The sequence below is a fragment of the Mytilus galloprovincialis genome, chromosome 7, assembly GCF_965363235.1.
Source record: "Mytilus galloprovincialis chromosome 7, xbMytGall1.hap1.1, whole genome shotgun sequence".
NCBI lineage: Eukaryota > Metazoa > Mollusca > Bivalvia > Mytilida > Mytilidae > Mytilus > Mytilus galloprovincialis.
The window spans coordinates 40,832,905-41,086,016 of NC_134844.1; the positions used below are offsets into that span (position 1 = coordinate 40,832,905).

General features: G+C 31.6%; 4 protein-coding genes across 22 annotated transcripts; 2 read left to right on the forward strand and 2 right to left on the reverse strand.

Moving 5' to 3' along the window:
• Positions 1-225: 225 nt before the first annotated feature.
• On the reverse strand, positions 226-30,839 carry LOC143082995 (four-jointed box protein 1-like). Of its 5 annotated transcripts, none has more exons than XM_076259076.1 (8): positions 30,661-30,839; positions 17,369-17,422; positions 12,657-12,716; positions 9,845-11,241; positions 4,322-4,498; positions 3,354-3,534; positions 2,418-2,582; positions 226-1,386 (listed from the first exon to the last, which is right to left on the reverse strand). In XM_076259076.1, the coding sequence occupies exons 4-8, from the start codon at positions 10,554-10,556 to the stop codon at positions 969-971; spliced, it is 1,653 nt and encodes a 550-aa protein (XP_076115191.1). In that variant the 5' UTR covers positions 10,557-11,241; positions 12,657-12,716; positions 17,369-17,422; positions 30,661-30,839; the 3' UTR covers positions 226-968. The 5 variants fall into 5 exon arrangements, with proteins under 5 accessions (XP_076115191.1, XP_076115192.1, XP_076115188.1 ...); XM_076259077.1 differs by lacking the exon at positions 30,661-30,839 and adding an exon at positions 21,663-21,973; XM_076259073.1 differs by lacking the exon at positions 12,657-12,716.
• A 42,620-nt stretch (positions 30,840-73,459) lies between these two features.
• Positions 73,460-210,570, forward strand: LOC143083001 (tumor protein p53-inducible protein 11-like). Of its 14 annotated transcripts, XM_076259088.1 has the most exons (9): positions 73,460-73,518; positions 76,011-76,060; positions 85,357-85,442; positions 90,361-90,531; positions 188,836-188,929; positions 194,837-194,944; positions 196,138-196,240; positions 199,745-199,846; positions 207,887-210,570. In XM_076259088.1, exons 4-9 carry the CDS (start codon positions 90,485-90,487, stop codon positions 208,060-208,062), a joined length of 630 nt encoding a protein of 209 aa, XP_076115203.1. In that variant the 5' UTR covers positions 73,460-73,518; positions 76,011-76,060; positions 85,357-85,442; positions 90,361-90,484; the 3' UTR covers positions 208,063-210,570. The 14 variants fall into 14 exon arrangements, with proteins under 14 accessions (XP_076115203.1, XP_076115204.1, XP_076115199.1 ...); XM_076259086.1 differs by lacking the exons at positions 73,460-73,518; positions 76,011-76,060; positions 85,357-85,442; positions 90,361-90,531 and adding exons at positions 125,824-126,198; positions 202,906-203,063; XM_076259094.1 differs by lacking the exons at positions 73,460-73,518; positions 76,011-76,060; positions 85,357-85,442; positions 90,361-90,531 and adding exons at positions 155,990-156,134; positions 202,906-203,063.
• A 17,330-nt stretch (positions 210,571-227,900) lies between these two features.
• On the reverse strand, positions 227,901-234,873 carry LOC143082996 (uncharacterized). Of its 2 annotated transcripts, none has more exons than XM_076259078.1 (2): positions 234,750-234,873; positions 227,901-230,083 (listed from the first exon to the last, which is right to left on the reverse strand). In XM_076259078.1, exon 2 carries the CDS (start codon positions 230,066-230,068, stop codon positions 228,251-228,253), a length of 1,818 nt encoding a protein of 605 aa, XP_076115193.1. In that variant the 5' UTR covers positions 230,069-230,083; positions 234,750-234,873; the 3' UTR covers positions 227,901-228,250. The 2 variants fall into 2 exon arrangements, with proteins under 2 accessions (XP_076115193.1, XP_076115194.1); XM_076259079.1 differs by lacking the exon at positions 234,750-234,873 and adding an exon at positions 230,581-231,196.
• A 217-nt stretch (positions 234,874-235,090) lies between these two features.
• LOC143083000 (uncharacterized) lies at positions 235,091-247,016 on the forward strand. Its single transcript, XM_076259083.1, has 6 exons — positions 235,091-235,508; positions 240,457-240,617; positions 241,663-241,847; positions 244,733-244,868; positions 245,863-245,992; positions 246,726-247,016. Exons 1-6 carry the CDS (start codon positions 235,124-235,126, stop codon positions 246,812-246,814), a joined length of 1,086 nt encoding a protein of 361 aa, XP_076115198.1. The 5' UTR covers positions 235,091-235,123; the 3' UTR covers positions 246,815-247,016.
• Positions 247,017-253,112: the final 6,096 nt, after the last annotated feature.

The window sequence follows — 253,112 nt, forward strand, 5'->3', positions numbered from 1 at the left end:
TAATAAAACTACCAGGGTAAGGTGATCTAGAGACTCCTTAGTATTTCAAACAATTCAAAATTAAACAAACCATTTTTTTGTAAGGATACTGCTTTACAAATATTTTGTCAGCTGATATTTACAGAGAGTAAGTTTTTACAGATACCAAATAATCTTTCAGTAACTCTAGAAGTATGTATTTAGACAGCAAATACATCTATTGATAGGAATTGAAATAAGATTAAACTTTTTAATTCATATTTTAATGCTTTAATCAATAAATTGTTTAATTTTTTTAAAACAAACAATAGTAACAAAATTCCAACAAATTGATTAATTCAAACACATTCTGTCTAACTCTCTCTTACTACATGCACAGCTCATGACTTGAAAAAGGCTGAATTGTTTGTTTCAAGTTCAACATTTTAAAATCCACTGTTTCATAGCATATTTTTATAATGACGATGTTGATTTCAGATGTACATTAAAGTTTTTAGAGTTGTTTCCTTTTCATATTATGCTTTCTGTTTGTATGATTTAATTTATTTTTTGATTGAGAAGAAATAATAATTCTTTCTGAAAATTTTTAAGAAAAATATGTCTCATTTGAGGGTCAATTATCTGTCCTCCCAAAAAAAGATAAACTTTAAATTTCTTTTCATCAACAATGAGAAAAAGAATATTCAGGTGACAGGAAAAAATTTCATTCAGTGCTTTTTTTTTTTTTTTTAAATGTTAGCCTTGTTGTTCAAGAAAAGTCAACTGCCACACTCTTAATCTGAAACGGCGCTTATGAATTGAAAAAAAAAACAATTAAAAAGTCTGTTTAAAAACTTAAACTTGCATGAATTATATCTCTCATCTCTCACACTATTTGGAATTTATTTTTCTCACAACATATTTTCAAAAACACATATTTCCTTCATACACATCACACTTTCAAATTAACACATATAAATACACACTCACATGTAATACACAAGCAAGTGTTACCGATTCTTTAATTTACAATGCTGAATCCAATTGTACACTTCACTTATACGGTCCTTAAATTTTTCTTTAAATGTTGAATAAACATAATCTTTTGAAAAATAATCAAGGAAAGGTTCATGACGGGCTGCGAAGCCCTCTAACACTAAATGAGGATTTTCAGATAAATGCAGCCGACTTATTGAATCGACCATGGATTTTTCAAAGACACACATTGTTTGTAACATAAGTCTATGGTATTTTATAAAGCTATTTCCAGCTGTATTGTATATTAAATCATATGCATCAAATAGTCCACTCTCATTATCTATAAACCACAGTTTATTAGTTTTTGTGGATTTCAGTAAATTGCGAACTTTTTCTGACAGTACACTTTGTCTATGTTCTTGTTCAGCACCATCTTGCATACTTGCAAATCTGTAAAGTAGAAAAAATGCTTAGTCAAGTGTTAATTATAAATAACAAAGATAAAATAGAAATTATTTATTTATGTTTGTTTGCTTTTACAATATCTAGTAGCAAATATTTCAAACATGTAAAATTGATGGTCTGCACTGTGTTTTTATGGTGACATTTTTAACTGAGATGGATATACCCGATTTGAATGTTAATTAGAACTAGAAAAATGTTTCTTTTTTTACCTACTCTACTCAGATGTGCAGAAGTTAAATAGTTAATTTTAAACATATGACAGCTGGAATGGTGATGCAATAATTTAAACCCTGCTTTCAATACCATTTTCAAATCATGTGATCAAACCATGTTAACCTAAAATTTTCCTGTAGTAACCAACCTCAATGTACATTAATCTCATTCAAAAGTCAAAGATTTACCATGATAAATTCAGGCATCACATATTTGTGCTTTTGACTATATGGATAGTTATTTCATTTACAATCATTCCACGTTTTTTAAATCTTATATTAAATATTAATTCCATGTACATGCACACTGTATCTTCAGACGCTAGTTGAATGGCCTGTAATCATTGGATTGACTCCCAATTTTCCCTGTCAACTGCCTGTAATCCATTTACTGTAAATTCAGAAATTATTGCGATGTTTTTATTATTGCCAAAAATGCGACAGGTTTATCATCGCAATAATTAAAACTCGCATTTAATTTTTTTTATATGACTCAAACAGGCTTTTACTGAATTTCGCAAAAATAAAAATCGCATTTTGGTCTAAAATGACAAAATCGCAATAATAAATGCACCCAATAATATCTGAATTTACAGTATATATCTAATGGCAAACTCACAAGTGTATTTTAGAGTTGTTTGAGTGGATTTAGGCTTTGTATTTTTGAATCATCATGAATTGTGCATTACTGTTGTCATTTCTTAAAATCAATTGGTTTTTTTTGTAGATATCCAACTGTTTTGTTACATGAGAATGGATGAGAAAACAATTACCACATGGTCCTAACATGAACTTTGAACTAACCTGTCATAATGGCCTGTGATATAGTCAAACAAGATCATGGAACTCCATTGCACCAGTTCAGATATCTCGTTAAATGTTAGGGTAATATTACGTAAATAGTTTTTGTTTATCACAGAACTGCTTTCATATGTTTTTAGAAGAATCTTTGGTATTGATACAAGGGATCTGAAATGAAGAATGAGTTACATTATTAACAGGTATAGGGTTAAATGTGAAAATTATTGCACTGTATATTGAATTAGAGATAGAACTACAGCCTTTGTTTACTGTAATTACAATTTGTCTTGTATAAATATCTTTGTATAGTATAAGAGAATTGTTTTTCACCTTTTAAAGGCTACTCATTTCTAGTTCAATTTAATTGTATAGCGTATCAAATTATAAGGTTTTGAAGACATCATCACTGGTGAAATACATTACTGTATACTTAAACAGGTTATTTTTGAATTTGTCATTTGTTATTTTTCATAATGCAAAGTGTATTAACTTTTTTTTTTATTGTCAAAAAATATTTTCCCTTTTTACTTGCAATGGGTTGGGGCCCAGTACTATTATTTTAAAACGGGACAAATTTATTGGACCTAAAATACGAAAAATTATGTATGCATTATATTGTATCAGCTGTTGAAATAATATATCTATAATGTAAAGTAATAAACTAATTTAGAATATGAATTAATAATAGGCAAAAACTTCATAAACTTTGGATTTTTATGAGGAACATATATGTGATAATTTGTTTTTGCATTGCTAAAGTAGGCAATTTGTCTTATGGGTTATGTAAAACAACTCCAATCTTAAAATCTTAAATCTGCACCATGTGTTTAATTTTGTATAGTAACAAAATATAAATATGTCTGTTGCATAAAACATGAATAAGAATTTTTTAGTTCAATTTTTAATGCTTCTTTATTTATATTTGATTATGTTTCATACTTCACAGTTTCCATATAAGGAGTCCACTGGATTAGAGCCACGACTTTGCCATTCTGCCACTGTACAGATGATATATTGACATTTCTCCAGTGACGAGAGGTCTGATTAGTAATAGCCAGTACAACAGCTGGAATGTTATCCATACCTAGGAGGCGAGATAGGTAAAAAGACATAACCTCACCTGAAAATAAGAAAACACAATTTAGTTTACATTCCCAATACGGTTGGCTAAACAGAAACCTCTAGATTTTATAAATACTAATGAAACGGGAATTTAAAAAAAAAGATATATAGGTCTATAGCACATATACACCCATTGACACAATTAGAAGAAAATCTAAAATCTTGTAGTTTATGAAAGACTTCTTAGGGACTTTGGGTCATTTTTTTGAAACTTTTGCCTGAGTCATATCGTTATTGGTTTTAAAAGAAGGACAGTCCATAATAAAGCCAGAAAAAACTTTTTGATTTCTGAGGTTATTACTGCTAATATTCTGATAACTGATCCTTTATTTGATAGCAAATTTATCATACATATATGAAAATAAATTTGATAGCAAATTTATCATACATATATGAAAATAAATTTGATGGTGTCAGCTCATTAAAGTAATATTGTTTTTTTCATTTTAACACAAAATATACCCAATAATCCCCCCCCCCCTTTTTCCCCTAAATTAAAATAATGTTACATGTAGTAGTGACCTTTTTAGCCTTAAGTAACTGCATATAATTATAAATTATTGACCCGGATTAGCTCAAGGAGGAATAAGCATAATTACATTGGTTGATATTGTGATTAATCTATTTAAGGTTGTTTCTGTCTAATTCAAATAAAATACTGCTTTTCTGCACATATTGAGAATTGTGATTTTTTTCTAACTCTCTTGCAAATAACTTTGAAATGCAGACATGTCTAATAAATAATTAGAGTTATCTCTCTTTGTTCAGTGGCAATCTAATCTTACCTAGTACAAGCTTGTTATGTGGATCTCTGTATCTTGCACAGAAAGATGATCCATTATCCAGTACAACGTAAGCATTCTTTGGTCTTCCACACTTGTTCCAAGATGGTGGATGAATTGATTTTACACTTGCATGCTGGGATTTGTGTACAAATTGGAATGCTTCATCTTGGTCCATACCTGGAAATATTTAAAAATTGAAACATTTAAAGAAAACTATCTCATAGAATGACTTAATTAGTACTAATTGGTTTCTACAAAAGAATAGTTATTAACTTTGAAATTATAAATAAATGTAACAAGTCAGCAACAAATGCAAGTATAAAACTTTGAGCATTTCTTCAGTTGTCAGGAAATTAGTTCTAGACCTTGCAGTAGAATCTGTCAATTTGTCCTGTTTTTGTGTCTTCTTCATGAAAATTTCTAGTGGTACTATGGAATTATTTCAGCAAGTTGCATGACTAGATCAATTGCTGCATCAAAAACAATTTAATAGACAGACACATGGGATATGATGATTTGCTTCATTCATATGAACCTTTACAAATGTAATTCCAATTTCTAATAAGATTTATAAAAAAAATGCATTTCAATTGTATAATTTTGACAAAGCCTCTGGAGTATTGAACCATTGAAATCATAAATTATTTATATATATTTTCTAAGATTTGTTTGCATGAGGTTTTGTAATGAAGTTGATACAGATAATTTTAACTTAATTTAACTTATTTTTAGGGCTAGACGACTTTCCCCCATAAGCTACAATAAAACGTAATAATGTATTAACAAAAGTTGAGAATTGATTCACACTTTCCTCTTTTTCTTTGATGAAATTATTTTTAGAAAATATTTTAAATTACTCCAGTCAGAATAATTAAGTGAAACCATCAAAAGGTGCAAATTTTATTAAAACCACTGAAACATTTCTGTGCGATTACTTGGCAAAGTCCAAGGCTTTATGAAATTTTGGTTAATTTCCTCAACTTGTTTGGAGATAATTGGTAGAATTACTGTGAATTACTCCAATTTGTGTGAACAGCTAACAGGTTTTCCTTATCATGAATGAAGGTGTAATAATGATGTAGTTAAAATGTAAATTGAAAGTAAACACTTGGATGATGAAGTAATTCACCATTATTGAAAATCTTGTAACATTACAACTATTTAATTATCTTTACCATGTTTACAACTTAGCACTTTGAGGCATTGTAAGGGACTTTCTAAGCATTTAAAAAGGGTTGTAGCACTTTAAGACATTGTGAGGGAAATATTAAGCATTTAGAATGGTTCATACCTGCAAAATGCCAAGCAATTATGGAATATGTGTGACTCTTTCTATGAAAAGGGGGATTGGGACGTAGAGAAAATCAGAAAAAATGTAATTTTTTGGCAAAATTCCACCACACATGATTGGCCAGTCTACACGGTATCTGTTCATTTTCAGGGAACAAGTCCCCCTCCCCCATTTCATCAATCACTCCTTTCAAAATTCCTGGACTCACCCCAGCCTCATTATATATTTCCAAAGGACAGTGATTTTTATAATGGATAGGAATTAAGGTGAGCCTCAGTGAGGGTCTCAAGTAAAGTCATATAAAAATAAAACTTATTGAAAATTTCTTCTCTTTATATTGAAAATTTCTTCACTTTATACTAAATACTAAGTCTTTTAAAAGACAAGCATTTGCTGGCTTTAAAAAAATGCTGTCTATATCAATATGAAATGTTTCTATAGATATAATTTTGAAAAATGTCATTGTTTAGTACTTGAGATATATGATAGAATTATTGACATACTTATATTGGAGATTTTGCCCACACCCAGTATACAAATTATTTGTGTAACTATTGAAAAATAGGAAGATTGTATCACAGTATAATAGATTCAGGTGTTTAACAGGTAAATTTAGGTTACATAGATAAATAATTTGGACACCTGCACATCGGAGATTGATTATCATAGCTTGTATTGTCAAGATAAATTTGATAGAATGGCCACCTTGGCTATTTATAAAGACAAACCCTGTACTGACTTGATAAGAACTCACTATGAAATATCTTTATATTTCGGTCCAAAATTGATAAACCCCTAGAGATTTCCACCTGTCTTGATAGAAACACTCATTTTAATAAAAAAAATTGTGACTACCAAACAATCTTTATATGAAATAAAGAACTTTTAATTATTTTTACACTTCAAAACATCTCTCATTTGGAAATTTCTGATTGTCAATGGTAATTTGTTTTCATTAAATGCAGTATTTTTTATAAAATATGAAAATGATAACTTTGAAACAATTCTTAGTTGGTAAAGATTATTTTCTTTCTTCTAGATATGTTGACATATATCATGTATATTACTACCCCATATACCATATAGTGGGTTATATTCGCGGGTGTAAGATTTCACGATTTTCATTGAATTAGGTATATGAAAGTTATACGCTTATTATTTTGGAGGATTCAAAATGTTTATCAATACATTTGCATGTACACTTATAAATTGACAGAATTTTTTGGCTATTTTGTTTTATCCGTGAAAAATAAGTGAAAATTTACTCCCTGTGAAAATAACCGGCTATACAGTATCACTGTCCCCCTACCTTTACTAGATATGCAGTAACACAGCAAACATTCTGCATAAATTCCTAGAAAGGTGTGTTATCATGGTTATAATGTTACTTTTGAGGGGGTAGGGTGTTATATTTATTGTTTTTTTTTTGTTTTTATTATAGTTTTTGGGAAGATGAGTTGTAATTTTTTTTTTATTAGTGGGCAGGTTAATCAAATGTTTCATGACACTGCCTATTTAACATAACTTGACTTAGGTTCAGTTATATACATATGATTATTATAAAGATACACTTATATATGCTTAGAAGCATGCTTGTACATAACTGTATCAATATCCATTATCTTTATACTCCATTCAAGAGTCCTGATTGATCTGTTTAATAGTAATCTCTAAAAGTACTGTGTACATCAGGATTTATTTTATACCCTCCCTCTTAGATCACACACTGATTGTGAACTTAAGCTAATTATATGCTTGATGGGTTAAAACCCAGAGATGTGAAATCAAAGCACAAATATAATCGTAATATGTTTCTACCTTTAAAAATCTCACATAAGATCTTAAACTTGTAACTGTGCACCTTGATTATAACCAATTCAATCAAATTCAAGCTTTATAGTTCTTTATGAGCCATATTAAATTAAATGGGTACAAAGATATTTATCTATACAGAAGTTGTCAAAAGGTAGTTTTAAAAAATAAGATTGCGTTCATTTTTTGCCAAACTGATCCTGATTTGTATCTTAAATGTTGATAGTTGATATCGTAAACTACCGTTTTATTGCAACTTTTTAATGTTTTATAGTTTTGACAGACTTGAATTGAGGGTTTTGTTGTGAAGAAGGCTATAAGATTTCTGTTTAATGTATTGTACAGTCAATGCAGGGTTAATGTGCATTTAAATATTTTATGGAGCATTAACCGTTGCTCAGTATTTCACATACTAATGGCATTTTATGAAAAAAACATCAAGATATTGTTTACTTCAGTATGAAAAAGATCTAGTAGAAAACTCCATGAAACAGCACCAGCAATACTAATAGTTGTGACTGAGTGCAGAAATATGAAGATAGATAGATAGAGATTTTATAAAAGTTGACTTTATTGAATTATACATTTCTATTTGCAGCAAGTTATTCTCACAAAAATAAAATGTTTAAGATTGTGTTTTGTATTCTTTGAAAGTTTTCATTATTGAAAATTTAACAGCTAAGAGGTTTGCAAAATAAGCGCACTTGAAAAATAGCTTTTTTTAATAGAAATAATAATACTGTAAAAGTGAATATTTGCTGTTATTATTCAGATTATTACTAAAAATTTTATTATAATTTAACAACTTTTATGCATTGAAAAATTTGCATCGGTCTTGAATCAAAATATATAAATTAGTACATGTAGTATATATATCTTTACCTTCTGTCAATTTAAGTTCAGTTTTGGTAAAGAATATCCTTGTTATACACTTTTGGATTAAAACTAAAAATTGGCAAAAAATATTTTTCTATTTTAATATTTATAGACATTTATAATTTGGATTATGTATTTAAAAATAAGCCATAATAGTGTTAGAAAGTGAGCTGAACAAATTTGAGAGACTTTTTGAGAATGATCTTGTTAGGAAAGGAATCAAGGGTAATTGCCTCTCTTCTTTTTGTTCCTGCTTATTCAAAATTGATGACTTCTTTATGTTTCAAAACTCAGACAGTCGTGACAGTTGCTTTTTATTTCTATAATTTTCAAATAACATTAGAAATCAAAAAGACTGGGACATTAAATTACGTATAACAAGTATGGTATATTTGAACTGCACTGATATAACATTTTCAAAAATAACATTTCTTTGAATATGGGAAAAACAAGAGTTTGCTAAAAGCATCAGCAATGATCACTCAGTTACTAATTTGTCATACAAGCTTAAAACATATTTGATTTTACTGCTTTGGTAATAATTTAATTGAAGCCATTTAATCTATAGATCACCATGATGATGGAGATAGTAAAATATATTGGCAGATTTGTAGATTTTATAGCTGTATGTTAGAGCTTATCGATTCTTACATTCAATTAAGGCAAAGTGCAGGATAAAAATGATATTGATGAGCGATGCTGTTTAGATTATTAAGCTTATTGGATTATTGAATACGTGAAGAAAAATTAAAGGTTAGAAATTGCACCCTGTAAGGTTGCATACTATAAATATTCCATCAATTCTCAAGTCATTTAGGTACAAAAGTTTATGATGGTTTCACCAATAGGTTGACACTTTATGATAAATGAATTAGTATAGGTTTCTTGCCTGCAGGCTTCAGGTCTTCACTTTTCCTCATACGTACAGAAAGGGAAATTTTCTATTTTAATATTAAATTAAATTGATTTATGCATTAACAAAAACATGATAATAATAATTGTTTTTAGCTTTTGAATATATGGAACAAATTTTTAGTTCCTTAGAGAGAACCAGTTTGATTGCATATTCTGTTTGTCTAAATTGAATAAACATGGTTACATGCAACTATTTTTATTGAAAGATAATTTATGACATGCAATTGGTTTCCAGTTACTGGTATATTGGCAGAGCAATTTAAAATTGAAAAGCAACAAACCTGAAGGCTATCTTAATTAGAAACTCTCTAGAAAAGCTCATAGTAATAGTGTTTTCATCCAATTACAAAAAGAGAGTGCCAATTACTCCAAATTACAAATGTAATATATGAAATAATACAATTATATGACTACACAATGTATCAAGTTTATATATTGAAATGTAATAGTCCTTCCTTTTTTAAAAAAGGTTCAATGTCTGGACAATTTTTTATTCATTTTGATCGCCGCGATATAGCCTTTTTGTGCTAAAGCAGCGTAAAGCAACCAACAATCAATCAATCAATTTATTTTGATTTATCATTCCAGAGTTATGGTACCTGATTTACACAACAGAAGCTATGACTCACCTTTTGGAACAATTTTCTCAGCCAGATCTGACCAGTATATCCCATCGGTAACAATATGTTCACCAGATAATGTTTGGTAATTTTGTCTGATAAGATCTTCATTATTATCTACTGTCTCTGATCCTTCATTATTTTGTACATCCTGATATTTAAGTAAAGGTCTTGCAAATATTATTTTTGAAACATTCACAAAATCACCAGGTTCAAATATTTTATTTTTTGGAGGTTTTTCATCTGAATTTTCCTCATTGTCCTCATCATCATCTTCATCTTCATCATAATCATTTTCATCTTCATAATTCACAGATTTAATGTCCACAAACTTTTCTTCATTTCTTCCATCTAAAGTTTGAAGAATGATGTTGTTTTTGTCATTTATAGCACTTTTATAATCCTGGAATGAATTCATAGTTTTTTCCTGAGTTAAAGAATTTGAATCTTTTATCACAGAATGTTGAAGGAATTCCTTTAAATATTCATTTTCATTTGCGGCTTTTGGTTTTCTTTGACCTCTCGCCATGTAATTTAGATACGCTTCCTCTTTATTTAGTTCATGCGTAATTTCACTTTTTGGTCCTGTACCCTGTGATTCTATTAAATTAATCCTGAGCACCATAACGTTTAAAAGAAATGTAACAACAAAAACACTCAAAGCTCCATAAAGAAAAGAGCGAGTCTTTCCTCTCATGATTCTGACCAAGTACATCTTCATGGAGGATGTGTATTATTCAAGTCACATCTTTTGTTTTAATTATCGACATAATTATACAACAGACTTAAATTACATCAGATTCATTAAGAATATCCAATAATTCCAAATTGAATATTTTTGTTGTATTTTCTCAAATGCATCTAGCTCTCCAGTTGTACAAAAATGCTACAGAAACATGGTGTCTGCGGGCTTTTCATCTTAATAGCAATCAATACTAAAGAGACATTGTCGTAATGAAGAAGTGGTGAATGTATTATTTCCTATCACTAAAATCAAATTACGAAAATCGTTGATGAGCGAATTCCTATGCAAACATTTGTACACTTAAGAGCAGACTTTTAAAATTCTGTACAAGTCTCCTTTCAGTATAAGGTACCTTGAGTTTACATTTTGTTGAAATATTCTCTTATGTCAATTTTGAATAAGATTTCTGACTACTGTTTGTTGACCGAAGTTTCCATCTTGATATTTCTTTACACTGTGAATTTACTTAGGAAATTTCTACTGTTTGTCCTTTGTGTTTAAACTGAGGGCTCTTCTCTTTGTCACTAAACTTCTCTGTAATAAAGGTTTGGCTTGTTAAACACTGAATGGAGAAAGCTCTGTGTCGCCGTCATTCTATAAAGTGGGCAGTACCGATCTTGTATGCTTTTGAAGGGTGTAGAATGTGAATTGCACAAAACACCTGAAGGAATAAAAACGTCATTATTTGATATACTTGAAAAAAAGAATTAAAATGTGTTGTAATTAAAGATTTTAAGAATAGAGATTAAATTTAAATAATCGACAACATGCCTGTGAGAAACAGATTGTAAATAAAACCTCTATTGAAAAAGGATGATGAAAAAACTCAGAGCTGAAATAGAGATCATTTAATTTCTAGTTAATTCAATGACTTATTATGGTACATTAAATAGCATAGGTTATAAGTCAATAGATATAAGAGCTCCAGGCAACACCTGCATGTAGACTCGATTAATATACAACCATATCAAAAACACCAGCTGTAGAAAAAAAGTTTTGTAAAAAAGATATTCAGCTGTTTCAAAATTTAAGATCAAACTGCAAGCAGCATGCGTTCAATTTATAATTAATAGAAAATAAACTTTTTTTGCTACAGTGAAATTCAAAAGGAACAATAGTAAACAAATATGAAATCTGTATAATAATGTCCACATTAGAAACTTGTGAAATTGTTAGATTTTAAACCATGTTTCCTTTGATCTTCATTTATGAAATGAGTTGAAAGTAATGGCAGTAATAATGAGCATACAATAAAATGGGATTAATTCCTGTTTGTAATATCTCGGAGCTAAATTATTATATCATAGGAAATGTCTGTAACATCACCATCTCTCAGTAACCATTGAAAGGCTGAGCTTCATTTATTTTCATTTGAATTTATTTGCGTTCATTGAGGAAAATCTGGAATAAATGATTTCCTGATGCAAACAAACTCTGCATAAGGTATAAACCTATAGACCTTGCCCAAAACTTAGACTTATGGTTAATGTAAATAAGAGTCCTAAGAAATACATGTACTAGAAATCCACAGTATCTATTTCTGTAAGTACATAGTGTCATGTTACACAATACTTGAAGCATCTGTTAGTACACAGTATCATGATCTAAGTTACTTACAACAAAGATAATTCATTAAACTTTTGAAAGGTCTTATTCTCATTATTTTTTACTAGTTTCTTGATAAAAATTATGTTAGTTTGAATAAACCGAGACAGCAACCCAATGAAAAAATTAATCAAACATATTAAGAGGGCAACTAACAAGCAGAAACTATATAATATAAAGTTTTAAATTTTCTGATTCTTAATAATAAACTGTTATTAATTGAATTCCTTTGTCTCAAATTAATCAAATTCAGGCCTGAAGCTGTGAAGGTCATTTTTGGTATGCATCAGTTTTGAGAGAATAAACCCTGGTTCGTAAAAAAATATAGATGAACTATCTGTGTTTAACATGTTCTAGGTCTTAATATTCTTTAAAAGTCTTTAATTCCTGTTCTCTCAGACTTATTAATTTCAGATTTACAACAATTTGCCATTGGTCTGATGATGATAAATAAGACTTTATTTATTTTACCTTTTTCTTTGAAAATTGTCTTTTTTTCTTTCTTAAGTTATTTCTGGCTTTTTCTATTGTCTGAGAAAACAAGATACAAAAGATAAATGGTAATGACAGATGACAGATCTCCCCGCCAAAAGTTAACGTCTACTGAATCTGTCTGCGTCATTTTAGCTCATGACTGACCACTATAGATGGATCACCAGCCATAAATAGGCTTCTGCTATAACATTGCTGATGGTGATTAAAATCACAAGAAACTTTTACTGCAGGCTGGTGGAGATAAAATTTACACATTCAGAATTCTTCCGAGACCATTGTGATTCATCGGTTTTCCGTGCATTATTGATAGAAGGCATTGTGACAGACAATTGTCAGTTTTTTTTTTCTGAGATAAGAAGAAAATGTTGAGGATTTTATTGGAAAATTCTTCCGATTTGAAAGGCTGAAAATAGCTTTTTATTAAAATTTACATAATCAATATTATTTCAATTTTATGGCAGTGGTGGGTTAATCAAGTTATTGTTTAACTGTGGTTTTCTATTTGGTTCTTTTGAAAAAAAGACATGGTTAATTTACACAATGAATTTGTTGCAAAAACTGATAATATTTTATGATTGAAATAAATTTAAGGAGCCAATTTAATAGATAAAAGAAAATAATTAGAATATTTTAAAGGAAAACTAAAGTCTGAAAACCATAGATTTATTAATAGAGACCCATTATAAGGAGCTATATGATCAAAAGGTACTTCATTTGTGATTTAGGGGCCTTTGTATAGCTGATCATACAGTATGGGCTTTGCCATTGTTGAAAACCATATGGTGACCTATAGCTGTTAATTTCTGTGCCATTTTGGTCTCTTATGGAGAGTTGACTCATTTTCAATCATATCACATCTTCTTTTTTTTATATTCAAATGAAAAGCCAAATTACAATGTCAACTTTTACCTTTGTCTTTTGCTTTCAGTAAAAGTGTTGCACTAATGATCTCATTGTTCCTAGAATACTTTGGTGCATCTGTGACGGAGTTTTATGTGTTTTCGGTTAAAAATATTTAAGATGAAAGAGTTATTTAATATCAATGCATTGGCATCCTAGAGAAATAATTTTTCAGCTTTTGTTCGCCAATATGATTTATGTGAAATAAAAGTCAAAGCAAAGCTTAAAACCAGCGGGTTTCTTACTTTTTATGGTTTCAACACTATACATCCTTGTTAAGGTAGATCCATATGTTATGTCTCGTAGATTTTTATGCTTTCTTACACAAAAGGAGTCGCACCATAAGATGTGTATTGGAGGTCGTATTCTGTATGTTTCCCACTCGTAAATCATGGCATAGAAAATTAATTTTCTTACCTAGGGATGGTATGAATAAATATAAAAGTTCTCCAGCTTGTGGATTTCATTAAATTTTGAATGGGTGTCAAGATTTTTTAGTAGGGTATTTTCTCACCAATAACAAGGAAAATCTCTAGACTTCAGGTGATGAAATAGGGATATTATTTATCTACTTATATTGATAGAGATAAACAAAGTCTTGTTCAGAGTTGCTTTTTATGCCCCACCTACGATAGTAGAGGGGCATTATGTTTTCTGGTCTGTGCCTCCATTTGTCCTTCCGTCAATCCGTCTGTCTGTCTGTGCGTCCATCTGTGCGTCAGTTCGTCCGTCCGTTTCAGGTTAAAGTTTTTGGTCAAGGTAGTTTTTGAAGAAGTTGAAGTCCAATCAACTTGAAACTTAGTACACTTGTTCCCCATGATATGATCTTTCTAATTTTAATGCCAAATTATAGTTTTGACCCCAATTTTTTGGTCCACTGAACATAGAAAATGATAGTGCGAAGTTCAGGTTAAAGTTTTTGGTCAAGGTAGTTTTTGATGAAGTTAAAGTTACATCAACTTGAAACTTAGTATACATGTTCCCTATGATATGATCTTTCTAATTTTAATTCCAAATTAAAGTTTTGACCCCAATTTCACGGTCCACTGAACATAGAAAATGATAGTGCGAGTGGGGCATTCGTGTACTATGGACACATTCTTGTTTTAAAATATGCAACACAAATACAAATTAATTATTTTGTTTGCTGTTTTGTAAAATGCCTTCCTATGTAAAAAAAAGATCAAACATTAGTTGACAACATTCTAAACGCAATTGTCATTATCAAAAAGAAGATGTGGTATGATTGCCAATCCTAAGAGACCAAATGACACAGAAATTAACAACAATAGGTCACTGTATGTCCATGGTTATATAGCTTTTTAAGAATAAAACTTGTTATTATTGTTATACACTTTAATAGATAGAGGTAGATATTTAATTAAATGTTGATACACATATTTTAACTAACAAAAAAAGACCAGTTTGAAATTCTTTTTTATAAATAAGTTACTCCTGTTGACCTTATGACAATCAGCTTTAATGGTGACATTGAACAACTGACTTTTACAGTAACACAACAACATAAGCATCCTGACATCAGAAATGTACAGGAAAATTGGGAAAATCTACACTTTACAAACTGTCAAATAGCAATATGAGAATTTTTTATGTAGTCAAGGTGTAAAAATTTCCTCATCATTGTCATTTTTTTGACAGTGTAAGAGCTAAGACAGTCATTGAAGTTGTGATGACCAGTTATATAGAAGAAACTAGTTTAAATGAATGATGTCTTAAAGAAAATGGGGGATAAATGTCAACGAAACAGCAAATTAACAACAAGCTTACAACAAAAATAAACACCAACATAATCTGTATTTCCCACTTATGAAATTAGGATGGGTACGTCACAGATTCCTTTCGGCTATTATATGATAATTTTTAATTTGTATCAAGCTTACCTTATGTTTAGCTTTTAGTTGTTTTCTATAAAATGATTTTAATTTGAAAACTTTGTATTTATGTATTACTTACTAAACCTTAGTGAGAATTTAACTACAAATATTTATCTAAATTCACACATTAATCACCACATTTTACTCGAGTCTGGGATATTGTATTCTAAACAAACATCGAGATTAGACCTCGCTGTGACATAGATAGGGACTAAAAGACCCAAACAATGAACACAAAATCTGCATGTTTGATGTAATTTAAGGTGTCATGAGCTAAATATCCTTTCTGTTGTGTGTGTAAGATTAAGTAGGATTTGAACCTGTGGTCACTTTTGTTAGAAACTAAATGAGGCTTTCCATTAAAGAAAGGCTTTTTGAAAACTTAATTTTTGTCCAAACATTGCTTAAAAAGGGACTCAAAAATCAATTTTTAAAATAAAATTGAGCTGATTTATAATGGAAATTAAAAACAATTTTGGTCAGAGAAATCTTTTGATTTTTCAGCTAATGCAGGAAATGTTTGCTTTATAGAAAAACATTATAGTCTGTACTTTAAACAAATTTAAATTTAATTAATTTTCTTTAAATAAGAAACTTTGTACATTTGTTAGTACAATTATTTTTTTCTGTACTTAATTCACTTAAACCACACATACTTTTTGTACATAATCCTTTGACCAACCCTAAGTTAATACATTAGTAAATTTTGACCTTATTTGACATGACATCTCCCAAATCTAAGATTTTGTCAGTCTTTTTCAAAACCATCCTTTAATCTGAAACAATAACAGAATTGAATGAATTCTCCCTAGATCTTATAACCCTAAATCACTTCATTATGTTTGAGAAAATGTCATGACTGAATGCATTAAAGAGCCACCTAACTTTTTTGGCCAGTATTTTGTGACTTTAATTACACATCCCTGTGTCTTTATACCTCATTAAATTTTGTGCTCCATTAAACTGTTTGACATGTAGCTATTTACTTAGCAGGGTGACTTATTATATGAACAAAAACTTTTTCAATATTGGGAGGGAATGTAAGGTAGTTTCTCAGGGCATTGATAAAGCAGTTTAAATTGAAATATTTTCCTGGTTTCACTATGTTAGACATTCTTCCGAGTTCAATGAAAACAAATTAGTTAAAAATTAAAAAAAAAAAAATTATTATTAAACCTGACACATGCTGCATGTGCCTGTCCCAAACCAGGCTGTTAGTTTTCTCATTTGACTTGATTTACATTTGTCATTTTGGGGTATCTTTTATAGCTTTGTTACTATGAGGTATGGGTTTTGCTCATTGTTGGAGGCTGTATAGTGACTTTTAGTTGCCAACTTCTGTCATTTTATCTCTGTTGGAGAGTTGTCTCATTTGCAATCCTACCACATCTTTATATTTTTATGTGAACATTTGGTTGTCTTACAGTTTTAATTTTTATGATGGATTAAGGAACAAAAAAAGAGGGATGAAAGATACCGAAGGAACAGTCAAACTCATAAATTGTTTCCAAAGTTTGTAAAAAGACATTTTACTTTAAAATGTAAACAGTCAAATATTTGATACAAAAATAAAGAAATAGTATATGAAGAACAGTAAACACATAATCTTAAATACTCAGAACAATTTAAGCTACAAGACAAGCTAAAATTTTGATCTAAAAGGTCTTTGGCCTCAAGTCTTTGGCAAGGTTTGTTGGGAAAATAATAAAAACGTCCAGATCCAATAATATTGACAGAATTAATATAAGAAAGAAGAGAAACTGTTGACACTGCTACATTGGGTTAGTGATTGAATAGTTAGATAATCAATATGCCTATGACAATACTAACGGAGAATATCAACATAGTTTTCACTTACAATAAGAAGCTAAGAAACAATTCATAAAATCTTACCTTATTTTTCTATAGTTACATCATCGAATAATCCATAATTCTTATACCATTTGCCTATTAAAAAAGAAATTATTGTGTTATTCCAAAGAGAAATATGCACCGATAAAAGTTAATGAAATGTAATAACATAGCACAAAGAATTCCGATATTAAATTGCTGTTGTCTGTAGGTTGTATAGAAAGGAATCTTTGTGACAGAAGAAATAGATGATCTATTAACATGCAATATCATTCAATACTAAGATATACTATCAGAGGGCCAATTTTGGTTGTTCGTTCTTCCGTAACTTTGACTGTAATGATATACTATGCGGTGGAGTTCACATAGTTTTAAAGTTACAAACAGCATGGTAAAATTGAAAGAGTTTCACAACAAAAGAATCACTCAGTATGAAACCAGATCTTGCATTAATACGGATGACTTCAAATTGTGTCTTCTTTTTTTTGAAATTTTTCATAGTAAATTAATATTTTAGATTCACAAATGTTTGTAAAGAAGAAAGAGTAAAATGAGCTGCATCTTTAATTTATTATACATAAAATTTGACCATAAATTTGTTTGAAATGATTGTAAATTAATTACCATGTTTTTATGTTTACGGTAATGTGTTGGAATTTTATGTTGATGATTTCAAAAGTTCTGTTTGAACTTTTTTTATACCCTACTATATAGTTCAAAAGAGTTTTGGTTTCTTTGAAAGGCAGGTATTTATAGAAGCATTCAAAATATGATAATGAATAATGATATTGGTATTGTAAAATTCATAAGTAAAGAAAGTAAGCTACTATAATCCCTGTACTGATAGCTGATGATTTGTTCCTCCTTCTCAGGGGTGGATCCAGCCATTTTAAAAAGGGGGGTTCCCAACCCAGGATAAAGGGGGGTTCCAACTATATGTCCCCATTCAAATGCATTGATCGGCCAAAAAAGGGGGGTTCCAACCCCTGAACCCCCTCTGGATCCGCCACTGCTTCTATTACCCATACCAACTTATTGTAACTGAAATTTAGTGTTCAGTGAGAGTCATAGAGTTTAACTTAGCTTTGGTCAAATTGTAATAAATTTCATACTCTTTTCATTTTAATTTCATAACACTGACCATTATTAAATGAAACACAGTTTCAAGAAAGTTGGAAAAAAGATGGATTCAAAGGTAAATTGAAATATCAGTGACATGGTTCTCTTGTAAAATATGAATGCTGACTTTTTTATTTACTTCATATTGCTTTATTTTGATTGATCTTTAATTAATAAAGCAACATTATTTTATCTTACAAAGATAATTTTTCCTAATCAGCTTCCTCCAGGGAAGGACAGGAAAAGATGGAAAGCTACTGTGGTCGCCCTATGTCTCCCATGGGACGAAGTGGATTAAGTCAAGTCAAAGCTGGAACCTCCCCCAAAATAACTTAGTTTACTCATCTCAAAGTTATATACAATCTGACTTTTGTTTGTAAAGAAAAAGAAATAAAGAAGAAGGTGTATAGTTTCGATATCTATGTACCATACACAAAAAGGAAAAAAAAATATAGCTATAATGTTTGCTCTTGACATTGATTGCTAGGTCATTATTGACCAATCACAAAGTGATGATGATAGCTTGGTTGAATTATTGCACAAATGGTGTCTTATCTAGTTTATGGAATTCCAAGTAAACAGAAAATTGTTTTATGATGCCATCTGTTTTTTAAGTTTCCCTTCCTATTTCACATTGCCTTACACAATATCCCTGTCTTTATTTTGTTCTATCTCCTCTCTTCCCCCTTAATTCTTCAGTTTTGTAGACATTTATCTACACACATTGCCCAAGACAATGTCCCTGGCTTTTTTCATTCTATCTCCTCTCTGCCCCCTTTTTCCTTCAGTTTCTTTGACATTTATCTACACACATTGCCAATACAACAGGTGCAGACCATGCTACTAGAACTACTAAAGATCATAGCTTTACAGAACAAAGAAATACCTGGAATTCTGTTCCTAAATCATTCACACAGATCATGCAAAGATTTGAAGAGAAATCGTAGAAATGAATGCAGGCAATGTTGATTTATAGGCGTTTATAATAAAGAGCATGTGACTGTAAAAAACGTGGACACAGTTTGATGTCAAGTTAAAACACATATATTACAGGAATTTCTATATATTATGTGAAATTCTGGATTCTTAATGGTTCACTTACTGAATTGTTGAGGAAGATTTGCATGGGAAAACATTCAACGTGTCTGCTATGTAATTAATAAAAATAATTCTGTCTCTTATATTTTTTTGTACAATGTACTTTTGTTTTCTGTAGTTCTCACTCTAATGGCATATTTTTGGAAGTTTCTGTTATTCTTGTTCTCAACTTTCAAAGAGTGATTTAGAACTTTCATCTAATGTTTGATCTAGTAACTTTTGTTGAGGAATAAATGTGGAGGTCTTTTGGTTTTGTAGTCCTCCTGAAAGCTCTTGTCTAGGTAGGCAATGTTTTTATCCCCATCTTTGAGATATTATTATTATCATAAGTATGGTTTCAAGTTTCTGGACCTGTCGTTTCTAGTTATAACAATGTTTTTCTGTTACAAATCATAATGTATTGTGTTATGTGTACATGTTATGCTGCCTATCAAGGGCCATTGATTGGAATAATAAAATATTCTTATTCTTATTCTTAGTACCATAAGTATGGGCTTATTAGTTTTCAATCTAACAAAAAGTCTGTACCTCCAATGATGCATTTAATACACACTCTTCGACTTTCATAAGGAGGACGTTTCTTTTAATATTTAAGTAGTCCATTGCCATCTCATTATTCAAAACAAAATTGAAACCCATGTCCTGATACGAAAAATTTTTTATTGAGGCTAATCTTTTTGTAAGATCATTCTTGCACCTGTATAAGCACTGCAAAATGTGGCTGAATATTTCTTATTATTGCCACAAATCTGTACCTACATGAATGAAAACATCTTTTGGCACTGATACTTTAATTTGAACCATTCTTGCACCTGTATAAGCACAATAGAATGCAAGCCAATATTACTTATTATTACTACAAATCTGTGCAGATTACAGTATTGCCAACAAACAATTATTTCTTCATTTGCAAGTTATGTATAATAGAAAACATTGATAATTAACTTAGGAGAAGAAGTAATAAAGTGTCATTAATGACAGAGTTATGGTTCCTAGATAATGATAGAAGTAATTAATACGGAAATTAAGGTTAACTTGTTGGTTAAGACAACCCCTTTCATCTCCTATAATATTACTCAAGGAAGAACAAAGAAGAGAATTATAGTTCAAATACATGTATGCCATATGTTGACTTTTTCTTCTGATTTATATCATGTTACAACGCATATACCTTGAACAGTCACATTGGTACATTAACCAAAAATGAAAATTTTATCATTAGAAATTATACAGTTTATCAAAATTGTTTTTTAATCTTTCTTTTTCCCAAAAAAAGAATTGCACATTTTCTGTACATAAGTGTGCAAAATATTAAAAATTCTATTCAGACAATAACATGTTATCTGCAAGATCTATTTTAAAAAAAAATTCAAGTGAGATTTGTAAGAAAAATGGGGAATTTTATTCATATACCACAATTATGGATTAATTCATTAAGAAATTGTGTCCTGAAACCCAACCAAAAAATACCCCATTTCAGAAAGTACAAATGTTTATATGCATAAGGCCCATTGCATCATATTAAAAGTTAACTTTTTTGTATAACACTATTTTAAACTAGTTTTGAAAAACTTAATTTCTTTTTATTCTTGTTTTGGGCTTAAGTTATGATTTTTAATAGCACAATAGCACCCAAGAACAAAGTTATATCAGTGTTCAAGAGACCCCTTTAAATTATTCCTTGATGTTCCTCTCATAACAAGATTAATTGCAGGAGTGTACTCTGAAACTTTGATATTTTACAGCTGCATGTAGCAAAAAAAGTAAAATGATGGCAGTGTCAGGACACACACAAAATAAGATACTTTAATCTACAGTAATTAATTAGTACATGTTCATGTATGATAAGAGTTTACCTAAAAATACAGTTAAACACTTGGCTTTAACTTCCTTATACTTTAAGAACAAGTATTTAAGAAGAAAGATTTTTTTACCTAGAAACTGATGGAAGAAGTTACATCTAAATATTTTTTTCCACATTATCTTTCTATTTTGCAGTATTCATGGTATTCAGAAAAAAATGTGTTAAGTAAACTTCTGTTATCAAAAGAAGTTTAAAATGAAAAAAAGATTAAATTTTAAATATGATAGAAAAAATCTTTGTTCATATGGTTCTTACCTTCAGAAAACAAAGCTGTAATCCATAGAACTACATGTATGCTATATCTCTGAGCGGTAAATTTAAGAACAGAGATGTTTATCTATCAGTAAAACTGTTATCATAGGCACGTTTTCTCTGACATCTAACAGATAGATTAGGCAAGAGAAGTTCTTTTTTTTTCTCCAGATCTCTGATGTATTTTCTGGGTCAGTGTACCTCCGGAGAGCCAAATCGTGACAGGGCGAGACAGCAGTAAAACACAGACACAAAGAGGCTGTCAGATGATGTATTCCTTCACACCTTTATATCTATTATGCTTTATCAAAGCTTCTTACATCTATACATTGAGCTACTGATAAGGGACTTTATTTGTGTGTATAAGATAGCAGGGTGTCGCTGAGGTAGCTAAGCTACGAATCATGCTGTTAGTTCTCTCACCTGTAGTACGAACATTTTACCTAGGTATATAAAGTATTGAATTGTCATTTTAATCGGTCTTGTCTCCAATCTAATGATAAATGCGTCCTAAGGTATCTAATATGCTTGTGTCATCTGCCTGCTTCAATGTCTTTTATTACTTGGGTTATTGGACCTAGAATTGTATGGTGGTATCCAACTGAGGAATTTACTAATATTATGTGGCTGATCAGATTTTCCTTTGTTACATTAAAATATTTGAAGCTTAAAAAGTATTTGATTATATTGGAAAAAAAATATTTAATGACATTTTGAAGATTTCAATTTATATTGGGATTTTTTTAATCTGAATTTATCAAAATTTTGGATAAAGATTGATAGAAATGTTATCATAAAGACAATAATGTTGAGATATTCAATAAGCTCTAAGAGATAGAAGAAAATAAAGAAATGATACATGATCAAGTCTTAAAACTGATTAGATATCAGAAAATTTGAAAAACGTAAACAAAATCATGTTCTCCCAAAACAAGTGACATGTGGGTGCTTTTTCTCAGTTCTTGCTTTTTTCCTCTTTTTTCCTAGGTTCCACATCTTTTATTCCATACATCCCAATTTTTTTAAACACTGATATACACATGTATCCCTCATTCACATTCTTTACCCCCTAAATACCACATATCTATTTTTTTACCCCCTACATTTCAATAGTGTGTCAACCCCTCTCACAACAGTTGAACATGAAAAGCTATTAATAAAAGAAGAGGATTTTTTTTCTCTCTAAAAAGATATACATTGAATGGTAATCTGATCAACATAAAATCCTACCTGTCTTGAAATCTATCCCTATGTGAATAAAATATATGCAGGAGAGGCAAACATTGGCTCATAAATTACAGGTTTATCTTAAGTAGCTAAGCCCTAGTATTACTTTGGATAGGTGTAATTTGAAGAGTTTTGTCTAGCCGTTCTATACTTGAGGTGTAAATTTTACAACATTGATTGACCCTTGCTTGTAAATATTGTCTAATTTTAACAGATAAGAATGTTTTTAGTCAAAAATTTATAGCCTTGTTGGCTACAAATGTGTTTGTTTTATCATATTTATTTTAGAGGTAAAAAGTTGACAAAATTAGATCACAGATTTAAAAAAAAAAAAAATGTTTATAAAGAATGGGGGCAGAGGTAAACAAAATGATAGAAAACAAACAATTCTCCATATAATGTATCCCCCTAAAACTTGCAGTCACAGAGCAGAACTTATTAAGAAAAATCAGTAAATTGTTTGTGAACAGAAAGGGGAAATAACTATAAAGTCATCTTCAGCAGATATAAACCATACATCCAAAAAATACAACTTTGTTTAAATCACAGTTGCTGAGGAGAAATTGATGTATTTAATTATAGAAATTCAAATTAAAGATAACACATGATCATGCAATTTTGATCCAGCAAATTTTATATTAAAACCTAATTTTGTATAATTTGAATTAAATGGACCACAGTGTGATTTCAGTTTTATAATGGAGCATTGAGGAAATTGAATTCCTGCCGTTTATGACATTGAGTGAGGGGGGATCAGATAACAATGGATAAGCTAGATTGGAGCAAGGTTTTGTTACCATATTTATTTCATTATAAGTCTCACAAAACCTGATTTATGATTCAAATACAACTCTTGGTCATGTTGGTAGCATTTACAGTAAACATTTTGTAATTATGGTAATAAAGATGTATGTCTGCATGCTTTCACAATTTCAAATAAATGCTTTATTCAAAATTGACTAAGTAAGCTTTTAGAGACAAAAAGAAATCATAGATCAGGTGCATTCAGCCAACCCAGGATAAAGGGGGTTTAAACTATATGTCCCCATTTAAATGAATCCATCATCAAATATAGAGGGTTCAACCCATAGATCCACTACTGTTAATAAATATTTTGTGTATCCGGCATATAGATTAAAAAAACAAGAATGTCACGTCCATAGTACACGAATGCCCCACTCGCACTATCATTTTCTATGTTCAGTGGACCGTGAGATTGGGGTCAAAACTTTAATTTGGAATTAAAATTAGAAAGATCATATCATAGGGAACATCTATAATACTAAAATTACGAGGTCCAATTTGTCAGCCGTCATCGGGTAAAAACGACAAATCAAAGAATTCAACTCTATATATAACTAATATAGGACAATGGTGTAGATTAAAAATTACACCACTCCAGACCCTTTTGTTTTCCACATAATTAATATTGCCAATAATTAACAAGTTCCGGGTCTAATCCGATACCGATACCAATAGTATATTCACCTGTTAGCTATTACCTTATCTGTACGTTCCGCATTTGACAGGCGCACCACCAAACGGTGTATTTAGGATTTTGCTATATACACGGGTCATAATCAAAGGGCTGACACTACTAAATTCAATCATTGTCAAATTGTTCCCTATTGTAGCTTTATTCAGCAACCAGCAAGACTTTCTAAGTTAACTAATATAGGACAATGCGGTTGATTAAAAAATACCCCATTCCTGGATAGCCTGGACCTTTTGTTTTCCAAATAATTAATATTTCCAATAATTGATAAGTTCCAGGTCGACGGGTTCAAACAGAAAGATTTGAAAGCAGAGAAAACTGTGTATCTTATAATCGACATGACTTTATCAGATGACAATTCCAATTACTAAAATAAGGCTTAGGCATAGTTATATACTTTAATTCAGTCATGGACCCACGATATCACGGGTGTGTACTTGTGTGTACTAAGTTTCAAGTTGATGTAACTTTAACTCCATCAAAAACTACCTTGACCAAAAACTTTAACCTGAACTTCGCACTATCATTTTCTATGTTCAGTGGACCATGAAATTGCGGTCAAAACTATAATTTGGAATTAAAATTAGAAAGATCATATCATGGGGAACAAGTGTACTAAGTTTCAAGTTGATTGGACTTCAACTTCTTCAAAAACTACATTGACCAAAAACTTTAACCTGAAGCGGACGGACGAACCGAGGCACAGACGGACGGACGGACAGACAGACGAACCGAGGCACAGACCAGAAAACATAATGCCCGTCTACTATCGTAGGTGGGGCATAATAATTTTAATGAAAATTGTAGCTACTATCCGTTTAAGTTACAATATCAATAACACACATGTATACCCCATGTTTCCTCTTAATTAAAGGCTATTTAGAAGTGTTGAAACTTTGGTGTAATGTTTGTGTTGTAAAAAAATTATTCCATTGCAGTAAATTAATTTTTTCATCAATTTCCTTGAATTTTAAGGCACATACATATCTTTCATTTTTATGCCCCACCTACGATAGTAGAGGGGCATTATGTTTTCTGGTCTGTGCGTCCGTTCGTTCGTTCGTCCGTCCGTCCGTCCGTCTGTTCGTTCGTTCGTTCGTTCGTCTGTTCGTTCGTCCGTCTGTCCCGCTTCAGGTTAAAGTTTTTGGTCAAGGTAGTTTTTGATGAAGTTGAAGTCCAATCAACTTGAAACTTAGTACACATGTTCCTTATGATATGATCTTTCTAATTTTAAAGCCAAATTAAACTTTTGACCCCAATTTCACGGTCCACTGAACATAGAAAATGAAAGTGCATGTTTCAGGTTAAAGTTTTTCAGGTTAAAGTTTTTGGTCAAGGTAGTTTTTGATGAAGTTGAAGTCCAATCAACTTGAAACTTAGTACACATGTTCCTTATGATATGATCTTTCTAATTTTAAAGCCAAATTCAACTTTTGACCCCAATTTCACGGTCCACTGAACATAGAAAATGAAAGTGCATGTTTCAGGTTAAAGTTTTTCAGGTTAAAGTTTTTGGTCAAGGTAGTTTTTGATGAAGTTGAAGTCCAATCAACTTGAAACTTAGTACACATGTTCCTTATGATATGATCTTTCTAATTTTAAAGCCAAATTCAACTTTTGACCCCAATTTCACGGTCCACTGAACATAGAAAATGAAAGTGCATGTTTCAGGTTAAAGTTTTTCAGGTTAAAGTTTTTGGTCAAGGTAGTTTTTGATGAAGTTGAAGTCCAATCAACTTGAAACTTAGTACACATGTTCCTTATGATATGATCTTTCTAATTTTAAAGCCAAATTAAACTTTTGACCCCAATTTCAGGGTCCACTGAACATAGAAAATGAAAGTGCATGTTTCAGGTTAAAGTTTTTGGTCAAGGTAGTTTTTGATGAAGTTGAAGTCCAATCAACTTGATACTTAGTACACATGTTCCCTATGATATTATCTTTCTAATTTTAATGCCTAATTATATTTTTTATCCAATTTCATGGTCCATTGAACATGGAAAATGATAGTGTGAGTGGGGCATCCGTGTACTTTGGACACATTCTTGTTTCAAATATAATATTCAGTATTATACTAAAACTGTCTCCATCTTACATTAAAAATTAGATACTGTTGTCTCCAGTAAAATGGACTAAGTGATTTTGTTTATTAAAATTCGACATTAAAAGGTAGATTGACATCCAAATTATATAATTCCCCAAAAAACCTTCATATAAAATCAGTCATAGTTATGTAACATGCATCATCAGAGAATCATTTAAATGTGATCAAGATCAGGATTAATGGAATAAAATGGGAAACATAACTTTATATGAACTTTAAGAACAGTTTCATGTGAACTGATGAAGTGCATTTCTACTTTTAAATATATATGGTTAAAGTTCCTGATTGACTATAGACCCTAAATTGTCATGCCTTCCATAACACAACTTATGGACATTTTTATCAAGTGCAATTTAAGTCCATATATTTTTGGTTAAGTGCCATTTATGTCCAGAACATGTCTACCTCCCTACTCTAGTATATTCATTCATAAGACAGTAAAATAATATATAATTTCTTGCCATAGACAAAATCATCAATGAATTTTTGAAACATATCTACGGAACCCCTTAAAAAAAAAGTTTCATTTAAAAACAAAACAAAACTCTTCTATTTTTTTAAATTGCAGTATAAGCTAAAACCATTATCATTTGATGTGGATGTAGGGCAAGTGTTTAACAGCAAGACTGGCACTGTATTCTAAATTCAGCTGTTCTAGGGTAAGTGATACAAAACAAGTCTAATTTAAATGTAACTAAATGTCTCCTTTTTTACAGAAATATATTGTCTGATTGTCAAAATAGTTTATCTTGACTTTTACAAAAAACTTGCATATTAATTTTATGCATTTTTTATTAAAAGCATGCGTAAAAACACTTTTATAACTAGTCGTTTTGTGCCATTAAAAGAAATTGCTGATGACTTTTAATGAAAAGTTGTACAAGTGCGTAAGAAAACAATATCATAAAAAATTATGTCTTTGATAAAAAGCCATGCAAGTGCTTAGTCTAAGTTCAATAAGAAGAAAAAAATCTCATTTCTATAAGAAATGTCATTGAAGCTTTGTGCCTTCAAATGAAACATCACAAAATGTTAAAACAATAAACTGGATGTGAAAATGATTCAGCTGAAGAAATGAGGCAGAAATATGCTTTGACATGCTTCAAAAATCACATGTGATGACTTAATGGCCATTAGAAGTTGAAATTTTATTCTTCTAACACATGTCCAACTGCTATAAAGAGGACCATGCCTCATTAATGTGTGTGTTAATTGGTCATTAATAGTGCCTTTGATTGATAGTAACTATTTTGCATATTAATTAGTGTATTATTATTTTGCCAGTCACCCTCAATATTTAATTTATAATTAATGATTGTTGTTGGCTTGATTAATTTTAATATTTGATATTTTGGATGAGTCATGTTTAGATCCTGGGTGATAATTTATATTTTTCTATGGATTTATTTATGCCTTTAGGATTTCTCAATGCTTTGTTTTGGATTGGCTGGACTAGAACAAGAAACTTAAAGAATTGTTGTGCATTTTGTATAACATTTTATTTTATAAGAACATGTAAAACAAAAAATTAAAAATTGGCCGAAAATTAATAACATTTTATTACAAAATTAGAAAAAGTTAGAAAAAATACTTTTCTTCTTTTTCATTAAAATAACACAATAACAGTTTTTGGATCACTACTTAAATTTTATAATAAACTGTTTAGATTTCCTTATTATGCAAACTTTCAAAAATTGATGAAATATTGACGATCATCTTATTTTTTTAGGAAAACATTTAAGAACATACCAGGAAGCCAAACTTAACCAAAAGACATTTAGAAAACAACTCTGTGTCTAAAATAGAAATAAGGAAAAGACGGAAACTGATATACAGGAAAAATGTAAATACCTAAAATGTAAAAGAGACAAAGGCAGAAAACTGTACAAATGTAAATACCCACAATTATACATTTTTCATAAAAGTTTTAACATTTCCCTCATTTGTATGTTGTATCTCACTAAGGTCATACATGCATGACACCTAATAAATTAAGAGTATTTAGAAAAATGATTCTGATGAAATAAATCGCTCAAAAATGACAGTCACGCCAGGTATAATATCCTGTAATGTATCATTCATAAAGTGTAAATTACATAAAATTAATTTTGTTTATAACACCTCTAAGCTGGATTTTAAACAAATTATACCAGATTCTAACCCTTCAGCAACACATGTTTTTAATCGGTGAAATGTTGAAAATTCTACGTTATCTGTTATTTATCTTAGCTTCTACTTTCCTTATCTCTATTAAGATAGTCATATATTTTATCCAGAAGATAAAATTTTAGAGCTTTGCTGGCATAAAGTGATTATTTGGTAATTGGAACTTAGGAATGAGTCTGAATGCATGATATATTGAGAATGTTGCACTTTTTAATGTGACTTTTGTGGTTTTGCACTACAGATAGTGGGTAATGTTTGTCTGTTTTCAATAAAAGTTGGTAATTTTAGCAACTAAGATCAAACAAACATGGATTTGTTTTGTCAGAAATAGTAATGCAACAGTAAAGTTTATATTTCGTGCAAATCAAGAATAAAATCATTGTTGTAGGTCTTTTTACTCTCAAAGTTGGAGCGTCTTGACCCAAAATAACCCGCCAACAAGAAACATCCTAGCAAAAGGAATGTGATTATAATATTCTCTTATTGTCTCTTGGGTTTTCGTGCTATTAACCCTCTTGCTGCCGACCGTTTTTCAAGGTTGCATTTCATATGCCGGAAAATACGACAGCTCAACGTCTGTGACGTAACATGCCAAACAACAACGTCATTCGATATATGACGTCACGACAAAATGACCACTACATTTGGGACCAATTGGAGAAAAACATAACCCTGTTTATTCTTCCGTATTTTAATTGAAAGAGATACAGCATTGATAAGAAGCTTGCATAAATTTATCCATGGACATATGTGTCCCTCCGGCACTGCCGGTTTGGACATATGTGTCCCTCCGGCAGCAAGAGGGTTTTAAGAATGTATTGTGATATTACATTTCCCATTGAATAAGCATGCAAAGCACAAACTCATATGACATACAAAAACAAAAGATTTGACCATACAAGTAAAATATTAATGTGAAATGTTACGGTGTCTCTTTCAGATCCTGTACACATTGTTTTAATTTCTTTTAAAAATACCAAATCTTGAAGGAACTAAAAATGCAGATAAATCGATTTAATTTAATATTAAACTTAAAATATACCCCCTTAAACACAAAGAAAAAGGTTTGTAAAATTATTAAAAAGTATTGACATTTTTTATATGTATATATACATGTATAAGTAATCGCTTTGTCGTTAAATTTGAGGTTAGTAAAAAAATTATCATCCACATAAAGGTCATGTACATGTAATCCTACATGCAGCTGTTTTAGATTTGACTCAACCTTGATTCATTTTATTAAAATGTGCTATGTTAAAACTAAATTCAGATGGTTTTATAAGTTAGTTATGTTTGTTAGTCCCAATTTGTTTACAAATTCCGAGTATAATGGCTCTAATAAGATCAAAGATCGATAATAAAATATGGTCGCACTGACATTTTATGTACACTATGACACAAAGAGTACTACTTCTAAACATAAGGGGGACGTTTATCTTGATGTTTATAAATAACTGTCATACAAGTGTTGATTTATAGCAAAAATAGCCTCTTTTGATGTTATCAAATTTTTCTTCATGGAAATTTTTAGAATTCATAAACTATTGAAAAGAAATTTTTGTGGAAATTTTATAAAATATTATCAAAAAGATCAATGTAAATACAATTGTCTTGTTATTGAAGTATTTTTCTATTATGATATTTTTAATTGAATTTCAAGAATGAATGGACAGTGTCTTTGTAATAAGTACATAAGTGTTTTACATATAACCAGGAATATATTTTTTTTACTTAGAAATAAGGGGGAAGGATAACATTTGAATATGTACAAATTCTTTATTGTACATGTAATATTAAATTGTGTAAGACCTTACAAACAAATAATGTTATTTTATAGTCATATTTATGATAAAAAATATAAGACAAAACAAGAAATATAAATACAAAAATTATTTCAGAAGATTTACAATATTGGAAGTAAAAATTCTTTAAAAAAAGACAGATATGGATAGAAAAAATATTGACGTTTAGATAGAAAAAATGAGATTTTAAATACAATTTCACTCACCTGTCTATAAGAGTGTATGCCAAAATGTATAATATCCAATGATCTCACAAACAAGTGCTTGTAATTTGCCTGGATCTCTCTACAAAGTGTGAAATTAACACAGAAATGAACACAGCAAGTGTGAGAGGTGTCTGAATAAATAATGGTTATAAATTACAGCCAGCTGTGCTCACTCAACCAAGGTAATATGACCCCTGATGTGTCTGTGTGGCCAGGCAGAAATTCCTCTTTTTTGATTGAATACCTTGAAGGAGGATAGCTATAGGGTACCTTTAATAGTTACTGGTTTTAGCAAGTTTTATGCAAATTGTTATGTAATAAATTTATGAAATGCATAAAACCATTATTTCATGTTTTTTAATAGAAAATTGATATCCTGATATTCATTTCAAGCAATTGGAAACCTATTGAAATTGACAATGTTATAATTTATTAGCCTCATGTAATTGGATCAGGGTTATCTTCTCTTTGTTGTGTATTTTCTTTCATGAGTAAGTTACTTTAGGGAATTGAGGTGTGAAAATGCATTAAAGTGGAAAAATTATCTGAATATTATTGATAGATCTTCTACAGTATCAGAGGTTTAAGTTTCATTGGATATCCTTTGTGGCATATTGAAATATTTATATGTTATAAAGAAATGTTAGGTTTTGTGAGTAACTTATTCATAGATAGGTTTTATTTATTTCCAATAAAAGGTGTATTAGAAAAGACTTGACATTCAGTTAAATGATTCTATATGACTTCAAATAAATGTATATTAATCCAAACAATGGCCATTTTAATGCGGTCAAGAGTCATGTTTTCCTTTATTTCCTCATTGAAATACGTGAAAGTGTAACATAAAATATTGTCCTCCATGAAATATTGTCTATCAGACAAATTTTCATATAAAATATTGTCCACTGACAGTATTTCATAATGAAATATTGTCAGTGGACAATATTTCATTATGAAATAGTGTCCTTGTCCATGATATTTTGTCACCTCCTTCTGGACAATATTTCACTATGAAATTCTGTTCATGACAATACTTCACTATGAAATACTGGCTTTGAAAATATTTTTTAATCGAATTATTTCACAATTAGAAATAGTACACAAGCACGCAGCATGCACATTTTTAGATTTATATCTGAAATTGTTTTGTATAGTAGAGAATTTATATTATTGTTAATAGTGAGTTTCAAATTTGCATAGATACATTACAATTGGTTAATTATAGATTAAAGAATTGTCTAATGAAGGTTTCATTTGATTACATTATACTGTACAAATATAAGTAATGTACTGACAATTGCTTATTTTGTCATATATAAACACAGGTATGTGTCGCAGAAAAAAAATCCTATATACCTTCTCTAACATGAATATATGTTGATAACCCCCCCTTCATGAGACAAAATTCAATGACAATCTGTCTATGAAATATTATCTCAATAAATACTCATGAAATATAACCAAAATATAACCTCCCTTTAACAGGACACAATTTCGTAGTATTTATCTATGAAATATTGTCTTAATTGACACAAAATATAACCTCCCTTTAACAAGACAAATTTCATAGTATTCATCTGTGAAATATTGTCTATATACAGATACAATTTCACTATGCAAATTTGTCCTTATCTGGACATTTTTCCATAGACAAGGACAATATTTCATGATACATAGTTATGAAATATTGTCTTGTTGTACAATATTTCATAGGACAATATTTTGCTTTACAAAAGGTCATGTTTTTTTTTTTCTTTTTCAGGATTTTGAAATAGGAAACTAGTATGCTTTGAAAGAATAAAAGTTCCACAAATTCAAGAACATAATAAAAACGTTCCATTTGAATTGACAGGCATTGCATTTCTACATTGAAATGAATTAAGGTAAATTGTTTTCCAATGAAAAATAATATTAGTGCCTCCTTGATTTTGTGCTTTTGTTCATTTTTAAAGATGAAATAGCAAATTCAATTTGAAGAACAACCATAATGTTTTTCTTGATGATTTGAACTTTGAATTTTTTTCCCATATGAAAACCTACATGAGAAAAAAATTTGACCTATTTTTAGGCATCTGTTTTTCTTCATGTTTGACTACAGTACCAGTACCGGTAAATTAATTTTAATTTTTTAGAAAATTTCTACTCATTTTAATTTTGATCGTTGCATCCATTTGAACTGTCATTTTGATACTTGATATATTCTTTAATATAAAATGGCTCATAAACCTACATACCATTTTAGATAACATATTGCAATTAAGTGGACTACTTGATGTACTTAATACCTTTTCTTTGTCCTTCATCAATAAATAAACACTATTTTGATTAGTATTTAGATATAAGTCTTAATGGACTAATCTGGCAGTTCATACATAAATATTGTTCTGATTAGATCAGCTATAAATCTGAATGGATCAATCAATCATGTCCGATATATAAATACCTTCAGGGTTAAAAGACCATATGATGGAATATTTTTCCAATTTTTCATTTTAAAAGCTAACCTTGTATAGAAGTATTGCAGTACACCTCTGTCAATATATATTTGTTCCACCTAACAGAAGTTCCACTAGAAACTTTCATAATATTTGTTCCTGTTGGAACATACTCTATACCATTTGTTCTGTTAGGAACATATACTATAATATTTATTTTCAGTGGAAATAATATTCCAGAATACTTTTTCCATTAGGAACTAATATTATGAAGGAACTTATATTTCATGACCACTCCCACTCCATCCTTGTATAGAAGTATTATTTTAGTGGTGGAAGAAGACATTTCATAAATTTGAGCGCATTAAACGAAAACTATTTACTTTTTTTTTCTCTTTGTCTTGAGACTTTGCTGAAAGTGGTGTTAATCATCAGTTATAATCAATAATAACTAACAATTGTTTTTAATTGTTTTGTTCTGTGTTTCATAACTAAAGGATATATCCAGATTTTGGATTTCATATCAATAAAACTAACTTTTACAGGTCCTTTGATACTAGGCATTCGTTGATTTTTTCCCCCAATATTCCCATGAAAGAAAATATGAAGTAATAAGGCTTGAAAGTCATTAAAAACCAATTGTAAAAAAAATCAAAGGTTAAGCTGACATTTGAAGTAATATACAAAAGTTTAAATAGTTTACCCTTTTTCATTTTCTATCACTCCATTAATAAATATAACGCTGATCAAAGGGGAGATAACTAATAATGGACTAACACCTTTCACTTCAATTCTCCACAATGAGAGATAATTGTTTAATAGACACCGCCAACCATTATCTATTTACCTGAGGGTAATAAATCTGTTAATATCCCTTTATTACTCCGAGTGTTTTTAGATAAGTGTTTAGATTATGTCAACAAAGTGTATAAAATAGGCAACAAACTAGCTAGCTTCCAGGCTTTTTGACTCCAAATGTAACATTTTTACACAAGTTATTGGTTTTCAATTGAAGTGAAGTTCCTTCATTTACATGGTTGTTATGGAATGTTTACTCTTCTAATGTTTTATTGTTAAGTCAAATTTTCTTTTAAGATGGCTGATTGTTTTTAGTATAGGTGTTTTGTTTCACGCTTGGTTATAATTATATAATCCTGTTAAGAAAACAATTCTGACATGTGTATGAAATTTATAATCCCATTTATAGTAATAAAGAGAAAAATACAGCAAATTGACTAACCATTATTATTTCTAGTTTAAGCAATTACTGATTTCCGATTAAAAATAAATAAAATCTGAATTTCTGATGTGGAAATCGTATCTTTCCGTCACTTATTATGTACAATATATAGTGGTTTGTCAATTCCAAAGTATAATGCCATTTATGATATAGATTTCTGTTTTATTTCTCTTTACTGTATAAAAATACACATCTGTAGTATTTTCAAATAATGATATCTTATTGGAATTTCTAGTTTCTTAGAGTCTGCCATGAATAGATTTTGGATTTTAAGGCATACACTATAGACATCAAGTATTAGTTATCTATTTGTAAAGAATGATTGTTGACCTCTCAATGCTTTTATGCCCACCTACGATAGTAGAGGGGCATTATGTTTTCTGGTCTGTGGCTCCGTTCGTCCGTCCGTCTGTGGTTCCGTTCGTCTGTCCAGGTTAAAGTTTTTAGTCAAGGTAGTTTTTGATGAAGCTGAAGTCCAATCAACTTGAAACTTAGTACACTTGTTGCTTATGATATGATCTTTCTAATTTTAATGCCAAATTAGATAATTACCCAATTTCACGGTCCATGGAACATGGAAAAGGATAGTGCGATTGGGGCATCCATGTACTTTGGACACATTCTTGTTTTCTTTTCTTTTAGTTATGGTTGTGAGGTTGCTGCCTCATTATATATACTCTAGATCACCTTTCATTCAAATTTGCTATTGATACTAGTACTTTGGTAGTTTTTAAAAGATTTATTCACAAGACATATATGGTACAGAATGCTTGCTTTTTGTTTAAAACTGTTTGTTGATGTCTTTTCTTATTATGTTTTGTTGTGAGGATGCTGTCAATGACATATATCCTACAAAGTAATATAAATTTGTAAGTTTATTTTCCAGGTTAATTTTTATTATGTAGTACAAGTCACTTTCATCACCATACTTGCCATAATTAATAGTTTTACAAGCAGAAATAATAAGTTTACAAGATTTATGATCATAGCTGAGAAATGCATCAAACAGTAGAGAAAGGCAAAGGTGTTTTCAAAATCAACAGCTGCAGAACATCCTAATAGGACACATCAATGAAATCTTCCATTTATCTTTTTCATACTCTAATGAAATCTTTCATTTATCTTTCTCTGGTTCACATGAACTAATGCATCATTTCTTTGTAGAAGTGTGAGATTGTAGACTAGCTCGTCAAAATTATCAGTATTTTGAAAAACATATTCTGCCATTTAGGCTGTTGAGAGATATTCATTTTCTGCATTCTGGATGCATTCATTAAACAATTATAGAAATTGTTGCCAAAAAGGCTGGGCAAATACATTTTCTGTTTCTGAAGAAACATAACTAAGTGACCCATGTATAATGAATGTCAGCATACATCTTTGATGTCAGTGATGAAAAAACATTAATACATTTGCAACTCTCATTGCAACTAGTGTTGTCTGCTCTGTCATTTCCCTCCATTTTCTAATGGTATGAAGAATTTTACCAGAATCTGTTTTGTTCAATTAAAAACACCTATACAATATGAACTTCGTTGCTAACAAACATTGCATCAGAAAGCATTCTCTTTTTGATCATTAGGACACTTTTTCAATTTGAACCAATCTCTCAATAAATTTTTTCAGTGGTAGCTTAAAATATTAAATGCCATGGTTAGTTTAAAATATTTATTTTATAGTAGATTGGAAAACAAGTTATGCAACTTATATTAAACCCATATATATAAATGCCATGGTTGCTTATGTAATAAAAAATACATAGTTTTTCTTCGAAAGGAGACAAACTTGGACACATTTTGGATGAAAGCATTACATCAGAAGGATATTGTTTTTTTTTCAGATCTAATAATTACTCCTCCACAATAAAAAAAAAAAAAAAAGAGGATATATAGCAGAACATTCCAGCAAAAAAAAAAAAAGAGGACTCTAGAAGAAGAAAAATCTTAAAACGCAAACAAAACGAATCAAACTACACACACTAGATTACCATACTACTTCTCTCAGTATAATAGAAATGTAAATATAATATTTTCCTATAAACTGCTATACATACTAAACTAATGGAAAGTTAGCATCTAGGTTTCTACAAATTAATACTTGATTAACAATGTTCTTATTTTAAACTTCCAATAGGAAACATACATTACATTATTGTAGATTTACACATAGTTAAAGATATAATATTTGAGTATTTCAGTAGACATCTTAAACAGTGTGAATTTTTAACCGGATTTTTGTGCCAAAATTGTCGGTTATTGATTTGGGGATGTACGACGGGCGGGTGGCAACCAAATGTTGTCCGTGCATTTACTCATGAAGCGTTCAACCAAACCTTTTAAAATTTTAATATGTTGTTACTGACAACAAAATGGAGGTCAAGTTCAATAATAACGATTTTGACTTTTACCGTTCAGCAGTTACGGTTCTTGAAAGTTTAAAAAATGTTGTGTCCGTGCATTTACTCATGAACCGTTCAACCAAACCTTTTAAAATTTTAATATGTTGTTACTGACAACATAACGAAGGTCAAGTTCAATAATGACGATTTTTACTTGTACCGTTCAGGAGTTACGGTTCTTGAAAGTTTAAAAAATGTCGTGTCCGTGCATTTACTCATGAACCAGTAAACCAAACCTTTTAAAATTTTAATATGTTGTTACTGACAACATAACGAAGGTCAAGTTCAATAATGACGATTTTTACTTTTACCGTTCAGGAGTTACGGTTCTTGAAAGTTTAAAAAATGTCGTGTCCGTGCATTTACTCATGAACCAGTAAACCAAACCTTTTAAAATTTTAATATGTTGTTACTGACAACAAAATGGAGGTCAAGTTCAATAATTACGATTTTGACTTTTACCGTTCAGGAGTGACGGTTCTTGGAAGTTTAAAAAATGTTGTGTCCGTGCATTTACTCATGAACCGTTCAACCAAACCTTTTAAAATTTCCCATTAGGAGTTTTGGTCCTTGTAATATTGATAAATGCCAGAACACAAATAAATGTTAAAGAATCTGGTTTACTGTCATTTTGACAGCTCTTGTTTTTTTGTAATATTGAGATTTGTTTTTACATAAAACATAACATTCCACTTTCATTTGAGCCTGTTGTTTTGATGTAAACAAGCCTAAGCTTGTTATGGCCTATTGAATACAAGATTAGTTTTGATCACTCAATCATAGAGTGGGTTCTGTCAGTGTTACATCTGTTCTATACATTAGCTAAGGTGTTGTATTGCATAAAAACTTGCACTCATAAATCATCTTCTGTCAAAGATGCAGAACACTCTACAGGGGGCCTCTACTTTATCATAACTGAAATGTTATTTAAAACTTGGGAAAACAATTGTAAAGTCTTTAAATATTTTGTAGATTTTGGAATGATGGAAAAATTAAAGTAGTTATGGAGCTGTTGGCATAGACGACAATAATGTGAAAGAGTAATTAACTTGAAAGACGATATTGAACAGAAACCACTTAAATTTCTAATTCAGATGGAGGTAAAATGTTTTAAAATGACAATCATATACACTTAAAAAAAATCATCTGTCAGATAGGCAGCTAAATAAAAACAGCTTGAATAGACAAACAATTCCACAACAACCAAAAACACAAAATACAAAAACCATCTGATTATCACTTTATTGTTACATGAATCAAAAGAAGGTATTTGGGCTCTGTTATTGTTTTTATTTTCTATCCTTTTAAAAAGATGTTAGTTCAAAAATTAATTAATAGGATGATACTATTAATTAATTTTTGAACTATCTAAACAAATCAGTTCAGAAACGTCAGTTGCCATGCCAACCATGATGTCAAAAGCCGCTGAAGTTGATGCTATAAATTTTTTTTATTTTGATTTAAGGTGCCAAAAATGTGGCCTTGTCATAACTTGCCCTTTGTTAACATTTTGTATTTTCCCAGGCAGGGCTGATATCTTGTCATCATGTTTATTTCAAATTGAAAGGTCTTGCTTGACCTTTCGTTTGTTTTCTAATGTTATTTTTATTATTATATCTGGATGTTATGAACGTAATTTTTGTTCCTGCATTGTGAAATTTCTTTAAAAAGCAGCACCAGAATAGATAAAACTGTACTGAAACTGTACCAATAAAAGTTCATATGTAACCATCAAACAATGTTTTAATTTGTTTTCTGTAATCATAAAATGTACTATGTCAATAATAAACTACTTTGTACTAATGTTAAGTACCATCTGTTATTATTATACTTAACAAAATGTGCTCAGAAATAATTTCTGTAATTCCTGTTCTTAATGTGCATTGAAGACTCTCTTCACAACAAATTTACTTTGTATTACACAGATAAAATTAGCTTCCACTTCCAGAAATGTAATAGATATGTGTTTTCTTTTAAAATCAATTGTAGACTGATGTGGTACAAGAAAGCCACAGTTACTTCCCTTGGATCTTGAATTGGCATTGTGAAAAGGATAAAGAAAAAAATAGAATTGAATGATAGATATCATATGGAAATAAGAAGAAGGAAGGAAGGTACATGTAACAAGATGCACAGTAGTAACAGATAATTCAATAAATTATAACATCTTTTTTTTTTTTATTCTGGATAGCCTTTAAAAACTAGTTTTGCAGAACCTTTTTATAATCTAATAAAATATGAATTACCAGATATCTAGGAAATGGGATTTGGGATTTGGAAATAATAATGACTGTTCAAAAAATGAAACTAGAAACTTGCTCTTTACAGTGAATATAGTTTGATTTATATTTTTACCTCTTGATAACTCCACGACTGGGGCATATGTATGTCTTTTTATTCTTCAGTTTTCCAAAATCTAACAGTGGTGTGAACTTTGAAATCATTATGCTTGTTCATGATGAACTTATTTTTGATTCATGAATGATCAACAGTTACTTAGTTTCAGATCAAGTTTTTGTTTTCTTTGTAATGCCACACTTGTCACTGAGTTATAAAGGTCCTTGAACTTGAAAATTTCATGAAAATTGTACTCAGGTTTTTTCATTATGAGTGTAGATACTTTGCTGATTATTGATTCATTTATAAGGGTATAATTTGAGTTTCAGATCTGGTTCATAATTTCATTGCAGAGGACCCAATTTTCATCAATATTTGTCAGTTTTTCTAAGGTCAAGGTCACAGACATATTGATATTTGGGGAAAAGTTTTTTCTTTCCATAATTTGATTCTTATCATTCTATAATAGATAAATAAATTTTGGTGTAAAAGTTCTTAAAACATTATCAAAATTTATTTTAATTGCAATTACAGTAGCTGAATTTAAGATCTCAAATATTAATTTAAAAAATTTGGCAGTCTCTCCTGGAATTGCGTTTTTCCTTGAAATGCTTCCAGAAAATTAAAAGAAATTGTGAAATTGATTTAGACAATAGCTTTTGAAAATTGGTTTCTAATATTTCTTGTTCCATCATTATATTTCTAAACAAAAGCAGAAAAAAAAGTTTTTATGGAAGTTGCCAATTATAATTCTATCTTAGTACATGCTGTTGGCAAGGAATTCCAGTACAATTCAGTCATTTGTAGATTATTATGGAAATAAATCTGCCATTTACTCTTTGATCTAGTTGTACTGCATCTTTTGTCTCTTTTTTTATATTGATTCAATGAATTTTTAAAGCTTCCTGTTAAAACTATCATTTCAATGACACAGTAAAATTATCAATTGAACTGTCTGCCATTTCATGGAAGTCGTATGGGAATTTAAAGTCAGTTCGATAGGATATTTTGAAAACAAGATTTAATGTTTGAATTATCAAAGAAGTTCTGTTTTCTTTTTCATTGTTTTATTATTTTCAAAGTTAAGCTTTAAATGGATATAAGTACTAACATTAGCTATCATTTTCCAGACAAGTACTTCCAGCTAGACTGCAATAAAGACGTGATGTTTTTTCAGAAAAGTTTAATGCCAAGTTAGTAAAGAATTAGTCTGTCAACTTATTACAAGAATAAAAACAGGTAGGGAACATTTTATATCTTATCAAATTTTTATGCCTTCTGGTTCCAGCCTACAAAAAACTGGTACCTCTATCTTATCTGGTCTGGTTTATGCCTCCTTGCTCTCTTATATTTATAACCAATGAAGACAGATATAGGAAATTTTATTATCTTATCATCAATTAAATGTCTATTAATTTGTTTAATTGGTAATAAACAGTTGGTGGTCTGCTATGGTAGCTGCTGCCATTATTTGTGACTTCTTTGATGTTATTTCAGATGTACATTTCTCAACAGAACTAATTGCATATGTAACTTTGATATTGTGCATTTATTCCTATTTGATTATGCACCATGTAGGACAAAGAACCCCATTATTTATTTGATCAAGATAATCAGTGTTTGGATGTATCATATTGTCTATGTTACTCCCATGATCACAGGCAATGAAGATTTAATATTGCAAGGGAAAAATGTCATAATGATATTGATGGTATATTCCTAGGAACTATCTATTCATTCATTATATCATGTTGATAAAAAGCAATGCTTTAACTCTTAAAAGGGGTATACCCTCACTGTAGGAGTTCGGGTATATTGCATTTACCTTGTGCATCAGTCTGTTCCACAAATCAATATTTTCATCACACTTTTCAATGTCTTTATATTTGGTTGGAGGTTGATATATTAGGGTTGAGTTGTAACATAACTTTTCAGATCTGTCAGACACTAACTGTTTTTATTGGCCATTCTTAAAATTTTCAAAATGTTAAATAAATTCAATATGTCCATCAAACATATCTCCATAAAGACTGACTTTTTTAAACTTATTTCCTGTTTTTCAAATCTTTGGATACATTGGATTAATTGGCTATTCTAAGCACAACAATAACTTTTGGTTTTAATTCATTAAATTGTGTACTTATTATTTCTTGCTCAAATTTATTTTGTAACCTTTTATTATAGTGTTACTTTTGAGTGAAGTGCTGTTACTATAGGGATTCTTATTGTATAAATATTCTTTTATGAAACTTTTGTTGGTCTATTGATCAGGATTAGAAGAGGGTTGTAATCTACCAAAAAAAGTTCATTCTAGCTGCAGATTCATGTGCCTGTCCATTATGCAATATTGTTTGAATAGATTTTTTTGTTTGAAGAATTTTATATTTGTTGGAAAATCTTTGGTAGTTTCTGTTAATCCTGAGTCTACAATCTTGACATTTCGTTAACAGATTCTTGTTCGAAAATTCATAAAAGGGAACACACATCATTTTCAATAAAGTGTATAGAAGAAAAACAGTTTAAAAACAAAGAAAAGAAAATAGAAGCATAAATTGTATAAATCAAGCTCTCTCCTGTCCAAATTCTATACCCTTCTTAAAGAAATCAGGGGATTGTAATGGCTGTGAATGTCATTATTAGGGTTAATACTGTCACGGAATAGAAGTTCCTTTATAATAAAAGTTCCAAAAGGAAAAAAAATTCTGGAATATTATTTCCACAGGAATAAATATTACAGTACATTTTGTATATGTTCCTAATGGAATAAAAGGTATAGAAATTTTTTTCCAACAGGAATAGGTATTATAACATTGTTTATAACAAAGTTTCCAGTGGAACTTCTGTTAGGTGGAACAAATATACGTTGACAGCACAATTATAACTTATAATTAATCGTAGATTAGTTCTCATCAGATATATAGCATATTGTTACTATTTTGTTGTTGATTAGTAGAACATATTTGAAGTGAACTTTAAGTTTGTTATTGATAAAGTATATAAATAGGAATTTGTTTTCTTTTCCTGGTGCCATTTTCTTCTTAATCAGCGATCTGATGTCATTAGGTGAAAAATGTTATAATTGTCTGTTCAAAATGTTATTGACTGTGTACAAGCCAGCATCTCAATAGAGTGCATTATTTATTGTACAGCTGTTGCTGTAAATAACACATCTATTGTAAAGCTTTGCATACAGTGACAGACAAAGCAGTAAGGTCATTATGACCTGTTATTTTGTGCAAGAATTTTTTTGGAAATACTGCAAATTGCACAGCACATAATTTAAAATCATATTTTGTGGATTTTAATTTAAAACAGATTGCTCAAACATTTTCAAGTATAGAATAAAAATACTATGATTTGCCACCAATTGATAGTAAAGAGAAACTGTATTAATTGTAAATCCAGATTTATAATCAAGATAGAAACTTCTTTTTTTTATTCCTGAGGTCTTTCACAGCTTTTGTACTTAAAAATCATTTCAATTTATAACTGTTGCATTCAAAAAGTCAATTTTAACAATTTTACAAAAACACTTACAGATACTTAATTTTGTTTATGCTGTAAAAATTCTGATACTGTTTTTTTGGGCTGTGAACTATGGCATGAAATTTAAAAATAGAATAAAAAACAATTAAACATTAAAAACCAATTCTTCAGAGAACAATTGAAGGTCTTTCCACCTCGATAATAGGAATGAAATTTAAAAAAGGATGTTAGAAAATGTCACTCCTTGTTGATGTAATTTAGTTCTTAAAATTGATATAAAAAAATAAGATTAATAGGTATATGCAGAAGACTTGATTGTTTTATTATGAACAGAAAATAATTTTTAGCAAAGGTCAAAATCTAGAACGTAAAATTGACCTTTGACCTTGACCTCAATTTCAAGGTCATAGGTTAGTGATCTCAAATAAAAAAAACCAAGGTCAATCATTTGTATGGTTGTGGAGAAATACTGATTTCAAATACATAAGGGGAGAAAACTCCTATAAGGGTTAACCAAAACACTTCGACTGAAATAGGTTGAAGTTGTGCCTTATTGTAAACAGTTATTTGGCAAACGTATCATATCATTTACTGTCACAGTTTCTTTGGCATAACGTAACAAGCAAAATTCAAAAATTTAGAACTTGACTAGACCTCAATTTCCTTCAAATGGACCAAGGATTTCATATCAAAAGACTGTAGGCCTCTACGAATCGCCTGTCTTAAATTTTCAAAGGGAAATAACTCCTATAAGATGTCTTCCGATCACTCAAGTCAAGATAAACCAAATCATTCTCAAGAGGAGACGAACAATTTGGTTAAAACAGTTTGCTTAAATCTTTTACGGTTTTAGAGATATAGTGATAACAAGAAAAAAGGGACGCGGGGAGATAACTCCTATAAGAATAAGTGTTCGGTCATATAGGGTGAGTTTTGAAACCCCCATTACTGTACAACATCATTGGCCAAAAAATCCATTCGATATGTTGTAAGACAAAAAAACATCTCAGACGGCAGAAGAAAAAAAAAAAAAAAAAATCAGAAGAAAAACAAAAGGTCTTTCCACGAAAAGTGGAAAGACCTAATAATGTTCAATGTTGTGTCATCATACTTATGTCATAATATAAGACTTTTTTCATGAAAATGACAGAAAACAACTGATGTTTGTTTTCATAATAATCTTAACCTTGTCATGGAAATATTGTGCACAGCCATGTTACTGCAAAATAATTTTGAAGAAGCTCATTGTAATAACATGTAGTATTATCAAATTGTTATTTGGGTGTGCACATACTTTTCTACACTCAAAATTTGATACGAAACAACGAAATTTTACAATCTGACTTGGTCTGTTTCTTTTTTCTGAATACCATTATGAAGTATTGCAAATCTCCATGAATCTATGACTTGTAAAATATCAAATGAAATACATATACTGATTAGAGTTATCTCCCCTTTACTGTAATAAGCTAAGTAATATTATCCAATAGTGATTTGTCACAATCACCCATGTCTTATTTCTAATCCATACTAAACAGATCCTATTTTTTGAGATCAAGAATCTCATCAACATAAATGAAAGGAAATGTGGGGGATACATCAATGACACATATTACAAAAGACATCTTTTAAGGTCTGAGACTGTCTTTAACATTAGACAATTGTCAATACAATATGTTTTCTAAATCACCCTGAGCCTAGATAGGTTGTGAATTGATTTAACAGACTATCAAATCCAATATTGGAATAGGGGGATGCCAGTGTTGTTCTTGGATATTTCTAATTTCATCCTTATGTAAGCATGGAATTATGAAAATCCTTCATGTTTCTAGAAAACATAGCATCACATTACATTCATAACACTATCTATAAGAGGCTAATTTCAGATAGTGTCATATTCTAGCAATATAACGTCACATTACCATATTTGCTAAAATGCTAAAAATACCCTGGGGAGAACACTGATCATGTAGTATGCCTGCTAATGAGACAACAATCTATTAAAGACCAAAGAACAAAGATGTTAACATTTACAGGTCACAGTCTGCCTTTTATCAGATATTTCTTAACATCTTTATCAATAAAAATTTGGCAAAGCCTTTAAATGTTTAAAGGTTGGTACCTAAACAGGGTTGGTTGGGTAACAGAAAACAGACATTTTTTATGCTCTAATTGGGGGCATTGTGTTTTTCTGTTTGTGTGTCTGTTCTTCCATTTGTCTTATTATCTTTCCCACTTCAGGTTTAAGTCTTTGGTCAAGGTAGTTTTTGATAAAATTGAAGTCCCGAATCAACTAGAAACTAAGTACACATGTTCCCTATGATATGATCTCTTTAATTTTGATGACAAATTAAAGTTTTGATCCCAATTTTACTATCAAGACTGGCTGCATCCTATCAAAAAGCTCCTATAACATGATCACATGTAAATGTGGAATTAACAATTGCCATGGCTGATTGTGCAACAAGTCTTTACCCCTAAAACATACAACTATATTTAGTGACAACTTTATAAACAAATAGAAGATCCTTATAATGTATGTTTCTTGCACAAATGTTGGAATGTCAACGTATGTTTTTATTTCCTGCTTCACTAAATTAGTAAATATAGACACTACAATGTTTTCATCTCCACACTGAAGAGAGTTCAAAAAGAGGGACGAAAGATACCAAAGGGACAGTCAAACTCATAAATCTAAAACAAACTGACAACACCATGGCTAAAAATGAAAAAGACAAACAAACAAAAGCACACATGACACAACATAGAAAACTTAAGAATAAACAACACAAACCCCACCAAAAAATGCCAAGTGCTACCATTGGTCAAGAATAATATATTTGGAATGGGTGTGACTTTAATCAACCAATAGATGGCACAACATTGTTATCACAGATGTTAGCTTAATATGCCAAGGGTGGATCATAACCCTTGGCTATCGAAGTTGGTACTTATTCATACATTGTTGGATGTTTTATCAGTAGGGACATGCAATCAGTAAAACCTTAAAGAGAGTTATAATCTGGATGTTGTAAAATAGAACAATTCTGTATGAAGTTACTTTTGATATGTTTGTCATGATAGTGGATATTTGAAGAATGATTATACAATTTTTTGATGGCTTTCTGTCTTCTACAGATCATTGTCTTTGCTATTTATTTATATTTTAAGATACTTCCTGATTCCGGTGCCTTTTCTTGTCTAGACTTATGGTGATTAAGAGCATGTCATACAATGTGTGAACATTTTTATTAAAGAAGGCTGTAGGGTAATATGTAGAGGTAGACCTTAGATGTCACATCTCTTGGCTATATCATGAGGCCCAGTTTTTAGATATGGAAGAAGTTTGTGCATCTTGCCAACTACAACTGGAATACTGGCAATCCTATATAATTAAAATCAGAGTTCATATGGCACAGGAGTGCACATCCCACCTGAGCATGCCACAAGGGGAATTTGAACTCAAAACCTCAATGTCAACTGTCAGGCGAGCAATCTTTGTAGATGAACTTCTTAAGACAGCTCAGCCACTGAGGATCCTAGATGTCTGATATTTTTTTTTTCCATACATGTTTTTTTCCATACATGTATTTTGATATGATATATTGAAATCGACCAACTAAATATTTCTTTCTAAAATTTCCTGAATGAAGTTGACTGTAAATGAAAAAGTAAACAGATTTCTTCCATGGATCTGCATATTTTTGTCGAGCCTGCAACTTTTGTTGCAGAAAGCTCGACATAGGGATAGTGATCCGGCGGCGGCGGTGTTAGCTCACTTCTTAAAAGCTTTATATTTCAGAAGGTGGAAGACCTGGATGCTTCATACTTTGTATATAGATGCTTCATGTTACGAAGTTTCCGTCAGTCACATGTCCAATGTCCTTGACCTCATTTTCATGGTTCAGTGACCACTTGAAAAAAAAGTTCAAATTTTTTGTAATGTTGAATTCTCTCTTATTATAAGTAATAGGATAACTATATTTGGTATGTGCGTACCTTGCAAGGTCCTCATGTCTGTCAGACAGTTTTCACTTGACCTCGACCTCATTTCATGGATCAGTGATCAAGGTTAAGTTTTGGTGGTCAAGTCCATATCTCAGATACTATAAGCAATAGGGCTAGTATATTCGGTGTATGGAAGGACTGTGAGGTGTACATGTCCAACTGGCAGGTGTCATCTGACCTTGACCTCATTTTCATGGTTCAGTGGTTATAGTTAAATTTTTGTGTTTTTGTCTGTTTTCTCATACTACATGCAATAGGTCTACTATATTTGTTGTATGGAATGATGGTAAGGTGTACATGTCTAGCGGGCAGATGTCATGTGACCTTGACCTCATTTTCATGGTTCAGTGGTCAAAGTTAAGTTTTTGAGTTTTGGTCTTTTTATCTAATACTGTATGCCATAGGTCAACTATATTTGGTGTATGGAAATATTTTATGATCTTTATGTCAGTCGCGCTGGTTTTATTTGACGTTGACCTCATTCTCAAGGTTCATTGCACAGTGTTAAGTTTTTGTGTTTGTTCTATTTTTCTTAAACTATAAGTAATGGGTCAACTATATATGTTGTATAGAAGCATTGTTAGCTGTACATGTCTGCCTGGCATGGTTCATCTGACCTTGACCTCATTTTCAAGGTTCATTGGTCTTTGTTTAGTTATCTTGGTTAATGTTAAGTTTATGAGACAAAACTTAGCTTTATACTTAGGACTATCAACATAATATCAATGATTAGTATAGAAGGCGAGACATTTCAGCGTGTGCACTCTTGTTGAAATTATTTGTAGTAATGTACAATAAGTTATTTTCCCTGGTTTTGCTTTTTTAATGAATTAATCATTTTGAAAAGTATCAAAGTATGCAGATTTTTCTAACAAAAATAATTTACTCTTGTCTTTCAGCACAAACAATTAAAATTTTGATAGTCAATTTGTTCTTTTTTCTGCAAATCACCCCACTACCTTCAGATCAACTTCTAAATCAATTTAAAAAAACAATAAATTCATGTGTGTAAAACCATCTCTTTAATAAGGATTCAAAAATGTGCAAGCATTGCAAGTTTTCTATTTTATACTGGTTTTAGTGACCTTTCAAATTTTGAATTAATGTGTTTTATTGCTTCAAATTGGATGAGTTTCTAGGAATGATGTCTTTTAGTCACTTCAATTAAAGTTAAATTACTGTCGTTTCAATCAGCTTATCTTCAGATTTGTGCAGTTGAAATAGATACAGCAATATATGGTGATTAAGTTAATTGAATGAGAAATTGTAATTCAATTCCAAGATGGAAATTAACGTGTGAATCCTTGAACTTATTTGTATAATGTTCTATTTCTTCAAATTTCCATTTTGTAATTTGTAAATTTCTTCTTATTGTATTGTCAGTTGTTAAGGATGTTTATTTTTTTCTTAGATTTTCAACGTGAACAAAATGCTGTAATAAAGTAATCAAAATTTCCTGTCACGGAATTCAGAGACAGCGAAAAAAAGAAATTGTCTGTACTTATAGAAGAATTGTTGTATTTCGTTGGAGTGAATCTGACGAGGGACGATTGATTTTTTCGTCAATTTGTAAGTATCTCCTTAAATCCCTATCATTTATTTACTGGACACTTTCCGTATGATATAGAATATCTGTTCTGAGTGGCGTTTGACATCCATAGAATGATTTGATACATCTTATTATAAAAAGATTCATTTATATTAAGCTGTCAGTTTGGTATTGGGAGTTGGGTATTGGTATGTGTTGTATGGAATAGTTTTGTTAAAGGTAGGCTTGTTAAATTATTAAAACCTTATTTAATTGTTTTTATAACAGAAAGATTGTTAAAGTTGTTTTAAGTATTGAAGTATAGCATTAAATTTTTATATGAATAATTTTTTTTCTAAATTGTTGCTTTAATTTGAAAGAGGCATATAATACAAATTAAATTTTATTTTATTGGAAGATTGACATAATTTATAGATAATATAAAATAGCTTGTAAAATCTTGTTGATTTACTATTTCAATTTTTTTAACAAATTTTTCAATGTTAATTCAAATTTTAATAACAAGGAATGTTTACAGAAAGATAGCTTTTCAGTCATTCCCCCTTTAAATTTTTCTGAAGATAGTGTTTTTTTCTATGTCAAACCTTCGGTCATAAGGGATCTACCATTTTAACTCTGAGGGGGAAATGCATTTTTTTCTTCTAGAAATAAAAGTATTCTGATTCTAAAATTTGAAGGAAAAGGTAAATAAAAATTTTCTGAGTTTTTGCCATTTAAAAAAAACAACAATGCTTTGCTCAGCAATAAAAAAAAACAGTTTGAGGCTTGAGTGATGCAAAATAGATTGAAAAAAAACCAATCCCTCACTTCAAAGTTAAATGGTCATTCCTGATTATATTTAGTATTGTCAACCTGCCCTGAGATTATCAGCTAAATTGGGTATCTGATTTGTAGGTTATTGCCCCTGAATTGATGATTTTAAGGGCATTTTGCTGTTTTTGGTTATTATTTTAAAAATTAATATAGATAAAGATAAACTGTAAACAGCAAAAATGTTTAGCAAAATAAGATCTACATATAAGTTTTTTATGACCTAAATTGTCACTAGACCCCCCTTAAGGAGTTATTGCCCTTTTACAGACAATTTTTTACAATTTGTGCATCTATAGATCAATTTTGCTAACTTAAAGAAATCTTCTTCTGACTTCTCAAACTTGGGCTGAATGAGTTTCAGAGTATCTGGTATAAATTTTGTATTTTTTTCCCCTCTGTACTTCAAGAAACATATATAGCCACTAAAATGGAACATAAGGGTAAAATGTTCTCCAAATTGTTTTGTTTATTCACCTAGCTACCATGAAGCAGGGGAACTCTCATATCTTAACAGCTTTTAATATTGCTTGATTTTTTTTATGATGAAGACATGAAGACATAATGTAATCTATCAATCAGTTTTATTGAGGTCTGGAGCTGGTATGTCAGTAACTGCTATGAGTCCTTAGTTAACTTATGCTGATCATGGTCATTTTACTTAAGATTCTTCTGTTGTTTCTATTCTAACATGGGAATTAGACTTAATTTAAGCTGAGTTTTACTGTAGGTATGGCTGTGTGTTAGTTAATTCCTCATTGGCTAAAGGTACAGGGGAGGGTTTATATCTCACAAAACATACATAGGGGGGATAGGACCTTCTATGGGGACTCCAGGATCGGGTGTTTTTAAGCTCAGGATTTCGGGATTGACCCTTTTGGGATCTGGGAATAAGTATTTTTTTCAAATTTCGGGATGTCAGCATTTAAATTTATTTATATTTGGGACCTCTGGATTTCGTGTTTTTATAAAGCCCCGGATTTCGTGATCAGGACCCCTTCTAACCCCCGCCCCTATACTTAACCCGGCTACATTAATGTGACTGTCCAGAACCTCTAGTCTTTGTTTGCCTTGTGTGTTTATTACAATTGGTTAATTTATATTTTTCTGAGTTAAGTGTGGTGTACATTTTTCTGAACTAGTATACATTATTCTTTAGGGGCCAGCTGAAGCCAGCCTCTGGTTGTGGAATTTTCTCACTGCATTGAAGACCACTTGACGGCTTTGTCATGTTTTCTGCTCTTTAATCAGGATGTTGCTGTCTGTCTCTGAAACATTCCCAATTTCCATTCACAATTCTTTTTGAAAAGAATTCTTGCTTTTTTACAACTATTAAATGCTGTTATTGAATGCTATAAAAACAAGGATATGACTGGTTTACTAAATTAAGATAACAATTTACAGTCGATTTCATTGAGTGTGTAGGCAAAGGTAATATCATTGGTTAGCTTGCTTGCTAGCTGAACCTTGAAGTCATTTTTAGGTTTGGTAAACTACCCTTTTTACGAGTAAGTAGACAAGTCAGCCAGGTAACCAATCTATCTGTTTGTCTGTAGGACTAGGCTACTTCGAAAGGAGTGTAGTATACCTTACCTAATCATAACTTTCAGCTAGCAAACAACTTTACCAAAATGTTACCTTTGCATACACACTCTATGGAAGCGGCTGTAAGGTGATATTAACACTTGTGTTCAAATTCAGTGTAAAAAAATTATAAGGAAAAATTAGCAACTACAAATATTCTTGAAAAAGACGTTTTGTGATCTCACTGTCAACCTTACACGTTCAATATTTGACATCATCCTAATTTATGTAAAAATTAGCAGCTATGGTTATTCTTGGTAGATATGTTGCATGTTGTCACCAGTTAAAAACTTAACAAATGTCAATGTTTTATAAACAACCTTTATAATTTAATGCAGAAAGGGTTAATTTGGATATTTGCTGGCATTCTGAATGGTCAAGTTTACATTAGAATACAATCAAAATGTGAGTTTTTACGATTTTTAAATGCTTTAAATTTTCATTGACAGCTCATTCTGTTTGTCATCAACCTTGGATGATTTTTTTGCTTTCTTGTTTTGAAATGTTTAACAAATCATGTAGTCATTTATATATACATATGCTTAACTCAACCTTTTGAACAGAACTTTAAAGATTAAGCCCTTCTGACTTTCTTCACCGTATGGTTGAATTAGACAAGTTTAAAAAATGTAGATTTATTCCAAAAACATATTTGATCTTATATTAAAAAAAAATTGACACTGTATTACTTAATTTTAGTTGATACATGAAAAAAAGCATTATACAACTCATAACTGACTGATAAATGAAAGAAATCTAAATAATTTGCGTATTCCCTGCTAGCAATTCAATTAATGTAAATAGCAAACTTAAACTATAAATAGATAGTCATCATGCAGCATCAAATATTAAAATACAGCCTTTGGATTATATATATATATTTGTTTACTGTCCTTTATTTGAACTGAGTGTCTCCTAAATTTAATTTACAATTCAGAACAATAGTATTCAAAATTTATAAACTATAATAAAATAAAGTTTTGTTAAAGAAAGATGTCAGATATTGACAAAAATACTCAACTCAGAGGAAAATTCAAAAATGAAAGTCCTTTTTCAATGGCAAAACACATCAAAAGAATGGATAACAACTGTCATATTCATAAATCAACCTTTTCATTTGATTTTTGTTTTATTTCTGGGAAAGAAAAAAATTATAAGATGAAAATAAAAATTTTGAAAAACATGTATGTAGTTTTAATTTAATTTTTGAGCATGAAACAGTTCGAATTTGAGTTTTGATGAAACTTTGCCTTGGAATTACCAGATTTTCAGATTGTGTTGATAGAAAATACTTATGACTTTTATTATTCAATGAATTCATCCTTTTGATCTGATGGTATTAGACAGTTCTGTCTTTATTGAATTTGTAATGTGTCTTCTACTGACATACTCCGGATGTCACCGCTATAATATACAATCTTTAGTGAGTGATAGGTGATAAGCTTTAATCATTGTCCTATTATAATACTGTACTCTATTATATATTTATATATAGTGTCTTTATGGGAAAGTGTTAATTGTAAATTGTTTCAGAATCTTGAATCTTCACACATTGCATTCTTTAAAAAAGAAAAGCAATATGTGAACCCAAGACCTCTGGCTGGTCACCAAAAAGTTGTTGCTAAATGTTTGCTTTTGAATTGGAATAATTGAATGTGAATAGAATAAGATAATGATGATGTTAAAACAAGCATCAGTTACGAGCAATGACCAATAGTTGTGAATAGAAAAGTGTATATACAGCTACTATTTGAATTTATATTTAAGGCTCGACTATTTGCGTGAACCCCTGAGGGGTCCCAGATAAATCCATGTAAAGTCATCCATAACCAAGGTTATAAGGTCATCTTCATATTTTGTTACAAGCAAGGTCTAGTAGTGTAATGATATTAGAAAAAAAAAATCAAGGAATTACCTTATAAAGGGCTGTTACTAAAAATGGAATTTCTATCAAGATCAAAGGTTAAAAACATTCTATATGTTTGATATAATAGGCCTTTGATATCCATTAAATTAATATTTTGTTGGCAATCTAGTATGATTTTATCAATAAAAGGAACCAATATGGTACTAATGATTATGCTATTGTTGACCTCTCAAATTTCTTTTGAAGTGCAGAAATGTCACCAAAAGGTCAAAGGAGTAGGTCCAGTAAGACTTCTTTTTGGCCCCGAAATAGCAGTTTTACAAAATTTTAAAAATGTAAACTCTATATTATTGTTATATGCATATACACATTTATGGATCCACAATCTGTTGATACCTGTATCTTGGCACAAGGTCATGTTTTTCTCTGACTGTTTACAACATCTTTTCCACTAAATCTATTGGATGTTGGATGTGTACTGATTGATAATTTAGTCTTAGATGCATTATTTTTTTTTCACTAGTTGTTAGTCAAGCTTTGAACTAGCTGTCAGTAACTGTGAGTACTCTCAGATCTGTACATAGTGCATTTTTGTTCTTAGGATATATACAAGTACCTGGTCATGTCCACTTTGTGTAGTATTTGTAATTTGTATCAATCTTAAGAGTGAAGCCTTTTTCAACTGATTTTTGTCGAGCCTGCAACTTTTGTTGCAGAAAGCTCGACATAGGGATAGTGATCCAGCGGCGGCGGTGTTAGCTCACTTCTTAAAAGCTTTATATTTTAGTAGGTGGAAGACCTGGATGCTTCATACTTTGTATATAGATGCTTCATGTTACGAAGTTTCTGTCAGTCACATGTCCAATAACCTTGACCTCATTTTCATGGTTCAGTGACTACTTGAAAAAAAAGTTCAAATTTTTTGTAATGTTGAATTCTCTTTTATTATAAGTAATAGGATAACTATATTTGATATGTGCGTACCTTGCAAGGTCCTCATGTCTGTCAGACAGTTTTCACTTGACCTCGACCTCATTTCATGGATCAGTGAACAAGGTTAAGTTTTGGTGGTCAAGTCCATATCTCAGATACTATAAGCAATAGGGCTAGCATATTCAGTCTATGGAAGGACTGTAAGGTGTACATGTCTAGCAGGCAGATGTCATGTGACCTTGACCTCATTTTCATGGTTCAGTGGTCAAAGTTAAGTTTTTGAGTTTTGGTCTTTTTATCTAATACTACAAATGTATATGCCATAGGTCAACTATATTTGGTGTATGGAAATATTTTATGATCTTTATGTCAGTTATATGACCGTGACCTCATTTTCACGGTTCATTGCACAGTGTTAAGTTTTTGTGTTTTGGTCTATTTTTCTTAAACTATCAGTAATGGGTCAACTATATATGTTGTATAGAAGCATTGTTAGCTGTACTTGTCTGCCTGGCATGGTTCATCTGACCTTGACCTCATTTTCAAGGTTCATTGGTCTTTGTTTATTTATCTTGGTTAATGTTAAGTTTATGTGACAGTTGTAATAAAGCTTAGCTTTATACTTAGGACTATAAACATAATATCAATGATTAGTATAGAAGGCGAGACATTTCAGCGTGTGCACTCTTGTCTTAAACTATAAGTAATGGGTCAACTATATATGTTGTATAGAAGCATTGTTAGCTGTACAGGTCTGCCTGGCATGGTTCATCTGACCTTGACCTCATTTTCAAGGTTCATTGGTCTTTGTTTAGTTATCTTGGTTAATGTTAAGTTAATGTGACAGTTGTAATAAAACTTAGCTTTATACTTAGGACTATCAACATAATATCAATGATTAGTATAGAAGGAGAGACATTTCAGCGTGTGCACTCTTGTTATAGTTTGTTCTTATGTTATACGGTTACACCACTGTCCCAGCTTAGGGGAGTGTTGGGATCCCCCTTAACATGTTTAACCCAGCCACATTCTGTATGTATGTGCCTGTCCCAAGTCAGGAGCCTGTAAGTTAGTGGTTGTCATTTGTTTATTTGTTCATTTTGGGGCCTTTTATAGCCAACTATCCGGTATGGGCTTTGCTCTTTGTTGAATTAAGGCTGTAGGGGGACCTATAGTTGTTGATTTCTGTGACATTTGGTCTCTTGTGGAGAGTTGTTTCATTGGCAATCATATCACACTTTCTTTTTTACATGTAAAGGATTGCTTTAAAGAATTTCCATAATATAGCATTTATTGCTACAAAAAAATCTATAAGTATACCAGGGTACTTACAATTGAAACTGTTCCAAAATTTGCTGATACAAACTAAGCAAATACTATTAATTTCCTACACTTTTGCTATTATATACTTCAAAGAAATGTTTGCATTACCTAATAAATACACAGATTTGTTTGAGCACGAGGGAAAATGACGCTATAGGGCTTTGATTCCATTGGCTATACAAGTATGATCAATGCAATAGTGCTTTGATTCCATTGGCTATACCAGAAGTACATGGGAGCGCACAATTTATAAGAATAAAAATAAAAAAATAAATCCATAGAAATATGTAAGCAACATATGCAACCACTACAGAAAAGTACATGTATCATTTAAACATGTATTTTCAGTTAAAAAAAAATAAAAGAAATTAACATGTTAAGTAACATTTAACATTGATCAAGATTGTGTATAATAAGTAAGTTAAAAATTGTATTTGAGATTGTATTGTGTACAGAAAGAAAAGATTGTCAAACAAATATAACAAAATAGTCAAACTCTTTTACTCCAAATGTTTGGTTGGAGTTTTTTGTTTGTGATCGATACAAATAGATTGAGGTCAAACATATCTTGAATATGCCATGATAGCCAATGACAATATCATATAAAGTGTTTGCCTCTGCTGAGTTATCTATCTTGGACGGTGTCTTCTTGGTGACATTTAATTACGTGTTCTCCCCTTCTGAAAAAAAAGTAAAAACACAAAAATACTGAACTCCGAGGAAAATTCAAAAAGGAAAATCCAAAATCAAAAGGCAAAATCAAAAGTCCAAACACATCAAACGAATGGATAACAACTGTCATATTCCTGACTTGGTACAGGCATTATAAGTTATCCTTCTTAAAATATTATCTCCTACTGAATTGTCCTTTTTTTGGAATGTGTTTTCTATGTGATTTTGATGAAGTGTTCTCCCCTCCTCAGTTGTTCTTGAAATGTGTCTGATTTGTGTCCTGTAAGAAATTTTACATCCTACTGAGTTGTCCTTTGTTGAATGTATCTTCTTGGTGTCCTCTATAAAGTGTTCTTCCCTACTGTGTTGTTCTTACTGGTGTCTTTAATGTAGTGTTCTTCACTACTGAGTTGCCCTCCTTGAAATGTATCTTCTTGGTGTTCTCTATGAAGTGTTCACCACTACTGAGTTTTTCATCTAAATGTTTTTACTTTCTGATCTGTCCTTCTTGAAACCTGTTTTTTGGTTGCCAATATGAAATGTTGTCTCCAAATGAAATTTCCTTCTTGAAATGATTCTTATTGGCATCCTCCTTGGAATGTGTCTTCTTGATGCCACCTTTGAATTGTAATATTACTGATATGTCCTTGGTGTCCTGTATGATTTGTTATCTCCTACTAAGTTATCCATCTTGATATGTGTCTTCATTGTTTCCTCTATGAAATGTCATCCCTTTCTGAGTTTTCTTTTTTTAATTTGTCTATTAAAATTGGTGTCCCCAATGAAATGTTCTTGTTGGTGCCCTTCATGAAATGTTATCTTCTAATGAGTTGTTCTTTCTTGAAATGTATCTTTTTGATGTCTTCTTTGGACATTTTATTATCTACTAAGTTGTCCTTTGTTGAATGTGTCTTCTTTGTGTCCTCTATGAAGTGTTCTCCATCTTCTGAGTTTTCCTTCTTGAAATGTATCTTTTTGATGTCTTCTTTGGACATTTTATAATCTATTGAATTGTCCTTTGTTAAATTTTTCTTCATGGTGTCCTATATTAAGTGTACTCCTCTCCTGTGTTGTCCTTGAATTGTGTCTTCTTGGTGTCCCCTTATGAAGTTTTCTCCCCTTCTGACTTTTCCTTAAGCTCACCTGACCTATTTTGGCCAATAAGTGATGGCGAAATCATTTGTTTTAAGATGTCTTTGTATATTGTTGTTTGAAAAAAATGTTGATTTTCAGTATATATTGATCATGTGCTGACATGGGAAATGAAAGCAAGACCCATAAAAAAGAATATGTTTTTTTGCCCTAACCCTACCTACCCAGAAAGTAGCTGTCTACTCAAAATCTGTTATTGTCCTGATGTGATTTTTTTAAATTTTATTTTATCAGATAGGCATTAAGAATGAACAAAACATCTATTAACACTTCAATTTCTTTTTGCCTTAAAAAATAAATTAAAAAAATGCCTACCTACCTACCCACTGTGTCGTAACCTTTCGGAAGGGTTTGGGCAAACCAAAATATTTTTAATTCTGGCCTATAGTTGTTAATGTCTGTGTCATTTTGGTCTCTTATGGACAGTTGTCTCATTGGTAATCATACCACATCTTCTTTTTTATACTAAATCCTAATTAAAAGTAGTACAAATATTAGCAAATAATTTTATTTTACAAAGTATTATCTAGATAATTCAAACCTAGGGTGTAAGTAACTATGCCATTCATACTAGCTGCACTGGATTGACTATTGTTTGTCTAATGTCCAGTGGCAAATATTTCATACATGATTAGTTACATTATATTGTTTATGAACATTTTTGTATTAATCTTCCATTTTTCCATTTGCCTTTTACATTCCATATAATACAGCTCAATAGAAAATCTATATAGGCAGGAAACTATTTTTTAGAAGATTTGTTAAAATAAGTATTTTGCTCTATAGATACTTAAGACCTGAGTATTAAAACAAATTTTTTTGTGAAAACTTTTTAGATTACGCATGGTTTTAAATGTCACAATATCAATGGCAGTCTGGTGTTCTAGCTGAATATAAGCCTGACCTACAATGTCCTTCTTCTACTGTAAACAGGATGATAGAATTTGATGTAATTTCCTAACCTGACTGCTCCCATCAGAACCAGTGACAAACTTAATATCATGGTTGACAGGCACAATCAGAACATTATTGGTCAGTTGTCTTTTTTAATAACAAGAACAAGAATTATTCTGTTTCAAATCAAGTAGAAATAATAGAACTACTTATTTCATAACTAGCTGATTTAGGTTCTATTTTGATGTGGATTAAAATAGAAGCAGTGTTAAGATGGAAAATTGAAGAGAGAATACCATTAAACTTTAAGTGCTTTCACCTTTCACATGATTTACAAATATTCAGGTCTGAAATTCTTGATAAGTTGGAAAATGGAAATACATGTCTTTACAACATTGTTCTACGGAAATTAATACATGTCTTTAAAGCTATGTACAATTTACCATGGTTATTGATCATCCAAGTGTCATATCTGAATATAAGTTTAGAGCGGTCAATTAAGTTTTAAAATAAAATATGAAAAGCAACATTTGAGAACATATTGTCCTGAATTTATTTTTGTTTGTTTTGAAAAGGTCGACCTCCTTTTCAGTTTTGGATATATGGATCCAATTTGTTATAATATTCCTTATTTAGAGAAAAGTCATGCTGTCACTGTTGCTTAAGGTTAAAATGCCAAGTATGTTAAACCATGTGGGTGATTTAGGCTCTTGAGAGCATCAAGTTGTCATTCATAACGCTGAAAATAGCAATATTTTCAGTATTTATTCATTCCATACTTTCCTGCTATGTGTCAAAGAGTGCATAAAATTTAATGTCCCTTACCTACTCATCTCTTTGATGTCTCACATCGATATAGAATCATGCAAGACTTGTTCAGTTCTTCTGTTCAGTTTCATTTTTAGGCAATCAGATGGAAAAATGAGTGAACAAATTACAAAATGTATAGCAATAGATAATTTGAAATGTTTTTCAAATCACTGGAGTCATACATTTTGAATTATGAACTTGATTTGATAATAAGTTCAATTTCCACCAATAAAAAAATAAAAAATAGTGTAAAAAAATAATAGGAAGTTGTCTCATTGGCAATTATATCACATCTTTTTATTTTTTTATCTGTCCCAAAAAATCATTAATAGTCTGAAGGTAATGTCAATTATGCAAAATCTGCCGTTTTGACAAACACTAATGTTACTAAAATTAGGAATAATATGAATAATTCCCCCTTGATACTTCCAAAGGATGCAAAGCAATTAAAGAAAAGCAAACATTTTCATTGTCATAACATAAAAATGTCTGACAAAATTAACTCAGCTGGTCAAGTACATGGAGTCTCTTTCACAAAACATTTTACAACTAAGATTGATGCAAGTATGCCGAATTGTTCATGACTTTTGATCAATCTTAGTCGTAAGTATTTTTGTGAAACCAACTCCAGGAGTAAGTAAACTAAAACAAAACAGCCAATTGACTCAATCCTTATTTGAAACGCTCTGAAATGACATTATAGTCAACATGACTGAAATTGTTGATTAATTGACTCCTTATATATATGAGTTATTTTTGTTGTTTTTAGACTTCCTCAAGCACCCTTTGACTTTGATAAATATTTTAGACAAATTAAGATGCATTACCCACGTATCTTTGAATGTAAAGGACATATACTCAAATGAACTCATCCCTTGATACTATAATGATGCATGCAGCCTGTGGTGCTGTTTGGGAGTACATTGTACCTTAAACACCAAAAATAAATTAGAAACAATCTAAAATAGTTCTACATCATTATCTGAGTTTCCTTATTGTACATCAGTAATTAATGACTTAGTGTAGGTGCTGAAACTGACTTGCATTTTATTTATTGTAACAATTAGACATATTGTGAATTGAAAAATGAGATTCATTGCATAACAACTTCATCTTTTATAAAAAATAAATGCTTTTTAGATAAGGAAATAAATACAACCTATTACTGAAAAACTAACTTATGATCACATATTGGATATGCATGCCAAATTATTTATATTGATCACCGATTTAAAGTTTTGTATTTGGTTTTGGTGATATCAATCAGCTAGTCAGTCTTATTTATAATGAGCAATTGTCTTACAGAAACATAGTTAATCATGATAGACTGTTTGACGTGACTTGTAAATTACGATTCTTTCTCCCGATTTTTCATCCCCTCTGACGTGATGGATGACCAGATATAGTCCTGGTAATTAACGCTTTGGCTTGATTATTGATGTACTTCACAATTTAAATTACTTTTTATGTTCTTTAGAAGATTTAATTCGGAAAATTTGAAAGGTATGTATGATTTTTTTTTCTTTGGATAATCATAAAGAAGCATCATCTGTCTGTCAAATGAATATTTACATTTACAGATTATTTTCAAAGTTAAAGCATGAGGAACAACTAGAAATATGTAGCAATTATCAAAACTTAAAATCTTATTCAATCACATCTTGTTTGAACATATTCAGTACATAACCCTAACATTATCAAACAAGATAATCTTGCTTCCCTACTCTTTTTAAGCATAGGGAAGATACAATATGTAATAACACAGCATATCTGTAGTTTGTTTGTAACAAATCAATACGAGCACTTCAGTGCACTTTTTTTGTAAACGGAGAAAAATTATTTTAACTTCCGCATAAGGCTCACTTAAGTGCATTTTATAGCCAATTTAAGTTAAAATAGACTCCTTCTAATGAACTTTAAAAGCAGTTAAACAAGAGTCACATCACAATGTTTCCTGATCATCTAGGCCATCTTGTTATCTAAATTATTTGGAGCTTCTTTTGCTTTTTTAGTTCGGGCCAGGTGAGCTTTTCTCATCACTTGGCGTCCGGCGTCCGGCGTCGTTAACTTTTACAAAAATCTTCTCCTCTGAAACTGCTGGGCCAAATTTAACCAAACATGGCCAAAATCATTATTAGGGTATCTAGTTTAAAAATTGTGTCCGGTGACCCGCCCAACCAACCAAGATGGCTGCCATGGCTAAAAATAGAACATAGGGGTAAAATGCAGTTTTTGGCTTATAACTCAAAAACCAAAGCATTTAGAGCAAATCTGACATGGGGTAAAATTGTTTATCAGGTCAAGATCTATCTGCCCTGAAATTTTGAGATGAATCGGACAACCCGTTGATAGGTTGCTGCCCCTGAATTGGTAATTTTAAGGAAATTTTGCTGTTTTTGGTTATTATCTTGAATATTATTATAGATAGAGATAAACTGTAAACAACAAAAATGTTCAGCAAAGTAAGATCTACAAATAAGTCAACATGACCAAAATGGTCTGTTGACCCCTTTAGGAGTTATTGCCCTTTATAGTCAATTTTTAACCATTTTTCGTAAATCTTAGTTATCTTTTACAAAAATCTTCTCCTCTGAAACTACTGGACCAAATTAAACCAAACTTGGCCACAATCATCATTCGGGTATCTAGTTTAAAAATTGTGTCCGGTGACCTGGCCAACCAACCAAGATGGCCGCCATGACTAAAAATAGAACTTAGGGGTAAAATGCAGTTTTTGGCTTATCACTCAAAAACCAAAGCATTTAGAGCAAATCTGACATGTGGTAAAATTGTTTATCAGGTCTAGATCTATCTGCAACAACAAAAGAGAGTTTTTCACGACCTCAGCTGGCTATACAACCCTTGCACAATCAACTGAATTTTGCAGAAATCATTAATAGGATAGATTGCCCTTATATGATAATTTTTTATTACCTTTTTGGTTTTTTTTGGCAAAGGGGGAGCGGGGGGGTTGCGCAACAACAAAACAACTTCACAACTTTCTCATTACTTTACATTTCTCGTTAGATAAATTTTACAAAATTCTCCCCTGAAACAACTGTCAAATTTAAACAAACTTGGTTTAAATCACCACTAGGATATCTAGGGACCACTGTGTATGATGACCCTGCCTGTCCACATGGCTGAAATAAAACATAGGTTTCAAACGCACTTTTTAGTATTATATCTCTGAAACTAAACAACAGTACAACAGTTGCATTTATCATGCATCAATTGTAAATAAAAATATCAGGTGAGCGACACAGGGTCCTTGGACCCTCTAGTTTATTTATTAGAAAATTTTACCAAATCTGACACCCTCACACTTCTTTTTCCTTATTTTATAATTCATTACTACAAATCAAATTACATTGTGGCTGGGCTTCCCTTGACCCTAGTAAATATATAATCTTGCAACCTTCGTTAGTTGTGCCAAAGGATTACTTCAAAACTCACTTTTTATGTGTTGGTTTACTGTTGGGATCCAGTTTGAGCCCTAGCTTGCAACAGTGAGACAAATCATGCTCTGCTCATTAAGTTTAATACTCCCATCTCAAAATCAAATGAACTGTTTTACCACCAATTTGAAACCAAATATACCATAATGAATCCAAATGAGATTGGGGAAGTAAAGTAGTTACATCCCTTGACCTAACTACATGGGGTCTAGGATTCTGGTACAATGGTAACCCGAACAATTCAGTCGTTTATTCTGCTGATCTACGATTACTACATTAACCTCGTAAGTAGGAGAGATCGATTACGGGGAGGGACTGAATTATTAGTACAATGGTATTTTTTTTAGGATGAATCCTACTCTACCTGTTATAGCATCCTGAAATACATCGTTGCAAACTCTGGTTTAATCTTTGTTATTTTTTTTTTTAAGATTGTACAGTGAAAAACATAAATACCAATTAAACTTCATGAAAAATCTGGAAAATTCTTTTTCACCTTCAAATTTTAGGATGCTCACATCTGGAATTCTCGCTGCATTGAAGACCTATTGGTGACCTTCTGCTGTTGTCTGTTCTATAGTCGGGTTGTTGTCTCTCTGACACATTCCCCATTTCCATTCACAATGTTCAATGTCTTTCAATATACATGTATAGTTAATATACCAACTATCCTTGAAATTAAAATGTATCATTATTGTTGTAGATTCCATTTGACCCTTTAGAAAACCTGGCAGATTAGCTGGAACTCAATGAATCTCAAAAGATATAAGAGAACAAGGGTCAATCAAAAAAGGTATGTAGGAGAAAGACCAACAATATCATGGATGAAAAAAAGACAATAAACTTTAAAAAAAAAAACACCTCACAGAAATCCAAAAAATGAATGAACAAAAATTGCTTTAAGCCTGATATATGAATAAAAAAATATATGGAAATGTATCAATGAGACAGCAATCCAAAATCTGAATAAAGCTTAAAAGGACATATAGAGGTTGACATACTGTTTCCAACAGCAATAAAAGTCGAAATTCAATGAGTTTAGCTTAAAACTGCCCTGGTTCTTTACAAGTTGTAAACGAATACTTCTGTATGTTTCAGGAATCATATCTCCCTCTGAAAACTAATAGCCTGACAGTGATCTGTAACTATACTCCATACTAGATGTGACGTACAATGCTTTGTTGGTATTAAACCTGTATATATTAGATGAAATATTTCATCAAATGATTTCAAATTGAAAAGTAAGAAACTCTGCCACCAAATCATTAAAACATCTTTCTGCCAATAAAAAGAAAAAAACAAGAAACAAGCTCAAACATATACAAAGCAACATTCATTGAGAGGTTCCTGAAAACGAGATTTTTGTTTTTATTTTGTAAAATATATATATATATATATATAAGGATTTCAAACATCTCTGCAAAAAACATGATTTTTAAAGAGGAGATTAATCAACATCTGTGTTTGTTTCTAGAATATTTTTGGAAGAAACTTTTGATATATGAGCAAATATGTCTTGGTGGTAGTTACTGATTAAAAGATTTTTTTTTTTTTTTTATGAACTTCAAAAAATATATAATTGCTTGTGGTGTAATTTGATCACCATTAGTTCAGACAAAGCAATCTATTTGATTTGTCGTGAGATCTTCGTTATTTTTAAAAGAATGATCCATTTTCTTCCTGTACAAAATTAGTAATTGACAGTGTGTGGTATTTCATTATAGTGATCATTAAAGCTTAACGTTACTTGATACATATTGACGTCAGGCTCTGTAGTGGTACTATTGGATATAACAGTTCGGAACAATAACAGACCTAACTTAGGTAAGGCTCTTTTAATATAAAGTTGATTAACCACCAGTATTGGTACTTATGGAATTGCAATGGTTAATCTGCAAAAGTAAAGTATGTAATTGACAGAAGTAGCTATTTTTTTAAGTGTCAACAAAATGTAATAAATTTTCATTTTAAATTTCACATGATTTGAAACATGATAATGATTTTAAAATTCTTTGTAGTGAATTTGGAAAAAAATAATAAGTAACATCAAGAAACTTGTATTTAAATTGTTCTCTTCATACAGCATTAGTTGGTCATGAATCAAACTGGGGCTTACCCTAGATATATTAGATGCTGATTGAAACTTTGGACTTTGATTATTTAATTATAAAAAGGGGCCAAACAGTTTTGCTAAAGGTCTATACCAGCAGAGGCCAAACAGTTTTTCTCAAGGTCTATACCAGCTATTAAGGTTCTAAAAGTTCTCCTAAACTCGATCACTTTTTTGTGGTGATGCTTTTTTCCCCTATTTATTTCTTTCATATTTTCTCTTGCTTTTTATTTAGCATATATATATGACTATGGTTTGAAAAGGGTGTCATTGGAACAAAGGATTACTAAACAGGCTATTATTTGAACTTGGAATTATTTTTAATTATGGAATTTGCTTGATTTCTTGTTATTGAAATTTTTAATAAATGCCATGTTTATTCTGTACTGAAATGTTCTCTGCTGCGCACAACACTTTTTATTACAAAGAAAATTTTAAATATATATATTTTCAATAGAATGTACTGTGCCGCGCACAACACCATCTAACCAAAATACATTTTATGGAAAGTGTTATTAACCGCTTAAAAGATTATAATACCAAATAAACATGGAATTTATTAAAAATTTTAAACACAAGAAATTATGCAGAATTCCATAATTAAAAATAATTCCAAGTTCAAATAATAGCCTGTTACTAGCAGTATGAATAGATATCTTAATGTTCAATATCAGCAGAGTTCATTGCAATGGTTGAAAGTACTCTCTGTTCAGGCCATTTTCACAATGGTTGTGGAAGTAAGAAGACCAAATTTTCTTCAAATAATGCCATTTCTTCTTCATTTTTTGTGTGGAACTTTATGATATCATATACAAAAAATCTGTTAAGAAAACTTGTAAGAAGGAATAATTGATTTTATAATGTGACATGGAAAACATTCTTAGGTTAACGAGAGTAGCGCCAATGAGACTTTTCATCTTTAATGATCCCTATGCCAAATGTCCTCTAAGATACTAAGTTGACATTACAATATTGATATACTGACAGATATGATGCAAAACTGTAACTACTTAGGAAAACAATCGATCAGTAATTGTTTATGATGCTTAATGCGGATAATAAAAAATCTATGGCCTTATAATTAGTGTTCCTTTGAAAATGAATTAAACATGTTGGTATATTTTGATGAAACAGCAAACCAACAACATTGGTTTTCCCATATATAGTTGACAGACTCAGGTCAGTAGCTGTGTTATGATTTCACATGAAACTGTCCAATTAACACCTTTTTCAATTGTTGACTTTTGTCAGAACAGCATGTTTTTGTTAGCAGCAGAATTTCATGTTGATGTCAGATATCTGATGTACCCTATTAAATTTTATTCACATTTTTTTCTAGCTTTGGGATGATATAGATTTATTCAAGTTGTGTAGACTTCATGAATATTAGGTCGTTTGAATTATTTAAGTTTTGTCATTTTGGGGGCTTTTATAGCTGCATGACTATGCTGTATTGGCTTTTCTCATTGTTGAAGGCCATACAATGACCTTTAGTTGTTATAATTTCTGTGTCAATTGGTCTCTTGTGAAGAGTTGTCTTATTGGCATTCATACCACATCTTCTTTTTTGTAGATTCAATATATTGACCTCTAGATGTCCTTATGCTATTTATGTCAGTGGGTTGCTGTCCATTGATTTTTAGCCCCTATTTTCTTTATTCCTGTTCCCTAATTTATAGCTTTCATTTTAATTTGCATGGAGTTACATCAATCTGTCTTCCTAGAAGTGATAATAACACCTGATCTCTTATAGACAAGATATCTGATGTAATGAACTTTCGACTGTCAGCTTTACGTGACTAGATTGATTATACATAAAATATCATGGTCATTTAATTAAATTTTTTTCTGTGGTCAACAGAAATTAAGCCGATTTTTAACATATAAATTGTTTGGTCCTGATTATATTACTGTTATCAAATTACACCCACTATAATGGTGTTGTTTTAAATGAAGATATATTCTTTGATTAAGTATTAAACACTTAAAGTTTTGTTGATAAAAGAAATAGCCACCAACAAAATGGAGGTAAATTTATTTAGCCCTTAAGGGCCTTGGTCGAGTTGTCCCATTAGTTTAACTTATGTGCCACTAGCCTGTCAAAACTCTGTCCTTCTCTTTGCCATTAAACATTGTATTGGAGATATCAAGGTTAACTGTTGATTTATTCGTAGTATATTAGCAAGTGAACGGTCAACACATTAATTCATGAATCCCCATAGCTCATGAGTTAATTATCATTCTTGTACGGTCACAAATTGAATGTTTTTCTATATTTGAATTCATTAATAAGTTATTCTTTTTATGACATTGACCATGGCTTTTTAATGGATACCAGGAACTTTATCTTTTTCTACGCATTTCCAATTAGTTTTGATGCTGCATCAATCACGATGTCTTGACAATACCCATTGTTATACAATGTCAGAGGAGTGAAATTATCAGATTTATTTCAAATGTTAAATTATCAGGTTTTATTTTGGTGGGAAATCACCATATTTCATTGCACCAAATGTAATAAATACTTTTACAGGCTCAACTTGTTTACAAATAAATCTGTTTTTAAACCTTTCCTTTTAAAATTATACCAGAATGTTTCAAACAGATTTTACAGTAGCTATGCATTAGAATGATAAAAGAAATTGACAATTAGCGTTAATATCTTTCATTAACCTGATTCTGAAACCGCATAATCCAAACACTATTTTTCCTGACCGATTTCTCAGCAACTTAAGGCTTGGATTAGGTAATCTATGATCATAAAGTTTGCCCAAGTTATGAATATATTGTCTATAACAAATATTGATTGTGTCAAAACGGCTGGGTGTTAATGCACATCTTTCATCCGGCCACTACTTTTCACAACTTGTCCAGATTTAAAGGATACAGGGTTACTGGGTATAAAGTACACTCTTGTCCATTATAAAGCACTGTATCATATTGACCTCAGATGTATTTTCTGTTTTGAATGTTTTATAAGACTTTTGTCACATTGACCTAGAGGGTCCCCTGAGTGGTTTAGGTAGTTCATCATCACTAGCCTATCAAAACTGTGGATGTGATGCAATAGTTTGAACCCAGCAAGTGGCAGATGCATCCAACTCTAATCTTAAAATGACCAGCATTGCTTGTTTTCCTGTCGAAGGTAGTAATTCTTTCCATGCACTCTGTCTTCCTCCACCAACAAAAACTGTCACCCACGATGCAGCCACTTGTGCTGAAGTGGCATTGAAACACCAACAAAAACTGTCCCCCACGATGCAGCCACTTGTGCTGAAGTGGCATTGAAACACCAACAATCAATAATTCAACTATACACCACATCTCTTTTTAATCATACCAAGAGTGGAATTCTTCACAAATATTCATTGTATTCTTCATAAAACAGTAACTGTTTGTGGTTCCCCATTTCTACAAGTTATCTTCTTTCCAATTTCACTTTTGCCAAAATTTCTCAATCTGAACTCTTTTTCTTTATTTCATAGTTTCAAGTTTTAGGTGAATAATCTTGCTTTACCCTGACTCTTAAGAAACATCACATGTCGAGATTTTCACTTCTTACTTTATTTCTAAGTTGATAATTTTATTATTCAATCATCAATGATGAGTCTACATAATACATGTCTAGTGTACAAAGTTACAAGCTTTGGCTTGTATCCTTGGTGAGTTTTTTATTATCAATTTTGCCATAAATATGAAAATAAGAAATTAAATTTAAAAATTTAATCTTGGCCTAAAACCATACAAGATTTACTGATTGATTTTGTTGTGTGTTTAATGTCCAGTGGCAAAGGTTTCATGCATATTTGAAGGATGAAACCCTTGAAGATTGATTGCAATAGCTTCAGGTGTTAATTGAACTAACCACTAGAAACCACTTAAAGAAACCTTGAAGCCCACTAAACAAAAGATATTTTAATACTTTCTGGTATGAATTGATAAGAAATTTAATTGCTTGTCTAGAGCTAAATTAAACTCAAATTTAATAGGATATTCAGTTTTTATATTGATAAAAGGATTTCCTGAAATTCAATTTTATATCATTGTTTATAAGTAATTGAATGAAAATTGTAATCAACATTGTGGCTTTACATATTGGTAGAGACATACAAAGTGTGGAACAGGTTCATTACACTGTCTGTCATTAGTGTTCTAACAACCACAGTGATAGTTCTACTTTACATATTGGTAGAGACATGCAAAGTGTGGAAAAGGTTCATTACACTGTCTGTCATTAGTGTTCTAACAACCACAGTGATAGTTCTGCTTTACATATTGGTAGAGACATGTAAAGTGTGGAACAGGTTCATTACACTGTCTGTCATTAGTGTTCTAACAACCACAGTGATAGTTCTGCTTTACATATTGGTAGAGACATACAAAGTGTGGAAAAGGTTCATTACACTGTCTGTCATTAGTGTTCTAACGACCACAGTGATAGTTCTACTTTACATATTGGTAGAGACATGCAAAGTGTGGAAAAGGTTCATTACACTGTCTGTCATTAGTGTTCTAACGACCACAGTGATAGTTCTGCTTTACATATTGGTAGAGACATACAAAGTGTGGAACAGGTTCATTACACTGTCTGTCATTAGTGTTCTAACAACCACAGTTATAGTTCTACTTTACATATTGGTAGAGACATACAAAGTGTGGAAAAGGTTCATTACACTGTCTGTCATTAGTGTTCTATCAACCACAGTGATAGTTCTACTTTACATATTGGTAGAGACATGCAAAGTGTGGAAAAGGTTCATTACACTGTCTGTCATTAGTGTTCTAACAACCACAGTGATAGTTCTGCTTTACATATTGGTAGAGACATGCAAAGTGTGGTAAAGGTTCATTACACTGTCTGTCATTAGTGTTCTAACAACCACAGTGATAGTTCTGCTTTACATATTGGTAGAGACATACAAAGTTGGGAAAAGGTTCATTACACTGTCTGTCATTAGTGTTCTAACAACCACAGTGATAGTTCTACTTTACATAGTGGTAGAGACATACAAAGTTGGGAAAAGGTTCATTACACTGTCTGTCATTAGTGTTCTAACAACCACAGTGATAGTTCTGCTTTACATATTGGTAGTGACATGCAAAGTGTGGAAAAGGTTCATTACACTGTCTGTCATTAGTGTTCTAACAACCACAGTGATAGTTCTACTTTACATATTGGTAGAGACATACAAAGTGTGGAAAAGGTTCATTACACTGTCTGTCATTAGTGTTCTAACAACCACAGTGATAGTTCTGCTTTACATATTGGTAGAGACATGCAAAGTGTGGAAAAGGTTCATTACACTGTCTGTCATTAGTGTTCTAACAACCACAGTAATAGTTAAGAAATAATTCATGGAAGCCATAGATTTGTTGGAAATTTACACATGGCCTGGGCCATGATATTCAAATTTTATCCTGAGCGTTAGCGAGAGATAAAATTAACGAATATCACGGCCCAGGCCATGTGTAAATTTACAACAAATCTATGGCTTCCATGAATTATTTCGATTCTAATAGGACAAATACGATCATTTAAAAACTGAAGCGATGATGGGTATACCGTGTGTGTGGCTGTTCTATTTTACCCACTGTTCGATAAATGTAAAACAAATCTAATAAACCTGCATGAATGATTTCTTAACTAACTGCTAGAAAAAAAATGTGATTACTTTTTTTACTTCTCAGTAAACCCAACATTTGCAATTTTAAATTTACATTTTTTTATCATAAAGCTACCGTCAAATTCACTGTTGACATGTTGTAACCAAGGAGCCGCCATGTTGACTTGCTGAAATCAGTAAATGTGCGAATAATGCAATAGAACATAAAAACAAGCAACACCTACCTCAATACTTTATTTTAATGCAATTCTATCCGAGTTTAGAAGGTAAACGCAATAGAAAAACCTTCAGCTTTGACGTTTTCATTCGTATGACGTCATGTTTTTAAATGACGTTAATGCGCCAAAATCATTACTGGAATTTCGCAGAATTTTAATTTATTTTGTTTTTGTCCATTTTTCTGTTCTCTAATGTGTAAATTCTTTTTGTTATGCGTCAAAAATAGAATAAATGTTCTGTAGGGTTTTATTCAATTGTAATTGTTAACACAGCGAAATCCACAACCGTTTACACATAGGTTACGATACATGTCGATTTACGTGGGAAGCATATTTAAACAGCCATTTTACAAAGCAAAAGAAGCACGTCATATTAGAATTCTACTTTACATATCGGTAGAGACATGCAAAGTGTGGAAAAGGTTCATTACACTGTCTGTCATTAGTGTTCTAACAACCACAGTGATAGTTCTGTATTATCTTGGACAGAATATATGTGAAGATGAATTGAACAGAGGGAAAGAATTGCGAATTGACTGGTTCCAATAAATTTTCAAACCCATTAATCATGGACTCCCTGTAATAATTTTAAGCATGAAATATCAATATAAGATTGGTACTTAAGATGTGGGTTTGAAAGACCTTGACTGGTTGGCAGATGTGGTATGATTGCTAATGAGACAACTATCCACCAGAGTCCAAATGATGTGCAGGTAAACAACTATAGGTCAGTATTTGGCCTTCAACAATGACCAAAACTGATACTGTATAGTCAGATATATAATTTAAATGAATTCAAACAAGAAAACCTACAGCCTAAGATTTATAACAAAATGAAGAATGAAAAAAAAAAAAGAAGAAATATGGCAGACATGAACCAAAATAACATCCAAACTTTAATAGGATTCTTGTGGAAATGGATTAAAGCATATCTTATATGCTGACATGTATCTGATAAAAAAAAGGAGAGTTATAGTTAATGTTTTCCATTTTGATCCTGATATTATTCCATTGATTTTCATTCAAAAACCATAATCCGGGAAGACATTTGTCCTATCATGAAGAAATTACTTTTTTTATTATACTTCAAGGCTTTGTCATCTGATTGCCATGGTTTTAAATTTTGAAATGGAAAGTAATAAGAGACATAATGAGGTTTTCTTTCATTTTACTTGACCACCTTTTGTTGAGTTGTAGCCACTTATTACTTGTCTTTTTCGGGGTGATTTAATCAAATGTGCCAGTGTAAGCTTTTGCATTGGCTTCTGTTGTCTCCCTTTGTTTGTTAACTTTCACAAAAAGATTCTCCTTTAAAAATTAAGTACTATTTTTTGAATTATTGGTAGATCATCAATATTTGACAATGGATTGGTTGCAAAAAAATATATATCTTTTAAACTGTCTGTCTGGTGTGCAGAACAGTATACATGATAGGTATAGAATATGTTTTCATTGCAAATCAATTAATCGTACATGGAAATTTCAAACTTATCAATTTTATTTGATCTGTGAGTGGACCATAATTTAAGATCAAATGCTTTAAAAAAATAATCACAATATTGCAGCAGGCTAAAGATTGAATAGCATTCTTATCTATTCTGTAATCCAAGATGGCTGTCATGAATTCTGATGGATCAAACTATTTCAGATTTCAGAAGTGAAAAGTTGGCGTAACTAAAATCCAAGTATGGCCAAATTAGACTAGAGAAGATAAATCTTTCCCATGTCTGGCCATAAAAAATGACTGCATCAGCATCTGATTGTTCAAGGTGTTTGGTTGATACTGAAAATATAAATAATGTAAAAAGTAATTCTAAGAGTTTCAGTATGACATGTACGGTAATCATACTCATCTCAAGAATATTTTATAGGCAATTTTGTTGGAAGCAGTGTAAGCGATACAGGCTATTGTGGACCTCTATTTTTATGCCCCACCTACGATAGTAGAGGGGCATTATGTTTTCTGGTCTGTGCCTCCATTCGTTCGTCCGGTTAAAGTTTTTGGTCGAGGTAGTTTTTGATGAAGCTGAAGTCCTATCAACTTGAAACTTCCCCATGATATGATCTTTCTAATTTTAATGCCAAATTATAGTTTTGACCCCAATTTCATGGTCCACTGAACATAGAAAATGATAGTGCAAAGTTCAGGTTAAAGTTTTTGGTCAAGGTAGTTTTTGATGAAGTTAAAGTTACATCAACTTGAAACTTAGTACACATGTTCCCTATGATATGATCTTTCTAATTTTAATTCCAAATTAAAGTTTTGACCCAAATTTCACGGTCCACTGAACATAGAAAATGATAGTGGGAGTGGGGCATCCGTGTACTATGGACACATTCTTGTTTCTCTTTAAGTAGGGCCAACATTTGTAGTACTCAAAGACCCCACTTACACTGACAAAAGAGATCGATCTTTACTACCTCTAGAGGTGGTTTTAAAAAAATCGATCTTATTTGAATTGATCTTTTTTTGGTTTAAACACTTAGATCGATGGATCGATCTTTTTTTCAGGTGTTTGTTATATTTAGATAGGAAAATAAAGTTCAGACCGGTTCTTTTTATGTTAGTGTAAAAGCACTGGATTAATTAAGATCGATCTCGATCGATCTTGCATGTGCAATGTAAACGCAAACTGGTCTTTTTAAGATTGATTCAAATAAAGATCGATTCAATTTCGTTGCCAGTGTAAACGGGGTCTAACATAATGTGTTTGTATTTAACAGCAGTACTGGTTGATATTTAAAATTGAGAATGGAAATGGGGAATGTGTCAAAGAGACAACAACCCGACCATAGAACAGACATCAGAAGAAGGTCACCAATAGGTCTGCAATGTAGCAAGAAACTCCTGCACTCAGAGGCGTCCTTCAGCTGGCCCCTAAACAAATATCTATACTAGTTCAGAGATAATGGTCGTCATACTAAACTCTGAATTATACACAAGAAACTAAAATTAAAAATCATATTTGTATTATTGCGACATTTTAATTACAGTTATTGAACAGTAGAGAACAATACTCATGTATGTTTTACTGTTAATTACTCCAATTAAACAGCTGTAATAAAACTTTAAAAGTGACAAGCTAAATAAAATATGATTATATGCACTTTTATGATCTACTATTTTACTACATTTACGTAAGAGTTTTTATGCCCCACCTACGATAGTAGAGGGGCATTATGTTTTCTGGTCTGTGGCTCCGTTCGTTCGTCCGTCCGTCCGTCCAGGTTAAAGTTTTTGGTCAAGGTAGTTTTTGATGAAGCTGAAGTCCAATCAACTTGAAACTTAGTACACTTGTTGCTTATGAGATGATCTTTCTAATTTTTAAGCCAAATTAGACTTTTTACCCCAATTTCACGGTCCACTGAACATAGAAAATGAAAGTGGGAGTTTCAGGTTAAAGTTTTTGGTCAAGGTAGTTTTTGATGAAGCTGAAGTCCAATCAACTTGAAACTAAGTACACTTGTTGCTTATGATATGATCTTTCTAATTTTAATGCCAAATTAGATAATTACCCAATTTCACGGTCCATGGAACATGGAAAAGGATAGTGCGAGTGGGGCATCTGTGTACTTTGGACACATTCTTGTTTTTTATAAAACACTTAAAATAGACTACCAGTCATTCAGATGTGAACTTTTTCTACACAGTAAATCTTGCAGATACAACTGATATAAGAAAAGCAAATCTATATTTGTCATTGTTTTGTTTTAGTTTATGTCTTAATATAGGCTGTTTTACAGTGATATAAGATTTGTATATCTTGCATAGTTTCATTAAATATATATCGAAGTTTGCTCCTAGTTCACACGAAAGGGATAGTTTTAGATAGATGTCATATAAAATGAATACTGTACACATGGTAGTATTTAATTGTTTTCTTTTGCAGACTGTCAGACAAAGTAACCAAGCCATGATGGAACCTTAAAGGTTACTAATAGACTGTAAAGTATGAAAGATAGTTCACACTAATATATGCAATAACATGGGTATTTCACAGAAATTTGATATACTCATAGAAATAGATATTTCCAGTACAAGAAGTATGCTCAATGAAATAGACATCTCAGTGCTGATAAATGTAGTTTATGTAAAACTTATACTGCAAGACATTATAAAAACCTTCAAATAAACTTGAAAAACTGAATTTAATCTTAATTTGTATTTTAGGGAAATTAATTCCCATTCTCCAGATAGGTCTAAACAATTTACAATTTTAATTCCATTAGACAGAAGACATTTGTCTGTCTACAAACAAACTAAGAAATATTACCAGATAATTACCTTTATGGATTTATTCTCCAGCTTAAGTTTTACTAATATCTGTTTTAGATTTCAGAATTTTGTATTTTGTAAAACATAATTGACCATATACTTTTAACAAACATAATTTATAGAGAACAAATTTTATTGTAAGGGGAATGATATAAGTAAACAAGTATATCAATGTTTTTTTGAAGCCCTCATCTTACCAAATGGACTTTCATCCAATTTCTTTTAAAATCGGCTGACTCACTCTTTTTTTATTAAGTAGAAAATAGGAGTGTCAAGGTCATTTTGTTTCAAGTATTTGACAATTCACAGAACGTTACTGAGATGACTCCAAGCCACATTATCACTTTTGTTTTGGTTTGTTGGGTTGTAGTCTTATGAACACCGACAAATCATCCTCACAAAAACAGTACAAAACAATTAATTTATCAAGACTTTTTAACATTGATTGAGTTTCTGTAGATATCTGTATTATTGAAGGAAAAAATTAGTACTAACTGGCCTGTGATGGATAGCTCTCTTTTTGTATAGAAAAAAGAAGCAACCTCACATGAACTCTGTTATAGTCTCAAAGGACAGTATACACTTATTGTCTTGCTAATGTGATGACATGATACAGTCAGCAACAATAGACAAGCCTTTATGAATAATGGCTTGAGGTCTTCAAAAGTGAATTACTTTAATAGAGACTATTATAGATCGCCATCACCAGCCATCAATATAAATTCTCAACAATTAATGTAGACATCAAGAATGTTTTACAGGGAACATAATAAGTTTCTTAATGTAAAGCTGGTCAGTTACAAGGGGCTGAAGAAGTACACATTATTATGACATTTGGAGTTTTAGTTTCTTGACTTTAATCCTAGGAGGATCTGGGGGGGGGGCTTTCATGGGAAAAATGTGGTTGATTATATAAGGAATCACTGAAGCATGACTGGAGCCCCCCCTTTTTTTTTAGGTCAGTCAGCCTGCCCCCCTCATGAAATGTTCTGGATCTGCCACTGTTATTTTTTTCCATTTGGTTCTAACTTTTAGAACAATCACAAATTTATTCACTGAGCTTCAATGCAATTCTCAAACTTTACATGTTTTTTAAGAGCCTTAACAATTGCAATGATTTTTTAAATATGAAGTCTTTTGTTTTGTCAACCTCTTTTTACATTGTTTAAATAAGGTCAGAATTTCAATGAAGAAAAGCATGAAGTATCTACTCAAGATTTTTAGATTTCATTTGGTTCCTAATGCAAGATGGGTCTTAAGGATGCAAATGTCATTTTTATGGCTTTGAAGATAAAATTTTAAAGGTCAAAGTAGCCTTTATCCACTTGCCCCTCATTATCAAAAGATTTTGTTTATGCTTGTTGATGTATTTTTAGCATACTCAAAGTCCAGCATTATATTCTATTTGCAATGGTCTCATAATGATTATTTTTCATGAAAAGAATTTTAATTGTAACATGAAAGCTATATTAAAAAGCAATTAAATCAACTATTGTAAATTTCTTTGAACAGAAAAATATTAGACATTTGATATTTGTTTAATTGTATTGATATTCTATTTGATTTATACCTTTGAGATGAATATTAAAAGTAAACAAAATCACAACAATATAGGTACCCTATAGCATCTTTGATGTTGCATGTTGTCAGAGGCTAAATATTAGGATCAAGTGTTCTTATGGTTTTATATGCCTTGATATTTCAAAGCTTGTTTACCTTCTTTGTTTGTATTTGCTTGTTCTCCGTCATTGAAGGAAGAAAATTTGATTATTCTATAATTTCTGATCTGATAAAAAGAAATTGAATCTTACATCATAAAATAGCTGATCCCTTATTAATTATTTTATCAAGTTTATTTGAATTAAAAAAACATTTTGGTATTTTATTCATACTTCATCTTTAGGTTATCAAATACTGCGTTGTCAAATAAAGTCTGAATCGATAAACATGCAATTTAATTGGTCAATTACTAAAATGATTGTGCATGTAAATTGGCATTTGTTTTGTCGAAATAAATCACACTAGAAAGGGGAGGTAATTAGCTTTGTTTAGATTGGTTAAAAAGTTTTTCAGTGTTTGTTCTCTAGGAGAAGTTGATAAAGGAATATTGATAAGACATTTGTAGATGAAATCCTGAATTGATTTTGAACATTGTTTGTTTTTTAGGCTGGTTTAAACGGATATATACAGAAAAGACTTGCAAAACTAAATCTAAGGTAAGAATGTGTCTTTTATCTATAATTAACTGATTATATATAAATATACATGTATTGAAAACTTTTAAAAGAAGTGAGAATACATGTTAGAAATTTTTATGGAAATGTGGTAAGATAGTATGAACAGGGAAAAATTTATTATCAAAGTGAACTCTGAAAACATCCATTAAAATGTTGATAAAAATCTCAAGTTATGAGCACAAATCTCTAGCTGAAAATGTTCAAATTTCCAGTTGAAATTTGTACTCTGTCACATGTCTGTCCAGTGGCGGATCCAGAAATTTTCATAAGTGGGGGCCCACTGACTGACCTAAGAGGGGTCCCGCTCCAGTCACGCTTCAATGATTCCCTATATAAGCAACCAATTTTTCTCCCAAAAAGGGGGGGCCCGGGGCCCCCTGCCCCCCCTAAATCTGCCTCTGCTGTCTCCACATCCTTAAACTTCCTTACAAAGGAAAAAAGTCTATAAATATAATACAAAAAGGTATACAGTAGTAACACTTTTCTATATAAACTTAAATATCTGATTAGCAAATTTCAGAAGAAACCTTTGGGTTATCTGTAATATCTGATTAGCAAATTTTAGCAAATTTCAGAAGAAACCTTTGGGTTATCTGTGTTACATGTAACCTTTAAAATCCATATTTCATGTTATAGTTACAGAGCTGTGGAAAATCTTTTTGCAACTTGTAGAATAAGGTAAAAAATTACATGCATTTTACATTTGTTATCATTTGAAGAAGATGTACGTTCATGAAAATAATTGAAGTTTTGTTTTGATGATTATTTAAAGGCTTTTAGTTACTGGTAATAAGGAAATGATTAACTCTATGTAGATTTCTTTACTGTTGCCCATTTAACTTTTTTCAAATCTAAAAGCATTGCTCTTGTGGACAATTTTAATTTTCTGTTGTCATAAAAAAGAAAGCTATTAGCTACAAAAATGTGGCCTTCCATGAAAGCTTTCAATTAGTGGTCAATTAGTTCTTACTGATCACTATCCCATGAGAAAAACTTCATTCATAAATGACAAGAAAGATTTCCTTGATATATATCAACTGTCCAAGTAGTGACCTTTAGATTGTCCATATATAAGCTGGATTTAGTTGGTAATTTCAGATTTGATCTTTCAATCTTATATATGCCGGTTATTCACGTACATTATATGGTAAACCCTTGACTCTGTCCATCCAATCATGTATTGCAACATCTCATGATTTTATCAACAGATCTTTATGAATTTTTTACATGAATTTCAGTTAGATTTTGGCATATTTAGAGTCAAGGGACTAGAAAAGATAAAAATTCTACAATTTGGATCAGGTGTTAGTGTCCTTCCATTTGTTCATTTGTTCTTTTGTTTGTCTGTCCATCCATCCTTCTGTACAGCTTCAGGTTCAAGTTTTTGGTCAAACTAGCTTTTGATAAAGTTATAAAGTCCAATCAACTTGGAATTTAGTACACATGCTCCTTATGATATGATCTTTTTAATTTTGGTTCATTCTCATTTATCCAACTTTTTAAAATTATAGGTAGTACAGGTAAAAAAAAATGTTGGATAGATGAGATCAAAGGTAATTAAGAACAAAGGGTTTTTCAGTTAGAGTTTAGGTTGAATGACAGGTAAAAAATAAGACTGAAAATTATACCAGGATTAGGTTTTCTGTAGTATTATTTAGCATAGCATGTTAAAATGTGCAACTGACATTTAGTTAATGTAATGTAAATCATTTTAAAGTTTTTTAAAGTTTTTTAACCTTTAATAAAAATGTGAATTTGACAGAAAACTATTATGAGTGTACTTTTATTCATGAAGAGATTTGTCAATGAGATGGAGCTTGTTTTGTGTAATAGATCCTTTTCGTTCATTTTTTTCTGTTCTTCTGACAAGTTGATTATGTATTACTACACAAAGACATGGTACAGCATAGATCAGCAAGGTATGTAACAAACAGGTACACAACACATCATCAGATGAATCCATACTTCACAAACTAAAATAGCCAACACTAGAGGAGAGAAGAAAGAATGCTAGACTCATCCATTTTTATTAAGTTTTTTTTATAGGATTTCATTTGAATGTTTTACAGTATTTCATTTTTTTTTTAAACTTATATAAAACTTATATTGGTAAATCTTTCAATATATTTTTCTTTTAAAGGTTTTAAATAGGATTTCATAAAAAAAGTTTTAATAGTATTTCATTTCTTTTCTTTTACAAAACATCATATGGAACTGTTATTGGCATACAAAAATCAAATAAATAAAAAATCCTTTCTAATTTGTCTTACAAAAAGTAATATTGGCAAACAAATCAAATTGAAAAGATAAATAAATACATTATTTTTTTTTTAAGAAAACACATTAATTTCTTTTTTGTACTGTAACGTTACCAATTGACTGGTTCTTTTATTTTTTTCTATTCTATTATTTTCACCATTAGAATATATGTTTTGTATCACATGTATTTGTCTGCCTCCTGTTGAAGTGTAAAACTGTCATGAGAGTTTAAAGAAAGTACATGGTACAGATTTGTACTTCCTATGTTCCTACACTCTAACCAACTCATGCCAAATTAGAGTTTTTACCCCAATTACACAGTCCACTGAACATAGAAAATAGTAGTACCCGCTTCAGGTTAAAGTTTTTGGTCAATGTAGTTTTTGATGAAGTTGAAGTCCAATTATCTTAACTTAGTACACATGTTCCCTATGATAGGATCTTTCTTATTTATGCCAAATTCGAGATTAAATGACCCAAATTTCATGGTCCCCTAAACATAGAAAATGATGGTGCAAGTGAGGCATTTGTGTACTATGGACACATTCATGTTTTTTTTATTATGTGTACAATAAAATTGAGAATGGAAATGGGGAATGTGCCAAAGAGACAACAACCCGACCATAGAGCAGACAATGTCTGTTTCACTAAAGACAAGCGCTGTCTACATTTGTATTATTTTTTATATGAAGATACCAGAGTTATAACACTTTGAATCATTTAAAATTCTACAATTCTGACCAGAGGTCCAGAAACGGTCACATTTGCCAGTCTTGTTCTAAATTCTTGATTCTGACCATATCTTCTGATTAACCTGAATCAAAGTTAATTTATTGAATGTTTGGTTTTATAAATGATTTTGTGTTGACATTTCAGAGTTTCGGGACTTGATTTGTGGTTTTATAAATGATTTTGTGTTGACAGAGTTATGGGACTTGATTTGTCAGACATATATACATTTGTATTTGTCCTCTACAAAATCAAGTTTGCTTGTACCTTAATCCCAATATTAAAATAACTGCTGAAAGCGTTTTTTAAATGTACTCCTGATCTGTTGTTCCTGACTTATGAGACACAAATAGTTGATATCTATAATAAGCACAGCAGTTTAATTCATATTTAATTCTTTTAGAACAGAATCTTTCATGATAAGAGCTGATTTATTTTTCCACCTTATTTTAGCCATTGCTGACTCTGCAGTCTTCAAATAAACAAAATACAAATTCATCTTCTTATTGACTTGCTGCACAAGAACAAGAGAGAAATCAAACAGATTTATATACAAATAGGAAGAAAGGATTGGCAATCGAATCAAATTCCGGATATGGTTTGAATAATACACCCCCATGTAAACCTAAATAGATGACTGCCATCTTACAACTTGCCATCTTGTGTTTATGTGTACTGTTGTTTGTCTTTTCATTTTCTTTTTTGTGTTTGGCAATGTCAGTTTGTTTTTGACTTTTTGAGTTTGAATATCACTTCGGTATCTTTTGCCTTTTTTTAACATTTTGACATTACAGCCCATAAACTTTTGTTTGTGTCTATCTAAGGTTGTAGATTTTTTTTTCATCAGATCTGAACCTTGTTAAATCTCTAACATTCACAAACATTAGAAGACAAATTTACAAAAAAATCAAATCAAATTTGAATTTTACAGTGTAATGGTACTGTTAAATATTGATTAATTCCATCTAAAAATTGCAGTGTTTAAGATATAGGAATCAGTTCGGTTGAGTGATGTGTATTGTAGGGTATTCTTTACAAAATCTAATTGAAGGAAATCACAAAGCAAAGTATATTTTGACTGACATGTTCAATAGACAATTTTCCAGACCCCTAGGTGTGAGTAATTTGGCAGCATTACTGACAGATCTGAAAATGAAGCAATTTGTCTACCAGCAAAATATTGGAAATTATCTTAGACTTTAAAAACCTGAAGAAAAGATGGTGATAGCAAATTGAGAAAATTGGTTTAAAGTTACCTATTTTAATCGATGTGATTCCATCTGCACTTTTTAGTTAAATAGATGATTGCTGACCTATTCATGTACTTTTTTCGTTTTTTATATAGATTAGACCGTTGGTTTTCTTGTTTGAATGGTTTTACACTTAGTCATTTTTGGGTCCCTTTATAACTGTAATACTGTTCGGTGTGAGCTAAGGCTGCATGTTGAAGACCTAATTTTGACCTATAATGTTTTTTCTTTTACAAATTGTGGCTTGGATGGAGAGTTGTCTTATTGGCACTTATACCACATCTTCTTATATTGTGATATCCTTGGATTCATTAAATTTTTGTCTAGCCTGCAAAAAAAGTCGAAGTATGTCAAAAAAAGGGATTATTATCTGACAGCAGGGGCAGTGATGTAAACTATTTGTATAAAACTTTATATTTCAGAAGGTAGAAGATCAGGAGGATTTATACCTTGTATGCAGATACCTTATGCTACAAAATTTCTGTCTGTTCATATGTCCATCGTCCTTGATCTCATTTTCCAGGTTCATTTTTTTTTTAGTTTTTTGTCTATCAGACAGGGTTTAAGATTTTATGTTTAGGTCTGTTTTGGGCCCCACGCATAGCCCCTTGTGTGGACATGGAAATACCAGGCGTTCTTCTGTCCATCCTTCCGTCCAGCTTAGCGCTGTCACAGGTTTTTATAAAACTATTACTATAGGTTAATATCAGCAATTTCTGAGAAATTTTATATTCTGGTTGACGATGGACCCTTTAAAACATTAAATTTATAGATAATGGCCTTGTTAGCACTCTCAAAGGTACAATTTTTTATAAAGTATACTTTAAGTAATGCCCTGGAAGGTCTCATTGAAATATACAGTATACAGTGGGAAAAAAAGCTTTTTTTTTTTATCCCCATGTTGAATTTGATGATTTTTTTTTTTTAGTGCTTATAAAAACCTGCTTGCCTTTATTTAGCCCGATTTATGATAGTTTTCTGCAATTATTACAAGACTAATGAGTCACTTATATAGAGAATTGATTTTGAAAGTTGCAACTGATAAATACCTAATCTACAAAGTCTATAACAGTCTGCATGTTCCCACTGCTGTACTTTTATCAGTGCCGATGACTTTGATGAATTGTTTTCTATAACTACTTGTATGGAAGTGTTAAAGTAATCAACTTAAGACTTCACTGAATTAATTTGAACACCTTCGTGGAATGAAATTTAAAAAAATGGAATTTAGGGAACTCTATAAATTGTTTTTTTTGGTGAATACTCTGACTATTGGAAGTTAATATTTGATGGTAAGTAGTCTATTGTTTGCCATAAACCTATATATTTGTTGAGCCAGAATTACTTATGCGCATGCATCTAACAAAAGATTCAATCTGCCAAAAAGCTACTGTGATCTTTTGCAACCACTTGAAATAAAACATTTCATTTGTCCTTTTTTATTTTTTATATATTCAATCTGAATTAATACTATATTACTATTTGAAGTGACTTTTAGGTCCATTGGGCCGGGTGTAATTTAATTGAAATATTTCAATATTGTACATATTTTGTTATACACAATGTCACTATAATAAACATATTTGTATTGTATTTATCTTACCTCCTATACATTTCTAGGAATGTGATTGGTTAAAAGCGCCCTTGTGGAGACCGTGTATGTTTCATATTAGGTTAGTAGGGAGGCGGGGCTTATCTCATACACGGTTAGAAGTGGTGTTACGTCCCTTTATATTCCATATAAGGTAGTAGGGAGGCGGGGCTTATTTCATACACGGTTAGTAGTGGTGTTACGTCCCTTTATAAAAACAAAACGGTACTGAGAAAAAATCATAAAGGTTTCAACAGACAAAGAAATTGATGATTAAGATTGAAATAAATTCATAAAACACATTTAAACCTAACAAGTTCTTATTGTTGTTATCTGTTTTTGTAGGATCAATGGAAGTAGTTTCTTAATGCTAACAGTAATGAAGACTTACTCATTTTGATAGGTCACTAGTCTAAATTTCACACGTTAAGATAGTCGGTAAGATAAATTTGTTACATAGTGTGCTAGTGACCTAATATGGTATATATATATGGGGTCAGTAAATTCCATATGGGGATTCGAGCTTCGCTCTCACCCCATATGAAATTTACTGACCCCATATATACCGTATTAGGTCACTAGCACACTATGTAACTAATAGTATGGTTCAAAATATTTAGCTTTGAAGTAATAATTATAAGATAAACACATGAGGGCATCAGCAGTATTGGGTGTATCAGATTTACTCAAAAACATTATGGTTAATGTAAAATTTCCAAATTAAAAAAATTTGAAGGGGTTTAACAGCAATTTACCTTAATTTATTTTAAGGAAAAACGTGATAAATGTAGGATATCCAAGCATATTTAAAGGCATTTTGGTGATTTTATGGTAATACCACTGACCAACCAACCAACATAGGCATAAAAGGTATAAATATCAATAGGGAGACTAACCAACATGTACATTATTGTCCAGCTGCCGTCCATATCTATAAACACTTTGAAAATCAGAGATAATTTGACGTACAGCTTTCATACATGGTAGAAATATTTGTCAGTATACCCATGACCTGGCTATAACTTTACGTTGAATTGACATATTTTAAAGGAGTTATTGGACTTTGGCCCTCTGAGACTGTTTTTATTGGAGTCATTGGGCTTTTACCCAATTTTGACCTTCATAGCACATAATGACACATCATAACCCATGATTTAATTCCTCATTTATACAGTGTGCATTTGGCTACATCCTAGCAGTCTTGTTAATTTGAAAGGAACACTCCCTTTGCAGTAATATAATCTCATAGAAATCAACTTCAGAAATTAGAGGTTTTTTATGTCTTGTTCTCAGATATATGATATGAGGTTTTTGATGATTAATTCCACTGTGTAACCAATATGACTGTTGTACTATCAATATACATTTCAAACATGTATTTACAAAATTCTGATTTGATACTTGATTTTGCCGATTTTGATTAGTTTTGAGAGAAATTTAATCAATAACTTGTTGAATTAGAGAGGAAACCAATTTCATTCAGTTGAGTTTCAAATTATTTTCTATAAAGTGAGAAAATAAGATATAACACTGAAGTAGAATTTTAGACATGATTTTTTGGTTTAGCTTAATTAATGTTCTTTTATTAGACTTGAAATTGAAGACTCTTGGTTTGAATTCCTGATTTGCCCTCAAAAAAAAAATATTTTAAGTAATGCTGTTTTAATATATATGTATTGAATTGATCATAACTAACAAACCTTGATAGTTTTCAGGTTTTAATGTAATCATCTCTTTATGATTGATATGACCTAGATCCTTCAGGGATACATTGACTGCATTCTTCAACAAAAACATATGTGAATAAAAGCATACAAAGATAAGTCATTTACAATCAAAAAATTGTTTCTGTAGATTTTTTTTTTTTTTTAAGATTAGACAGTTGGTTTTACACAAGTCATTTTTGGGGCCCTTCATAGCTTGCTGTTCAGTGTGTGATCCAATGCTCTGTGTTGAAGGCTGTACTTTTGACCTATAATGATTTACTTTTACAAACTGTGACTTGGATGAGAGTTGTCTCTTTGGCACTCATACCACTTCTTATGATTTCTGCTTGCAACAGATATTTTTTTTCTCAAGGTTTAAAGGAAGATAACTCCAAAGTTCCAATCAAAGGGCACCTGTTTTTTTTTTTTTTTTAAATCAGTCATGTTAAAATTAACTGATTTTTTGTTTCTTATATGTAGAATTGCAGCATCAGGCTACATATCAGACACTTTTTAAAATTATAACAAGATGCTCCTTGTGTACCAGTATCATACACTTAGTTTTTTTTTTAGTATATTTATTTGTAACATTGTGTCTAAAGGTTCAAAGGGAGATAACTGTAATATGTATTTTGGAAAGGCAAATTACAATGAACTCAGTTCTTACTTGCAACCATATTATTTCTGGAGTTTATTGAACATGGAAATCTCAATGGTTAAAAGAAAAGTCATACAAAAGAACACAAAACACTTCCAAGGATTTGTATACTGACTATACTATACAAATCCTTGACACTTCATAGAAAGCTAAAGCTTGAGCACATTAAAAGTGACCAGAAACATAAGCTCCTAGAAATATTAAGCAGTTTTGCTATTAAGGCTAAACTCGTGTCTTTTTTTATATTATTAATGATAATTAACTTTTATTAGACAATTTATGGAATTTATGAAGCATCAATCCTAGGAAATCATCATGGTTTATTGATTAGTATTTTTTTTTTATTTCACTAGATTTTTGGTAACTATAAGTTATAGGTCACTAGCATTATCTGATTGTAAAGTGTGCACTTGTGGGTCTAGCAGGGTTCATCTTTCTTTGACTCCTGTGTTTCCACTCTAGTTTGTATTAGGACTGCTTCTCAGTGAATTTGTTTTAGTCAACAATAATTGTTATATACATTCATTATACAAGAGGGGGTTAGGACCTTTATCGGAACTCCGGGATCAGGTGTTTTTAAACTTGGGATATCCGGATTGACCCTTTCGGATCCGAGAATTCTTTTTTTCGAATTCAGGACCTCGGGATTTCGTGTTTTTTAAGCCCGGCATTTTGGGATTTCGTGATTTTAAGCCCGGGATTGTTGGATCAGGACCCCTCCTACCCTCCCTCATAGAAGTATGTTTGATAATTGTTATGTTGTTTTGACTTTAACCTCAGTTTCATAGATCCGTTGTCATCTTGAATTGACATGGAATATTTAGTAAAACCAAGATCAATCAATCATATTACAATGCAGGCTGCTATATATAACATTAAGAATAACAGTTACATAGATACTTCATCACCTCCATCCCAAGTATTGGTTTCTGTTCTTTAACTTTAGTTTGCCTCAACCATATGTTCTTGAAACATATATGCAATGCTAAAAATCACAAACTGTCTTAACTATGTGAATCTTACATCTGTATGTGGATCTGTGTCCCATAGACATATTCTACAAATTTTTTTATTTTTTTCAGTGCTGACAACAGTTCCACAGATGACTACAATCCAAAACTTTCTGTAAACGGCAAAGAAGGAAGTCCGTTCAATCAGAGAATACTGGGTAAAATTAAATGATCGTTGTGAATTTGTAAGATAAATATAGATTTAATTACTGCATTTAGTAGGCAAAATAGCACACAACATGTGTTGCATTTGTAAAATATGATTATTTTACAATTTAAATGCAATAATTTATTGTCAGATGAAGAGGTGTTGGCTAAACATCAATGGGACAGTAATTCCAATGACAAGTATTAGATGTAATCTTCTCATATGAGGGGCGTTAGCCTGAAAGATATGAGATGATTACATCTGACTGGCGTTCAAGCCTGAAAGATATGAGATGATTACATCTGACTGGCGTTAGCCTGAAAGATATCAGATGATTACATCTGACTGGCGTTAGCCTGAAAGATATCAGATGATTACATCTGACTGGCGTTAGCCTGAAAGATATCAGATGATTACATCTGACTGGCGTTAGCCTGAAAGATATCAGATGATTACATCTGACTGGCGTTAGCCTGAAAGATATCAGATGATTACATCTGACTGGCGTTAGCCTGAAAGATATCAGATGATTACATCTGACTGGCGTTAGCCTGAAAGATATCAGACGATTACATCTGACTGGCGTTAGCCTGAAAGATATCAGACGATTACATCTGACTGGCGTTAGCCTGAAAGATATCAGACGATTACATCTGACTGGCGTTAGCCTGAAAGATATCAGACGATTACATCTGACTGGCGTTAGCCTGAAAGATATCAGACGATTACATCTGACTGGCGTTAGCCTGAAAGATATCAGACGATTACATCTGACTGGCGTTAGCCTGAAAGATATCAGACGATTACATCTGACTGGCGTTAGCCTGAAAGATATCAGACGATTACATCTGACTGGCGTTAGCCTGAAAGATATGAGACGATTACATCTGACTGGCGTTAGCCTGAAAGATATGAGACGATTACATCTGACTGGCGTTAGCCTGAAAGATATGAGACGATTACATCTGACTGGCGTTAGCCTGAAAGATATGAGACGATTACATCTGACTGGCGTTAGCCTGAAAGATATGAGACGATTACATCTGACTGGCGTTCAAGCCTGAAAGATATGAGACGATTACATCTGACTGGCGTTCAAGCCTGAAAGATATGAGACGATTACATCTGACTGGCGTTCAAGCCTGAAAGATATGAGACGATTACATCTGACTGGCGTTCAAGCCTGAAAGATATGATACGATTACATCTGACTGGCGTTCAAGCCTGAAAGATATGAGACGATTACATCTGACTTTTATAGAAGTGTATAATAAATAAAATTCAGAATGGAAATGGGGAATGATGTCAAAGAAAAAACAACGTGACCAAAGAGCAGAAGCTGAAGGTCACCAATGGGTTTTCAATGCAGCAAGAAAATTCCACATCCGGAGGTGGTCCTAAGCTGGCCCCTTTATGAAATTGTGTACAAGTTCAGTGAAAATGGACGTCATACTAAACTTCAAATTATATATTAATTAAATTAAATCAAAAACATACACAGAGGCTCCTGACTTGGGACAGGTGCAAATTCAGTGGGGTTAAACATGTTTTGGGAGATCTCAACCCTCCTCCTATAGCTCTATTTATAATTATGGTCCTTTCTTCTGCCTATATAACCCTGCTCTGTTGCTCCGTAATTCTCGTATCAAGACTTCAAAACGAGACCAGGCATTATCAGCGACGTCACAATGTGAGAGGAGAAGTTATCAGCGACGTCACAATGTGAGAGGAGAAGTTATCAGCGACGTCACAATGCGAGAGGAGATGTTATCGAGCTTGCTTTTGTCAAGCGTAAAACTGTCTTAGGGAGAAAGAAGCGACCAGTAATAGAACGATAAAAAGATAATGGGGTTTTCTTCGTATAGATATCGTAAAATATCAGCTGCTCGACACAATGTGAAACTTTTTAGCTTGTTCACTAACCTCACTCGCCAAAAAGGTTCACATTGTGGCTCCAGGCTGATATTTTACGATATCAATGTGTAGAAAACCCGATAATCTATACACATCTTATCTTTTCTGTTGTTCTTAAAAGAGAAATGAGTTTTGATAGAACAGTGTCATTGTCTCAAATTTTCCAGATGCAATAACACTTACAGAAATTGTTTTTTAGTTATAGATTTGGAATGAAATCATAATTGACTCTTTTTTTCTGTGAACAAATTGATAACTATCTTATAACTACTTTTGTATGGCTATATGAATCTCTTGTCTTTTTCTGGTTTAATGCTAAAACCCGAACCTTTTGCTGATAAATGAAAACACCTCTATGTAAATAAAAAAAATGCATTTTATGGGCAACATACAGTCTAATACAATAATAGATAGGTCACACTAGTTTGAAGCTCCAAGTTAGTTGAAGTCTGATAATGTTGTGAATAAATTAAACTAGAAATCAAAGATAAACTGACTACACCAAATAATCTAGTTAACAAAAAACATTAAAATGTAACATAAAACATATCAGTGATGAGCTTTTTTGTGTGACATCATAATAAATTACTGAAGGAGCCTATTGAAGCATTAACACAGCAGATTTTCCTCACAAATACAGTTTAAATGACTTTATATTATTTTTGTTAGTAAAAGGCCACATTAACACATTAAAAGACATAGTAAAATTACCCTTCATTACTTAATTCCTATAAAATGCATTAAAAGTTATGTCAAGATATGAAATTTCATTCCCAGATCTACTATAAAAATCTTTGGCGTGTACATGTTATTTATGCATTAATTCACTTCTGTCAATTTAAATTAAATATTTCTTAAAGACTAATATGCTATTTATTTATTTCCCAGAGAAAGACAAAAACAGTCTTCCTTTGATAAAGTAGTTCATTGATTTTTCCCGTTAAGAAGCGTTCTGAAATACATTCATAATGCTTTAATTGTTATATAGGGCAACTTTTCCTGAATAAATCTGTATCATTCATTTGAAATGTATTTTTTATCATATGTTTAGTAGTAAATACAGTAGTTTTGAATATGTGATAAATAGCCTGCTGTTTAATCCATATTGCACAACTTTGATGCGCATCCTTTATCGCATACCCTGTATCACACCCCTACCCTTTATCGCATACCCTTTTCACACCCCTACCCTTTATTGCATACCCTGAATCACACCCCTACCCTTTATCGCATACCCTTTTCACACCCCTACCCTTTATCGCATACCCTTTTCACACCCCTACCCTTTATCGCATACCCTTTTCACACCCCTACCCTTTATCGCATACCCTGTATCACACCCCTACCCTTTATCGCATACCCTTTATCACACCCCTACCCTTTATCGCATACCCTTTATCACACCCCTACCCTTTATTGCATACCCTTTATCACACCCTTACCCTTTTTTTTTTATTTATGTAAGCTTAAGAAAAATTTTCCTCAAAATAGGTCCTATAGAATGGTCATTCGGGAGTGATGTAATTTATTGAATGACGTCATTGTTTGGTATGTGATGTCACGAACTTCAAGTTTTCATATTTGTTTGCACACTATATTAATGCAACTATAAAAAATACAAAACACACAAAAAAAAATACAATAATAAACAAAATACTTTAAGAACAACAGCACGCAAATTGTAAGGTAACCCAGGTGCTTTGGATAAGTAATTGAGAAGTTCTTTTTAGACTTTTGAAGCAAGACAAAAGCAGATCTGAGGGTAAACCAGTGCTATGGATCAGAAAACAGTTCATATAATATAATACTCTGCTGTTGAAATATATGATAAAGCATATAAAACATGGCAAAATCTGTATCACATGCCGTATCACCCTCGACCAATATCATCCCTTGGGCTGATATTGGTGTCTCGGGATGATACGACATATGATACGGATTTTGCCATGTATTATTCTCTATGTAATATTCAATACAATTTTTTTTTTTTTAAGGTTTGTCTCCCTTTTCATATATAAGATCTGTTGTTTCAGTTCCTATTTCACCTTCTTATACATGTTATAAGGACATTTAGATGAGAGAGGGAAACAGTGAAGGGAAACAATTTCAACAATTACAACATTTACAGGTCACTGTACAATCTTCTACAATAAGAAAACCCATACCAAATAGTAAGCTATGTAAAGCCTGGCAAAACTAAATGTGAAATAGTTCAAAAGAGAAAAAATATTGCCTGGTTACAGCTATTAACATATACACAGCAACCAACAAATACCACAGCAGGATACAGTCTGTGGTCAAATGGAATTGTAGAGCGACATAATGCAACTTGAACTGAAACAGTTAACAAAATCAGAGAAAGCTCAAATCTATCTTGGGGAAACTGAAAATTATAGGTCAAAGTACGGTCTTCAACACAGAGCCTTGGCTCACACAGATTAGGCTCTTGCTTAGGGACAAGTACAGTACATAGAAAATGTCTATGGTTTAAACATGTTTGTCAGTCCTTTTAGTCCTAGCCTTTGACAGTGGAATAACATCATCACTACAGAAGAACAACTGTAGAAATCTTTTAAAAGGACTTGACTCATCAGATTGGTCGTAAGCACTAACACAACTATCTGATTGGTCGTAAGCACTAACACAACTATCAGATTGGTCGTAAGCACTAACACAACTATCTGATTGGTCGTAAGCACTAACACAACTATCAGATTGGTCGTAAGCACTAACACAACTATCAGATTGGTCGTAAGCACTAACACAACTATCTGATTGGTCGTAAGCACTAACACAACTATCAGATTGGTCGTAAGCACTAACACAACTAACAAAAAGACAAATGATCCAAATTACTGATCTATAATTATACTCTCAGTAACTGAAATATTTATCCAAGCCCAATTTCAACGTAATTAAAATACCATGTTTTCGGAGACCCTTCAATTCTTAGACTCTTCAAGTCTTCTTTCAGTAATTAATGTTCAACTTCGACTTTTACTTTTATTTTTCAGATTATGAGAAGTTCAATTCAAATTTTCTTCTTTAGTCAAGAAAATTAGCTACAAAGTGAATGTGATAACTGACTCGTAAATTCTAACCACTAATAAAGGCCGATTTTCCAAACAGGAAGTGATTATGGAATCGGATCTGTTAGACCCATCTGTTCCTGCCAGTAATTACAGGTAACACTTTTCATTATGCTGTATCAAAAATCTTGCTATACTTGGCTGACAGCAATCCTATGTATGTTGGTATTATGCTGCCTGCTGTTGATTTTGATACTCATGTCACCTTTGCTATGACATTTGGAAGACCATATGACCCTCATAATCAAGAACAGTTGTGATGAGCACCCTAAGAGACAGTCTGATTAAAAAAATGGTCTTATTCCAACCTACTGTTAATTTTTCGTAATAGAAATAATTTAAAACTTAGGCAATATTCATGCTTACCAGTAATGACTTACAAGCTTATTGAAATTTGTAACATTGGCTCCTTAAAGAACATTAACAGGATAAATTTTTATATGAATACTAATGCATTAAGTTTACAAGAATGCAAGAGATATTTGAAAGAAAAAAAGGTTTGGAATGGGAACAAATACTTGGGTCCTTACTTGTAACTTGTTTTTAAAGAATTTGGATTTGTTTTGGAAATGTGTATCTGAACCAATATATTTGAAAGTATAAGAATTATAGGAAGTTTGAAGAAGTGGACTAAGTTACATTGGTGCACTTCCAGTGAATATGTGCAGTTCTGATTATTAGAAGTACAGTGTTGATTGGATTGTGGGTTCTTACTTTTTATTGATATTGTTTCAAGAAAATGTATCAGATATATATGTATACTTATCAGATACATTTTATGAAGATTCAAGATTTTTTTTAAAGTTTTTCTTTCCTTTAAAGAACAGAAAATGTGCTGAGGAATATATAGTCAAGCTATAGTTTTGAGTTATCTCCCTTACAATACTTAAAAAGCAATATAGAAAATCATACAATTTTAAAGATGAATCAGGTGAAAGCAAAATAGGGTGGTCTTAAGAATAATGTGATAGGATCAAAGCATCATATAAACTTCAGTAAGAAGATTGCAAATAAGAAACTTTTTATGTCCTGAGTTGTTTTTTATGCCCCACCTACGATAGTAGAGGGGCATTATGTTTTCTGGTCTGTGCGTCCTTTCGTCTGCCTGCCCGTCCGTCCGTCGTGCCGTTCGTCCGTCTGTCCCGCTTCAGGTTAAAGTTTTTGGTCAAGGTAGTTTTTGATGAAGCTGAAGTCCAATCAACTTGAAACTTAGTACACTTGTTGCTAATGATATGATCTTTCTAATTTTAAGACCAAATTAGACTTTTAACCCCAATTTCAAGGTCCACTGAACATAGAAAATGAAAGTGCAAATTTCAGGTTAAAGTTTTTGGTCAAGGTAGTTTTTGAGGAAGCTGAAGTTCAATTAACTTGAAACTTAGTTCACATGTTGCTTATGACATGATCTTTCTAATTTTAATGCCAAATTAGATTATTTACCCAATTTCACAGTCCATTTAACATGGAAAATGATAGTGCGAGTGCGGCATCCGTGTACTTCAGACACATTCTTGTTTAAGTCTGTGAAGCATGATACACTTTCTAGATTCTGTCCAATGACTTAAGTTACCTTTCCCATACTATAGTAGCTCCATTCTATCATTTTTTTTTCTCTTGTAATTTATTCTAGGTATTGCACAATTTTAATGTATTGCAGATTAGTTTTTTTTTAAACTGATGTCATTAAAAAGTAATGTTTCAAAGTACATGTACCATAGATTTTAATGTTAAGCATGTTATTTATATTCTTCTGAAGTCAAACATTAAACACGGTAAACACTTGCATGTTGAATCATTCACCGAAAGCTATATTTTATATTACAATAGTTGACCTGTTTTTCAGTTTTATTTATTGCAACTAATTTTTCAAACAGAAAATGCAATAAATTTCAGATATAAATTTGTTGCCTAGAGAAATTGACAGAAGCATATTTCATTACACTTTAATTTATTTCCAAATGAAACAAATCATTCTTTATTATTTGCTTGCATTAATTGGTTAGTTTTGAGATGAAAAGTTTTATATGGTTGAATTCATCCTGCAGGCATTAATATTCAAGGATGCTGTTCTCTAAAAATATATTATAGTAAGGTCAATGTTTGATTAAAGCCATATTTAGAAATGATCGTGTTTCAGATGGCAAGATTAGGTTTTATTATTTGTGCTCAAATGGTTAGAGTTATATATAAATATTTTTTATTTGTGCACAAACGGTTAGTTTTATACAAAAGCAGACTTGTAATAAATTGAGCTGATTGTTTGGCATCAGTTTTGTTGAAACAATTTTCATTATTTGTTTGATTTGAAGAAATTGTGACTAATTTAATATCAGTATAAGCTTGCGTCTAGTTTTCAATAATGAACCCCTTTCTACATGTGGTGGCTAACTTGCTTTTTCTTGTTTATTCATCCATTTGTCTGTGTTTCTACAAATATTTCAGTGTACTACTAAACAAAATGACTTAACATTTGTTCAGCAACTTTGCAGTGATGTGTTGTAATGTGTGAGCACTTTCCATATCTGTCAGACCTCTATTTCCTGTTTGGCAATTAAAACTTGAAATTTTTCATCACATTTTTTCTCCAGTTCTTTTGAACAGAATAAATACATATTTAACTAACAGCTTTGCATTGGAAAGTTGTATTGTCAAGTGCTTTCCAGATCTGTCAAGACACACCTACTCAGGGACAGATCCAGTCATTTTCATATGTCCCCATTCAAATGCATTGGTCATCCAAAAGAAAGAGGGGGTTCCAACCTTGGAATCCTCCCCCTGGAACTGCCACTGCTATTCCTGTTGTCTGATATCATTACTCCAAAAATATTGAATCCACATTATAATGTAATGTTATTATTTTATGCATAATTTTTGGCATTATTAAGTTTTACTGAAGCACAACGATATCAGATATATCTAAATATTTTGCCGTTTTCCTTACATTGGATAGAGAGAAAATATTGCTTGATTAATTACCTGAATTGCTTCCATTCCATGGAAAATTATATACTAACCTATCGTTACTTCCTAGAGTGACAATTTCTATGGAATATAATCTAACCTGCTGAGATTACCTAGAGTGACAATTTCTATGGAATATAATCTAACCTACTGTGATCCCATACATTGACAATGTCTATGGGATATAATCTATCCTACTGTGATTCTCTACAGTGACAATGTCTTACTAACTGTGTTATGATTTACTATGACCTTGTGATCGGCCAATAATCTGACTATTATCCTACCATTCTTCAGGGACATCCTATAATGGCCATCTATAACCAATATCTTTGTCAACATAGTTATATCAAAGCTCTTGCTGTGTAATTCACTTATTTTTCTCTGTCCTGGAGAAATTCCTTCATTTTCTGAGATGATTTGATTTTACTCGGTTCATAATCAAAATTCGATATTGTATTGATTAAAAGATTAGATCATCTATACGGAAATATACATATTGTATTCCATTAGTGTTTTTTCCCGTTCCATTTACCGCATATGACTAGATATCTTATTTTCATCTTTATTTCTTAGTTTTCACTGTCATGCCTAGAGGCCATTAAGATACCTTGTCAATGAAGCTGTCACAGCTTAAAGATAAGGAGACATTTTTTTATAAACAGCACTTACATTAACTGTACTAGGTTGTTTGGTCATGATATTTTGTTGACAAAATTATCCAACAATTTTGATGACACAATATTTGCTGAAGATATAATTCGATAATGGTTAAAATGTCTTGTACAATATTTTAAAAAAATCTATGTTATGGCTAAAATTAACAAGTTTTCATATAGCTCAAGGTATAAGGGAAATGGTTTCCTTGTATCAGTTCAAATTTCATTTAAAAATATCAACATCATTGAATGTGATGGGAGTATAATCTTAATGTAAAATGGTAGTACTAAGTCCTTCACTGCAATTAATCTTTACTAAATTTCTTAAAAATGCCATCCTTTCTAGGTTGTCATTTCATATCTATTTTAGGCTGGATAGTCCTAAAGTAAAGATTATTAAATTATGTTTTGCATTAGTTAAGTCATGACATTGTTTTGCATCTTTGCCAAAAGTTGGACTGATTTTTAGTTAAAAGCATTATTAAACAGCAAGGATAATTAAGCTACAACTTTTTGATAGATCTACAATTTTTACATAATCTTGTATACGCTTATACTTAATAAACAGGGTAACAGGGATAAACAAAATGTTGTTGGATCTCTAGTTTTATTAACCGGATTTTTGTGTCAAAAATGTCGGTTATTGATTTGGGAATGTACGACGGGCAGGCGGCAACCAAATGTTGTCCGTGCATTTACTCATGAAGCGTTCAACCAAACCTTTTAAAATTTTAATATGTTGTTACTGACAACAAAATGGAGGTCAAGTTTAATAATGACGATTTTGACTTTTACCGTTCAGGAGTTACGGTTCTTGAAAGTTTAAAAAATGTTGTGTCCGTGCATTTACTCACGAACCGTTCAACCAAACCTTTTAAAATTTTAATATGTTGTTACTGACAACATAACGGAGGTCAAGTTCAATAATGACGATTTGTACTTTTACCGTTCAGGAGTTACGGTTCTTGAAAGTTTAAAAAATGTCGTGTCCGTGCATTTACTCATGAAGCGTTCAACCAAACCTTTTAAGATTTTAATATGTTGTTACTGACAACAAAATGGAGGTCAAGTTCAATAATGACGATTTTGACTTTTACCGTTCAGGAGTTACAGTTCTTGAAAGTTTAAAAAATGTTGTGTCCATGCATTTACTAATGAACCGTTCAACCAAACCTTTTAAAATTTTAATATGTTGTTACTGACAACATAACGGAGGTCAAGTTCAATAATGACGATTTTTACTTTTACCGTTCAGGAGTTACAGTTCTTGAAAGTTTAAAAAATGTCTTGTCCGTTCATTTACTCATGAACCAGTCAACCAAACCTTTTAAAATTTTAATATGTTGTTACTGACAACAAAATGGAGGTCAAGTTCAATAATGACGATTTTGACTTTTACCGTTCAGGAGTTACGGTTCTTGAAAGTTTAAAAAATGTTGTGTCCGTGCATTTACTCATGAACCGTTCAACCAAACCTTTTTAAATATTTTCAAAATCCTAGGTAGGTGGACTTAGTAATTTTTTCTTACTTTATGCATTAAGGGCACACAGTTTGTCCTGCTAGAGGATCATTTTCTATCTAGTTTATATGTTGTTATTGTTGACAACATGGAAGTCAAGTTTGATATTGATAATCATAAATTTTACCTATTAGGAGTTTTGGTCCTTGTAATATTGATAAATGCCAGAACACAAATAAATGTTAAAGAATCCGGTTTACTGTCATTTTGACAGCTCTTGTTTGGATGTATATCAGTGCTAATTGTCTCCATCTCAGCAGTGACTAAAAGAATTAAAGATGATTTTATTGTTGTCATCAAGGGTGTTTCAAGGTCAAAGTCCTAAGTTAACTTAAGTTATAAGTACCTCATATGAGTCTCAAACCTTGAAAGCCTTAAAAGAATATTAAAGATTCTTGATTTTATTGCTCACTCCATAAACAGAAATGATGCTGCAAATTTGGTTGAATTGTCTGTCTGCAAATAGAAGATAACTGACAATATTATGTTATTTTTAATTGTTGTATGTAATGATGCTTGGTTTTATTGCTGTCCATTAACAGAAAGGGTTCAGTATATATAGTTGCATTGCCTTTCTGAAAATAAAAGATCACTGACAATATTATGTTTCTTTTAAATGTTGTATATTATGATGAATGTAGAAAAATATTTGTCATTAAAAAGTCTCCCTCAGATTAGTCTCTGACAGTTTGAAAATTGACTTGGTGGTCTGATGTTTTATGCTTGTTTTAAATAGGTGATTTGTAGTCCCTATTTCCATCAAAACAAATACAATACCATTTGTATTGCTACTTCTGTACTTAGCATGTGACGTATAGAAATCTGAGAGTTATTGGTCTGGAAAGGATCATATGTCTTTCTGTGTTCTGTAACCTGTGATATAGCACGTTTAAAATCTGTATGATCATCTTAACAGAAACTGGTGGCCATTATACAACCAAATGTGCTGAAAGTGGCTTTAAGTTGGTACCCAACAGTAACTAAAATTAATTTGGCTCGTTTAATTTTCTTAAAATTTTGACAAAGTATTTACTTTGACCCTTTTACAAAAATATAAAAATTTCAAAAAATTTGAACCAACCGTTTTATCAGAAAAATTACACTGGTTATATAGCAGTTGACAAACACTTATTTTGATCATTGAGAAGCTTGATATTCCCTTAACAACACAACGTAATTAAAAAGTTTAGCTGATTTTACAGAGTTATCTCCCTGTAGTGTTAGGTACCACCTTAAAACACCGACAACCTCAATTAATCGTTCTTTATTTTATCATACTCAATAGTGTTTATAAACATTTAGTGATTGATTACTTTGTACCAACCCTGACATTATGCCATTGTAAGCATACATATATGACAATGAAGGTTGCTGACTGGATTCATTGGAAACCAGTACAATTTGCTTTTGATAGAAATATAGGTTGTTGACTGGATCCATTGGAAACCAGAACAAATTGCTTTTGATTGAAATATAGGTTGTTGACTGGATCCATTGGAACATATTGCTTTCTTACAGATAGATTGGTTGATTCATCCTCCAATCATTTTAACATTAATTTTTCATCAGATTATTGTCTTGCTGACATATCAGTTTTCTAATAAATGAAAGAAATTGAATAAACATAATTCAATTTACAGAGCACGAACTATGACTGCTCTTCAAATGTCAACAAATACGCCTACAAGAAAACTGGAGAGAGAGGTCAATATCTGTACTCTAAAACTTGTGCCTTGCATGCAAAACGATCGTCAGAGTTTTCCATCATCAGCCTTTATTGTAAAAGTATTTGATATTTAATAATAGGGGACTGCATTGTGACTTCAACAAATACGGTAGATCATATCTTTGGTCATCTTTGACCCACAGGTTTCTGTAATGGTCAAACAAATCATGATGGCTGTAAAACTTCAGAAGGGGTAATAGTGTTAGAATAGCATTTGACCTAAAAGAACAAAATAGCATCAGAACTTGTATGTTCATCATCCTTTAGGTAAAACTTTACCGTTGGTAAAGCAGCATTAACCCACTATCAAGAAAATCATGAAAGGAAATGCAAAACCTTAAATCTTTAATCAAGTGGGATTTACATGGTATTCCATATACAGGCACTGATGTAATGTTTCTAAACAGAATTAGAAAGTTCACAATGAGAAATTTTGAAATCATCTTTTTTTTGTTAAGTTTTGTTTTTAACCAACCCTCATTGTCAATTTCTAGTCATATGTCAACACATTCAATTCTCAATTTTACAATTTTATATGAAGTGGTCATAACTGTTCGTGAGGTGGCCTTTGTTTCAAGTACAGTGAGAAAGCTCATGTTTGAAGTCAGGCTCTTATTAACTAAAGAACAACTGACATAATAATATATTTCAAATAGCAAATGTAATATTGAATATACTTGAAATATTTTTCATGGTCTGTTTGCAACCTGAACAACCAATCGGATTACTATAACTAAAATTTTCATATGTGCTAATATCTATCATTAAATCCAGCAACTTGAGCTTGATCAACCACTGAGTAAACATATTTGTTCAGTTGCACGAAGCATCTTTAGGCCTTGACTAGACTTTGGCTTAAAATTTCTAGCAATTAAATTACCATAGTTTTAAAATCTCACTTATTTGCTTAGAATTACTTGTATTATTTAGTTTATAATCTGTCGTATGTCTACAGCGTGAAGAAAAGCTGTAATTGACATTAGACAACAATCCTATTAGAAGCATGTCTATTTGCAAGGCAATGTTCTATAAAAAAAAATCCCAATTTTGGATTTTGAGTTCATTGCTATCCACAATATTTTGATACAAATATATGAAATCATTGATTGGGGGATCAAAGTTCTGGATGCCTACCAACATATGTCATTCACTATTGACTTTAAGTGACGTGAGAAACATTCAGAAGTTGAGAATCATAAAATGAAATGTCAGATGTTATCAGCATATTGAAATTGATCTCTATATACGGCTGATGAGTTCTGTCAAATATTCCTGAATTTTTATGTCAGGTCTTTTACAGTGTAAAAAGTGTTTTGATGAATTTTGCAGAACAACAACATAGAAGATTACTTCTAGAGATACCAAAGATGGATGGATGCACAAGACATATTGTTTACCGATTTATTCAAAAAGAGATGTATCAAAAGACTAGAACTGTTTTTGCCACATTCAGATTAAATAAGAATGGTACATTAGAATTATTAAGGTTTCAGTTTAGATATTACCATATCCTCACTACTTTTAAAGAACCCTTTAATTTTGAGAGTATTATACTCCCTACTCTTAAATGAACCCTTCAGTTTAGAGAGTATATATGCTTTAGAAAGTACATAGCTCTCTGATCTTTAAAGAACCTTTCAGTTTAGAGAGTTCAATGCTCTTTACATTTTAAGGAATCCTTCAGTTTTGTGAGTAACATTAAATTGCTCTATACCCTTTATAGAACAAATGCAACAAATCTTCGAGGACCCATTGCATTACAAAAATTTTGCTTTTGAAAATTCCTTTTTCCAGAATTAGTGGGAATCTCTTTGTCTTTCATCAACGGAAAGTTGACCATCTGTAAAATTTATTTATTGTTTAAATTTGAAGAATGAAACTATTGGTTGGTCGGTTGGTCTATTTTCTGCTACATGATATCAGTGTTTAACAATCTTCATCAATAGACTAAAGTACTCACAGCTTGCAGCAAGATTTATAGAAAGTCTCTTATAAGATATACTCATTCTCTCTATTAACTCTAGCTTAGAAAGTAGGGCAACAGATTGTTCCCCCTTTCAATGGTTCAGTTCATGCTGTGGTACATTTCTTGTATGTTTTCACTACTCATTGTGAATAGTTCAACAGAATTTGTATCTAACAAAGCACAAATTTGTATCGAAATCAATACAACTATTTTAATGTAAATTCCAAGGTGAATCAAAAAAGAAAAAAAACAATGTTAACGGAATATCTTTTTACTTTAAATTGACTAATGTCTTTTTAAGATTGGAGAACTGTTGACTGTCAATACGTTATGTAATACATGGTTGATTAAGACATGACATTTAGAACTGATTACAGTTGTATCTTACAAGATAGTGTCAGGTTATTGATAGTGTTCAATTACAAAAAATAGAAATGTGACCTTAGTTAGTGTTTTCTATTAAAATGTACTGGTATTAACATTGTCATTTGAAATTCTATATTTACACTGGAAAAGGAAGTACAGATGTGTCTAAGGCAAAATGCCATAAAAATTTATTTTATATCTACAGGGAAAACGGTAGTATTAAATTTTCCCAGCATTAGGTTGGCCTTTTGTGTACCCAAGGCAGGTGAAGGAAGTCAAATTCGGAGCGCTGTGATTGGATGTAAGGGTACAATATATTTTTTTATTTATCTATGAATAAATGCAGTGTGTATATTTACAATATAAATTTTGCAACCTATTGAAATATTTTCTAGAGAATTATTAGAAAAGACTTCCAAAATTTTATAAATTTGGTGCAAAATGAAGGTGGGCATGGATAACATAAACAAGCTCCGTTGGAAGTTGGTCATGATACTATTTGGCTTTAATTTTTAAAACAGAATAATAAAGTACTAACACAACATATAACTGTTTTATGCAGGTTTTTATCTTAAAAAGTGGTAAATTTAGAAAATGTTAATATTGTCGCCTATGGCAGAATAAATAGTACCGTTTTCCCTACAGAGTAATACTTTTATTTCTGCTCTTTGTCAGACCTCTTCTTCAAAAGTTAGTACCCTTTAATGACAATTTTTTTCAAAATTGTTTCAGTTTTGAAAATTATTTTGCAATTAAATAGACAGAAATGCAACATGACAAAAATGATTGGCATGACGTGATCTACAAATAAGTCAACATGCCTGAAATAGAGATTATTGGAGTTATTTCCCTTTAATGTATTTTTTTTCTACCAATGTTTTGCATTTCTGCCTTTTGTTTTGAAGATAATAATACAAAAAATTTAAAACCCTAGAATGATTAGCATAATAAGATCTACAAATGAGCAACCATGGATAGATTGAAATTGCAAGTTGTGTTTTATGTGATATTGCCCTTTCATTACATTTTTTAGGGTTTTTTTTTTTTTTATCTTTTTCCGGTTTTGGGCAAAACTAAAGAAGAAAAAGATAAACTCTTAACTTAAACAAAATGATTGGCAATGCAAGTTAGATAAATAAAAAAGGCAAGTGTTGTTTCCATTTATAGCAAAATTGTCAACATAAAATAGAGCAGGGGTCTTATCTTGAACATTGACATCCAAAATACTTAGGTTAAATAATTCAATTGATTTTAATTACAAATAGGATCACTTCTTTCTGTCATTTATCAATCACACAAATTCTTATTTTTGAGCAAGCTGCTACAATTACCATATACCGATATATCTTTTGTTTTCAAAGAAAAAATTGATTCCCATACCATAACACCATCTTTTGAAATTTATTTATCTCTGCATGAAATGAATACAACCGTAAAAGTCATTTATTTAAGCACGAAATAGGACATTTTAAACTGATTTGTTGGGTATCAATGAATGGTCTATTGAGTTTTAAATTGATAAAGCCTGACTTGTGACAAGATCCTGACATTGCAGTGTAATCCCACACCATCATTTCTCAGTAGGACTCAAACAATCTTCATTCAATTGTTTTATATTACAAATAAAATATGTTATCCTTGATCATCTGTATTGGTCTATGGCTTTAAATAACATTTTATGAAATTGATTCCTAGTATTGAAAATTTATTTGTTTATTATTAAAATGCTATTATGGAATGTTATTATGCTTTATGTTTGTTTGGACAATGATTACAATGGTAAATCACTAATAAAAGTGCATCATTTATTGTAAGGGCAGTGATCTTTAATTTATAAAAACATTTTTCAGAAGTTTGTATTTGCGTTAACAGCTTATGGTTAACTTGTTTTCTTATTGTTCAATTGTTGTGGTTTTATGTTTGCCTTTGTTTTGATTTGGATCTTTCATATTTGACAGACATATATCATTTTAGCAGTTCAATCTTCAGAATAAACTTTTGAAACAACTCACGTTTTAAAACATCATGTAAAGATTCTATTGGCTTTTGTAGACATTATAGGGCCTTAAACTGTTTAAGAAAAACTGTAAATTCATTTATTTTAGTGGGAACCAATTTTCTTGGATTGAGGAAAACTTACTTTCATGGATATTTGATTTCATGCTTTTGCCATATTCTGCATACAAGCCAATTGAAAATTTTCAATTCGGTGAACATTTAAAATCATGGTTAACCTGTAACCACGAAACCCAGGAAAATTGGTATCCAACAAATATTACTGAATCAACAGTATTGGTCATGTGACAAACGGAAGACATTTCTATAACAATTGTATTGTATTTGGTTTTCTAGAATTTTGGTTCACAGACTACTTAAGGTGGTACCTAACACTAAAGGGAGATAACTCTGTAAAGTCAGCTAAACGTTTTAATTACGTTGTGTTGTAAAAGGAATAATAAGCTTCTCAATGATCAAAATTGGTATTTGTCAAATTGCTATATAACCAGTGTAATTTTTCTGGCAAAACGGTTGGTTCAAAATTTTTTATATTTTTATATTTTTGTTAAAGGGTCAAAGTAAATACTTTGACAAAATTTTATGAAAATTAAACGAGCCAAATTAATTTTAGTACAAGTGTTGGGTACCACCTTAAATTTAAACATATAGAGGGCAATCAGTATCATAGTTACAAGTAAAGATTTCACGGACAACATCATTATCTCAGAATGAAAAAGGAATAGATCAAGGTCATTCTACCTAACTCCAAGGTCAAGGTGTCTTAATACTACAATCATTGTAAAGAGGAAAAATGGTTGAAAAGATAGGCCCAACCTATTTTGGCATGTACTAAAAGGTGGAGTGGTGGAGTGGAGTCACTGAGTGAAAACATGGAGTTAGGAAATGGAGTATAGTTGAGTTGTGGGTTTAATAGTTTTGATATTAAACCAATTTATAAGATATTTTTTGTACATGTGTAGCTATAAAAATCATAAAATGATTGTTTGGTCTGAAGGGGGCTTGAGGGAATAAATCTTTTTTATGGCCCCGTCTGTGCCATATAGTTTTACCCTTGTCCGAAATTCCGTAATTAGATAATCCGAAATTCCGTAATTCCGTCATTCTGTCATTCCGCAACAAACACTTATACAGAGTTTTTTTCTAAACACCTTCAGATATTGGGCTGATTTTTGGTATGTAAGTTAACCATGATAAGTTACAGATCAAGTTTAAGTTTCGTTCTGCTCCACTAATTTTTGCCGAAATTACAGACTTAGGACTTTGAGAAATTGTTGAAAATCACAGTTATATTTAATACAGACTTTTTTCTAAACGCCTTAAGATATTTGGCTGATTTTTTATATGTGAGTTAACCATGATGAGTTACAGATCAAGTATAAGTTTTGTTCCGCTTCACGAATTTTTGCTGAAATTACAGGTTTTGGACTTTGATAAATTATTGAAAATCATAGTTATACGGATTTTTTTCTATACCCCTCCAGATTTTGAACTGATTTTTGATATGTGAGACTACCATCATGTTTGTGTCCACATGTGTTATGAAAATTGCAGATTTGGGACGGGGCCATTCGTGTTGCTTTGACACATCTAGTTTATTGTCGAGCCTGCAACTTTTGTTGCAGAAAGCTCGACATAGGGATAGTGATCCAGCGGCGGCGTTAGCTCACTTCTTAAAAGCTTTATATTTTAGAAGGTGGAAGACCTGGATGCTTCATACTTTGTATATAGATACTTCATGTTACAAAGTTTCCGTCAGTCACAGGTCCAATGTCCTTGACCTCATTTTCATGGTTCAGTGACCACTTGAGAAAAAAGTTCAAATTTTTTGTAATGTTGAATTCTCTCTTATTATAAGTAATAGGATAACTATATTTGGTATGTGCGTACCTTGCAAGGTCGTCATGTCTGTCAGACAGTTTTCACTTGACCTCGACCTCATTTCATGGATCAGTGAACAAGGTTAAGTTTTGGTGGTCAAGTCCATATCTCAGATACTATAAGCAATAGGGCTAGTATATTTGGTGTATGGAAGAACTGTAAGGTGTACATGTCCAATTGGCAGGTGTCATCAGACCTTGACCTCATTTTCAAGGTTCATTGGTCTTTGTTTAGTTATCTTGGTTAATGTTAAGTTTATGTTACAGTTGTAATAAAGCTTAGCTTTATACTTAGGACTATCAACATAATATCAATGATTAGTATAGAAGGCGAGACATTTCAGCGTGTGCACTCTTGTTGTTTAATTTAGATTAACATGATAAATTCAATGTGAAAATGTTGATAGATAATTAAATTTTGTTATGTCATAGTCCATTGTTTACAAAAATATTAATAATTTTAATATCTTTATGAGAAGATGTTTTTTCAGCCTCTGTTTGACTCTGACATATTTTTCCGGCAATAAAACATACATTTTTAACTAGAGGCTTAACCTGCCACAATGTGAAAAATTTACAAAAGCGCTATGTGCATTTTAATAAAAGTTATGTGAGCCGTGTCCTTAAATACCTTTTATAGTAGCATGGGTCTTTTGCTTTTATTTTCCCTACTAATCAGAAATACACTTCAATTCATAACAGTAAAAAAATGTACTACATAGACAACATTGTCACACCTCCAGCTAAGCTGTCATAAAATGCTACCCAAAACTTTGGCCAACTTTGATAAATAATCAAATATGACAAATGAAATAATATAAAATCAGTGTGTGTGTGTGTGTGTGTGTGTGGGGGGGGGGGGGAAACAATTATAAATGATTTTAATTTGAGATTTTCATATTAATTTGTTTACAATTTTATTTGATACGAAGTGTGATTGATTTGTTGATTCGTGAATTATTTCACTCCATGACTCCACTGACCAACACTCAAGCACTCCAACACCCCAACACTCCACCACTCTACTCCACTCAACCTTTTAGTACATGCCATTTATTTTATATTTTATTCGACTAGATGTGCTCTATTTATGGATTGGCCCCCTGATTGCGTTTGTAACTTTCAAAACCAAGACTATATCTTTTTGATAGATTTGGTATAAGAAACTAAAAAGTATGAAGGTGTTATTTAGAACATTTGGTATTTAAATTGTATTAATTAGTAATAATTCAGTGTGCATGTAATGCAGTGTTAATACATATTTATAAGCCATGTGCAGGATGTCAGATTTCCGTTTGCATAATTTAAATGTGTGTCTAAGTCAATTATTCTAATGCAAATTTAGAAATAAATGGGATTTTAGGAAGTTAATTGTATATAGATTTCAGTGCATTTCAGTGAAATTAGGGAAAAGAATTTACAATGGTTGTAATAAACTTTGAAATTTAAATTCTTTAATATTAGCGTTACATCATAAGATAGAAAATCATGTAATTTTATAGAGAGGGGGGAGAATAAAACTACTTTTAAATATCTTTTAAAAGGATTTCTTGCAGTTTCTTATACTTCATGGATGTTTAATTGTGTATAGTTACGTAACTGATGCAGCGTTTCATGAAGCTGAGTTATAAAAAAGTTCTTTGCATCTTAATTTTATTATAACTCTGTAAGGGAACTATTAGATAAGCAGTGCAAAATGTGTTTTTTCTTTGTTCCTGAAATGAATATCTGCAGTAATTAAATATAAAATCAGAACTAATTAAGTTTTCTCGGTTTCCAAACAAAGTGATATTGATAGACATGAAAAGAGACTCAATGTGATATGAATCTAAACATTGTCAAATAAAACTGACTTTTAATTACTCTTTTTGATGGAAAATGAACTAAACTATTTATAACTCTTTTTGATGGAAAATCTGTCTCTGAGTCAAGTATTTAATTTCAAGAAAACTTTTAATTATCATTTTGTAGATTAATCTAAATTATGTTATTTTTAGTGAAAAATGACATAAAAATTCCTTTTTTTCACCAAAATATGTATACAGTGTTACAGATGCCAAAATATTACGCATAAATATATAATCTGTAGTTGTTATAAATTTTGTATCAGTGATAGAGATGTTTGTTGTTTAACATACATGAACTTTATTTTTGGTGAAATACACAATGGAATCTGATAGTGAAGATATTATTATACCACAATCAAGGTATGTATCATCAGTTTCAATAACTTCTGTGTATTAAAAAACTGTTTTTTAGCATGATAAAAATATATGAAGAGTTTTGAGAAAAATTTGCAGAATTATTGGTGTTTTCACTGCAATTCAATTTCCATCTGTTTTCCTATATAACCTCACTAGTCCTTCATCTTCAACTTTTACGAAAATCTTCTACTTTGAAACTACTGGTCCAAATATGATTAAATTTGGTTACAATTATATTTGGGGTATCTTATTTAAAAAATGTGCCCAATGACCCACACACCAACAAAGATGGCTGACATGGCTAAATATAGAACATATGGGTAAAATGCAAGTTTTGTCTATTAATTTGAAAACTTTTAAAAATAGTTGTTTATTTCATTGTTGAAATTAACAGTTGACTTCTAATTAGAGTTATCACCCTTTGAAGACAATTTTTACCATTTTTTGCCTCATATCTTAGAAATGATAATAGATAGATAGAAACTTAAATAAGCAAAAATGATCAGCAAGAGAAGATCTACATTTGAGACCATATGGAGGAAATTTTCTGTCATAACTCCTCATTAGAGCTCATTGCCCTTTAATGATGATTTTTAAATTTATATTTTGCATTTGGCCTTTTATGATAAAAGTTAAAATAGATTATTAGAAATGATCAACAAGGCAAGATTGTAACAAGCAAGTCAAAATTTACCAATCTAGTTAGTAGACTCATGACTGTCACTCTTTATTATTTATTATAGAACAAAAGATCAGCAATAAAAAGCAACAACAAAAAAGATTTATTTGATGAATTCTTTTTTCATGAGTGTCCGAATTTGTACATATATCTAGGTCAGCGACATAGGCTCTCTAGTTTCCTGTTGTTATGGGTAATTTTACAAAATTTAACTGACCTTGTTTAAGGGTTCAGTGATCAATGTTAGTTTGTGTGATTTTAGGTCTGTTTCTCAAATACTATAAATAATAGATTACAGATATTTGGTATATAGCATGATTTAAAGGTGTATATGTTCATCTGGACTTGGCCTTATTTCCATGCTTTCTTTCTTTCTTATGTATAAGCTTCCTATCTTAGGAACACCCTTTAATGGGTAATAGGGAATATTTACATAAATGGGTAAGAACATAAATCATGCTTCATTGGTCAAAGTTTTGTTTTTTGTGATTCAGTCTGTTTTTCAGATACTTCAAGTTACTTCATGTTAAAGGTCAATTAAATACTTAAAGCAAGAATGGAAACAGGGATTTTGCAAAAGAGACATTACAACTAAAGTGTAGAAAAGAGCCTGAGGCCACCAATGGGTCTGCTTGTAAAGACTGGTTGGTTGATCTAACATTCACCTTATGTTCATATGTTTTTATTATCGTTTTTTCTGTTCTGTACGATTGTCATTTTTTTTTTTTTATTCTATCCTGTACAGTTGTTGCTTTCTATAATTTCTTGTAGAATATTTGTCATTTTTAGTAAGCCTTTCATAAAAGAAAATTTAAAAAAGGACTTCAATGTTATTCAGACAATATTTTCATTGTACCCTTGAGGGTAGTCATGTTTTCCTTTTGAGAATTTCAATATTTATGGAAATGAAATTTGCATTTTACACCAAACAAAACTGAGACTGCCCTTTCATTTTTAGCTCACCTGGCCCAAAGGGCCAAGTGAGTTTTTCTCATCACTTGGCGTCCGGCGTCCGTCGTCGTCGTTAACTTTTACAAAATTCTTCTCCTCTGAAACTGCTGGGCCAAATTTAACCAAACATGGCCAAAATCATTATTAGGGTATCTAGTTTAAAATTTGTGTCCGGTGACCCGGCCAACCAACCAAGATGGCCGCCATGGCTAAAAATAGAACATAGGGGTAAAATGCAGTTTTTGGCTTATAACTCAAAAACCAAAGCATTTACAGCAAATCTGACAGGGATAAAATTGTTAATCAGGTTAAGATCTATCTGCCCTACAATTTTGAGATGAATCGGACAACCCGTTGATAGGTTGCTGCCCCTGAATTGGTAATTTTAAGGAAATTTTGCTGTTTTTGGTTATTATCTTGAATATTATCATAGATAGAGATAAACTGTAAACAGCAAAAATGTTCAGTAAAGTAAGATCTACAAATAAGTCAACAGGACCAAAATGGTCTGTTGACCCCTTTAAGAGTTATTGCCCTTTATAGTCAATTTTTAAACCGTTTTTCGTAAATCTTAGTCATCTTTTACAAAAATCTTCTCCTCTGAAACTGCTGGGCCAAATTAAACCAAACTTGGCCACAATCATCATTGGGGTATCTAGTTTAAAATTTGTGTCCGGTGACCCAGCCAACCAACCAAGATGGCCGCCATGGCTAAAAATAGAACATAGGGGTAAAATGCAGTTTTTGGCTTATAACTCTGAAACCGCAGCCTTTAAAGCAAATCTGACATCAGGTAAAATTGTTTATCAGGTCAAGATCTATCTGCCCTGAAATTTTGAGATGAATTGGACAACCCGTTGATAGGTTGCTGCCCCTGAATTGGTAATTTTATGGAAATTTTGCTGTTTTTGGTTATCATCTTGAATATTATTATAGAAAGAGATAAACTGTAAACAGCAAAAATGTTCAGCAAAGTAAGATCTACAAATAAGTCAACAAGACCAAAATGGTCTGTTGATCCCTTTAGGAGTTGTTGCCCTTTATAGTCAATTTTTAACCATTTTTCGTAAATCTTAGTTATCTTTTACAAAAATCTTCTCCTCTGAAACTACTGGGCCAAATTAAACCAAACTTGGCCACAACAATCATTGGGGTATCTAGTTTAAAAAGCTGTGTCCGGTGACCCGGCCAACCAACCAAGACGGCTGCCATGGCTAAAAATAAAACATAGGGGAGAAATGTAGATTTTGGCTTATAACTCTGAAACCGCAGCCTTTAGAGCAAATCTGACAGAGGTAAAATTGTTTGTCAGGTCAATATCTGTCTGCCCTGAAATTTTCAGATGAATCTGACAACCCGTTGTTGGGTTGCTGCCCCTGAATTGGTAATTTTAAGGAAATTTTGCTGTTTTTGGTTATTATCTTGAATATTATTATAGATAGAGATAAACTGTAAACATCAATAATGTTAAGCAAAGTAAGATTTACAAATAAGTCAACATGACGGAAATGGTCAATTGACCCCTAAGGAGTTATTGTCCTTTATAGTCAATTTTTAACAATTTTCATAAAATTTGTAAATTTTAACTAACATTTTCCACTGAAATAACTGGGCCAAGTTCATTATAGATAGAGATAATTGTAAGCAGCAAGAATGTTCAGTAAAGTAAGATGTACAAACACATCACCATCACCAAAACAAAATTTTGTCATGAATCCATCTGCTTCTTTGTTTAATATTCACATAGACCAAGGTGAGCGACACAGGCTCTTTAAAGCCTCTAGTTTTTTAATGTGCACAGTACATGTACATGTATTTTTTTATAATCAAGTTAATCATAAGGTCTAAGAAAATCTGAAATATTGCCAGTTATTAATGTGTGACAGGAAAAATATGTTAACCAATAATTTACATCACTTTCCCTCATAGTGACAAAGACATTATATATATTATCCACATATATATCTATAATACTAAAATTACGAGGTCCAATTTGTCAGCCGTCATCACGTAAAAACGACGAATCAAAGAATTCAACTTTAAATACAACTAATATAGTACAAAGGTGTAGATTAAAAATTACACCACTCCAGGCCCTTTTGTTTTCCACGTAATTAATATTGCCAATAATTAGGAAGTTCTGGGTCGAGTCCGATACCGATACCAATAGTATAATCACCTGTTACCTATTACCTTATCTGTACGTTTCGCATCTGACAGGCGCACCACCAAACGGTGTATTCAGGATTAATATGCTATATACACGGGTCATAATCACAGGGTTGACACTACTAAATTGTCAAATTGTTACCTATTGTAGTATTTTAATCCGTAAGACTTTCTAAGATAACAATACGAATACTAAAAATCTGGACTAAAAATAAGTTTCAATTTGTTAGCGGGCATGACGTAAAATAGCGAATCAAAGAATTCAACTGTATTTATAACTAATATAGGACAATGCTGTTGATTAAAAAATACTCCATTCCAGGACCTTTTGTTTTCCAAATAATTAATATTACCAATAATTGATAAGTTCCAGTTCGACGGGTTCAAACAGAAAGATTTGAAAGCAGAGAAAATTGTGTATCTTATAATCGGCATGACTTTATCAGATGGCAGTACTAATACGAAGATAAGGCTTGCGCATAGTTATATACTTTAATTCAGTCACGGACCCGCGATATCACGGGTGTGTTCTAGTATATATTAACCACATATAATGTCAATATTCTAAAAACTTAATAAAGATTTTTTTTTGTGTTCCTGATTTGAATGGCCAGTCATGGTATTTTTGATACCCCTTCCACTGTCTTTCTATCATTCCCAAAGATAATACCAGTTACAATTGCTCGGCATATAGTATTACCCTTGTCCTTCATCAAATTTTTCTTTACTTCTTTCATACATGTTTCACCTTCCAGTAAGTGTTATAATGTAGGCATATAGTATTGGCATTTTCAATCCATTGTAGTTCTAAAGAAAAGAATCATTCCAACATATGATTAGATCTTTTCAAATATTCTTCTGTTCATTCAGTATGCAAGAGTTGTCCAGAAAGTTTCTTAATGCCATTAAACAGCGACCTAGTTTTTTTTGTATCTAGTTTCATAATGGTTAGTTATTCCGGCATAGTTTGCATATAGTCAATTGATTTACATACTGGCATAATCACTGCACTCAGACAGAAAAATTTGCTTGAAATTGTACTTGATGTATAGGCGTCATGGTTAAAAAAACTTAGTACTCTTAGTAGCTAGAAACACCATGCCTTGCGGTCATAAAACTTTCGAGTAAGTTTTTCTTATCGTACTTGAAAATCAACCAATCAAAACATTGGATTTCATGTTTTCAGCAGTATTTTTGTGCTCCAAGCACTGAGCAAAGTTTTATGACTTCAACCCCATATCTAGGATTTTGAATAAGTTGATTTAGTACTATAATTTTGAAATGACCAGACATACATTTTATGCTTATGCTGATACCTCTCTTACGTTTTGTATGTACCATCTTATGATGAATAATTTTAAAAATAGATCTAGTTTCTTTCAAGTTTGCCAAGTTGTATAAATGATGTAATTAGAGCACTTTATCTTATCTTTCATTCTGCTGATTGGGTCTCTTAGGTTTCTTAAATTTCAGACAATTGAGTTTTAGTCAGAGTTGTAGGCCTCACTGTAAATTAAAGATGAAGAATAGCAAACTTAAGAGCTTCTCTGTTCTTAAGGACTTAGTCAGGGGGTATGTTTGTATTTTTACAAAGTTGACCACCATTTACCTTCTTTTTAGCTCACCTGGCCCAAAGGGCCAAGTGAGCTTTTCTCATCACTTGGCATCTATCGTCCGTCGTCGTCTTCTGTCGTCGTTGTTAACTTTTTACATTTTGAACTTCTTCTAGAGAACCACTGAATGGAATGAAACCAAACATGGCATGAATGTTCCTTATGAGGTGCTGACCAAGTGTTGTTACTTTGTAGCCGATCCATCATCCAAGATGGCTGCCAGCGGGGGACTTAGTTTAACATAGGACCCTATGGGAAATTCATACAAATGACTTCTTCTAGAGAATCACTGAATGGAATGAAACCAAACATGGCATGAATGTTCCTTATGAGGTGCTGACCAAGTGTTGTTACTTTGTAGCCGATCAATCATCCAAGATGGCCGCCAGGGGGGGGACTTAGTTTAACATAGGACCCTATGGGAAATTCATACAAATGACTTCTTCTAGAGAACCACTGAATGGAATGAAACCAAACATGGCATGAATGTTCCTTATGAGGTGCTGACCAAGTGTTGTTACTTTGTAGCCGATCCATCATCCAAGATGGCCGCCAGCGGGGGACTTAGTTTTACATAGGACCCTATGGGAAATGCATACAAATGACTTCTTCTAGAGAACCACTGAATGGAATGAAACCAAACATGGCATGAATGTTCCTTATGAGGAGCTGACCAAGTGTTATTACTTTGTAGCCGATCCATGATCCAAGATGGCTGCCAGTGGGGTACTTAGTTTAACATAGGACCCTATGGGAAATGCATACAAATGACTTCTTCTAGAGAACCACTGAATGGAATGAAACCAAACATGGCATGAATCTTCCTTATGAGGTGCTGACCAAGTGTTGTTACTTTGTAGCCGATCCATCATCCAAGATGGCCGCCAGCAGGGGACTTAGTTTAACATAGGACCCTATGGGAAATTCATACAAATGACTTCTTCTAGAGAACCACTGAATGGAATGAAACCAAACATGGCATAAATGTTCCTTATGAGGTGCTGACCAAGTGTTGTTACTTTATAACCAATCCATCATCCAAGATGGCTGCCAGCGGGGGGACTTAGTTTAACATAGGACCCTGATTTTATGGGAAATGCATACAAATGACATCTTTTAGAGAACCACTGAATGGAATGAAACCAAACATAGGATGAATGTTCCTTATGAGGTGCTGACCAAGTGTTGTTACATTGTCTCCAATCCTTCATCCAAGATGGCTGCCAGCGGGGGGCTTAGTTTAACATGGGACCCTATGAGAAATGCATGCAAAAGTCTTCTTCTAGAGAACCAAGGAATTGAATGAAATGAAACATAGCATTAATAGTCCTTTCCTTATGAGGTGCTGGCCAAGTTCTGTTACTTTGTAGCCGATCCATCATCCAAGATGGCCGCCAGTGGGGGACTTAGTTTAACATAGGACCCTATGGGAAATTCATACAAATGACTTCTTCTAGAGAGCCACTGAATGGAATGAAACCAAACATGGCGTAAATGTTCCTTATGAGGTGCTGACCAAGTGTTGCTACTTTGTAACCGATCCATCATTCAAGATGGCTGCCAGTGGGGGGACTTAGTTTAACATAGGACCCTGATTTTATGGGAAATGCATACAAATGACATCTTTTAGAGAACCACTGAATGGAATGAAACCAAACATAGCACGAATGTTCCTTATGAGGTGCTGACCAAGTGTTGTTACTTTGTCTCCGATCCTTCATCAAAGATGGCTGCCAGCGGGGGGCTTAGTTTAACATAGGACCCTATGGGAAATGCATACAAAAGTCTTCTTCTAGAGAACCAAGGAATTGAATGAAATGAAACATAGCATGAATAGTCCTTTCCTTATGAGGTGCTGGCCAAGTGTTGTTACTTTGTAGTAAAATTTTATCTGTTTTTATATGATTTCAAAAACCCAAGTAGAGTCGATAGTCGGTGAGCGATACAGGCTCTTGAGAGCCTCTAGTTTATTGATACATGAACTTTTAATAAGACTGCTGTAAATTCAGAAAATATGACATGCTTTTATTTTTTGGTAATTTAAAATTGAACAAAATTGCTAGATTAATTGTTGTGGCTTCAGGAAAAGTTAAATACATGCAGATATACAATGTATGTATCAGATATAGTAACCACTTTAATAAAAATATAATTTGAAAACAAAATGCAAATTTGAACTTGACCTCACAGTAAAAGTAATAGTTCAGTTCTATCCCTCAAGATTTGAGATCTGGCAGTGTTTTGCACTTTAATACCAAGATTTCTGTTGCCAGAACAATAAGACATTGTTATTACATAACTGTCTATATATTTTCTTAATAGTTTTATTGTTTAAACTAAAACTATGCCAGTATTTATAAGCATGTTGATTGATGATGACTAGACTACTTAAAGACTCCACTGTGACTCCACTGTGAGTTATAATATATCAAGAACTCATTGTGTCTGAAACATACTGTAGAAACGGACAGTACAATAAATAACATTGACTTAAATAAAGAAAACTTATACCAATGTGTGGAATTTCTTAACAATAAGGCTAGAACTTCTTTATTGTTTTCATAAAAGTCTGAGATTTAGGACAAAACCCTTATCTTCATTAGTATTGGGGAAAATATGACAGTCATTTTTTTTTATTCAAAGAGTGAATAAAAAGCTTGTTGAATATTTTATAGTGTTACAATCAATAAAATTATGGAACAAAACATTTTAGACAAGTATTTGATTCCTTTGTTTAAGAATTAAAGGTTTCCTTTAAGTAATTTCATTGGGAAGTACAATCATTTACCACAGCACATTTTGTATTTAGAACATATCAAACACATTCTATTCAAATGGTTCAAAACATAGGCACCAAATTTATAAAACAAAATCCCACAGCATCAAGGACGCAGTCAGTGTTTCGAAGCATGTAGTTATTTGGATGTTTAGCTTCATTTGGTTATGACGAAAAGAACGATTTTACAGCATTCTGAATGAAACGTTGACACTTTGTTTTAACTTTAATGATGTGTTTAAATTGTCACTTTCAGTAAAAAAAATTATACCGCAGTTAAATTGAATAGAGCTTCAGTTAATGCAGAAGAATGAAAAACAACCTTAAAGCAAAAATATTCTGTGAAACTTTTAATGATATTATTTGGCATTATAATAGGGTTATAAACAATCAGCTTTAGAAAATAATAGGCTTTAAGACATTTATAATATGGTTAATATTATAAACAGGCATATTAGCAAGTTTGTTATATCTGGAATTTATGTGTGATGTACCTCAAAATGAGCTCTTATAATGCAAATGTTAATACTGTCCTTTAACAGCATTGTTAAAAGCCATGAAATGCTAACAAAGTTCAAAGAATAAATACTGTGAAACATTTTTACTTCCAAACTGTGGATGAAACTGAATGTGACAATTAATAAAACTACAGGATAAAGTAAATGATAAAAGCAACATTAACTGTCTTATTAGTTAAAGCTCTTCAATGTTCTTGGTGTTTATATACATCCTTGGTTCAGATATTCTGCTTTGCACCTTCCTTGTGCAGGTGCATCCTGAAAAGCTCATGACATTTATAAAGTGTTAATTTATATTTTTTAAAAGACAATTCTCAATTTTAAGCACACAGATATGCATAGGCCCTACCATTATAAATAGTCATTTGTAAGTTATTGTACCTAAATCTAGTTTTATGGATTCTAGAGTTTTTTGGCTATCAATCTAGGATTTTAGTAATGAACAACCATTTCTAGGAAAATTTGTGCATCTACTGAAAAATATGACTTGTCAATTGTTGATGTGTTTAATTTTGCCAGTTGCTGCTGATGTTGCACCTGAGTTTTGATACAACCTTGAGACTTATCCATTTTAGTACATATTTTCTTTTTTTAAAGAGTGTAAGAGGTAAGGAGGCAATAGAAGAATGCTTTTAATTTTCATTTTGTAATATTTGCCTCCAATTATCTATCTAATGCAGGTCAAGCTAGTAGAATTATGGGGATATTACCAAAGTCTGTGATGGATACAGGCTAGTCTAAGGTATTATGAGTGTTATAAAAGGTCTATAGTTTACCTATATTTTACCTATATATACCTAGAACCAGACATATAGGGACTGTCTTCTTGGCAATAAGGTAGACTTAAACCAGTATGCTCAATATACAATCACTTTAAAGCCTCGGTCACACCTTACCGGATAGCTCGAACGGACGCCTAACGGATAACTTTTTTTCAATCCGTTCATGTCCGTTAGACGTCCGTTCTTATCCGTTAGGCGTCCGTCCATATCCGTTGCATGTCCATTACGCGTCCGTTTTATCCGTTGACGTCCGTTCTGTCCGGTGGAAAATTTTGAGCATGTTCAAAACTTTGAACGGACGTCCAACGGATAAAATGTCCGTTGAACGTCCGTTAGGCGTTCGTTAGGCGTCCGTTTTGTATCCGTTACGTGTCCGTTATGCATCCGTTGGAGATCCGGTAGACCAATTCACCAACGGACGTCTACCGGACGCCTAACGGACGCCTAACGGACGCCTAACGGATAAAACGGATGTGAAACGGACATTAACGAAAGGATAACGGATAAAACGGATGCCTACCGGATGTAAAACGGACAAATGCCAATTGAAATTTCGCGTTAGAAATGCCAATAATTGGTATGTCAGATTTTCTTGAGTGTCATGAATATTTATTATTCGTGATGGATCTTTGAGTAAGAGCACGTCTTCGCTCCAAACAGCTCTTATTCAGGCCAGACTCAACTTAAATGTAGCAAATATAATCCTTATAGCTGTCGAAAGGAGAAGACAAAGGAGATGGTGGACACGACCATGGGTTAGTCCTGAAAGATGATGTAGTTTTGGTCTATATGACCAACTCATGACCGAACTTTGGCGGGAGGATCGGCAGTCCTTTGTACACTTCCTTCGAATGCCCACAGAGATGTTCGACGAGATATTGCAAGTTGGAACTCGCATAGCCAAGCAGAATACCTTTTACAGAAATCCACTGGAACCAGGACTCAAGTTAGCAATTACACTTAGACACCTTGCTTCTGGAGCAAAATATCGTAGCATGCAGTACGGATGAAGAGTTCCGTATAAACACATTATCCGTTTTCATACCAGAGGTACATAATATAAACAAATTCAGAAAATCAACTTAAACTCTATAAGACTGAATTACCACACTGCTTCTACCTTGATTTTTTTTTATCAGAGTAGCTCTATATTTGCACACATATCATGCTAAACAAGACGCAATACAAAATAAAATCAACTAAACCTGTTAACTAAAGTGACCCTCGTGTGTAAAAACGTAAAAAAGAATCGGATAAATTGTTCTATTTGTTTGGTACGCGTGACCTTGATACCTGTCCTACTGACCACACTTTCCCAGAAGCAAATATTATAACATATATACATGTACTAGATACAATCATTTTAAGGTCACGTGTATGTGGTTTATTGCCTTTAATTTTCAGATGGTTTATTGCTTTTAATTTTCAGATGGTTTATTGCCTTAAATTTTTAGATGGTTTATTGCCTTTAATTTTCAGATTATTTTGTTCATCCGTTTTATCCGTTACGCTTCCGTTAGGTGTCCGTTTTATCCGGTACTCGTCCGTTGGATGTACGTTCGACGTCCGTTCTGTCCGGTACGTATCCGTTTCACGTACGTTCAATGTCCGTTGTGTGTCCGTTAGGCATTCGTTACATGTCCGTTAGTAAACCAACGGACTCCCAACGGATAAAAATTTTGTCAACGGATAACTTTTTTTTATCCGTTAGGCGTCCGTTCGAGCTATCCGGTAAGGTGTGACCGAGGCTTTATGTAGTTAAAGAATGATGTATTGCAAAAGAGTTTCTTTTTATTAATAGATGGTTTACCTTAATGTCTAGAGGTTTGACAGAGAAAAAAGAAATTAGTCTTGATATTGAATTTTTATCACAAAATATGAATAAACAATTTTTTGGAAGCCCTGGTTCATGGTGGTAATGTTTGTCAGGTTTATGTCTGTCATATTTGTTTTTCATAAATTGTTTTTGTATGAATTATATTGTTAATTTTATTGTTTGAATTGTTTCACATTTATATTGTCTTGCCTTTTAAAGCCGACTATACTGTATTGGTTTTCTGCATGGTTGAAGGCCATATCAGGTGTCTTATAGTTGCTCACTTCATTTAAACTCTTGTTGATAATTTTCTTATTGTCAATTATACCACATCCTCCTTATAATTATATCAGTAGTGCAAGCAGTTCCAATGTTTTCTTCCAATCACTTATAGAATACTAGTACAATTTCCATTATAACTTGAATTACTCTGATCCTACAGGATAAACTGTTGGTTGGTTTAAATGGTTGCACTTATAAGCTTAAACTTGGATTCATCAAATGTGACACTAAATTTTTAAAATGAATATCTTTTGTAAATAAATGATAATACCAAGTGTGAACTTTCATATTTAATTCATGGAGCTTTCTTATTACGGCGATGTGTTTAGATTAAAGTCAGTCATGATATATTGTCTGTAAAATTTTAATTTGATTTTGTATAGAGTATGCAAAGCATTTGATGATTATTAACGCTGATCTGATCCTGCAGATTGCTTAGAAAATTACAAAGATCATTAAGACTCGCTGTTCATTCTTTTCTTTTTTCTTTTCTTTTTTCCATTTTGGCTTTTGATGTGAGATTACGCAGGGCGAGCAAGTACATTAATTTGCATAAAGAAGGTGTTTTAGATTAATGATTGCTTACAGCCTCAAAACTTAATATTCAAAATTTGAAAGGTAATTGTAAAGGTGTCTGGAAATGAAACTATACTTAAAAGACACTGTTTTAATAAGAACTTTCAAATATTCCGAATGTTTAGAATATTAATGCCTGTACTAAGTCAGGAATATGACTGTTGTTATTCATTTGGTGATGTGTTTGAGCTTTTGATTTTGCCATTTTATTGGGAATTTTCCCTTTTGAATTTTTCTTGGAGTTCAGTATTTTTATGATTTTACATTTTGGAAGGTACACTGTGAAATTTTGAGAAGAGGAACAACATTGTATGTGTATTGCATGAAGAGGGGGCAGGCCTTTTTCGGGACGTCAGGATCAAGTGTTTTTAAGCTCGGGATTTCGAGATCCAGGATTTCTTTTTTTGGATTTTTGGATTTTTGGATTTCGGGATGTCGGGATATAATTTTTATTAAATTCGGGACCTCAGGATTTCATGCTTTTAAGCACGAGATTTCGGGATCAGGACCCCTCCGACCCCATCTCTTGCATGAATTAGTTAATTAGAAAAATTCTAATTTAATATCAAATCTTATTGCATTATATAATCCCGCAAAATTATTTTTTTTAAGCACCATAAAATTTTTTAGAATTTAGGGACTAAATTGATCAAGTCTGTTGAAATATTAAATTTGGCCATTCAAAACAAGTCTTCAAAATTTGTCAATTTAAAAGAAGAGAGAAACAATACAACAATCTGGAATCGGATAAAAGAACCAGATATTCTATTGAATTGCACAATCATATATCTTGTTTTAACAAATATCTTGTAATTTATAATAGATAAGTGGAAATTTCCAGTATATACTGGTTTTGATGTATGTAACTTTTGATAAAAAATTGTTTTGTATATTGTTTTTATGTAAATTTGTCACCTTCCATCATATAAAAAAAGGTTTAGTTTGACATTTAATGTATTTAATCCTCTTGGCAGTATAGTCTTTGATTTTAAGTTTGATCCCTCGAACACATAAGTCACGTAGCATCACTATTGTCATGCAACTTTCATCATTTTTTTTCAAGAATTGATAACAGGAATCTGATATTGATAGAATAGTTGTAATTATAGCACTGATAGAAGTGTTGAACTGTCTGATAACACTTGCGTAACGAAGGGATCATGCAATACTATGAGACAGCGAATAGATTTTTGAAAATATTTCATTTAATGCATCTCCTTTTATTCATATTTTGAAATTACTATGCAAGCATATATCAGATCTGTCATCAGCATCACACATTGGAATTTTTAAGCAAACAAAAATCAGTCAAATTTATAGTCATTTTTAAACAAAATTTCTGGAGGGAATTGCGCTTGATTGTCTGTTTAATTTCTACAATATAAATTAATGGACAACATTATTCTGAATTATTTTCGAAAGATATATTCTAAAGACCACCTTGCTTTGTTTTCTCTGTTACTGAGTAGATTGTTTAGTCCCCTTCCCGTTAAGTTTTCTTCTGGACTCAATCTGGTTAAAATCTTTAACTCTGCACTTTCAAGTTTGTTTGTCGACTCGAATGGAAGATCTGAAAAATTCTGTAAGATGACCTTTCATGATGAGTTAAAATCTAAATCTGATTCCCAGGGCGGAATTATGCTTAAGATTTTACCTACCCACCATTACAAACTTTTTCATTAATTTCTCCTTGCAGTTCAGATCTCTCCATGGGATTCCAGATTGAGATGTAACCTAGTGTGGAACATAGAATTATGAGATTATATACAGAAACAAGTTTAACCAACAATGTTTATGATAATTCAAAGTAAAGAATTGAAATTTTTGAATGTAAATATTTGATCCTCAATGCTGAAAGTTCACTGAATCTGACCCCTTATGGAATATTTTCAGATCTTACATATAATGCAACAAACAAATCTCTAATGAAGCAATTTATTAAGATAAAGTATAAAGTATCTGATTTTAATCAGGTTTTAGGCTTTGGTAGCAAGTGTAATGAATGAATGATAGTGAAGTAAAGTAAAGATTGATGTTCTGTTCTTCTCTTTAAATGAATTTCATCAAATATAGCTTATTTGGTCAATTAATTTGTTTGAATATAATATCTATCCTAGAAGTGCATATCAACTTTCATACAAATTTTCCAATATCATCTTACATGTTATTTTTTTTAAGATAACAGAAGCCATACCAATACAATTACAGGAAGAAACGTTTTTCTATACTCATCAATCAATCTAATAAGCTGTTTGTGACAAAGTGGTCAAACTACAAGAGGACAATTAGCCCTTTTCTTGACTGGTGTAGAATTGATCCATTTATCACTATAAATGTTATTATTATCATAAGTTTTCATCTTAATAATATTTGTTTTCAGGCTCAGCCTCTGTAATTTCTTAATATAAAAGTGTTATATGGCCATAACAATATTTGTTAGCAAGCTGCAATTTGTAAATATATTAAGTGTTATATGACCATTTACAAAGTGTTTTATGATGGTTTTGGTCAATATAAAAAGTTAGTTTAATAGACAGTTTCATATGTCTTTGTTAATTTCTTATGTTAAAGGAATTAAAGAATAAGAAAAACATCTTCCAAATGCTGAACAACTGAACAACATGGCAACATTTTTATGCAGTTAAGCTGCATTATGCGGGCACCCTAGATTTGTGTTCTACCCAATAAATGCTGAAATATGTGCCATTGTTATTATCTAGCTGACTACTATGTTATATATAACTAATTGAACACTTTTTTCATACTTTTAATTCTTTATTACAAAAAATATAACCAGAAAAACCTTAAATGATCGTCGAATCACCCAAAAGTTTTGACTTGAGGTCAATCTCCTAGCCGTCACATATGCATAACACTTTACAAGATCTAACCGTCCAATGTGCATGATGTGTACTAGACTTTGCCCAATGTCAGGCGACCATGGGAATGAAAAATTATGGGAGACTTTGTAACAAGTATTTTTTGTTTATTATAAATTTTTATTGGTGCAAAAAATGAGTAGGTTTAAGGAATTTACCTTAATTATATTTTGGTTTATTTTTGGACCTATAAAAATTTTCTTTTATGGCTCATTTTAAAGAAAACATGTAAATCTTTCAACCCAAAAAATGTTTGACCAACTGTTTTATAATCACCTGTCATTTTATTCCAAACTTAAACATCATGGACTTGGGGTGAAGGTGGGGGTCATTTACATTTACTGTGGGCAGGTCAGTCAGACCTCACCTTTGATCCCTGTAGTAGTAAACATTTGTCTGATTTGTGTCCCATAACTTTTGTCCTTTAGAACACAAACTCAGTTTTTTTTCTAGGGAAGCAAGTCCATTCATACTATTACAAGCTGTTGCTAGGTCAACTTGTACTACTAACAGTCAACTAATACACACATTAACTACCAACTAGAACATCTGCAATCATTGCGAACTTGTACCACTGCAGACTCACCTTTAAAAATATACTAGTATATTGATATATGCGTTACTTTCTAAAACCTTGATAACCGATATAAATTATTTGCCTTAATTAATTAATGGATTAGATAAACATAAATGTATGATATATGAATGATTAATGTTTGTTCTTTTAAATTTAAAAAAAAAAATAGTTCATTTGCCAATTACCGATTTGATTCTGTTATTACACACTTTTTAAACAAATTACTTCCCTTTGTCAATCTTAGACTGGTTCTATACCGGACAATATTGGCTTTTGCCAATGCAAAGTATAATGAATTGAAAATGATGTATCAGCGGTTTAATTTATTTTTCATGAAAATTAATTTCTGATGTCATAAGTATTTAGCTAAACAACAAATTAAGTTAATTAAAAGATTTCAAAATCTTGAAGATTACTCACATTACGCACAGGTAAATTTGCTCTTTCTGCTAGCTCTCTATTGTTAATAAAAATTAATGTCCCTCATAAGGGAGACAACTTAAAAAAAGGTATCTAATTACAGGGTCAATTATGGGAATTGGAAATGGACTATTGAAGCAACATTGCCACAGTTTTCATAATAACGTTTGCCTTGGTTTTTGGTTAACTGCCTTCAGCGCTTACAGCGCTTTGATTTTAAAAAAAATTCAAAGGAAAAAAGAAAAAACCTGACATGGCAACATTTCAGATGTAGGGCACCTGCCTCTTCAAACATATCCCCACCCTCTCCATCCACCCAACCCAATGTTGTTTGTATTTTGAAAATGATAAAATGATAGATTGAATTATGAGTTTGTGGGATATATGTATTGATTTATTGATAAAAAATATCTGAAATAACCTGTTCACAAATTGGACATTGCATTAACTGTTCCAATGATGTCCATTTCATTAAATTGTATGATAATTCCATTGTGTTTGATGTTTAATGAGATGAGTTCATAAAATCCAAGGTTATTTTTTTAGTTTTTCTTTTGATCTTCTATACGAATTTAAGAATACATTAACCTTGATTTTTTAGATTAAAATGAAAAGATGAACTTTCTTATTGTGAAGTTTTACTGAATCATTATACATTCAGATGCAATACTTAGATAATTTCCTGTAAAGCATTTTATTATAGGGAGATTTGCTCTTACCATTAATAACATGCGTGTTGGCACAATATTGATATTTTCTTATAATGGAAGGGATTACTTTTAAGGTGTCAGATAAGCTAGGCACTTCCTGTAAACTGATTGTCGAATATAACTATTGTTTTTTTACAGAGAACTAAACTTGTTTTACATTGCCATTTCATGGCCTGTCATAGCTGACTATGCAGTATGGGCTTTGCTCATTGTTGAAGGCAGTACTGTTACCTATAGTTGTTAATGTCTGTGTCATTTGGTCCCTTGTGGAGAGTTGTCTCATTGGCAATCATACCATATTATCTTTTTTATATTTGTAACAAAAACTGTTTTTCACTGTTTTGGAGGTATGAAATGCAAGTGCGTATAATACACAACTGTGTACTATACATGGCTAAATACGGTACTGTCGGTGTAGTTGAAGATAGAGTACATGATAATATGATTCAAAGCTGAATTACCTGATACAAATTACTTATTTTGTTTATTACATATAAGTGGTGATAGACGCTTTCTGGTCGGAAAGTAAATGACAAACTTGAATGATATAAGTGGTTAAATGCTAACCATTATGTAATTTAAACATTACATTATTACATGTTGCATTTATCTCCACAGAATATAAGAAATCGAACATGTACTTTACTTATCATAGAAAAATAAGGGCACCATTAACTTTTTGTATGTAATGTTGAGGAGAACAAATTTGATTATAATGATTTGCCTGATTGATAAATAATTTTATAGGGAAAGAAAAATAATGTGATCCATTATATTTATGTTACAGTAAAAAAAAATTACAGGCTTTTTAGTACAGTATCTTGTTGCTTTTAAAACTTTTGGTTTTAATGTCAGGAATTTCCAAGTTTGTATGAAATCATCAGTTGACTCCAAACAGGAGTTTTTGCTCATGAAAGTTTTTGTTTAACCTCTTTTTATTCTATTGCAGAAACTATTATTGTTGATAGATGGAATTTGTGACCTGAACAAACATTATGATCAGGAAAAGATCAACTATTAATACAATATAGCTGAAAATGTCTGTTGATTCATTATAGGAGTTATTTATTATATTGCTCTTGAAAGAAATTTTTTTACCATTTTCTTTTATTAGTGCATTAATTATAGTAGATGGGGGAAACTGTTTGAAGCAACAGAATCTGCAGATCTTTAAACTTTGCAAAAAGTGTCTGTTGTCTCCTTGTAGTATTTGAACAGAAACTTAACAAACCAGTCAATATTAAAGAAAACATCAGCTTTCTCCTTATAGCGATTTCAATTTTTATTGACTTTCATGGAAACAATTTATGATATTTTCTTTGCAATTTATGCAAAATTGATGCTCCCTTGGAGCCTATAGATTTATTCAAATCAAAAAAACTACCCAAAAAAAGCTTAGTTATAATAGAATACCATGTTTTTATATGATGAAACTATTTTGTTACAGCCATCACAGTTTAGGAATAAGATTATCAGCTGAGATCTTTTATTAAAATTTGAAAAGCTGTAATCTTACTTGAAAATCGTGTACCTATGACTGCACATTATAAAGGAGATTGTATCAGGTGCATGGCTATTGACTTGCTATTACTTTGTTCCTCTCTGTTGAATCTCTGACTGTGAACAGCTGATCTTTGATTCCAATTAGTGTAATTAACAAACTGTGTTATAACAAGGATTGCACTTTTAGCTATTTGTATACTGGTTGATTTCTGTGTAGATTATTTTCCTCAGATGAAAGTAATGCATTAAGATATTCATCATTTAATTGGTAAAGAAATAAATGGAGCTGGTAACAAGTGCTTTTAGCTTAACCTATTTAAAGAATGCAGAAGAAACATGGAATTAATGTATCTGATTAACATTCAAGAATCTGCAGTGGTGTACATTAATTAATCAATTAAAAAGTTTCTAGTATATAATAAAGTGAAGTTATAACTTGGTTGCTAAAGTACTAGTGAAGATCGAGTCTTTCAAAAGGCTTATGAGGCTTTTCAAAGTAACTCAATCAGCTGATATACATTATCTCATCCAGCATTTTTATATCATATATAAAAAAATCAGAATTAGTCTTATTATTTCTAAAAGCTTTTATTTTTTATCAATAATGAATTATGTATTTTCCCTATAAATATCTTTGATCCGTTTTTGTCATAAAAAAAATCCCATGTCATAAATAAACTGATTTCAAATCATTGTTTCAATTATTTTTAGTTTTTCTTTAACATTAGTTTGTAAAGATAACCTGGTCATTTACTATTTGATGAAAATTCAATACTCAAGGCATTATAGATGTAAAACTGACATATACAGGACTGATAACAATATATCTATTTAAAAAACATCAATGAATCCATTAAGCAGTCAACACTTTGAGCAACCCTAAAATGGTCACACCGGAATATAAAATAATCAAATTTTCACATCCAATTGTTATTTTCAAAAACAATCTTTACCCATAATAGGAAGTAGTTACTCAAAAGTATCTTTGCTTTGTAGTCATAAAAGCGTAAAATCGCCAACGGAGAAAATGTGTAAAAACTTCAGTTGATGTCTATTTTGTCCAATAGGATTTCAAAATGTCCAATTACTATGATTGATCAAAAATGTAAAAATATGACGGCTTTTAATCCCAGAAGATTTAACATTCTATAGGCTTCCTTTTGTATGTACAGAACATAATAATTAATCAAATAAAGATTTTCAAACTTGGTTGCTGGTGCGAGAGCTGATTCTATATCTAGATCAATCTTTTGAAAGGGATGTTAATTGCAATAGCAAGTTTCTCAGGTAGATAGCCAATTGATATTGTCCTAAGCATAGGATGAATAGGATTAGTTCTGACGGGATGTCAGCCTAGCCACAGAACTCATTTGCATATATATGTATACATAAGACAGGTTTACATATTCCTATAATAGAAATCTATGTTTCATCAGATTTCTGTTGGGACCTTGTTTATAGATTTGAGGCATTGATACATAATAGCAGCAATCAAGAGTTTATATTTCAGTGATTTTCCATGATTTCTCCTCATAGGCAACAATTGCATTTTTTTATGACGATACTTGGTTTTCATCGAGTGGTATGATATTTTTACCTCAACACGTTGCATAGCCTAAACAGTATATATAAAATTACCTGTTACCATGAACCTTTGTATATAAACTATTGATGGATTAAAAAAAGGCATATAAACTAATATATTGATGGATTAAAATAATCGCTTGAAGACTTTTCTGTTATTAGTAAGCTACCGATATTGTAGGATAATTATTTGAAGGATATATATTTAGATTATCAATATTGGAACTGAACGTGTTAAAATTATCACTTATAAATTTTATAGATCTATAAGTGTTATCCAGTATATATTGTGGCATTCTTGGGAAATTCTGTAAACATTGTCAATACATGGTTTGTAAGATTGTACAGGCCGTAAACATCTTTGACAAAAGATTCTTTGGAGCAACATTTATTGTAGATTTTTTGTGATTACATTGATTTTAACTAATTTAAGCACTTTAGTTTCAACTGGAATATTGCTTGATTGAAATAACTATTCTTGATTATGGAGAATAATATTGAAAGGAAACCCTCCATAGAGGGGAATTCCCTTGGAGCAGAGGGAAATACTAATACTACTGATACTATTCCTGCTAATATTATCACAGCCCCAGCTACCAAGAGAATGCCACACCTACATAAACTGGAAAAGTAAGTCTTTTATTTTCTTTTGTAAAAGTAAGAAATTTCCCAGTATTTAATTGTCCATCCTAAGGTCTCCTAAATCTTTCCAGTCAGAATTTTATATACAAATTGTGTATTCTGCCTTTTTTCGCTGTATGGTTTATAAAAGTTTGTATGAAAAATAATTTTTTAGACATAAAAATTGGTCAGAATATTGAAATACCATTCTTTATTAGGCAGTCTAAAAGGTTGCTTTTGGCATTTTAAACATGAACATATGGACCTACTGTATTATCATTTTTCAACTTTTAACATGACCTTAACAAAAATGTCAATGGAGTTTCAAACATCTGTCTTCAAACCAAATTTTTGAAAGACAAAAAATGCAGAAATTTAACTGTAGACCACCACTGATAATGATCCTGAATATTGGTAAAGAAACAACACACTCAGGAGGTTATTACCCTAGTTTTTGGAGTATTCAACCAGCTGAACCGTACAAAATTAACCTGGTTTCTTTGATGCATTTTTCCCTCTCCTTTTTTTACCTGTATTAAGAACACTTAATTAAAAAGCTTCACTAAAATGTAGTTCAGAATTGGCAGTTACCCATATAATGATATTTTCATTAACTACTAATACATGCAGAGAAAATGCATTGAAAACATTGCTTGTTTAAAGTTTGGAAAAACTGCCTGGTCACGGGCACCAATTATGTAAAAATTGTATAAGCTGATTAGTAAACCTTAAAAGACATGTTGCAATCCTTGTTTTCAAGACATTGATATAATAGAGCCAGTAAATGTAAGGACAGTTTGAAGCTGGTGTACTACATTTAAGCCTCAGTCCTGTATGTCTTTGAGTAAATTTAGAATTACAGTAGAAATAAAATAGCGCCACAAATGGTGGCACAAATTTTGCCAATAACATGTTTTGGTTTTTTATTTAAAAGAGAAGCGAACAGAGCTTGCTACATAGTTAGGTTAAGTGTATATAGTTGTTTCTATAGATCGTCAATGGAGGAGCGTAAAATAGGGTTATGAATAAAATAAATAACACATTTATGCGAAGAACAGAGCATTTGTGTAATGTCCAACCCGATGTTGTTTCGACTATTGTCTAAAATTAATTGCTTATGAATATTGATTAGTTTGATTCGCAGGCATTTCTTGCTGATCTTGAGCTAATTGAAAATTTTGATCAAAGGATTAATCAATTAATTTTCATTTTATTGATTTCCGCCTCGTCCCCAACCACCTCCTTTTAAACTAATAAAACTCAGGAGAAAGTTTGAATAAGTTTATGAAAGCATTGTATTTAGAAGACTCATGACATTATGTTACTTTGTTAGCTATTACATCTTGAGTAGAATGTAACTTTTTAGTTTTATATTGTTATAATGTTTATTTTAAATTTGTTTCTTTTATGTTTATATGAAGGGGCAAATGTTTGGTCCCCACCTTCGCTTATCATTATAGTTGTTGTAAATAAATTTAGAATTACAGTAGAAATAAAATAGCGCCACAAATGGTGGCACAAATTTTGCCAATAACATACTTTGGTGTTTTATTTAAAAGAGAAGTGAACAGAGCTTGCTATATAGTTAGGTTAAGTGTATATAGTTGTTTCTATAGATCGTCAATGGAGGAGCATAAATTGCATAATAGCAAAAAATTAAAAATGTCAACAGCAAAAGTAAAAAAAAAGGTGATTTCTAAATATTTTTAATAAGAACATTGACTTTAAACAATATTCTCATGAACATGATGAAAAATTTCTAAAGCATTGTTCTACCATATTTTCTTGTCAACAAGTATTTTAATGTTGAAGTGGAAAAATAGAAAAGGAGCTTTTAAAGCATTAAATACTTCTTTAGTACACCTTAAGGGTTTCATATCAAGTAAACATCAAATTAGTAAAATTCTATTTACGGTAAAAAGCAAACCAGAAGAGAGTTCCCATGAGAATTTTCTTGTGAGAAAAATTTCCTTGGATCAATTATCCATAAAGAATACAATGTCATCTTATTATGAGCAATTATTATCAATAATTTTTTATCAATTCCCAAATGAATTAACTGTAAATTACTTAGTGGTTCTAATGAGCTTACATGATTGATATCATCTCTTGATTTGGGGAATTTGCTCTTTTTTGTAAGGAATATTGACTGCAGGGAGTTCCAATATATGAATATAAACCAGAAAATAATAATTACGGAAAAAACATAAGTTAAGAAATATATATTGGTATATGCTTGTCTAAACATTTTCCACTCATTTGAATAACATTAGTGGAGTGTATGTCTATAAGCTATGTTTGTTAAAACTTTTTATTCAAAGACAGGCCAAAATAACATGTGCAATATATCTTTACTTTTTCAATTCAACCCAATTACTGCATTATATCATTTGAATACAGATACAGCATATATCCAATATTAACGCATACTTATGATACTAAAGGTCGGATTTATCTTGATAATTTTTTTATGATGTCAAACTTCCTAACTGAAATAAAATTTTATTGCTTTCAATATGAATCCTGAGTAATTGCATATGATAATAAATGTGTTTAATGTCAAATTGTATATTATACGTGCAAATGCAACATAAGCATGGGAATTTGATATGAAAAATTACACTTGCTTTTGTTCTAGAGCTTCTAAAAATAGTGAGCTGGATTTATATATTTATTTTTTGATACTCTGAGTGGTATAGTACTATCTCAGAATGGAATAATTTTGAAGCAGACAATTGACTCACTTTAACTACCTCAATACCTAGTTCTGACAGTTTTTGTCTGACAAGACACAGATGTAGCTTTCCTGGCAGCTTCATCTTTGTCACAATTGTTAAGTGTCTGCCTAAGTCAGTTTGATAGGAATACTTTTGATTAATCCATGATAGTTTACAAAAGTTTCATTCCTATCACTACATCTCAGTGTGTGGACCATTTCTAGGCACTGGATCCTTGGTCATGGTCAAATGACTGAATAATTAGAAATGTTGCTGTCTGTCAGATTGTCTTTCTCTGAATTTTCTGCTGAGCGGCAAGACATATCTCTGTGTCAACAGCTTATTACTCTATTCACTGCTGTGTGCTTTGCAGGGGAACAGCAAATATCTATTTTCAAGTCTTTGGTTTGACCATTTGACCCCACTGGTGATGGAAACAACCGCCTATTTGCAATAAAATTAACCATGAGACCACCTAGGTGATTAGATGGTTTAGTAAATATAAAGAATTGTTATTTTAATGAACAATATCTTATCACCAACTTCAGTTGTATATTATCTCTGATCCAATCAGGTGTCATACAGAGAAAAATATATATACTTGGAGAAAAAGGGTAAAAATGGTGGATATGCATAATGAAAGTACCATGCAATAGCATTATTTATTTATTTGAAAAGAGGCTATTAGTATCTAAATGTATGGAATGTCCAGAGTCCCTGAAATTAGGCAACTGCACAACGATTGTGATTGATTACTTCAATGTTAATGGATGTTGCTATGTTATGAATGATCAGGACCTCAGAAATTTTTTATTCTAGACTACAGGGCAAATGTTTGAAATTGTCAATAATATAAAGTTATCATACTCAGCTATTTGAAATTATTTTGAATTACTGTTACTTATATTTTTGTATAAATTCAGACTTATTTAACCACAAATTATGGAATAAAAAAGTCTAAAGTTTACATCTTCTATTACTAGTATATTAAAGTTGAATTTGTCTTGATGTATGGCTCCACAGATATTTGATAAGAAGGAAAATATTTTCAGATTCTTTATCATAAACCAGTGGGCAGAAAAACATAGCATGGTCAGAAGTAATACACCAACTCTTTGAATATGTAGTGGTCATTTTCAATTATCTTCTTTCCATTTTATTTCCAGGCAAATGACTCTCTAGAGAACTTAGTCATTTTAAAGTATGACCATTAAGTTTCTGACAGAATGGAGAAAGGCTTTGTTGTCTTCTCTAAATGGTCTTGAGTGGGCTGGTAGAGATTTTAAATATTGCACCCAGTACAATAGGATTAATTGCTTTCAGTCAAACATTGTATTTAGTTACATTTTACTGTCAGCGCTGCCTATTTCAGCACTAATTGTTATCCCTAATGTAACGCCATAATATTGTATCACAGGAAGCGTTTCTCAATATTTGTATTCATAGTTATCAGAAAATACAGGGTTGGTTTTCTTTGTGATTGCATGGATTTGATGTTAGTATTGAACATGAATAAGTAATATCAAATATTGGTTTGATTTTGTATAAAAGTTATAGATTTAAGAGACCTATGTTTATTTTTTTTCATATATATTTATATACGACTGCCTTACTGCCTTGTACTGATTTGCTTGTCAGAATTGTTTTTAATATTACATGTATAGGATTATTGCACGAATGGTGGTTAATTTTGTCCTCAGTAGGTTTTTTATATAAATGAAGCTGGGAGTGCAATAAATATACCAAGATGGATAGTATTAATCAATATTTATGCAATATTAACCCTTTTATTGAAAAGCAAATTCAGAAAACTGTTTAAAACATATTTTTTGACACTGATTATTTATGATATAAATTTCTGGACATTTTCTTTAATTTAGTGCTAATATGCACTTAAATGAGACCAAAACTTTGGCAGACTAGAGTCAAATTCTTATATGAGACTTAAGTTATTTCTAAATATACCATTATAATTATAGCCTTAATATATTTCTGTAAAGACAGCTAGATTAACCATCATATTTTATATTTCTTAAGTGGTTATAATTGTTGTAACTAGGGTGTAAAACGGTAGGTTAATTATCAATGTTAAAGAACAAAATTGACAGCCTAATTAATGTTTTTTTGGTAATTGTGTATCATTAATGAATACCCAACAAGACAGATTTGTAGACTTATATTACAGATTTTGGTAGAGTATGATGGAGGACAGTGTATGGGACATATGCAGTGGCAGATCCAGAACTTTTTATAATGGGGGCCCGCTGACTGACCTAAGGGGGACCCACTCCAGTCATGCTTCAGAGATTCCCATTATAATCAACACATTTTGTCAATCTACCCCCACCCACACACATACACATACCCTGGATCTGCCTATGATATGTCTCTGGGTAGGTTAGTCCAATATTTCATCCAAAATGGTTTGAGAAAAATAGTCATTTAATCCTTGAGATTTATTATCAGATCAGAAAAGAAAAGAAAAAAAGTCTTCTTTTTTTTTTTTAAAGCAGGATGCAATTCAAGCTGACTATATGAAGCTATATCCTGGGACATGCTGAGTATCTGATGAATTTCAAAGTTTATTTCAGAGACTCGGAGAGAATTAAGAATCATTAAGGATTAGGACAAAAGATATTGATTAAAAAAGCTGAAAAATCATCATTAAAAAAAGCTTTCGTGTAACTTTGGTATAATTGTCTACAAAATCAAAATGTAAAAATTCTGATGGTAAATCAAGTTTCAGAAAGATTAACCCTTCAGAGGCTTTTGACACATAAGACCTTATACAACTTAAAATGATTGGAAATTTAATTGAATTGTTCATCAATCAAACAAGTGATTTTCTCGTAAGAATTTTTATAAAAGGCAACAGATAATTTAATGCTGATTGAATTGGTTACAGACTTACTATTGAAAACGAAACGGTGATTCTACATTTTAGCTTTTAAAGTTGTGTTAAGCCTAACATAGCATTGGTATACTCTAAAAATGTGAAGATCACAGATTGCAAATGAGACAAATATCCAGTAGAAGTCAGGTTAATTATTAAGTAAGCAATTACTGTAAAGCCTTCAACAATAAGAATTAAACCCCATACCTATACTTGTTTCATTATAATTTACAGAAATCATGGATTAGTTGCTTGTCTCCATTTAAATAAAAAACAATTAAAAAAAAATGATTTTTGTCCCAAATGCAGTTTGAAAATTGAAAGCTTAATATGTGAATGGAAATTTATTATAGCATTTTGAGCTTTTATATCAAATTTGATAGAAACTCAAAAATTGCCTTTCTGTAGGTAGCAGTCTCTTATCAGTATTTTTTTCTCTAAAATAATTCTCTTATCATTCATGCATCTTTGAAAACAAGATCAATCCCTTTAATTACACTTTTCTAAGGAATCATCAGTTGTTATGATATAACAATGAAAGCAACTTGTTTTAAAATGTCTATAATATTTCACAATAATTGCTCTTTGAAAATTGAGATGACCCTGTAAGCATCTGCTGAAACTATTTAATATATTTTAATTTTTTTAAAGAATTTCTACAAATTTTGTATGAAGTTGCTGTGTTTTTATGCCCACCCCAATTAGGGGCATTATGATTTCCTGTCTGTGTGTCAGTTGATCCATCTGTTTGTCCCTCTGTCCTGCTTCAAGTTTAATTTTTGCTCAAAGTTAGTTTTTGATGAAGTTGAAGTCTAGTTAACTTAAAACTAATAGTAACCATGTTCCCTATGATATGTTCTTTCTTATTTTAATGCCAAATCATAGTTTTAAACCCAATTTCATGTTTCGACAAAACATCTGTTTACTATGAACACATTCTCAAACTCATCTGTGTTTTAACATGCTTTGGTTTTCTCATTTGAATTGTTATATATTTTGTCATGTCAGAGCCTTTTATAGTTTTCTATACAGTATCAAAGGTTTTACTCATTGTTAAAGGTTGTACAGTGCTCTTTAGTTAATACATCCTGGTCTTTTGGTCTCTGGTGAATAATGTTGTCTCGTCTGCAGTCGTACCATCTCTCATTATTATTATATCAAAAAGTTAAAATGATGTGAAATCTCCACATTAATCTGGGAGAACTCAGCTAAAAATCTTTTGATTTTTAACAGTATATTTTTTATGGTACAGTGTTTAAATTAAGATAAATGGAAGATTTAGATGAATCTTAACTGATTCTAGAATTCTTTCATGTTACAGATGTTATCCGTTTTTCAAAGTATTGATTTCAATCAAAAACAGCAATTACATGTACTTAGTATACACAATTAAATAACAATGCTAAATAAACTGTTGTATCAGTAAACATACTGCAATAACATCCAAGATATGGAATCTCTATAATATATATATTTATATTCATTCAGTGGAATATCAAACATTAACCACATAGGTAATTTGCAGTATCCAATGCCATCAAAATCACTTAAAGTTTTATTTAGAAATCAATATAGATGAGAAATAATTTCCATTTTCACAACATGTATTGTTTGTATTATATTCCTTCTCCTTATTGTTTTTCGCACCTAAAATTTGAGATCTGAACTTTTAACCTTCATTAGGTGCACCTTTAAAACCAAAAGTTGGAAAGAAAAAAATCAAATATTTGAGTCGGGGGTGGGTGAAATCTTATCTGGTGGATATTTAGAGCGCATTTGTTTCTAACCTAAACGATGTAAACGACTACGCGCGTAGTCGTTTAATCCATTTGTTTCTAACATTTTTTAGTCAACGTTGACATCGTTTACGTAAACGATGTACGCGCAAAATAGTCGCGTAGTCGTTGATCGTTTATCGTTGAGACGTGTAAACGATACATTTGTTTCTGCATCTGTCGTTTAAATAATTACGAGCACGTGTTGTTTTCATAAAGTCCTGGTTATTTATTTCCCGCACTTTTACCTGTTTGTTTACAGTGCGTGAGTGTAATCTATTTCTGTCTGACTACGCGGGGTCGATAAAGTTTATTAAACGATGTATTTGTTTCTAGCAGCTTAACGTTTACTAAACGATAGTCATCGATGACAAAATTTCGGGTTAGAAACAAATGCACTCTTAGTTGTTGCATTTGCCATCACTACCACTTTTCTCTTTTTAAAGCTCAATTTTCAAAATACTGAAATTGTGATTATTGATGACTTACCAAGGAAAAAACAATCTGTTACAAAAACCTGTAAGAACTCAAATGTTCTATTTGTACTTTACAAATCCACGTGATATATTAATATTTTATTTATTTGTTTCTAATCTTTTTATTTATTGACTTATTTAATTCATTATCGACTCCTAGGAGTCGATATTAAGAATTGAAAGATGGACAGTCAGTGTGTGAATTTTTTTTGCTACCTGATTGGAAGATATTACGAGACGTGAATAATCAAAGTTTATTGATTAGTTAGGACAATCCAAACCTAGTAAATGTCCTTCAATCCCGTAGAGTATCGGATTTGTCCTCTCTATTTTAGCAATTAGATTTTGCCTGGTCATTAATCATGCATATTCATGATATTGGTACACAGGTAACTTTTATCTATAAATAGTCGAATCGTATGGAGTTTCATAAACAACAACGTTAAACGATATATACTACTTCATAACGTGTGACCTCACGTGTGTGGTAAAATTTGTTGATTGATGCACGTGGCTATTCTAGTAAATGAATCAATCTACAAAGCGAGAGCACTTTCCATTTTCATCAGCTAAGAGTCCATCTTTAGCCCTTTTTGAAAGGCTAATGCTTGTATAACTATAAACTTAAATTGAGTGCATCCGCTAACACATTTTACATACATAGATTATGTAGATAATTTGTGGATTTATTCTCTGATATCAAATTACAATGAGATAGAATCAATCAGTATTATTAAATCAATTATTATTTCCGTTTTGGAAAACAGATTTGAACACTAAAAGTTCAGATCAGTAAATAGATGTTAATTTTATTTCTATAGCAGGTTGTAAATAAAATGCTTTTAATTTTATTTTACTCATCAGTTATGGTTCCTGGCTTTCAGGCAGTTGATCAAAAACTATTTTCAGACATCAGTTTTGCCAGTTTTATTTTACAAGAACTTTTGTAGTAAAAGGCCTTTTGAAGCAAACGAGGTACTGGTAGATACATTCAGGATCTGTCTTACGACTCTTCTGGAGCACCTGAGATCACCCCCAGTTTTTGGTGGGATTCTTGTTGCTCAGTCTTGTGTTTTGTGTACTATTCTTTTTCTGTCCAGGTCTTTTTTATTTTTTAGCCATGGCATTGTCAGTTTATTTTCCACTCATGAGTTTGAATGTCCCTTTAATGTTACATTCTTTTCGCCTTTCTTTTACTGCATGGTCTTAAATTCATTTAGCATTAGTGAGTGTTATATCATCTTCTTATTCACTCTTGCCTATAGTATAACCAAGTTTACCACTGTCACAAGTTGTATCAGGTCAGCAGGGGATTTTTAATTGCATTCAGTTAATTATTTTAGCTTTAGTTTTAACATTAATCAGAAGCCATGTTAACATGTGTCATGGCTTTATGCGTAAAATCTGGTGGTTAGTTTGATAATTATATTATGTAATGGAATTGAGTATAATTGGCAGTTATTTATTTAATGTTTGGCTTTCAAGTGCTTTTTAGAGAGATCTGTGCACTAAACAACTCTCTTTAATTGTAAACTGCTCAAAAGTTATTAGTCCCTTCAAACTAACAGATTGTTGGTTCATGTCAAAACTATAAAACAACTAGGTTCTAACTACTGAAAAGGTAGAGTGTCAGTATACAGCAAAATGTCTTGAGTGTATATAGGTAAAGGTAATATCTTTGGTTAGCTTCTTGCTAGCTGAACTGTGAACAAATTATTAGGTAAGGAATACTACACTCCTTTTGTGGTAGTCAAAAGTTCTACAAACAGCGTTATCTGTCGGAATAGTCTACTCTTAAAGGAGGGTAGTATACCTAACTTAATAATGACTTCATGGTTATGCTAGCAAGCCAGCTAACATAAGATATTACCTTTTAATCTTCACTCTCTAGGCAATTTGTTGTAACTGTAAATTTTAGAGAAATAAACATAATGCAAAAAGTCGAGAAGAACTTTGATGTTTCAGCTCACCTGGACCTTAGGACTGTAGTGTGATCTGTTGGTAACCTGGCATTCATTGACTGATTAATATGTTTACATTTTTCCACTGTCTCCTCTGAAACTACTAGGCCAGTTTGAATCTGAAACTAGTGATTCGGATATTTCTGGAAGATCAGTTCTATCCTTGTTTCCAAAATTCCAATAGCTGGGAACATATATCACAATGTTGTAGTAATGGTGGTTTTCAATGCCATAAAGAAAAAAGCTTACAGATCTGTTCTAAACAAAACATCATTTGTCTTTGATTGGATTATTCTAAGACATGGCCAAGAGGTAATTCTATAATGATCATATTTATACCAACATTTATACAGAAATGATGACAAGTAAAGGACACTAAAAGTAAATATATTTTACAGCTAAGAGATGTAGGGGTTTTTCGCTTCATTGCACAATCATTAGTGGCTTTTGGCTTACTTTCTCTGTGACAAGTTCCTGTTTCAATTCTTTATTCCATGGAGCCTTTAGAAAACTTATCTTTGTTAGATGTCTGTCATTGTTTTTAACTCTCATCTTCCTTACTTTGTACCAAAATTATTATATTTTTTCATACAAACCAGAATCAGTTATTCTTGATATATTTTATAGCTAGTATGTTATGTTTATGATCCTATAACCCCAGTTGACAGTTCAATCTCAGTATTATTTCTTGAGCAAATCAAGCTTATGTATTACTCAAATAAGATATCCTTGGAATTGTCAAACATTGATCTTTTTGTTGTCATTTTTTTCATGTTTATTTGCATTTTTTCATCAATGATGCAGGTTTCTATTATCAGGATTGTAATTGGAGTTGTATACTGTATTTGAATGGTCTTTAGATTTCTAAGAGATTGATGATGATATTCAGAGGATGTCATTGTTGGTTCCCTGAATTCATCACTCTGTCAATTAGCTAGTTATTTTATTTAATATCTTTGTTGATGACATGAACCCAAACACAAACATTTCATGGCAAAATGGATTAAACAATTTTTTCATAATTCCCTTTAGATTGGTTACACATTATTTTCCATTCTTGTTGTGAAACTATGTATTGTAAATGTAGAATTATCATTCAGTTGTTATTTTCTCTTATTTCTTTATCAGGTATTAAAAATATATAAATTCATTACCCAGTGCAAAAATTCTAGGCAATGAAATCTTTGAAAATATCCACTTGGATACTTTACTCCTGATGTACTGCAAGTATTTGAGAGATTAATACTACTGTGTCATTACCATTCCAGTGGGCCTGTTAGTCCTTGAGAGTCTTTTTTCGGGTCATTGCCATTCCTGGTGGAATGTAAGTCCTTGATAGTCTACAACTGTGTCATTACCATTCCTGTGGGACTGTAAGTTCTTGAGAGTCTTTTTCGGGTTATTGCCATTCTTGGTGAAATGTAAGTCCTTGAGAGTGCACTACTGTGTCTTTACCATTCCTGCGGGACTGTAAGTTCTTGAGTTTTTTTTTCGGGTCACTGCATTCCTGCTGGACTATAAGTCCTTGCGAGTCCACTACTGTTTCATTACCATTTCTGCGGGACTGTATGTCTTTGAAAGTCTTTTTTCAAGTCATTGCCATTCCTGCTGGACTGTAAGTCTTTGAGAATCCACTACTGTGTCATTACCATTCCTGTGGGACTGTAAGTTCTTGAGAGTCTTTTTTCGGGTCATTGCCATTCTTGGTGAAATGTAAGTCCTTGAGAGTGCACTACTGTGTCTTTACCATTGCTGCGGGACTGTAAGTTCTTGAGTCTTTTTTCGGGTCATTGCATTCCTGCTGGACTGTAAGTCCTTGCAAGTCCACTACTGTGTCATTACCATTCCTGTGGGACTGTATGTCTTTTAGTTTTTAGTTCACTAGGTAAGATGTCAAGGTCTCAAAATTACTTAAAGTCCAAAATGTATAGTTCAGCACAAATTAACTTTTCAATGGCCTAAACATATATTGATTTATGATAATTCAAATTTAAAATTTATAATGATGTCTTTGACAACACAAATCATTTCTGGATAATGTTTTGATATATTTTAAGTTCAACACATAGGCATTGATAAAAGGGTAAAAAAAGAAGCGACAAAGATTTGTGACGTCTATGATGCAATATAGAATAGGACACAATTTTAATTTTTAATTTTTATGCTGGATATAGATTTGAGGCTTTTGGATATACATGTACCTGAGTTATGAGTTTAATAACTGCTATTATATACACTTGTTGTACCGTACATGTTTTAATGCTGCCTAATGTATACATAACAATCCCCAATACCTACTTTGGATGTTAAAGTAGAAAAAGAGTCCATCAATAATTGCTATGAGATTCTCTGCAACACTTACTCTTGCCTATTTTCCTTCATGTTTCGTAATATTGACATTAACTTCTACATAGCTCATCTATGCTGTAAGATTGCGATTACAATTTAGATTGAGATATGATTATTTCAAATAATGGTTATTGTGTTTGTGTTGGGACTGGAATTGGTTTCTTGATTGAATAAATGCTAAAAACATGTATTGTCAATAAGTTGGTTAGATTAAAGCATGTCTCGTCTGTTTCCTGAATAGATTAGAATAGCATTTACAAAGTAAATCTTGAAATATTATTTTATTTTGAACTCTTCACTCAATTGCAGCTATTAACTGGAAACATTTCTTTTGAATTGAGTCATGTGGAATAAAATAGAGTATCAGGGTTGTTTAGATTACCATAGCAAACCTTACATTATCATCAATGATGTCAAAAAAATACAGAGAGGATATGCTTTTTGAAAATTTCAATAACAAAATCTTTGGAAGCAATTTTTTTTCATACTTAGACTGATCTAATGATTTAATAACATTTCCTATTCTAGTAAGGGGTCATCCATAATTGTCAACCATTTTCCAAAGTGTACAAAACGTACACTTTTTCAGACCCCCCACCCTCCCTCAAAAAGTGTACATCAACCATTTTCAGATTTCAAGAGAACAATCAATCATTCTTAATAAAAACAAGATCCTGTTTATCATATTTTAGTTTAATATAAAAATTTGCATTGAAAATATTAATCTAAAACATATCTGACTGTTTTATTTGATGACATCTATCTGTGATGCTTGTGTTTTGTCAGAATAAAGAGTACAAAGTATAGTGTTTCCCCTTTCACACAGTGGGAATGGTAACTCCAATAAAAAAGGGCACCTAGAGTATGCAAAATATTAACAAAAGTGCACATAAATTTTGTTAAGAATCAAAGAAAGGAAAATGCATGGTTATATTGCATTTGTAAAGTATGCACTGACAGTTGTTGATGGAATCAGAGCTCAAGACAACAATCAATAAAATTGTATTAATGTTTTAAAACATTTTAAGTTTTTAAATTTCCCGCCTGTATTTCTATTTAAAAGGTCCCTGTAAATATGCCATTCATGGCACTATTATGGTTTATGTATATATATACTGTAACGTGTACATATATTGGATATTAAGGTTAGACTTCATATGGAGGTGTTCCTAATTAAAGGAGGCTTATACTAAGAAAAATAAGTTTACTTCCGGTTTACTGGTTTACTATTTTGGAATACATTACAAGGAAATTAATCGAAGGACCAGTTTAAAATCTTTTCACAAAATGGCGTCTTGTCAAAATCAAAACATTCAAAGAATTTAGTGTTTCCATCGATTTTGTTTATTAAACAGAGTGAAACGATAACGATCTATAATAAATCAAGTGAAATTGACAATCGGGGGTACTGAGAAATAAACTTTTTGTTTAAATAATTTTACTAGTTCACATTTTTGAAAGATTAAGTATTCATATGACTTGATCTTTTAATCATTCAATACGGATTGAGGAGAATTATGATATCGAAATAAATATCATCAAGTGAAAATAATAAAGAAGAAATAAGAAGAGAAACACACCCAAGCCAATTCTTGATTTTATACATCGACTTTCCCTACGGAAACGACATAAATTCCGCAAATATAAAAAAAAAAAAGCGTACGGTAAAAATGTTGATTTTTTAACCCCCTCCCCCCAAGTGTACGTTTTGTACACTTTGGAAAATGGTTGACAATTATGGATGACCCCTAACAGCATGTTGAAAAAAATGATAAATCTTTAATGCTTGGTGACCTTCTGCTGTTGTCTGCTCTATTGTCGGGTTGTTGTCTCTTTGGCAAATTCCCCATTTCCATTCTCAATTTTATTCAACATTTTGAATTGGAAATTTAATTAAAAAAATATTGGTAGACACTTATTGTGTGACTTTAATAGGAAGCAATTCTAACTTTAAAGGATTGAATCTATAACCATTTTATGTTTTTGCCATATTAGGGATTTTATCTATTGCCATTTAAGGGATTGTATTTATTGCCAATTTAGGAATAGTATCTATTGCTATTTTAGGAAATGTATCCATTGCCCATTTAGAGCTTGTATCCTTTGCCGTTTTAGGAATTTTATCTATTGCATTGTCTTTGGTGGATTTAGGAATTTTATCTATTGCATTGTTTTTGGTGGATTTAGGAATTTTATCTATTGCATTGTTTTTGGTGGATTTAGGAATTTTATATTTTACCATTTTATAGATTGTATCTTTAGCCTTTTTAAGGGACTGTATCTTTAGCCATTTTATGGATTATATTCATTGCCATTTAAAGGATTGTGTTTATTGCTATTTTAAGGATTGTATCCATTGTTATTTTAAGGGAAATGTATCCTTTACCATTTTAGGGATTTATCTACTGCCATTTTTTAAAAGGATTTTGCCATTTTAGGAAACGTTTCCATTGCGTTGTAAAAATAAGGTGATATTGATAATAATCAGTGAGAGTCATTATTCATTTAAGACTATTTAATTGCATGTCCTTTATTATATTATCTGCAGCAGTGGCAAGGTGTCAGTTATGATGGGCATTCATGTAAACATGTCAAGAAAGACAACTCTAAGATAGGGCAGAAAGATAACAACTTACACTTAAGACTACCAGATTCTTGATGAAACTTAAAGCTCCTAATAGTTCATGTTTTTCTGACCATGATTGATGCTAACTTTTATTATTTTATAACTGTTTGTTATGGTAATGTTAAGAGCACTATAACATTTCCATCTTCTAGATAAGTATTGTAAAATGATTGTCAAGTCAAAACTGAATATACTAGATTGTATAATTTTTGTTTGTTTTCCTCCCACTCAAAAACTGTTTTTCAAAACATTCATCTCACAATAAATCATCATTTATTACTATATCACTTTAATACCAAGATTTTCTTTTGTCAGAAAACACTTATAACTTGTAAGATTTCATACAATATTGATTGGAGAAACAGATCTTGGTTGAAGTGGGCATTAAACATTAGGAGGAGATTTGAAAGTAGAGTTATTCACCCTTGATAAAGAGGTAATTGGACACAAAACACTGGTTTTATTACTAATTAAGTTATCAAAACTTGCGTTTGACAGCTACTTAACTTGCTTGTTAGAAAGAAGCATGCAATTTTTTATAAATCTTGTGTTTTGAAGGATATTTTTTTCATGTTTTTTTCACAGTGGATAAACATTTCAATTAGTCTAGTCAGTTTTGTGTTACTGTTAAAATTGTTCATTAGTCTGTAGAAATACTGTATTTTGTATTTCTAGTGTTTGGAAGTTTAACTGTCTGTCGTTTTGCTGCACTGTTATGAAGCAGATAATGTCTTAGGTTATATTTGGAAGTGGATATGTTGCTTTTCTTATAATTTAATACAGAGAACAGTTAATATTCTATGGAATATTCTTTTGAAATTCAAAATGTAAAATGATGGTACATGTGGTTTGAAATGTTTGGTGATAATTTGAATCACAAAAAACTCTAACACTGTACAATGAATATCCACATATAGTCTTACAGTCCATAGATTAAGTGTTTACCAGGTTACTTGGTTACAGGTCCTGCATATAATATACCAGGAAATTTTTGTAGGTGCATGACCTTGTAAAAAATTTTAATTTACTTCAAAGATCTAATTTAAATTTTTTGTCTTCTTCAGTATGAATAAATAAACCTCTAAAATCACATTGAGACTTTTTGATTTTTGTTCATTTTTATCCTAGTAAATATTTCGTAACTTTTCATGATTTTGCACTTAGTTCAAAATATTGATTAATGATTTAATATTTCATATTACATAATAATTGTTCTTTAAAAATTATTATAAAGTTAGCGAAATTAAAGTTCTCCTAAACCTGTTACAATGTATAATTTACTTGATGCTTTGTCCATTTGATTGATTTAATTAGTAAAATCATATTGAAATGCATTTTATAAAGTGTAACAGCTCCAAGTAGTGTCTTCAGGGAATATCTGGTTATTAATTTTTTAGTGTTATTAAAATTGATATATTTTTGAAGCCAATGCAACGTACTAATTGATCATTTTGACGTTAACAATTTATAACTTTATTTCCAACCAAAAGCAGCTATAGAGTATTAATAAAATGACCTTGGGGTTATTTGATATAGGATCTTATTTTTTAATGAAAGTAAAGTTTACCCAGACTTCCGCCCGTATATAACGACACACCATCTATTTCCTGTATCATCTGTCAACTCGTCAGATCACACTGTGTGTACAAATATATAAGGATAAAAGCTTTTGTCATAGGGGAAACATCTCAGTAGATTTAAGGCTTCCATAAATCTATACTTACATTAAAAGTATGGCAGATAACGACCTTCATAAAGTAATAGTGGATAAAACATCTCAGTAGATTATGTCTTAGTTAAAATACTATGACAAAAGAAGAAATATAGTACATTCTTCATATAATTATGATTGGTAAATCATTACTATGCATTAGTAAATGACATTGATTTATCAATGGCAAAAAATATATAGACATGAGTACTGGTAAATAAATCCTGGTATTTAAACAAAATATTTTGGTTGGTAAGGAATTCAATGTTGCACATTTATGGAAGTCTCATTATGAAAATCCTGCCAGGGGCGGATCCAGGATTTTAGATTAGGGGGGGTGCAAATTATTTTATTCGAAAAATTTTTGAGGTAACATTATTGAAATATTCTTCTAAAGGGTTGGAATATAGGTATTTTAGACTATTGTGAGATTAAATAAGCGAGAAATTAAAGTTTCAAGAAGAAACCACCTAAATCCACCCTGACAACAATCTACAATCACTAGTGATTGACTGACGGATTGACGGACAGAGGTGAAACAATATGTTTCTGTTCCGTGAAGAACCTTCGAGTTATGATGACAAGGTCTCCTACAAATTAGAAAAATCTACAACAATCTCCCAACACCCCTAACTTATGCACTAAGAGATTCATATTGCATATATATATTTGTTTATAAAGCTGCAGCCCAAAAAACAGAAGCTGAAGATCATTTTATTTTGATTCTGTGTTCCTATGCAAACCAATCTACAATCAAGACATGCACCAGCACTTGTTGTAAAATTATCTATAGAGCAATATCAGGTAATACATATCTCAGCCAATCCTTGAAAGACATGATGCTGGAAGTTGTGACAAAAAGAAATACAGAAACATAACAAAAATAAATAACCCTTGTTTGCAGATCGTCAATGTGTCTATAAAAGCCAATTTTACATGGTTTCAATAATGTGAAATGAAACCGGTTCACTTACGAATGACGTTAACACTCCATAACACCAGCCCAAACAAACTTGGTTAAGACGATGGAAATGTGAAGAGTAGACAGATAGACGGGCGGACCGACGGAAGCAAAGTGAGACGAGACAGATCACAACAGCTCACCTGACCAATAATTGTATTAGATTTTGAAAATTTCTACTTTCCGCCGTGATTTTTAATTGTCCTTTTCATAATATTTGTTTTTACTTGTTTTGATTTTCGATGGTCGTGTCAGACTTTATATACATGTGTTCGCCACAAACCACTAAAATCAGAATGAGATGCATTTGCGAAGTTGTGTTTATTTTCTGGGGTTACCATGGATGTAATACTGTACATAATTCGGCAAAATTTTCAGGTTGCAAGTAAGAAATATATAAAGACACAGAGATACAAATTATAAACTAACCTTTCATTTGAAACAGTATTTCTATCTTTTATTAAGGACATTAAGAAAGCATCTCATCTGGACTGTTTTCTTGACCTTGCCATAATGGAATTGTGAAAAGGAGTAAGGGCTAGGGATGTTTTGGTACTTCGATTATCAAAGAAATTGATTATAAAAACCGCAAATACAATGTCACAATTGTTTGTACTTAAACTGCTAAATACCTATTTATTTTTTCATCAAACACACGTCCGCGTTTGACACCTTCCTTTGGAAGTATATAATATTTATAGAACTTAAATAAATTGTAGGTCACTTGATTAGTAATTACGTTGATTCTGTTAAACTGACTGTTTTATATACTTTGAATGTTAAAAAAGATTGAATGGTCTCTTCTGGTACTCAAATAAGTTGAAGACAACCCATGCTTTGCAAATTTTAGGGGGGGGCGCACGCCCGCCACGCCCCCGCCTAAATCCGCCCCTGCCTGCATTATATATTGCCTAGAAGACTCATTTCTGGCCAAGGTACCAAATTGGCTATTGCAATGTATTTGCTTGATGACAGATTGTAACCAATGTACAGTGTAATGTCTGTAACCTATGTACAGTGCAATGTCTGTAACCAATGTACAGTGCAATGTCTGTAACCAATGTACAGTGCAATGTCTGCAACCAATGTACAGTGCAATGTCTGCAACCAATGTACAGTGCAATGTCTGTAACCTATGTACAGTGCAATGTCTGTAACCAAACCTATAAATTAGCAGCACATAATTTACTTGCAAACTTCAAAAAAAGCTCAAGTTGAAATTTTAAGCTAATATTAATTCAATTCAATATTTTATTTAAGTCTCATCTCTCAATAATATATAATACAACATTACATTAAATGTAAAAATATATAAATATAAAAAGAGAGCCATTCTGTACAGAATTACAAGAGACTATAACATTAAAAATTATATAAAGAATGCATCTATTATAAAACATATTGACATTAACATTATTTACAGTATAAAACATTTCTACGTCTATTTAAAATAAGATTACAGGCTTTGGCACAGCTACGAATCATATTATTATCTGTAAATAAAAACACTAATTTCTGTTTATCATCAAAAGACATAAAATCACTATTAAAATGTGTTGCTTCATCAAATAATTTTTTTCTAAAATCGTCATATAAAGGACACGATAAAACAACATGGGCTTCATCTTCTAAAATATTCAAACGATTATCACAGGCTCGATCTTTTAAAATTAATTTTTCAAATCTCCCCTTTTCTATTCTTAGTGGTGCTACACCACATCGAAATTTGGCAAAAGAACTCCTTTGCGAAAATGGCATTGGAATTTTACAATAGGTTTCCGTTTCAAAACTGTTCTTAAATAGATTATATGTACGAAGTTTGTTACCACCTTTACCACATAAAGCTTTCTCTGATTGTAAATTGCTTTGCCACTGTTCCACATATTTACTGAACATTTTAGACATAACAGTATTGACAACTGAGGTACTATCAAGATAGTCTGTAGTGTTACACAAATGTTCTGCATTATACTCAGAAAATGTTTTCCTTACATAAAAATTCCAATTTTTTTTTTTTTTTTTTTTTTTTTTTTTTTTTTTATACACTTATGTTTTTTACTCATAATGTCTGCCCATATGAAAATTTTTCTGTTTAACCGATCAGAACTCATATTGTTCAAACGGCACCATAGTCGAATTAAGCATTGCCATTGTTTTTGAAAGATAGGTATCCACCCCATATCCCCTGCAACTGCAGCATTTGGAGTATATTTACCCACTCCAAGAAAAAATCTGCAAGCTCTATTATGGATGGCATTTATAAAAGAAAAATTTTTGCAACCCCAAATACCAGCACCATATTCAACAATGGGAAGCACCAAACTCTCATATAATTCTGTCTTCTCTTACAAATAGAAGACAATTGGTCTATAGTACTTCGATTTTGAAGGAAACCATTTTGTTCGTCGACTAATATGTTATTGTCATCTATCCATTGCGTAAGCCTTTCGTTTAAAATATTACAATAAAGCTTATAAGAAACACAAGCTAATGCAATTCCTCTGTAAGACAAAGGGTCGCGCGGATCTGTCATGTTTGCTTTAGGTATAGGATTGATAATAATTTTGTTCCATAATTCTGGCGTTTTTTGGAACCTAAAGCAAAAATCAAATAAATGGTACAAAAACAAAGTTGAGCAATTATTTTGCAAAACTTCAACTGGTAAATTATCAAATCCAGCAGATTTGCCTTTCTTTGCTTTGTCAATAACACTCGCTGTTTCAACAAACGAAATGGGTTCCGTCAATAAAAAGTCATTAAAAGTATTTTTCGTATATGCATAATTTTGCGTTATTAATTATTAATTAATGCTTCTCTTTTTAATGTCATAATGTTTTTTTAATCCAACTATTAACTGTGGACTTAAATGGGCATGATAGGTATATATGTGCTTAGATACAATTTTAACTCCTTTGAATGCCTTATTTAAAGTATTAGGTTTATACATGTATAGATTGAAGACTTGCCTTATTGCTATGTTATAGGAAAATGTAAGTAGAAAGAAATGAAAGCCAGATACATTATTCAAAAATAATTCAGTGGGGTTTTTTTTTTTAAGACATCAGACATAAAGGCCAGTCTTAAATGCAGCTTTATTTCTCACCATTTCATGTGATTTTTTTTACATATGTCATAAAATTGGAGTTTTTACAAATTTTTAGAGCAGTTTGTTTGATTGAAATTAAACTATTAACCAAAGCCATCAGGTTCGTGAGAATATTCAAGTTATATTATTTCAACAGACAGAAATATTAAATGTGTAAAGAAATCTTCATAAATCTGTTTTTGACTCTGTCATATAGCATCTCCTTATGTTATAAAAAGGTAATTTTCTAGAAATCCAATAAAAATGTTCTGATTGTGAAAAATAAGTCCAAAAAACTTTTCTTTTGTGTTATACGTTTTACAGTATTAGCGTAACATTTTATCCTACTATGATTTATTTATTGATGGCAATCTTACAATATTCTTTAAGTGCATTGGGCATTATGTTCTAAAAGAGTGGACAATGACGGTCTCTGAACATCTATTCGTGTGGGATGTTTTAGATTGGGAAAGAAAGGATAAAGGGTGAATCTCCTGCAGACAAAATTCCCATGAAATATAAAACAAAAACAAAAAAACAAAAATAGTTTTTGTAAAGAGATATTTTATGATTTTCATTCACAACTTTATAGAAGTCTGAAAAGCAATATAATATATGTTTGGGAGTGATAGATAAATTGCAATTTCTTTGCCTAAAATCAAGTTTGTAGATGTAATGGCATATAAAGAAGATGTGGTATGATTGCCAATGAGACAACTCTTTACAAGAGACAAAATGAACACATAAATTTAAAACAACTTTAGTCCTTTTAAATCCATCTGGGCAAATTGTATCTTGCATTCTGTTTTACGTATATTAGTAGCTGATCAGTTCATCACCATATTTATACCCTAAGATGTGTGTGGTTTTTTTAAGTGTTGAATAAGGGTACCTGTCTCATTGACAATATTCCCTGCATCTTTCCATAGTCATTTTTGTTCTCAGTTGTGCTGAGACACCTTGAGGGATATATAGTTCTTGTCTTTGTCCATCCAAAATATAAGAATGATCAGTGACCATTGGACAGAACTAGCTTTCATACTTAGTAAGATCGTTCGTCATTAAAGTTTTTTTTACCATACTGTACATTCATTTTTATTCAACCATTTTAGGTGGAGTTATTGGACTTTGACCAATTTTGTGTACTTACATTTTTTATGGGAGTTATGGGACTTTAACCAATTTTGTGTACTTACATTTTTTATGGGAGTTATGGGACTTTAACCAATTTTGTGTACTTACATTTTTTATGGGAGTTATGGGACTTTAACCAATTTTGTGTACTTACATTTTTATGGGAGTTATGGGACTTTAACCAATTTTGTGTACTTACATTTTTTATGGGAGTTATGGGACTTTAACCAATTTTGTGTACTTACATTTTTTATGGGAGTTATGGGACTTTAACCAATTTTGTTTACAATTGATTCACAATGACAGCTAATAGTCCTTTTTATTCTGTTTCTCTAAATAATTACCTCTGACCTTGTATTGCTTTCAGTCATCCTTTTGTGTTGCTATTGATATTGACTATATTGCTTTTATCCAGGTATTTCTCATTTTTTGTTTAAAGTCATTCTAAAATGCTTTTCAGTATTCCAAAACATGGACTCAAAGTCAATTTTCCCCTTAATAATTCCCTTCAGCTAAGAACTTGTGTACGTAGTTTGTTTAACTAAATAATTCAAATGTAAACCTTAATTCAGATTTCATGGAAAATTCATTTTATTTCAGATTTATTACCTTTTTTTTTTTCATTTCTGAAAACAATTAATACTTGACTAATGAAATAAAATTGTCAAATCAGCAAATTCCAACATTGACATCAAAAACATCAAAAGCAGTAATTGAATATTTTATGGAGAAGTTACAGTGTCATCAAAGAATTTTATAGCTTAACTTAACACCTTCATTACTATTGTGATTGGAAATGTTAGTTTATGATATTTGTCAGGTGTCTCAATCAATATAACAATGTATTTTTTATTGTATTGTGTTGATTAGAACCCGTCTTTAATAGTGATGTATATAAAAAAAAAAATAAGAAGATGTGGTATGATTGCCAACGAGACAACTCTCCACAAGAGACCAAATGACACAGAAATTAACAGTTAAAGGTTATTCTAAGGGTTTTCCTATGGTGTGTGCCTTTGTAAGGCAGAAAAACTTATTTTTAACCAGATGTACGAACTAAAGATTTGGTTATTGATTTGGGAATGTATGGGGTGTGGGCGTCTGTCAAACAGTGTTCCTGCATTTACTCATGAACTGTTCAACCAAAGCTTTTCAAATTTTAATTTGTTGTTACTGATGACCAGGGGCGGATGCAGGATATCCAGTTAGTGGGGGCGCAAATTTTTTATGTTGGCCGAGCGGAGCGAGGGGAAAAATTTTTGGAGGGTTTTTTGGGTAAAATTATTGAAATATTCTTCTAAAGGGGTGAAATGTAGATATCTCAAACTATTGTGTATTAAAATTAGCGAGGAATTAAAGTTTCAAGCCGAAACCGCCTTAATCCACACATGACAACAATCTACAGAAAGACGGGCGGACAGACGGATGCAAAGTGAGACGAGACAGATCACAATTGCTCACCTGACCAATGTATTTTTCAAACGAAAAGTTCTACTTTTACCATCGATTTTTAATTGTCCTTTCATACTATCTGTTTTTTACTTTTTTGATTTTCGGAGGTCGTGCCAGACTTTACTGTGTTCGCCACAAACAACTAAAATCAGAATGAGATGCATTTATGCAGTTACATTTATTTTCTTGGGATCCCAAGCATACAGTAATACGGTACAGGATTCGGCTAAATATTTAGGTTGCAAGTGAGATACAAATTAATAAACTAACCTTTCGCTTGAAACAGTATTTCTATCTTTCATTACGGATATTATAAAAGAATCTCACCTGCCGACTGTTTTCTTGACCGTATCATGATGAAATTGTGAAAGTGAGTAAGGGATGTTTTGGAACTTCGATTATCAAACAAATTGATTATAAAAACCGCAAATACAATGTAACATTTGTTTTTACTTTAACTGCCAAAAACCTATTATATTTGTCATCAAACGCAGCTCCGCGTTTGACACCTTCCTTTGAAATTATTTATAAAACTTTAATAAAGCGTAGGTTTGTTGATTAGTAATCACGTTGATTCTGTTAAACTGACTGTTTTATATACTTTGAATGTTAAAAAAGATTGAATGGTCTCTTCTGATACTAAATATGTTGAAGTCAACCCATGCTTTGCAAATTTTAGGGGGGCGCACGCCCGCCACGCCCCCGCCTAAATCCGCCCCTGATGACAGAATGGAGGTCATGTTCGGTATTGATGGTTTTCATTTTCACCTTTCAAGAGTTAAGCTTATACCTAAAATTTGAGGTTATGACTTAAGAATTCACCATATAAGAAAGGTTTTCTTCCATGAAATGAAGAACTTCAAGATGCTCTCAATTACAACCTAACTTGTAAACCTGAGTGCAGCTGAAATCTTTTCGCTGTTCCAGAAAATCAGCTGAAATTGGTCATTACTATAAATCCTATTCAGCTGTTAAATAAAACCACTATATTAATTCTGTCATGACCATATTGGATAATAATGTTTTCTACTGTCCAGTCCAACTAGCCAATCAAATGGCCATCATTTCCTGTTTTCAGGGAAATGATAGAATCGTTAATCGTGTTTCACTGCTGACGCATGAAAAAAAGTGATTTACTCTTATAGCTTTAAAGTTTTCTCTATTTGTCTTTATTATAACATTTAGCTTAAGGAGAGAAGATAATATTGAATGGTTACTAAAGTTCTCATCTATATGAATGAAATGATTTGGTATAAGAAATGGACAAATTACATTGAAACTGATACAAAATTCATTGCCTTTCTAAAGACTTTGTCTGGAGATTTATCATATTAGCCGTCTCAATACCATGAAGTGATTTAGAATAGATTTTGATTGGTTGTTTTGAATTGCTAGAATTTAAATGTTTGTCACTTCATTTATTTAAACTGAATTTGTAGTGAGAGCTGTTTACCTCAATTAATTTCAAGAAATCAATCCATGGAAATAAAGATTGAGATTGATCATTTTGAAGGTTAATTTAACAAGAATGATTGCAATATTATTACACAGATCGTCTTTAATGATTTAGTGAAATGACATTTTTTAAGAGGAATATTGGTCTGATAAAACATAGCTGCATCAAAGGCACAGGCAGATCCAGAAATTTTCAGCCCAATGACTGCCATAAGATAGGGCCCAATTATTCCCACAAACCAGGGGCAAGCAGGTCATAAATGAATGTTCTGATTCAATGTTTTTGTGCTTTCTGTGGTGTTCTTAGTAGAAAGTTTGTTTAATTACTTAATTTAAAGTTATCTCTTTACAATTTGATATTGAAAAATAATCAATTTAAAATTGTGAAAAATGAGTAGGTTCATTACCATTAAAATCAGTCCATATACAATTTTAAACTGGCAGATTGTTTGGTTAACACAATGACTCAATGCTACATTGCCTATTTTCGTCAATTACAGTCTATTGAACTCTTCTCATCAATGTGAGATGACATAAAATCAGAGTTATCTTTCTTGGAATGATAATGGCTTATTTGCCTAAAACAATATTTAAATGTCACTCTATATCAGTGGCGGATCCAGCCATTTTAAAAGGGGGGTTCCCAACCCAGAGTAAAGGGGGGTTCCAACTATATGCTCCCATTCAAATGCATTGATCGGCCACTGCTATATTATAAAAAGTTATGAATTTATTAAATAAGCAATTATCCAGACACAAATTCTAACTCATGTTTCCAAGCAAAAGATTGTTGCTTTCAGTACACATATTTTTGCTCTGCTCATTGCATTAGATTGATAAAACTGTATGTAATAATATCATGTATATCTATACTACAGCTTCAGTTAGAATACATTATTTTTTTAAGGTCTTCTTTTAGGGTAAAACCTCATAAGTACAATACATTTGCAACAAGTTTTCCTTGCATTTCTTCAGATAAACATGATTATCACTGCTTATTTGATGTCAAATTGCACTGAGTAACATAATTGTACCTACTTAGAAAAAATAGCAGTGGGAATCTTACAAGTTTCTTAGATACACTAAACTATTTGCAATTTTATGATTTGACATTATGCAAGTCTTTCAAAATAGGTAAATATATTTGAACATACACAGTTTGCAATATCTACAAATCAAGTATTCATTAGAAAAATAAAATCCACAGAAACGTCGCCATGTGACGTCCACAAGAAAGTCATCTTTACAGAATTAGATAATAAAATATGTCAAGAGCATGGACTATAATGTCCCAATTGTTCTGTATGTTTGAGAAATAAAACAAAATATCAGATTTTTTCGATTTGTATGGATGTGAATTTAAGCATGGATGCAAATATGACAGATACAAAGAACATTTAAATGGAATTATTTTAAGCCACTCATAAATGTATGTTGAAAAGCAAACTTAATCATTGATGAAAGATTTAAGCAAAAAAATCAGGCTCATGAGACCCTCTTGCTTCTAAGAAATGTACATGGGGCATTTTTTTCTTCTTCATTATATACATTTTTTTCTACTTAATTGTTTCAGAGAGGAAATTGAAACAAAATTGTTTCCATGAAAATTAGGGCAGGGGAATTAAGATTTAACATTGGGTTTTACACAAAATAAATTTCATTTTCCAGTATGTTTTTAAAGAAAATATAATTTGTTTGTTCAATGGAGAGAGAAAAAAATATGTCTCATACAAAAAGATGAATGGTTGTTTCCTTATGATACACATCATGGATGTTCTATCAACAGAGAAGTTCAGAACTCAAAGCCAAATAATTAGCCTTGAGCTATAATGATTTTATTGCATGCTTATTATAAGGTACACTCTGTCTTTTGGTACTTGACATTCAGCTGATTCATGTACCTTTCCAGTTTTTATTTGAAGTCTGCTTAGACTATTTATCAATTCCTTTGTATGATTTTGCAATTTTTGTAAAAAAATTGTGACTGATACTTTTTTGTTTCAAAGGAATTAACTGTGAGCTTTAGCCATCACTTGGCGTTTGTCATCTTCTGTCGTCGCTTCCGTCTGGTGTAAACTATTTCAAATCTTCTCCTCTGAAACCACTGAATCAATTCCAATAAAACTTAAGCTGAATGATCCTTAGGGTGTCTTAAATAAAATTTGTGTTTCATTTTTTGTTTCGTCAAACAACATGGCCACCAAGGCTAAATATAGAACATAGGGGTAAAATGCAGTTTTTGGCTTATATTTCAAAAACCAAAGCAGTTAAAGCAAATCTAACATGGGTAAAAGTGTTCATAAGGTAAAGTTCTATCAACCCTGAAATTTTCATATGAATCTGATAACCTATTGTTGGGTTGCTGCCACTAAATTGGTAATTTTAAGGAAATTTTGCAGTTTTTGGTTATCATCTTGAATAGTATTAATGATAAAGATAAGCTGAAACAGCAAATATTTTCAGCAAAGTGAGATCTTCAAATAAGTTCATATGACCAAATTTGTGAATTGAACCCCTAAATTCGAGTAATTGCCCATTAAAGACAATTTTGCACAATTTGTTTAGCATGTTTTCTAACTTAAAAAATCTTCTTTTCTAAAACTACTGAACCAATTCCAACCAAATTTAAGCTGAATGATCCTTAGGGTGTGTAGAATAACGTTTGTGTTTTATTTTCTGTTTCTTCAAAAAATATGGCTGCTATGACTAAAAATAGAACATATGGGGTAAAATGCAGTGTTTTGCTTATATCTAATTCAACTGTAGTTAATCACCTTTTTAAAACCTAACAAACTTCAAAATCTCACACCAAACACCTTTTTCTTTTGCTTTTGAAGAAAGTATGACAAAAAATGCATTTTCAAACACTTATTTATATACATTAAACTAAGTAAACAATCTACGATGAAATTGGACACTTAAACTCTTTATAAACAGAAGATAAATGCCAAAAATTCAAGGTAAGCGATTCATGCTCTTGAGAGCCTCTTGTTAATAATTTCTATAAATAAACAAATAAAATGCTACAAATCATAATCTAGAGATAGAAACAGAACATTTTAAATGCTCAAATATCTATCAATTATTTTGTTTAGTGCTATCATTACATTATATATCATATTCTTCTTAAACAGTGCATTAGTTAACAATTCAGGAAAATTTAGTCACAAAAATGTTTTTGAGTTATTCCCCTTTTCACATTATTTACCTATAGTTTCAACTGGCAATTAATCTAAGTAAAAAAAGATGACTGAATTGCACCAAAAATTATGGGATTTATGGCTGATTCACTAGAAATGTATCCCTTTCTAATTCTTAATTAGAGTATCAAAGATGCAGGTGCCTTCATTATCTCAACATTGTCCACAATCAACAATTGAGGTATTAGCAAAGACTTCAATTTATTTATTTAGTTGTAATGCATGATATGTAGATGCGCTTAAATTTGGAAATTCAGTTTTAGAAATAGTTGGTTTTTGTTTTTAAAAAATAATCACAATTTATAAGAAATACCTTTTGTGAATGCAAAAGAATGAGTATGAATGGACCAATGAGTTTTTGTACAGTTTTAGGTGCTTCATTATGTAGATTGTAGATGTTCATATTGATATATCATTGGAGGGTGAAAAAAATTAGCAGTAAAAACTCTGTTTTTGTTATATAAAAAAACTAATTTTGAGAAAGATCGTTTTGTTCTTAGATAATATAACTGTGAGTAGCAGTAATATATATATATAATCTTTCTGTGAATACTTGCAGCAGATTTGGTCAATCTTATATCAATCTTATGTCATAAAATATCACAATTTGGTTCTTAAATCGATCCATTTCAAAAGCCTTTATTAATGCATGTAATAAAAATCTCTCCAAAACAGCAGTACATTTTAGGCTCCAAAAACAGTTCATGAGAAAAAGTTGCAACAACAATTTTCTGCATTTTCGGACCTGAAAGCTTTAGAAAAACTTCTCTAAAAATTCCAAAAAGGTCCAAAGTTTAATATTGATCCTAAGAAACAAATTAGGTTCAGGGAGTAAACATGCTATAAAAACTCTTGTAAAATATGTAAATTAACTGATATATTTTGACACAAATAATGCAAAATTTAAATGTCTTAACTTTGTAATGATATTGTGAGGTGCCAAAGAGAACTTATGAGGTGCCAAAGAGAACTCATGAGGTGCCATAGAAAACTTATCTTGTATTACTTTAAGAATATCACATTTATATCTTTGTGAAATTAGTATTAATTCGCCGTTTCAGAATCTAATGCATCCTGGGTAATATTTTCAAAAGCGTACACCAAAGCGTTTTGATTGGTTTAAAACGTTATAAACAATGGAAATTAAACCAATGACGTAACGTTATTTTCACTTTGGGGTACGAACAATGAAATTACCCATGATGCTTTAGATTCTGAAACGGCCAATTGGCCTGACTTTAAAATATTAAAATCTTTAGACCAACTTTTGGCCTATTTGAGGATGAACCTACTACTTTTATAGGGTTACATGAATAGCTGCAACGATATTTAACTGTGTATTACTGAGAGTATATATAATGTCCATTTGATGTAAGGATTTGCAGCCTTAATATTGCAGTGATTTCTCTTATTCACTGTCAAAGAAAGATTACACTGACCAGTGACTGACCATTTAATGAGAAAATGAATCTTGTATGGCTACTTAACTACAGACATCTTGTCTCCTATACAACATAATGGACATCTTATTATCTTTATTTCTTTGAGAAGCTTGCCAATATTCCTATGTAGGTAACAATTACTTATTAAGGATGATGATAATCTTGCATATGAAACTGTATAAGCATTCCTTTTTGTGGGGTTAAAATTTTGTGGTTTGTCTTTTCATAAGATATCATGGGGATTTAATTTTGTGGTTTCCAGTAAATGGAAGTGATATTAATATTATGTTGGTTAAATTTTTGTGGGGATTTTAATTTGATGGATATATATTCTTCCCATGAAATAAAGAAATTAACTCCTCCATGTAAATTTCAGCTTTAACTATACAATATTCAGAATCAAGACCTAGATTGATTGTGTAAAAGTCAATCTTTTGAGACAAATATCATTCAATTAACACTCTCAATAGACGAGAAGGACATAATCATTAGAATAACCGATAAATGATATAAAACAATTATTTCTTTTTTACACTAATCTGATTTATTGTATTAAGTTGTTGGTTTCCTTACCGAGAAGACGAAATTTAATACGGCCCAAGCTTCAGACAAGGAAATAATTAAATTGTCAATTTCCTTTTGTGTCATGTGACCTGTTTTGTTTTATCCCTCAAACATGGATGAATTAGCAAAATCCTCAGGTCGAGAGTAAGTATATTAGATTTATTTTAAAACTTAACGATCGTTAAAATTAAATGTTTTAATTAAATTTTAAGGAAGAGGAAGCTAGATGAAATTTACAAGTTTAATTAAATTCTTCAAAGACATTTGAAATTGATAGAAACTGTTTTGGAAAGTAATTCATTGAAATTCAATTTACCTGTGGACTGGTATTCTTATGTAATAAATTCAGTATTATTGAAAATTTGTGAGTAAACCCTATCAGAATATATGTTATGGGTACTGAAATCTTGTTGATATATTTGAAGAAAATAGTATGAAACAAATAATTCTAAGTTTTATAATTGTAATGTGCAAACTGTTGCATTGTTTACATGAAAAAAAAAATCACAATAATGTCTTGATTATCAAGCTTATTTTTCATTCATTTATTTTGTTTGCTTTGAAAATATGTACAAGAAATGTGGAGTTCTTTTTCATTCAAAAAAAATAATGTTTCCCAGTAAGGACTCACTGTCTTTCTGTTCAACTGTTTGTTCCTCAGCACTTTTCATATCACATAGTTACTCGAGTATGCTTCTACAGATTTACAAAACTTTATAAAAACTAAGTTGGAAGTATGCTTAGTTTTGAGAATTTGCTGTTTCACACTTGAGTCATGGAACTCTAATTATAAAAAAGTCTGTATGTCATGCAGTCAATTAAATTCAAGTTTGTAATGTCAGGTTTCTATGATCACAGGACTAAAAATCTGAAAAATTGACTATATGTAGAAATTACCCCATCAGATGAGTTGCAATAAACATGTTTTTTCTTTTTCAAACAAACAGAACTTTGAAGGCAAAAATTTGAATATTTTTTTTAAAGATGTTGTCTTTATTTGTATACTGCCTAGCTTTTTTGGTAGATGGTATTATCATATCCCTTAGAACATGAACAGATCTCTAAAAACGACTATACAATTTGAAACTATTTAGACTTCCAATGGAAACTATTTGCTAATTGAACTTTGGAACTTTGGAACTTGAGAATCTTAAGTTTTGACAACAGTAACTAGTAAGATGGAAAGTATTTTTAAAGTTTATCTGTTACATTAAATACCCAACTTTAAAAGTAATCCTCACAATACATTGTTGAGGAAGTCCACTTTAATTGTTATAGTAAATGAAATTGAGAATGGAAAAGCTGCTTTGATATTATCAGGTCTGTATTAAGTAGAATTTCAGTGAACAATAGAAGACAGTACTTGACATTATTTTAGATTTTAAACTAAGATTCAATCAGGTTTATTATAAGTAAACTATCCTTGAAAAATGGGACAGCTTACTCAACATTATGTTTGGGTTTTTTTTAAACTTCAGCTTGAAATATATAGTGCATAGTGAAGATACCTGTCTATTGATATGTTTTTGGTTAACTCACGGGTTCATTAGGTTGTTGGCTTGCTGTATTAACCCACAACCCTGAACGACTGAAAATTTGTACTTTTTGATATCGTGGAACTGATTGAATGATTGAATGATTGATTATTGGTGTTAAATACCACTTTAAGCATATCATGTGGCCATATTTTATTAGCATGAATGCAGGAAGAGATGCCACTTTAAGCATATCATGTGACCATATTTTATTAGCATTTAATTCTTAAAGGTTAAATATTGCCATGTGGTTACAAGAATACAAAACATAACAATTAAAGGTATGGCCAAAGACGCAAGCCTGCTGATATAAACAATACAGCAACAGATATAAGTGCACATAACTATATAACCTATGAGAGATAGGCAAAAGATATCAAATGCATTTAAACTAAGAAAAAAGTCCAAAATAAACTGAAAATGCAATGGCTAAAAAAAGAAAAACAAACAATAGTACATAAAACCCAAAACTTAGCTATGAACATGAACCCCTCCAAAATCTGGGGTGATCTCAGGTGCTCTGGAAGGTTGAGCAGATCCTACTCCACATGGTGGCACCCCTCATGTTGCTATATATAAGACTCTCTTTGACTTACACGGTGTCAAGTTGTCAAGTTATAATAAGTCATCATATCTCTGTCCTGTGGTCTTAATGAATAGTTGTCTCATTTAGTTATAATACTATATCTATTTTTATGTTTCTGTCTTTCAGCTTTAAGTTTGTGATGCTAATTGATTGTCAGTTGAATTCATTAGTAACGGTTTATATATTAAACTGCATCTTGTAATATTATCAATGTCATCTTTAACTAGAGAAAAATAGAAGACTTTGATTAAGTTTATTATGAATGATCAAAACATCTAGCATTATCTAATTCTTTACATTTTATGTATACATTATATTTTCTTTCATGTCAAAAGAATCTCAGAATTTTTTTTCCAAAATTATCATTCCGTTACTGAGCACATAGAAGATGGATAGAATCGTAATGATTTTAGGGGTATTTTTGTCATAGCGACATAGAACATTGATTTAGAAAAAGTCATTACCAGTTCTGTTATCCCAGCAGTTCAGAATCACTTTCACTATCTTGAATCATTATGTATTCAAACATTTTAGATTTACATAATTGGATCGATCAACCAAAAAAAACAACTCAGATTTTCTGTTGAAGTCAAGAAAATATGAATTAAGTTGCATGCTGGTACAAAGAATCAAAGAACAAAGTCATTCATGTATTCAAACTTTGCATTTATTGAATCTGTAGAATGAAAAGTGATTGTAATATTTCCTTTGAAGTAGAATAGAAAACTTTCTAGATTAAAATTGATTTTTACTGTGGTTCATTATATTTGCAAGTTGGATATGTATTGGGAGAATTGAGTTTTAAAAAAACAACAATTTCATAAATTTAACCCCATCATATGTTAATGTGTTTGTCTCAAGTCAGGTCAACCTCTGACTATTGGCTATATGATGGCTAGGCTCTTAAATTTTCAAACGTTTTCTTTCAGATTAGGTAGTTTCAAAATATTTTTTTTATTATTCTTAGCAAAAAATACCATTCTTTATGAAATAAGAACAGTCATGCTAATAAGTAACCAATCCAGGGTCTGATGGAAGGGGGCGTTATTGTTGGTCCCAAGAGATTAACATTTGTGGACAACTTAATGGCGATAAAAACATTTTGATCAAAGACAAGGGGTTCCATCTGAATATAAGAAACTATCAGAAGGCATTGTTGTAGAAGTGTTGAATAAATTCAGTCAACCAAAATTACATTGTTTTGGTGTAAATTTTGAAATATCATTCAAAATACATTAGATTCCTGCTTCTAAAATTATAATTGATAGTCCTAATTTTTAAAGCCATTTTTGTTCTCACTCAATTAATTTGTTTCCTCTATAACTAGCTACAGCCAATTTACTCCTTTGTTGACTGTAACTTTTAGTTGAGTTCTATGAATTTAGAGATAGCATTTAAGCTGTTTTAAATGACAGTCAAATTTTGGTTTGGTCAAATATGCCTCTGTAGGAATTATGGCAAAACAGCTAATGATTATTTTATATGTCAGGCAGAGTTTTTGGAAAGGAACACTAAAAAATTAAACTGAAAAAATAGTAACTTTTTGATATTCTGGACTTATCTGCTGAAGACCTGTCATTGGTAAAAACTTCACCTTTCCACAATTTTTAAACCTTACACCAAAAATACTATTTTTGATTGACCAAATATTTATATTCATTAGCTTTATAATCCATCAATGATTTGATTAGAACAAGACTACATTTGCTAGAACCATTATTTTTCCTGTTTATTCTCCCTCTGTGTGTGGTAGGAGAAAGCTCCAAATCGCTCCCTATTCATCCTTGCATTTGATTGTGTTTGTCAGAAGTATTTCTTTTTCAGTAATAACTTGTTACGTTTTAATGTAAAAAAAGTATTTGTTGATACAACAAAAGGCTTACTAGACATTTAAATATCTTGTTATTACATCAATATTTACATTTATAAATGTCATTACCATTTTGCCTTTTTTCTATTGGGAACACCTATGATATCTTCAATATAGTTAACAAGACTGCTCTAACTAATACATATAGTTGAAATTCTGAAACAAATTTTTATATTGATGATTTCACAAACTTTTTTCTTAGTTTGCATAACAATCATGATTGAAACTCTGATTTTGTATTAATTTCCTGGTCTGACATTTTTCCAGTGGCAATTATTTCAGTCAATATAGATATCTTTGCAGCACAACACTGCAAATAAAGTGAGAGTACCCACATTATAAGTTCATTGAGTGGAAATATTAGATGATTAAGTGCCATGAGATTAATCAATGCAATTCTAATTCATGTTTTAGAAAAAATATTGCAAAAAGTCAAACTAAAACTGCAAATGTTCATTGAAACATTACAGATTATAATGCATGCTATTGATTTTCATATTTGTATAATGATATAATATGCACAATATGCTGTTAATTTGTCAGTTTAAGTAAACAAATCTTTATTTAATACATAATCTAAGTATTATTTTCATGCTCTATTATTATTATGAGTATTTGGTGTGGAACACCAACTGTTTAGTTTGTTTACTTTGATCTTCATTTACAACTTGACAAATTTTAATTACTCCTATATATTGTAGAAGACTTATGTTGCCCCTAGATATATTTTGGCTATTTGCAGTATTGGTTTGCTGTTTCATTGATGTAGTACCATATATCGCCTTTGTTCATATTAACTTTTGTATTGAATAGTATCCCAAGAGAAAATAAATCTGGGATTCCACTTGGATTCTGGCTGGAATTTTGATGGGATTCCAATTGGGATCCCACCTAATTCCACCGGGATAAAATTTCGGGAATCCCACAAAAAAAGCGGGATTCCCGATGTAAATCCCGATGGAAATATACTGGGATATTGTGGGATTTCAATTGGGATCCCACCTAATTCCACTGGGATAAAATTTCGGGATTCCTGCAAAAAAAGCGGGATCCCGATGTAAATCCCAGTGAAAATATACTGGGATAAAATTTCGGGATTCCCATAAACAAAGCAAGATCCCGATGTAAATCCCAATGAAAATATACTGGGATTCCCAGAAAAAAGTGGGATCTCAAAAATAAATCCCCAGCAGGATATACATGCACCAATTCAATTTGCACACGTGCATGACATGTACTAGACCCCACTGCCACTTGGATTCCCTGGGTTATTTATGCAAAAGGATACATGTAAAGTTCTCCTCCTTTCTGTAAATTAATTTGCTGTCTCTGTACTTCCAACTATAGTAAATGCTGAGTAAAGGTAACTGGAATATCTGCATGCAATCTGTTGGCAGCTCCATTTAAAAATATCATTTAATCCCCTAAAAGTATCAAAAAAAATCCGCAAAGAATCATTTGTTCAATACGTTTTGAAGCAACAAATTCAATAGAAATATTATTGCATGTTTATACAGTAGATTGGAAGCTAGTCCAAATAATTATGAAGTCTTGGAAGGCTATTTTAATTTTTTTTGGCAAATTAATTACCCTCCCCCTTTTTTATCCCCTGAAGATAAATAACTAGTGACTTATTATTATTTTCACCAAATAAACATACACACATCTAAATTAAACTTTTACATACCTACTAGTTATGCCTGTTATGTGACAACAAGTTTATTCATTGAATATGTTAAAAATAAATATATTTTCAGTTTATGCTTTCAGACTTTCTGCGTTCTGATGTTGATTTGCTCAAATAAAAACCATAAAAATCATAGTTCCTCAATAAATTATTTTTATAATCATTATATACACATATACACATGTTAAATTAAATTATTAATGCACTTATCTGAAGACATCTGCATCAACCTGCATAAAGCGGCGTAATCAGATTTTGATGACGTTTTTACCAGTACACTAACGTCGAAGTGACAATCTCGCCCCAAATTATATCGGCCAGAAGTTGATCTGTCTCCGTAACGGTATTATAAAAAAATTAAGGGTATTGCATAAAAGTATTAATTACTGGCCAGTTTATACTAAATATAAGAAAAGAATACTTTATTAATCGGCACATGGTGCATGCGGATAAGTTAGTGGCCGCATTATTTAGGACAGTATTTTCTAGGGTCGAACTGTTCAGTACAATTGAAAACAAAGCACGCGGTCATGATTTTTATTACATTTTACATAAGTTGAGTAACAAACGTTTTACGATGTCGATCATTATCGTATCATTGATGCCGGACGACAACTAATAGAAACGCACTTATGGGAACTTGGGGAACATCAGAAACGCCCAAGCTTGTCTGGCAAAACACCTGTTGACATTTCTCGGACGCCCTGCCATTTTTATCGCGAAAATCTCGGCATTTTTCTGACTTATAAATAGCTGTCAAACTGAATATTAAGTGACACTTAAAAGTGATTGGCTTCACCTGACAGCTTTGGTATCATACACATTGTTAATTAACACCAATAACCTGTACTTGATGTCATCAGAGACATATGTATATGTTACAGTAAATAGATGAAATTCGGAATTACATGTAATTACTAAAATTTAGGAATTACATGTAATCCTCAATGCACTTAGTAAATGCAAGTAATTCCTGAAACGGCCCAGTTATTACCAGTAATTACTAATTTTAAAATGATTTTTTACACCTATTTACTAACTGTTAAAACAATGTCGTAATATGGTCAGCTGATTAAAAGTTATGGTAAAACCAACTATAGAAGATCAGTGAGTACTCTTAAAAAGTGATTAGCCTAAAATGTATCTTTTTGTTATTGGAGCATTATAATTAGCTACGAGATATACAAAAAATAAAATATGATTTTTTTTTGTTCAATCATTAATGAAAGTGATATAGTGAAATTATATTTTTAGCAGTCAATCTAACGGGTACTGGTGCACTTGCAAGTGAATAATTGGACCTCAATGAATATGTATGCATGTGACCTTCAATTTAACCCCTTGCTGGAGATATGTTACCGATGTATATACTTTTGCTGTTAGTCGGAGGATCAACAAAAATGGGAAAAAGTATTAAAATTTTCCTCCAGATACTATCTTATTTCTAGTACTGTAAGAAGCTTCTGTCCAAATTTGGTTAAAATCCAGGATGGTTTATGAAATCTAATAAATGTTTTAAAAAAATGCAGGATGTATGTAAAATTAATTGGGGAAAAAACGAAGTCCAATTATAATTAAGGAATATACGAAAAAGGATTGTTTCAAAAACTCTACTTCTGGGTATTATCTTATGATCATAAACAAGCTTCTGTACAAGTTTGGTAGAAATCCAGGATATTTTGAGAAAGTGATTAAAATTCTAAAATCTTTAACCACAATGTGAATGTAATGTTAACTGACAAAAAACTAAGTCCATTTATAAGTAAAATACGGAAAAATTAATTTTATTTTTACAAAAATTACTTCTTGAAAATTATCTTATGATCATGATAAACCAGCTTTTGTTCAAGTTTGGTAGAAATCCAGGATAATTTAAGAAAGTTATCAAAATGTAAAGAACTTTAACCACATAGTGAATATGTGTGGACGCTACTGACGACAGAATGGTTTGCTATGTCTCGCTTTTGCGACAATAGTCGCAGTTTTGACAAAAAGAAACAGAATGACAACATTGAAATTAAAACAAAAGGGATGGACCAATTAGTTGACTTATATGATCCACAAAAAGATGATTCTTATACAAGTAAAAATGATGATAAAATTTTGCTGCAGGTTTATAAGCTTAAGTTTGGAGGTCTTGAAAAACTCATAAAAAAGAGAAACACTGAAATATGAAATGTGACTCTTAACACATCAAAGTGTATAAATTTGTTTGTGAAGAATGTCAGCTTCATCGCAACAGTCTGACAAAAGAAGTCTGAAATAAACCCATTTTGTAAACGGAATTTAACTTGTGGCATTGGGCAAGTATGTCTGATGGAGATTTTGATTTAAAGAAATTATGAGATTTTAAGCACTATCAAGATTATTCAACCAAATTTGGCATAATCGAATGTCTATTAGCAAAAAGAGGTGACGAAGTTGCCTATAAACTTCTCACAATTTAATGCATTTCTCAATAGTGGTTGATATCATTGTCTTGCATGCTGAAAATGATTTTAGGGAGTTCCAAAACTGTTAAAAAACAACCATTTTCCAGTTTCAGTTACAAATACTTAATAGTATACACTTTTGATGTGCCTTATATTCCGTAATCCTTAATTCCGTAAGCCCTAAAATACATACCCTTTTATTTTCTTATTTGGTATCTTGAATTATATCTTTAATTTTATAACAAAAATATCAAGTTAGTAAATAGCTGTAAAAATGACCAAAAAAATCAGTGAATACAAGTAATCACTGAAAGAACTAGTAAATACATGTAATTACTAAATTGGCTAGTAATTACAGGTATTTACTGAAATGTTTAGTAATTACGTGTAATTCCTAATTTCACGTATTTACTGTAACATATACACAAACGAAACACTTACATATTTTCAACAACATACAATTTCCTGTTTTAACTAGACTGGTATCCCAGCTTCAAACAGTTATCCCAATTGGGATCCCGGCTTTAAACAGTTCCGATTGTGATCCCAGCTTCAGACAGTTACCCTGATTGGGATCCCAGTGTCCGATATTTGTCCCGTTTCATCTAGACTGGAATCCCGGCTTCAAACTTATCCCGAATGGGATCCCAGTTTCAGATATTTATCCCGATTGGGATCCCGATTCCAGATGCTTATCCCTGCTAATCCCGACAATATCACCGGGATTGCATTGGGATCCCAATGGATCCCGTTTTCGTTTTCCCATGGGATATGTGTATATGACTCTTTATTAGATAAAAAGTCTTTGTAGATGACTCTTTATTGAATAGTCTTGTGTGTAGATGACTCTTTATTGAATAATAAGTTTGTTTTTTTATAGATGACTCTTTATTCAATAGTCTGTGTTTAGATGACTCTTTATTCAATAGTCTGTGTTTAGATGACTCTTTATTCCATAGTCTGTGTTTAGATGACTGTTTATTCAATAGTCTGTGTGTAGATGACTCTTTATTCAATAGTCTGTGTGTAGATGACTCTTTATTGAATAATAAGTCTGTGTTTAGATGACTCTTTATTCAATAGTCTGTGTGTAGATGACTGTTTATTCAATAGTCTGTGTTTAGATGACTCTTTATTCAATAGTCTGTGTGTAGATGACTCTTTATTGAATAATAAGTCTGTGTGTAGATGACTCTTTATTCAATAGTCTGTGTTTAGATGACTCTTTATTCAATAGTCTGTGTGTAGATGACTCTTTATTGAATAATAAGTCTGTGTTTAGATGACTCTTTATTCAATAGTCTGTGTGTAGATGACTCTTTATTCAATAGTCTGTGTGTAGATGACTCGTTATTCAATAGTCTGTGTGTAGATGACTCTTTATTGAATAATAAGTCTGTGTTTAGATGACTGTTTATTCAATAGTCTGTGTGTAGATGACTCTTTATTCCATAGTCTGTGTTTAGATGACTGTTTATTCAATAGTCTGTGTTTAGATGACTCTTTATTCAATAGTCTGTGTGTAGATGACTCTTTATTGAATAATAAGTCTGTGTTTAGATGACTCTTTATTCAATAGTCTGTGTGTAGATGACTCTTTATTCAATAGTCTGTTTGTAGATGACTCGTTATTCAATAGTCTGTGTTTAGATGACTCTTTATTCAATAGTCTGTGTGTAGATGACTCTTTATTCAATAGTCTGTGTGTAGATGACTCTTTATTCAATAGTCTGTGTGTAGATGACTCTTTATTCAATAGTCTGTGTTTAGATGACTCTTTATTCAATAGTCTGTGTGTAGATGACTCTTTATTCAATAGTCTGTGTGTAGATGACTCTTTATTCAATGGTCTGTGTGTAGATGACTCTTTATTCAATAGTCTGTGTGTAGATGACTCTTTATTCAATAGTCTGTGTGTAGATGACTCTTTATTCAATAGTCTGTGTGTAGATGACTCTTTATTCAATAGTCTGTGTTTAGATGACTCTTTATTCAATAGTATTTGTGTAAATGACTCTTTATTCAAAATTTTTGATACTTTTTCTTGAATAATCTTGGTGTAGACAACTCCTTGTTGAGTAGTCTTTGTTAAGATGACTCTTTATTGAATATTCTGTGTGTATATGACTTTTTATTGAATAGTCTGTTTGAAGATGACTCTTTATTGAATAATTTTGGTGAAGATGACTTTAAAGAATAGGCTGTGTGTACTCTTTATTCCACATCCTTGTAGTAGATTACTCCTTATTGAATGCACTGTGTGAAAATGACTGTATATGGTTATTTTAGAGTAGGTAACCCCTTATTGAATAGTCTGTATGTAGTGCCGCCTCTTAATTGAAAAAATCTTGGTTAATTTGAGTGCATGTTTTTCAAAAATATTGTTGGAAAAGATTGATGGCAGATTTATCGACATTTCATCTGAATATATTCCAATGTATAGAGAACTATTAATATTTAAGCTTCCTTTCTCTTAAGTTCCTTCAATTGATCCTTCTTTCCTTCACTGCATCTTGGGGAAAGTATTGAATTTTCTTTGATAAGTGCTATCAACATGTTGATCAAGTCTTTTATGTACTGACAGTAATGAAATTAAATGCTTCACTTGCTGCGAAAACAATCACTTTCTGTCAAAACCATCAAAATAACAATGTTATGAAATAGTTCCTCAAAGCTGTCGGACACTAATAACAATCTCAGAACACTAATTATCTTTGCTTTTTATTCTGCTGCACTGTGACATGGTTATTTTCTTAATTATATATGTGATTTTACCGTTTTGAAGGATAATAGGATTTTTCTAACCTTTATTTATAAGACATAACAGTGGATACTGTGAGGAAATGAGTTGGAAACTTGATTGAATTATATTGTTATTGACACGAAAAATAAAACTTTCATATAAGCAGAAATACTGCCTTTAGAAATGTCATTGACAGCTTGGTTTCTTTATATGCTGAATATGTTGCTTTTGATTAACTTATAATGGGAATGAATCAAAGACGAATTGTTCAATTGTGAAGGAATTTGATGTTATAATAGAGAAGGGAATGGCTTCTACTGGGACCATACCTGGGGTAGAGATCACAAGGTGTCCTACAAGTAATGTGGATACAGTCAAATGTTCGTAAGTAGTGCAGTTTCTTCACAATCTGTTAAAACACAAAATATTCTAATGTAATCTTTGGTTAGAATTTTTGCAGAATGAAAAAGGCTGGTAGTTTTTTTAACAATTTTATTGCCCCCACTACTAGGCTAAGGGGGCATTTAAGTTTACCCTTGTTTATCTGTATGTCACAATATGGATGTCTGTTCTCTATTTGGACAATTTTGACATTTCTGTACTTCAAATTTACTTTTACATAACCAAATGTTCTGAAGCTTATGCACAATGCTTATTACTATCAAACACATATCATCAAGTACAAATTTGGTAGCATCACTATCACCATTCTTGAGTTATATCCCTGTATAAATTGAAAAATGACAAAATTGCCATTTCCACACAATTTCTGAAAACAAAACATCAATTGGTTTGACTTAGTAACTTAACATTGACTCCAGCATATTTACAAGCTGGAGCATTTGTGTCCCATGAACACATTCTTCTTTAATAATGTTTTATATAGAATCATTTTTAGGACACCTAATTGTTTTCTTATGAATAGGGAAAGTTTGGTAAGAATTTGTGATTAAATTAAGTTTGTTTAGAGGATTGATACAGTTTTGTTATTAATCTTTATTTGAATGTATAGAGATTGTTGATTTTATTGGCTGATTTAAGGTTTAACTTAGTACATGTATACTGATCATCTGAATGTGCAATAGTTTAGAGCTTTGCCTCAGATGTGCAATAATTAAAACTTTGCTTTCTTTAAGCAATTTTGATTTCAGTGACTCTAAAGTTTGTGTTCTTTTTGTTGTCAGTGCTGCTATTTCATTTCATTCTAGAAGAGTCCCTTGAAATGCATAGATGTTTGAATTCGATTTCAATGTTCATTTTCAAAATTGATAAAGACTAATGATGAACTAATTTCATCAATTATAAAAAAGAAGATGTGGTATGGTTGCCAATGAGACAACTCTCCACAAGAGACCAAATGACACAGAAATAAACACTTATAGGTCACCATATGGCCTTCAACAATGAGCTAAGCCCATACTGCAAAGTCTGAGCTATAAAAGGCCCCAAAACGACAATGTAAAACAATTCAAACGAGAAAACTAACGGCCTGATTTATGTAAAATGTACAAAAAAAATAACGAAAAACAAATATGTAACACATAAACAAACGACAACCACTAAATTACAGGCTCCTGACTTAGAACAGTCACATACATTCAGAATGTGGCGGGGTAAAACATGTTAGTGGGATCCCAACCCTCCCCTAACCTGGGACAGTGGTGTAATAGTACAACTTGAGAAGGAACTATAAAAATCAGTTGAAAAAGGCTTAACTCATCAGATGGATACAAATACAAATACTACACAGATTGAACATGGCTGGGTACTTGTTTATTCAAAAATCAAGTTCATTTATCTATTTTCATTGACTTAATTTTGTTATTGTAGTCTTATTATAAAGCCAGTATGATTTTCAATCATGGTAAAAGATAATACTAGGTAGTTTTTAAACATAATTGGATGACTTTTGGGTTAGCATGCACAGTATTTCAAACCATCAGTTATAAAATTGATGTCCTGAAATTAACAATGTTATCAAGTCAAACTCACTGCCAGTGTTGCATTAAAAGAAGGCTTTAAGCATGACAATTTTAAAAATGCACAGAAGAAAGAACAAAATTACACATAAAATGTTCACAAATAAGGGCTTTCTATTGATTTTCTAATTAAGTAAGAAATGAAATCTTTTGGACTTTAATCAATTCCTAGAATTACCTTCCTTGACAGCTGACACTAGAGTAATTGCAGTGAATTGTCTATAGTTAACTTCATAGATATGCATAGGATACAGTTAGAACTGACAAACATATTTCTTCAAATGTCAGTTGCCTTGCAGTTTTCATGAATGATTGATACTGTGTTAAAGCAGTACATCTTTAATACGTCAGTTATAATTATTGTCTCCTTTTATTGTTTATAAGCTGATGTTATTGAGAACAGCTTCAATGTACAGAAAGTAAGAAATGGTTGATTAGTGAAGTCAAACTGATAAGATAGGAGATTCATGCTTATTACAATAAACAACAATCAACTATTCTATCAGTTTACATATATACATGTATACAAATCAACCATTTTGTATTTACATATTCTATATATTGCTTATGTTGAGTATCCTTATGTGACTTCATATATTCTGTATTGGTATGTTATAAATGCTTACTTCTGTAGAACCAAATTGAAAGCTTGGTAATTCAACTGAAAGGATCAGCACAATTTTCAGGGTTTTTTATTTGTATGGTTTGCACTCTTAAAAAAATAGACATTTTATAGATTGGTGGATGGATGGAGTTTTTGGAATGTTGACGTATCGATTTTTGTAATATCAACTCATCTTTCAGCTTTGATATAGAACCAATTCCAAGAAGTTTAAAATCTTATAAACTACTTAGGATGTTTTCATACATATTAATGCTGTGACCTGACATTATGGAAAATGTTCACTTTTTTCAAGATTTTGAAATGTAATCATTTTGCAGAATTCACTTTGATAAATTGTTGCTTTGCATGTAAACAGTGCCTTCAAAACTTTTTAACTAAATAGATTACAACTTCTATAGGGATTCTCATTAATGCACCGGTGACAGCATACTGTTTTAACTGAAGTTTGATCTTTACAGAGATAACCACTCATTTTTGTAATGAATTGGAATTTAAAGAGATAAAAACCTTAACTGCTTGGTCTACTCATACAATCCTGAACAGCAAATTTCCCAAAAGTAACAGATATTGATGGTAAATTGTAATAAATGCAGAATTGCTCTTGATGAGTTACTGCTTGATAACACAAAAAAATATTGCATTAATGCGCAGTTTAATTGCTTACAGGTGCATATGACACTCAGAATTAAGTTCTTTGAAATTGTATTTCAATGAGATGGTATTTTACAGTGACTTTTTCCTACCGATTTGAAGGCAAGATTTATAGACATGTTATATAAAAGACCATGATAACCTGAACAGATTTCAGAGAAACTGATATCTTCCTGATTATGCTTGAAATACTTGCCACTGGATGTTAAAGCATTAGGAACAATCAATAAATTGAACAAATAAGCATTTGAATAACTAATTTCAGAAGGAAGAGGTACTCTTCAATTCATATTTTGTGTCACTTAAGATGCCATTTACTCTGAAGATTCAAATCAATCAATTGTCCCTTATTTTTTTATTTTGATGGCTTTCATAATTAAAACAAAATAGGTAGTTGCTTACTGAAATGATAAAGCATCCAATAGGTTTGCTTTAAATTTGTGTTCTTTAATAATAATAAAACTTGTTCATATCATAATACAAAATGGTCTATGATATCGCTTAACCCTCAATTTTGAATGTGTATACAAAATATGTCAATACCTTTTAAATGGAAATTACAATAGACAGATCAACTGAAATGTGAAAGATCTATTAGATTATAATTTAATAATTGATGATTTTTCTCATCAAATTCACATTAAGTCCACCAATGTTCTTTCATTAAAGATAAATTTGATATGAAAATTGACTTAATGAATGGTATGTTTGTGAATTACAGTTGTCCAGGAAATTGGAATACCGGCAAGATTTTGTTCTGTCAGAACACGAAAATGACACATCTTCAATATTACATCTATTCAAACAGTTTTTAGAGCAGCTGAATTTGTTATTCATGACAAGATTACAGATTTGCATTGTTGAATTGTTCCTAATGCTTTATTGTGCTTACCAAATACTAACAAGAACAACCTTGCTTTCTAAACAGACTGAAATTGTTCTCCTATTTATCAAGTTAAGGAAGCTGGCTTGTCATGTTTTGGATTTTTTGTCAGATTTTCGGAATCCTCTGGTTTTATCCATTTGAATGCCTTGAAAAAATTTGCACGGTGACCCCCATTTTTCTTTTTGTAAATCTTTTACATGAATAATGATAAGCCATCTGTAAAAGTCTTATAAAATTTTAATTACTTTTTAACAGTTTTTGAGAACTTCAACCTGTCAATGATAAAGCTATGAAAAGTCAAGAGAGAATATTTTCCCGCCAAAATTTCAATGGCTTATATCTCAAAAACAAGCACGGTGACCTATATATTTTTTTTGTTCTTTGGATTCATTTATTAATTCCTTATCAAAATAAACTACTGTTTTGAAAAGTTAATTACTTTGAAACTGAGAAGCGAACTCCCTTAAAGAATCAAATATCCAACTTCAACTGGTAAATGTGTTTTTGCATATATTTGCATTACAATTTGCTATAGGTCAAACATATTTTTGAATAAAGAATGCATGCATCTGTCCTTGACATTTAATAATTAATATCAAGTTTTTTAATAGCTACTTGAAATATGTCAATTATATTTGATTTTAAGATTCATTGTTGTCTCATTGCAAAATATACCACATGTCTTATTTATATATTAGGTTTATATTTCTGTCTAACTTAGTTATCTACCACCTTGGCCTCATTTTTATGGTTCAATGATCCATGTTTTGTTTTCTTGGAACTAAAATTAGTTTAGTTTAAACATATTTATTTATAGTGGATTGGGAAACAAGTTTTTCAACTTATATTAATCCCTTTCCACTTTGCGGGTGCGAGTGCTGCCTTGTAGTGGCATTAGCCTGCTCTTTTTCGAAATCTACAAGGGTGTCTTAAAGGTGCAAGAGATATGGCTCTCTCTTAAAACGGGTCAGCCATTTATCGTCCCCTTCCGACGGACTATCATCGTTTCCTTAAGACCATACTCGCAAATGGTGTCAAGGGAGAGCAGAAAATTAAGTCCCTGAAATTTTCATCCCAGACGGGAATCGAACCAGGAACCTTTGTGTTAGTAGTGTATATCTGTCATAGATATAGGAAGATGCTGTATGAGTGCCAATGAGACAACTCTCCATCCAAGTAACAATTTATAAAAGTAAACCATTATAGGTCAAGGTGCATCCTTCAACACAGAGCTTTGCCTCACACCAAACAGCAAGCTATAAAGGGCCCCAAAAATTTTTAGTGTAAAACCATTCAAACGGGAAAACCAATGGTCTAATCTATATAAAAACGAAAAATAAGAAACATTTACCTTAGGGACGACATCAAAAGTTCAATGTAGGATAAAAAACTGAATTCACATAGTTTTTTCACTGACCCCCACCCCCCCCCCCCCTCTTAACTTAATTTGGAAGAAATTGCTTTACCAATAGGGATATATGTAAAAATCGATTTTAGATATACAAAACTTGCAGAATTTTAACCCACCCCCAAACTATTTGATTCAAATTTTTTATCCTACATCGATCTTTTGATGTCCTCCCTTAAAGACACAGATTATCTAGTCTGTGTCAATACATTATTCAGATAATCAGTTAAACAGGCCAAATATTTCATTGTACAGGATGAATAAAAGAATAAGCATTTAAACCCTAGTTTTCTTTGGTAACATCAAATACAATTGGTTCCAACCTTTCAACTGGTTCCCATTGTTGTGCAAGTTTCAATGCTAGTGTTTCATGGATTTCCTCTATATTCAACTTCTCTTCAATTTTCTTTCATTTTGATTTTGATTTCATTTCAATGGCTAAGATACGGAGCATACTTTTATATTAGAAAACAACTGACTCATGAATCAAAGTATTATAATACTGCAGTGCACAGTTCCTCTTTCTATCAATTTGTATTTGCTGCATGCACAGGCTGTTTTATCTCATTCATTAAAACAAGAAAGGTTTAATCTTGATATAAGCGTTACTGTTATTGATATTGATAAAATACCACAATATATTAATCTTGTTGTTTTTTGCTTAAGAAATTATTGCATTTTTGACATATTCAATATTTTAGTTTGAAGTAACATGTTCTGAGGGGATTTAATACTTTGTAAGCCTTCTTTAAGATTATTGATAAATTGTTTGCAGTTATTACTTAATTGAATTCAATACTTTTAATGCTAATGGAAAATGTGGAGAAACAATGATTTATAAGATTTTCTGTAAAAGAAATGCATCTCAAGATTCTGCACTATAGTAGGAAATCCACTTTGAAATGATGATTTGGTAGGATCTTTTAACTTTACTTTATATATTTAATTACTGAAAAATATATAAACAGCAGATCTACAAATTATTCCACCTCTTGCCTCAGTACAGCATGTATACTGTGTTATAACCCTTGAATGGAGCAACAACATTGAACGGCATTTCTGAACCAACAAAAGCTAAATTTTGTATAGCAGAGTTTAAGCCAAGTGATCTGAGACCTGGGCACTGTGAGCAAAGGCAGCTTTGCAACAGTGTGTCTAAAGTATGCATTCAAATTCTACAGAAGATAAAAGCAAAAAATTCATTTAAATAACTCAAATCAATAACATATGAATAGACATTTGAAGTCGCACTTTCTTATTAACCATGAACAAGAGTTTTTTTTAAAGTTCTAAAGGATTGTTAGATATGCTTTATTTTATTACTCAACCTTGATGACTTGACTAAATCTTCTAGACAAGTTGTATAAATTGTGTGACCAGTTGGATGTTTTAATTTAATGAAACAGCTTGCAATTGTGTCAGAATTTTGAATAAACTGCAATAAGTGGAGTGAAACAGTCTGATAGTAATTACACCTGTTCTTAGCAAAATTTGCAGCATCAATATATGGACAGAACTGTTGTAACAGTTATATATATGTTTTAAAGGTTGGGTTATTGACAATAAATTCTCATTTCCAACATTAATCTTACTGAAATAGCAAGTATCTATCCAAGCAAGAAATGGTTATAAAACACATATTGATTCTGTAATTATGCCTTTGATTTTAATGAGGTTTTTGTCGTGTAAATTGGAATTAAATTGTTTTTATCTTCCTTCTGGACCAAGTCGATTATTTCTTGCATAGAATGTTTCCTCATAAAACAACACGATAAAGTTTTAAGTCTTTTTAACATGTGCATGACATAGTTATTAACAACTTTAAATGGACTATGTGTAGTTGTGAGTGTTAATTTATTTAAACACAACACTTCCAGCTTTCCAATTATGGACTTTCCATTTTCTATGTAGTATCATTCAAGTAAATATTAAAAAGAAGATGTGGTATGATTACCAATGAGACAACTCTCCATAATGACACAGAAGACCCTGAATATTGAGTATGCTTATCACCTATTTGATTAAATATTCTAGGCTTTGGGTTTCCTTTTGTGATTTTCCAAAAAAGGGCTGCTTCTAACATGGAAGATATTAAACCAGTTTGAAGTTATCCCTTTTAAACATTTTACATCAGCCTAGTTTTACGTAAGCCATCTATGGAATATCTTTGTCACAATTGGCCAAGGATATGTTCAATTGCCAATTGTAAGAATGGAACATGGTTACTTAAAATGATTGCAGCATTGGTCTACTATGATAATCACTTTTGTCATCTTCATGCTGCATTTAACCTGTTAAACAAAAACTATGTTTTGCAGTATTTATGTTCTGAAATAACTGGCACCTGTTATAGACATATCATTGTACAATACCAGTGTTGAACCTTCTGACTGACATGAGCAGATGAAGAAGATGTTCATCGTTCAACTATTTTAAATAGAATGAGATGTTTTATGTAAATGAAACTGACATACGAGTTGTCTATTTATGAGAAGTTGGAAAAGATTAAGTACTTAAAATATTTGTTATAAGCAAAAGGATTTACACTTAAAATGTTGTATTAAATCAAATAGAAATTTACTGTTGTATTCTGCTATACTGTGGTAGTGCTGAGTAAAACCACAAATAGAAATGAAAATAAGATGTATACTCAAACAAATATGTTACTTGCAATTTAAGACATTTATGGTAGATGTAACGCAGTGTATTTATAAAGAAGCTTTATTATTTGTATTATCTCCCTTTACTTATTAAACAACGTGCTAGTTTTAGGTTAAGGTATCAATACTAATGTTGGCTAAACTGTCGTTGTACATTAACTTTCACAAAAATCTTCTTTTCTGAAAGTACCATGCCAATAGCAACCAAACAGGACCACATATTCATCTTAAATACATGTAAAAGGAGAGAGATAGCTCAAAATTTCAATTCCTAAAAACAATAAACGACATAAGATCTAGTCAAACATGGCTGATTTTCAGTAAGCTTGTTAGATTGTTATGAGGGTTATTGCTCTTAAAAGCAATTTCCCACAACACTTCCCCATGACCTTACCAGAGGTGGATTTAGGGATTACTGTGGGCCTGCCCCCTCCCCCCCACTTTTTTGGGGAAAATTTGGTTGATTATATAGGAAATCACGGAAACATGACCAGAGCAGGCCTCCTCTAAGGCAGTGTTATATAACAGCATGATAACAATGATAACAAACAGACTGAAACTTTGGAAAGCAAAAATTGACAGCAACACAATTTTCTACTTTAAATTCAAGTGATTGTCATCAGTCAACTCGTGTTGCTTTTAGGCAGGGATTAAGTCAAAATTGTTGTATTTAAGAACATCTTGAATTATTTCAGGACCTCCATTATTGGATTTCCTGATAACCTGAAATATTTCAGAAGCCCCATAATTCGATTTCAAGATATCCTGAAATAATAGATCTTTCCACTTAATGGCAGGTTTTGGAACATTCTTGCAGTTTCATAAGCAAAATGGAATGATTACAAAGGATATTGAGTAAACCCAAGTGTTTCCTTTATACCCTTTTATTTTGGTTAACTTAATTATCCCCTATGTTAAGATGATTGCTTTACCATTTTTAAGCAGCTATACATATGGATTTTATATCATTTTTTTGTGTAATAATACTTAATTGTCTAGATTATTTTAAGGTAGTTAATGACCTTTGTACAAAATTATACAATGCTAATTATTTCAGTAGCAGCACGAAAATTGTGATAAAACATTTAGTGTTATCGTCATTTAATCACAACATAATGAACAAACTTTTGAAGTTAAATCTTGGTTTATATAATGGTTACCTTCAGTTTTAAATAAACATTTATTTTTGGAAATAATTATGTTGCTATGTGTTCAATATGAAGAAAAGGGAAAATTTCCAGTCAAAATATTGACTTTAAGATATAAATAATGTTTGTTGAGGAAGCAAGTTGATACTAGAATCATTATTTTTTCATCATGAAGTGTTTTTATCATCTTAAGATTTTGATTGAACTAATAGGAATGAAGACTTCCTTAATCTTTCTCCTACTTGACTACACCTGCAAAGGACTTGTGTCCGTAGAGTGAAAGAAAAACGTCAATATTTCATTTGATTTAAGAAAACATATTTGCCAAAATCATTTGGGTTTAATACATGGAAGTTATTTAAGCAATGGAGCAGCCACCTCATGTGAGGCCTTCTACTCTTGCGTAAGTTGAATTGCATTTTAATAATATTATGGAGGTTTATTTTATTAATTAGATTAAAAACTTTCATTGAAGATAAGTTCTTTTAAAGAACTGTTTAAAACTATTAGAAATGGAAAAACCAACAAGGACCATTGATAATTGTAAAACAATCTGTTCTGTTTAATTGTTAAAACAAAACTTGTAATCATATTTATTGGAACACTAGCTAGAAAACTTTCCAAATTAAAGTGGTAGAACAATGTTCAGTTGATAATAAAACACAAACCAGCAGCTGACCATCATGTCTAGAGTTGACAAAAGGTCCCACAATTTGTCCAACTTGATTATTAATCTTAATCCCAGCAAAGCTTTATACTGTAAATTCAGAAATTTTCCTTGGGTCACTGAATATTATTTTAGATATATTTGAAATTAAGTACTTTTTAATTGAGTTAACTGCTGCTGGTCATTCACAAGACAGCAATACAAAATCCAACAGATTCAGATTCACCAGATAGTTTGTATAAACCTCCAGCTCTTAGTTGCCAGTTTACCGAAATGAATCTCTTTCAACACAATTAGAAAATTGAAGAATAAAATAAAAAATTAAAAAAGACTGGTCAGCTAGAAGTAGAAGTAACATTTGGGGTAATGTGATGGTATAAGTTATATATAAGTTAAGAAAAGAGGCTGGCAAATTGGAACTTTAGGGTAATGCTTTGAATAATGTTATTCATTTGTCTGATATTTACCATTATGTACATATGTGTTGTTAAAGTCTATAAAATTATGCCTCATGTCTTAAACTTCTATTACACTCTGAAATGCAGCAGGTGCACCATTTTGCCTTTAGTCCAAAAAATGGAAAAGTGGAGACCCGGGCTCCCCATTCAATACATACTAAATAAAGGTTGACGAGCTATGCAAACTAAGCCACTGTTAAAGTTTTTTTGACAGGTAAATATGAACTTTCACTCAATATGCTTTTAACTTTGATGACGTTTTTCATTATTACAAAAATATAAAGTCATAATTGATATTTCATCCTAGGTGACTCTAATCATGTTGTCCTGTCATTTTAGACGTAACATAAATCACCCATGTCACATGTGTTTTTATATGATGTAGTACGTCCTAACAAAAAGTGTAACTGTATAGGAACAAAAAGATGGATACAGACAAAAGGTTTGGCTTTTTTTTGTTTTTTTTATTATTTGAAAAAAACAAAGAGATGATTTACATGTATGAATGAAAGAATCATGTTTGATAATGGTCACAAAGCAAGAAAACCATGATTGACAAATATACCAGGGTCAACCACCTGTGATTTGAGCTTGGTCAACCATGGTCAGATACGTATGACCGGTCACTAAGGTGGAAAACCATAGTTAACCATAATGACTAAAGAACATCCAACCATGGTTTAATCATGGTTATCAATAGTTTAAACAATGGTCAACCATGGTTGCATTTTGACAGGGGCAATTAATCCACAGACAGACCTGGTAATTGTATGTCAACAAGAGAGAGCCTTAAAAACCCAATTGATAATTCATGTATTACTGCAAAAGTTTTAAAGAAAGATTCTTTGTGGTTCAAGGCGGTGTTTCACTTCATGCTTATGACCCTTCATTATTTATAAACCACTGCATTTCAATTCAATCAAAAACTTCAACATTATTTTAATATTTTTACTTTCAAAATGCAAGTTTATATGAATATTTCCTGAAAGATGCATACAAACATAAGGCCCTTTACAGGTTGCTGTTTGGCCCACGTTGACTAAGGCTTTGTGTTGGAGACCCTACTTTGACCTATAATTGTTTACTTTTTACACATTGTGACTTGAATGGAGACTTGTTTCATTGGCACTCATACTACATCTCCTTATTTCTATAACACTGAGGAATAAATGATAAATGTTTTGCAACATCCATTCTTTAATAGTTTGTTTTTGATAGCCTTAGGGAAATTTAGTATTATAGTTATTATTTTACTATTTTAGTGTCTTCCCTATTATTTTTTGTAAACATAATTCAGGAAATTAAAGGAAACAATTTTCAGTTTTCAGAAAATGGTCAACGACCACACACAAATTATCTTTCAAGGGGAGATAACTTAACTGTTGATTGATTTTACTATCAAAACAGCAACTCACATCATTTCCAATGCTGCTATTTTCACAGATAAAAAAATTGGTAAAATAGTTAACCTGAAATTAACATGAAAAACAATTTACACTTTTCCAGCTTTTTAGGTTCTGATAGGCATTTGATTAGAACAAAACACATTTGTCATAATTGAAAACAAGAAAGTGTTTTTCACATATCAATATTTTTGCCAATCAGGGTTTATTTAAAGGTATTTATAAGACAGAATAGTCTATCTTTATCCAAACTCTGTGCCAATTTGATTTTTTTGTAATATATATTTAACGTGTTTTGAAGGGTACTATAATTCATAACATCTGCAGAGCTTGTAAATTAACAAAAACTTAATTAGCAACCCAGATCATTCTACTTATAATCTAGGTAATAAAATAAATCTTAGTGAAGTACATTGATTTTGTGAGCCAGGAGATGTTATTGATGTTGTAGAGCTGCATAAAGGGCAAGTCATTACTTTGTTGAACTGATTTTGGCAGACCAGAAAAACCGTAATAGTATAATTGATAGTTTTTTTGTAAATCATTTATAAATAGTCAATAAACATTTTGTCAAATATATTCTCTTCAGTTCCATGGAGCAAGTAAATAAGTAAAAATAAACATAGACAGAAGTGTTGTGTATAGCTCATTGGAAAGCAATGATGACCAAATTTCATCTGCATCTAGTACTTTTAAAATATATATATATATAAAAACATCACTGGTGATGATTTGAAGAGTTTTTATACCTTCACTTAAGATAAGGAGATACAGAGGGTGGATTTATGGAGGACTGTGCGGGTGTCATATTCTTCCCCTGCCCTTTATGGTTAATGCATAAACGTTTTACATGTTCAACTCCAATCGTTGCAGCTAATTTGGGCAGTCTCCGGCCCCCTCCTTTTTGAAATCCTCAAGTTCCCATCTGAGATATTCTGGTTTAACCTCTGTCTGTCTGCACATCTGATTGCAAGGTATGTCTGTCCAGATTGCATTTGTATCACATATTTCTTTGTCTACTACTAAATTTGAAACTGTATAGATTGATGCACCTGTCGAAAAGAATTTGTTTGAAGAGTTGATTTGAGGTGATCACTTTGTAGATATTTCATATATTTGCATTACAAATGGTGTAAAAATCAAATTGTTAAGCAATGAATTATCGATACATGTGTTCTTGTAACTAAATAGATTTGTTTGTATACATATGTGATCTTAATGTAGATACAATGTAATTACATCCTTTGATATCAGATACAAGTATAAGATGTTGCACACTGGAGTCTATTTTCATGATGCATTATGTAGTTTCAAAAAAATAATTCAGTCCCTTGTCAATCACTTAAAGCAGATAAATAAGAATTTTTTGAGTGATCATCATGTTGGAATTTTAAAACAAATCATTGAATGTATACCAAGGTCACATACTTGGACTCATCAGTAAAGCTTTTGGTTTTGAACATATATTTATAGATATTTAATCGTCAAATCTTAATACGATTTGGAAATAATAGACTTACAATTCATCTCTGGTGTAATTGTATGATATGAAAGATGGAAGTTTTATGTTCAATAACGTTACATCAAATGTTGGCATGTGTAAAGAGTTTGTATTTCTCTCTGAAATCAGTTTGACAAGATTTACTGTTACTACCAATTTTAAGTAGTAGAAAGTTCTAGCTGGCTTTTCTTGTTGCTGCACAGGTATTAATATGAATCTACTAGAATTTGCAGTTCAATAAGGTCCTATTAAAGCTATAATTAAAAGTATTAGTGCAATAAAAGAAGGACAATCACTCAAGAATTGTTGATGATGCAGAAATTATTTAACTAAACTATTGCCTCTAACAGTCTGTGTAAAAAAGATTGGCAAGTTTAATGATAGTGAAAGGGAGGTAAGAAAAAAATGATGTAAAGAATCATTTTTCAAAAAAAATTAAATATAATTATTTTTGTTAAACCTGTCTTAATAAAACAACAAAGATAGTTGTTTAGGTTAAAAAGAAATTCAACAATACCAATAAACATTTATTTTATTTACTTATTTAAGAGTTTAACTAAATATAAATATTTTAAGAAGATTAATTTTCTGAAAATACTTTGTTCAAAACCAGTGAAATAGCACAATAAAAGATAGTTGTTTATGTTCAAAAGATTTCAACAATACAATAGTGACTTAAATATTTTATTTATTTACTTTATAGAGCATTGAACTTATAGTCAATTCAAGAAAAATATGCTCTGAGAACAAAATCTTGTGACTTTTTCATTCATTTTCTTTAAGGGTTGCTGTTGAAAATATTCTTTTTTTTTTTGTCATAAGATACAACTTTAATAATGACATATACAAAATAAAAGTTGTTCAAGTTGTTCTAATTTTAATATATGACACATATATATCATAAAAGGGAACATTTCTCTTTACCTCAGAGGTCATTGTCACAATAACACAACAATTATTAGGTAAACCAATGGAGGAAATACGTACTTCATAAACTTTTAAGTGGGAAGAGGTTAATCCTAAAGGAATTTTACAGTTATGATGCTCTCATAGTATTGTTTAAATCACTTAACTATAGTGAGCGATAAAACGATGATGATTTTATTGTTAATGATGTTCTGATTTCGGAAAAGATTTACCTGGAGGTATAGATTATACACCTATAGGTGGTAAAAACTTGTAAACATTGACTAAAACAAAAATGCTGGATAACATCCAATAGATAAACAAGGATTTAGTAACTTTATGGTGTTGTTCAAAGTTGATATTGCCTTAGTCTATAGTGGAATAATACAGGAAAAACATCATGGACGAGTAAGTTTTTAACTTTTTATTCTCACAAAGTTCATTTGTGTAACTTTTCTCAGAAAAATAAGAGTCAGACAGTCATTAAAGTTAAACTTTTTCTACAAACTGATGGCAAATTTTCTAGATGAATTTGGAAATGAAATTATATGTCAGTGGCGGATCCAGAACATTTCATAAGGGGGGCCCACTGACTTACCTAGGGGGATGGCCAGCTCCAATCATGCTTGAGTGACTCCCTATATAACCAACAAAATTTTCCTCACAATCCCCCCCCAGGATCCGCCTATGTATATACATGAATTGAATTAAAAGGGGGAGAAACTCCAGAAGAAGTAAAACATTTGTGTGTGTGCATATGAAAAGTTCAAGCTCTCCAGCATATGTGCTTATTATTTATTTTTTAATTTTGCACCATTTCTATAAATTGATGAAAGCTGTCTCAAAAAATAAGATACAGTGTTATTTTTAAAATATGGCTTTATAAAATAACATAAGGAAGTAATTATATATTAGTTTTTTAGATTGAAAATAAATCTACAATCTTGTTTTATTTTTACTCCCACAAACATGTTATCAAGTCCTTATTTGGTTGTATTACTTCCCTGACTAGATAAAAACTCTTCAACATCAAGTTACGACGTAAATTTACTTTTTGGAATCTTGAAATCAGATGTCAAGTTCATTGGTTATAAATAGTATGTTTGTTTGAATTGAAGAAACATTATATTAGAAATGTTTTGGCTAATTGAGACATTGCTGATTACAGCTGGAGAAACAAAGTTTAAAATCATGCGTAACACTCAAAGTACTACACTTTAATTAAAATTATGTCTTCTCTCTATACTTAAGAATTTATGATATTTCACGAGAAACAATATAATTTTTCTATATTTTTAAAATTAGTGAGAAAACTAATTTCATCTTTAATGAGTGGGAAGATAATTTTCTTTAAACTCATATTTCATCTTCTGTTTTCCTTATGAATTTTGTAAAACTGCAATTACAAATAATTTCAAAGACAAAAGTCAATCACATTCTTCCGTGCAGTTTAACATCTTTATCAGTTCATTTTGAGGATTTTATAGAAGGATTTTCTTGGTGAATAATCTTTTCCTTCACCTCAATTCAGGGTTAAGTTTTGGTTAAAGTTATTGCCTGTTAAGAATGATTAATTTTGTAAAAGAAATTCATTGACATCAATGCTTGAATCAACCCAATGATTCTGTTCTTTTATGAACCAGATTTATAATATATATATCCAAGCATGATCATCTCGTAAGATCATGTGACATTCTTAGAAATGTTGCTATTAATTATCATTTATCCCCAATACACCTAATCAAACAAAATTGATAGACTTCATACTTGTCCAATTAATTAGTAAAACCTGTGAATAAGAAAACTTCCCATTTGACAGTCTATAAAATCAGGGTAATGATAACTGATCATAGACCTTCTATAATTGGCAAACATTGTATGTCTATCCAAAGTATGAAAAAAACTAATTGAAGATACCAGACTTATAATTCTGTATGCCAGTTGTGTATTACTAGTGAAATTTATGTCTCACTGACCTAAAGGCTATCTATTTGATGGTCCTTGAAAAAACTGAGCAAGATGATATTTAATTTCTTTTTTGGTGCCAGATTATATTGCAAATAGAATTTACCAGAATTGTTTTATTTATTTATAGCTTTTTGCAATTGTCCTTATTAGAATAAAAAGAAACATGTTTAACTTAAGAATGTTGTCTATGGTTATTCGTCAAATCATCATTCTAGATGAACCAGCTAGATCTGGAATCATTGATTGTTATAGGTCATTTTAACTTTAAGTTTGTTATATATGTCCCGGACCATATGAGTATTTAGACCGTACGCGTATGGTCATGACCATATGCGTATACTCATATAGTCGGACCATACGAATATATACTCGTATGGTTATTAACCGAATAATTGACCATATAGGTATTTTTTTTAAATATGCGAGGGTATCACCAGCCTAGTAGTCAACACTTCGGTGTTGACATGAATATCAATAATGTGGTCATTTTTTATAGATTTCCTGTTTACAAAAGTTTAAATTTTTCGAAGAACTAAGGATTTTCTTATCCCAGGCATAGATTTCCTTAGCCGTATTTGGCACAACTTTTTGGGAATTTTTTATCTTCAATGCTCTTCAACTTTGTACTTGTTTGGCTATATAAATATTTTGATATGAGCGTCACTGATGAGTCTTATGTAGACGAAACGCGCGTCTGGCGTACTAAATTATAATCCTGGTACCTTTGATAACTATTTACACCACTGGGTCGATGCCACTGCTGGTGGACGTTTCGTCCCCGAGGGTATCACCAGCCCAGTAGTCAACACTTCGGTGTTGACATGAATATCAATAATGTGGTCATTTTTTATAAATTTCCTGTTTACAAAAGTTTAAATTTTTCGAAAAACTAAGGATTTTCTTATCCCAGGCATAGATTTCCTTAGCCGTATTTGGCACAACTTTTTGGGAATTTTTGATCTTCAATGCTCTTCAACTTTGTACTTGTTTGGCTATATAAATATTTTGATATGAGCGTCACTGATGAGTCTTATGTAGACGAAACGCGCGTCTGGCGTACTAAATTATAATCCTGGTACCTTTGATAACTATTTACAAACGTTTCAATAATACAATAAACTTTATCTAAAAAACAATGATGTTTACATGACAATGTATTCATTTAAAGGCTATGTTAAAATTAAATATTGATGCCAAAGTTAATTTTCATCGCTTATTGCATTCTTGTATGTAGGCTTATGGTGACATTTAATTCCAGACGGTAACATAACTTTTTTTCGCATTTGAACGTCATGTTTTGCACGATTCTTTTCAGTTACACCTTTTGTTTGCAAGTTGAAATATAGTCTTCTTTGCAGCTGCATGCAGTGATGCTGAGGTTTTGGGTTATTCAGATGTGTCTACGATGTTTATGAAGCTCTAGATTTCAAATATCGTAATATGACCACAGAACACCATATTCGCAAAACAACTTAAATAAGATATGTTCCTTGCAAGTGACTTCTTGTATAACAGTTTATTGAGATCTTTTTTGAAGTTATCGGTAATGGACATCGGTATAAAATGTGTTTATTATAGTTTTGACTAGGTAGTAAAATTATTATGAAACTTCTTATTTTTATTTAGTTAATTTCTTTATTATAATATGATAATTAAATAAAATGACCTATTTGATAGCGTATTTTTAAGGAACGGTAATTCTATATGAAGAGTTTAGAAGTATTCAAAGTAAACTGTAACAGAGTGTTAATTACCCCGACCATACACGTACGGTCCAAATACTCATATGGTCCAGAACATATATATATATTTATATATATTTATGGTTTTATGATTATTTTTGCAAGTTGAGTGTTTTGGTTAGATGCCACATGTTTTTTTTAAGCAGAGGATAGCAAGACATACATTCATGTTACTTGACTGTCTTTTTTTCCCTTTTAGAATTAAACATGCTGTATTCAATTTTGGCAAACAGTAAAACCTTGACTCGATTGGACTATTGGACTTAGCCCTTAAAATGGTCTGTACTGGAAAGTTTCTGATGTTTTGAAAGTGTTTTAATGTTTCTTTAAAAAAATTATCATCTGCTTATGTTAGAATATATCAATTAAGGTGAACAAATGTTTTATATTTTTTCAATACTATGTACCATGGAGAACATTAAGTTAAATTTTACTATATATTATAATAAAAAGTTTGTATAATAGATTGATGAAGTTTTACATAATGGAAAACTGTTTGCAATATGACATCTTAGACACCAGATATCTTAGTTAATGAAAAACTGTTTACAATATAACATCTTAGACACCAGATATCTTAGTTAATGAAAAACTGTTTGCAATATGACCTCTAAGACACCAGATATCTTAGTTAATGTGGGGATCATATTATGACAAGTGATGCTTAATTCCTGTCACAATAAGATAATTTATTGTATAATAGGATCTTGTTATTGATACAAAGTCGGCTGTCTTTAATCATTGCTATTGTGGACACTAAAATCATCTATCAGAAACCAACTTTTACACCATTAAATCAGGTAATACAATTGTCAAGAATTATAACGACTTTTCTGTTGCTTTGTCACATAAAGTTAGCATATTTGGTCAAACATGGTGATTAATGATATTGATTTGGTATATTTCATAGGCATAAAGTGGGTACAATATTAGTTTTATGTCTTCTGATTTCTTTGACTACCCAAATTACATTTTGTGTTTTCATTTGTGACATTAATTGGGAAGAAATAAGACTGTATTGGTCTCAAAGGAGATATTAAACAAAAAATGGATCAAGTCTGGAAATTGCTCTTCAGGTATTTTATTCAGACGTTTTTTTTTTAATTTTATCTACTGATTTTTAATTTCATTAAAGTTTTGCGTTTTATGGCTATAATTCATGGTATTCCTGATTATTTAACTAATAAAATTCTGTCTCAGACAAAAATTGTTAAATCTGTTGAATATATTTTAACCCAATTTTTTCTGACTGTAATAACGAAGTTTTAAAAGCAGAAACTTTAATTTCTAAGTTGGATCATTGCTGTTGCATGTGCAATTCTTATAAATAAATATAATCATCATTTATATTCCAAATTGTTGCATAACAAAATAATCGAATCAACATCAAAACATTTAATTATCTGTTTTTATTAACCAAAAAAAGTAATCAACACATATTGATTAAAAATTAACTTCAAATTAATGATGTTAAAACATAATTTAAGAGCCATGACAATTCTTGGCCTTTTATTGTTAGCTTATTTGCTTTAAAGGAAGTCACATTCAGTGTTGGCTTTACTTTCAAAGGAGAATTTGTATCATTAGTGTAAGGACATTATCAGGAATAAGATCATTATAATGTCCACGAACCAGGTTTGGACTTTGTTATTTGGGTAGGTAAAACATTCTATTGACTCATATTAACATTTAAATTATCTAATGTTTTATTTGTGATAATTTCAATCTGAAAATTTTAATAATTTTTATAAGGCCACACCAATTTAATTTCTTGTTCTACGGATTTTTGGACTCCAAAATTTGGGGCGAGCGAGCGATTTGAAAATTTAAATAAAAAAATATTTAATTTGCAAATTTTTGAGGCGAAGCTTAAAAAGTAAAGGCGAGCGATTATAATTTTTTTTTGTAAACATAAAATAATAGGTTTTGACAATATATATATATATATATATTAAAACTTGATTTATCACTTGTACTTTGACATTTCTTTAATTTCTGAAGTATTTTTTCCCTGTTCACTAAGAAATAATTAAATCTGGTCTATGTATGTGTGGCTGACAATGAGACAATTCTCCATCCAAATCATAATCAGTTTGGGGGCAACCCCTTCATGTTATAAATATCCCTTTTACATGCATGACATGTTTTATGAGGGATCAATATAAGTTATAATGTATTTGTTTGTACAAAAGGGCTCATATTTTCTCATAGAACTATATATCTATCTGGTATTAAATGATTAAAACATGTCCAAGAATTTAGTAATATTCCTGGACTTTAACCATGTTAACACATTTACTTTAACAGTTTAATATTATTCAAAATAAGTGGACCCCTCTTTTAGAAAAAAATGTTTAAAATATGATGTAACTCTCCTCTTTTTGAGTACAAAATTCTAAGTGTTCAAAGGTTTTGTAATTTGTATAGAAGAACTATACAAATCCTTGGTATTTCTATTTTCTTTTCTACATCAGTAAAATGACCCCTTGTCTGAGGGAGGGTTGTTCTCAACCTGATAATAACGAACACAGGTCAAAGTACGGCCTTTTACACAGGGCTTTAATACAGACCAAACAGCAAGCTATACAGGACCCCAAAATTATTAGCGTACACAATTCGAACAGGAAAACCAACGATCTAATTTATATATCCAAACGGGAAAATACCAATGAACAACATCAACAAACGATAACTGCTGAACGACATGCTCCTGAATCAATCAGGACAGGTGCATAAACATGCAGCGGCTATGGATAGTTTTGTTTTTCCAGCATACAATATAAATGCAGTTGAAGGCAAATCCTTCAAAAGTTCTTTGTACTTTTTTCTAACCACGAACATATTTTGATAGGGAATATAAGTAAGGGGGAAAGAAACCAATTTCTTGTTCTTCACGGAAATACCCGCTGTTATAACTTTTTATCGGAGCACTCCAGGTTTCATGCTGAAACAAATATTCTCACAGATATTTACACAGTGTGTTGAGTTCCTTTTATGTTTAAAATCGTTATTTACAGGTTAGACTGTGATTTAACAAATGTTGATATCTTTTTATAATATTTACAACAACAAAAAATGGTGCGGGAAATGGACATGATTACAATTCCGGATGCGGGAAGCGGGAATATAAAAAAAATAAAAAAATTCTGTTTTGAAAAAAATAGGTGCGGGCGGGTCCGTCGAACAAGGGATCAAATTGGTGTGGCCTAATTGCATAATTTGACAACCCTGCATACCAAGGTATCCACTTCAGGGACTCTATCGAAATGATTAACACAGGTGTTGGTTCACCTCATGGAGTTTAATTTTTATAATTGGTTAAATGTTTTTTTTTTTAATCCAAGGACATCAAGAATATTTCTTTAAATCAAGATAAAATTAACCTGGTTATTTCTTAATTCAATACATAATATATTATAGTCGCATGTATATAGTTTGAACATGATAAAAACAAGTTAGAAAATTAAAAAAGATATGTGACTGTGCTTTTAATGATATGATATAGAATCTTACTTAACAGCTTGGAATAGATTATATACCAGGCCCAATTCTATGGAAAAAAACAACATTACCAATGCAGTTTATTCTGTGGGGGATATCAAAGGTCTGTCATCATTCTTTTTATAGGGCATTTTACTCTTGCGAGGTATTGACCGCAAGGATGCCCCAGTTGAGCTGAGTCCTAAAATCATTAATAGATAAACTGAATTAAAGCAACGAAACTGGCATCTAAATTTATGGATAACCAGATGGAAATTATGTACCGGTATGCAAGATGCCTCAGTCCAAAAAAAAAAAGAGTTTGAAAAAGTAGGCAGATATGGTGGCCTATGAAACTCTGTGAATCCTGTGCAACAAGAGTCATAACTCAATTACCTACATCAACAAACAAAAATGTTGATTAAATTATGTTTAAGGCAGCAACCCAGCGACGTAAAACATCATGTATTTTTTCTGTGTAATATTATACAGTGTTGTTTTATTTTTCAGAAAACACAGCAGTGGTGATCTTCATAGTCGTCTTAAGACCAGGAAATTACTGGGAGTTGGGGAAACTGATGATGGTGATGTCCATAGGTCAAAGGTATGTTCTTCTTGTTTAGCCCCGTCACATTCTGTGTGTGACTGTCCCCAGTTGGTAGTCTGTGGTTAAGTGCCATTGCTGTACCATGGGTTTTTTTCTTTCATTATTTTGTTAAAAGGAAGCCTGCTAGTTGTCTCTTTTGAATTGTTTTTCATTTGTCATTTCTGGACCTTTTATAGCTTACTATGTGAAATGGGTTTTGCTAATTGGTGAAGGCTGTGCCATGACCTATCTTTGTTAATTTCTGTATCATTTTGTTGAGTTGTCTAGTTGGCAATAATACCACATCTTCTTATTCTAATACTAATAGAGAGGTTCAAGATATTCAGTTAAGTCAACATGCCTTTGGTAAGAAACTATAAAAAATATTCTAATTGCATTGAATTCTTTTTATGCCAGAAATATCAAGGGAGCAAAATAGACTGATTGGAGCCTCTAGTTTAATTTTCATTAATCTACAACTTGTGGAAAATATTGAAAAGTGCAAATATATACTTCAACAAAAGTATTCTATTTTTTTCTATTGTCTGTTTGGGGTTGATAACATTTTTAAGCCAGGAAACTGAAGTCTTACAATGCACTTTTATAGTTATTGGATTGTGTGTTATTACTGGTAAATATGGGATCTCCCATCAACAGATAACTGAATAATACTGCTTCCTTCTGTTGCTTCTTCTTTGATTTTCATGAGTGCTCATAAACTAGAATAGAAAGAACAAAAATAGGTTACAAGGATGATAATAATAATAATGTCATGACATAATTTTTGTATAATATACATGCATGTTCTTTTTTGTGTATTATGAATACAATTCTATTGAAAAATCTTTTTTTTCTCCTTTAATGGATTTAATTATTTTTTATCTAAGCAATTTTGTTCACCATCGGATGAAAAACCCAGAACAGTTCCAGCAAGGGGATTGGGGTATTCTTGAGAAACATCTATATGATGGAAAATGTTGAAGACGAAAAGGGGGGTGGGGGTTCAGGTTAAAAAAACAAAGTGACACTTTCTAGAGATAATCTCTTAGGACAACACATTTGACAAAACAAAGTATCAGTACAACAGTATTGCCTCTGTAGAAAGTCTTTATCATTAAAAATTTATCATCAGGAATGAAATGAAAACTAATGTATAAGTTACTGTGAAAGTCATAATTTTTGTCCCCAGTGCAACTCGTGGGGATGGGGGACATTAAAATGGCGGTCGGCTTGTCCTGATAGTGCTCTCAGATGTACAATTCTTGGAAGATATTATTGAAACCTATCAGCAATGCCTCTGACAAGCTCAAAAATCATTGTGGCTCAATTAGAGTTAAGCCTCTTGGAAAAATAATGATTATTTAAAAAATGGTATCTAATAAGTGCTCTCATTTGTACCATCAGCTTGAATTTGCTATTTTACAGATATCTTTATCAATGTTAAAATAAAGATGTGGTATGATAGCCAGTGATTAAGACAACTGTATCCATAAGAGCTCAAATGAAGTGGATGTAAGCAATTATAGGCCACCCTACAACATTCAACAATGAGAGAAACCCAAACCATATAGTAAGCTATGAAAGGTTCCCACATGAAAAATGTTATAAAACAAAAGGTTATTAATATTGATCAAATATATATTTCATCAGGGAAGCCCTTGTTCTCATTTATGGACATATGTTACTGAATGGTACTATAACTAGGCATCTCATCAGATATTCATTTTAATGAATAATATACATCTCTATGTGGCTTTGAACTATTATCGGTATCATAACAAATTGTAGCATTCAGTTGTCCAATTAAGAATTGATAGTCACAGAGTTGAAGCCATCAGTAATAAAATAATGGAATCTGATTAAATGTTAAATCAGCCTTGGTATCTCTTGTAAATTAATTGACACATAGATGCTTTAATGTTAAATAGGAGAAGAACAGAAAGCTTTGGTGCAGTGATTTTACAAACAAAAAACTTGATTTAAAATTGAGAATGGAAACGGGAAATGTGTCATAGAGACAACAGTCAGAGTAAAAAACAACCAAAGGCCACCAATGGGTCTTCAACACAGGGTGACAATCCAGCACCAAAATGTGTACTTCAGATGGCCCCTATATGCATGTATAAACAAAAATGTTAAACTGTAAACCAGTGTCTAAACTTGACCCTGTGTTTAATACAAAACCTGTCTAAACTATAAGTAATTCACCCTTTGTATGTAAAATTAATATAGATCAACATATATTTTTAAGTCCAAACAGGGTTTGATTTAATTGACAAATCATGTAACATTATGCATAAACTTACTAATATATCATTAAAATATATCTATGGTACACAAAGTTAATATTATTGATACTGCAGGTCATATGTATCTTTAAAAAAGATAACAACCACTGCAGTGATCCCAAAATTAGCTGATCATCATGGTGGCTTCAACATAGTCAAATCTGACATGTGCCTGTGGGTTACTGGTACTGTGCAACATGATGACGCATTTAAATTGACATTTGAATCTTTGAACATGCTCAAAACTGACTTAAAAGCTTAAAAGTGACCTGGGGACCTGAGGAAATTCGAAACCTCAGGCCAAAAAAGACAATTGTTAAGTGATGGTAGTTGTAAATGATACTACCACTTTAGGACATTGTAATTCTATAAAATAGACAATGCAATTATCATAGGAATTCGTTTTACTTTTCAGAGGCAGATTTAGGGGGAGGGGAGGCCAGTGGCCCTATGCACCCACTTTGTGGGGAAAATTTGGTTGATTATAAAGGGAATCACTGAAGATGATAACTGGAGTGTGCCCCTTCTTATGCAGTAAGTGGGCCCCCTCTTATACTGCTGTTAGTATGAAGGGTATGAAAAAATAATATACTGGAATGAAATATGCACATGCTCTCGTAGCATTGCTCCAATCTTCATTCTTACGTTCTTTTTCATTAAATTTTCTAGAGCAGACATTGTCCTGTATTAAAGTAAAATAACACCAATGCCCTTCAACTGTATATGGAATTTCCTTATTTACTTGGTTGTCATGTGAAGGTTAAATTGGATTTCCATCAAATTATGATGTAATTTTTCCTAATAAGTTTGTCTAGGACCTATTGATTTATAGTGCAATAATGATATCATTATAGATAAACTTGATTAGAGATTGGACAAATAAACAACAGAAACTTGATGGAGCTTTACTTTATTCTTTTGATGTATTTAGATATACAAAGATGTGGTAAGAGTTCTAATGAGACAACTCTGCATCCAAGTCTCAATTTTCAAAAGTAAAAAATTAAAGATTACAGTACTGTTTTCAACACTGAGCCTTGGCTTACACCGAACAGCAAGCTATAAAGGGCTTCAATTTTGACTAGTGTAAAACCATTCAGACATGGAATTATTTTTAAAAAAGAAACCTTTGTAAACCACATCAACAAACGACAGTTACTGAAAGTTGGGTTCCTAATTTAGGACATGAGCTTATTGTGCATATCAATACATACCACAGCAAAACCTGAATTGCTAAGAAGGTAGTGCAATTTCCACTGTATGTCTTGCACTTTCAGGGTAAAAATTTAAAACGTCAAATTCTATCTGGATTTAAATATTAAAAGATGACATCCTACAAATAGCTGCTATGACATTGGCTCTTGACTTATTAAACAGCAATTAATAGGGTATTAATCATCCCATGGGCACTTTTACACCATGATTGGTAATTGATGGACTGATTGTTAAAGGGATACACTTTGAATAGCAAGCTATAAAGGGCCCCAAAATTACTAGTGTAAAACCATGCAAACAAAAACCAACAGTCTTATCTGTATAAACAAGAATGTGTCCATAGTACACGGATGCCCCACTCGCACTATCATTTTCTATGTTCAGTGGACCGTGAAAATTGGGGTTAAACCTTTAATTTGGAATTAATATTAGAAAAATCATATCATAGGGAACATGTGTACTAAGTTTCAAGTTGATATAACTTTAACTTCATCAAAAACTACCTTGACCAAAAACTTTAACCTGAACTTCGCACTATCATTTTCTATGTTCAGTGGACCACGAAATTGGGGTCAAAACTATAATTTGGCATTAAAATTAGAAAGATCATATCATGGGGAACATGTGTACTAAGTTTCAAGTTGATTGGACTTCAACTTCTTCAAAAACTACCTTGACCAAAAACTTTAACCTGAAGCGAACGGACGCACAGACGGACGGACGAACGAACGAACGAACGGAGGCACAGACCAGAAAACATAATGCCCCTCTACTATCGTAGGTGGGGCATAAAAATGAGAAACCAGAATCACTTATGAAACACAACAACAAACGACAACCACTGAACATCAGATTACATTATTATACATTTTATTACAGAAGTCACCTTGATTAGCCAATAGGAGACAAAGAATTGAAAAATATATTGTATATTTATTTGATATTATGGTATATAAATGTCCAGTGTCCGTCCGTCTGACTGTTTGTCTGGCGTCCACATGTCGCACCATAACTTGAGAACTGCTTTATATTCAAGTTTCATGAAACTTAAGATAGTTGTTTCTTATGATGGTCAAACGATCAGTATACTTTTTGGTGAAAATGGGATTTAAACTTCTTGAGTTACGATTTTTATAACTAAAACAGGGGGGGGGGGTGTTCACATGTTGCGCCGTATCTCAAAAATGATTTATGATTATTGCTTAAAACTTTACACACTTTTTATTTGTATTAATCTCAAGATCTGTATACTTTTTGGTGATGATTCAAAATTTTATTTTAGAGTTATTGAGTTTTTTGTGAAAAAAGGGGGGTTTTCACATGATGCACCTTATCTCAGGAACTATCTATGATTATTGAATAAAACTTCACACACAAGACGAAGGGGGTATCATGCACTCATGGTGCAGCTGTTAATTAATTCTTTGCATCTTATTTTTTAATCAAATATAAGCTAGGTGACCCCTGTATAACTTGTAATACTGGACTGAACGATATATATATGGCATATACTGGGGATTCTTTTAGTTTTTCGTATTTACTTATTTTTGGTGGATTGAGAAAACTTTTCATGGACATTATAATGTAGTTGAATGTTCAAACTAAGATAGAGTGATACAAAAAACATCTATTTTATAAACTACAATACAGATAGCAGGAACTACTAAAAATATTTGACAGTATAACAAACTATACCAACCACAAATACCTGACTCATAAACAAATATATACATGAACAAAAACAAAACTACAAATAATCATGATAGTTTGACATGGTACAGACACAAAATGTGGTGGTGTAAAATGGGTTTAACAATCCCACAAATCTTCTCCTTTGCCTACAAATCTCATCTTATAAAAGTAAAAATTTTAAATACACAATTTTAAACCTGTTCAGTGCTTCTATGATTCATGACCACTAACTTAAAAAGGGAAAAAAAGATGGACAATATAAAAAAGAAGATGTGGTATAATTGCTAATGAGACAACTCTCTACAAGAGACCAAAATGACACAAAAATTAACAACTATAGGTTACTGTACAGACTTCAACAATGATCAAAGCCCATACCGCATAGTCAGCTATAAAAAGCCCCGAAATGACAATGTAAAACAATTCAAAAGAGAAAACTAATGGCCTAATTTATGTTAAAAAAATGAACAAAAAACAAATATGAAACATATTAACAAACAACAACCACTGAATTACAGGCTCCTGACTTTGGACAGACACATACATACAGAATGAGGCGGGGTTAAACATATTAGAAGTTTGTTTTGAAAGTCAGGTCAAAGGGGTAGATTGCTATGGTTACTGCTACAGCTGTTTGTTAGGTAATCTGATGCACAAGATAAATTTTATTTTAAAAACCATTTCATTTAGAGGTTTCATGAAGTCTCATCATAAAATTTTCTTTTTTCAGTTGAGTCAAATATTAGGTCACAGTGACCAGTTGTATGTAAGATTACCTCCAGGGTTGAAGATTTGGCAGCTTGTCCTTGCCTTAATATTTACTGTTATTGCCTTGTGGGTAAGTTGATTGATAACTGATAAAGAATTTTATGTATTTTAAGCCATATCATTAAGAGGTGGGATGTTACATTTAACTCTTTACTGTCATATTTTCCATATAAAAAATATATCCTTCCTAAATTTAAATCTAAAATTGTCCTTCATTTTTCATCATGCAGACAGTTATTGACTATATAACCATTCTAGGGTATTCTTATTAATTAACACATCTAGATATTTATAACTTATAAATCAGTTCAAGTTCTTTAATAGGACGTCTTTTCTCTGATTTACTGTGTTATTCCTAGAATTCTATCTTGCCTTGCCAGTTGTGCGCACTTTTGCCCTGTTTGTACAGTACATAAATTGTCTTCTCTTCGAAAGAGTGAGTTATACAATCGTGAAAAAGTTGAAAATGAAATTGTTACATAAAAATTGCTTTTGATTCAACCTGATATTAATTGACTAGGATTATCAGTTTTCTTGCTGAGGTCTGTAGTTCACTCCAGACACTATAGCTTTAGTATTTAAGTGAAAAGGACTAGGCAGAGTCATAAAAAATGACACTTATTGCCACTTTTTACCCTACATGTTAAAACTGCAATTACCTCAGAAATGCTGGTGAAAGATACCAGAGGGACATTCAAACTCAAAAAATGGAAAATGAAGTGACAGTGGAATGGCTAAAAAAGAAGTAATTGACATACAATAGTACACAAAATACAACATAAAAAATACAGACTAAGCAACATGAACCCCACCAAAAACTGGGTGTGATCGCTGGTGCTCTGGAAGGGTTAGTAGATCCTGCTTAACATGTGGCACCCGTTGTGTTGCTCGTGTTGTTACAAACCAGGTTGTAAGTCTAATTTGTAGTTAAGGATCTCAGATATGGTGTGAAAGACACATGAGATTTAAAGGCTTTTCGTAATTACATGTAGAAGCTTTAGTTGATCTGAGTACTGTATCAACAATTGTTTTATTAATTTTATCCTAAACCATTAATTTGTTGTTAACATTGGACAGTTCAAAAGTTTATATTTATGAATCAATGTCTGAAATTAAAATCAGCACAAACCAACATCTGTCATGGTGCCTATGGGAATTTCAGTAATAAATGTGTTTATTTTTAATATATGTTCTATATAATTCAAAATGAGTCATATATTATAGAATTTTATCTGATTACCGATACTTTTATATATATTTCAGGCTTTTATATTCCCTTCACATTTATACGAGACAACATTTGGAGACACTAGTGATGGCAAACACATCGTTCTGCCCATACGTCTGTATGGTATCACACTAATATGTAAGTTCTCAAGCAACAAGTGTTCTGTCTATACATCTGTATGGTATCACACTAATATGTAAGTTCTCAAGCAACAAGTGTTCTGTCTATACATCTATATGGTATCTAGCGGCAGAACCATACTCCTTAGGTCCTTATGATATTTTTTGAATATTTGGAACTATGGTCCGCAAAAAATATCATAAGGACCTAAGAGCTAATTTTCTGCAGCAATATCATCAACTATCACGCTTAAATGTATCAAACACTTTGTTCTGCTGATACAACTGTATGGTTTCTTACTTGTATGCAAATGCTGATGCGACAAACTCATAGTCCTGCCCATAATTCTGTATGCATTTATCACACTTATAAGTTAGTTCTCATGCTACAAACACCTTGTTCTGCCCATAAGTATGTATGGGTACCCACTTACCAGTAAATTCTCTCATTTTCATATTGATGTTTAGACATGAAACAGTTTAAACTTTTTTTTAAATCATCTGAAAAATTGCATCAGATGTTCAGTTTGAAGACATTCATTGTATACATTTTGGGCAATTGGTAGTTACAATTGTCTAACAAAGCCTAATTAATAAGTGAAGTTTCATAAAAGGAATGTGATTTATTAATGATACCTTAGGTTAAATATTACAAAAGCTTATGCTTGATATGATCAGTAACATGGTTTTGTCTATGTTTACCCCCTTCAGATGTCTTTTTGTTAAGTGTATGTTTGGTTTTGGCTGTTATGTTAATCCCTTGTAGATGTTTGATTTTTTTTTGTGTTTTTTGGTTTTATATTTGTTTCTACCTTCTCATTATATACATCATGTGCTCAGAGATGTTTGTTCAGCTGGTATAAACTGATAAATGGTTAAGAATCAATATTTCTGTGGACAATTTTCTCCAGTACCCTATAAGTACTGTGTGATTGGCATGGAAGCATCAAATTATGTTGTCATCAGATCTTTTTCTAGGTTTTACAAGGAGGAAATTAACTTGTGAAATGAGTTTGTGACTTTCTTAGGATTTTAAGAAAAATAATGGGACCTGCAACATAAGTTGATTTGTAAAAGGGATTGCATACAAATGGGTGAAAGTATTGTTCTCACATTTGATTTTCTCACATTCTGGATAACTCTTTTAAAGCAATAAACATTTATTCAGGAGTTTTTTTTTGTAAAAACTCAATTGTCTTAAGGATTATTTCAAAGATTGAAAAAAAAACAGATTTAATTCCGAAAAAAGTAATAACTTTTATAACTAAAAATTTATTTCGTGAAGAGAACTTTCATTTTGTGTCTTGAAGCTTACGACACATTCAATATTTTTGTATATATTTCATTTAATAAAATGCACTAGGAAGTGATTTTCTGTTCTTATAGGGAAGTCAGTTTAATATTTGCTTAATTGGAGATTTTCTATAAATACAGTTAAAGAGATACTTTAGAAATTATGTCATCTACAAGTTATTGCTTTGTGACATGAGTCAATGCTAAGTGTTTTCTGGAAAATACATTTTGGTCCTTTTTCAAATTGCATTTTTATGAATGTGTTCGATAAAGGATACAGTCTGAATTTCAAATTTCTCCAATTTTATGAGTTTCTTTCATGTTCATACTCAGTGTGCTCAGGAAGATAGTAATGATAGGGCAATATCTTTCTCTTTAGGATGCGAAAACACAATTAATTTGTCCAATAAAATGTTTAAGTACTACATAAATTTTTTTAAAAGATCTTGTTGAACTTTTAAACCTTCCTATATGGTTGAATAAGATTCTGGATTTACCTGCATCTTCACCCATAAAAAGAAGTGCTGTTATAATGCTTTCTAAGATATCATTTTTAAATTCAGCCTACATATGAGCAGCATAGGATAGAAATCTACCTTATGCATATGAATATCAATTTAATGTACTGTGGATTCATTTATTTTCGTGGATTCCAATTTTCGTGGATTAAGGAAAACTTACATGATCGTGGATATCTAATTTCGTGGTTTTGCCAAAATCTGCTTACAAGCCCATAGAAATTTGTTATTCGTTGAACATTTAATTTCGTGGTTCACCTGTATCCACGTAATCCACGAAAATTGGTGTCCAACGAATAATAATGAATCCACAGTATTAACTTATTTTGGGTTGAAAAATCTCTATGCAATTGCTGCAACTGTTTGATAATTGATTTTATATAAGAACTCTGCAAAACAGACAAAACAATCATCTTTTTATTTCATATTTGATTATTCCAAAATTATGTAATCATCAAAGTCTTATACATGTACATGCTATGTGCAGCTTCATAAGATCGATTTCTACCGAACGCAGCTCAAATATTTTGAGTCTACATGTTTTCTCTCCTTTCTTGTACCTCAGATTTGATTATAGATTAGAAATTGACGTATTGTTATCGGTTAATTAATTTATAAGATTTGCTGTAATTCCCGGCTATGTCTCATTAAGTCAGTTATTGTCCTAGAAGTAATAAGATAATTGATAGTTGTAGTGTAAATCTTCTCAAGAATTAGTATATATCACAATCGATTATGGAATAAAATATTCACAATTGAAAATGGGCTGTGAATTTCTCATTTGTTTCCATTAGATGAATAAATCAGAGGTTTTCAGGTCTTTGACTTTGTTTATTGAAAACCACAAATCATTGATCTCCTTAGAAAACTTTACTTTTAAAGTAAAACTTATTCCCCTTTTTTTTAATCTTAGATTACAATAGGCTTTGTTGATTTGATCACAGTTTTTTTACTGTCATAAATGCACATATATTGATTTAGTACTACTAAAGAGGACAAATTCACCAGTTCACATGTCTTTAAAAGGAGTTATATATATATTGAACTTGTTCAGTAATATAAGCATACATTCTCACTGTAAAAATACAAGAAAGATAATCTGATTAAATAATATTCCAAGCTTCAGCATTGACAAAATCTGTGCATAACATTTACGTGTAAACCTCGTAACAATTGTGTGCATTCATTTTACAAGAAAACACTGGTAATTGAAGATAAAACCAAGAAATTATACATATCTATTTATTTAAGCACCCCTTCCATTAGTCTATGTCCCCTGTCCACCATAGAAGGGGTGGTACTGATAATTCTAGCTGGTAAAGTCTTTTATTATGCACAAGAGACCAAATGACACAGAAATTAACAACTATAGGTCACTGTACAGCCTTCAATAATGAGCAAAGCCCATACCGCATAGTCAGCTATAAAAGGCCCCGAAATGACAAATATAAAACAATTCAAACAAGAAAACTAACAGCCTAATTTATGCACAAAAAAAATGAATGAAAAACAAATGTGAAACACATCAACAAACGACAACAACTTAATTACAGGCTCCTTACTTGGGACAGGCACATACATACAGATCTTTTACAAGACTGCCACAAAAAAATAAAACTGACAAAGAGATAGAAAAAAACATCTATATTTCAATACGAACATTTATTTTATTTTATTTTATTACAACTATGATTTTGAAACTTATTTTTCAGGTTTGTCGCTGGTATTCTGGTTCATGGTAAAAGCTGTGGATAAAGAATTAATTCGCCTGTTGTTGTTGTGTAGCATTATTTACTTCACCCTTCATACCATTGGTAAGGTCAAAGGTCAAAGTTAAACCAATGTAAAAAAGATGAATATTTTTGTCATTGCTTAAGATAAAAGACTATGTGTTGACAAATAAATGATATTTGAATCAAAACAAACCTTTCCTTTTGAAAGTGTTTAAGAAATAAAAAGGTATATTCAATAACTGCATTGGTGCTATTCTATTAAGTTGTATATGGGAGGGTAAGAAGGACTTTCAAAATATCCCTACAACCAATATTTTAGATAATTTTGCATAATGGTGAGGCTCCCACAGGGTACCCCCTCAGGTCGCAAGGTTGCTTTTAAATTCGTCGAGAGGTCGTTTTTAAGGATACTGTACAGGTCGCAGGTAGTTTTTCCCCAACACAGAAAACGGAAGTCAGTTGGAGGTCGTTTTTTGTCGAGCCTGCAACTTTTGTTGCAGAAAGCTCGACATAGGGATAGTGATCCGGCGGCGGCTACGGCGGCGGCGTTAGCTCACTTCTTAAAAGCTTTATATTTTAGAAGGTAGAAGACCTGGATACTTCATACTTTGTATATAGATGCTTCATGTTACGAAGTTTCCGTCAGTCACATGTCCAATGTCCTTGACCTCAATTTCATGGTTCAGTGACCAATTGAAAAAAAAGTTCAAATTTTTTGTAATGTTGAATTCTCTCTTATTATAAGTAATAGGATAACTATATTTGATATGTGCGTATCTTGCAAGGTCCTCGTGTCTGTCAGACAGTTTTCACTTGACCTCGACCTCATTTCATGGATCAGTGAACAAGGTTAAGTTTTGGTGGTCAAGTCCATATCTCAGATACTATAAGCAATAGGGCTAGTATATTCGGTGTATGGAAGGACTGTAAGGTGTACATGTCCAACTGGCAGGTGTCATATGACCTTGACCTCATTTTCATGGTTCAGTGGTTATAGTTAAATTTTTGTGTTTTGGTCTGTTTTTCTCATACCATATGCAATAGGTCTACTATATTTGTTGTATGGAATGATTGTTAAGTGTACATGTCTAGCGGGCAGATGTCATGTGACCTTGACCTCATTTTCATGGTTCAGTGGTCAAAGTTAAGTTTTTGAGTTTTGGTCTTTTGTTCTAATGCTATATGCCATAGTTCAACTATATTTGGGGTATGGAAATATTTTATGATCTTTATGTCAGTCGAGCAGGTTTTATTTAACCGTGACCTCATTTTCACAGTTCATTGCACATTTTTGTGTTTTGGTCTATTTTTCTTCAACTATAAGTAATGTGTCAACTATATATGTTGTATAGAAGCATTGTTAGCTGTACCTGTCTGCCTGGCATGGTTCATCTGACCTGGACCTCTTTTTCAAGGTTCATTGGTCTTTGTTTAGTTATCTTGGTTAATGTTAAGTTTATGTGACAGTTGTAATAAAGCTTAGCTTTAAACTTAGGACTATCAACATAATATCAATGATTAGTATAGAAGGCGAGACATTTCAGCGTGTGCACTCTTGTTTCCAAACTTTACAGGTCGCAGGTCGTTTTTAGAAGGCCCTCAGGTCGGAAGTCGCCTCTAAAAAGCCCAGAGGTCACAGGTCGCTTTTGACCCTGCGGGAGCCACATTCAATAATAAAACCTCCCTTCCTTTAACCACCCACACACATTATAATGAAAAAGACCTAGCTAATTGGATTAAGGATATAAGAAATTTCTTATTTGGCTTAACCAAATTTTCAGAGTGTATATGGTCACTTCACCTCTATTAACAAAACAACAACGTATCAAGTAGCTAGAAATAATTTTTGTTAACATCAGATTATAATTTTCATTATGAATTATCTTGGTTGTATTGAAGGAACCTTGTAGAGTTGAGATCATCTATCAATTTATTTCCAAATAACTATTGTGTATGAGTTGAGAAGATGTCTTATCCTGAACCATTTACCAATGACCAAAGAATCACCCCACATTTTATCTGAAAAGTACACATCTCATCAGCCTTTTTGTTTTCTGCTATAATTACCATAAGTCAGATTATTTTTGGAGTTGTAGAGATAGATGTCTTTTTGACCTCCATAAATTAAAAAAAATAAAAACTTGCCCTTCAATCACTTGTAAATTTAACATGTATTTGTACAAGCTTTAGAAACAAGAAGAAAAGCAAGATTTCACGATCTTTTGTCCTGTTTATAGGGAGTTTACTTTAATATCATATTTTCTTAAAATGCAAGTGCATTATATATTTTTTTTATCCTGCAATTTGACACTTTTCACTTCAATTTAAAGTTTAATTTGTTGTGTTTGATTTATTTTATGAAATCAATATTGTATAGACAGAGACAGCAAAGAGGCTCTAAATGTTTTCTTGAGACATAAACAGTAGTTAAAAAAATATAACTTCTCACTCTAAATAAATGCTGAATTCCAAGAGATGATATATTAATTCTATAATTATATTTTTTTGTATAATAAAATTACTAATTGCAGGATAGAATTACCTTCTGGCTGTTTATTGTTCAGCTTCAGTGATGGTGCCATTTTATATTATGTGCTGTGTTTATGTTATTTATTGTATGTTTCACCAATATTTGTATCACTTCATTTGAAAAGGTGTAAATAATTAACAGGTAAAAGGTGTTATATAAATAGAGTACTTTACAAAATTTCTTCTTCCACTCTAGTAGGCAAAATATTTTGTGAAAATGATTAAAAACATGAAGTTTGGATATTAATGAGTCAAAGAACATCTGCAAATACATAATCATTGTTATAACCTTCTGCATATATACTATTTGATGGCTTGCTGCCAAACTAAAATGACTTTTGTAATAATATTCTTTGGAGCCTTACAATTGAACTAATGTAGAATAACTGCTTGTTCCAAACTTTTAATAAAAAAAGAAATCAAAATTTGGAATACAAAAATTAAAAAAAAAAAAGTTTTTAAGAAAAAAAATCAGTCAGTAAAGGATATTTGGAAGGGGAAAATCTGTTGCATGTATGTTCCTGCATTGATTCTTTATTTTATTAATCAGCTTATATATAACGCCTCTTACCTCTAAAAGATGCTATACCTTAGCTCTGTGGTATTTATAGTTTCAGCCATATGTGTGCCATTGTCAACGAGTTTTTGTGCTATTCCACTACTACTTTTGTGTACTAGACTAGTGGCAATATGTATAAGTAGTTACTTCTACTGGATAATGACAAGAGATTGGCGACCCAAAGATCAATGGAAATTATATCGTACACAGGTATCCAACTGTCGCATCCTTATTAGTCGCTTAGTCTGTCTTTATTTATCATACTCCAATGGACAAATGTCTTTTTGTTTTTATCTGCACTTGCATTTATCTCCGTTTGATTCACAAAATTGATAACTGCAATGAGTTAGAATTGTTTCCACAAGATATTTGTTGTTTTGTCTTCTTCAGATTTTGACATTTTTTACTGTTTATAATGCTTTTTGCATTAACGAAAAAAGGAAACTACTAAACTGATACATATGTTATACCCAAAGATCGAAATTGGTATCTCTTTGGATTCTGATGATTATTAAAGTACCACTTGACCAAATCTTTAAAAAGTTAAAAATAGTATATAATCCATCATAAAAATCATACATTTCAGGTTAATATTGATGATTTTTGACATTTACCATGTAAGAGTTATTCCCCTCAGTTTAATTCTAAAGTTTTCCACTAGTTATGCATAACACAATAAATAAGATTTCAAACCGATGTAGGAAGTTAATTGTGATGTTGTTTTTAAATTTTCTATATTGGTGTAATTTTCTGCATGTATTGAAAACAAATTCACAAATGTATAGAAGTTTTGGTTTTGTGGTAAAACATTAAAAAAAGCAAACAGTGGAAACAACTTGACTCATTATGGGCACGTTAAGAATTAATGCACATTTTACTATATAGTGATGTACTTATATGTCCCTTTGCTTGCTATTTTATTAGTTATCAAAATGAGATTCTGGATTTATACTTTCCATATCCATTAAAGTATTGCTGTAATATTTATTCACTTGTGTTGGTTTTTTTTTGTCACTTTAGAACTTGCATATATATAGAAAAGTATAACAAAATACTGAACTCTTAGGCAAATTCAAAAGTGGGAGGTCTATAATAATCAGACGCTGTCAATCAGCAGAATGAATGAAAAACATAAAGTGTCATATTCCTGACAACTGTAGTCTGCTGAAATGTCAGTAGCATTAAGGTGGTACCCAACACTTTAGCTAAAATTAATTTGGGTCGTTTAATTTTCTTAAAATTTTGACAAAGTATTTACTTTGACCCTTTTACAAAAATATAAAAATTTCAAAAAATTTGAACCAACCGTTTTATCAGAAAGATTACACTGGTTATATAGCAGTTTGACAAACACTTATTTTGATCATTGAGAAGCTTAATATTCTCTTAACAACACAACGTAATTAAAACGTTCAGCTGATTTTACAGAGTTATCTCCCTGTAGTGTTAGGTACCACCTTAAATAAAGGCAACAGTAGTATACAGATGTTCAAGACACATCTACTTATTCAAACTATATTTACTATCTCTTCAGATGTGTACTTTCTTAGAAGTGTTCAAATAGCTGATCTCCAGAGGAAAGAAAAGAATTTCTGCTATATTTTTATACAATGTTTACAATGTCAGACTTTTGCATTATAAGAGAAAAACTTGCACATATAAATAAATGTGTAGTCTCTTTGGCACATAATTAATAAATAAAACAATAAATGGGATTTTTTTGTACTTTTATAATAATCACTTATAGTTAGTTACCTGTAAACTATGCAAATTGGAGATGATTGATTAGAATAAATGCAAGCAAATGGACAAAATTTCATATACATTTGTGTAGTAGATATAATATATAATAGATGGTATAACTAAAACATTTCACTCCAATTTTTCCATGTTTGATATCTGAAAAAAATTCTTATGAGAAATTTTGACTTCTTGTAATATTAGCAGCTAGACCAATAGCCTTGATTATCCAGTAGAAAATAGTTATATGTTAGAATAGAAAATTGTTGATATGATAGAATAGATAAGCTTTTTTCTTGCTGTCAGCTGGATATAAATAAGAAATTGTGGTATGAGTGCATGTATTTATATGAACTGCTATTTTCTGTCTATGTAGATGTCTTTGTCCAGACGTGTTTCATGAAGGGTTTAGATATGTACTTGTTTTCGTTGAATTTTATTGATTTCCTTTTGGTTTTATTTATGTAAAATGATATCTTGATTTATGTCACCATTTTGTTTATTTAAAACCCTCTTCCAAGACATTGGTGTGAACATTCAAAAAAAAATTAAAAAAAAATTGAAAATTGGAGGATTATTTTAGGGATGCTTCTAGAAAGAAGTGTGCCATGGAACCTATTTCATATGTTATTTCATAGTACTTTTTGCAGTTAGATTATTACATTTTAATAAATTGTCAATCAACATAAAAAGTTTAATGACTTAACAAGCTAAATCCATATATCATGTATTTTGGCTTGTCTACTGTGTTAACAAATTATTTGATTACAAGAGAACACTTTGTGAAGATTGGTAGAAATAGTTACTTTTTCCTCTAAATTTTGAAATTTGACATCCTTATTAAGAGCCTTCTTAGGAAGATAGAATCGTTTTTGAAAAAAAAACATTTGGAAATCTCCTAATTGCTACTTTAAAAATTAACTCATATGTAAAGAATACTGGAAAGATTGTTTATTTTCACATTTTTCACTATTTTTTGTTACTATCCCTAGTTTTTCCTTACATGTATAATAAACTCATCATAGATACCAGGACTAAATTACATTCAGTTCAATCATATTTACTACAATTTTGTTCACTTTATTGGACAAGAAATGACTGATTAGATTTTTGACATGGATCAAGCCTAAATCACTCAACTGTCCCTCTGGTATCTTTCGTCCCTCTTTCAAATAACTCCTACATTGACTATCATACTTCTAGATGCAGTAGTTGTAAAAAGTTGTATTCTATAGTAATAAGACTGGATTGCTAATTTCTGTAGTAGTAAGATGATTGTATGGTCATTATTCCGTATAAAACAGTTGGATGACAATTGTTCAGTAGAAAAAAAGATTGGATGGTCATAGGTCTAAAGCAATGTTATTGTTCTACAGTAATAAGATTGGATGGGCATTTTCGGTAGTAAAATGATTAAACGGTTGTTGTTCTTCATTGATAAGATTAGATGATCATTGTTTTGTAGTAAATGAGATGGTCATTTGTCTGCAGTAATACGATTGGATGGTCATTTTTCTGCAGTAATACGATTGGATGGTCATTTTTCTGCAGTTATACGATTGGATGTTCATTTTTCTGCAGTAATACGATTGGATGGTCATTTTTCTGCAGTAATACGATTGGATGGTCATTTTTCTGCAGTAATACAACTGGATGGTCATTGTTTTGCTGTAACAGTATTGGTTGGTTATTTTTCTGCAGTAGTGTTATTGGATGGTCAATGTTCTTCAGTAATAAGATTGGATGGGCATTGTTCTCCATTAATAAAATGATGAGCATTGTTCTGTAGTAATACGATTGAACAGTTGTTGTTCTATTGTAGTAGATTAGATTGTTACTGTTTTGTAGTAATACGATTGGTTGGTTATATTTCTGTAGTAAAACGATTATGAGGTCGTTCTTTTGAAATAAGACTGAAAGTCAGTTGCTCTGTAATAATAAGATTGGTTGGTTATATTTCTGTAGTAAAAGATTGTTAGGTGGTTGTTCTGTAGTAATGAGATAAGATGGTCGTTGTTCTGTAGTAATGATATTAGGGCGCAATTGCTCTGAAATAATAAGATTGGTTGGTTGTATTTCTATTGTAAAAGATTGATAGGTGTTTGTTCTGTAGTAATGAGATTCGATGGTAATTTTTCTGCAGTAATACGATTGGATGGTCAATTTTCTGCTGTAATACAATTGGATGGTGATTTTTCTGCAGTAGTACGATTGGATGGTCATTTTTCTGCAGTAATACGATTGGATGGTCATTTTTCTGCAGTAATACGCTTGGATGGTCATTGTTTTGCTGTAATGATATTGGTTGGTTATTTTTCTGCAGTAGTGTTATTGGATGGACAATGTTCTTCAGTAATAAGATCGGATTGGCATTGTTCTGTAGTAATAAGATTGGATGGCCAATGTTCTTCAGTAATAAGATCGGATTGGCATTGTTCTGTAGTAATAAGATTGGATGGGCATTGTTCTTCAGTAATAAGATCGGATTGGCATTGTTCTTCAGTAATAAGATTGGATGGCCAATGTTCTTCAGTAATAAGATTGGATGGCCAATGTTCTTCAGTAATAAGATGATGAGCATTGTTTCTTAGTAATACGACTGGTTGGTTATGTTTCTGTTGTACAAGGAGTGGAAGGTCGTTGTTCTATAGTTATAAGATTGGATGGTTATTGTACAGTAATAATGAGATATGATGTACATGGTTCTGTAGAAGAAAACTGGATGGTAATAGTTCTTCTTTGATAAGATTGGATGGTAATTGTTTTGAAGTAATGAAGTTGGCTATTGTTCTGTAGAAAAAACAATTGAATGGTTGTTGTTCTCTAGTGACAAGATTGGTTGATTATTTTTCTGTATTATTACAAATGGACGGCCATTATGTGGTTGTAGTAAATGAACTCATCATAGATACCAGGATTTCAATTTTGTACACAAGAGCACGTTTTGTTTACAAAAGACTCATCAATGATCTTCAGAAGTTAAAAAGGCCAAATAAAGCACGAAGTTGTAGAGCATTGAGAACCCAAAATTCAAGAAGTATATGCCAAATACAGCTAAGGTTGGATAGCCATTGTCTATAGTAAATAGATAGGATGATCTTTATTGTATAATAAAAAGATTGGATGGTAAATGCTCTGTATAAGATTGGAGGGTCCTTGATCCATAGTAATAATAATAGATGACTAGCCTTGGATTGTAGTCATAAGATTGAAAGGCCATTGGCTTGTAGATAAAAGTTTTGACTAGACTATTTTTTATATTCATATGATAATGAACTTGTTTTATTTTTCAGCAATAACAGTAAATCTGACTTATGAGTCTGCGTTAACTAGGGGTCGGCTGGTGTTGTTACTGATCACCAGCCTGCTAACTGCTATGTCCTACTTTTTCTATTGGGCAGTTACATTCAAGACCTCTTCCTTGAAAAGGAACACCTCTAGTAAAGACTTGAAAGAAAAAGACCAATAAAAGATGGAAACCAGGAAATGTTATACAGAACAGGAATCATTCGAACTACATGGTGCTCTTCAATTTGTATCCCACGTACATTACATTGACAAAAATACTTTTTGTGATTTCTGACATTTTAGGGTATCAAATTGTTTGATAAAGTATTTAAAGATATATTTTTCCAACCATTATGTACTTTTTATTAAATACTTCACATATTACTTTCACTAGTATTTATAGGAATGTTCAAATTGTACATGAAATTTAAATAATTTGTTACTTTTCTAATTTAGGATTGAACGTTTGATAACAAATATTATAAAATTGTAAACTCTATGATATGATTAATTTAGCTCAGAAAAGCTTTGAAAAAAGCATGTAAAAAATGAACTTTCTCAGTATTCATGTTGAAACATATTTCATAATAGAATATAGGTTATATTTTACCTTTTTTATTCACCTTTTTGTATATTAGTAACCAGTTTATACATAGGGATTATTCCCAAGATACCTTTGTCGAATTTAGAATTTCCGATTCTCTTAAAATAGTTGATCTTGACACATTAGCATATTTGGTTGTTTCAATCTGACATTTTCTAAGTAGCTATATAAACCTTCGTTTGGATTCTTATAAAGTAATTCATTTGCAGTATTTGAATGTTTAAGGAAGTTCGCTACTCAGTTTCAAAATAACAAGATTTTCATAACACTAGTATGTATTGTTAGGGGATCAATAAAGGAACCAAAATAGCCAAAAAAATATATAGGTCAATGTGCTTGTTTTCGAGATATTAACCATTGCAGTTTTGGCAGGAAAATATTCTCTCTTGAATTTTCATAACTTTATCGTTGATAAGTTAATGTTCTCAAAAACTATCAAAAAAAACAACAATATTATAAGACTTTCACAGATGGCTTATAATTATTCACGTGAAAGATTTATAACAGAAAAAATTGGGGTCAATGGGCAAAATTTTTTAAGGCATTTAAATGGATAAAGTCGGAGGATTCCGAAAATATGACAAAAATTCAAAAACATGACAAGGGAACATCCTTAAGGCACACACAATGTCATAAATTTATTTGAAAAAGTTTATTATGATATGATTAAGATGGAAATTTTTAAGGCAGAATTGGGAAACTATTATTATGTATGATGATGATCTCCAATATAAGGAGGGTAGATAAAGTTTTGTCAATGTCATATATGTAAACCACACATCACTATCACCATAGTCATTTGTATATAATACACCATCATGCATTGTGTATGCTTTTTATGGCTTTATATATTTAAAAGTTTTGTAGATCTCAATGTCATGTACACACATTAGCTGTTTACTGAGACTTGTCATATTCATTTGAAAGTGAAGTAAATCTTTAATAATGATATCATATATTCCTTAAATGTGCATATAGAGGGTCTTGAAAAAGGGGCTTATGTTTTGAACATATTATGAAACATATTTTTGATTCATTCAATTATATCTAAAGGGACCAAAGAATTCTGTCTTACATATATTTGATTTTTTTTGTTAATTGCCAAATACGTTTTAGCATAGCAATAGTATTTCACCAGAAAATGAGGAATTAGATGCTCGCCTTGTTCATATAAGGATATATATTTTATTTCATTTGAGCTATTGGAAAAGGAAACATATTAATGGCTTATTTCAGCTTAAGTATAAAAATTAAGTCAATGTATTGAGACATTTCTTACTTCAAACACCTTATTTGTAAAACAGTTTCAACATGAATGTGATAATTTCCCTTTCTACTGAGAATTAGTCATGGCTTTTATCTCAATGCAGTGAAAGTATGATAGCCAAGAGAGAGCTTTTCAGAAGAAAAAACATCATCAAAGATACCAGGCTTATAATTTTGTATGCCAACATTCATAAGGTTTTGTAATGCAGATTTGCGTCTATGATTATTAGTTATGGGTTATCAGTTTGTCTGTCCAGATATCAAGGCAAAATAAAAAAAAACTAGCCTTGGATTACTTGCCGTATCAACGAGAAATTGAAAGGAAATTCATGTTGACCTTTCAAAATGGACACACTTCAGGAAATCATATATTTCAATTGTTCAGAATTATGTGTGGTTTAAAGTTATGTTTTATAATACCAGACGAGTTCAAGTCATTCAGGGTAAAAAAAATGACAGTGAATTGTTTGTAAAATCAACCAATACAAAACCTAAGAATTGATTTATAAGAATGTTTAATGAGTTATCATGTATTTAAAAAAAATGTAATAAGTATTCTAGGATATGTTTTATTAGTGTTAAGTATAATTGATTTTAAAAATCCTATTGATGTCTTATTATCATAATATTTAATGTTATATAAAGAACTTGTTAACACAAGTTGCAATGGAACAGGTTTATGTAAGAAATGTTTTGTGAATATATTGTAAACCTTAAAAGAAATCCCTCCTATGTGATAATGTAATGTTTGTAAAATTGTGTTTGATGCATAATTCATTAATTGTTTACAAAAATAAACAACACTTCATGATGATAAAAGATCTTCTGGTTATAATTTCCCAAATACTATGCTGGTGGATTTTTAGTTGTCTTATATCTGGGATAATGTGTTCCTAAATATGAAAATTGTGATGTATTGGTTCTGATAAATATGACAACCAATTATGGTGCAACATAAACTTATAAGAAAAATAAAAAAAGGGGTATTCAAAAGTAAAAACACAAAAATACTGAACTCCGAGGAAAATTCAAAAAGGAAAATCAAAAATCAAAAGGCAAAATCAAAAGTCCAAACACATCAAACGAATGGATAACAACTGTCATATTCCTGACTTGGTACAGGCATTTTCTAATGTAGAAAATGGTGGATTGAACCTGGTTTTATAGCTAGCTAAACCTCTCACTTGTATGACAGTCGCATCAAATTCCATTACATTGTCAACGATGCATGAACAAAACAAACATACTCAAATAGTAAAAATGTCAAAAATAGGGGTACAACAGTCAATATTGTGTTATCATCTTAATATCACTACATAAACAACAAATGTAACAAAGTAGCACAAAAAGGCATACATCAAATTTAACATTCTCATTTTGCTTTTCTTATACGGCTGAATTTATCTAGTATGTAAAGTCTACCCATAAATGAAAGAAGGTTTTCATTTCTGGTGTAAAATTGCGCGTTTGAAATTCGCACAGGTAGACATAACAATAATTTTGTCGTATGACGGCATACATAATTGCAGACTCACGTAAAGTAGATATAACAAAAAACAGACTTACAGTAAAAATAATAAATAAAATAATGGTGTGGTTCAAAGTATGACGGGACACATAAGTACAGTTTCACGTCAAATACGGCTGAATTTATCTATGTAAAGTCTACCCATAAAAAAAAGACATGAGTCAAAAATAACTGTCATTATTAAGAAAACGATTCGAAATATCACCACAAAGTAGGATTGAGATAAGATATGTAAGCATATTAATACATACCACACAAAAACCTGAATTGATAAGAAGGAAGTACAATTTTTCCATATATTTGTTGCACTGAAAGGGTCAAAACTTAAACGTTGAATTCTATTGGATATTGGATATAAACAGCTGAAATCCTACTAATCTGCTGTGACATTGGCCCTCGATCTATTAAAAATCAATTAAAAGGATAATTATAATCACATGTGCACAATTATACCAGGTTTAGTAAAGGATGGACGGGTGGTTAAATTTGTACAGTGACCTTCTTCATATTGATCCTGATTTTTGTCGAGCCTGCAACTTTTGTTGCAGAAAGCTCGACATAGGGATAGTGATCCGGCGGCTACGGCGGCGGCGTTAGCTCACTTCTTAAAAGCTTTATATTTTAGAAGGTGGAAGACCTGGATGCTTCATACTTTGTATATAGATGCTTCATGTTACGAAGTTTCCGTCAGTCACATGTCCAATGTCCTTGACCTCATTTTCATGGTTCAGTGACCACTTGAAAAAAAAGTTCAAATTTTTTGTAATGTTGAATTCTCTCTTATTATAAGTAATAGGATAACTATATTTGATATGTGCGTACCTTGCAAGGTCCTCGTGTCTGACAGTTTTCACTTGACCTCGACCTCATTTCATGGATCAGTGAACAAGGTTAAGTTTTGGTGGTCAAGTCCATATCTCAGATACTATAAGCAATAGGGCTAGTATATTCGGTCTATGGAAGGACTGTAAGGTGTACATGTCCAACTGACAGGTGTCATCTGACTTTGACCTCATTTTCATGGTTCAGTGGTTATAGTTAAATTTTTGTGTTTTGGTCTGTTTTTCTCATACCATATGCAATAGGTCTACTATATTTGTTGTATGGAATGATTGTTAAGTGTACATGTCTAGCGGGCAGATGTCATGTGACCTTGACCTCATTTTCATGGTTCAGTGGTCAAAGTTAAGTTTTTGAGTTTTGGTCTTTTTATCTAATGCTATATGCCATAGGTCAACTATATTTGGTGTATGGAAATATTTTATGATCTTTATGTCAGTCGAGCAGGTTTTATTTAACCGTGACCTCATTTTCACGGTTCATTGCACAGTGTTAAGTTTTCGTGTTTTGGTCTATTTTTCTTAAACTATAAGTAATGTGTCAACTATGTATGTTGTATAGAAGCATTGTTAGCTGTACCTGTCTGCCTGGCATGATTCATCTGACCTGGACCTCTTTTTCAAGGTTCATTGGTCTTTGTTTAGTTATCTTGGTTAATGTTAAGTTTATGTGACAGTTGTAATAAAGCTAATAAAGCTTAGCTTTATACTTAGCACTATCAACATAATATCAATGATTAGTATAGAAGGCGAGACATTTCAGCGTGTGCACTCTTGTTATATATAGGGTTCTTTCTCTCCAAACGAGGCTTCGTGAAGACGAGTTAGAACATATGGTTCAAAGGTTAACATCAGGAAACCAAATGCCTCTTATTACAGTCCCATTATTACCACTATGCACCTGGACTTCGACCTATTTATAATACTCAAATCAATTGGATTTTTCTCCAACACAAGGGACATTATCAATATATGGTGTGTTAATATAGTGTTAATATCTCAAAGAATTATCCCTATTAAAGGAGATGTTTTAAATGTCGGGGCGCCAGGACATCCGTACGTCATATTATAAGCCCAATTCGACAAAGTTGCAAATCGGAAATCAGCTTTAAAAAACATTGCTGAGATGTAAACTACAAGATGGGATGTTTCTCTACTAGCCTTGGGCAGTTGTATTTGCTTGTCAGCACATGGAACGAGCTAAAAATACTATTTGTACTATTGAGTAGCAACTGAAATTGTCATTGTATAGGTTAGATTGTAGAATGTCAATATAACAGGTTTGCTATGATCTGTGAGCTTCTCTGGATATGCTATCGAATGAAACTGTTTAAGAAGAAACTAATATTAAAAAACGGGATGCTGTTTTAGAAAAGGACCTTATAAACAACAACACCTTTCGAGAATTATTGGTATATCTTTATCCTGTTAGACCTAAAGAGTAAGAGAAAATACAAGAGATATATAAAGAGAGTAAGTGTTTGTTCAGAAGGCTGTCTCCTTAAATGGTTTTCACTCACAGCTGATCATAAAATGGAAAAAGAAGCGAAAGATACCAATGGATATTCAATCTCATATTAAAGTCGAAATCAAACTGGCAACGCCATGATAAAACAAAAAAGGGTTGGAACGATTGGGAGAACGAGAAACAGTGTTTATAATATAAAAAAAATCTGATGACACACAATAGCATTACGGTCATTGGCATATCTGGTACTGGAAAATCGGCTGCTATTCACCTTGTTGTCTGACGTATCCGGTCTTGCTCCTTCAGTTTGATGTTCATTCAATGCCTTAAGTGTTTATGTGTTAACTTGATATGTCTTCTTAATCGATTTATGAGATTTGATCATAAATAAACTACTGTTATAATCCAACTGTGTTCATCCTCTAGCCAACTAGCCTAGGTTTATTCCTACCTATTGGACAGACTTATTCAGGGCTTTTACAGAACAATGGGAATATAGCATTATCCTGAAATATCATGTTCAGACAAAAACAAATTAAATTGAATTTGACAGTTGTTGATTCTTTTTCTGGGTCATACACATGTATATTTGTTGTTTTAAAGCACCCTCCTTTTTATTTGATGTTCTTATAAAACAGTTTTGAAGCATGTTGTGACCTTTAACTATTGCCTGTAAACATGAAAAGAAAGTAGTGGAAAATGTCAGGTATTTTTCCAAGTTTATTTGTTTATTTGTCTTATATATGCAATTTTAGAGAGTTTTAGCTAGCTTTAAAACCAGGTTTTATCCACCATTTACTGTATTAGGAAATGCCTGTACCTAGTCAGGAATATAACAATTGTTATCCATTCGTTTGGTGTGTTTGCATGAGCTTTTGATTTTGTCATTTGATTAGGGACTCTTTTTTTTATTTTCCTTGGAGTTCAGTATTTTTGTGATTTTATAACAAAAAAATTCGTTGTAGTACTGAAAAGGAAAGAACTTGATTAATGCGAAGTTTTTCTTTACTTGAAAATAAGGAAACGTTTGCACACATTTTGTAAATGCCAATTTTACATTGTCAAGGTATTGAAGGGAGGGAAGGAGTTATCGAGGTTATATAAATATACTAATATTATCATAACACTTAACAATGAGATATATTATACCGTTTAACTAAATCTATAAATTTAAAAAAATAACTTGGGAATTCTAAAGGATGTGTCACGGACTGTGTCATTTAGTTGGCAAAATATACTAGAGTTCTTACAGATGTGAGATCGACCATAATAATAAAGATTAGCATACATGAAATCTATGCCTCATTCATTATATAAACCTCAAAAGTGTACTCCTGACACTAAAGGAAAATCTGTTTTATACATGTTGTGAGGAATAATAAGTAGCTGAAACGATAATCAATAATTTTCAAGATTATAAGGCAGCTAAGTCTACATTCACCAACCACAACAACAGCGTTAAGCTTAAATCCGTTCAATACCAGAGCTAGTGCATTGCATTTAAAATAGTGCCTGATCTCACGATCTAAGTCCTATAACTGTGGAATGAAATACCGGAATTTGTGTTAATATCGGACTGTACTAAACTTTACAAATTCCAATAATTATAAATAGTTACCAAAAAATCAATTCAAGCAAACTCAAATTCTTGTACGAAATTCGAAATTCTTTCTGAAATCTTTCAATAAAATTCCCGTAAAGTTGAGGTGATAGATACTTATGGGACATTAAAATATTAAAGTCGAAAATACACTGACAAACAAACCAACAAACAATCAACAGTACACAAAACTCAACATTAAAAAGGTTTAATCAACACGAATCCCATTCAAAATCATGAATTATCTCAGGTGCTCTTGGACAATTAGTAAATCCTGCTCCACATGGCAAAAACTTTGGAACGATAAACCATAAAAAAATGAAAGCTTTCTTCTGTGAAAAAAATGCAATTGCTTGGGTTTTATTTTTGTCGAGCATGCAACTTTTGTTGCAGAAAGCTCGACATAGGGATAGTGATCCGGCGGCGGCGGCGGCGGCGGCACCGTTAGCTCACTTCTTAAAAGCTTTATATTTTAGAAGGTGGAAGACCTGGATGCTTCATACTTTGAATATAGCTGCTTCATGTTACAAAGTTACCGTCAGTCACATGTCCAATGTCCTTGACCTCATTTTCATGGTTCAGTGACCACTTGAAAAAAAAGTTCATTTTTTTTGTAATGTTGAATTCTCTCTTATTATAAGTAATAGGATAACTATATTTGATATGTGCGTACCTTGCAAGGTCCTCGTGTCTGTCAGACAGTTTTCACTTGACCTCGACCTCATTTCATGGATCAGTGAACAAGGTTAAGTTTTGGTGGTCAAGTCCATATCTCAGATACTATAAGCAATAGGGCTAGTATATTCGGTTTATGGAAGGACTGTAAGGTGTACATGTCCAACTGGCAGGTGTTATCTGATCTTGACCTCATTTTCATGGTTCAGTGGTTATAGTTAAATTTTTGTATTTTGGTCTGTTTTTCTCATACTATATGCAATAGGTCTACTATATTTGTTGTATGGAATGATTGTAAGGTGTACATGTCTAGCGGGCAGATGTCATGTGACTTTGACCTTATTTTCATGGTTCAGTGGTCAAAGTTAAGTTTTTGAGATTTGGTCTTTTTATCTAATACTATATGCCATAGGTCAACTATATTTGGTGTATGGAAATATTTTATGATCTTTATGTCAGTAGCGCAGGTTTTATTTGACCGTGACCTCTTTTTCACGGTTCATTGCACAGTGTTAAGTTTTTGTGTTTTGGTCTATTTTTCTTAAACTATAAGTAATGGGTCAACTATATATGTTGTATAGAAGCATTGTTAGCTGTACATGTCTGCCTGGCATGGTTCATCTGACCTTGACTTCATTTTCAAGGTTCATTGGTCTTTGTTTAGTTATCTTGGTTAATGTTAAGTTTATGTGACAGTTGTAATAAAGCTTAGCTTTATACTTAGGACTATCAGCATAATATCAATGATTAGTATAGAAGGCGAGACATTTCAGCGTGTGCACTCTTGTTCGTATATATGTGTATCTTATTTACATATTAACGAAATTTTAACATCGGTTAACTGATGATGGCTTAATTCCATTCCCATTACAAATACGTTGTTGCCATACTGAAATAGCCCCAAGCAATGTATACGTAGTTGTTGTTTATATATCGCATAACGTAAATTACATGATAAAAGATATCGGCATCGATACATGGAAATCCGATATATATCAATGTAAAATTTCAATAACGACTGCTAGACAATCACATGTCTGTAACATTTCAATCAATGTGTGGAATTTCACAATTTTGCTTTCCTTATAAGTCTCAGGTACTAAATAAGGAAATGTTAGCAAAAAATAATACTTATTTATAGGAAAATCTTAAAAGTAGTGGAAGAACAAAATCAAACATTAGACCTGATTAACCAACGGAACGAATACAATACAACTGCCATAATCCGGATTTGGTTCGATCATTTTCTTCGGTAAACCCTGATTTCATAGCTCGCTAAACATCCCTCTTGTATAATAGCTAAGAGTTGCGTTATATTGACAAAATTGTGTGAGCATCTCAAGAAGATATTATTGGTCAATGCGACAATCATTGGGATCCAGCAGACACAATTGACATATTGCTCAACTGAAACAAATGAATGATGTAGTGAAGAGACTTCTTCTTCTTGTCTCCATATAAGCATCCTTTATAAGGATCACCACCATGAGTTATGGCGTATGAAGGAAGCATTTAGAGCCTGTATCGGTACAGATTAATGTGAGCATTTGCCTACCCAATTCCCCAGCCAGGCCGTGACGGGTCTTATGACCAGAAAGTTAACCTTCCCTAAACATAATACAATATAACAAAATAAAACATACGAACTCACACTCACCTGATTCGCTCAGTCCTCAAAGTATAAAAAGTGTATTTTTTCTATGTATCAAATATACTTTTTAGCTCACCTGGCTTTTTAGCTCATCACTTGGTGTCCGTCGTCTGTCGTCCGTCGTCGTCGTCGTTAACTTTTTACATTTTGAACTTCTTCTAGAGAACCACTGAATGAAATGAAAGAAAACATGGCATGAATGTTCCTTATGAGGTGATGACCAAGTGTTGTTACTTTATAGCCGATCCATCATCCAAGATGGCCGCCAGCGGGGGACTTAGTTTAACATAGGGCCTATGGGAAATGCATACAAATGACTTCTTCTAGAGAACCACTGAATGGAATGAAACCAAACATGACATGAATGTTTCTTATGAGGTGCTGACCAAGTGTTGTTACTTTGTAGCTGATCCATCATCCAATATGGCCGCCAGCGGGGGACTTAGTTTAACATAGGACCCTATGGGAAATGCATACAAATGACTTCTTCTAGTGAACCACTTAATGGAATGAAACCAAACATGGCATGAATGTTCCTTATGAGGTGCTGACCAAGTGTTGTTACTTTGTAGCTGATCCATCATCCAAGATGGCCGCCAGCGGGGGATTTAGTTTAACATAGGACCTAATGGAAAATGCATACAAATGACTTCTTCTAGAGAACCACTGAATGGAATGAAACCAAACATGGCATGAATGTTCCTTATGAGGTGCTGACCAAGTGTTGTTACTTTGTAGCCGATCCATCGTCCAAGATGGCCGCCAGCGGGGGGCTTAGTTTAACATAGGACCTAATGGGAAATGCATACAAATGACTTCTTCTAGATAACCACTGAATGGAATGAAACCAAACATGGCATGAATGTTCCTTATGAGGTGCTGACCAAGTGTTGTTACTTTGTAGCCGATCCATCATCCAAGATGGCCGCCAGAAGGGAACTTAGTTTAACATAGGACCCTATGGGAAATTCATACAAATGACTTCTTCTAGAGAACCACTGAATGGAATGAAACCAAACATGGCATGAATGTTCCTTATGAGGTGCTGACCAAGTGTTGTTACTTTGTTGCTGATCCATCATCCAAGATGGCCGCCAGAGGCAGGACTTGTTTTAACATAGGACCCTATGGGAAATGCATACAAATGACATCTTTTAGAGAACCACTGAATGGAATGAAACCAAACATAGCATAAATGTTCCTTATGAGATGCTGACCAAGTGTTGTTACTTTGTCTCCGATCCATCATCCAAGATGGCTGCCAGCAGGGGGCTTAATTAGTTTAACATAGGACCCAATGGGAAATGCATACAAACGTCTTCTTCTACAGATCTAACCAAGGAATTGAATGAAATCAAACAATGCATGAATAGTTCTTTCCTTACGAGGTGCTGGCCAAGTGTTGTTACTTTGTAGTCAAATTTTATCTGTTTTTATATGATTTCAAAAACCCAAGTAGAGTCAGGTGAGAGATCCAGGCTCTTGAGAGCATCTAGTTTAAATATCTGTGTTTTAAATGGGAAAGGGTCACCCCGGATGCCCCACAAATGCCTTGGCAAAATACGTCGAAGGTAATAACGAGGAATCGGTTAGGACAAAATCTATCAAAACCGACACTACCAATGCCCTGCTGTATCAATGGTAGAGGAAAGCCGAAAATCCTACTAAAAAGGATCTCGGATAGAAACTACCGATCCATAAGAAGAACAGCAAGAACTCTCAGACTTCAAATGATAGGTCTGATAGTTTTAAATGGAAACTACTAATGGATCCCATATGGGCAGAGCACATGTCTCAAACATACCTGAAAATATCTGCAGAGGTTTTACTCAACAAGAAATGACCGAAATCGAACTTGAGTATATAATCTATAGATGATAAAATGCATCCAAGAAAGCAATTTAGAAGACGAATTTGGACGATGTTGATGGATTCTCTCTGCAAAAATTTCACGTCCGTTCTCATCGACATCCACCGGCTCTCCGTACAGGTTTATCTCTAGATTTCTGTTTGATTTCATGTTCAGTTTGTTATGTAACAGTGATGAAACTAAGATTGCAACTTCCTCAGACACAGTTAAAATGGTGCATTTATTCCAGGAACACGTGTTGTGCAGACGTAAATCACTCAATTCAGAAGTTCTTTTTTATCAAAGATTTAAAGTATGATGTAAGTTTTATATATAACTCAATAACAAATGGACTTTTCTTGAAATATGTATAGATCAAAATATAACGAAAACACGAAAGTCTGTTCAGTGGATCATTTCCGTCATTTAATTGTTTTCAACCACACTTAAGCACCCAAGTAAGAAATAAAGGTAATTTATATCTCTTTCTGGTGTGAATTAATATAGTTTTGTTGACATATGAATGAACATAAACCAAGACAATCTTATATCTATTAAAGGTACAATTCTTGGCACACTGAATTAGAAGGCAAACGCATATTCTTCCAAGGATGCCACTAATTTCAATAAACTTTACCGAGTTGCCATATCATATAGACGAGCAATAGGCAAGCCATACTACCAGGTTCAACCCTATTTTGTATGTATAATTGTAAGCTTTATAAAAATATAATCTAACAAACTGAGCAAGGAACAATACTTACTCACAAACGTATTGGTAGGGTTCTTGCTGTGAGAGTTCATGTTGCTCAGTTTTAGTTTGTTACCCCGATTTTGTTTTTTGTCCATAGATTTATGAGTTTTGAACAGAGGAATACTACTGTTGCCTTTATTTATTCTTTAGTTTGCTATGTAGTGTTTTATTTACTTGTTGTCATTTCGTTTCTGCTTTCCTCTTTATCAGAATCGTTTCAGCTGTTGCCAACGAATGATCTTTTATATTCTGTTTTCGTTATGTACAAATAAACTCATTATAGATACCAATATTGCAATTTTGTATATGCGCCAGACGCACATTTTGTCTGCAAATACTCATCAGTGACGTTTAGATTAAAAAAAAAGTTAAAAAGCCAATATAAAGTACAAAGTTGAAGAGCATTAAGGAACAAACATTCCTAGCACTGACTGGAAAACACATATAATGTTTTCCTTAATTTGCTGATAATTTATATTTCAAAGCCAATAACGGCTTTGCTATTTTTTTTGGAAAATTCTATAGATAACACCCCGGATCTTCTGATCATATAACCTGCCAGTTTTTGTTTCTAACTGTCTGCTTTATTGCAGATATCAAGCAATAACTTAACATGTGTACCTTTTAGGGTAACACCCAATTGATGGATTGGATTATTTTTCAAATTAAAATCAGTGTGATAGACTTGACCTACTGATAATTTTAACTTGTTAGTTTTTCTAGTACTACTTTGATTTAAGATATATATTCACATCAATTTATGTTTGGTAATCCTGAATATAAAATTGAGAATGGAAATGGGGAATGTGCCAAAGAGACTGCATTTAATTTGCATTTAATTTTCCACTAGCTATAGCCATCCAAGTATCATTGTTTATAAAATATGATGATCACTGATTGGTTGATTTTTGTACGGTTATTGGCAAAGCAAGAATTTGTCCATAATACACGGATGTCCCAATCGCTCTCTCATTTTCTATGTTCAGTGGACCGTGAAATTGTGGTCAAAACTCTAATTTTGGCATTAAAATTGGAAAGATTATATCATAGGGAACATGTGTACGAAGTTTGAAATCGATAGGACTTCAACTTCATCAAAAACTACCTGGACCAAAACCTTTAATCTCTAGTGGGACAGACAGATGCAGACCAGAAAACATAATGACCATAAATGGCACATGAAAAACACCACTTGGGAGTTTAAATTTAGGTATTCTTTAGTTGATGGGTAGCTGTTTATTTGGCATTTACTCTAAATACCATTTGGTCTTTGCTCACTTATCTGTTAGTTTGGTTTCTAATGGATCTGTTATCTTTTGAATTATACAAACAATTACTTTTTTGGATTCGAGCGTACTGATGAGTCTTTTGTAGATGATACCCATGTATGGCGTATATATAAAATTAAGTCCTGGTATCTATGATGAGTTTATTACTAGTAACTGATCATTTCATTTTTGCACTATGCTTTGTTTATATACCTTTTTATGTTCCTTCATTTCATATAGGACGTAAACCAACCAACAATCAATCAATCATTTCATATATGAGGTGGCTCTGTACTTGTCATGGTGTTATTGTACTATGGTAAATTTGTGTGTTCTTTTGTTAATTTTTACTGGTACGCTTGGTCTGTATGCCATTTTATGCTTCTTTGTTACACGTTTGTCTTTTTATAGAGATTGGGATTGTGGCAGTGTTGAGTGCTTTATTTTTCACATTTTTACCTTTTATTTCTGTTTGTTTTGTTCACGCATCATTGTCAATATAATGGAATTTGACGCAACTGTCATACAAGTGGGAGGTTAAGCTAGCTATAAAACCAGGTTCAATCCACCATTTTCTACACAAGAAAATCCCTTTACCAAGTCAGAAATATAACAGTTGTTATCTGTTTGTTTGATGTGTTTGAGCTTTTGATTTTGCCATTTGATTAGGGACTTTTCATTTTGAATTTTCCTCGGAGTTTAGTATTTTTGTGATTTTACTTTTTTGTTATAGCTTTTCTTAGGCTTTTGCCTCAAGTGGTACCATCTTCATTAAATTACAGATGTGTGTAGTTAGTATATATGCATTTCTTAATCAGACTGTATATTCCATGCTACATTTTCCTGTGATACGTGCTGCTTAGCATGTGCCCTGCTTATAGCAATATGCAGTTCACAAATTGCATTAAAGCTACCTCTGGAGCATGATATAGGCAACATACAAAGAGGCAACATACTTTGTATGTTGACTTCTAGATGTCTTTTTTTTTGTGTGTAATACGTTGAAGTCTTTTTATTCATATCACAATTGAAGGCTACCCAAGCTTAGTTTTTATAAGTTATCCTTGCATTTTGGTCAAATCATTTAATGATTGCCATTTTGTGTATTTCCTTCAAATTATAAAGATTTGATACAGATTCGATTACCTAAACGAAAATACAGATACATGTAGCTGAACATTTTATTATTTTTTTCATTTTATTGAAGAATTTTGTTGAAAAAAAATCTTCATAAAAGCATGCTAAGAGAATAAAAAACAACCTATTTAAGTAAAATTGCACTAAAACAAAAATCATTTTGTCCTTCGATAATTTCTAACAATATTTTCTTTTACATAATGGATATATACAAATACACTTACAATATTTTCAGTTTTTACAATATTGTGAATAATATGACATGCTATCTAATGATGCTTCCATGCAATAAGTAGTTATGCTTATTTTTCTAATTTTTGTGCTATTTTCACATTTCCTGACTGGTGTGAGAAAAATATTTCTCCTCACAAGTAAAAAATCTGTTCTCGGCAAATGATAAGTCGCAATTTGATTATGACGTCTAAATGTTTTGTTTTCTACTGAATTTTCCTATTGTGACGCCATGAAAATAGGCGGCAATGCCTGATGACGTCACATATAAAGAACACAAGTTTCTGAAAATCTTTGAAAAAGAAGGATAAAAATCATTAGAAAAACAGATTCCGACACTATAACTCGTGTATTACAATATTTCTCCACTCTCGACAATTAAATTTTAGTTATTTAAAGAGCTCGGCAAGCCTTGCGCTTTAAATAATAAAATTTAACTGTCTTGAGTGAAGAAATATTGTAATAGTAATACACTTGTTGCAGTGTAGGAATCTATATGTATTAAATGTGTATGTTACAAAAGTTTTTATCAAAAGCAGGGAGTGTAAAGAACTGTCTATTCTACATAGATATATAGATTCCACAACTGCAACAAGTGTATTACGATATTTCTCCACTCTAGACAGTTAAATTGTCGAGCTTTTTAAATAATTAAAATTTAACTGTTGAGAGTGGAGAAATATTGTAATACACGAGTTACAGTGGTGAAATCTGTTTCTCTAATGATTTTTATCCTTCCTTTTCTAAGATTTAAGGAAAGTTGAGTACTTTTGGTGTGATATCATCAGGCATGGTCGTCTTTTTTCATGACGTTACAATCAGAAAATTCAGAAGAAAACTAGAAAATTTAATGTCAGAATTAAATTTCTACCAATCATTTGCCGAGATTAGGTTTTTCACTAGTGAGGAAAAATATTTTTCTCACACCAGTCAGGAAATGTGAAAATAGCACAAAAATTAGAGAAAATATTATAAAAAACCATTACAATTAACTGACACAATCTAGTGGTGAATCAAGAATTTTAAAAAGGGGCGCCAACTCTACATGATTTATATATTTGTTATTCTTCAAAATTTCTATTCATTATGATAATTGCCTCTCCTTAAGCATGGATCATTTTTGTTCATAACTTTTATACTTTTAATATGATGTAGAGACACTCAATCTTTATGTAAGAAATAAGAATAAAGCCCTTTTAAAAGGATGTCAAATAGCAAATCATACATTTATTCAGTATGGAAAGATCAGCTCAAAGGGAGATAATCAAAGTATAATGTATAAATTTACAGGACGATGATGATGTGTAGGTTAGTAGGATAAATGTGTTATATTGAAAAAAACATTTTTCCCAAAGCTAATGGCATGATCTTTGAAGGGGAGATAATCTAAAGAATTATTCAGGTTTATTAAGCAAAGAGCGGTTCAAATTTCACAAGTTGATGAGTAAGGCAAATCAAGTTAATGAATAGACAGAAGGAATTGCATTAACACCAATAGGAGAGAGATTAGGTGTGTAAATCATTTAAACTATTTTTCTATCCATTTATAGTAAAATATATAAAATCCAGTGTTCAAATGAAGAAAAAGACTTTAATTACATGTATTGTTTATACCATATTGTTCACAGCCTTTCAATTTTAAAAGTGGAGGTCATAGCATTGATTGTTTTGTTATTTCCCTTTTGTAATAGAACTATGGAAAGTTTGCATTTGGATATGAGTAATATACAAGTTTAAATGCATTATTTTTACAGCTAAGCTTGTAACCTTATAGCAAGTGAATAATTTTTGGAAATAGAAATTACAGTGACAATTGCAAATTCATGTATAAACATGATAAAATTGTCATTTCATCCAGTTAAATAATCAATATAATAGTGCACATGTTAAGGGAAATGTAAATGAACAAATGTATAAAAAAATAAAATGCAACAAGATCATATAAAAGCACCATGATATAATGAAATTCTAACAAAAACATATAAATAAGAACATATTCTATGATATTTAACAATACGTATACAAGATTAGAAGGAAATAATACAATTTTTGGCAAGTCTGTCTGCCATTTCCCCATAACTGATTCCATAATTTGAAAACCATTTCTAAGTTGTATACATTAGGGGAGATTAATTTTATTGACAATGGAGAGCTACTGGAAATAGCAAAATTTATCTTTACTTAATGTAGTTAACCTGTAAGTTTTTCAGATCTTTAAACTACATTGCATTTTATGTTAAGCTCAAAACTTTTGATACCAGTAACTAATTTCGTTCAATATTGGCAAATATGCTGATATATCACTTCATCTTATCATGCTTTGTGTTGGCAGAAGCCAATTCTATCTAGTTTAGAAAGTAACGATTATAAGGGAAGCAATTTGAATCAAAATGCTTCCTAAATCTGTTAATATTGTAAGTTTGTACTAGGCAATTTGGAAATAGACTATTATTACATATTTAAACAAGAATGTGTTCATAGCGGATGGATGCTTCATCCACACTATCATTTTCTATGTTCAGTGGACAGTGAAAATGGAGTAAAATCTCTAATTTGGCATTACTATTAGAAAGATCATGTCATATGGAACATTTGTACTAAGTTTCAAGTTGATCATTGGACTTTAACTTCATCAAAAACTACCTCAACCAAAAACTTTAGACAGACAGACGAAAGGACTTACGAATGGATGCACAAACCAGAAAAAATAATGCCCATAAAGGGGGCATAAATATCCCCTTTTGCATTTTATTTGCCGAAATAAACATATTTATGAGATTCTTATAAAGTACATACATACTTTTTTCTTGCTCTAAAAAAAATCTGAACCATAAGTTTTTTGAAGCATTTCCTTTTTTTTTAAAAGAAAAATGAATTGTTATAAACAGAAGGCAAACATCATGTTTAGCTTATATTGTAAAATACAGGTCTTCTTTATTTCAGCATGCACGGATATATATGCGATGCTTATTAAAGAATGAAGACTGAAGCATCATTAACCTTTCAAATAGTATTTTTGATTTGTCCAACTTAATTTATAGCACTTATAATTGTATTTATTATGCATGATTTAACCTAAAAAAAAATTGACATATATATTAAAATGTAACAATTAACAGTTATATAAATAAATAAATTAACATTGTGTCTGTTAAAACTTGTGAAATTCTTAAAATTAAACATCATTGTAATGAACTATTGTACAAATTTCATCACAACCTTGTTAGTGTTCTAAACTGTGATATGAGATCAGTAAGTTTCAAAGATAACAAAGTTCAACATGAGTGAAAATGGAAAAAGATACCATTGAAAATTTCTTTCTTTTTTTTTACATTTGGTGTCGGCAAGTATTTTTGATCTAATTCTATTGTTTTGATCAGTGTAATTAACCAAAAAATCAAAAGTACCATATCAGTGTAGATTGTTTAACAATTATGCAAGTGTAACATATTTGTCATGTTTGTAAAACAAAGGATGAAGTCCTCACAAGAAATGTACACAAAACAGTTGGCTTTTTAAGTTGACAAAATTGTGTATTATTTATGCTTTCAAGGCAAAAATTTCTCTTCTTTCTTAAACAAATTGTTGTAATATAAACTACTTCATTTTTTTTTTACAGCTATATCGAAGTGATGAACCAAGCAAGGCTAAAAGGAATAATCAGAAAACAACTTTTTCTGAAGTCTAGCAGTCAGTCTAGATTACAGTTGAATTTGGCTAATTTATGAAGAAATTTGTGCAAGGAATCTAGGGGCAGTATCTTTTGCTCAAATTGTGTCATTGGAAACATATCTACTGTTGATCCTGCATGATTGCTTATAATATGTATATGAAGTACTGTAAATTCAGAAACCTGAACTTATACATTGTTATAGATACATGGACAAAAAATATAAGTCAAAATTATTGCTTTTTCAGGAAATGCTAAATAATAACAAATAATACTTTAAAAATCAAAAGTGTAACTTTTATTCTTTTATTAAACATGTTAAATGAAAACTTTGCCCATTGCAATCTTTCACAAAAGGAAAAAACCACTACAAAATTTTTTTGTTTAAGAGTCGCATGTATGTTTTTCCTACATCATCTTAATTTTACTGAAGTATACAGTGGCAGATCCAGAAATTTTCATGAGGTGGGGATAGGGTGTGTGGTGGATACTAACTGCCTAAGATGATGCGGCTCCATTCACGCTTCAGTGATGCCCTAAATAATCAACATTTGTTTCCAACAAAAAGAGGGGGCAGGTCCCCTGTTAAACACTCTAAATCCGCCTCTGCTGTCTGGGATGTTTTGAAATTATGCTTATCAATATGGCAACTATCAAATAAATTACCAAACTTAAATCAGCACTATATATTGTACATTGTACATTTAAATTTAAATTCAACTCATTCAATAAATGTCTTATATACAAAATAAATATATTACATTAAAAAAAGATAATTTCTGTACAATATGAAATGTTAGATAAGCCATACATGTATAACATGTACAAAACGCTGTATGGAAATATAAAAAATCTTTTGTTTCATGTAAAAAATATTATTAAATATGCACAAACATCTGAAAAAAGATGTAAGCTTGATAACATTGGGAACTTTAAGTATAAAATTTAACTACACAACCATAGATCATTATGATCTATTTTGGTGATACATGTATCGGAAAAATTTTAATTCGAATTTCACAGACAAAAGTTGGGCTTGTCGGATAGTATAACTACAAATAACATTTGAAATATACAGTTATTAGCATGATTAGGTGGTAGTGAAGGTTTTGCTTTTTAATGAAAAACATTGTTTTGTTGAATTCATTGACACAAATATATTTATATATCTTGAAAATAATAATTTCTATCAAAACATGAAAACATAAGTTAAGGAAAATAATAGAACTGAACATTGGTTGTTAAGTTATTAAAATAAAAAAATTAAATCTCATATAGGAGTTGTAATTCTCTTCTCTATGTAGACATAAAAGATTTCATACAGGTTATCATTCATTGTTTTAATAAGATTGTTTTTGTTCTTGAGATGTTAATGCAAATTTAATTACAGTACAAATTTCATTTTGTGTTTCTTACTCATTTTTAGTTCAAAATTATTTAAATCAACATTATTGCATTAATATTTGGCTAAAAAAAATCAATGGACATCCTTTACAGATGACCTTGTTTTTAATGGACATCCTTTACAGATGACCTTGTTTTTAATGGAAATCCTTTACAGATGACCTTGTTTTTAATGGAAATCCTTTACAGATGACCTTGTTTTTAATGGACATCCTTTACAGATGACCTTGTTTTTAATGGACATCCTTTACAGATGACCTTGTTTTTAATGGACATCCTTTACAGATGACCTTGTTTTTAATGGAAATCCTTTACAGATGACCTTGTTTTTAATGAACATCCTTTACAGATGACCTTGTTTTTAATGGACATCCTTTACAGATGACCTTGTTTTTAATGGACATCCTTTACAGATGACCTTGTTTTTAATTACACTGAATTTCATTTTGTATTTCTAACTCATTTCTTGGTTCAGTTTCAATAAATTTCAATAAATCAATAATATTACATGAATATTTGGCTAAAGAAAAATCTAATGCACTTTCCTCCAAGATGACCTTGTTCCCAGGAATATCTAGCTGAAGAAGACCTTCATCTCCCAAATCCTGTTTTATTGTAACTAATCCTGACACAGTTATCTTTCTTGGAGAACAAAGTTTAGTTTTATAGTTGCAGTTGACATCAGGTTCACTTAATTTTTCTTTTTTAATGTCATCATATTTATTTTGTTCATTTGGAGAATGAGGATCTTCTATTTCTATTTCAATACTATTACAACCATCAGATCGAATATATGCATTCATTTGCATGTCGTCTATACATATCACATCACATTCAAATCCTGATGAAGCAGAACTCATTTTGCCACTATCATCACTCATAGCAGAATTTGGTTGATGAATTGGATGAAAGAATTGTTTTTCCCAAGGCAACGGTCGGTAGAATGGGTTACATCTGAAATTGTGGATACCTTGAGGCCTCTCCTGCACCCGGAGTGTACCCAAAGCTAAACTCGGAAATGCAGGAGGGCCACAGACGTTTTTTGGACACGTACTTGATTGTTCATACTGTGGAGGTTGGTAGCGGTTCATATTGCTAAATGTATTAAACGGATGGTGATGAGACATACCATGAATAGGCATTTGCATATCTGTCGGCTGCAGTCCATAGCTGTTATATGCAGCAGGATATTGTGAGGGTTCGGAATATCCATCACCATATCTCCCTGTAGGGGGAGGGGGCGGATGCATAGGGTACCTCTGAGGTAGTGACGAAAAATGTCTCAGCATGTTAGAACTTGAGGGTAAATAAGGTGGAATAGTTGGTGGTCTAACATAATGTCCATTATAAGGGCCTCTGTCAACATGACTTGTGGTCCCATGATAAGGTGATGGTAGCCCTGGATGATGCATACAAGGTGATGGAAGATTTGTTCGTGGATCATTTGTTGGTGTTGTGCGACTAAAGCGATTGAAATAAGAGTCATATCGTAATGGATCATTTTGAACATGTTGATGATTAAAAGGACTAGAGAATGATGAACTTTCTTGTGACGATCGTGGCAGCATTTTATCATTTACACATGGCGGCATTGTCATTGAACTGTGGCCGCTATGAATTTGTGGCATAGTTTGAGGATTATATGGAGGTATTTGTGGCGGTAATACATTTTCTGGAGAACTTATACTCATCGCCATCGATGGTTGTGACGGGTGTGAGAATTGTGGTACAGGTGGTTTAAATAATGAATCACTCGATGAAAAGTTTGGTCCACCAGCAGAACTGACTGGTGTGAATGGATTAAATGTCCCAGCAGAAGTCTGTGATATTTGGGCATTATGCCCAGAAACAATTGGTCCGTCCTGCAGACTGCTTACTGGTGGTGTTCGATTATTTTTAACAACAGACTGACTTGGTGGGGGCGAAGTTACTTGATTAAAGTCTTGCCCACCTTGAGGACTTGGATAAGGTTTTGGCTTTGATCGTAAATAAACACATTTTCTATATATACAAGTCTGTTTTAAAACGTCCCTTCTTAGACAGAAATTACATTTGTTACAATTTTCTTTAACCTGACATGGTCCACACTGTCCACATCTACGCCTCCTTTTCGATCGTCCACGATCCCCATCATAATCATGATGAAACTGATTGGGACTTGTTGGATCTTCTTCTTTATTGATAATAAATTCTTCCCCATCAGTGCACACTGTGAGCGGAAACTGTAATTTGTTATCAGACATCCTTTATACCTTACTCTAAAATTATAAATGAGAAAAATCAATATTCTATGATAAAAACGATATCATTAACTGAATGACACTTGCCATCTGATCGATTCTAGATACAAATGATGGAAACACCATAGCAGCTAATTAATCCTGTCATATAAAAACACTAATTAATACACAATATCTTATTGGAATTTTAATCTTTCATACACACATAAAAAGATTCTGTTTAAAGAAAACAGGTGCTCTGGTGATGACTAATAGCATTTGAAATACAAAATAACCATGTGTTTATGAATATAAGCAGCCTAACACAAAAACAAAAGGACATCTAGCACATAAAAGAGGTCAACAAGCACTCTCTCTAAACATATTCACTTGTAAATTTTACAAAATATTATCACAAGTTGGTTTACGGTTATGGAATATTTGTTTCACAGATGATGAAGTATATGTTTCAATTGTCATACCATCACCACAATACTTTTCCCCAAATATGACCTACAACATTATAGACTTCTCACCTGGTTTGTACTAACAGTAGCAACACCACCCTTGCGGCTAAGGAGCAAAACCTGCGTACCCTTCTGGAGCACCTGAAATCACACGCAGGTTTTAGACACCTCTTCCTCCAGCTGCTGGCAAAAATTAATTAGCCACTATTTTCCCCATGTAAAAATATGCTTTAACTGTAACAATCGAAGTGATGGAAATCACTCATGGAAAGATTAGAAGAGTAGTTTGAATTATTTCATATTAAGGAAAAAATTAACATTAATAAAGCACTATTGCTGAAAATTGCATTAACAGCAGGTCTTTAGAAGAAAACGAGTTTTTCCAGTATGAGGATAAAAGGAGCTCAAATGAAATAATATGGGTCTCTTAATTTGCACAATTTTATTTAAACTGCAGGTTATATCTTATCGAAATAATGTTGCCAGTTCTGAACATGTTTCAAAAAAACAAAAAATTGCAAATCAAAAATTCTTCTAGTAAATGTTACCAACTATCCTTGCAAGACATAAAATCTAGACCAACAGCTAAAAACTTTAAAGTGTCAACAAAAATAATCCAAAAATGTTGTTTTGGGGCATTTTGTAAGTTGAAACAGAGGTTATATGACATTGAATATAAGAAAGTTGTAGAGTGCCTTTTGATCAAGTTTTAAAGTATTTTTCAACACAGGGCATTCAAAATGTACTTTTTCAACGTCAACAAATTAAAAAACTTATTTTATTTATCAGGATTCTTTCTTGATTACAAAAATATATATTCACTTCTAATAAAAATTCAAATGACTAAAATAATGATTGATTGGGAACAAACTAATAAACAATGATTTGTTATAATTTAAAGTTTTAAAATTTTAAAACTGTTTCAAGCCAATTCCTAATAAAAAAAAAGTGAACTAATCTAAATTGTTGATTTTAAATTACAGATGATTATTGGAAATTTATCAAGTAAATTATAGGCCTTACTTGAATATCTTTTATATATATATTCATATTTATATTCACATTTCATTTTTTTAAAGATCTTGTTAATCCATTAATCATTTATCTTTCAGATATAATTTACAGTATCACTTTATGTAATGTAGATCAAAAGTAATTGGCAATAAATAAATCTACCATCCTTATATATATCAAACATCTAATATATATATTTGTGTATTCAATTATAATTATAATTATGTAAGACTGAGGTTGATAAGTAATATGGTCAATTTGATTGACAGTTTAGGAGGTGGGGCATTGTGATTAAAGGTATACCTTGTCTCTAATTGTTTAGTGATAATGACAGTTGTCAATCATACTAGTATTGTATCAATACCCAATTACCTAATCAAATTGTTTTAAAAAAAAAACCTGCACATCAACACACCTTAATGACATATATTCTTACATGAACTGCTCCAATAATATATCCATTTTTTTTCAGTTTAAATATGTGTATTACGTGCACATACATGAGAACCATAGGGAACTATATTTCAGTGTGAATACATTTAGTAACAGTAGCTAACCTGTCGTGTTGTTAGGGAGGCCTTAGTAAAGATTTAGAACAAGTTCTAATCTTTCCAAAACAGTAACTTAATCTATATCAGCGACCATTGAAACAGGTGAGTTAAATGATGTCAGCTGCAAGCAATTGCAAATAACCTGTTCTATACACAGAGGCTGGGTTAACAGATTTAAATTTTGTTTATCAACGTTTTTCAAATCTTTTTTCATATTTCCCGTCTATTTGTATTACATTACTAAATATTTTTGGGACCTATTTTAGCCTAAAAAACATAAAATAAGTGTAAAATGCACTTTTTAAACGGTTTCTGACGGGGAGCATATTTTATAGTTGCTGTAAGTGTAAGGGCAGGACATTTTTGATGCCTTATTCTCCCTATTTACTGTCTATCATAAAATGATAATATGGAATCAAAGCTATATCCTGATATATTTGATGTGAGACTTGTCAGTAAAAAATAGACCTGGAAAATTTTTGTTTGTTGTATGTTAAGTGTCGTATATCTCACAGACTGCCCCCTCAAATCAAATGGTTCGTACCTTAGACTTAAAATATATCTAGAGCTTTTACTGAATGGGGATCATTATTCAGCTAGATGTCTGTTATTTTAGACCACGTGAAAACTTTGACTCATCAGAAATTTTGAGTCAACTGTGTTCGATACAACGAGAGTTAACTGTATGTTATTTTTGAATAGGCTGGGGTGTTTGGGGTTAAATATGCTCAATCCTGTGTCGCTTTGAATGTGTCATGATTGTCAGTCTCAGCCTAAGCAATGTGTTGCTGGTGTTATTGTAATTTGAATTTCAAAATGACTGAGTGACGTTTTTTGACGCACTCGTCCACTCCACCAGAGTGAATCACATGACTTTGCCATGATAAGTAAATACCAGCGAAAAATATCTTAATAAGTAAAGAATTGTCCCATAAAAATTAAAGACACAGGAAATGGCAAAGATCACGAAGTCTAGTCTGATTAATCATTTTACAAAAAACAAAAACAAAAAAGTCAGAGCAAAGGGTCCGAGTAAGCCCTCTACGCCCCCTCTGGATCCCATTATAATACCCATAAATGGGGCATAAAAACATTGATGAACACATACCTGCCAACTGTCACTATTCGCCCATGGAGGCTCCCAAATTGAAATTATGAAAGGGCAATTTTGTCCACAATTTAAACAAAACAATTAATTTTACAATGACTTTAGGCTTATAAAAGTATGAAGAAGCCAAAAAACAACATTAAAATGTATTTGTAGGCACTCCTTGAAGGTTTTTCAGGGCTATGACAGCCATCTTGCACGCAAAACCCAAATTTGAAAAGTTGGCAGGTATGTGAACATAATTTTAATTTGCTAACAAGTCCCTGTGGTTTATATATATCTATCATGTGTATGGCTTCAGTATCCTTTGATTATCAAACAATATAAAAGTCACCCAATTCGTCATTATTACGTTTTGAATAATTAATAATTGCTGTAAACTAAAATGAAGTAAAGTGAGCCTTATTGAGATTTTATCAATTACTTTTCAATACAAACAAATTTCTTCCTGTATCAGTTTAAACACATTTCTATGATCTGCTTTGGTTATTATTAAAGTTATAAAGAGTCTTATAGGAAGAGTAATGATGAGGATGGAAACATTTAATTAAGTTTTATATCTAAAATGCATATGATGAATCACCTTCAAATGACGCATGAATGTATGAAGTCCTAACCAATTATATGCAATGCATTTCTGAAAAAAAACAGAAAGGAAAAGGATAATTTTTCTGGCGACAAATTTTCAAAGGTCTGCGAAGTCCCTGCTTTGTTCGAATGAAAAAACAGAGGCATATATAAACAAACAACAATAAACAAAATACTTTCAACAATAACTGAACTTGCTCAGGCACATTACTAGAAGAATGTGCGTACAAATCCCCATTATAGCCTTTGTAGACCATAAGTTGTACTTAATTTGTGCGTATTAATTTATAAGCCTGGTACCTTAATTTGATAACTATTGTACAACACTCAATAAAAACTCTGCACAATGGATATACAAGTTTTAAGTTTCTACCATGTACAATATATCAAATTGAATTCAATAGGGAGTCAAATCATGGAAATGTTAGTATGTATAGTACTATGTGTCACTGTGATCATGTGTTTTACCTCAAATTATAACAGCTCTAATCATAAATCACTTGCATACAGGTATCTGACAACTACTTTACTCAACAGCTAAATAAAATTTTGTAATATGATATTTTCACACACTTAATAACTGCAGTCTACATACTACGCCTTGGGGATAAACATCTGCATATCTATAATTGCATTCATCTGTCAATCAACGTGAACTCTTGCCGCGGCTCCGTTGTTCGCTACGGCATCTAAAAATAGATCTCAATTACCTTCGTTTATTTGACCTAATTACATTAACGTACCGGATCCTTTTCCTGTAAATTGAACATTTAACCAATCGTACAGGTTTCTTTAAAAACATCTTATGCATGTAATAATATACAGTCTAAATTAAAAACGTAAGGAATAAATGCAATATCCATTAAAATATTTTAATTTACGCGAACGTCGTCGTAAACACGGGCACTTTATAGTTTTAAATATCAAGATAAAATGACAATAGCCTAATCCACTCAATTTATTCACGCTATATTTACCGTGCTTATTTCAAAACTGTTTCTTGGACTTGATCAGAAGTTTCAGTCTCCGGTAAACAGGGAAACTTTTTCTGCAACCGGAGGCTGTCAATATTCGCCATGCTTGTTTATCAAAATCTTAAAAGATCAATAAAAATGATGTTGTTATCATCCATTATATTTGTACTGTAGGTGATTCTTTTCTGTAATATTTTGTTTAGTTGATTTAATTAATTAAAATATTGAAATTTTATATGGAAATTATTCGTTGAACGAAACCAAGAATTGTACAATGAAAATTATAAAAGTTATCATTTGTTTTTGTTGTTTTCGGAAGCTTTCAGGACTTTTTACCGATTCACTGAAGAATACCGAGGACATTATTTACTGACAACATGGACACGGAAGCAGTCGAATTTATGTTCTTTTTGAAAAGGAATGTCTCTGAATTAAAGAGACTTGGTTCAGAATGGGGCATGACAACAGATGAGATCAACGCATGCATTGACAAAGCACTAGAAAATGAGGCTGATGTCCCAAGGGAAAACGAGAATAGGATTACAGCAATGGAAATATGGCTAAGATTTAGCCAGGGTGTGAAAGTAATGTTCAAAGTGATTTTAATCACATTCACTGTCTTGTTTTGCGTTTTTATGTTAGCCTCCTACCATGAAGCAACTGGAAATTACGTATCGAAGGTTCTACAGCCATATGGATATGATGTGTTTCGTGCTATTCGTCTTGCCACACTGCCTCTTCATAAGATGGTGAACATAACATGTAAGAGGAAAAATAATTCAAAATCTGTAGTTGGTTTTGTTGATTCAATTATTTATAGTGTTTAATAGATTCCATAGTCAGGCCTGTACACAGGGAATCTGGGTCTATCACCAAATTTATGTTGATGTTTGCACCCATGGTCGTTTCGCGTACCCTCCCTATTTCCAAGCTTTTCCTGATTTATTCAGTGTTATTTGGACTAACCTATCTCTAGAATTGTTTTATTCAGTTTTATATTTTTCCTCTTATTGTCCTTGGTGGTCTCTTTTTTGCATTCTTAGTGTGTGGGAGGACATGGGTTCAATCCCTGGTTGGGTCAAACTAATGAATGAATGACTTGGAAAAAGGAATATAAAGCTTCTTAATTTGGCTCCCAGTGCAAATAAGTAATAGATTGTAGGTAAGACATGTCAGCTTGTGTCTGTCTACTCTAATACAAAGCAATCATGAATGTTCATTTTCATAGTGCTGTAATATATTTTCCTCTTGAATATTTTTTTAATTTCCAATTGGATGTTAACCACCCATCCAAATGTGATACATGTACATACATGTGTTTCCTTCTTCTTAAATTGTCTAGGGAATTTAGTCCTTTATTCTTGCATCAAATGCATTACATAAGTGATTAGCACAAATTGTCAAATTGTTAATCACTGTTATCAGTGTTAACATGTTAACACCTGTGATCAGTCTTGATTAAAGGTAATTGAATTAATTGATTAATTGTCCACCTAAAATATACATGTATATTACATTAACATGATTAAGGCTGCAATATACAAATGTACAGCAAAATGACATGTAATTCATGACATTATTTATAACACTTAATAAATTATAATTTTTATTTTTGTATTTGCAAATAAAGACCTTAAACATGTTAAAGGAGGTCTTAAAGACTTAATGTACTTATAACATGTATAAAACAACTATTTTAGTTGTTTTACTTCAATTTTTTGTATATATATATTATACGCCTGGGCCAAAATGCAGTGAACATTTGAACTGATTGCAATATTGAACCTTGAACATGTTGAAAGGGGGGGGGGGGGGGGGATTCAAAGATTACGGATCACTTAATATTTAACAGAAATAGTTCCTATAAAATAAGGACAAACAATATATAAACAGCTGGGCTGCAATTGTTTCACAAAAGGGAAATGATATGGGAAACATATATTTAATGTTTTTTAATTCCTTTCCAGATGAAAACCCCCAAAATGAGATTTCTTAGTGGGTATTCATAGTGTAAGATAATTTGATAAGCCAATATAAAAGAATGTGTAGATGGAAAATAATTTTAAAAAAAGCATGTAAGATTTTATATATATATTGAATTTCCAAAATCAATAATACATTGTAACATAATGTTGTATATCATGTATATACTACAAGTAATGTAAACATGGAATTGAGAAAAAGAAACATGAGACTTTTTTAAAACCAGATGTTGTCATGGTTGTTAAACAACATGATTTGTTTTACTGTTATCGAGAAAAGACAATGGCATATTGATGATATTCATAGGATAAGTACAAACATGTTATGTGTTCACAAAAAGAACTTTGAGAAATGTTCCAGTAGTTTCAAAGGCTTTGAAAAATCAACTGAACATTTGGTCTAGTAAATCAATCTTAACAGGACTCAGTGGCGGATCCAGAATTTTTCATAAGTGGGGCCCACTGACTGCCTAAGAGGGGGCCCACTCCAGTCATGCTTCAATGATTCCCAATATAATCAACCATTTTTTTTTCCAGAAAAGGGTGCCCCCTCTAAATCTGCCTCTGGAACTGTACTCTATGACATATGATTTAAACAAAATAAAAAAAAGTACTTATCATATGGTTAATTAAGTAATGCATTTCAATTTGGAATAGCAAAGAACACCTAAATATTTGTTTTCTTCAAAATCCTAACAATAAGGACAGATTAACATAAGCACTTGTTGCTTGTTTCTTAATCCTATTTGTAAATGTGAATATACATTGTAACTCGTATAATTCATAATCAAATATTGTTTACACTAAGGCCAAAAAAGTAATATGTGTGTTTCCTATTACATCTTTGAAAAAAATAGGGTAGGTAGGTCATTTGTAGGTAGGGATTTTTTTTTAAAGAACAGTAAAATATCTTTAACACTTAGTATTTGGATATAAAACTTCTAAAGAAGAATATTTTGACTTTAACTATTTTTTAACAATTGTGGGTTTTTCAATTTACAAAGCCTACTACATATCTGATCAATGTTTTCTCAATTTTTCTCAATGAGTTCAAAAGAAGAGTATGTTTGAAAATTAAAAGTAATGTTTTAGCAACTATTAGAAAACATATGAATAGTCATTATGACATATTAAGTGATTAAGTGATATTATTTAATATACATTTGATGTACAAAATGTAATATGTATTTTATAACTAATCACTATCCTGAGTGTTTAGTGGATTGTAACAGGGAACATCAGGAGGAGCTTGGACTCCTGAAGGATATTGTAAAAAGTCAGTGTTTGAAATTAATATTTATATATGTTGTTAAAAAAAAAAAAAGAAAAGAGTAATGCATATCACTTTTTTAATAACAGGACATGCCCTAAATGTCCAACGACCTATGAGACAGATTAACATAAGCACTTGTTGCTTGTTTCTAAATCCTATTTGTTAATGTGAATATACATTGCAACTCGTATAATTCATTATCAAATATTGTTTACACTAAGGCCCAAAAAATAATATGTGTGTTTCCTATTACATCTTTGAAAAAAATAGGGTAGGTAAGGTAGGGAGTTTTTTTTTTATTTTACTTTTTTTTTTAAATTGAGTCTATGAGAGAGACATTTGTACTTTAACAGTGCTTTTCATAATATTGAAAAATGAAGAAAAAAAAAATAATGTACATGTAGGCTATTTTTTTAGCTTTAAAAAAGGGAGGGTTTAGTAATAGAAAACACATATTTTTTTTTTGGCCTAACTCTATTTTTCTCAAACTCTGTTGACTTGAAACTTTCAAGTTATCCCAAACTTTGTCTCATATACATGGTAAATGTATTTATTTTGACTCCTGATTAGTTGAAATTTCCACGGTCTTGCACCAAAATTTCTGGTCCCATTAACCCTTTCCCTTTCAGGCATTTTAGACCTTTATTCATCGAAAAGACACTATCAAAGTTCAAACGAATACTGCATTCCCATCAATGGTCATGCACATGCCATGTTGGGCTCAAATGAAAGATGATTGGTCAAATATTTCAGAAAATTAAGTTTGAAGATAATTCGTCCTTTTTTTAGTCACATGGTATATTTCCAAAAGTCACGTTACTGTTGGAGAAAAAGTAAAAAATACGAAATCCTTGGACAAAAAGTCGTGCAGAGACATATTGTTGCGCTAATAGGGTAAAGTTTTGGTGGAAACACAATGCCTCGAGTCTGTTAAAGACTGACTAGTTATCATACTGGCATTAAGAGAGGCATAATGTGCTATAGGCCTTGAAATATAGATGTCTGTAACATTCAAAATAACTGATTTTAGATGCTCTTTTCATCCAATTTCAAACTTGGACACTAGTTTTTTGTCTAAATTGTTTGCAATCGATCAGTAACCTAAATTTTATTTTTTACAAGGGAAAATTCATTGAATCACCAATGCTAGCTTGATCAGGCACACCCTGGACCGCGCCCGATGGAGCAAATGGGGTAAAAAAAAAGGGGGGGATTTGGCACACACTCTTTTTAAAAAACATTACGTAGGTTTTCATTTTGAAATTAAAAGTAAAGTTAAGTTAAGTTACATTTAATATAGGAAATAATTTTTCCAAAATCCGGCAGTGAGATTCGAACACGCAATCTTACTGCCATGGGATAGGTCAGCACACCCTGCACTACTGTAATCATTTGTATTCTAATTTCTTTTGCAGAAAAAGATGGAAATAGAATTAAATCAAAAGAAATCAAAATTTTCTCAAAGCACTAAATTACATGTATACGAACTACAAATCATGCTCAGATTGTAAGATTGATTAGTCTTAGGAGATTTAAAGTCTAGATAGTTGTTCTAGATATTTATTCAACGAGTACAAAATGAAAAAGTCACCATATTATGATTATGTTATTATAATATAAGACCATTTCATACAAATACATCAGTATCAGCCTAAAATATCAATCCCCTTCCCATATTTATTTGGATTTTTTTTTAGCCCTACCAGGCTTAAGAAAGAGTTGTGTCCCTAGTTATGTCATATTTATTTCTGGTATTCCTTTTAGTTGTTCTATAGTTATCTTAAAATATTTCTTTGTTCAGACTGACTTCGAGATAATTAAAGTCAACTGTATGCTCAAATTGTCATTCAGGTACTGGTACAAGTATTAAGTTAGAATAGTTGGAAGTACTTAGTCTGTTGCATTCTATATACATATATACAAATCAAAAGTTGAAATCTGGTTGCTTGAATTGTCTCTTTGTATTTCATTAAATTGTGTTGATGTAGATTATTGGTAAAGGTCAAGTGAAAGCCCTTGATAGATTTGACAGATACATGTATTTTATATCAAAATAAAAACATGTTTTGAGTAACCTGTGTCTATGTCTGTGGTTTTGCAGAGTTTAAGCTAGGATATTGAGGGGTTTAATTTAGTCACTTCTGCATGAAAATATAGAGCTGATTCAGTTATTGCATGGGCTTAAAAACATGGTAACAGTAATGTTTAACTACATACTTGTAATTACTCTTATTATCTTCCAATTTATAAAAGAGTCAATGAAAACCTTATTGAAAATTTGAGGGAAATTGTTGTAAAAATATATGACTGTACCAACATTTGCCAAAAAAATGAGCATACATTTTGCTGATTCACATCAGTTTAAACATGTAAAAAAGTTTTGTAAAGTTTTGAATGGCACTTAAAATCGTTAACCATTATTACCAGTCTCATTTAAAATGTTACTTGTTTTCAGCTTATTATGATGCAGAATGTTTATTGGACAATCCGTTCTTCAGGGAGCCAACCCAGGAATGTGACCTGTGTATGGATACCCATGAAGTCAAGCTGATGACTGAATCCAAACATTGGCTTGTCAAGAGACATTGCCAGCAACAACAACCTTTTGTTTTCAAGGTATTCAATTTTTATGATGATCATGGTGCTTGTTTGTTCATATCTTTAAGTTCACTTAACCTATGACCTTATAAACCAAAATAGCATTGTGCACCACCTACATAAATTCTTTTATTCAAATAAAATGTAGAAAGCCTTACAGCAACACTTTAGAGACTGCTGGCCCCCAAAATGACAAAACCATTCAAACAGAAAAACCAATGCTTTAATTGTTCATATCTTTAAGTTCACTTAACCTATGACCTTATAAACCAAAAATAGCATTGTGCACCACCTACATAAATTCTTTTATTCAAATGAAATGTAGAAAGCCTTATAACAACAACACTTTAGAGACTGCTGCAGAAAATTAATTGATCGACATGTTCCAGTGCAATGGCACTGTAATCAGGATAAAAACAAATAATTGTTGAAATATTTCCTACACAAGAATATGGCCATTTCTATTAGTATGCAAAGGATAGTGGGAAGGGGAGGGTTTAGGTATGCATTTGTGAGCTCTTCAAACAGTTTTATTAGATATAAGAAGATGTGGTATGAGTGCCAATTAGACAAACCTCCATCCGTCACAATTTGTAAAAGTAAACCATTATAGGTAAAAGTAAGATCTTCAACACAGAGCATTGGCTAACACCGAGCACCAATCTATAAAGGGCCCCAAAATGACTAGTGCAAAACCATTCAAACAGAAAAACCAATGCTTTAATTGTTCATATTTTTTTTCTTACTTTGATGTATTTTCAAATTACTATATTTCACATATTTCTAAGTGAGAAGAGTGAAAATTGCTAGACCAAAACAATACTCAGGTATTTACAGATTATAACACAATTTTGAGCATACTTTGTAAGAAAAGAATTCAAAGAAATTGATTATTCTATGATATCAAGAGAATGTGCTCAGTTGAGTAAATGCACGACAGTTTAAATTTATGTAAGAAAAGTACATGAAATTGAAAATTAACTTTCTACATTTTAATATCAGCATCTACTGTTTTGATGTGATTCAGACGTGTATTTATGTATTTTATTTTTACATTACTTAGCCAAAACTGGTTCCAACTGTAACCTTTGAGGACGTGGTAGATCTGTACAACAAGAACAAAGGTGTACTTGATACATCAGTAGCCAGGTTTTATTCTACAGACCAAGAAGTACCTGACATTGGCAGTTTGTTTGGGTTGAAAGACAATGATAACTTAAAGAAGAAAACAGGATTAAGTGTGCACTGGTAATACATTGTTTATATATATATACACCTTATACATTATATCTCATTATTGTTAAATTTTTGTCACCGAAGAAGGCCATTTGTTGAGCCGAAATATTTGCAATTATTGTATAATTTATATCATCTGTTCAGTTTTTCCATCTTTGTGCAATGATATTCAACACTTTTTAGTGTTTTGTTTTCCATCTATTTATCGGTATTGTTACACAATCTTTCAGACTCATATAATTTTTCCTGTTTGAGCAAAGCAATAGACCTGTGAATAGCCTTTGATTTGTCTCTGAATAATATACAAGAATAATTTGTGAGTTATAATTTCATAAGAAACCTTTTTGTCAAGCCTTCGACTTTTGTCGTAAAGCAAGACATAGCAATCCTACATTCCGGCGGCGACAGTGTCTACAAATATTCACTCTGTGGTTGAGATTTTAATAACTTTCTTAAACTCTCCTGGATTTCTAATAAACTTGGACAGAAGCTTGTTTATGATCATAAGATAGTATCCAGATTTCAGAAGTATATTTTGTAAAATAATAAAATCCATATTTTCATTATTTTATTCTTAAATGGGTACAGTTTTTCTGCCAGGAAACATAACATTCACTCTGTGGTTAAAGTTTTTAAAATTTTAATAACTTTCTTATACTATCCTGGATTTCTACCAAACTTGGACAAAAGCTTGATGATCATAAGATACTAAGTATCCTGAAGTAAATTTTGTAAAAATTGTTTTCCTATTTTTCCGTATTTTACCTAATATAAATGGACTTAGTTTTTTCTGCCAGGAAACATTACATTCACATTGTTGTTAAAGTTTTTAAAATTTTAATAACTTTCTTAAACTGTCCTGGATTTGTACCAGACTTGGACAGAAGCTTGTTTATGATCAAAAGCTAGTATCTAGAAGGAAATTTTGTTAAAACTTTGGTCCTGTTTTTCTGTATTTTACTTGTAGATGGACTTGGTTTTTCTTCCAGTTAACATTACATACAGTCTGCAGTTTAAGTTTTTAAAACATTAGATTGATAAATTGTCCTATATTTTAACACACTTGGATAGTAGCTATTTACAATAAAAAAATAGTATCTTGAGGAATTTTTTTAATATTTTTTCCTCATTTTTGTTTAGCCTGTGAATAACAGCAAAAGTAGGCAGGGACACCTTATATAAGAAAGCCAGATTTTGATTGGGTGATAGCCAGTGTATTTTTCGCATATTCTATTATTTTTTCCTCCTTTCAAATGAATTTGCCTGTTTTTCACCACTGCCGGCTAATTTGCCTCAAATACAGTGGTACATGTATTGGCCATTGTAGATATTCCTTTTTTACCCTCTGGAGCATCTTCCTGCCAAAATTTACGAATTTGAAGTTACATAAAAAAGCAAGCTAACGCTTATTAGTAAATAATTCCTGCGGTTCTATGATAATACCAACTTATCCTCAAAATTATGCAAGAAAACGTGATAATGAATTACAGCTTTCAAGTAAAAAAAAATATCTTCACCTGTACAGTTTCAATCCAAATCTATTTATGGAGGGGTATTTGTGAAAAATACAAGTTAGGGGACCGAATTTCCCTCGCCTAGCACCTCAGAAAATTTTACAATACAAACCATTTCCACAGGAATAAATATTATAGTATATGTTCCTAACGGAATAAATGGTATAGAATATTTGTTCCAACAGGAATAGATATTATAATAATGTTTATAACAAAGTTTCATTGGAATTTCTGTTAAGCGGAAAAAATATATGTTGACAGCTCAACATCTACCTATAATTTCTGTAGTCATCTTAAGTGAGGGATTAACAACTAAATGACATTAAGAGGAAAAAGAGAGAGGTTTTCTCCTTGTGACATTTCTGAATATAACTTTCATATATTTCATTAGTGATATGTTGTAAAAAATGTGGTTTACTTTACAGCTGATCTATCCAAGTCCAGTATAAAATTTAAGCTTGCTCAATTGATAGGTGAACCATGAATTCTTTATCAGCTTTTGGTATGGTAACAAAATTGTAAATCAGGTTAAATTTTACCCTTGTCAGAGGCAGATTTAGAGGGTTTTTCAGGGGCCCCCCTTTATTGGTAAAAAATTGATTATATAGGGAATCACTGAAGCATGACTGGAGCTAGCCCCCTCTTAGGCAGTCAGTGGGCCCTACTTATGAAAATTTATGGATCTGTCTCTGCTTGTCTGTTTTTACATCAGTCAATCTGTATGTCCTAAAATTGGTTTCTTTTCTCCAACTTTAGTTTGCCTCAACCGAATGGGATAAAACTTTTACACTACACAATGCTTATTACCACAAAACTCAAATTAAGTACCAATTAATTTAGGTAAGCTCACTTCTACTGTTTCTGAGTTATGTCTCTTTATAATGTTTAATGCAAGTGGGGGTATCATCTGTGTCTGATGCATGATTCCCCATTTATTCATAAGGTCATACAGATTAAAATGACCCAAAGATGGCTATGGTGTTTGAATGATCTATGATAAATATCCTGTCAACACTGAGGTTGTGTGTTGGAATCTTCCTCGTGGCCCGGTGTTTTCCACCCCTTCAATAATTGACTATTAATGCCATTTGGTGGTTCTCTTTCAAAACTCTACTGTCCTTCACCAATAATAGAAACTTACCACTATGATATAGCCAAAGGTGCTGAAAGTGGTGTTTAACACCTAAAATCAATCAATTGGTGTCAACTTGTCAAGCAAACATGTAAATTTAAATTCATTTCTTTGTACATACTCATGTATAGGGTCTGTATTAATAATTTATATGATTTATATTACATAGTTTGCCTTAATTATAATGTTTAAATGATGAAAATTGTGTATTTACAAGTACTGATTTCAGTGCCACATATTTTTTTCTTTAGGGTATCAAAGAACATGGCTAGTAGCCAGATATTGAGGAAGATGTTTCCAAGACCAGAATTTGTTCCTCCTGAATCAGAGGTGGCTTTAGAGAAGACACTGTACATAGATGGTCCAAAGTCACAACTATTTGAAGTAGTAGGTTTAAAAAGCAACACAATAAAAATTATTTGTTTGATTTATATGCCATTTTGGGTAATGTTTTTTAAAGGGGTGGGTGAAAGGTTATGTTTGAAATAGTCACCTAATTCTTATTCATCTCAACTGAAGCTGGGTTTTTTTTCATATAACTTATTGAAAATTAAACTGTTTCTCAAATGTGCTAACTATTAAATAATTTTGAATATAGAAAACTAAAAAATGAAGTCTCTTTTTTCATAATTTCTAAAATACTTTTAAAAATTGTACCATTGTGATGTTGTAAAGATGAAGTCCAACTTAATTTATTTTTTTCTCTTCTTTCTTTTGTTTCACTGTTCTTTGTAATTGAATGATCTTTGTACTTTGAGGGCAAAAATGGGCTTTACTGCCAATATTGAAAAATATTTTTGAAAATCAAACAGACTATGTGCACTTCATACATGTGAACCTTCCAACAGGAGTAAAATGATCCTGTTTATCTACTATGAACTTTATTACAGATTTGAGAATATGTATGGCTGACATTACAGATTTGTATATAAATGGCTTATAGCTTATGTTTCATATGAGAATATGTTTGACTTGTTTTCCATACTTGAGAATATCTATGGCCTATCTATATAATACTACTAAAGGAAGAGACTGAGCTGCAACTCCTCAAAAACTGTATAAAGTCAGAAATATTGGTGATATATGAGTTGTAAATGTAGTTTTTTGTACTTTCTAAATTTTACTTTGAAATTATTTACTTTTTCACAGAAAACACACATTTTTAAGAAAATATCCAAATTTGGAGATCATTGACGATCTGTGTCTTGTATGCTTTTGCGCATGCTCAGTCAACATACTGCCTGCGAAAGTAAAACACTCTTTGTTTCACCACTTTCCCAATTGTACCTCTATTTTGCGGGCATTTTCTAGTATTATTAATTCAATAATATGTGTGGCTTATACAACTGATTTTAGAATATATGTATGGCTTTTTTTGTAGATTGGTGGGTTCTACCAAGCTGTATTTGTGACCATAGTGAAGGGTAATAGAAAGGCTGTATTTTCATCAGTACAAGAATGCAGTGATGTTTGTTCCCCTCTCCATGTTGATCTAAAGGAAGGAGACATAGGTTAGTATATAGAATTTTGTTTTAAGGTGGTACATAACACTACATATAGATAACAATGTAAAATTCAGCTCAACATTTTAATCATAATATATTAAGGAAAGGATAAGCTTCTCATTGATCAAAATTAGTGTTTGTCAAACTGCCATGTATCCAATGAAACTGTTGGTTCAAGTTTTTTGAAATTTTTATATTTTTGTCAAAGAGTCAAAGGTAAAATAAAAAAAATACTGAACTCTGAGGAAAATTCAAATAGGAAAGTCGCTTTGAATAACGCGCGTAGCGGGTTATTTAACAGTGTGAAATACCTTGTTTAGCAAAATATTGTTTTGGTGAAGCTGTTGCTGTTGCTCATATCATGCACTACATTTATATAAGAAGTTTGAAGCCCTAACACTTATATGTTAGACAAATTATAAAAAAAAATATAAATATTTCTGTCTGACAGCATAATGTCTAATTTACAGCCTTCTATTTAAGATATGTTTTGATTTTCAAATTCAAGGACCTTTTATATAATGATATTTTTACTTTTCAATGTAAATTTCTGTACCACTTTGAAAAGAGTACAGTTCCTTTTATAAGTTAAAATATCTGACTTCAAAAGCAATATATAGACAACAATGTGCTATGGAAAACTATTTATGTAGTCTTTGAGCATTATATGTAAAAAAAAAAAAAAACAATACCCATAGAAAGAAAGAAAGACTTATAATTTTATGATTTATTTTTTCAGTGGTATTTGGTCCAGGAATGTGGAGACTCAATATCATGCCTAATATGGAAGATACCAGTATTGTTTATGTTGGATCCTTTACAGTGTAGTCAATGCCTGACAAAGAAACAATGAACACTGAACAGATATAACTTTTAAAATCTTTGTTAAAATTAATCTTAAAGAACCAATCACAGTCCAATCTTCTCTTATTCAAATTGTTACAATGCTTTTAAAATTATTGACTATAAATTTTGTTCTGGTGACATAATTTTACATTTCTTATGCAATAAAAGACTCTCAATGCATTAATTCATTGCATACTTTTCATTCTTTGAGGAGTCTCAGTTGTTTCCTGGAGCTGGATACAATAAAACTAAAGCAAATGATATGATTATCTTTGTCTGGAAATCGTAAAAACAAATTATTAAGAATTTTTGATATGTGTGTAATAAAATAGAGAATGGGAATGGGTAATATGTCAAAGAGACACCAACTATACCAATGGGTCTTCAACAAAGCAAAAAAATCCTGTACCCGTTGTCATATAGTATATTCATTATACCACATGGTATTTTGACCCCAGGCCATTTTTCCATATGGTATTTCGAACCGCATCATGGAAAATTGAACCCCCCTGTTTAAGATAAATAGTATTGCAGATTGGAAGTAGTATTACTATGTAAAAGAGTCAAAATAGCTAGAGTTTTTGAAATTGGAGATGTAAAAGGGGGAGGTAGGGTCAATATACCATGTCAGGGGGGTTCAAAATACCATGGCTAAGACAAAAGAAGATTTTCCGTTCTGAACTTTCCGTTTAGGTGAAGCAAAATTTCAGTGCTACCAGAAAATTAAGTTCATATCTTCCATTTTATATGCTATTCCCTTCTTGTTTTTCCTATTATAGATACATGGTTGTACCTTACAAGATAGTTATTGAATCAAGAGTTTTAAATCTTTATGTTGAAGTTATCCATTCAAAAGTTTTACTGACACTTTTAATAATTTGGTTAAGAATTATTGGATTAAACATCATAAATTTGCTCTTTTTGTTGTAACCAAAACAGCATTCTATTTTAAACCTTAATCCTAATAAAATTGAGAAAGGAAATAGGGAATGTGTCAAAGCGACAACAACCCGACAATAGAGCAGACAACAGCCAAAGGCCAATAATGGGTCTTCAATGTAGCGAGAAACTCCCGCACCTGTAGGCGTCCTTCAGCTGGCCCCTTAAAAATATGTATACTACATGTAGTACAGTGATAATGGATGTCATACTAAACTCCAAATTATACACAAGAAACTAAAATTAAAAATCATACAAGACTAACAAAGGCCAGAGGCTCCTGACTTGGGACAGGCGCAAAATTGCGGCGGGTTAAACATGTTTATGAGATCTCAACCCTCCCCTTATACCTCTAGCCAATGTAGAAAGTAAACGCATAACAATACGCACATTAAAATTCAGTTCAAGAGAAGTCTGAATCCGATGTCAGAACATGTAACAAAAGAAAATAAATTAAATGACAATAATACATAAATAACAACAGACTTCTTGCAGTTAACTGACATGCCAGCTCCAGACCTCAATTAAATTGATTGAAAGATCATGTCTTCATTATATGAATATCAGGCACAATCCCTCCCGTTAAGGGTTTAGTATCATACTATCATAAAATATATGAGAAGAACATAACCCGTGTCATGCCAACAACTTGTATTGCTAAATAATTGTTTTTCTTGTAACGGACCAATTTTGAATTGTTTTATGAATGAGTTATATCGTTTGACCTGAGCTTGATCCATCTGCTTGATCCAAAGCTATCATAATTGGATTAGTTTTTGATTCACTGAACCATCTCTATACATGTACCAACTATGGAACTTTCTATTGTAATTGAAGGTCTGAAATTGGCGGATAGGAAGGTATATAATTAACTACAGGCCCAAAGCAGTCTGTGTTGCTCACCTTTTATAATAATCTATGCATATATATTGAATACGGTTTCTGTTGGGTTTTTTGTTGAGTCTGCAACTTTTGTTGCAGAAAGCTCGACATACGGATAGTGTTCTGGCGGCTGCGGCGTTAGCTTACTTCTTGAAAGCTTTATATTTTAGAAGGTGAAAGACCTGGATGCTTCATACTTTGTATATAGATGCCTCATGTTACCAAGTTTCCGTCAGTCACATGTCCAATGTCCTTGACCTCATTTTCATGTTTCAGTGACTACTTGAAAAAAAAGTTAAGATTTTTTGTAATGTGAAATTCTCTCTTATTATAAGTAATAAGATAACTATATTTGGTACATGCGTATCTTGCAAGGTCCTTATGCCCGTCATACAGTTTTCACTTGACCTTAACCTCATTTCATGGATCAGTGAACAAGGTTAAGTTTTGGTGTTTTGTCTATTTTTCATATACTGTATGCAATAGGTCTACTATATTTGGTGTATGGAATGATTGTAAGGTGTACATGTCTAGCTTGTATGTGTCATCTGACCTTGACCTCATTTTCATGGTTCAGTGGTCAAAGCTAAGTTTTGAATTTTGGTCTTTTTATGCCCCACCTACGATAGTAGAGGGGCATTATGTTTTCTGGTCTGTGCCTCCGTTAGTTCGTCCGTTCATTCGTTCGTCCCGCTTCAGGTTAAAGTTTTTGGTCGAGGTAGTTTTTGATGAAGTTGAAGTCCAATCAACTTGAAACTTAGTACACATGTTCCCTATGATATGATCTTTCTAATTTTAATGTCAAATTAAAGTATTGACCCCAATTTCATGGTCCACTGAACAAAGAAAAAGATAGTGTGAAGCTCAGGTTAAAGTTTTTGGTCAAGGTAGTTTTTGATGAAGTTGAAGTCCAATCAACTTGAAACTTAGTACACATGTTAACTATGATATGATCTTTCTAATTTTAATGCCAATTTTAAAGTATTGACCCCAATTTCACGGTCCAGTGAACATGTAAAATGATAGTGCGAGTGGGGCATCCGTGTACTATGGACACATTCTTGTTATCTAATACTATATGCAATAAGTCAACTATATTTGGTGTATGGATATATTTTATGATATCAGTCCCTCAGATTGAATTTGACCTTGACCTCATTTTCATGGTTCATTGCTCAGTGTTAAGTTTTTGTGTTGTGGTCCGGTTGTTTTTTAGGTCAACTATATGTGTTGTATGGAAGAATTGTTAGCTGTACATGTGTGCCTGGCATGGTTCATCTCACCTTGACTTTATTTTTATGGTTCAGTGGTCAATTTTTAGTTTTCTGGGTTAATGTTAAGTTTATGTTTAAATTGTAATAAAGCTTTATATTTAGGGACTATCAACATAATGATAATGATTAGTAAAGAAGGCGAGACATTTCAGCGTGTGCACGCTTGTTTTTTATAGTAAAAGTATATGGGCCTCAAAAGGTAGTCAACCCCTTTTGGAATTCTATTCAAAAATTATTTGAGTAGTGGTTTTCAAAACACTGCATAATCTGTTTTGATCTCGAAAGAAATACTTCCAAAAGTTCTTAAAAACTTACATTTTCTGTGACATGTTCTGTCTGATGCAATTACTGAGGTAAAACAATAATTAGTTAAGACAAAACTGTAAAAAAAGACATGCAAGCTATTCACATTTGGTTTCTAAGGGGTTAATACTCCCAATGATATTTCTGAATCTATTGAAAAAAACATCAATGTAAAATCCACTTTTTGGAACCTTTTATAATGGGAGAGACTTTCTCAAAATCTAGCCGAACTCGTGATAAGGTAAAAGCATGTTTACTACACTTACAAAGAAGCTGTACAAATAGACATAAAACATATGCACACGCTGATATGTCTCGCCTTTATGTTGATTGTCCTAGATATAAAGCATTACTACAACTATCACATAAACTCAACTTGATCCAAGAATATGAGATCAAGGTTAGAAGAACTAAGGATTTGTATAGTAAGATCTTACTATACAAATCCTTGATTGATGAACCAAATTAGAAATACATGTACACCTTACAATCATTTTATACACAAAATTTCCTTTACATATGGTTGACCAATTGCACATCTGAGTAAATTTAACCAAGAAAACTTAACATTATCAATGAACCATGAACATGAGGTCCAGGTCAGGCGAACCATGCCAGACAGACATGCACACCTTGCAATCAATACATTAAATTTGTCCTTGGACTTACATTCTCCTTGTAAAATCATGGACTAACTAGAAAAAAAAGTCTGGCGGACAAATTTTACTACCGGACCAAATTTACTGTTACACTTACAATCATTCATCACACCAAAAACCTGTTACTGTTGAAGTATTATAAAACAGACCTAAAAACAGAAACTTTACATTGAGCAATGTAAAATGAACTGTAAAAATGAGATCTGGGTCCGACGAACCTTGCCAGACCATACATGTACACCTTACAGTCATTACCTACTTTAAATATAGTTGACCTATTGCATAAAGTATCTAAGAAACAAACATAACCAGAACAACGTAAGACTGACAAATGAACCTTGAACATTAGGTCATGGTCAGATGATAATTACATGACAGACCGGGCTTACAATCATTCCACATATATATAGTTGGCCTATTGCATATAGTATCTAAGAAACAAACATAACCAGGACAACGTAAGACTGGCAAATGAACCTTGAAAATTAGGTCATGGTCAGATGATAATTACCTGACAGACATATACACCTAACCGGGCTTACAATAATTCCACATATATATAGTTGACATATTGCATACAGTATCTAAGAAACAAACATAACCAGCAGAGGCGGATTTAGGGGGGGGTGGGCAGGGGGCAGGGGGCCCAGCCCCCCCCCTTTTTGAGAAAAAAATTTGGTTGCTTATATAGGGAATCACTGAGGCGTGACGAAAACGGGCCCCCTCTTAGGCAGCCAGCGGGCCCCCACTTATGAAAATTTCTGGATCCGCCACTGACCAGGACAACGTAAGACTGACAAATGAACCTTGAACATTAGGTCATGGTCAGATGATAATTACCTGACAGACATATACATCTTTTAATCATTCCACACACCAAATATATATTAGTTGACCTATTACTGTTGAAGTATTAGAAAAACAGACCTAAAACAGACACTTAACATTGAGCTGTAAAAATAAGATCAATGTCAAATAGAACATGCCAGCTTGACATATACATCGTAAAATCTTTTAATACACAAAAGATAAATTTGGCATTGCATACAGTATTAGAAAAAAAACAGACCAAAACATAAAACTTCATCTAAACCACTGAACATTGAAATTGAGGTCAAGGTCAGATACTGTATCCGAGATCTATGGACTTCACCACGAAAACTTAAAATAATCTTGTTCACTAATCCACAAAATGGTGTTTAGGTCAAGTGAAACCTTGCAAGGAACGCACCTACCAAATAAAGTTATCCTGTTAATCATAATAAGATTGAAATTAAGAATACCAAAAATCTTAACTTTTTTTCAAGTAGTCACTGAACCATGAACATGAGGTCAAGGACAATGGACATATGGCAGACGGAAACTTCATAACATAAGGCATCTAATGACAAAGAATGAAGCATCCAGTTCTCCCTTCTGCAGTATTAAGCGTTTAATAAGTATGTTAACGCCTTCGCTGCCCAGTCACTATCTCTTTGTCGAGATTTCTGCGACAGACGTCGCAGGTTCAACAAAAATAATGTATCAAAAGCAGGAAGAAGTTGTTTTATTCTCAATTATCTAAGTCTAAGGGCTACAACGTATAAATATCAACATATTTTTTTGGAACCTTTTATAATGGGAGAGACTATATCAAAATCTAGCCGAACTCGTGATAAGGTAAAAGCATGTTTACTACACTTACAAAGGAGCTGTAGAAATAGACATAAAAAACATATGCAAACGCTGATATTCTCGCCTTTATGTTGATAGTCCTAGATATAAAGCATTACTACAACTATCACATCCAAGAATATGAGAACAAGGTTATATGAACCAAATTAGAAATACATGTACACCTTACAATCATTTTATACACAAAATTTCCTTTACATATGGTTGACCAATTGCACATCTGAGTAAACTTAACCAGGAAAACTTAACATTTATCAATGAACCATGAAAATGAGGTCCAGGTCAGACGAACCATGCCAGACAGACATGCACACCTTGCAATCATTACATTAAATTTATCCTTGGACTTACATTCTCCTTGTAAAATCATGGACATGGACTTGATTAACTAGGAAAATTTTTTTACTACCGGACCAAATTTACTGTTACACTTACAATTATTCATCACACCAAAAATCTGTTACTGCTGAAGTATTACAAAATAGACCTAAAAACAGAAACTTTACATTGAGCAATGTAAAATGAACTGTAAAAATGAGATCAGGGTCC

Excerpts from the sequence above, each read along its gene's own strand:
- LOC143082995 (XM_076259073.1), bottom strand. The coding sequence starts at position 10,556 with ATGAAGATGTACTTGGTCAGAATCATGAGAGGAAAGACTCGCTCTTTT. Across the intron at positions 4,499-9,844 it reads TGAGAAAATTGTTCCAAAAG|GTATGGACCAAGATGAAGCA; the intron begins GTGAGTCATAGC and ends AAATATTTCCAG. Across the intron at positions 2,583-3,353 it reads CCTTATATGGAAACTGTGAA|ATCCCTTGTATCAATACCAA; the intron begins GTATGAAACATA and ends TCTTCATTTCAG.
- LOC143083001 (XM_076259084.1), top strand. The coding sequence starts at position 126,053 with ATGGAGAATAATATTGAAAGGAAACCCTCCATAGAGGGGAATTCCCTT. Across the intron at positions 126,199-188,835 it reads CACCTACATAAACTGGAAAA|AAAACACAGCAGTGGTGATC; the intron begins GTAAGTCTTTTA and ends TTTATTTTTCAG. Across the intron at positions 199,847-207,886 it reads CTTCACCCTTCATACCATTG|CAATAACAGTAAATCTGACT; the intron begins GTAAGGTCAAAG and ends TTTATTTTTCAG.
- LOC143082996 (XM_076259078.1), bottom strand. The coding sequence starts at position 230,068 with ATGTCTGATAACAAATTACAGTTTCCGCTCACAGTGTGCACTGATGGG.
- LOC143083000 (XM_076259083.1), top strand. The coding sequence starts at position 235,124 with ATGGACACGGAAGCAGTCGAATTTATGTTCTTTTTGAAAAGGAATGTC. Across the intron at positions 240,618-241,662 it reads AACAACCTTTTGTTTTCAAG|CCAAAACTGGTTCCAACTGT; the intron begins GTATTCAATTTT and ends TACATTACTTAG. Across the intron at positions 241,848-244,732 it reads ACAGGATTAAGTGTGCACTG|GGTATCAAAGAACATGGCTA; the intron begins GTAATACATTGT and ends TTTTTTCTTTAG.